General features: G+C 36.1%; 12 protein-coding genes, 1 non-coding gene and 3 pseudogenes across 16 annotated transcripts in view; 7 read left to right on the plus strand and 9 right to left on the minus strand.

The window, feature by feature from the left end:
* Positions 1-5,042: 5,042 nt before the first annotated feature.
* Positions 5,043-28,908, minus strand: LOC146160361 (uncharacterized). Its single transcript, XM_083384073.1, has 7 exons — positions 28,717-28,908; positions 22,085-22,280; positions 17,214-17,321; positions 16,700-16,821; positions 9,822-10,032; positions 9,521-9,613; positions 5,043-6,161 (listed from the first exon to the last, which is right to left on the minus strand). The coding sequence occupies exons 1-7, from the start codon at positions 28,873-28,875 to the stop codon at positions 5,500-5,502; spliced, it is 1,551 nt and encodes a 516-aa protein (XP_083240199.1). The 5' UTR covers positions 28,876-28,908; the 3' UTR covers positions 5,043-5,499.
* A 17,143-nt stretch (positions 28,909-46,051) lies between these two features.
* On the minus strand, positions 46,052-63,352 carry LOC146160362 (polypeptide N-acetylgalactosaminyltransferase 1-like). The gene is made up of 12 exons (XM_083385473.1): positions 63,191-63,352; positions 56,331-56,472; positions 56,079-56,253; positions 55,558-55,724; positions 55,045-55,252; positions 51,195-51,365; positions 50,350-50,467; positions 49,980-50,160; positions 49,397-49,536; positions 48,177-48,275; positions 47,749-47,883; positions 46,052-47,511 (listed from the first exon to the last, which is right to left on the minus strand). The coding sequence occupies exons 1-12, from the start codon at positions 63,227-63,229 to the stop codon at positions 47,359-47,361; spliced, it is 1,728 nt and encodes a 575-aa protein (XP_083241599.1). The 5' UTR covers positions 63,230-63,352; the 3' UTR covers positions 46,052-47,358.
* Positions 63,353-70,578: 7,226 nt separating this feature from the next.
* Positions 70,579-72,206, plus strand: LOC146160363 (uncharacterized). The gene is made up of 3 exons (XM_083384932.1): positions 70,579-71,223; positions 71,387-71,557; positions 71,673-72,206. Exons 1-3 carry the CDS (start codon positions 70,579-70,581, stop codon positions 72,204-72,206), a joined length of 1,350 nt encoding a protein of 449 aa, XP_083241058.1.
* Positions 72,207-72,702: 496 nt separating this feature from the next.
* Positions 72,703-75,492, plus strand: LOC146160364 (uncharacterized). Its single transcript, XM_083384934.1, has one exon. It carries the CDS (start codon positions 72,703-72,705, stop codon positions 75,490-75,492), a length of 2,790 nt encoding a protein of 929 aa, XP_083241060.1.
* A 6,677-nt stretch (positions 75,493-82,169) lies between these two features.
* Positions 82,170-107,340, minus strand: LOC146160365 (uncharacterized). Its single transcript, XM_083384731.1, has 15 exons — positions 106,061-107,340; positions 103,743-103,860; positions 101,175-101,256; positions 98,859-99,027; positions 98,337-98,488; positions 96,749-96,896; positions 96,574-96,636; positions 95,415-95,568; positions 95,038-95,186; positions 92,025-92,057; positions 89,243-89,383; positions 89,114-89,153; positions 88,996-89,041; positions 88,477-88,734; positions 82,170-82,663 (listed from the first exon to the last, which is right to left on the minus strand). Exons 1-15 carry the CDS (start codon positions 106,113-106,115, stop codon positions 82,409-82,411), a joined length of 1,863 nt encoding a protein of 620 aa, XP_083240857.1. The 5' UTR covers positions 106,116-107,340; the 3' UTR covers positions 82,170-82,408.
* A 12,987-nt stretch (positions 107,341-120,327) lies between these two features.
* Positions 120,328-158,578, plus strand: LOC146160366 (WD repeat-containing protein 17-like). The gene is made up of 26 exons (XM_083385844.1): positions 120,328-120,485; positions 120,563-120,746; positions 121,096-121,326; positions 122,631-122,756; positions 122,816-122,938; positions 123,113-123,238; positions 126,677-126,840; positions 130,146-130,314; positions 131,350-131,441; positions 131,740-131,822; positions 141,150-141,236; positions 141,354-141,518; positions 142,534-142,736; positions 143,156-143,305; positions 143,414-143,541; positions 143,621-143,746; positions 144,260-144,471; positions 144,612-144,723; positions 144,935-145,044; positions 146,027-146,150; positions 153,282-153,382; positions 153,903-154,048; positions 154,215-154,352; positions 155,214-155,421; positions 155,762-156,038; positions 156,163-158,578. The coding sequence occupies exons 1-26, from the start codon at positions 120,360-120,362 to the stop codon at positions 156,280-156,282; spliced, it is 3,831 nt and encodes a 1,276-aa protein (XP_083241970.1). The 5' UTR covers positions 120,328-120,359; the 3' UTR covers positions 156,283-158,578.
* LOC146160367 (uncharacterized) lies at positions 124,296-126,094 on the minus strand (annotated as a pseudogene).
* LOC146160368 (uncharacterized) lies at positions 146,033-147,945 on the plus strand (annotated as a pseudogene).
* Positions 158,579-168,696: 10,118 nt separating the features above from the next.
* On the minus strand, positions 168,697-171,899 carry LOC146160369 (uncharacterized; annotated as a pseudogene). The gene is made up of 3 exons (XR_014494661.1): positions 171,102-171,899; positions 169,000-169,855; positions 168,697-168,936 (listed from the first exon to the last, which is right to left on the minus strand). The product of XR_014494661.1 is annotated as an uncharacterized LOC146160369 (transcript).
* A 5,405-nt stretch (positions 171,900-177,304) lies between these two features.
* LOC146160370 (E3 ubiquitin-protein ligase SIAH1A-like) lies at positions 177,305-188,428 on the plus strand. Its single transcript, XM_083383548.1, has 5 exons — positions 177,305-177,516; positions 178,707-178,923; positions 184,883-185,092; positions 186,395-186,588; positions 186,934-188,428. The coding sequence occupies exons 1-5, from the start codon at positions 177,470-177,472 to the stop codon at positions 187,118-187,120; spliced, it is 855 nt and encodes a 284-aa protein (XP_083239674.1). The 5' UTR covers positions 177,305-177,469; the 3' UTR covers positions 187,121-188,428.
* A 5,258-nt stretch (positions 188,429-193,686) lies between these two features.
* LOC146160371 (fascin-like) lies at positions 193,687-199,999 on the minus strand. The gene is made up of 8 exons (XM_083383772.1): positions 199,781-199,999; positions 198,508-198,744; positions 198,159-198,415; positions 197,874-198,019; positions 196,341-196,497; positions 195,825-195,968; positions 195,492-195,616; positions 193,687-195,343 (listed from the first exon to the last, which is right to left on the minus strand). Exons 1-8 carry the CDS (start codon positions 199,958-199,960, stop codon positions 195,120-195,122), a joined length of 1,470 nt encoding a protein of 489 aa, XP_083239898.1. The 5' UTR covers positions 199,961-199,999; the 3' UTR covers positions 193,687-195,119.
* Positions 200,000-207,298: 7,299 nt separating this feature from the next.
* On the minus strand, positions 207,299-207,377 carry Trnaq-uug (transfer RNA glutamine (anticodon UUG)). The gene has a single exon. It is a non-coding gene; the product is annotated as a tRNA-Gln (tRNA).
* Positions 207,378-211,417: 4,040 nt separating this feature from the next.
* LOC146160373 (GPI-anchor transamidase component PIGU-like) lies at positions 211,418-225,542 on the minus strand. The gene is made up of 12 exons (XM_083384646.1): positions 225,378-225,542; positions 224,575-224,639; positions 223,614-223,685; positions 223,156-223,218; positions 222,987-223,090; positions 222,652-222,752; positions 221,340-221,443; positions 216,395-216,528; positions 216,141-216,284; positions 215,926-216,050; positions 215,696-215,838; positions 211,418-211,837 (listed from the first exon to the last, which is right to left on the minus strand). Exons 1-12 carry the CDS (start codon positions 225,502-225,504, stop codon positions 211,718-211,720), a joined length of 1,302 nt encoding a protein of 433 aa, XP_083240772.1. The 5' UTR covers positions 225,505-225,542; the 3' UTR covers positions 211,418-211,717.
* Positions 225,543-228,112: 2,570 nt separating this feature from the next.
* Positions 228,113-245,709, plus strand: LOC146160374 (protein tweety homolog 1-A-like). Of its 2 annotated transcripts, none has more exons than XM_083384718.1 (10): positions 228,113-228,562; positions 229,997-230,166; positions 230,371-230,482; positions 233,679-233,887; positions 234,192-234,284; positions 237,954-238,026; positions 238,278-238,496; positions 242,605-242,846; positions 244,332-244,554; positions 245,319-245,709. In XM_083384718.1, exons 1-10 carry the CDS (start codon positions 228,443-228,445, stop codon positions 245,358-245,360), a joined length of 1,503 nt encoding a protein of 500 aa, XP_083240844.1. In that variant the 5' UTR covers positions 228,113-228,442; the 3' UTR covers positions 245,361-245,709. The 2 variants fall into 2 exon arrangements, with proteins under 2 accessions (XP_083240844.1, XP_083240842.1); XM_083384716.1 differs by having other exon boundaries at positions 228,114-228,562; positions 234,189-234,284.
* A 1,201-nt stretch (positions 245,710-246,910) lies between these two features.
* LOC146160375 (uncharacterized) lies at positions 246,911-257,701 on the minus strand. Its single transcript, XM_083385626.1, has 7 exons — positions 257,532-257,701; positions 257,340-257,475; positions 257,184-257,254; positions 256,831-256,958; positions 256,678-256,765; positions 256,371-256,401; positions 246,911-247,220 (listed from the first exon to the last, which is right to left on the minus strand). The coding sequence occupies exons 1-7, from the start codon at positions 257,658-257,660 to the stop codon at positions 247,132-247,134; spliced, it is 672 nt and encodes a 223-aa protein (XP_083241752.1). The 5' UTR covers positions 257,661-257,701; the 3' UTR covers positions 246,911-247,131.
* Positions 257,702-271,658: 13,957 nt separating this feature from the next.
* LOC146160376 (anamorsin homolog) overlaps positions 271,659-288,358 on the plus strand; it is a 17,069-nt gene continuing 369 nt past the window's right edge. The window contains exons 1-8 of one of the 2 annotated variants that reach the window (XM_083386121.1): positions 271,659-277,466; positions 278,860-278,935; positions 279,005-279,145; positions 280,116-280,174; positions 280,958-281,134; positions 284,430-284,545; positions 286,130-286,199; positions 286,739-288,358. The exon at positions 286,739-288,358 is cut by the window's right edge and continues 369 nt beyond it. In XM_083386121.1, coding sequence (XP_083242247.1) covers positions 277,230-277,466; positions 278,860-278,935; positions 279,005-279,145; positions 280,116-280,174; positions 280,958-281,134; positions 284,430-284,545; positions 286,130-286,199; positions 286,739-286,852 — 990 coding nt within the window. In that variant the 5' untranslated portion in view covers positions 271,659-277,229 and the 3' untranslated portion in view covers positions 286,853-288,358. Of the gene's footprint in view, positions 277,467-277,550; positions 278,936-279,004; positions 279,146-280,115; positions 280,175-280,957; positions 281,135-284,429; positions 284,546-286,129; positions 286,200-286,738 lie in introns of those variants that run through there. The other variant, XM_083386122.1, reaches the window with a different exon arrangement.

Here is a 288,358-nt window from a genome sequence, read left to right on the forward strand (position 1 = left end):
CCAATACCTCAATTTGTGACGTAATAATCTTAAATACAATGGACGAGAAACCATCCGAGTTTGGGCTTTTTTCCCCAGCATTTAAAGAATTATTAAAATAACGCACATTATTTGGGTTAGGATTCGGGTTAGCGTTAGGGTTTAGGTGGGTCAAGTGTTATTAATCCTATCTCACATTTTTTGTTATCTTTTCTGAACTTTTAATGAATATTTTTAATTTATCTTCGCCGGGAGTTTACCTAAAGGTCCAAATCAGTGCATTGCCAGGACCTCAAGGTCTAAAAGTCTAGACTTTTCTGCCATTGGATGCCCTGATTGTCGTAGACCTTTTTGCTTAGAAATGCACTGATTTCTAACGGATCGGGTGAATCTAATGACAGTGTCAAACACAAATGTATTTTTCTTGCTGGATATTTGGAACACAAATATCGAGCTAATATCTTGCGTATCGAAACTTAAAAGTTACGACGACCATCGGATTAATTCGGAGTTTCTCCATGCTTTGCTTCGTATCGATTTTCCAATGGTTGTAATTCAAGGAGCATGTCTTCCTATATCAAACATTCTTTTGAAAGCATTTGTGCTTGACAACAGTGACAAAGAAAGACAACTCGGCTGTTTGAGAAGAAAAACCCTCTACTAAAAACTGAATAAGTATCTTTAGAATGCCAACGTAGTTTGATTACTCATTTCTACAAATTTCATTGTGATGCGTTCCTTGAAATAACATTGTTCTAGCAATTTTTACCTAAAAATGTTAAATATATATTGTAGAAAAATTAACTTTCAATTATGTTATTTCAAGAATAACAAAGTTGTTCGTCTAAGATAGATTTTTGATCAACTATCCAGGCTAAACTGTCCATGTATAGATTTTAATTCAGTCACAGGGTAACATACTGTGTGTTTCAGTTGTTTAAGTGAGAAAAAATGCAATATTTGAGTGATTTTGCGCTATTTTTATGTGATTTGACCTTTAAATAACCTTCAGATGACCTGGTAGAAGGTTAAAAGTATGAAAAAGTATTTCCTCACCCTTCGAAACCCCCCAAGAGACACCAGAATGAAGGTTCTACCATGTATTCGACACAAATTATGGTGGGACCTAACTTCAAACTTGGGACCCAAGTTCCAGATACCGAGCATAGAAGATACCAGTCCTTCTATTTAAGGTGTTTGATTAAACCCTCAACTTTACGTGTTACAATAATTCAACAGTGCGGGCCACAAAAAATGCCCGCGTCCCTGGGTTTGGACCACCCTGTGATAGCCCATGATTATGGAAGATAGATGTGGTAATCAGAATATACCCAAAAAGTAATGTTACGGATAGCATGAGAGCTTCGTAAGAGGCATAAATGCAAACATAATTTTGTAATGTCATAACAAATTTGTTATGCCTAAACGTTTGCACTGCGTGTCACTAAATACAAATTTCAAATCATGTGATGTGTTTCAAATCATGTCATATTGTGTGTCTAAAGTCGGTTAACCTAATGCTTTCCACAATCAGAGTAACACCCCACAGCCTGTATAAAAGCGGCATTAATGGAATGGCGTGTTTAATTTATTTATGTGACTTATCAGCGTGGCTCTAAAGATTTAATTCTTGTCTTCTGTAAACTCCCATAAATTTTTTCATTTCGTTAAAACAGTGTAATAATGAAAAATTACCGTATAAAAAGCCGTTTTGGGTCGGAAATAAGTCAGTAAAAGGAAAGGCGCGAACGCGCTCAGACCATTTAATCACTAATAACCAGGGACGTGCAGTCAGGGGAGGCAGGTGAGTCACTGCCACAACATCTGGCTAAGCAAAAGTTATATCAGTGATATCTCTACCGCAAATTTTATGTTTCTAACCTAAAGCGTGCTTTATTTTTTCTTCTATTTCTGTTGCGTTATGCATATCAAGCGTTCACGCGGTCAAAATCATTGAATACGCGAAGTGTGGCAGCGCCAAGCCGTGCCTCTCTTCAGATCACAAAACTTCCATACACTGCATTATGCGTGCCTTTTTCTTTTGCGAATTCTCTCGGAAAACATGATGAACAATTTAGCTATGATTTGAGGCATGCCTCAATTGTGACGTCCACGCTATGAAACCTTTCTTTGTCCAGCTTGAGTTCTTGAATTCCCGCATAGTGCGTGTGCATTTACTTCTTGTAGTGTAAAGCTCTAAAGTTGAAGTCATATATAAAGGCAGACCTGTGTTACGGGCAAAATTATCTATATTTTACTACTTTTAAGTCATTTTGTTTTTGCTCTTTGAATGTTTTTTATGTATTGCGTTAACACTCAGTCAGTTGCTTCTCGAAACGGTTTGCTAGTATATTTATTTGTGTTCGATACGCAGTTTATACAATGGCAAAAGCTAAACAAAAAAAGTTCAAATTTTTTTTTTATTAGTAGGCCTACTATACCGTGTTTGTGTTGTGGTTATTAAAGAAAAACGTGACTCGAGAAAATTTGTGCCTCACCATCTAGGAACCTCACCGCACGTCACTGCTAATAACGTGTTACCAGCATTGTATAACCTTCTTCTTGAAGCCGCATGTTATAGCCGATATTTAAAAAAAAATATATTTAACATCAAACCAAATTGCGAAGTTTTGCGTTTTATAAAATGGAGCTACTAAACACACAACCTTGGCTAAACACGTCTCGGTCGTCTCGCATATTTTACGTAACGAAAACCCGTGACATTAAAATTACTAACAAACGTAAAAAAGTCGTAGCATCAATTGTACAAATTACGCGATATTCAAGCAAATACATAATCCCGGTAGATATCACACTGCATCCAACGAAAAAAAAATCCAGTTTGAAAAGTAAATTTGCTTACTGTGCAAACCGCTGCAATAAACGCGATATTTTGCAAACTCAGTCCAAATGTTGCGTAGTTTAAACTCGGTTAGGGTTGCTGTACGTTGTCTGTGTAAGTGTCCTAATGCCTCATGAAAAAATGTTAAGGAAAACGCTGCAATAAACGCAATATTATGCGAACTTAGGCTCCATTTACGTGTTAAACAAACTGCTAAAAGCAGAAATTTTGCCACATGAAATTTTATATTTACCAAGGCAATGTACTTGACTTGATTTTTACGGTCACCCAGATTATTGCCCTATAAATGTTTTCGTTTTACCCATATACGTCAAGATGTTTTGCGAGAAGTCGCACGCGCGCCCTTTGTATTTAACATGCAAACAAAGTACAATGCTGTGTGATGTTTTGGAAATGGTACAACTAAATAATCGACTATATCACACATCACTTGGATAAGCATGTCATACATCTTTTAAGTAACGAAACCCCGTAACATTTGTCAATTGAGAATAACTTTCAGACGTAAAACTTTAGGTTGTAGCAGCAATTGTTTAGACCTGCTTGATAGCGTGATACGTAATCCCGGTGCCAAACTGCGTCAAACGTGGGAAAAATCCTCATTGAAAAAATGCCTACTGTTAACTGCTGCAATAAACGCAATATTTTGCGAACTTTGTCAAGTATTGCGTGGTTAAACACGTTTGTTGTTGGATGTCCGTTCAGGTTTCCTTATGTTTATTCTTTTATTTAAGTATGTATAAAAAAAATTTAAAATTGCTAAACCTTTGCACTAAACGCCAAAGTAGGCTGCGTCCAACGGCAGACAAACTCTTAACCCGTTGAAAATATAAATTGCTTACTGTTCAAACTGCGACAACAAACGCGATATTTTGCGAACTCCTGCCTAAATTTGGCATTGTTAAACTTAAGTCTTTACTTGGATAGTTGCATACGTTTGTTAACATGAATTATAACATGTGATGAGCTTTTTACGTAATCCCGGTACCATACCGGTACAAAATTGAGTTCTTCGTAGTTTTGCGAACTCTTCCTAAATTTCACGCGGTAACAGACATCAATAAGTTTCTAAACATAATAGTCTTTAGTTGGAACCGTTAAAATTGTACTTTATTGAGAAAATATACTTAATTTTATTTTTTTATGAATTCCATAGCTAAGCTAAGGTCAAGTAGAAAAACGCACAAAAGCATGGATTGCGTTTATCTTGTTTTAAAAGTTTAATGTGTTACTGACGAACCACGATACAATGGCCATTTTAAAATGACATAACAAATTCGCGCAAAGCGGCAGGGGCAAAATATTACATTTTGACTGGAGGCTTGATTTCACACAGCGCTACACTGTATATATTGCCCAGGCAGCGAGAGTGGTCCTAAGTATTTTTTATCAACATCTCACTATATTTAACCTTAGCAATAGTATCTCTAATACTTTACGTTTTGCTACATGTTAAATTTTTACAAAGATTTTTTAAATCATAGAACTTGTAATTACACGGAGATAAGTCGAAATTTCAAAAACACAAACTTTTAAATTTGGTAATATGATAGTTTTGGAATCTACACTGTTTGACCAAACAGTAAGCTTCAGTGTAGTAGGCCTAACTTCGCCCTTAACTTAAAACAAATCTTAATAGCTACGGTCACGCAGAAAATTGCGTTGGTATTTAGCCGCACTCCAAATGCTAGCCGCTATAGTCGTATCGACCGCCTCAAAAAAAATGTTGCCTGCGTGTCAAGGTGGATTACTTGACGCCATAAACAAGGTAATTTATAGTAACGTAATGTGCGCAGTCAAACTCTCACATGGACCTTAAATTGTCTTTAATAGACTCTGGTTTGTATGCGACGAAAGGGTCAATTAATTTTTGCAAATCGCCTAACTGGTTTTCGTTTAACATGATTTCGCCAAAGTCGACATAGCAGTACATTTAAAGGCACTAAGAAATTTACATTGTTAACAAATCTTTTATTTAAAATAATATTAGATTTTAACGATGCCATGACCAAATACAAACGTGGGAGATTCACTGAAAATTTGAAAAAAACAACTGGAGTAAGTAGTTAAATGGTGGCTAAAGTCATTTAGACCAGTGCTTCCCACCCAGTGGGCTATCGGGTTATGAATTATAATGACGTAACATTTATGCAACAATGTAACTAATACGTAACAATTTAGATGTGTTTTATGGCATTAACTATTTCAGTAGTAAAGATGCGGGTTTTAATATACGGTACCTGTTTTTTTAATTGTTGCACGTTTATTTATAAAAGCTATTTTATACCTTCGACGCATATCCATTACCATAAAAAGTCTCCATGCTGAGGCCATTTGATTCGACTAATATTAAAGATAAAACAGCCGAATTTTGATTGTGTAAAATCAAATTTATGATGATGTTCGTTTGAAATGAAGAACACAGTTAAAGCAATGCATTTGTAAGGCCCGCCATTTAAAGCATTGTTGTATACAGTTTTAAAAGGCAACACCATCAACCTTAGGGAAGTGTTTTTTTTTTCCAAAAAGTCTAACGTTACAATTTTACGCGCAAAATTACCTATATCACTGTTGTCTTTATGATGATCAATACACAGCCCGTTTAAATGTGATACACAAAACATTTTGAGGCCAACCGGTCACAAAAGTCAAAAGAATTATCGCAGCATCGATAGCAACTCATCTAACGACCTTGATACACTTTCTTCTCTATCATCACTTTCCTCGCGCATCGTCAACGCTTTCTCCGTCCATTTTAACAGGCGATCGGCAGCCTTGGGCACCAGACTGGCACTAACAAAAACCTTGCTGATGCGTTGACGTGGCTTTTTGCCAACGCACAGCAGTACTGTACAGTCTGGCATCGGAATAAAGCCTTTGGCGTAGGAGACCCAGGCGTCCCAGAACTTAGCATAGGTGAAGAGCTCTACATCCTCGTCGCGTGCCATCTGAATCGGCGCGAAGTCGTCGTCCTGCTCTCCGAAGCTAGTGAAAGCAAATATACGGCTTTGACAAAGCCGTTTGGCTTTTAAATTGAAATCGTTATCGCACTTAAAAACCACTCCAGCGTCCATGTTGTTAATAACTGACATAAAAGAGCCGCCATAATTATCTCCAGGGTCAGGCAGAGTAATGGGGTGACGGTCAAAGTCGACAATCAGCTCTGTGCGCTTCGGCTCATCGATCCGCACCAGGTAGCGCTGATCTGCATGATCACCGTAATGAAGCCGATATCCGACTTTCATTTTAGCAAGATTATCGCTCTTTACAACGGTCTGTTCGTACTTCACTTGCAACTTGTACGTAAAGAGATCCTTTTCTAGAAAAAAGTAGTTTAAAGCATCAGGATATAATGACATCAAGTTAGGCCTTTTGCAAACAAACTTAGTTCAAATCAGGTCTCAATCCACGACATATTTACTAAAAACACTGTTACAGTATTGCCATAGTAGGTTATGTCATTCGAATAATAAATAAATCCTGTAATGTAACCCAATTGATAACAAGCAATATTTGCAAAGCATGCACCAAGAACTAAATACATAGCAAGCGTTCACAGTGCCAAATTTAATAAAATAAAATAAATTGCAAGAATAGAATTGAGCAAACCACTTGAGCAGCTTTTACCACTAAATTTAAGCGAAAAGTTGGAAAGTAATAATGTTATCGGAACATGGTAAAGCATCTGGCTCTGAAACAACAACAGGGCGAAGAACGGGTGGTAAACTTACTTTATAGTGTCATATATTCTGGCAGGACATTTATTTTTGAAATCCTAACGTAATAGAAAAGGACAATTCGATTATTTAGTTTTAAATAAAAATGAGGTATGATTAACGATTTAAACACGAGCTACGCGACCGCGGTTTTTGAGTATTTGATGAACTGTTGAAATAATAGTAATTGAAAAACATTCCGAAAAGATATGGTTTACTACGTATTCAATAAATCTTTTGGAATGGTGATTGGCGATCCTAAGCCAATTTTAATAAAGATACCTTAAGACCCTCCTTTTGAGATACCGACGTCTACCCAAATGGCGCACGTTAATCGCGACATAAGAACTATCAATACATTAGCTTTAGCATGAGGGAGGACATTTAGGTGAAGTCTGAAGCTAGTCAATTGATTAAAAACAGTCCACAATTTCAATGCAAATCGCTACACTAAGTTGACGAGATATCAGTTGCATCTCGGATAAGAGCTATAAAGTGAATGTAAACGAGTATTTAGTTTCTTTCGGCCATCAAATATTATATTTGGTTTAACTATTGAGTTGCATTTTGAAAGGGGTAGCTCACAGAAGATGACAAAATTAACATACGCGAACTGAAGAACTTTTCCACATTTCTAAACAATTTTGATATAGTCATCGCAAAGGATTGTTGTTCCTAATACGTTCATAAACAGTTTAATTACTTGGAGGCCACAAATTCAGTACGGGAAGCCTGAACTTCCTGTTGGAGCTGCGCCAGCACCGTAATTTTGAGAAAATAACATATCACTGAAACTGCGGGAGAGTGGGTCTGTTGTTTTCGCTTGCCTTCGATATGACGCAGGTACGTTGTCAACTCGGAAATGGCATGACACTGCTGGACAGAGCTCAAACCAACGTTAAGGGCTTGTTGTACGTTAGCTGTAAACACTCGACCGTTAAAACTAACAAGTGGCGAAGAGGGAAATAAATCAAGTAATTTCCTGTGAAACGCACTGTACTAGAGCATTGCCAGTTGGTTGGTAGAAAATACCACTGGATTCCATGCTTATCGTAAACTTTGAAGCGATGCGAGGGTGGTCATTTTTACTGCAGTAGGTGATATAAGTTAATTCAAAGTGTGGCACTAGCAAGGGCGAATTTAATACCTGTGAAAGCCAAACTTAAGTGATCATTGTAAACCAGTTTTATGGGTTTTCCAGCAAGTGCGTCTTTCGTAGGCAACATTATACGCGCTTCTTTAGGAACAAAACAATAACGTAAGTTAAAAAATGGTGCAGCATTCAACAAGTTTATACCACTATATAAACTGTTGCTACCAGGCATGGAAATATATATCAAAAACAGCTCCTCTGGTAATTGGAATTACCAGAGGAGCTGTTTTTGATTTATAAGTTTATACCACATAGATGGTATTTGAGTGTTTATGTCCTTTTCGGCAATGACATTTCCATGACGGAAAATGCAAAAAACAATTATGCTGTGAAAGTTCAGAATAACACCATCCTGACAAATTACGACCTGGCGTACCTCTATGGATGTGAAGGAAATGTTACTATCAGAATCGAACTGATAAAAAAGTTTGGGCGAGAGCTTGGTTCATTTCTGATGCCCTCGAGTTAACGCTAAGTTGGCTTGTCACAACTGCGAAAACGGCGCAGACTGTAAAAAGGGTTGGAATCATAAATGATGCATAGCGGTGTCAGCCGGGATTCTAAATACTTTGCCATTCTGACGGAAAAACCTTTGCAAACATTTTGAAAGCAGTCTACCCTTTGATGAGTTATTTCTAAGTTATTCACGCTTATTAGTACAAAGGTAAAAATGAATTGCTATATATTTAATCACAGTCCAATATACACATCGACTTGAGTCCTATTATATCAAACTGCTATTTTCTCAAAAAACAAATTTCAGTCCGTTTGTCTATCATTTGTAAGATTTTAAAATAAACTGACTTTGCTTTGAAAATGGTTACATCCTGGTCAGGGTGCATAGTGGATTTTTACAACCGAACACTTTAAAAAAAGTTGTTTATATCAAGCGTATCGCGATACGAAATTCACATGCTTTTCGTTGCTTACATACACGATCACAGCTAATTATTTATTTGTTAAACGAAAAATTCTCGTACGAAAGATAACTAATATTTTGTTGGACCGTTAATGTAATACCCCTGACAAACCTCCAGTTGTTTCACTTCTCAAGAGAATCTTTTCTCAAACAAGATCGGCCGAAACGCCGGCCGAGTGTCATATATTCTGACCACGTTGAAAACAGTTTTAAGCTTTGTGTCAATATTTCCATCTTCATTTTAAAGAAATTGCACATTTTTGTTGTAAAATGATAATCAGCTAATTTATGGACTCGTGTAATGTGACGTCTGATAATATCGGATTGGAGCTGATATACGATGTAAAGTTGTATACCGATACTCGTCCGATATTTAGGGTAGTATCGATACTCGTCCGATATTAGGGTGCTATAATGTAAACATTTAATAACACTTTCGAGAAGTTTGCACTAAACACAGAAACAAATCGTATCGGATTAGTAATGATACTTCGATCTAGTATGTCAGCTAGATGTTTATCAATGTAAGCTCTGAAAATCAACACTGCAAATAGCGTGAGATACTAAGTTTTCCACAGTTATCACAGTTTTCTTGGCTGCGGGTAAGCCAAACCATGTTTACGCTTCATTGATAAATATTTAATAATTGTTTAACCACATTAACTCCTTACATTTTTAATATTACAATTAACGAAGTTGAACATCATTATTTGAACCACAACAAAGTTTACTTCGCATCGATATTAATAACTGGCCTGTAAATTGGGCATTTTAATTTCAAACCTAGTCATTTTTTGTTTCGTTTTTTTTTTGCAAATTTAAAACAAAACGAAACAGTTGGTCAAGGTAACGACCCTAACCTGTTTTTATGGATGTAATTTCATACTAACCAGGTATTTGCAATTGGGAAAGTATGTGTAACAGACATGATCGCTTTTCTTCTTGGGTTTGTTTCGCTAAAATGTGGAGAATAGATTCTTTACCTGAATTGAACAAAGAATTAATTGAAACACTACTATACTTTAAAAGGCTTACACTGAATAATTAGGGAACAATAACATAAATTTATAACAAAGGGGATCAATGTGGTTTACCTTTTAATGGGATTACATTAGTTTATAATATGATATTATGTCCGTAAAGGTATAAGTAACAATTCATTTAAATAATTTGTGACAAAAAGATGTAAACCTTCAGCTGCCATCTCAGCTGCTTCTAAAAGAATTTGAAAGCCATCAGTGTTTTCTTCTGTGATTTCCAGTTCCTCCATGTCGTGAATGGGTTCCTCGGTTATAATCACCTCAGTGCTAGGATTATCTTCCATTGAATTGTCTTTCACAAAAATAATTTCTCGTGGAATAAAGCTTGGATCATTGGGCGGAGTCTCCAAAATTTTCTTTCTCTAAAAATACAATTTATTCTTAACTTAAGACTAAAAACATCAAACATTCTTCAATAAGACAATGAATTTCATTTCCGCAAATATCAACAATAATATGGGATTAGATTTAAAAGCCATGTAGTAGTGTCGGTGCTCGTCCGTAACTAGAGATCTAAAATCCAATGCAGCAATTTATAAATAGTAGGTTAACAACTAGCATCATTGATCGGTAGAGCAATACACATTATACGCAAGCCTGCAGAATTAACCACACAGGCCTGAACAGTATTTGCTGTGTCTTATTTCTGTAGTGATTCATAATTATCCAGTTTTCTATTTCGGTATATCACTATCTCCTTGTTATTTTTTGCATTTCTTTTAAGGTTATGTTTTAACTAAAGTGTTGTGTAGACTTAACAATTTTCTAAAATAACCAGCATCTTGTTTTCTTTAGTATCTTAATGGTTGTTTATCTTTTTAATATGCCAAAAATGTCAACTAAGCATTTTCAAGAGTTAAATTGAAAAAATATCTGATTTCTGTCCATTGGTCATCAGTAAAACATCATAAACAAGTGACCAATGCCACCAAGATACTAATACTTCATTTCTACTAGTGTAAAAAAATTGTCAAAAAAAATTTATTTTAGGTAAAAAAATAATCGCCCTAGGTATAGGTAAAAAACATATTTCCTTTGCATATCTGAAAGAATTCGCCAAATCAAGAAAAACTAGACAGAATGTGGTTCTTCTATAAATCTTTAAAGGACTTTATTGTAGGAAAGTAATAATTAGGTTTTAAAGCCTGAAACAGTCATGTTGGTTTGCACAAAATACCATAATTACAACAAGGTTAGTTGAGGGTTAAACGATAACACTACTTGTCAGCGTTTTGATAGACTTTCTTTATTGGAGTACCCTAAATGCACATTGGGATGTTTTCAACATACAATATCAAAATAAAGTTTAATGTTGAAAGCCATTGCAGACATATCGAACCATTCAATGAAAGACATCATGTGTGTTCAATACTTGTGATTTAACCCTTCTGAAGCTGCTTTTTGACCAACGATTACAGTTTACGTATCATTAGTACACCAAAAGCCATCACCGAATCTGTCGAACAATAATGCAAGCAAGGCAGGCTAGAAAGATAACTAGTCTGCAGTGAGGTTCGAACTCGCAAACTCCGGTCCTTCAGGGACCACCGTTCTACCAACTGAGCTACACAGGCTCAGAGAGGAGCGAGTCAAGAAAAAACAATATGCAAATGCTTGCTAGATTCTTGAGCTCCGGTCATCTAGGGTCTGTCGCTCTACCAACAACTCTACACCTCAGAGAGGAACCAATGCTTGCTACATTCTGTTAGAACAATCAACTTCACATTGAAGGGGATCTACAGTACCATATCATCATTCAATAAAAGATTTCTAGTAAGAAAATTAATCAATATTTTAACAGACATGGAACTTAATCGTAAGAGTTGGTTTAAATAATAAAATAAAATACACACCCCCGTAAAAAAATATTTTTTCTCAGATTTTTGTGTTTCCATGGCTCTTGCATAGAATTATAGTTTACCCTATCTTTGTAAATATTGGCTAAACCTTGGACAAATACAGTGGTTCAAAATGCAAAATATACTTCTAAGCCTGAAAAAACTTTGTTTGCGACAACTTAATACAGCGGTGTTGAACATTCTACTTTATTGTTCAGCATTTTACTGTGACAAAATGCAAGTAAATGATTCTAAATCATGTTTGCACTATAAACCATGTGGTAACATTTTGATGCGAGATTTTTTTGCAGTAAAGTTTCCATTTTGATGTCTTCCAGATTGGAATGATCCCCAAATGCTGCCCACCTTGAAACCTACAACATCTTGATACACCCACAGAGCAAGCACCTCGCTCTAATAACTAATTTTTTTTTTGCAAAAAAATGGTAACCAATTTAAAAAAACAAAAATGAAAACCTTATAAATCATTGTACAACTGCATGTGATAACTAACTACTTTCACACTAAAACTCATCTAAAACAACTTGTTTATTGCATAACCACCTAAATCTTACAGCATTTTTGCAAAATCTATGCATTACAGGTTATTCACATCAGTCATTGAACTAACAAGTAACATGTGGCACGAAATAATCATTTTAATCAGAATGTTAATTTGGTAAAGGGCATCCAATTTGGAGCTTGATGGCTCAAGCACCGTAAGTTTCATGCTTCCAAAGTTTAAACTCTCTTTCCTGAAAGACTTTTTTGATCACATGCTTGACAAAGTGCAAGTGGTGGCTAAAACATGGACAACTTTGGTTCTGGAAATCATTTGAAACTCTATCCATGAAGGCCATGAAATGCACCTGTATCTATGTGGAACAACAAGTAACACTTCTTATTGGCAATCATCACCATAGGCCAAACCTCATTAAACAATACATGGATAAAACTCAATTTTTTATTGCACCCCACATGTTAAAAAAAACTTTTTGAAATTTAACCCTTGTTTTTTTCTCTTTAATGAGCTAATTGTAACCATGGCCTATCCAGAAAGTAGTCTTATCATTTTCCACTGAATGTCACCATAGCTAATAACTTTAGATCATTTTGGCAACCAAAGTAATATTCCAGCGCCTTCATTTGTTTAACAACCAACCTGTTTTACAATTTAACATTTTTATTGTTTTTTATAAGTTGCTTGTTTGTTATCTGCAATCATAAACTATGAGATGATGGAAAAATTTAAACTGGGCTAACTAATTGCCTCAACACACTCAAATGCAAATTAACCTAAAGTTTACTGAAACTGTTATTTTGTATATAAAGATTTACATGCCGGTACAGCAGCAATAGCTTGTAAACTTATCAAATGCAACTTTTTAAGACCAGCATTTACACTGCCTAATTCAGTGGTTCTCAAACTTTTTTTGTTGCGACGCCTCTGGAAAAGTTTTCTGGACTTGCGACGCACCCGAAAATAAAAGTTAATGATAAAACTTATTATTTAAGCTGTTTTATTGATACAACAACAAAAAGCAATGTATATTATTGAATGTGGCGTGTGGGCTTGTTTGTTTTTACAAGTTCATTGAATCTTGGGAGAATTTTTGAAATTGCCACACGCATTTCTCTTTCTGTGTTAATTCGTGATTGATATTTGCTTTTATCACCGCCAAGGCACAAAATCCTGCTTCACATAAATATAGGGCTACCAAATTTTCAGCACCCAAAAAGTGGACATTTTTTTGCCTGTAAGTAAAACGAAAGTAGAATGGTAACGTTTGAGAAAATCGTACCATATCCACAAGTAATGCATTCAGCTTCGAAATTAATACGTCCCTTTCTGAAACAAGGATACTTCTAGCGTAGCTCATCAGGAAACAGAGTTTCGGCGTTTTAATTTAATTAAACATTGCGTTATCGTGTTTCAAAAGATGTGACGACACACAATACAACGGCAATATTGCAAAAATATTATCGATTCGCGCCAAAAAGTTTGAGATCCCTGTTGCTAGCCTGTTATCATATATAAAATATGGATAAAAAATATAATTCGAACCGTGGATGAATTTTATCGTTTATCTATAAGTCAGCAAAATTGTATTTAAATACGGCCGGTATACCTTTGATGATATGAAAACATGCAATGGCACTCAAAGAGACTTTGTGCTAAAAAAGTAAACAAACGTAGAAAAACAAGATTCGCGAAATTTTGGGCAGTTTCAATATTCAAGTTAACAAAAAAGAGTTTCTACAGCGCTGTAGGAATGGTGGACAAACCAAACGAAACCATTAGAATCATTGCATAAATTTAACTTAGATCTCGCGCCCCCCGGTTAAGAGCCGCTGTCATACACTAACTAGACAAGCTTCTGTAAGAAATAAGAACATAGCCACTGGGCCTGCAAAACTTTTATACCTTTGCTTTATTAATGGGCCTTTTTAGATGTGAGGTTCTGTTGCCATTTTTCTGGCGCAATGTTTGTTTTCTTGAGAAAAGAAGACAAATCCTCCTAAAAGAGGACATATGGTAGCCCTACATAAATACGACATGGCGAATGGGATAATAATTCGTAGTGCTTTCTGCACCAAAGCTGGATAATCGGCATTCATTGAAATCCAAAAAGTTGACCGATTTCATGAATTAAACATCCTTTTCAGGGAATTGTCACAGGAAACGTCAATGTAGGCTTCTTTTTCTTGTGCAGTAAAAAAGATGTAGTAGGTTGGACAAAAGGGTCAAGAATCCATTCGTAGTTTGATAAAATTTCGGAGAAGGTTTTTGAAAATTTCGACTCGAGATTGGACAAATGTTGCCCAAATATGCTTTGCAAATTTAAAGGCAGCGTCATACTTTTCTTTTCAAGCAAATTGGACAATATTAGAGTATTGAGAGCTTCCAGACAGGTTTGCTTTGTTATAAGCTAACTTGAAATTAAACAATGTTACTGCTGTATAAAAGGCTATTGTTGCGTAACAATGCATTAATAAACATGCAAGGAATCAAAACTTTTAAACAGCTAAATCAAATCTATTAAACAGCACTTAAAGAACAATTTTAGTCCAACTGATTTTCGAAAAAGTTATAAAACTACACTTAACCTCATTTTATAAAATAAACTGAGTTCAGCAACGAAACGGAACTATTCTGCGACGCCCTTGGGAAATTGAAACGACGCACCAGGGCGTCGCGACGCACAGTTTGAGAACCACTGGCCTAATTTAACGTAATCATCTCCTGGGTCTGTTGGATTACAAATCATGGCCAAAACTCCTATTTTAATTTGGCATTGGATCGCCACCGATACCAATCTAGTATCGGCGAGTAGCGATCCAACCGGAGCATCTTGAATTTACCCGAATATATACATGACAAAATAACAGTTTAAATGTTCTCAATATGAGTTAACCAGATAAGATATATAACCAAACAGGGGGGAGTGGACAGGACAAAACCACACTCACTTTGCTTTATTTTACTTTAAATTAGATAGGCTTCTGTAATTAATGGTAGATAGACCTAGATAATGCTGGACTAAACTTTACCTAGATAAACACTACTGTTACTTAACTTAGATAGCGTCATCTTGTAATTTAGAATTAGATAGACCATACTACTACATTTAAATATTCTATTTCTTCAAGGTATAATTGAGCTTGCAAAGTTGTTCCTATTGTAGCTTTTATTTTACGAGCAGCAAATCTGTCAGCTAGTGTTGGTTGCCTGTAGGTTATTAATAGCAAGATACCATAAGCTCAGACGAATAACAATTATTACATTTGCAGATTGTAAAAAAAACGCAGTGTTTTTATTCGAAAGTTTGCCACTGTGCATACCTGTCACTAGGGATGCTCAAAGTAGAATATCGAATCCTTGGATTCGAATCCAGATGGGATTCGAATCCAATTCTGTCGTTTATTTCGGGTAATTGGAACCAATATAATTTAATGTTTTACCGCCGATTGTTGCGCCTAATTGGACAAACGCGTGCGGTAAGTTGGTCTGTCGCTGCGGCGACCAATTTATAGTGCTTGCTTTAAATGTAACCCGTTAGTGCAGTGTCAGCGTTTTTTCGGGCGACCAATTACTTCGCGTCTGGCGATAACGTTCGTCTAATAATTAAGTGTCAATCAAGCGTTATTGGGCGAGCGACTAACGTGTAATGTCAGGAGCGGAGTTCGCAATTTTCCTAAATGCGTTAAGTTGCAAAAGAAACACGTGCTGGCCTTCAAGAAAATGCGCTATAGGGTTACTTAAGGTCAACTTTAGGCCAATATTCAGCGAGGTTATGCAGTTATGCACAGCGTAAATTGTCAAGTATTCGTTATGTCAATAGTAACTTTGTATTCTTTGCAGTGCATTATTTGACTGCATAACAGATCAATTAGTCAAAAAAGAAGCACTAAGACCCAACAATGCTTTTAAAAACTGTACCGAATTTCTAAAGAGTTCTGTGTGCAGTGTTGCATTGTACTCACTATTGGCAAAAATATAAGTTTTGGCAACAACCTGGACAGTGGACATGTATTACAGTTCACACAACTGCTTCAAATGACAGTTGTTAAGAATGTAAAACATTTTTTATTATAATGTACACATGTTAGCAAATATTTTGGGCGATTTATTGCTGTAAATGTTGGCCCTGTAGGGTAGAAAAAGATTAATCCATTCCCCAAACAAAATCGAGGTTAAATAATTTAATAAAAATATACTAGGATTCGCTATTCTGGATTCGTTATTCTAGATTCGAAACCTATTATTCTAGAATACTTTGGTATTCTACTTTGAACATCCCTACCTGTCACACTGCTATACAAGACCACACATCACATTCACGCATGTAGCTTATTTTGCTGTTTTTTTGTATATGGAGTTACACTTAGTGCATTTCCATACACAAATAAGTTAATCAAAATTACACAAATTCATATCACTGGGTGCCTCGCAAGATTAACAAACTTTTATAAGTCCTCAAGAGGAAAAAAGTTTATAATATCTCTTCTTACTGCTGTTACAAAACTCTAGTATTACATAGATAAAATCTACAAATAAAAGCATAAAATTAGATTGACAAATAAATAATTACTTGAATTCTTATCAAAAAAATTAAATATACATAACCACAAAAAGCAAATGCGTTGTTGCTTGTCTTATGGCATATACATATATATATAAAGGATAAACCTTTGGTTTGGGTGCATCTTCGATAGAGGGTTCCATTTCTTCTGGTGTATTTTGGTCAAGAAATGCAATTCCAAGGCTACTGGAAGCCTCTATCCACTCTGTGTCTATATTGGGTACAGCTGCTAAAAACAATATTTCATTGTGTAATGCAGTGGTTCTCAACCAGGGTGCCGCAGCTCCCTGGTGTGCCAATTTCTAATGCATACTCAAGGGTGCCAATTAGGTATTTGAGAATTTTTAGTAATTTGATTTTTGCTCAATTGGTAAGCATCTTGATACAACTATTTGTTTACGATTAGAGACCATTTAATCAAATGACATTTTCCTACATGTTTTAAGTTGATTGAATTGTTTCAGTTATGTATAGTGATTATTTCACATTTGAAACTCTTTACGAAAATTCCAGTTTGGGTGCTGAAAATCTAATTATTTTTGAGGTGTGCTGTAAGCCATAAAAGGTTGAGAATCACTGATGTAACGCAATACAGATGACAAATTTTACTGATTTACTTACTTCCAACAGTTGTAAAATCCAGTGTCTCTCCATTTGTAGCACTTATTTCAATCATATCTTCACAAGGATCGTGGGCAAGTATAGGATGCTTTACTCTTTTTCGTCTCACTAAATAAATTATATATTTGTTCTAGGAAATAAGCATGGAACCAAAATGTAATGTTAGCATACGATTTTCGTCTAAGAACAAAATAATGCATCTAGAGTAACAATTTTCTCAGAGAGCTAGATAATGCAAAAATGTTTTTTTCAAATGGCAAAACATTTTTTTGACCTAATAGCATTGTACTATGCTACACATTCGGTACACTATGTGATGATGTAGTGTGCCAAATTAGCTAAAAAAAAGCTGTGGTTGAGAGAAAATAAGTTGTGTCAATTGAACACTAAACACGTGGTCTTAGGATATCCCTATAGAAAATAATGTTGCGATAACTATCATTACATAAAAAGGCTGACTTTGAATAGTCAAAGGTAGACCATCTTTCAAAAGAATCTGCAGTTAAAAATTTTTTTTTTCAGTTAAAAAAATCGCCTTGTTACACCTACATCTAATATTAATGGAGACAGCGAACATGGAGGAACATTGGCCTAACTCTATGTTTATAGCGACATAAAAAAGGAAGAAGGCTTGACTTAGCATTGTCATTTGTGGAGTACACCCGTGCTAATCAGCCAACGTGAAGAATAACGAAAGGCGAAAGAGAAAAAATATTCTGCATTAACGGTTGACCAAACTAAAGACAAAAAACGTCATTTTGTGTTTGATTTTGGTATTGCATTAGCTTAGGAAGCATGGCCCTTATACAACAAAAACATTGCTGCTTTGGACGGTGAGTTACACTCTGACAAAAACGAACAAAAAACGATAATATCACTTACTAAAGAGGGAGTCCCAACCAAACCACCTCCCCAGAGACGCCACTGCGGGTGGATTAGTAGTATGATGTCCATGTCAGTTTCTTAACAACTAAGCTTATTCCCGTTACCTAACGGCGTCCAATGTAAAAAAAACTGTAATCCTTTCTGGTGACAAGCATCTTTGGCCTAAATTATTCGTTTTTTTGGTTGCGCCCCTAAAGTTAAATGATGTGTTTGGCCACCCTAAGCAATGTATCAACCTTGCCATGTTTAGGCAATAAACAAGGCTACTCACAAGTTAGTTACCAAAAACGTGTGTGAAAGGCGGAAAATTTTTTGTGACATAAACAAATGCATAAAGGGCATTATAAAGTAGAACCTTGGGCCTGGGGGTGCACAAGTCTGCTTTTCTTTCTCTAACACTGTTACAAAGATAAGGTGTTTTCAGGCAAACTTATGTGGAAACATGCAGTTCAAAATTAGTACACAAAGCGCGCAAAAAAATCTTTGGTTAAATTGGGAGAAATTTTTAATATATATATTGCTTGAAATAACAATATTTTGAATCAAATTTAATATAAATTTTTTGCATAGGTTAGAGTCACACAGTAAAGTGCAGGGTTTCTCAACCGTGGCCCTCGGCACCCCTGGGAGGCCACGGAGCGGTGATTGGGGGGCCTCGGGCATAACTCTCAACCTAGGTCATGGTATTACAAAAGTTCTTCCGTTTATATCGGGTGATTGAAAACGATATAATTTATTCGTTTTATCGCGGAAAATTTGGCCTAATGCTGTGGCAAAATCACTGCTGCAGCTTCAAATGCAGCCATATATGCGGCGTTGGCGTCTTTTCTGGCGACTAATTACTGGCCGATAACCTTCGCCTAATCATTAAGTGTCCATCAAATGCAGTTGGGCAAAGAACTAACGTGTAATGTCAGGTACAGATATTTTCTTAAAGGGCGTTAAGTTGCAAAACAAGCATTCCAATAAAAAACGAGAAGTAAAACAAGTGAAAACACGTTAAATACAATGCAGCATTTATAAGAGCAGGGGGGCCACGAAAGTTAAGAGCCCATCAAAGGGGGCCACAAAGCATAAAAGGTTTAGAACCACTGGTCAGGTGCAACATGCCATAGTATGCGTTGTGGCTATGGCTGAACAGGTATGCTTAAAACAGGAACGCAATCATAGCAAAACAGGCCAAAGATTGTGCTAAGTGTGGAAATGTTTTGCGTTTACATAATTAAAACAGCAAAAAATAGTTTAAGCCTAAGATGGAAAAGCATGGCCTGGTACAGTTATGCCCATGTGAATGTCATACCTGTCAATTTAAAATGGTGACTATACTGCAAACCCACAACAATACTATGTTTGAAATCACCCCATCCGTCAGAAATTAGTGCAGTTCTAAGCAAAAAGGTCTACGACAATCAGTGCATTCAAAGAATCAAAAAGTCCGACTTTTAGACTTTGAGGTCTTCAATGCACCAATTTGCATTAACAAATGTGCATAAGAAGATTAAGTTTAACAATACTTGACCCAACCAAACCCAAACGCTAACCAGCGCCCTAACCCCAATAATGTGCGATAATTTAATAATTATAACGCTTCAGGCCCCAATACATCAATTTGTGACGTAATAATCTTAAATACAATGGACGAGAACCCATCCGAGTTTGGGCTTTTTTCCCCAGCATTTAAAGAATTATTAAAATAACGCACATTATTTGGGTTAGGATTCGGGTTAGCGTTAGGGTTTAGGTGGGTCAAGTGTTATTAACCCTATCTCATATTTTTTATTATCTTTTCTGAACTTTTAATGAATATTTTTAATTTATCTTCGCCGGGAGTTTACCTAAAGGTCCAAATCAGTGCATTGCCAGGACCTCAAGGTCTAAAAGTCTAGACTTTTCTGCCATTGGATGCCCTGATTGTCGTAGACCTTTTTGCTTAGAAATGCACTGATTTCTAACGGATCGGGTGTTGAAATTGAGTACTTTTTAAAGAAACAATCTATATGCCTAACACTGGCTTTTCTTCACTAAACAACATGCTTCACACTTCCATAACTTTTTTCAGAATGGCACAACAAAATTAATTCCTGCCACTTGTAGTGCGTAATGTTCCTACATATTCTACATTTGAAAAAGTATATGTGGCTAAATGTGCGTAGAAACAACAAGTTTTTTTTTTATGAAATTGATCTTTTCAAATGTTAAAACCAATTCCGTAACCAGTTACAATCTTATACAATGATTACAACGTTCAATTGGTTTTACCATCTCCCCTCAGTCAGTTGTTTAAACTGAGCTAACTATACTCCTTCACTTTAAGAAATACATATTTCAGCAAAACACTTTATTTCTACTCGAATATTCCACTTTATAAGCTAGAAAACCAAGAAAATTAACTTTCATTTAAGCCAAGTTGCAGCAAAATCAAAGTAGAGTGTTTGTTGCTATTAGCGATTAGAGTTTCGTCATGAATGACTGATTACAAATAGTTATGTGTGAAACTAGCCACTCGGTGGTCTGTAGTGATATAAAGCAAATAAACAATTATTATATATCTTTTTAGAATCTCCTTACTTTGGAGAACTCACATGCATTGGAATTTTCAAGTTATCATTTGAAACACCTTTATGACAGGTCAAACAAAATTTGCAGTCAATTTTTAGGCAAGAGCGACCACGAAAAGGCTAGAAAATTGTCAATTTTCAATAACCGATATTTTAAAAGTACTGGGCTGATTTCTGTAAAATGAGTATCACTTTTCTCACAATTGCACAAAGATTTTACATATTATTTTAATAAAACTCTATGACATATGGTTCCAGAAGTGTACCGGTCGCAATGGAATGACCTTGCCATAAGAAAATTCACATTTGTGAACGGAATGTAGGATGGTATAGAGTCAGGGGTTTCCAACCTGTGGTATGTGTACCACTAGCGAAGGTTTTTTTCAGGTGGTACGTGAGTAGCTTTCGTTTTTTGCACAAAACCCTGGAATCACAACTTTATTTTGTTTTTCTAGTTTGTTTTCATAAACAAAATTTTCCCCCCGAAGCCCATTCTTATTGTTACGTAACTATGCTTGTTGTTTCGAAACAACGCGATCTTCAAAATACAGGCCATGTCAATTTTTGTCAAATGATTGCTCTTGATAGGTATAATCTACTGTTATATAGCTTAAGCTACAAATGGCGCTGAATGATCCTAGTTGTAAGCTAAAAATAAATAAAAACATGATTCAATCAAATTAGTTATTCTGCAAGAAGTGGTACGCATGACACTACAGAGCGTCCAAGTGGTACGACATCGTAAAACGGATGGGAATCCCTGGTGTAGAGATTAAACCATAAAGTTTATGGAGAATTTTTTGGTATGAAGGGTTGTTTATTCTAAAAGGAATAAAAAGTAAGACATCACACCAAATAAATTTTTTTTTTTGTGAAATTAAAGGTGACTTAGGATATACTTGAAAAAGATTAAAAGCATATCTACAAGCCTTTAAATTATCCAGCATACATACTCTAGATCACAGTTGGGCAAACTGCGGCTCGGTGGCATGTTTCTTGTGGCTCTTCTAGTCGGATTGTAAAATTCCAAAAAAATTGTCAAGCCTACCAAGATTTCCGTTTATGAACATTTCTCTCTTTTTATTTTTTTTATTTGGGCCAGCATTTCGTTTATAACGTAACACTAGACATAGAATCCGAAGAGTTAGTTAACAGCAAGTCAACGCAATTTTATTGCTAATAAGTAGCAAATCAAACAAAAGACTGATATTGATAAATATTGTTTGTGTTATTTTGTTATTAACGGTATTATTATTGTGTTAATTATTAACGTTTGGTATATTACAATTCTGTTATTATTGCTGAACTTACAATATTTACTGTTTTTGTATTAAAATAATTTTTAGGCTATCTGGTACATATATTTTCTTCAAATGGCTCTTCCATTGAACACAGTTGCCCACCCCTGCTCTAGATATTTAAACTTACTTTTTGCTTCAACATGGTCAAGGACTTTATAGACTTTATAATTTCCAGTTTGTAGCCCAAGTTGATGTAGATTAGTTTGTTCTTCAAGCTCATGACACTTGTTGAGAATAGTTCGAAAGTTGCTCTTCATTAAACTTATGTGTTGATTTAATGCCTCTGGTTCATTTTTAATCTTTGAACGATGTTTAGCCCACGCCTAGGAAATAAATGATAGTATTTTTTACTACAATAAATACATGCAGAAATGTTTAGGCAAATAAAAGATTAAATATTAGTGCATTGTTTATAAGAGCTTTATAAAGACTGTGATGTGTTCTGTCATGTCTTTTTTTATTTGGGCACTGGATAAAGTTTTGCCGAAGAACAGTGTTGCCACTTTTTGCACATTTTCTGTGCAAAATATTTATCACTTGCACACCTTATTTATGTAAGTATACAAAAATGATGTTCTTTATTTTACAGACTTCTATTGCCAAACATCTCATGTAGCCCACAAAATCACTATTTTACAAGGATATTTAAATATAATACCTTCTGTGCCAATATACTTTACTAAAGTTATTACATTTAATTACATTTGAGTTATGTTCAAACAAAAAAGTGCCCAAATTAGTTTTATTCAAACTACATGTGAATAAAAAGGAGCCAAATTAATTTTATGTAAGCTACATGGTAATAAAAAAGTGCTCAAATTAGTTTTATTGGAGCTCTGCAAGAACAAAAAAGTACCCAAATTAGTTTTGTTTAAACTACTTACAGACAAAAAAGTGCCCAAATAAGTTTTACTCGTGCTTCGTGTGATAAAAAATAGTTTATTACTTTTATTCGTTGTATGTGTGCAAATCGTTTTTTTTTAGAACTACACGTCAATGAAAAAGTGCCCAACTTAGTATTTATTCAAGCTATGTATTACAGAATGACACATTAAAGTTACTAAACTTGAAAAATCTAATGTGGCGTGAAATCGCTGAATATCGGCCAAAGTTGACCTTGAGTAACCCTGTAGCGTGTTTGTTGAAGGACAGCAGAACTTGTGCAACTTTATTTCGAAAATGGCAATTTTTTCAACTGACTGGCCAGGATTGCATGTTAACCAATCACCTAATAACGTTTCATTGATGCTTAATGATTGGTATGAAAGAACTGCAGGTTGCACGCTAGTGTTGTAAACCTGTTATAAAAATGAAAGGCAAGAATGCAGCTGTGCCGCTGGATCTTCCGCACACCTTGATATTAAAAGTGAGGAGACTAAAAGTAAAGGCTGAGGTGTTTAAAAGAAAATCTCACTACAGTATTTTAGAAAAATAGATTTTGAATCTAGAATATAATGAATCAATCTATAATTGCGCAAGTAAAATTTGCAGTGTGAAGTATTATACTTGCGGCTACAAGTTGGCCTGACTGAGTGTAACCTTTGTGTTATATGTTCAGTTAAAGAAATTACAGTTTATTTATTGCTACAACATTATAAGCAAATATCATAGAAAGGTTTATCATTGCCTAACTGTAGAAGATTAAACCAAAAGCAAACAAATTTGTAAGGGATTTTGGCCACCCACCAAGTAATGCTAAAATTATTATTCGGCTCAAAATATTTAAGTTGAAATAAGGTCATAATCCGTCTTCAGATTATCCAGCAGCCATACATAATAGTATATTGCCAAGTCTGGATTATCATGAATTTCTATAAGCAACCTGTCGAACCCCTATGTTATTCTGCAAGCTTTCGTCGAACCCCAAATTTTCGCTTAGTATTCTTTTCTCTCCTAGCAGCTGAAACTGGGCAGATTCAAACTATAAACTTGCATTTATATAGGTTAAATTTGACAAACCTTCAATTTATAACGTTACATGACACCTTGACACATAAAAGATATATGAATTTAGCTTGAAATAACAGCATTAAGGCTTCAGAGGGCGTTCTCGCCAAACCCTTGAAACAGCTGCACGTTGAACCTCAAGAGTTCGATCGAACCCTGGTTAAGAACCACTGGCTTATTGTATCAAAGGATAGGTAGCACCAAAAATTTATTGTTGGATTTAAATTGGATTTATTAAACTCTATAAGTTTTTAAGACATTTTTTAGTGCCAAAGTAAAAATTTATAATATTTATAAATGTAGTTGAACAGATACGCATTCTTTATGATATGTTACAAACTTAAATATTGCAGCCCTTTTGTGCAGAGCTTAGTGACTAATGAGGTTGGTCGTGGGAAACTTTATTTTAAATTGAATCCCAGGAATTACCATTTCCTAGAGCTATCGTGTTATTTGGCTTCGTAACCCCGGTTTTCTTGGCGTTTGCATGGTTCGTTTGCGCACAATTTAGGTTACTTTGTATTATGTGGAATAGCGTAGACCAGGGGTCGGCAACCTTTCGTATGCAGTGTGCCAGTTTATGAATAATGTCAAAATATCAACAACTTCGTGCCAAACATTTTCCCATGTTTGGTTTTAGACTGGCAACCTCAGGAGTCTGTTAAAAACAACCCGATTCCGGCAAAAATATACAATTTTATTGAGTCCCGAGACCGGTTAAGACTTTACAACCTGTATTTTACCGATTAACGTAAATAATAAGGATATTTAGCAATCCACTCATAGGTGTCATGAAAAACATGCAACCATATTACATTCCACCTTGACAATTTACAGTTATCAGTTTCCAAATTTGGTACTGCCATATGCACACTTTGGACTCGGGTAGTTTTACCTAGTATTACTCAAGTCAAACTCCGTATCCCTGCTGAAAAAAAAACGAACTGAAAATAATACTGTGCCCGCTATTTAGAACATACTTCGACGTCTTTCAGTCAATACCTAGAAGTGTTAACTATATCAGTTTTGCTTTTAGCTTGGTTTCTCAGTCGCGAATAAACACACATGCTTACTTTTAACGTAGAATACACTGCTTTAACGCTGTAAACATCACGCCAATTTTAGGGCATTGTAAGGCGTAATATGAACGGTTAGTCATAAACATCAAGTAACGCCTAAAAAAAAATAATGTTAAATACAACAGTTAAGACACTAATTTGTGACACGAATTGGAAATGTGTGCAACCATTCAGTTAGCACTAGTGTTACTGACTTAGTAATAATGTTAAATATAATGATGTGGTAGTGGTGTAATAGTTACAATTTCTTAAGGTGACATAACATGCGGGTTGTGCGCATTAAACATTTGGCGTGCCTTGAAAAATCATCTCGCATGCCACTTTTGGCACGCGTGCCAGGGGTTGCCGACCCCTGGCGTAGACATTCGTCAGATAGGGGCCAAGTGAAACAGATGCATTTGCAGCACAGCTTAGAATAGGAGTCGGCAACCTATGGCTGCTCAAAGTATTTCATTCGGCCCGCCGCTACCTCTTTTGCAAACCGAGCAGGAGATCGTTCTCCATTTGAAGTATTTTTTGTCTATTCCAACAATGTAAACAATTTTTTTTTACATATTTAGTATATTAGCATTTTGAGGAAATCTTTTTAGCTTGAAGGCGCTATACATAACCTGGAACTATCAGCAAAGGAAGTTTCACCAACTTAGTACATAAGAATGCATTTTATTGGGGTGTACACTAGACCAGTGGTTCTCAACCGCCGGTCCGCCAAATATATCATAATTTTATATAAGATGTTAAAAGCTTGTCCATTAAATGTAGAACTTCGACAGTTCCGTAATTTGCTGCTTTGTGACGCAACATAACGTTAATAGTCTACTTGGGACTTGATTGTTCGTCACAATGGTGCAAGTGTTGTACGTAAAACGCCTATGATATCAAAAAGACCGAAGCAAATTGCTTTTTTGACGTTTCCCTTATTTGCTTTAAGTTGCATATACTTTTGTCGTAATTACATTTTGAGTTGATTTTGATTTTTGAAGGCCCACTTGTCCGCAAAACTTTTTTTGAAATTTTACCTGTCTGTAAGCTAAAAAAGGTTGAGAACCACTGCACTAGACTCTTTATTTGGGTGCACACTTAACTCGAAATTTTAACCTGGACACTAATTTTAAACCAAACAAACTCAAATGCATGTTTTTAATTCAAATGAAGGTTAATTAGACCAATATTCAAATGCGAAATTATCCTAGGTCCACCATTGATTAACAGTTGTTATAATAATATGCTTAAAACTATACATTTTAACAAAAGTATGAGTTTATATTTAGTACGGCCTGCCAAGACCTTTCTGAGTTTGGGTCAGGCCCACAACTAGGAAAAGGGGCCGACCCCTTTACGGATATTGTGTCCCGAAATAGCCTGCAACAATTCAAGACATGCCTGGGATTTTTAACAGTTGTTATCGAGTCCTCTTTAAGAGGGATAAAATAGAAAAAGCAATCGGGGCAGGAAAAGGCATGCAGGGCGATGACTTGGTGAAGTTTGTGCAGCATTCCGGCGCTTGTGTCGCGAGGCAGCGACAAAACAAACCGAGAAAGAGCAAGATGCAGCCACTGTTATTGAAGAAAGACAGAATAAATATATAAGTTACACCTGTGCTGCACAACCGATGTGGCTAGAGATGTTTAAAGTAGAATATCAGATCCTTGGATTCGAAATCCACTCATAGGTGTCATGAAAAACATGCAACCATATTACATTCCACCTTGACAATTGACAGTTATCAGTTTCCAAATTTGGTACTGCCCATACGCACACTTTGGACTCGGGTAGTTTTACTTAGTATTACTCAAGTACGACTCCGTAGCCCAGCTGGAAAAAAACGAACCGAAAATAATACTGTGCCCGCTATTTGGAACATACTTCGACGTCTTTCAGTCGAAACCTAGAAGTGTTAACTATATCAGTTTTGCTTTTAGCTTGGTTTCTCAGTCGCGAATAAACACACATGCTTACTTTTAACATAGAATACACTGCTTTAACGCTGTAAACATCACGCCAATTTTAGGGCATTGTATGGCGTAATATGAACGGTTAGTCATAAACATCAAGTAACGCCTACAAAAAAATAATGTTAAATACAACAGTTAAGACACTAATTTGTGACACGAATTGGAAATGTGTGCAACCATTCAGTTAGCACTAGTGTTACTTATTTAGTAATAATGTTAAATATAATGATGACTTTGTGGTAGTGGTGTAATGGTTACAATTTCTTAAGGTGACATAACGTGCGGGTTGTGCGCATTAAACATTTGGCATGCCCTGAAAAATCATCTCGCGTGCCACTTTTGGCATGCGTGCCAGGGCTTGCCGACCCCTGGCGTAACCGTTGCCAACCCCCTGGTGAATCCAGATGGGATTCAAATCCAATTCTGACGTTTATTTCGGGTAATTGGAACCGATATAATTTTATGTTTTACTGCCGATTGTTGCGCCTAATTGTACAAACGCGTGTGGTAAGTTGGCCTGTCGCTGCGGGACGCATTTATAGTGCTTGCTTTAAATGTAGCCTGGTAGTGCAATGTCAGCGTTTTTTCGGGCGACCAATTACTTCGCGTCTTGTGATAACGTTCGTCTAATAGTTAAGTGTCAATCAAGCGTTATTGGGCGAGCGACTAACGTGTAATGCCAGGTGCGGAGTTCGCAATTTCCTTAAATGCGTTAAGTTGCAAAAAGTAACATTACATTGTAAAACTTGCTGGCCATACAAACTGCACTATAGGGTTACTTAAGGTCAACTTTAGGCCAATATTCAGCGAGGTTATGCAGTTATGCACAGCTTAATTGCCTAGTATTCGTTATGCCAATAGTAACTTTGTATTCTTTGCAGTACTTTATTTGACTGCATAAAAGAAGCACTAAGACCCAACAATGCTTTAAAAACAGGACCGAATTGCTAAAGAGTTCTGTGTGCAATGTTGCATTGTACTCACTATTGGCAAAAATATAAGTTTTGGTAACAACTTGGACAGTTGACATATTACAGTTTACATAACTGCTTCAAATGACAGTTGTTAAGAATGTTAAACATATGGGAGATTATTTTTGATTATATGTACACATGTTAGCAAATTGTTTGGGCGATTTATTGCTGTGATTGTGGGCCCTGTATGGTAGATTAAGATTAATCCCTTCCCTAAACAAAATCGAGGTTAAATAATTTAATAAAAATATACTAGGATTCGCCATTCTGGATTCGTTATTCTAGATTCTAAACCTATTATTCTAGAATACCTTGGGATTCTACTTTGAACACCCCTAGCTACAAATCTAAAACAACGAATGAAGAATAATGAATCCTACTATATTTTTCAATACTCACTTAACTTTTATTTAGTAGTTACACCCTAGAGTGAAAGCAAATTATCGCAAAATCCCTCGCTAACATATTTATAAACATTTGTAAATCAAAACGTATCTTCCAAATATTACTATTGAAAAAAACTGTGTACTGATCATGAGTGGCACCAAAACGTGTATGCGATTTCAGGTCTGAAACTTTTGTCAAATTCTATGCCTTTAAAAGATATATTTTTGACCGAACTTCAAATTTCAGCCTTTATGTGACAGCTCATGCTTCTATATATTTAAAATAGATCATGTACTTTACTTCAAATTGGATACTGGGTTATCAGAGAAATCGCACCTTCTTTTTAATTTGGGCTTTAAAAAAACATCTGTGGAGTACTTTAAACTCTCTCAATCATAACTACTAAATTATATTTACCCGAAATATTTCATGATGTTCTTCCCAGTTGGGATAATTCTTTTTGGTCCACGGCAACTTGAAAATTCTTCGTTTTTCTGCGTCAATCCATTCCAAATCCAAAAAGTTACCACTTGAAATTTGTTGAATTAACCATGGCTTAAACTGCAAGCCATCCATTATTACCTGATATACTATTTAGCGTTGCAAAGATATTACTACTTGAGAAAAATGTGTAGGCGTTATCATTAGTAATAATGTAGAAAATGTTGGGGGCTGGCCTAGAATCCTACCACTTTTTTTTACAGTAACCAAACAAGTTGTCAAATTTAAAATTGCAAGGAAGAACGACGCTGGTCTAGAATCTTGCCACAGAGTTCAAACAATTATATTAAAGCAACGCAAATTATTTCGGTAAGGGTGTCGGTTAGTGTTTGGGTGAGTCAAGTATTATTATTTAACAATTTGACGTACCCAAACTGAAATGCTAACCCCCACCGTAATTCAAATAATATGCGTTGTGGTAGAATTCTAGACCAGCTCTGAAATACATATGGGAGAAAAAATGGTACTCTTTCTATTTGAGTACGAGAAAGTAATGGAAAAAAAAAGGTCTACAAATACATATTATTTGGGTTAGGGTGTCGGTTAGCGTTTGGGTGTGGGAATGCTTAACCCACTCAAACCCGAACACTAACCCGCACTCCAACTAGGGTTCCTTTCCGGGAATGTTTTGACGGGAAATTCCCGCGATTTCACGCGAATTAACGATCCCGCATGCCGGGAAATTTTTTATAATCCTGGTTATTCGGCATCATAGCAAAACTTTTAAAAAACTAGTCGTTTTTGACTGATATAAAGAAAAAAATATAACCAAACCTATTAAAGTCGTTGCCTGAGTTGCTTTACTTGCGCTTAGCAGCGAAAAAACTTAATTAAATTTATTCTAACAATAAAAATGCGCCCTGCATGCACTTTTTTTTAAATAAAATAAGGGTGCAGCTTTTAATACGAGAAGGTCTTGTAAGATTGCAGAAGCAAACAGAAAATAAATGAGCTTAATTAAATGTTTGGAGCTAATATAAAATAATTTTAAACAGTATAATGACAAAATTAGGTGTAATTTTTTCGTCAAGATTAACGGGATCCCAAAGAATTTTCATTTTTCAATCCCGTTTCCCGGGAGTTAAAAAAATCCGGGAAAAAGAGGAACCCTAACTCTAACCCAAATAGTGCAATATACTTTCGACTTTGTTGTCTGAGTCGAAATCAGTCATTTATAAGTTCTAGTTTTTAATAGGGTTTCTCTTTTTCCCAGATTTTTTCAGTCTCAGGAAACGGGATTGAAAAATGAAAATTCCTGGGAATCCCAGGATTCCCGACGAAAAAATTATACCAAAAATTTTGTCATTATAATGTTTAAAATTATTTTATATTAGCTTCAAAGTTTTAATGAAGCTCATTTATGTTCTGTAGTCTTGTTTCTGCAATCTTACAAGACCTTCTCGGAATAAAGTCAGCACCGTTTTTTGTTTTTATTTTTTAAAAAAAGCATTTTTAGTAGAATAGTAGAATAAATTTAATTAGGTTTTTGCGCTGGTAAGGGCAATTAAAGCAACTTAGGCAACGACTTTAACAGGGTTGGTAATATTTTTTCTTTATATCAGTCAAAAACGACAATGTTTTTTCAAGTTTTGCTATGTTGCCGTATAACCGGGATTGAAAAAAATTTTCCAGGGATTCGGGATTATTAATTCGCGGGAAATCCCGGGAATTTCCCGTCGAAACATTACCGGAGAGTAACTCTAGTTGATAATAGAGAAATATATTTCGCCAATCCGGCATCATCAGTCTCTGAAAAAACAAACACAAAATAGTGCAAACATGTAAACTAGGTGGTAGAAATTTAAAGTCAATAATGCATTGCGGTATTTGTAGACCGTTTTTTGCGTTAATTCTTACGTACCAAATTAATGGAGCGCCAAACAAATATAATAATATTACTTGACCCATCCAAACCCGAACGCTAACTCGCACCCTGGTAATGTTAGCAATATAACCCGCCCGGACTAAAATGTGATAGGATCCTAAACCAGTGCCAAATTTTGCTTTAACGTTGCATCATTTACTTCTTCATTCCTCTTTGCATAGCAACCTTACAAGCGAATAATTCCTACAACCGGGTAAAAACCTAACCCACTACGATCGCCATTTGTGGTAGCAATAGTGACCCAATCAATTTTTTTCACGTGATCTTGTATCCAACCATGCGTTACGTTACTTTTACCGCGTTTACCACTTTTTTGACCCGAAAACGACGAAAGCACATACTCTTTCAAATACGAATTTTAAGAATATTAAAATGTTTTCATGTTTGATGAATTTCTTTGAGCCCAGAGAATATCGCAAATGTCGAATGTGTGTACCCACTCCGCGACAAATGCTGATGCAAGAAAGGTTGTCCTCAAACCCAGAGACACAGGTACTTGGTTTTAAAAATCACTTTACCTCTAAAGCAGCCTTTCTTAACCTGAAGTAAATCCTCGTTTTAGGGGGTAAATAATCTATTAATTAAATTATCCACATTAGTTAAAGGGACAGAAAAATTGTGCCAGCTTTAGGTATTGATAGCCTGTAGACTTTCCTAGTCAAGATTAACTGCTAATTCTAAGCTAGAGAACCTATTTATTCTTTACCGTCTAGTGTCGGTAATGTGATGCTTCGCCATTGTTTATACTTTTTATTAGTTTATTGGCAACATCCTTGTCTCTTAGTTACTTCATTTGTCGTTGCCGAAAAACAAGGGCAGCCATCGCATTAAGTTTAACTGGTGTAATTTGTTAATTTCGTTTTTATTAATGAGAAACATTTTATATTTTGGGGTAAATTCAAAAGGTTAAACATACGTTAAAGGTTAATAACCGCTGCTCTAAAGTATATTTCTTGTTGATATAATATTGTAAAATAATTTTACAGGTGGTTCTTATATTACAAAGAGTAGTTTCCATGAATCCCAAAATCTAACTTTTACTTTGCAGATTTTTATTAAAGTCAAAAGAACTAATGTGGATTGCCAGAAAATAAATCCTTGTCAGGTAACTAGAGCACCCACCCACTGTATAAAGTTTCAGGTAACTTTAACTACTATGTTTATCTTAAGTGGTTTGCTTCCTATGATTCAGCTGAGCAGGCTGTTGAAGATTTTGAAATATCAACTTTGTCAAAATTTATTTTTTATAACAGCCGTTCCTTTGGTAAGTATTATTTCTTATTTGAAGGACCATGAAAGTTTTATAATTGGTTGGCTCTCGTCTAGAATCCTACCATATGTATTTTAACAGTATAAAAACAAGTTGTATAAGTTTAAATTGCAAGAAATAGGTAAATATGTTGGGATTAATTTATTAATAATACTTGACCCACCCGAAGCCACACCCTAACCCAAATATTGTTAGCAACATAAACTCCCAGACGAAAATGTGGTAGGATTCTAGACCAGCACCAAATTAATTTGTTTTGATTTATTTTATTTACTGGGCAATCAGATATTGCCAAAAGTTGTGTGGAGTGGAAAGAGGATAAAGTCACTCCATACATTGTTGTGAAGCAAAAAACTTTAATATGCCAGCATGGAAAAGATTATAATAAGGCAAAAAATGAGAGACGCCGAAATAAGATTCCCCAGCATGTAAGTGATGGTGATATTTCACACAGTTTTAAAAACAATTTAAAAAAATAATAAAAACCACAGCTGTTAGATCACCCACAACCAACAAAGAAGCAGCTACTTATTCAAGGTTCCAAAAAAATGAATTGCAAAGCCAAAATCATTATAAAGGAGATAAAACTGCTTCCAGAATATAAGGTTGGTCACTTTTATTTACTACAGCAGGGGTCGGCAACCTTTCGTACTCAGTGTGCCAGTTTATAAACAGTGTCAAATTATCCACAACTCGCTAGCCAAACAATTTTCTATGTTTAGTTTGTCCAAAGTTGTCCATAAACTCTAAGTTATCTCACAATGCTGCAAATTACGGAACTGAAGTCTCTAAAGTTGATATAACATGCATGTTAAATCAATCGGCGTGCCCGGAAAAAAAATATCTCGCATAACACAAGTGGCGTGCATGTCAGGGGTGGCCGACCCCTGTACTACAGGGATTAAACTAAATTTTTAACTCATTATGTACTCGCCTCTAGACTAAATTACACTTGCCATAAACCCTGTAGTGTGTACTATTTTTCATTATCATGATTCCTCCACAGCAAGACAAAAATGTAACTCAACTGAAGCTTTCCAATTCGTCTGTCAAGTTATCAGAATGGGGTATATGGTTTCCCACAAGTCAAGACCATTCTGGACATGTTTTAGGAGAGGTATAAATATGTTACAGAATATCATTTGTTGGCTATGAAAATAATGTAGACCACAAGAGCTTCTTAGCCTTTGGTGAGCTTCTTAGCCTTTTATGCTTGGTCATTTTTCTTTACCTTTACTCTAATTAAAATATAGAAGTAACAACAACATGTTTACTCTTGTTCCTATATGTTAAAATGTTTTACATCCTGGACGCTAAAATAAAGTTCACAAGTAAATGTGGGTTTTTTAGAGTTATGTAGCACCCGACCAGTCCGACTTTAGTGCAGTTCTAAGCAAAAAGGTGTGTGACAATTAGGGCATCCAATGGCTGAAAAGTCTTGACTTTTAGACCTTGAGGTTTTTGATGCTTTTCATGCACTAATTGCCGTGGACCTATTTGCTTAGAACTGCACTAATTTCTGACGAGTCCAGTGTATTTCAAGTTAAAAAAGTTTTTTTTATATTGAACATATTCAGGCAGCTGGATTCCTTCAAACAGTTGATAAAAGAATCATTTTGAAAATAAGCCAGATGGTAGATGAGGGAATATGCAATATTCAAGAAATACGGAGAGGTCTAATTTTATTTGTACAAAACAATATTTTCAAAGGCAAAGAAACTCCACCTAAATCAAACAGGAGATTTTTTCCAACAATACAAGATATACGCAGTAGCTATTACAGTGCTTTTAAAAAGAGAAAACTTTCAAAAATAGACCAGTCTAATGTAGAAATGTTAGTGAACGAATGGAAGCAAGAAGCTGATCCACAAGATAATTTTTTATTTCGCCCTTACATTGCCAGCACTTCTACAAAACCAGAATTAGTTAATGACGAAACTGTTCCGGTAATTTCTGGTCAACAAATGTTGTTATTTGTGCATCAAATGGCTTGGCAAAGAAGACTTCTTCTGCGTTATGGACAAAATATATGTCTTTTGGATGCAACATACAAAACATCTAGATATGCTTTGCCATTGTTTTTTCTCTGTGTAAAAACTAATGTTGGATACCAGGTGGTTGGCAGCTTTATCCTACAAAATGAGAGACAGTCTGACATAGAAGAAGCACTAGGCGTTATCAAAAAATGGTGTCCACAATGGAAACCATCCTTCTTTATGACAGACAAGTGTGATGCTGAAATTAATGCCATTGAAAATGTTTTTACAGGTAGTTTTAACAGTTTGTTACAGTTGATTGGTCCAGGCTAATAATATTTTTACAATTAGTCATCTAGTCTTAATAAAAATGTGCATCTAATTTAAGGTAAAGTATTTAAAAATTTTTGCTTATCCAGACTGCCGGGTTTTGATTTGTGACTTTCATCGAGAGCAGGCGTGGGAGCGATGGGTCAAAAGAGCTGATAACAATGTTGGAGATAACAGAGACATAGTGCTAGGCCTTGCTAGAGATGTAGCCAATTCCGAAAGCGAGGCTGCCTATGTTAGGTCTATTGAAAATTTTAGAGCGAACAATGTATGGAAGAAAAATACAAAGCTTCAGAAGTATTTTGACAATGAATGGCTGAGGCAGAAAGAGGTTAGTAGTAAAAATAAAATATACAAAGCAAGTTGTAACAATATATTGCAATGTTTTTTGTTAGCGATGGGTATGGCTTTATCGAGCTGACAATTTGAAAGTTCTCATACGAACTAATAATGGTGTGGAAAGGCAAAACAGAATTTTAAAAGAATGCCACATTCGATTCCGTACCGACAAATCACTGTCAGGCTTAGTAACTGTTTTGCACAAAGATTTTTTACCACAAGCCAAACAAAGGTAAATGATTCAAGTTTTACGTAAGTTAAAATAGCGAATATATATGGTAAGTCTTTTTTACTGTTCTAGATATGTGGAAACTAATCTACGATCTTCAAGTGCTTACAGAAAGTACAACGACAATGTTCCAACCTTTTTGCAAAATCGGCCTAAACAAATAGTAAAATTTTGCATGAAACGGCTTGCTGAATCAACCAGTGTGCCACTCAGTAAAATTGCAAAAATCGATAATTTATTTTCTGTGGGTAGTACATCTACTGACGAAGTATATTCTGTAAAGTTTGGTTCCCAAAATGAATTCCCAAAGTGTACATGCTGTGATTTTCGGAAACATTTTTTACCATGTAAACACATGTTTGCAATTTTTAATTATTTTGATGATGTTTCCTGGTATACTTTGCCAAAGTGGTATTCGGAGTCTGTATACCTAACGTTAGACGAGGAAATCGTTAACACTATTGATGCTCCTTTAAATAGTTTTGATGATATTGAAAAACAAACTTTCACATCCTATCAAGTGAAAATTGATAACCCCTTAAACGGCAAAGACCTAATAGATGACAAGACAAGCAAGCATGAAGAAACTTCTGTAAAAGATTCCACTTTACCTAAAAATGATTTGCCAAATGTTGAAAATGTCAAAAGAATTGCAGATAAAGCCTTTCAAATCAAATCTTTAGCATATGATGTTAGTTCACAAAAAACTTTAGCTCAAGTGGAAACATATCTTGATGCAGCAATAGAAGAACTAACAAAGGCTTGCAAATATGAAGCTGGACTAAGAGTGACCAAAACAGAAGACAGATTATTAAAACAAAAACTTCCACAAAAAGGTCCCACAGTTGATTCGCGAAAATCTGAAATCTCTGTTCCTAAAAGAAAATCCCTAAAGGTGAAAAGAAGGAACCCCTTAACAGTTCCTCATAACGATGAGCTACCCAGAAAACATCCTAAACTGAATCCATATGTATCCAGATCTGGGGCTCATGCAAATTTAATGAAAAATCTATGTTCTGTCACAACATTATTCCCTTCAGTGTCAGTTCAGGAAAACGCTTCTTGTGTCACGAAAAAAACACCTTCTGAAAATTTATATTCAAAACTTTCCCCGAATGAGGTGGTTCATCCGAAAAAAAAAAATCTTGGGAAAAGAATTACACCACATTTTGAGATTATGAAACACTATTGTCGCATTGATCAAACTGTTTTAATGAATGGTCCACACTCTCTATCTTTATTACAGCTTAAATCCATTGAGCCACATTTAAGCAAAGGGGAAAAGCTTGTTCTTCAATCTCATGATAAAAGTTTTCGGACTGGTTGGCTGTATGATGAAATTGTTAATGGATTTATGTGGAAACTGAGTCAACAGCACAGCAACACCTTATATGTGTCTTCGATGGTCGCTCTAGTTTTACAGCAGAAGGGGTCAATCCAAAGATTATGGTCAGAAATATCACTTTCTGACAAAAAGTGGATATTTATTCCATGGAATCCCAGTGGTCGCCATTGGTTATTACTTGTTGTTAATATTGAAAAGCGAAGTTTATTGTACCTTGACCCAGCACAGATGACTTGCATCCAGACAAGCATATTTGTGAAAAATGCCATGGCATTTGTCAATGACCTTATGACTCAGAAGTTTGGCTTTTGTCTTACTTCTGTGGAAAGCAGCCCTCGTACCCTGCAGCCAGACACTGAGAGCTGTGGAGTTTATGTATGCATGTATGCAAGCTGGCTTTCCACCAATAAGAGTCTAGTGCAGTCTGGTACGGTACATGCATTTCGTCAGCAAGTATACAATGTAGTTGCTGGAGCATGTCTGAAAGGCAAACTGAAGCCTAACAACTGCAAACTGTGCAGCAACACTGAAAAAGTGGATTGGGTCAAGTGTACACGATGTCCTCAATGGTTCCATACTGACTGTACTGGGATGACATTGGAACAAGCAGCAAGTGAAAACTTCTTTGTATGTCCTAATGTAGCACAAGTGGTGGGATAACAGGTGAAATAATTTCAATCAATGTCACCTGTTAAGCCCAGTTTTTAAATATCTTTTGATTTCACAACCTTTACTCTTTGTCTGCAAATCAGCTTCTCTTTTCACAAATTTTTTTACAAATCTATTTGTTCTTTCTGCTCTTCGTTAGCAAATTAGCCTTGCTTCACCAATCAATCTTCAATCATCTTTTTACAAAACAACTGTTTTTTCAGCTCTTCGTCTGCAAATCAGCGTGTCTTTTTATTCATTTTTTTACAAATCAGTTGTTCTTTCAGCTCTTTGTCCGCAAATCAGCCTTGTTCCACTAATCAATCAATTAATCAATCTCCAATCATTCTTTTGCAAATCAGTTGTTCTGTCAGCTCTTCGGCTCTTCGTCAGCAAATCAGCCTTGCTACACCAATCAACCTCTTTTCAATCATTTTTTTACAAATCTATTGTTCTTTCAGCTCTTCGTCAGCAAATCAGCCTTGCTACACCAATCAACCTCTTTTCAATCATTTTTTTACAAATCAATTGCTCTTTCAGCTCTTCGTCAGCAAATCAGCCTTGCTACACCAATCAACCTCTTTTCAATCATTTTTTTACAAATCAATTGCTCTCAGCTCTTCGTCAGCAAATCAGCCTTGCTACACCAATCAACCTCTTTTCAATCATTTTTTTACAAATCAATTGCTCTTTCAGCTCTTCGTCAGCAAATCAGCCTTGCTACACCAATCAACCTCTTTTCAATCATTTTTTTACAAATCAATTGCTCTTTCAGCTCTTCGTCAGCAAATCAGCCTTGCTACACCAATCAACCTCTTTTCAATCATTCTTTTGCAAATCAATTGTTCTTTCAGCTCTTCGTCAGCAAATCAGCCTTGCTACACCAATCAACCTCTTTTCAATCATTTTTTTACAAATCAATTGCTCTTTCAGCAAATCAGCCTTGCTCCATCAAATCAACCCTTTTCTTAAAATACAGACCATCTTCACTACAAACGAATGCTCCTTATTTTTGTTCTTAAATCCAAAGTTCTACAATCTAAAGTTGTACAATCCAAAGTTCTACAATCTAAAGTTCTACAATCCAAAGCTTAAAAGTTCTACAATCTAAAGTTCTACAATCTAAAGTTCTACATCAGATCTGCAACTGGAAGCTCTGTATTCTGTGGAATAATACTTGTTTTTTTTTATTGTAATACTTTTTGTTGATTTCAAATGTTGTAGTGTGTACACTTTCTATGTATTGCATCTTATATTTATTTGCTTGTTGTTATTTGAAAATATACAACTGTGTCGTATCGAAAATAAAATCCAAACTACCAAAATATGTGTGGAATTTAATACCCCTCGACAACTATTCAGTCAGATGGTAAACAACCGGATGTTGTACAGCTGAAAGCTCTATATTCACAAGTTCAACATTCTACAATATAATAAATAATTGTTTTGTGTATATTTTTGTTATTATACTTTTGTTTGCACTATGTCTTGTTTTATTATGTTCATCTATAAATTGAGGTGTAATTTTGTTTACAAAAGTTAATTTATTTATTTGCTGGTTGCTTACTTTTTTAAATTTTACAACTGTGTTGTATCGAAAATAAATGTCTATCTACATAAAAAGTGTGTTCAATTTTGATGCCTCTTATTCAACAACTCTGTTGGAAGTTCTATCATCCGAAGTATATATAACCAGAAGTTCTACAGTCAGAAGTTTGGGAATCAAAATTTCTACAATCAAAAGTTCTTTGGACCAAAGTTTTGATAATCAGAAGTTTTGCAATCAGAAGTTATACAACTGGAATTTCTACATTTGGAACTCTGCAATTGGAAGTTCTACAATTAGGATTTTCACAATCGGAAGTTGTAGAATTGAAACTTCAAAAATGAAATATATTTTTGGAAGTTCCACAGAACTAATATCTAAATGTTCTACAATGGAAAGATGTGAAACGCATCTGCATGTAAGTTTTATTATTGTATATGTGATGTAAATCAGGGTAATTTGTTAGTCACTGCAATTTATTTCAGGTATGAATGAGTCGTTGAAAAAGAGTAATTTATTTTGATTGAAGTTATGCTCTCACAGTCAAAATAGGTCATTCTCTGTGCACTTTAAATAAATATAGTCTACTCAGCTATATATTTGAAGTGAAGGTTTAATAACCATGTAAGTAATTAATTGTATATTATACAGTGTTTAAAACTGCTCTTACATATTGCATTTATTTTACTTAGAAATGAGTTGTTGAAAAAAGGTGATTCATTTTGATGAAATCGTGCTATTGCTGTCAACATGGATCATTTTGTGCACTTGAAATATAGTCTACTCAGCTATATGTTTTGAACTTGGATATATTTAGTCATGCATGTAAGTTGTTTTAATTTTATAAAATACACATGTAACAGGTTGATAACTTGATACTCTTTGCATATAAGATATAACGGGATAGGATTTTATTTTTTTACACTTTTTATTATAGGTCTCTAAGTGCCTGTGGCTTTAGGCAATGGTGTGATATATAGTTTTTGTCTTTCACAAACTAGCTAATTTCCTTTTTTCAAAGTGATATTTTTTTGAAGTAGCACCTTGTATTTTTTCATTAGAAATACACTACCAGTCATCAGCTTTCAACTGAAAAGGGTCACACATCGACTTTGCAAATTTTCACAATGGGCTTTATAAACGGCTCTTTTTAGAGCCAAAACTACAAAACGGCTCTTTTTAGAGCCAAAACTACGAAACGGCTCTTTTTAGAGCCAAAACTACAAACCGGCTCTTAAGGGCCAAAACTTTTACTTCTGTTTAATAAAAAAAAATGTTTTTTGTTTATTTTCAAGAGCACTTTTTTAAAAAAACGTTTTTTGGGCAATTAAATAGTTTTAATCTACCTCTATCTTAACAAATTCAAATATATTTTCAATTTTTAAGTTTAAGATATGCAAATTAAATAAATATCTTTATTTACCTGGGTATATGAAGTTTTGAGGAGCATTGAAATACTTTGCATGATTTGTTTATTGATTTGCATTATGTTAATTTGCTCTTGTCTACATAGGGTTTTAGTTATGCATGTTATTTGAGTTAATTATGCATGTTATTTTGGTTTTAAATCGTAATTTGTTGCATGATTAGTGCCATGGTGTTTAAACAGAGCTTGGGGGAACCTGCTTCTAAATATTTTTTGAATGCTGTTCAATTTTGAACAACTTTAAAGTGGTATGATCAGCAATGACACTGTAATGTGGAGCATAAACTGCATGATGATACTTTGCAAATATCAACAAAAAGTTAACTTTCATGGTTGCTGTGCAAATTTATATCTGACGTTTATGCCAATAAAACAATAAAAAATACTTTTATCTTTCAATGCATATTGTGAAAAGCTAATGACGCGATATGCTGTTGCAGCTGGATTAATTTTTGAAAAGGTGTACATAACTGTTGGATTTACATTAGTTTGTTTGGTTTTAATTTGCTGTTTACGTTTTTTAAGTTACCTATTGACATTTTAAAACCACTTTTGTGTACTAATTTGGTTTGTTTTTGAGGTGGCTGATTTACACTTCCATAACACCCGCAGTAATGTACTAATGTTTTTTTGAAAAAAACATGTTACTGTTGCATTCGTGTTGTTTATACAATCGTTTGTAAATTTAGAATCTTAGTGTTAATAAATTACCAAGCTATTGATTGGCTGCTGATCTTCTTTAAGTTAAGGTAGAGTAGACCCGAGGCTTGGTTCACCAAAAAGTATTGCTTTGTGCACCAGGGAAAGGGGTCACTACATAAATTGTCATCGCCGAATTTTCAGACCTCGATAGTGGTTTAAAAATATTTTCTTTGATAAGAATTAATGTTAACCTTCCTTAATATTTGTAGGTATGAAACTATTTTCAAAACAAAAAATCATGGAAATTAATCATACTTGTCTCTCAATTAGTTGTAAAGGTATGAGTAGTAAAGCTTACTTATTCAATTTAAAATAACATGAGGTTTATGTGTTTAACGCACCAAAGTTTAAAATGCTTAGGACCTCAAAATGGCATGTTCAAGTCCGGAGTAGAACCTATCCTCTTGGACTAGCTTTAACGTGCGTGTATCTGAATAAAAAAAGTAGGATTTGTCAAGCACACTGTTTTGATAAAAATCGTTAACGTACAGAGGTTTAGTGGGGATTAGTCTACTGAAAAAGTTGTATTTATTTTAAGTATACTAAAATTATTACATAAATGTAAGCTTTCTCGATGCTATGTTGTTTTAAAATACCAGCTTGTGGCGCGTTTATGTAGACATAGCGTCGATAAAAATTTTTAGGGAAAATATTGCGTGACTGGAATAGCGAATATACCGATTCCCCAACTGGGAGTTTATTAAATTTGATATGAAAGTAACGTCACAGTTGAGTGGAAACAAGATCACGTGAAAAAAATTGATTGGGTCACTATAGCCACCGCCATTTGTGATGAAAATCTGTGCGATTTTATTGAATTCACACCGATTCGTGTAAGTAAAATTACAAACCAAAGGGTCCGATTAAATGTTACTGCACAACAAAACAAAAAAGCTATGTTTTGATCTACGTTAAATGGTATCGCACAAAAGTACTTATATGACTTAATTAGTTTTAACCGACTTTGGAGCATAATGATTGAAGGTGGTTATAGGTAGTAAGACGTTATAACAGGGGTGCCCAACCTTTTAGCTCCTTACGGCCGCATTGACAATATTTATTTATCTCACGGCCACCAGTACAATTTTATATAACGTGACGTCATAGAACAATTATTCTTAAACATGCTTGTTGTTGTCTAACGATCTCTTTTCAAAAATATAGAACTGAAGCATAGTCTAATCGCGCGAAGCACGAACAAAAATCGTTTGTTTATTGGGTTTTTAAATGTGACACGTGACGCAGCTGGACGGCTGAGCGTCGAAATGGCGCGCATGTACTTCCAGGATGGTACCATGTTCGTTGACCTGGGACCCCGGGCCTACTGTCTGTGGTTTATGATTTAATCTTTTTTGGTTTTTGTAATTACCGAATTTTTTTTGATGTCTGGCCTTTTAATCCTTTTCTCTCTCAATTTTCTCAATGACAGTTTAAGAATCACTTACACAATCTTATTCGGTTATACAAGGCTTTCTATAATAACCGCTCAACCTGTCCAATAGTTTTGCCTTAATTCCTTTCGCAACTCGCGTAACACACGTCAGCCGTTAATTATATATCATCAATGTGTATATTTCAACAGGTGAGACATGACCACCGTGCTATCTGACTCCACTAAATCGAAACTAAAACAAACTGCCATTGTAATTTAAAGAGCATACTGTCAGGTCGCTTATAGATTTATTGTACATTCACATAATTTAGCTTAGTTTGCTTTTAATAAAATAGCTTACAGCGCAGTAAAAACACGTGTTGCCAGTAAGGAATGCATCGTTGACTGTTGTGCAGTAGAAAGGACACGACTAACGTTTCAGTAAAAGCGAATGCGTTGAGGCTTAAAACTGGCCAGTTAACGAGCAGGATGCAGGGAAAGGAAATATACCAAAACGACTTAAACCGGCATTTAGCACACGCACAACAAACACAGTAAATAACAAAGACAGACGGTGGGACCTCTACACCATTTCCCTCCTCCCTGGAACACGAAACAAGTTCCGAGCAGTTCGTTGGGCCGCGCTTCTTCTTTTAAAGCTTCCCAGGATCCGATCACGAGTCGACCAGCAACCGCAGAACATCGGACATTCGTGCAATATGGAAGCAGCACGTGTTGGGAATCGTGGTGTTCAATAGAACGAAGAGCGTTCATGAATTCCTTTTCTTGGCGGCCAACGGACAACTCCAGGGGTAGCTGATTGTACGACACGATGTAACGTCTGAAATGGTACTTAAAAGGCACAATAAACAACAATGCAAAACACTTTTGAATAGCCTATAATGCAGAAAATTATCGTCTTAAAACGCAGTTCTAATTTCAAATCGCAAAACTGAAGTTAGTTGCTTAGAGTCTTTTGCTCTAGAATACCATTAAATGGGGGTAAGGTGCTAATCTCAGAAACGCGAAAACAAATTACATCGCCTAGTCCACATTAGATGTGTTCCCTAAATAGCAGACATAATAACCTTGGCGCAAAAGGTTACTCTAGAAAGTTACTCTCTACATGCTAGTAACTTCATGTGGGCTACATGACGGTTATCTCACACCGTCTGAAAGGCAAATGAGGCATCAAAGGCCTTAAAAATAATGGGTTTATAACACCCAAAGCTTGCTCGCTTGCAGTCACAAATGAGATAAATCTCGCGTTATGTTGGGAATTGGCAACAAGGTTTGGCTTTCTGCTCTGTTTTCCTTCTTATAAATCATAACGGTTAAGTGACGCAGGAATTTCAGATAAAGTGATCAGGTTATTTTCGGTGAGATATAAAACATCAATCACCATAACACGTGACCAGAGACAATAGCCGCAGTGGCTTTGACACTTTTGAAGTAAGGACTTCTGAAAGTGCTGATTGAGATAGAATCTATCCGTTTATTGGTTTTGAGATTAGATATCACGAGAAGTGTTCAACCTCGATCGTGATACTTTCACCTTTAAAACTTTACCAAAAAAAGGCCATAATTTTGCAACAATAACTATAACAGTCTTGCGTAACTAACAATTTAAAGCGTCAAACGATTTTTCTCTGCATTACATCTAATCAAACATCAAATTAACAAGCAATAACGCTGGCATAAACTTGTCAACAAACGTTTCAACAAATCATAACTGATCGGCGTAACTTAAAAATACTTAGAAACGAGAAAACTGCGCTAGCAAACCAAATTAACTCATATTTTCTATGCAACCTGACAGTATGCATAAAATTTTATTCAGAAGGATTTATTTGCATGTTCATATCTCAGTCGGGGTCTCCAATGTATATTTCAACAAGTGAGACATGACCACCGTGCTATCTGACTCCACTAAATCGAAACTAAAACAAACTGCCATTGTAATTTAAAGAGCATACTGTCAGGTCGCTTATAGATTTATTGTACATTCACATAATTTAGCTTAGTTCGCTTTTAATAAAATAGCTTACAGCGCAGTAAAAACACGTGTTGCCAGTAAGGAATGCATCGTTGACTGTTGTGCAGTAGCACGACTAACGTTTCAGTAAAAGCGAATGCGTTGAGGCTTAAAACTGGCCAGTTAACGAGCAGGATGCAGGGAAAGGAAATATACCAAAACGACTTAAACCGGCATTTAGCACACGCACAACAAACACAGTAAATAACGAATACAGACGGTGGGACCTCTACAAATGCCTATTTCATCTTTATGTGACATCACAATTCAGATTGTTACGCATCTTCTAGACTGCTTTTTGCATCAATCAATCAATGACATCAACTTGTTTTAGCGCATATTGATCTAATTAACTGCCCTCCTTAAAGTCTTAAACATTTCTAATCTGTATTTAGCATATCAACCTTTAACGCTTGCCAGCACCGACACGGCCGCCAACACATGCTTATTAAAATACGTGTTAACGGCCGCATAATTATTCATCTACGGCCGCAGGTTGGACACCGTTGCGTTATAAGAACAACAACGACCAACATAGTATATGTTGAAAATGAATAAAGATTTATTCAAAACGTTCAAAATGATACATACATTGATATTCTTATTAAGTCTTAATCACTTTTAACATGCATTAGATTTAGACGAATGTGTGGCTATATTAAGTGGTTTATAAAAATGAAATTTAGTAAATAGCTCGGTGCCAACTAAAAACTGCTAAAAGGCCCACATCTGGGCTGCGGCTCACAGTTTGTCGACCACTGGTTTGGCGGAACAGTTGTACGTCTCATATCATGCAGTTTGTCGTTTGTAGGCCATGTTTCAAATACATCACGAAGGCATTTTTGACAAACTTCGCTTCACTGTACGTTTTTTGGATCGTGCAATGTTCCACGCATATGATACGATGCAAGCGTTATACAGTGGCTGTTGCATCGTAACTGATTGCAAAAAAATTTATCTGTTTTTTCTAAACTTTCCCACTCTGCTGCAAACTTTCTATTCCCATATCCGTATAATTTAGTTTTGATGTGCACTTTCTTCCTGCAAATAAGAGTTAAACAAACTAATATTTTAACGTTAACATACTTTGCAGTTAAAAAAAAAAACGAAACTCATTATAAAATGTATCGGTTATGACTAAACTTATTACTCGTTGCCCATTAAGTCAGACTGGTATAATGATTTAAAGTTAGAAACCCGACTAGTTATTCACAATGGGGGATTTGGTAAAACAAAATCCAACGCAATCTCGCTGTTAAGCTTCTGATATCTAATTAGTAATCGGTTTTAAATAAAGGTTAAACATAGGCGGGTGCTATTCGAGAAAAAATATTTGCCAAAGGTCCAGTTACGCCCTGATATACACCATTCTTTACCTTAATTCAAGTTGGACCCAGGAGCAATTTGTCATCAACAATGCCAGATTTGAGCGATGTTTTTACCACCTCACACCTACGGTAAACCGTGTTAAAGTGACATTCCACTTGTATTTTCGTTAATCCAAGATTTTTTTTTAAATCGTGAAATATTTCTAAACTAAACATATAACTTACAGCTGCGTGGAAAGTATATTAAACATGGAAATCAATTTAAAGACAATCTAAGACATAATGAGATCAAAGAATTGGTAGAAACCTTGTATTATATAGGCGCCGCTCTTTTGCAATGAAGGTTGGGCCTACGTGTTTTTCAATCGGTCTAAAAATATTACAGGATAAAAAAACATCAAAACGAGTAGAGCCACGTACTGCAAGTGTTGGGGCGAAAGATAGACATTATTCCACAGTTTATTTTTTGTATTGTTAACATTTCATCGGCTTTAGAACGCTCCTACAGCAAAAATTACACCGGGATAAGCACACAATAGGCCTATGAGATAGCGATAGCATGATGGCTTCTTACAATTTGTTTTTTAACCAAGTAAAATTGTGGTATAGTTCGCAACGCTTCGAGTTTATTTTAATGGTACATATTTTGCATCGCAAGTAAGCCAAGTTTCCATTTTTTATACTAAGTTTAGGGCGACATTAAACTTACAAACCTCTTGTTTGACTTAGGCAACGCACAGCATAGGACAGGCTACTCGCCTGAAGGCAGTTTACTTGGTTGACTGTTGACGATACATGCAATGTGCTGTCTCTTTATTCAATAAATAGTTAAATACTCTTCTTCGAATTCAGGGCGAGCTGTTTATTTCATTACCAGAATTCAGCACGGATTTAAAGCAATTACACGTCTAGTTGCAATGCTTACCGCATATATGCGATATGCAAATGCAAAGCAACTAGAAATAGCATTTGTAAAACTGAACAAAGCAACACCAAACAATCACCGACTAAAGGTGCAAGGCGACTTCCATTTGTAAATAACAAACAATTGAATAACAAAGGCCCAAGTAAAAAGATAAAATACGAGGCGAAATACTAAAATTAATCAGAATAATAAATAGAGTATATAACCCAGCTTAAAAATGCCTTTAAGCTACTACAAGATTTGTTTTACACTGCAGAAAATAATAGTTCATAATAAACTTACACATTGACTAATAAGGAAGAAAAAAAGAACATATTCTGGGTATTATTCCAAAGCAGTGAAGTGCATTCGATGGAAACTTAAGCGAAATGTAGAGACAGTGCTTGCAAATATTGCAAGTGCAAATAATAATTTGAGTGGATGTATAAGAAAAAAAAATCCCCAAAACGAAATATTATGAAATATTAGGTTACCTTGTAAAGACATTTTTTTTAAATCAATATTTTGTTAAACTATGTTAATGTATTGAAAAGCGTAAATAGGAAATATAAGAAGACTATTATTATTATTAATATTATTGTTATTATTATTATTATTCAGCTTGAACCGCGTATTGTTTCAGTCAAATTAGGTAACTGACGATGTATTTACAGCAAAGTATTAAGAATTTTAAGAAACGATTTTATGCTTTTATACCTGTTTTAGCGAAACAGTCTAAATACCATCACTTCGTATTTTAATTAAAATTATTAAAAAGTTTCACAAGGTAATTTTGTTACATCTATAGTGCGCTACAGATACAAATAGAGTATAAAATGCAGAAGCATGAAAAAATATCCCTAAAGCTAAGCGCTGTGGTGAGCCTTGTGGTCAGAAGCATCAGACCTTACACTAGGGTGAGAAATTTTGAATGGGATTTTTTTCCGTAGGCCGCTTGTATGAAGTTAATTTGGGTTTTGTTAAATACTGCGTTGAGAGTTACAAGCAAATGTAAAAGGATAGCAAAAATATTTATCATACACTGTAAAACACAATGCCTCGATTTACTAACTTCTTTAGAGCGGTATGTGCTGTACATATGCTGTACATATTCTGTCCAAAAAAAATTCCATACCAGCCAATGTTCTTCACGTGCTTTGTCGGGTTTTGTCGAGCTCTTAATATTTGTGCATTCGTTTAATATATTGCTGTTGGTGGTAGCACTACCTTCTTGAGCCTTGAATTTTAACATTATTAAGCAACCAGCGTTGGGAAGACTTGGTGTGGTCACAAGCCTTCAAAGCGGGTTGTTGAGACGAGTTCTTATCTGGTTTGTCCATGCATTGCTCTGTGTTCACGTGCTTTAACAGTTTTGTCTGCCATAGTTAAAAGGTATAGTTCGTTTAGTATACATTTAACACATACTAACTTAAAAAAATATCACCTAACATAACAAAACAAGACAATCAAGACATGCATTTTTCTATATGATTTAGTTAACATATTAGTTACTATTGTATATCTAGTTCAAATATCAGCAAATAATCAACACATAATAAACACCGTAGCCACTCACACATTTTGTACTTGCACAAGTTCAAGTAAAAAAATACCTCGTGGTCGTAATCCCACTGTTGATTTCCCTTCATATGATGGCACTTGACCATCATGACCGGACCTCCGTGCTTAGACACATCAAGGCATATATCGTCGCATCGCAACTCATTGTTGCCGGTTAAAGCCCATACCTTGAAAAACAATCCATAAATTAAAAATCAATAGGCAACAGTATGTTGTTTAAATCAATGAATTTCTAATGGGTCAAAATTTTGTCAAAAAATATATTTTTTGGCAATTTCTCATTTTTTCGGTCAAAAATAATCGCCCAATTCATGACACAACAAAATCTTACCTACTATAAGGCAGGCATATTACGGCTCTCGGGTCTGACCCGGCCTACTTCAAATCTGGTCCGGGGTGTACATTTGCTTTCCGACCTATTACGTAGAATAATCAATAAAACGTAATTACATACTAGTACCTGATTGCCTCCCATGCCATGACAGTGGAATATTCCAACTTTGTCGTTTTCTTTTTTCCCCATTGTATCCAGGCACAATCCACCTTCCTCGTTGCGAACCTAAGCAAATGTTAGCTGCATATCAGGACTACACTCTTGAAGAGACCAACCTTACCCAATATATTTTAACTGTGTGAATGAGCAACATAGCAAAAAATACAAAATGCAAGTGTTGCAGCATATATCTATATAACAAATAAGCGGTAAAGCGGTAATACATGCGCAAAAGAGCATTATTTTCGAGTGGAAGGGTTGAAAGATCCAGTGCAAAAAAAAACATAGGCAGTATATATCACTTTCTCTAAAAACCTTTACACTTTAGATCAGCGATTTTTTTAACTTTTTGAGGTAGTTATCCTATTGTTTTGTGGTACACAACGCAGTGTCCGAATTATATTTTTAGTAAAGCAGATGTTAAACCGCATGCAACAATTCAAACTATTTTAACTTTCAAAAGTAGGTTTTTTTCACCCTTGTTTAAGTAGCGGACCCCTTTCCAAGACTATCCCTAACGAATAAATTTGCAAAACCATATGCTTACATTTATAATTTATCCTAGCGATAATTTCAATTAATCCGGCCAGCGGCATATTTTCAAGCACAGTTGAAATGTTGCCCGATGCAATTCCGAACTAAATTTCAATGAAATTTTTAACTTTTCGACAATTTATTAAGACTCTTTACAGTTTTTATTGCATAGTTCCCGTGATAATAAATCCTAACCAGTTATCTGGCCCGCGATGGTTAGGCCTTATTAGAGTTATACGGCCTTTATGAAAAACGTTTGGTGACCCCTGGTTTAATATGTAGTTTTGATAAACATTACACGGCATCACCAAAAATGTACAAAAATCACAGCTGACAACCAAACATATAATACATTTGACGGCTCTGTTTAAATTAGTACAATCAGGTTGTCGAACACACTTAAATATTCTGTCAGTTTTTAGTGGAGTGCTCTTCAACCTTTTTGGTTTGTTGAACCCCCGTTGTTGTGAAGTCATGCGCCTTGTTTACTTAAAAGGTTAACTGAGGTAAATTCGACTATGGCTGTAGGCTGCTTGCGAGTACTATTGCATGTCATAAAACAACATTTAAACATACATGGTCGTTTTCAACATACAAGGTTGTAGAACGAAAAGTGTTAAGCTTTAGATTGTAGTGTAGTGGTCACAACTTACCTCGCCCAGCGACTCGTAGCTACCTGGGATCTGCGAGTCTGGGTAGATGTTCTCAAGATACCATTTGAAAGGTTTACAGTGAAGCTTTTTGCGAAGGTTTATGCGAGAACTAATGTCACCAAATTCCTGTTTTAGAACACCTAAAAAAACACATGATAAAAAGCAACAAATCAGTGTAAGGGGGGGAACAATTACAACTGTAAAGAATGTGACTAACATGTTGTAGTAGTCGTTTCGCTACCTGCTTGTATCATCATCATCAGTTAAAAAACATTAACTAGTTATGATGATTTACTTGACCTTATTAGCTTATAAATTTATCATCTGTCAACTAAGCCTAGTCAATAATAAAAAAGCTTAAGGGGGTATAGCATTGTATTACAACTGTAAAATTATGACATGACAATCATAAAGAGTTTTTCGTTTACTTGCTATGCTTTGCAACATAGTTTTCACAGAAAAACAACAAAACTGAGAAAAAATTCATGCCAAACTAAGCAAGAGATCAAAATAAAGAGATTGATTAAATTATTTATTAATTATCAAACTGAAGACAACATTTTCGAAGAATATTAGCATATACCTGGTGTAATAATGTAGAAGAAATCCTTGTATGAGTCCATCCAAACTTCTGCAAGGCGTCGGTTGTTCTTGTTGATGATTTGTCCTGTACCACCAGGAAATGTATATGGTGTGGCTTTACGGAATACATGGCCGACATGGGAGCAAGTGACGATAAGAAGTGTACCACCACATTGCCAAATCTGCGTAAATAAATCACATAGGACAAATCAGATAGATTTATGCAATAAAAAGGAGTAGTGGGGTGGAAAGCAGGTGAAACTGAAATATGATACTCATAAACAGTGGTAGTGCAATGGTACAACATTAAACACGACTAAACAATAAGCTTCAACATTTTTCACAAATATATAAATAATAATAATAAATACCCGAAAGGACATTTCCAAGTTCTCACCACCCCATATATCCATTCCTGCATCATAGGTGCCAATCTCAGCAAAGTAATCACGGTCGATCGAAAACAAGCCACCAGCCATTGTTGGAGATCTACATATAAAAATAAATATACTGGTGCACATTTTTTCTTTTATATATCAAAAGTTTAGTTTAATTTATATTTAAATAGTAGTTAGCTTGTCAGTGTTTTTTACCACCTTTTCGTCACCCTACAACCTTTATAGCTTACAAAAACTTAACTCCAAGTTTGCTGTGTGTTGCTGTGTTAATCAGAGCCATTAAGAATTGTATTTAAATAGACAGAACATTCACATTTTTGGTACTATTGTTTAAAAACTCTAGAAGGTCAGGATTTACGCATGAAGTATGCACAACATACTAAAAGTTTAATTTTATTACGACTGTCTGAATCCAATAAATAAAAAAATAAAGTATTTAAACCATATGGTTTTCGTATGAATTGTTGAAGTCGGTAAAATGTTGTTGGAGAGATTCTATTGTGTAACATTTTTGCTACAGTAAGTTTAATTGAATAAAAAAAGTTGTTTTTGAATGTAACAAAACGTTTCTGTGAGACTTCCAAGTTAGCAACCCTTGTTTTTCTATTTGAAATCAAGTGTAATGGTGACGTCATTAACACGATGGATTTACTGGAAAAATATATTTGTTTAAACAAAACTGTTATGCTGATATATGCTTAAACCCTTGTATTATTATTTTTTGCTTGTCAGTTTTTCCTTCTAATAAATTAAGTTAGGTGCCAAATATATATTTAATATAACATTCAGATGAAATATTTTACCGGCATTTTACTGACCTGACAGGTAATGTTCTATCACCTTTCCTTCTATCCATTTCCCTCTTGGGGACAGGATACCACCGAAAGTTAAGCTTCCAGTTAAAGCCACCATAAGTCATATCGGAACCAACCATGAATTCAAATGTCTCATCACTGATAACATCTATGATAGGGCATACTACTGTGGATCTAAAGTGAACACGAATAAATTAAATGGTTAAATGTGGAATAGAATATAGAAATTAATTTCCTATAAATATTGTACAAGAATTTAAAGAGGCTTAAATTGCTGGAGAAATTTTCCATCTTGTCAACCAGGTTTGTCCTACCACACACTTATTTCCCAACCTAATATTCTACTTTGGTCTGAAGTAAGTTTACTAGCAGTTTGTTTTAGACCAGGGGTCTCAAACTCAAACATGCTGATATGCCTTTTTTTCAATTATAACTTATTCTTGTGCCAAAGTTTAGTAAACATATTTAACTAATTTTCTTTAAACTTACAAAGCTATTTTATTTAAAATATATGTACTGCGAAGTTAACTTTCTAATATTTCTTAATCGATTAAAACGGTTTGATTGTAAACACTTGATTTTAAGGAACTCAAAGGACTGGCTTAATGTAGCGTGATACAGATTACTGCATTTCAGTGTCTTTCGGTTAGGTGCCTGTGCAAATTACATTAAGTTTGTTGACACAAAATCCCCCTTATCAGTGTTCTACCAACACTGACAAACTTAGAAATGAGTATTCTTCAACAGAGTTTAGGCCACAGATGAGGTCAAGTTTCTGTATTGCATTATTTGCAGTAGTTGTCAGTAGTAAATGAAAGCGATTATATTTATTTTAGAAAGCTTTTAGTCAATTTAACACTTAATCGCGCATATTCTTTGTACCTAAATTGTTAATTTTTAAAATGTTTAACCCAGTGTTTGACTTGCGATGTACCCAGCAATAAGGTTTTTGTATTTATTGAATTGTTAGTGTTTTTATTAAAAAAAAAAAAAGCAGTTGCTGCAGAATAGTGCTCTCATTAGCTTGCTTAGCTCTCAAATCAGGCTGTAATTTTTGTCAGTGTTATATTTTTTACGAAAAATTGTAAAATAAATATTTTGGCTAAAGGAATTGTTTACATTGTTTTAATCATAAACTGCTTTTGTGGGTCATTAATTTATTCATCCTTGCATGAACATAAACCACCAGGCTTTTATAAAAACTAATGTTTACTTCAAATAAACCAATCAAACAAACCCGAAGGTTTAGATATCTTGGTTGTATACTTACAGATGATGGTCGGTCCAAATATAACATTAAAGCCAGAATTGTGCAGGCAAAAAATTGCTTCATAAACCTCAAGTTAATTTTGACAAACAAGAAATTAAATGCAAATACCCAGGTGAGAGTTCTTAAAAGTTATGTGTGGCCCGTTCTACTCTACGGGTGTGAAAGTTGAACTTTCACAAAGGAACTGAATGACAACCTGAGTGCGGCTAAGATGTGGTAACTGACAAAAATGCCACGAATATCATATACCTCCCATAAAACCAATCATGAGGTATTAATTCAGACAAATCAACAGAGATCACTGTTAAGCACAATAAAACTTTGACAACTCACGTTTTTCGGCCACATAACCAGACAACAAAAACAAAAATACATAATTTTGTGTGGCAAAATATTATGTGGTTCACCTGGACGGCAAAGAAAAATGCTTATTAATCAACTGAGGCACTTTTTAGACATCCAAGCAGAGAATATTTTTGAACTGGTAAGAAATATTCACACCTGGAGAAACCAGTGTTTCATGGCAGCCGAAGCCTGGATCAGGCATGGCACTGGATGATGATGAATGTTTACGTATGGAAACCACAAGACAGGTTAGCGATAACCCAAGAAATGACCGCGCTAGGACGAAAATTTGCAGACGGCAAGCCAACATTTTTGGCGAGTGGTATTTCGTCCCGGTGAGTGCTGATTAAAAGCCGCTCGCGGGATACTAAATTTATTTTTAATATTTTTTTCGCTAATTCTAGCATTGAGATGTACTGTCAGTGTTGAAAATATACAGGTTTAACAATTGGATTTAATTGTGTTTGATCTTTGTGTTATCTGTATGTTGTATTTCATACAGTTCTCTAGGTAAACAGCATTTATTTAAGTGGACTACAATGTAAATAAGGTTGAACTGGTATAGGAAAGCATATTTTATGCATGCACATTGATAAAATTACTCCTGATTTATCCAAAAGCATAACATGACAAAAACTGAAACAGATCCCTAAAGAAAACATTGGTGTTTAAAATGAAAATCTAAACTAAGTACTTGTCTTTAGGTTTTATTTGTATAGATTCAAGTTTGTATGATTAAGCTACACAATGCATGGAACTGTCATGTAGCTTGAAAATGAATGCCAGCGCCAAATAGGTCAAGTAAATCAAAAACATCTTAAAAAGACATTTTGATGCACACTTGTAACATCATTGATGTCCATTTACTTGACCTTTTGGCTTTGACATTTATTTTTAAGCGCAAAGATAATTACAAAATAATATGTACTAGACGAAATACCTGGGGTTGCCCAGGTTAAAACCTTTTACAATAAAAAAGCGCAATATAAGCTTATTGCAAAGATTTCAGCCTTTTGCAATAAGCGCAATATATTACATGCATTCATGCAATGCCCCGATTTTTTGTGGTTAAAAATGCATGAAGCCATTAAGCTGTTGATTGTTGATTACCATTGCTTATTATGGTGTACCATACTACCATATCCTTGTAAGTGCAAATAAATGTGTAATTTGAATTGTAACCAAAAGTAATGTTCTGTATTGTGTATAAAAAGCGTTGGGTAAACACTTTACATAATTAAGGTAGGATGTAGCCCTCGTGAAAGCAGCAACATTATTAGGCTCTACATACTGGTAAGGGCGCTGTGTACATAACAAATTCGTATACCCCGAATTATTTTTTGAGTAAGGGTTAAACAAAATGTAAAATTCCATCAAGCTGTGGCGTCTTAATGATTATTACATATTATGTTGTACTCTACGCTTGAGACACGTATTATTTCCGATGATTTAAAAGCGCAATTTACCATGTTACTCAAAGTAATGTTACGGACAGCGTAATATCATGGCTGGAGTGCTAAATAGTGCGTAAAGTGGCAAACATTTTAATTTTTCCTAAATAAAACATTTTAATTCCCTGCCTTGACTTTTTTTGTTGATTGTGCCTGAAATGGGTTAACTAAATGCTTCCCAAAAATTGGAAGTCACACCTTTTAGCCTGTGTGGATGTGACATTTAATCGGATTGCATGTTACATATTATCCAATTTATCTGCGTGACTGTGAAACATCTAATTGTTTGTCTTTGTAAACTAAAACTGCGTCCAACGCAAGTAAATCTTCTTTGACACTGAAATTGATATATAACTATATTAACTCCCGGGAAAACGATCTTGTTTATTATTGCGAGAGACGTGCTTGCAATTTAGCATGGTCTCGTACATGGAACTTGGAAAAATGCGCTGCTGATAGTCGAAACCCGATTCTACCAGAATCAATCACACATATTTCACCGTCTTGGTTTAGTTTACGCCTGAAGTTAACGATTGTACACTAAGCGTTTTCTGCGCCTGTGTTCGCTTTACGTCGTAAAAGTTCGCTTTTGCTGAATGTTAATTGGCTGTGTCTGATTAATTTTTAGGATGTCATACCCATCACTAGTTTATGAAGTTATTATTTATTAACGATAGACAGAAACTAGGGGAATTCCCTAAGTTAATAATTCGGGACCCCCTTTTTGATTTTCTGGATACGCTCCTGAGTTACAGCAATGTATACTCCAATAAAAGAATATACATACTTGTCTTTGGCTATTTCAGTTAACAGTGGTTCCAGCCATCCCTCTGTGCACTCACAATGTGCATCAAGAAATGTAATAACTTGGCCCACAGAAGCAGCAGCCCCCTTAAGGCGAGCTCTTATCAAACCAGATCTTTTTCCCATCCTCAGCACATGTACGGGTACTGGAAGCTTTTCAACATATTTCTCTAATTTCTTTCCCAAAAAATCTTTAAAACAGGTAAATATAAGTATAGGTAACTAGAATCGAGAAAGGGAACATTTACGAACATTTAAAGTACAAATTAACAACTCTCAGACCACAAATTAAAAAATAATAATATTACACATATTACTCAATCATATATACACACACACTTGTGTTTAACTATTGTGATCTAGCCCTTCTAAAAAGGGCTAAATTAAGCTGCTTCCTGACCGACAATTACAGCTTATGATATCAAAAGTACACTTAGTCTGCAATGGCTTTCGGTGTACTAAACATATCATTTATGTAATTTTTTTGTTACAGTACCTCTTTCACTCTCATCATCCACCAAAATAATCTCTTCCAGTAAGTGCCGGGGAGACCTGTTAATTATACTGTGGACTGTACGTAACAAAGTCGACCAGGCTTCATTATGAAAAACAATTACTACGGAAGTTTTGGGTAAAATATCAGGATACTTCTTTGTTTTGCACCTTTAAAAAAAGTTTTTAGATGCAACTAAAGAGTAAAGAACAGCATGTGGCCTTGCCTTTGGTTTTGGTTATCAGATCTATTTGCTCTTTTTGTTGTTCTCTGACAAACTACAATAACCTACAAATTCAATATTCTGGAAAAATTGAGATGACCATGAACTATGTAAACAAACCAAAATAGAAGGCAGTTTAAATCATTGGTTAAAATAATGATGTAGGGCTAAAATTGATAAAGCATGCCAACAACTTTTGGGAGGGTTATTTAGTCTGACGAATGCTGACTGCTGACAATTTTAATACAATATCAACCTTTAACATTATGTATAACTTGAGATTTTCTAGGAAAATGCTTACCCTTCCATTCGAACATCAGGCAGGCTGCGATTTAAAGATATCATTTCAGAAGCCATAAGATTGAATTGATTAATTTTGAACATTTTCTTTTTCTCCTCTTCTTTTTCTTTTGGTATGATGACAGCTTTTCCCATTTCACCAGGACCATTGGAATTAAATCCAAAATTTGGCAATGCTGTAAAATACTCATGTATTTCAGAAAAAACACCTAAAAGTTTAAACTAAACATAAATTATGTGTAAAAACACAAACCATTTTCAATAGCTGGTAATACACGCTTGGACAAAAAGTTTCCACCTTCATTTTCTTTGTCACAGTTTGATTTGCAATCAGTAAAGTTTAATAAAAAGAAGACGTCAATCATGAACCAAAAGAGAGATGTTGCAAGAATAATCTATCAAATAAAACTAATGGTTTTTTAGTTGTTATAGGCAAACTACCAACACACTGTAACTGTTCTTAAGAAACTAATTTTGCACTCTTGCATATCACTAAAACAGAGCATTGTGCCACTTAATTCCGTTGTTAGCACATTGTTCTTTAGTGAAGCTGGGGTATTCTTGGCCCTACATAAGACACATTAGTGGCCTACTCAGCACACAATAGACCTTTGCGCTGTCTGAACAAGATGTAACTGACTGTTTTTACACTATACAATAGTCACAATGTTTAAATAAATCAAAAAAATATGTGCAGTAGGCACATAACAGAGATTTGCATCTGGCATTTATAGGCCAATTTATTGGAAATTGCAAATGTCATCTTGTCATTTGTTATTTAACTGGAACTGTGGCTATTGAGTACTTCGTAAAATATTAAATAACCTATATACCTAGTAGAAATGTTCAAAGTAGAATCACAGGGGATTCTAGAATAGGTTTTGAATCAGGAATAACAAATCGAGAATATTGAATTCTACTATATTTTTTTAATAATTATTCAACTTTTTTTTAAAGGCAGTCGGTGGGGATGTGCAAAATAGAATATGAAATTTGTAGATTTGAATCCAAATTGGATTTGAATCCTATTTTGCAGTTTATTTTGTGCAATTGGAACCGAGTTTAGATCAAGGCGTGTGCTTACTTTAAATGTATTTATGTAGTGTGGCGTCAGGGATTTTTCAAACGACCAACTACTTTGAGTTTGCAATTTGCTTGGAAAAAGTTACAAAAGAAACATTCCCTGGTAAAACGCGCTACAAGTTTACTTAAGGTTAACTTTAGGCCAATAATCAGAAATTTATGCACAGTGTAATTGTCAAGTAAATGCATTACTGGCAATAGTAACCTTGTGTTGTTTGGAGCACATTATTTGACTGTACAACTGATACATTTGTAGTTAAGTAGAACTGACACACAACCATGATTTATAAAACTTCACTGAATTGCTGAAGAATTCCTTGTATTACATTGTGTATATATGGAAAAATAATTTTTATATAGTTATGCATTACAGTTTACACAACTGCTTCAAATGGCAGTTGTTTGGAATGGTAAACATTTCGGAGATTATTTTTTATGACAATATATACATGTTAACAAAATGTTTGGTGATTAAATGCTGTCACTGTAGGCCCTGTAGTTGTAGGTTGTTTTATGATGAATCTCCCCTTTCCCACAACACAAACAAAACACAAAATGATTACTAAACACATCCTAGGATTCAACATTCTGGATTCATTATTCTGAATTTAAAATCAATATTCTAGAATACCCTGGGATTTTACTTTGAACATCCCTAGCGGTGGGAGAGATTTATCATAATATACTCCATAGTTACAGCAATTAATCGCAAAACACATTGCTGACATATGTATTTTGTAATAAAAAAGTAATCTTCTAATCTAAATGGTTAAAATTCCAAGCAACAGGGATTCAAAGCAGTTGTATACACTGTGATACATAAAAAAACAAACATGAGGCATGATAGAAATACCAGGTTGTTGCCAAAACAGTCTGTTCTATAAAACACTGTTGTGTTTTACTTTTACTTTACTATAAACAGGGTTGGGATTTTGCACTCACCCGCACGCCAATGAGAGTACAAATCACTCTGGGCGAATGCTGCTTTCTCTCACTCTCGCAACTCACTTAGGCGAGAAATTTCATACGTTGGTGTAGACAACTTGTGTTTAACACCACTAATAAACGAAATATTACTTCGCATTTCCTGAAAACACTAATTGTTTAACTTGAACATTGTTAATTTTTAAATGTTTAACCCAGTCGTTGATGCCTTTGGAAAAGTTAAGTGGACTTGCGATGTACGCAGGAATAAGAATTTTACTTTTTTGTATTTATTGAATTGTTTGTCTTAGAAAGTTATACGCAATTGCTGCATGCGGTTCGACGCCCTTGAAAAATGTAAACCACCAAATATAGGGGGTCGCGCATCACAAAATTTCTGGTACATGTGGTTGTTAACTTTGTGAATGAATAGTTTTGTAGTAAATTTACAAATATTTTGTCAGTATTTGCTGTTCAACCAGTAACTATATAGTGTTAGGCGAAATACTGCATTTTATTTCTGGGTCGGCCGTAGCTACTAAATTCCCGAAACAGTATACAGTGCAAGTGGTGCATAGAGCATTTTGAGAAAATAAAACATCAATCAACTTCCAAAAATACAAAAAAATATCAAAGGGTGCAAATGTTTTAAGCCAGAATTGATGCTCATCACAAGCAAAGTGAAGCCCATCCATTAGCTCGTTTGTGTCATGACTTCAGAGCAAAAATATAAACAGCCACAGCTCCTGCTCAAATAGCACTGAATCACTTTAATGAGCAATACAGCAAAAGAATGGGCAATTTATTCAGAAAAGCTCATGCTATTGCTAAGCACAGAAGACTAATCTGCAATTACACTTGATAGCGTGAACTAGATAAGACAAAGGGTGCTGATAGCGGCAAATCCTATCGCAGCAGAAAATCATGCAAGACCTTTGTAAAAGAAATTGCTACAATTTGCAAAGAAATAAAAGCAACACAAAATAAATTGAAATTCTTCAGTATAACCTGTGATGGTGCAACAGAAAGCAGAATAACGGAGCAGACATCCGTTCAAGCTGGTAGAATCTTGCCAGGCGTCTGGTGATGAGCATTTTTGGGCTAAATTCTTTGTTGTTTTTTATCGCGCCCTAGAATTAAATGATGTGTTCGCCTAAGGAATCTATCAACCTTGCCATGTTTAGACGATAAACAAGAGTGTTAACAAGTAAATGAATTAGCAAAAAGTTGCGCCGTAGGTAGGGATGTTCAAAGTAGAATCCCAAGGTATTCTATAATAATAGGTTTCGAATCTAGAATAACGAATCCAGAATAGCGAATCCTAGTATATTTTTATTAAATTATCTAACCTTGGTTTTGTTTGTGGAAGGGATTAATCTTAATCTACCCCACAGGGCCTACAATCACAGCAATAAATCGCCCAAACAATTTGCTAACATGTGTACATTATAATAAAAAAATCTCCCATATGTTTAACATTCTTAACAACTGTCATTTGAAGCAGTTCTGTAAACTGTATTATGTCAACTGTCCAGGTTGTTGCCAAAACTTATATTTTTGCCAATAGTGAGTACAATGAAACACTGCACACAGAAGTCTATTCGGTCCTGTTTTTTAAGGCATTGTTGGGTTTTAGTGCTTCTTTTTTGACTAACATGATCTGCTATGCAGTCAAATAATGTACTGCAAAGAATACAAAGTTACTATTGACATAACGAATTCTTGACAATTACGCTGTGCATAACTGCATAACCTCGCTGAATATTGGCCTAAAGTTGATCTTAAGTAACCCTATAGCGCATTTTGTAGACGGCCAGCTCGTTTTACAACGTAATATTACTTTTGCAACTTAACGCATTTAGGGCAATTGCGAACTCCACACCAGACATTACACGTTAGTCGCTCGCCCAATAATGCTTGATTGACACTTAATTATTTGACAAACGTTATCGCGAGACGCGATAATTGGTCGCCCAAAAAAACGCTGACACTGCACTACCAGGTTATATTTAAAGCAAGCACTATAAATTGGTCGCCGCAGCGACAGGCCAACTTACCACACGCGTTTGTACAATTAGGCACAACAATCGGCGGTAAAACATTAAATTATATCGGTTCCAATTACCCGAAATAAACGGCAGAATTGGATTCGAATCCCATCTGGATGAAACGATATTTATAATCCAAGTTATTAGAAATTGTTTTTTGAAATTAGAGTCACACAGTGAAGTGCAACATACCATAGTATGGATCGCACCTTTGGGAAAATATATATTCTTGAGAGACATAGGAGGCAGGAGTTTGCGCAAAGTGCGAAAATTTTTGCGTTTACATAATTAAAATAGCCAAAGAAGTACTGTCAAATCAAAGTAAAACTGCAAATACACAACAATTCTATCAAAATTTAGTACTTTCTAAACTAATAATCAATCTATATGCTTAACACTGGCCTTTCCCTGCTAAACAACGTGCTTCGTACTTTCGTAACTTTTTTTAGAATGGCACAAAAAAATTAATTTTTGCTAATTTTAGTGCATAATGTTCCTACATATAAAGCATTTTGAAAATATATTTGTTGGAATATGTGTAGAACAAGCACAAGTTCTTTTTGGAAAATCGATCTTTCAAAAAAAATTCAAAACAAAATTCAAAAAAGAAAATTTAATTTAAAAAAAAAAAACTTTTATTTTGGCCAATTTCTTCGGTTTTCTGTCTGATGCTTCAGCCGACATAGTCACCAAGTTGCCAGCTTTCTGCCATACTGCATCCGTTTATGTCCGCTATAGCGTTAGGGGCTTGGAAGGTTAGCTGGCTTTGGCTGTGATGGAGCACCATGCCTGAGGACAGTATCATGAAAGCCCGATTTTGAAAAAGTGCAGTGACTGGTCTCAGACATCTTTATAAGTTTTTTGTAACTTCAGGCAGTGTGATGTGCAGCTTTCCACCAAATTTTTAAGCTTTGAAATAAACGACCAGACTTTATAAAAACTAATGTTGTATAGAAAACCACAAGACAGGTTAACGACAACCCAAAAAAAGACTGTGCTAGGATGGAAATTCGCAGATGGCATGCCAACATTTTCGGTGAGTTATATTTCGTCTGCGTGAGTGGTGATTAATAGCCGTTCGCCCGACTGGCGAGTCTGTTGCAAATATTACAAAGTTACTGAGCACTATCAGTAGGGATGTTCAAAGTAGAATATTGAATCCTTGGATTCGAGTCCAGATGAGATTCAAATCCAATTCTGCCGTTTATTTCGGGTAATTGGAACCGATATAATTTAATGTATTACCGCCGATTGTTGCGCCTAATTGTACAAACGCGTGTGGTAAGTTGGCCTGTCGCTGCATCGACCAATTTATAGTGATTGCTTTAAATGTAACCAGTTAGTGCAGCGTCAGCGTTTTTTCGGGCGACCAATTACTTCGCGTCTCGCGATAACGTTCGTCTAATAATTAGGTGTCAATCAAGCATTATTGGGCGAGCGACTAACGTGTAATTTCAGGTGGGGAGTTCCAAATTTCCCTAAATGCGTTAAGTTGCAAACGTAACATTACGTTGTAAGAGGTGCTGGGTCGACCAAATGCGCTATAGGGTTACTTAAGGACAACTTTAGGCCAATATTCAGCGAGGTTATACAGTAATGCACAGCGTAATTGTCAAGTATTCGTTATGTCAATAGTAATTTATTCTTTGCAGTACATTATTTGACTGCATAACAGATCATTTTAGTCAAAAAAAGAAGCACAAAAACCCAACAATGCTTTAAAAACAGGGCCGAATTGCTAAAGAGTTCTGTGTTCGGTGTTGCATTGTACTTATTATTGGCAAAAATATAAGTTTTGGCAACAACTTGGACAGTGTACAAATTACAGTTTACACGACTGCTTCAAATGACAGTTGTTAAGAATGTTAAACACATGGGAGATTTTTTTATTATAATGTACACATGTTAGCAAAAAATCCCTTCCCCAAACGAAATCGAGGTTAAATAATTTAATAAAAAAATATACCAGGATTCGATTTTCTGGATTCGTTATTCTAGATTCGAAACCTATTATTCTAGAACACCTTGGTATTCTACTTTGAACATCCCTAACTATCAGAATGCATAACCAATACTTATCAATTATGCTGTATGTAGGGATGTTCAACGTAGAATCCCAAGGTATTCTAGAATAATAGATTTCGAATCTAGAATAACGAATCCAGAATAACGAATCCTAGTATATTTTTATTAAATTATTTAACCTCGATTTTCTTTGGGGGAGGGATTAATCTTAATATACCCTACTTGACGCAGTTGTGTAAACTGTAATACATGTCCAGGTTGTTGAAAACTTTATATTATGCCAAATGCCAATATTATAGTAAGTAGAATGCAACACTGTCACTGCACAATGAACTCTTTAGCAATTCGGTCTTGTTTTTTAAAACATTGTTGGGTCTTAGGGTTCTTATATCAGTTCCAATTACCCGAAATAAACGGCAGAATTGGATTCAAATCCAAGGATTCGATATTCTACTTTGAACATCCCTAGCTGTACGTAACCTTGCTACTGGCTTTAAGTGGACCTTAGATTTTTGGCGAACTCCAGCACATTTTAACATAGAATGTTACTTTCAAACTTTACTTGTTTAAGGAAATTGGGACTCTGCACCTGGCATTACACATTAGCTGCTCGCTCAATAACACTTGATTGACATTTAAGATTAGGTGAAGGTTATCGCATTTGTAATTGGTTGCCAGAAAAATGTGACGCTGCACTACATGAAGACATTTATTAATTTAAAGCAAGCACTATAAATGTGTCACCACAGCAATGAACCTTATCCAAACTTGCCACTTGTGTATGCACAATTAAATGCAACCATTTGTGGTTCCTGTCGCTTTTAAAAAATATATGAGATTGAATTGTGTGAAATGAACCTTACATTGTGAAAAAATATTTTCCTGTGAATAGGAAAGGGTTTCCAACTCATGATGTATAAGATGTGTTTTTCTTGTACAGGGTCTTAGGCATCTTATGCCAGCTAAAGTTTTGAAAAATAACACAGCCAGCATATGTCAAACAAGAGTAAACTAATACAAACAAGTTACTTACTTTGCAGTGCTGAAATTTTCTTGGTCTGTACCGAAACATAACTTCCCATGGATTGAAAAACCAAGACTATGGATTGGCCAAATATTGTTTGTAGAGAAACACAGATATTTTGCATGTGATTTTTATGTTACACATTTATAGTTGTAAGATTTTAATTTGAAAAATTTCTGAAAAGTATGGTAACTTTAGGGCTGACAGTCTTACACATTACTTATGTAGTAACTTAACCAAGAGATTATTTTTACTAACAAAATAAGTAAAAGTCATCTGTTAGGTTAAAAGCATTCCTAAGTCAAAATTAAAATTTTCTACAAAATACACCACCATAGTATTGCAAAGGTTATGTTGCTTTGCATGTGTGGTTTTGTTAAACACTAATTAAATTTGTATTGCAGTATGTTTAGGTCACATTCTTAATGGTAGCTTGAATGAAGCGAATGCACATTTCCACTCCTATGTAGGAGTATCCTGCGCAATTTATCGTCGACAGGTCTGTCTTGGATTAACTTTAATTTTCATATTTGGTAAAACAGCAGGCAATTTATTGTCATTTGTGTCTTCATGAAACAAGGCACTAACATTTTTGGTCAATAGATTTGTGGAAATGCGTACATCCACCAATTAACCAAAAACATATCGCCTTGTCTTCCTGGAAACTTTAGCACTATCTACATGTAAAAGCTGCTCCACAGTCCACATGAGCACGTTAAACAGAGAGCCAAAGTTGATGGATAAAATAAATATAAACTTGGGTCCGCGGACCAACTCTGGTCCTTGCAACAGTTTCAGAGGGTCCACATAGTCTTTGGGTTTTTAAACATAAGAGTTTTAGACTATGTTTTCAACATTGTCTGTCATCATTATTAGTCCATATTTATACTTTATTATTCGATAATATAGCATGTTTTATTATATCTCTTGTTACATCATAAAGCATATATCATGCTGTACTACCTGCTTATCAGAGAATGGTTTGCATTAGTTAGAAATAGGGTTCCTCTCCGAGAATGTTTCGAAGAGAAATTCACGAGATTTACCGGGAATAACAATCCAGAATCTAGGGAAATATTTTTATACTACCGGTTATTCGGCAACATAGCAAAACTTTAAAAATCTTGTCGTTTTTGACTACTATAAAGAAAAAAACATGTAAAAACTATTAAAGTCGTTGCCTGAGTTGCTTTACTTGCGCTCACCACCGGACAAAACTTAACTAAACTTATTTTACCAATAAAAGTGCACCCTGCATGAGCTTGTTTACTAATAAAAACAAAGAGTTCATACGAGAAGGTCTTGTAAGATTGCAAAGGCAATACTACAGAACATAAATGAGCTACATTAAATGTTTGGAACTATTATAAAGTAATTTTGAACATTATAATGGATGTAATTAGGACACAAATTTTCGTGTGATCCTGGGAATTTTTATTTTTCAATCCCGTTTTTCGGGAGTCAAAAAATCAGAAAAAAGAGGAACCCTAGTTAGAAAGTTGGGCGCTGGTCTACAATCCTACCACAATGTTAAATTAATTATTAAGCAATGCACAATACGTGGGTTAGGGTGTCGGTTAGTGTTTGGGTGTGGGTAGGTCAAGCAATATTGGGCGCTCTTTCACTATTGTACGTAAAAAGTTATGCAAAAAAAATAATAATAATAATACCGCATACCACAACGCATATTGTTTGGGTTAGGGTTAGCGTTTGGGTGAGGGTGTGTCAAGTAATATTATGTTTATTATTAATAATAACTTGACCCACCCTCAACTAAACGCTAACCCGCACCCTAACCCAAACAATATGTGTTGTGGTATGCGGCATTTGAATAAATTTTTTTTTTTATTAATTTTTACGTACAATAGTGAAAGAGCGCCTAATATTGTTTAACACTATTACTGGACTCACCCAAACCCAAACGCTAACCGGCACCCTAACCCTAATAATGTTCGTTACATGGTAGGATTCTAGACGAGCGCCGAAAGTTGTTACATTAGAAAGTATAATGACTGCACTAGTGTTCTACAAGTAACATGGGCCAACTGGCCTTTTTTCAAGGGCCGCGAAATATCAAAATAATTGCCAAGGACCCACCACGCAAATTTTTAGAAAAGTTTGGGAACCGCTGTTCTAGACAAATAAATTTATAAATATGAATATTAATATTCAGCCATTGTTGAGTTTTCCCGATGAAACAACAATACAAGTTCTCATACCTGCTTAAGTTCAACATATAGCCTTTCAAGTCCCAACAGGGGTTGTGACTTTTTATTGACACCCTGTTAGTGTCACCGAATTGCTGACACCTGTCACCGATTCCACGACAACCTGTCATTAATTCGGTGACACCCAAATACCCTGACATAACTTTAGAGAAAAGAAATATATTATATTGTTATTATATATAATATTATATTGCTAATTTACCTACAAAAGACCAAACGAAAAATCTGCGGCCAAGCGCATTCTGAAAAGGCCGAATTTGTCGGTTTGGCCGTAAAACCCCAATATGGCAAACCTACGTACAATATCGAAGTTTGTAAAAAAGTAATTTGCAACTTTTAGTACGCTATTACACCACGCCTGAGAATTTAAAATGTATTGACCACAGATCCTTAAAGATAATTTCTGTTGAAACACATGACGCATAGACTGCAGTTTACACCCGTGAGTTTTCGACGCTCCTCTATGAAACTTCTTTTAACGAAAAAGGCTATCGGGCTCCGCACACATAGGCCTACTGCAGGAGTCGGCATGAGATGTTTTGCGGGACACACCAAATGATTCAACGCGCATGTTATATCACCTTAAGATTTTTTTTACTTTGTAGTGCCTTTAAGCCCGTTGGCAACTGTATTTAAATTGCTATTTTTGGCGCGTGTAGTCTTTCAAAACTGCAGTCTTTCTGGCCATACAGCTATTAAGACGCATATGTGGACATAGCCTACGGCTGTAGGGTTAATACTCAAAGGCCATAGATCAACGTTTTTAACAACAAAATTATCTTGATTTATCACGTTATATCATGCAATGTGCTGCGCTGTGCGCCTATCGCTTCGTTTTAAATGAGAAGTGCAAATCTTTTAGCTATTGAAGGACACGTTAGCAGTCTTTATTTTTCGTACAGCCGCCAGTATGGATGTCCAACAATATCGGGTCGGAACAGATGCCAAGTGATAGTGTAGTGACTCTGTACCTAGTATCGATACTCGTCCGTTACTAGGTGTTATCGGCGCCAATCCGATCTAATTTATTTAAGCTTTAGAAGCACGAACGACTGTGGAGTGCAATTGCAACTGAAGTTTAGTTAATCGCTTTAATCACGAAAAAAAGTAAAAACATTTCAGGAGGAAACTTGACGCATTGGGCAAATTATTAGCACATTTGACTCCTCGAACGAATGGCTGCTGAAATAACGTAAAAAGTTTACATAAACCACAATAAATCGTACATTGCGTTTATATGCAAAAACAGCAAACAATGCCTTAATTAGATGATTTTGGCTAAAAAGATTCTCTTGTAATTTTTTCTACTTGCCATATTATATTGTAATATGGAAGAAGATTCGCGCTAACGGCAAAAATTATTTGCTTTTATGTACGGTAGTTAGCGTTAGGATAAAATATAATTTAGTCAGAGCATCGCCTCGTCTGATCTGAAACCGCCCCCTGGTAATGGCGTCATTTGGTATCAGATCACATACTTTCTGCAAAATAGTGCTGTTTTGGAATGAAATTTATAGTATCGCACATCTCTAAGCCTCCAGTGATTATATGTCATGATAAAATAATTATGTTATTACTAATAGGCTATTATCCAGATTTGTTTTCACCTAAATAATAACAAAATATACGCGTTGGTACCAAGCTCGTCAAGGGTCTTCGTTATAGCTTCAAACCGCTTGCACGAATGGGGTCGACATATCACCATAGGAATTTACGTGAGCATGCGTATAAATTGAACTAAATTAATGACGTAGGTGCATAACTTTAAAAATTATGGCAAGTAAGTAACAGACATATAATTTACATACATTACAATTAAGTTAAGGTTTAAACACACTGTTGCACACCAGAGGCGCCCGCAGAAAAATTTCCAGGGGGGCAATCAGGGGCGTATCCAGAAAATCTTATAGGGGGTCCTGAATTTTCAACTTAGGTAATTCCCCTTATTTCCGTCTATAACGTTTATGACTAATAACGTCATAAAATAGTGACGGTATGACGTCATAAAATGGTGATTGCAAGACGTCTGTCGCAAACTTGTAGGTGAGATATCCTAAAGTTGCTTTTCTGTGATGACAAACTTAGAATATGCCTAAAGAGCATAATTTTGCGATAACTATTATTACATAAAAATGGAGACTTTCAAACGCGCACGACAGTCACCATTATACTTCCTTTTAAGAATCTGCTTCAGTTAAACCAGGGGCGTGCAACCTGTGGCCCGCGGAACCAAAATATGTGGCCCACGGCTTGCTTTGGTTTTTCGCCCGCAACACAAAACATTCGGGCAACTGTTAAACTTTTGAAACTTCCTGGCTCTTCTTAAGTCTAGGTCACCATATAGCATGTCAATTTTTAGTTTATGAGGATAACCACGTTACGAGGTGGCGATAGCTTACATTACCGCCAACGGTCATTTTGACCGTAAAGCAAATTCTAATTCATACACGATTAAAATCGCCTCAAACGCTATCCGTTTGTTGTGATATGGTTTTAAAACAACCATGGAACAAACGCTGCAGTAGATGGTAACAGTTAGTAACTATAGTTTGTTCCAAAATTCGATGGTGGACGGAAGCAGAAAGCGAAAGTAATTCCAAAGTAATGTGACCTGTTAACAAAATAAAACGACAAAAATGTGTTTTGTATGGCGTTGCGGAAAGTGTACAAGTTGTGTGGAAGTTGGCAGTGTGGATTGCGGGCCGTGAAATGTTTTTGAATAGCTCTTACTGGTCCATGTGGCAAACGCATCATAAAAGAGGCCGTTGAATATTTTTTGCTCATTTGAAATGTAATTGTTTTTCAATCAATTTCAATGTTCATGTGAGTTGTAAAAAAAACAATAAACAAATTTCTCTCTGTGCAGCTAAAAAGTAGGTTTTTTTACCGCAAACCTCTCGATGTAAATAAGTTTTCACAGCTGAAAAAATTTGCTCCAAAGTTGGCATTGTTCGGTTCAACCAATACCTATACAATAGTGATATAAGCCTTGGTTCAACGTACGTGTGTGAACATTTTTTTCTGAGCTGTGGTTCATGAAATACCCTCATCGTTTTGATCTGACTAATGTAGACTTGTAGAATGGACAGGTTAAAAACGTCAATTCACGTGAACCTGGATAGGGTGGTTGGTAAAGCAAGCCAGCTTCAAAGCTCACATTAGAGTGTTTAAAATAAAAAAATATTTTCCGTTGATTCGCAATAAACTAAAATTGAAACGGTTTTCTTTTCGTTGTAATCACTAATAGGCAGTCGACGAGATATTTGAAATTGGCCCGTGGTCTAATCCGAATCACTTATTTGGCCCGGCAGTATGAAAGGTCCCCCCCCCCCCCTGAGTTAAACAAATGCCGATGTTACTGTTACATCGCAAATCTACATTTTTGTAAACTGTTCCCCTTTCCGTGTAATTTAAATGGTTAAAAACACCGCCTCATGCGGTCACGATGTCGCCTCGTTTTTTGTTGGAAACGTAGCCGTTTTGTTTGCTGAGTTTTTAAGCTGCTAATGTTTTATTGTTAATGCCTTTGCAGAAGTAATTTAAAACCTAAATTTGACCTAACTGTGTGAAGTTACATTTTCTGTGTATTTGAACGCAAGCTGATATTTTGGTAAGTGTTGTCTTGACTGTTGTAATTGTACATGTAAACATAACTCAGTGTGTAGTAATTGTAAGAATTGTCATTATTGTTCATTGTTACGGCAATTGTTTTCATTGTGCCAACAATAACTAACCTAAATATCATGTTATTATTACAGTTTGGCTTCGTACCGACACATATTTAATTGAAGACCCAGGCACAAACGTTTCGGTGAGATTTGTGCTATTTGTTGTTTTGTGTTGAAATATGTATATATAATTTGCCTATTCGTTGATTTTAGAAAACCGCTCACTCGCCTACATAATTGCTCGTCCTGCCATTTCAAGCCTTTAAAGCGTGTCAATAATAAAGTTTGGGTTAGATGCTTTTGTGGAGTCTTTGGGGGAGAGAACTGTGTAGGAGGGGGCGTTTTTGAATCGTCAAACCTGAAGTCCCCGTTTGGGCGTCTGCGTAGGCCTGGACGCAGAAGTAGACGCTACATTCGAAGTTTTCGAAACGTTTTTTGTAAACGTTTTGCACCGAAGATTTTGAAACGTTTTTTGTAAACGTTTTGAACTGAAGAACAGGCCATATTGCCCACAATGCCCGGAAGTGAGAGTGGACATTCCTATAGATCTTCTCCTATGCATAGGAGAACAGTACAGCTAACTAAACATGCTGTACCTTCAATGCAGGAACTTAAGCATGATAAAGATCTGTTAAATGACTGGTACAGAAGGGCCGAAAATGCAATGATGTATAAGGATGCATCATTTGTTAAATCAGTTAGTAAACGTATTGAAGAAGTTTCAGTGCGTCTAATGAATAATTATTCAAAGTTATTGGACTGGTTACCACCTGGCGAAAAACGTGATGATTTCCAGCAGCAATTAGATGGAGTCATTCATGGCCAGATGGAAATGGAAAATAGAATTACGCAGTTTGAACAAAAGCTGATAGATAACATTGGACATGACCTTACTTCGAGTTCCTTGACATTTCTAACATCTCCTGTTGCTCAACGAACAATTTCAGCTGGAAAGCATTTACCTGTTGCTAGTGAAAACTCACACTCTTTAAAGTCTGCGCATCGTTCTGGAAGTGCCGCAAAGACTCTGTCAAGTACCTCATCCAGTACCTCATCCAGTACAAAGAGACTGGAAGCTAAAGTTAGACTTGAGAAGGCACGGGTAAGAACATCTCATGTTGAAAAGGAACAGAAACTTGAAACTGAAAAACAGAAACTTGAAACTGAAAAACAGAGACTTGAAACTGAAAGACGGAAACTAGCAGCACGAAGGGAACTTGAAGAAGCAGAAGCTGAAGTTAAAGTGTGGGAAACAGCGTCAAGGCTGTCTGTAGAAGATCATGTTGTAACACATATTAATACTTGTGATCTTCCTGTTTTAGAACCACCTAATAAAATCGTTTCTGACGAGGCAGTCCGTTCTCCATTTAAACTGGTTCTGCCTCAGTCTACCGTTACACAGGAGCACAAACATGATAATGATCCCCCAGCTAAGGAGGAAGTGACACAAAGGGAAAGTAATGCTGTAGTTCGTGGAATTATGACTGCAGTTGGAGAAGCAATGTACACCCCCAAAACGGATGCTGTAAAGTTTAATGGAGAACCAATGGAATATTGGCCATTCATCAGAAGTTTTGAAACAATGATAGAGAAGAAGGCACCATCTGACCAGCTAAAATTAAATTATCTGTTGGGCCATTGTAAAGGAAAAGCATATTCTCTTATAGAGCATTGTACAGTTTTACCCCCAAGTGATGGATACAATGAGGCTCGATCCATATTATATGATAATTTTGGTAAACCTTATATTGTTTCGAGGGCGTTTGTTCGCCAACTTACCAGCGGACCTAACCTTAAACCTGATGATTCAGATGGCTTGCAGCATTTTGCAACTTCATTGCGAAAATGCCTTTTAATTTTGAAAGGTTTAGGAAATTTCAGTGACCTAAATACTACTGATCGCCTAGTAGAGTTAGTACTCAAACTACCCTACAGTTCACAGAATCTGTGGAAGCGACGTGTGGCTACCATTCTCAGGGAGTCTGGTAAACAAGCAAATTTCCAGCATCTGGTGGAATTTGTTGAAGAAGAATCCGAGGTTGCCAATACTGTTTTTGGAAAGCTGTTGGTTCCTCGCAAAAGAGAAGAAAAGAAGCAGACAGAAAGACAAACGAAAAAGAGCTCTGTTCACACCGTTGTAACAAAGGTGAACAGAGCGCCAACCCAGCCCGTTTTTGTTAGGCCAGTACCAAGATGCTTGTTTTGCAGTCAAGGACATTTATTTGTGAATTGTCCATATTTAAAGGCAAAAACAGTTGCGGAAAGAGCCGGCTGGCTACGTGAAAAGAATCTGCTTTAATTGTTTACAGAGTGGGCACATTGCAAGACTCTGTAGAGAAGCTGTTACATGTACTGTTCAAGGCTGTGGAAGAAGGCATCATGCACTGCTGCATTTGCCTCCGAAAAGCATTCCTGTCTCAAGAAGTCCTGAAGCAAGAGAAAGGCACCCACTTGAAAATGATGTGCCTTCGACATCCAAAGTGAGTTGTAACAGAGTAAAGGACGGACACAGCGCCTATATGAGTGTTGTCCCTGTCAGGTTTCTCGCCAATGGCAAGGAAGTGGAGTCCTATGCTTTCCTTGATATTGGTTCAGATTCAACGTTTTGCCATACCAAAACGAGTACAAATGGAAACACTTGGCAGAAGACCAAAGATACTAAAAGGAATTGGAGTTGATTTACAAGTTGTGTCCATGGATGGAAAGGAAGTCATTGATATAGAAGACGCAATGTCAGTGGACCATATTCCAGTTTGTCCATACACCTATCCTACTGAAGAGCAATTTTACCTCATTTATTTACCTCATTTAAAGGGACTGGATATGCCAAGAGTTGATAGCCAGGAAATAATGTTGTTAATTGGCACCGATACGCCATATGCTCACCGAACCTTAGAAATAAGAACTGGAAGAAAGAAGGAGCCATTTGCAGCTCGAACACCTCTAGGTTGGTCTCTGATCGGTCCTTCTCCAGACAAGGGATACATTAAAGCAAACCGAATTCAGACAGTGGAGCTTGAACACCAAATACAAAGATTGTGGTATCAAGATTTTCAAAAGGAACCTGGAGAACTAGAAATCCCAACTTCCAAGGAGGACAGAGAAGTTTTAAAGTTGATGAAGGAATAAGTCCAGCATGTCAATGGACACTACTACCTTCCTCTACCATGGAGGCCAGGCATGAAGGAACTAGAGAGCAATTTTATTATGGCAGAAAGAAGACTGCAGTATTTAAAGAAGCGCCTGCAAAGAGACGAAGCGCTTCGCAATAACTATGTGGATAAAATCCAAGAGTACATTGAAAAGGGCTATGCCCGCGAGGTGCCGTCCCACGAGCCTGTCACAGGACAGGAGTGGTATCTTCCTCACCACCCAGTTTACCATCCACAGAAGCTGGGCAAAGTCAGAATTGTATTTGACTGCGCGGCGAAGTACAAGGGCCTGTCTTTAAACGATGCCCTCATGCAAGGCCCTGATCTCGTTAATAGTTTGATCAGTGTTTTGACCCCGATTCCGCCAAAATCCGATTGCGATTGTCGGTGATGTGGAAGCGATGTTCCACCAAGTTCGAGTCAAAGAGAGCGATGCCAATTCGCTTAGGTTTTTATGGTGGCCAGAAGGCAACATGGAAAGAAGACCCACTGTTCACCAAATGTTAGTTCATATTTTCGGAGCCACATCATCTCCATGCTGTGCCACATTTTGCATGAAACACACAGCCGACATGTTCGGACACGAGTTCGACAAGCATGTGTCTGACATAGTGAAAAACAATTTCTACGTAGATGATTGTTTAGCATCTGCTTCCACAGAAAAGGAAGCCATAAGCACTATATCCCGACTGAGTCAGTTGTTACAAAAGGGTGGGTTCCATCTAACAAAGTGGATTTCAAACAGTCAAGCAGTTTTGGATGCCATACCTGAAACAGAAAGGGCAAAGTCAATGAAGGAAATATTTCCACAGGAGGGAATTCAAGAGCGTGTGCTTGGTGTGTTCTGGGATGTTTTTCGAGACACATTTGGATTTCGTACAAAGGAAACTAAAGAGGAAACTACGCTTACCAGAAGGAAAATGCTATCAGTCATCAATTCGCTGTATGACCCACTTGGTTTTGCAGCACCTGTTATTCTTGTCGCCAAGAAAATCCAGCAAGAGGTCATTCAGATGAAACTAGGCTGGGATGATGCAATCCCAACGCCTCTCTTAGTAAAGTGGAAGGAATGGTGTTGTCAACTTCCAGAGCTAAAACACCTGACATTGCCAAGGTGCTTTACTCCACCCAATTTCGGCAAAGTGATAAACCGTCAAATACATTACTTCTGCGACGCATCTGTTAACGGCTATGGTTTTGTTGCTTATCTTCGTCAAGAAAATGATGCTTATGATGTTTATTGTTCATTTCTGTGTGGAAAAGCCAAGGTCACGCCACCAAAGAGTGAAAGCATTCCAAGGTTGGAACTTGTTGCAGCTGTTCTTGCAATCAAGGCTGACAAGTGGTTAAGAAACAATTTGGATGTCTCTGAGTGTGAATCTGTTTTCTGGACAGACTCAAACGCTGTTTTATTCAGCATTCGCAATAAGCGAAAGCGATTTTCAACTTTTGTGGCAAATCGATTGTCAAAAATTCACCAGCAAACTACTCCATTTCAGTTGAGGCACGTGAGGACTAAGCTAAACCCTGCTGATGAAGCATCACGTGGGGTCACCGTGAAGAGGTTGCTAGGATCCAGTACATGGCTAAAAGGTCCAGCATATTTATGGAAAAGCAAAGAGTTTTGGCCATGCACTTCTAGCTCAGAAGAAAAGATACCGGACGAATTCAAGCCTATAGAAGCAAAAACGTCAATGGCAACCTGCTGCGGTTCTATAACGCCATTGGAAACCTTTGTTCAAAGATATTCATCTCTGAATCGCCTAAAAAGGGCAGTAGCGTGGCTGTTGCGCTACAAACGTTTCCTACGTTTCAAGAAAGGAGGAGTTTCACAAGGAAGACTTACAGTTCAAGAGATTAATGAAGCAGAGTTGGAAATTGTGAAGTTTGTTCAACGCTCCGCTTTTCCAGCTGCATTCAAGGCACTATCAGAGTCAAATTCAAACGCTGATAGGCAGACTCGTCGTTGTCTTAAGAAGTGCGACCAAACGAAGTGTTTAAATAAACTGAATCCCCTACTAATTAATGGTGTCATAAGACTTGGAGGAAGATTGGACAATGCACCTATACCATTTGAGTCCAAGCATCCGATAATTCTGCCCAGCTACCATCACCTTACGAAGCTGATAATAACCTATTATCACAAAGAAGCAGGTCATTCCGGAACTGCGCACACCTGGACGTTAATTCGCCAAAAGTATTGGATTATAAAAGGCGGTGCCGCAGTTCGGAGCACTCTGGCCCATTGCATACTATGTCGCAAGCGCAATGCGCCGCGCGGCCAGCAACTGATGGCAGATCTACCCGTGGCTCGTTTGAAGAACAGCGAACCACCGTTTGCGCACACTGGAATTGATTATTTTGGCCCGTTTATTGTAAAACGTGACCGCAGCGATGTGAAAAGCTACGGCTGCATTTTCACTTGTATGACTATGCGCGCAGTGCACATCGAAATCGTTGAGGATTTATCAACTGACGCATTTATTAATGCCTTACGAAGATTCATTGCAAGACGAGGAAAGCCAATTGAGATATACAGCGACAATGGAACCAATTTCGTTGGCGCTGAACGTGTTTTGCGCGAACTACTGGAACGAATAGATGAAAAGGGGCTGGAAACGCACCTTCAGCAACAAGGAATCAAGTGGTCGTTCAATCCGCCTGCAGCCAGCCATATGGGCGGAATATGGGAAAGGATGATCCGTTCAATTAAAAAGATTTTGAGCGGAATGTTGCATAAAGCACCTAGCATCAGCGAGGACACTCTTCACACGCTGATGATAGAAGTTGAGAATATCCTCAACTCGCGACCACTGACACCTGTCACGTTTACCCCCAGCAACGTAGAACCGCTGACACCAAATCACATTCTACTGCAAAGGCCCAGTCCTGTAATGTCACCTGGGCAGTTTGATGAAAAGGATAACTACAATCGACGTCGCTGGCGACAAGTTCAGTTTCTAGCAGACGAATTTTGGAGGAGGTGGACGAAAGAGTATCTGCCCACCATCGCTCTCCGACAGAAGTGGCCTGACAAAAGAAGAAACCTCGAAGAAGGAGATATCGTTCTCATCGTAAACGAATCCATGCCCCGCCGTGGCTGGGACATGGGTCGTGTGATCAAAACCTATCCGGACAAACATGGAGTTGTCCGACATGTGGATCTAAAAACGCAATCGAGTGTCGTAAAGCGACCGATTGCAAAATTATGCCTCATCGTAGAGGCGCGCACCGGCGTGCATCCGACACGCTCCGACAACTAGTCGTCGATTACTAGATCGGAGTGTGGTGCACAAAAGAAGGATGATATGGAAACGAACTCTGCTGGTTCACGCTTGCTCAAATACAGGCGTGACTATCGCGATTGCAAATGTACTTACAGAGAGGCTTCGGTCTTTCGACCTTACGTTGATTTGCGCCGTTTTTTCGATGTCAATTGAAATGTACTGTCCTGTGTCGTACATTTAGGGGGGAGAATGTTACATCGCAAATCTACATTTTTGTAAACTGTTCCCCTTTCCGTGTAATTTAAATGGTTAAAAACACCGCCTCATGCGGTCACGATGTCGCCTCGTTTTTTGTTGGAAACGTAGCCGTTTTGTTTGCTGAGTTTTTAAGCTGCTAATGTTTTATTGTTAATGCCTTTGCAGAAGTAATTTAAAACCTAAATTTGACCTAACTGTGTGAAGTTACATTTTCTGTGTATTTGAACGCAAGCTGATATTTTGGTAAGTGTTGTCTTGACTGTTGTAATTGTACATGTAAACATAACTCAGTGTGTAGTAATTGTAAGAATTGTCATTATTGTTCATTGTTACGGCAATTGTTTTCATTGTGCCAACAATAACTAACCTAAATATCATGTTATTATTACAGTTTGGCTTCGTACCGACACATATTTAATTGAAGACCCAGGCACAAACGTTTCGGTGAGATTTGTGCTATTTGTTGTTTTGTGTTGAAATATGTATATATAATTTGCCTATTCGTTGATTTTAGAAAACCGCTCACTCGCCTACATAATTGCTCGTCCTGCCATTTCAAGCCTTTAAAGCGTGTCAATAATAAAGTTTGGGTTAGATGCTTTTGTGGAGTCTTTGGGGGAGAGAACTGTGTAGGAGGGCGCGTTTTTGAATCGTCAAACCTGAAGTACCCGTTTGGGCGTCTGCGTAGGCCTGGACGCAGAAGTAGACGCTACAGTTACACCAATATCGGATATTAGCGCAGAGAGCGAACAGCGAGAAATATTAACTGCGATTAACTAGACGTTTTGTTAGCGAGAAAAAAGAAAACAAAAGGGAGGGGGGTGACTTAGCGAAAGGTTAGATAAATTACATTGGCTGATCCGACCCGCGGGCCGTAGGTTGCCGATCCCTGCTTTGAATATACAAACATTTTGCCGCGTATAAAACGGTGAAACGGAACAACAACTCACTCTCACATAACAAAGCCAATTATTACGTCAGAAACTATTAGGCTTCAAGTTGGCATTACTAAAGTTGCCATTTAAGCTTAAATGTTACATATTACAGTGAAGTTTGTACTATTTTTATGTGATAAAAAATAATTGCGCAAAAGTACTTTTATGTAACGCCCCTTGTGGGCGTTCAGACCCCCAAAGGTGCTTTTCAAATTGCTATTTTAGCCAACCATAACTAAATGTAAAAAAAATATTATATGGCTCTCGTAGAAATACAACCAGGAATACTTGGCTTTTATGGCCCCCCTTAGCTTAAAAGGTTCCTGACCCTTGATTTAGACCTTATTCTGCCGTGGATATTACTGTGTGTTTGGTTTTATTATGTCGTTGGTTTAAATATTAAGTTCATTTCGCGGTAATCGGAAAAATACCCCAGTGGTCGGTAGCGTTTGTTGCACTGTGGACCGCTCTAAAACTGAAATTTTATCGAACTTTCCTTCAAAAAACAAACATATGTCCAGTAATCAAAAATTGTGAAATTTTTTTAGAACCGCTGCAAAGAGAATTAAATATTGCGAACTCTGCTTCCCTCAATCGCGCAAGCGAGCGCAATACTCCAACCACTGGTTGTTAACCGGGGGTAAGGGGGCACCCACTTCTCCGGGGCGCAAGTACTGCTACAATATTTAACTTTTTGTGTAGTAATTTTAATGGTTTTGTTTCGGTTGAGGTTAATTTTGCCTCTATGCTGTCCTGTATGCTTTACACGGAAATTACACATATGTGTAGTTTGGTTATTGCGAAATTTGGTTCGTGATTTTGCGATTTGCAAGTTATTTAGGAACTAATTTTTAATAGTTCTCGGCGTCGAGACCCATATGTTTCCTAAATTAAAATTTTGTACGTGATTTACTACAAAATGTGCTTCTTGTTAAAGAGTTCGACGAATTCTTACAAAAACTTGGTTAAAGTTTACATTTATAGTAGCCACTTCGTCATATTGTGTTTACACAGAGAATTTTTGTTTTAATCGATGTGTCGTAACGGAAAATTTTCAGTAAAAATCTATGGCCTAAATTCTTTGCAATCCTTTCAATGTTTGCGTTACTCCTTGCAGCCAATGTGCAAACGATAAACGGAAAGTTTTCGGTAAAATTCCGTTACGTAGATTTCTTGCAACCACATGCTAATGTTTGCGATATCCTTGCAGCGAATTGCAAAAATTCAAATTGCTGACACCAATTTTTATGCGTCAAGGTATTTACATCCGTTTATTTGTATATGTTTCAAAACACCGCGGTCTGAACATTAGTCGGTTTCCCCGGTCGTGTGATTTTCAAACTGTTGACATTTAACTGGAGTCAGAAGCTGTTTCGCAATCGCATTTTGACGTAAAATTTGTATGTTTCGCGTCAGAAATAAGTGAGAAAAAGGTTTAGACCACGCCTTGTTATCACGTGATATTTTGTTAAGTATTATAAGAATTAATGACGTAAATCTTTCTTTGTTCGCAGAAATTTTCTTAACTGATTCTCGTCTATAAATAGCGTGTTCAATCAATATAAAGAAGGCTTTTACGGCTTTACTCAGACAGCAAACTCGACTGTTCATGTATCTGAACTAAAGGAAAGAATTGGACCTGAATGGCATGACGAAGACAGACCCACCCCCACAAAATTGATGCCCACGTGTGACGAACGAAGCTCAAGTAAAAGTTGGACCTCAAATCGAACAAATACTTTGCAATCGACGACGCGGACCACCTACAAGCGACCGCCTAAAAACTGTCATGTTTGGAACTTGCAAGAAGCCAGCTTTAGAAGAAAATAATCTCATCGAAAGATACGTGAAGAGACGCTCCATAGCGTCAGCAAAGAATTTGCTTGGAATTCGAAACACGAAATACAAACAAGCGTTGCCGATAAAGACATCACCACCGTTTGGAATCATGGAAAACGAAACGGAATTATGGATTTCACAATAACTGATTCTGCCTAGTTTATCAGGTGAAAATCTATTATACTTTTAATATATATATATATATAATTATTAAAATACCGACCGAAAGGTCTGTAAATTGTTTATGCGACATTTTTTTGAGCCATTCAAATGTGTCCAAATTTTGCCCGCGTCAAAGCACGCGTAGCGGGAATACTTCGTAAAAGCATAGTGATGTCATTCACAAGCGAAAAATATGCTTCAACTCGTGTTAGTCTATAAACACGACTTTAGGGATAAAACCTTGCTCGCGTTCGTAATGTGTTAAATGTTTTATGTAAATATTTTCAATGCATCGCTTACCTTCGTGCTTTTCAAATGCAACCCCAATTAAATAGGCGTAAATCAAACAACTTCCGTAACGGCACTCTACATGGAAACTGAACTCGTTTCCAACCGCATTTTCCCTTCTTAAAACAAACAGCGTTTCTATAAACGGATCCGCAGCTACTTATAAAACGCAAGCCAGTCAAAATGACTAATTTTAAGTGTACACTTCTATACGTCTAATATATTATATCTCATGAACCATTTTGTGAAACTCACTCGCAAAAGCTTACTATTTTAACAAGGATTGCCAGTACGCGTTAAGACACTTGACCCTACCTAAAAAGTAGCTTGTTCATCTGTAAACTTACGCCCAAGGCGTGCCTGGCTTACAAGGCTTAGTTGCCACTAGATCGCTTTTGAAAATGTCGGTAAGCTAGCAACCCACAAACCCATTAGCGGTGTTTCCATAAGTCATCGCTTTTCGACGCCGGTACTAAATCCCTCCAAGCGAAATGTAAAGCAAAAATTCTACATTTCAAGATAAATTTTACTTATCTTTTCAAAAGAATACATAGCATACGCATTAGTTCTCAGTGAGTGCTATAAATGTATTCCGCAAGTTACCAATGATATTCGGTAACGTCAAATATCCTATTGCTTGCTCGGTCACGAGTTTTCATCGCTAACGTGTTGTTGCTACGTTGACCCTAAATATATTATGGTGGTTAATTCTACCATTTCCACGATAAGAAAATCCCCTTATCCGACCAAGACCTATATGTGGTCGCAATTACAAAATAGTTGGATAGAATTTCCAACAACGCCTGTCCTACTGCACAAACCCTAGAGTTGCCACGCCAAAATGAAGTTATGATAAACTTCGACTAGCCAGTCGAATGACGATAACCAATTTCAATGAAAATGCACGTTGCTCGCGAACTGCCCCACAAATGTTCACTTGTTGCAAAATTGTTATAACTATAATCATTGTATGTATCGCTTTGGAACGAAGAATGTAAAAATGTTACCATTATGTATAAGTTACTCTATGTATCGCGTATAATGTAAATTAAATAACCATGTAATCGCTATAAAGTATATGTCATTGTATGAATCGCAAAGAATATAAATTTGAATGAATATATTGCAATAATTAATTGTCTCAAACTTCAAGTGTAACCTGTCGCGCCTATATATATATATAAGTATAGAAAATATGTGTGTCTATAACCAAAATGTTAATAACCTAAGTTTGAAGTGTTGCAATAAAAATGTTCCAGACATACGAACACACATCTGCCGAAAAATATTTCGCATTTTTCAGAATACAAAAGCACGTTGGACAGCGAAAGGTCATAGCACAGCGCAGCGCACAATGAACGGCTTTCCGGTGACGTCAGAATTACAACGCACCAAACAGGGAGTTTCCCTTGCTGCCGCACAGATCGCCTGAAAAGCTCAATCCACAGTAATGCAATGGTGTGTCAAGCACACAACAATTTCGAGCAACTCAGCGAACGCTGACATCAAAGTCCTCGGTTGCTAATTCAGGCACCAAAGAGAAAACTTTCTCGAGGAATCAGGAATCTGACTAAAACAATTGCGCAAATGCGTTATGTGATCGAACAATTTACGCGTCCACGTGTCCACACACATTTCACAAACAAATAACCAGCTTTTGATATGCAAGCTGTTCCAAAATCTAGCGTGGGAATATTTATAATAGCCACTTCGTCATATTGTGTTTACACAGAGAATTTTTGTTTTAATCGATGTGTCGTAACGGAAAATTTTCAGTAAAAATCTATGGCCTAAATTCTTTGCAATCCTTTCAATGTTTGCGTTACTCCTTGCAGCCAATGTGCAAACGATAAACGGAAAGTTTTCGGTAAAATTCCGTTACGTAGATTTCTTGCAACCACATGCTAATGTTTGCGATATCCTTGCAGCGAATTGCAAAAATTCAAATTGCTGACACCAATTTTTATGCGTCAAGGTATTTACATCCGTTTATTTGTATATGTTTCAAAACACCGCGGTCTGAACATTAGTCGGTTTCCCCGGTCGTGTGATTTTCAAACTGTTGACATTTAACTGGAGTCAGAAGCTGTTTCGCAATCGCATTTTGACGTAAAATTTGTATGTTTCGCGTCAGAAATAAGTGAGAAAAAGGTTTAGACCACGCCTTGTTATCACGTGATATTTTGTTAAGTATTATAAGAATTAATGACGTAAATCTTTCTTTGTTCGCAGAAATTTTCTTAACTGATTCTCGTCTATAAATAGCGTGTTCAATCAATATAAAGAAGGCTTTTACGGCTTTACTCAGACAGCAAACTCGACTGTTCATGTATCTGAACTAAAGGAAAGAATTGGACCTGAATGGCCTGACGAAGACAGACCATACCCCCTCACATTTTTCTGAGCTTCATAAACACTGAACTAGGTAATTTTACAAAACGGTCAATTGATAGGGCCATTGACTGTCAAATACCGCCAAGAAACTATGTAACAAAGCTCTCCGGAGGCGCAACATGGCCAATAGTGTTTATTTTGATTAAATAAAAAAAAGATATTTTCAAGTTAAAAAAACGTGGTGTTGCTACAATACCATGTCCAAATTAAAAATACCTTATATAAATACCTTTGAAAAGCGCGATACCCTTTGAAGTAAAATGTTATGTTTATTAGCGTTATTACCATATTAAGGCTCAAGATTTTACTTATATATTACCGTAATCTATCGCATCCTTCCATTTTAGTTTCTGGCACTTTCCACTCACTTTAGTCAATGGCCTATTTAGTCAATTTCATTAATTAAAATAGTAAAAAAATATGGGGATATGGTTGCACATTGTTTGTTCTTAAGTTTGGAATTTAACCTAATATAATGCAAAATTGGCAAATTAAAGGATTTATAGCAGGTTTAGCCCAACTATGTAGCATGTGTTAACAGTGACCCATTACACGATCGCAATTGGCACCCTATATAACCCAAAGATAATCACCGATTACTAGAAAATGTACAGCGGAATTTAAGAGACCTATAGCTAGATGTTAGTTTTAGTGAGATTAATTCCACCATGAAACGTGTGAGGCATCTAAAAAAATAGCGAATAAAATTGTCGCATTGGAAACAAAAGGTCACGGATTTTTGGGACCTCAGATTAATTTGTTGACTTTACTTTTATATGCACCTAGCTTCTTTGTCACGAATAGTTTGTCTAAGCACTTAGTTACACCCACTATTTTGATTTAATTTTAATTAAAGCAGGTTTCAAATGCAGAAACAATGTCACAAAATTACAGCAAGTGCTTCTAAATTACAAAAACTGGTAACAAAAGCATGTGGTTGTGAGTTTAATTACAATTTCTGGTTAAAAAGATAAACCGTTCTCGTTTTGTACGCAATGTGTCTGTAATATATTTCCGGCAAAAGAGTCGTGCATTCCTTGACCACTGCGGCAAAGATAAAAAACATCATCGTCAAATCAAACAGGAGTATGCACGATTTTGTCTGGGTCGATTTGATCCCAACTCTGATCATGTGACATGCCGTATCCACTGTGGCCACCACTGGCTTTACTGACAACGCTAGAAACGTCATCAGTAGAGAAATGTCCTCCTCGTCCCGAGTCGGGGTGGTCGAAGGTACCGGCTTCTTCCACCAAACCCGGTGATACTGTTGTGTCGAGTCCGAAGGTGGAGCCGTAATCACCGACGAAAGAAGCGTTTTCGTCAAAGTCCTGCAATTCACAGCATATAAAATCTCTTATAGTAAGGCATTGTTCGTCCGGCGGACGGCGGGCGATTGTCGCGATATGTTCGTCCGGTCGAGACAGAGCAACGTATCATACCTCTCCCTCTTAAGCGAGAAGCCGGGCTATGAGAAGGAGTGGCGCTTGAGTTAGGGAGTGAATCGTTCGCCTAACAAAAGGATTGGCGGTCGCTTCTCCACGGGCGCGCGCACGCGACATATTGTAAACCTCGTAACGTAACTGCGCAAACTTTTTTCATGCGCAATTACCAATGGCTGCTACAACTTAAGGTTTTACGTTTGTGAGAGGTTCCCTATCATGGGCGCCCGCACGGGGGGGAAGGGGGGAGGGCAAGTGTGGAATTTCAAAATGCGATTATTAGTATTATTTATAAGTGTAATATGTATTACTTATGAAGTTTAAAAATATTATACATTATCCATTGCCCCCAGTGGCGTATCCAGGGAGGCGGGAGTTCTTACCCCCTTTTTGTAAGTGATATTATCGTTTTTTGTTCGTTGTCATCGTAACAAACTGTTCGAAGCGGCGTGCTTTTTAAGTAATTTGGTCACGCGTCTTAATCTAATGCGAAACCAAAATCGAGCGCAAAGCGCCGTTTTTCGTCTTTTGTTTGGTCGACCGTAAACGCTGGAAGTTTTTCTCTTTCGTTATTTGTTTAGGTTGACTGATTAGCAAGTGTGTATTCGACAATTGACAACGCTAAGCCAAACCTTTTTTTGTCGCTAAAAAACCTCGAGTTATACGCAGTATGTTCCTCGCTGTTCGGTTTCTGCGCTAATATCCGATGTTGGTGTAATTCTTAAAAGGAGGTATAATGGTGACTGTCGTGCGCGTTTTAAAGTCTCCATTTTTAAGTAATGATGGTTAACGAAAAATTATGCTCTTTAAGCGTACTCTAAGACCACGTGCTAAGTGTGCAATGGACACAACTTATTTCCCCTCAACAGCAGCTTGTAATTTAGCTGACTTGGCACACAGCTCGGCGCAGATGTTGCGCTAATCGTGGCATAATAACACCCGGAAAAAACGATCTTTCGTTTTAGTATTGAGGTGGTGAAAGACGTGCTTGTAATTTATCGCTCGTTTCGTTCATGGAACTTGAAAACTGCGCTGCTGATAGTCGAATTATGTGTGATTTTACCACAATTAATCACACTTATTTCACGGTCTTGGTTTGTTTTTTTGCCTGAAGTTAACGATTGCACACCGTGATTTCGCAGCTGGCACCTGACAGGATTGTCGATGACGCACGTGGTCGCTTTTGCTGGACGTATTTGGCTGTTTCTGATTAGTTTTTTTTCAATAACGAAAAATAGGGGAATTCCCTAAGTTGAAAATTCAGCACCCCCCCTCTTTTTGATTTTCTGGTCACGCCCCTGATTGCCACCCCCTGGAAAATTTTCTGCGGGCGCCCCTGTTCCCTATCGATATATGTCTCGGGTTTTCGTTACGTAAAAGATGTTTGACGTGCTTAGCCGCTGGATATTTAGTCGTTCCAAGTAAACAAAAATAAGGTTTAGGTTTGTCAGCTATTTCCGATCGATATACATACCACGAGACGAAATTTCGTTACGTTAGAGCCGATTGGGCTAGCGCTTATTTACTACAAACTAAACCATCCCGAGAATGATGTGGAGCCGGAAGTACGCATTTCTTAGGGCGGAACATCGCCTTCGCTAAATCACAGTGCCAATACAACACTAGCCGTACCCTTAAAGGGTTTTATTTTAAATGTGATTTCGACGACCTATTTTAGACACAATACAGAACATTACTTTGGAACATAATGGTTGGAGGTTGTAGTAAGACGTAATAAGAATATCAAAGCCCATACAGAAGTAGGTATCATTTTGAACGTTTCGAATAACTCTTTATTAATTTTTAACATAGAGGGAAGGCACTGATGGTAAGTGTATATATAATGCTAAGGCAGACGTCAGAAAAAAGGAAACGTGGAGAGATACACTATCTAAACCGGGTGTGCGGTGATTAGAAGGTAGGTCGCCGATAGCAGATAAGGCCATCCACGTGATCATATGTTAGAAAGATAGAGTGGTTTTGAACCTTGGTCTGCGTTAATTTCCAGGTTGTGCCGTGTTATTTCTACGGCTACCTTAATCAAAAGACGACGCCAACACCGACTTGTCGCATGAATCTTGGGGTTTTTAAAATCTATGTTGTGACCAGGATTTTGAGGTAAATGCCTGGCCACATCTGTGTCCTGCGTTGACCGTGATGAAGGGTCGTGGTTGTCCATACGCACTTGTAGGTTACGCTTGGTTTGTCCAATATAAGTATATCCGCACGAACATTGCACTTTGTATATAACTCCTGAACGACGTAACACACGCTGGTGGTCCTTGTGTACAAAAAACGAACTGATAGGTGTAGTTTCGTGGCTGAAAATAAATTTGACATTATTTTCGGTGTTACGCGCTACGAAGGTGGTAAGTTCTTTGCATATGCTTATCGATGTTTTTCCAATAAACGGGAGCTTTATAGTGATGGTATACAATGTTTTGGTTTCTTCATGTTCTACCATTTTATTTTGCGCGTATTTGTGTTTGTGGTCAAGGAACCTGTAAATGGCAGTGTCAATAAACTGCTTGGGGTAGCCATTCATCATCAACATTTTTGAAGTATTGCGGAATTCGAGGTGCATTAGCATGTAAGTGCTACAAATTTTGTAAGCCCGATGTAATTAGCTATTTATCAGGTTGCGCTTGTACCTGAATGGCACAAAACTTGACCATCTTGTAAGGAGGCCTATATTGGTAGGCTTGTGATACACTTGTGCTGTGTCCGTTAGGCATTTTCTTAACCAGTACATCCAGAAAAGGCACATTATTTTCCTTTTCCAACTCACGGGTAAACTGGATATTGGGATGGATGCCATTTAGAGTGCAGAGAAAAGCCTCAATTTCATCCCTGTTGTAGAATACGGCAAAAATGTCATCTACATAGCGGCATAAAAGATGGGGTTGTGCTGGGTTTTCCGCGGTTTGATCAATTAACCAGTTCATGAAAACATCAGCAAGCAGAGGGGCGATTGGAGAACCCATTGCGACGCCGTCGATCTGTGTGTAAATTTTTTGCCTAAATTGAAACGTGATGTCATTGCAGGTGCAATTTAACATTTTCTTGAACTCAGATTTCTTCATGAAAGAGTCCATGAAATAGCTTGACACCTTCCTTGTATATGTTGTTGAGAATCAGGTTGGTGGTAAATTCAACTGGAATGTTAGTGAACAGGCTTTTTACATCGTGAGATACCATGACCTTATCATACAGTTGTGTGTGGCTAAACACGGTTCACGAACTGAAACGTATCTCTTATATTGGTGGGATGTGCGCGTAGTGGTCGCCGCACGCCTTCTAATCGCCGCACACCCGGTTTAGATAGTGTATCTCTCCACGTTTCCTTTTTTCTGACGCCTGCCTTAGCATTATATATTCACTTACCATCAGTGCCTTCCCTCTATGTTGAAAATTAATAAAGAGTTATTCGAAACGTTCAAAATGATACCTACTTCTGTATGGGCTTTGATATTCTTGTTACAGAACATTACGTTTCGGTTACATGTAAAATCGGCACATTGACACGTTATGGGTCAACATGATATGTAATGGTGATGGCAGGCCACCCGAGAACGATTTGGCACCGGGATTACATATTTGTGCTAAATATGACGCCAATCCATTAATTGCCGCTTTCACACAGGCCGTTTTCATATTATGTTTTACTGGTATTGGGAAAATATATTTTTTCTTTCGCACATAGTCAGCGGCTAAAAGCATAGGGGCGACCAGCTGCCAGTGCCAGTGCCAGTGCTGTTTTACTATTATAAGCTATTCCAGAGGTTCCCAACGTGGGCGGCACCGCCCCCTTGTGGGCGTTGGCGAGTTACAGGGGGGCGTTTTGGGTCGGTTTCTAATTTGGGGGGCGCTGAATGCACATAAGGGGGCGTTACATAAAAGTACTTATGGGCTAAATTTTATAAAAAGTTCACATAACAATAGTAACAAACAGGACTGTAGGTAACTTTTAACCCTAAATGGCAATTTTCGTACTGCGAACTTGTAGTAGTTTTTCGACCATTGTTACGTAATAATTGACTTTCTTATGGACAGTTGTTGGTTGCTGTTGCGAAAAAAAATGTTTGTATATTTAAAGCAGGGGTTGCCAACCTACGGCCTCTTTGACAACTAGACACGAGTCCATTTTAAATACTTTTTAACTATTTTAACTGAGTACGGGCAAAAATATTTCCCGCTTCGCGCGAATGATCTTACTGCGTCCAGTTTGTTCACGTTTTGATGCTGTCTTTGGAATAAATTAGCGCTTTTTTAGCGCTGTGGAAAAATGGAAAACGTATTCAAAAATATTAGACATATATTTTTTAACATTTATTTTTTCGGCAATGTAGTGAATACTAGCACGAAATTTAAAAGAAATGTTTGTATACACACAAAAAAAATCGCGCTCGCTTCGCTCGCCACGACTTAAAGACCTCAACAAACACTGATTTACACTATCTATAAACACTAAGGTTATCGCGTTTCCTCAAACTAGCTTTATTACACTTTTAATTAGTAGCATGAATAAAAAAAATCCGAGGTCCGCCTGATTCACAGTTGTTCTAACATTCCAATAACGCAATTCTTAGTTAACATTTTGTGCGGCCCACAGATACCTTTTTGAGTTTGATTGATGCCCGTGACAAAAAAAGGTTGCCGACCCCTGATTTAAAGTATTGGTGCAGAAAGTTGAATTTTTCCTGGTAATGACATAACCTGGTGAATTAATGTATCCATAAATTCCTACAGTGAATGTATGTTAGACAACCTAAAATATGACTGACAGCTTATCGAAACGAAAGTGAAGACAATATGATGTTAGTCAACGATTATTATAATACTTTACTGTAAAGCAAGATGAGGGGGGCGATATAAAATAATATTGAGCCCAAGGGGGCACTAGTGTCAAAAAGGTTGGGAAACACTGAGCTATTCGATCATTGCGAAATACCAAAAAACACATAGGCCTAATATAACATTTCATTTCTTTTACCGAACGTGTAGCTCCACGTAGTGCAAGATCAGGGAAATTAAAATGTTATACCATTTTACGCACCATTTACCCGTCTAGCCAGGATATTAGACTATCCGTAACATTACTTTTTAGTAACATGGGAAATTGCCTTTTTTAAATCATCGGCTATAACACGCGGCTCAAGCAAATTACGCAGGGTACGACATAATATGTAATATAGTTATTAATAGGCCAGAGCTTGGTGGAATCTTACATTTTATTTAACCTATACGTGAGAACGATTTGATCTAGGGTATGGGGAATACGCATTTGTTATGGACACAGCGCCTTTGCCAATATGTGTGACCTAATACTGTTGCTGCTTTCATAAGGGTCGCATCCTACTTAACTGTGAGAAAGTATTCACTCGACCCATTTTACACACAATACGGAACATTACTTTCGGTTACATGGTAAATTACACATTCATTTACACTACACGGAAATGTGACACCATAATATGCGATGGTGATCAACGTTCAACAGCTTGATGGCTTACTACATTTTTAACCACGCAAAATCTGGGCATTCGCTCGAATGCAAATAATATATCGCGGTTATTGTAAAAGGCTGCATATATGTATACAAGTAAATACCCTATTTAACCTGGGCAACGTCAGGTATTTCGTCTAGTAAACAATAAAACATAATGATTATAGTGGAAGTATGTAATGAAAGAAATGTCAACCTGTAAATGTTTGGTGATAGCCCTCTCTTTTCCTTCGTGATTAAGCTCATCATTATAATAGTCGTGATGTTCAGTGTTGACACGGTCGCTGTAACCTGAAGTGGTGGTAGCAGATGATAGTGTACTACACGAATCAGAGGGTCGCTTGATGGGTGTTGAACTTTGGCTGCGACGGCTAAAGGGAGGTGGCGGAGAGTCGGGTGCGGTTTTCAGTAGTGAGTCCGTTTCCGCAGTGGACACGATTTGTCCGAGATGAGACTTAAACATGCAAAACAGAATGTTGCGCCAAATCAAAACGAACACGAAGTATAAAACTAAAAATAACCAGATATTTGTTTTCACTTAATTATACACAATAATCAATAAGTACACTGCAACTTTTCATTAATAAATTCTTATAGTTGACTCCAATAGACATAATACTAGTGTAAATGGCAGTTTTATATATAGTAGGAACAACTATCATGTTTTAAACTAGCGCTTGAAAAAACAACATTTTATATTATAGAAATAACTTACCACTCTCATGTCATTTTTTGACAGCGACTCGTCAAAACTAGACTTCCTAAAAATGTAACAGGTCTTACTATAAAGACAAAGGCAACAAAATTAAACGTAAAAACTAAAAAAAGCTTACTCTTTGTTAACAAAGTCGTCCGTTTTCGTAGTCATTCCACCTAAATTAGCAAAATTTTATCTAAATGGTTAAGTATAAAAATGCAGCTACTTATAACTATTGTTTTTTTAACACATTGGTTCATCATACCCGCACTTCGGTTTTCGTTGTTGATTGGTCTTTTAAACGCAAAATAGTATATGATAAAAGCAAAAAGAAAGATGAAGACTAGAGCTCCGAATGCTATTGCAGCTATTATTCCACCACTGGCTGCAATCGCATTCACTGAACCTAAAATTAAAAAGCAAGGAAAATAAAAACATTCAATGTCAGCTAAACTCGTGATAAAGCCTTTTTTCGATCTGAAATACATTGTCTTTAAGATATCGTTAAATTAAAATTTTCCGAAAAAACCCATTGAAAACAACCTACAGGTATGACACATGGCCCTTAAAAATGTTCGACATATATCATTTTTAAACACATAACTCAGGTTATCACCAATCATTTACCCCCCCCCCCCCTCCGACGGGCTTTCATAGCTTAAAATGTCGTTTTTGTTTGTCACTAAATGCCAGTCAAGCGCGCAATTTTACTTTTTTACAATGAGAATCCTTTTACTTATATTTTGGCCCATCAAGATTCCTTTCCTTTTGCTCAGCTTTGTAGAGAAAACTTTTTGTAAAGACATGCTAAACATAGAACTCCAAATTTCTTATGTGTGTTTACATTTATTTTACCCTTTTTGGGAGTCATATCAGAAAAAAAATCAAATCAGAAAAGGCGAGAAACTGACGTGCTATCAAACTTTACATTTCAGTTGAGTTATAATGATCACAAAATGGACTATACGAAATGGTCCATATCTCCGAATAAAAGAGGTTTATAAGTAAAATATATGCATCATTTTTTCTTTAAAAAAACTTTTCTGCGCACATTTAAGGCTTGGAATGACCCTGACGACCATTATAAAAATCCAAAATGGCGGCTTTTTCCATCATATGTGGTAAAATTGTTTATATTTGTCTTGATTGTGACGTTTATGCGCATGCTTAATATGACTTAATGCTAGACATCAACAAATTACTGTTGTTGGAATGCTAATATAAGTAGCAAACTATTAAATCTTTCACGATGACCAGCGTTAGATTTTGATAATATTCTCTCTCCCTCGATAGTCATTATTTCCACTTTCTTAATATTTAAGATGTTACTGGCCGCAGGTAAATTAAGTGAATTTTGGTTGGTCGAATGGCATGCTGATAAACTGTCATTCTGATAACTAATCTAAGCTTGTTTTTACATGTATATAAACGTATATGCAGCTCAAAAAAGTTTGAGCACCCCTGTAATAGACCTACCATAACTTTAATGGTCAGAAAATAGGTAATTTTTTATCAAAAGAACAAAAAGTATACAGTGCAAATATGGTTTATCCTTTAAAGATTTTTTTTGGTAAATTATGTTTGCACATTCATTTGTCTCAGCAGATTTTTTAACGCGAATAATCTTTCTTCGTCCGATTTGTTGAGGTTTTGATGCTGTCCAAGTGCGTAGCGGACAAGCGGAAAACGTTTTCAAAAATATTGGACATATATTTTTTTACCATTTTATATTTTATTTTTGGCAATGTAATAAAACCTTGCAAGAAACATAAAATAAATGCCGGCATACCAAAAAAAATAGCCAGGTGTGCCCTGACTTTCAAAGGTTAACAAACACTGAACTAGATTAACTATTAAAGTTATCGCATTAAGTAGTTTATTACACTTTTCATTGGTAGTATGAATGGAGACGTGTGGACTCGAATTTTAAAACAAACAAACGCTTTTTTATCGCGCTTTGAATTTATTGCATAAAACATATCGGTGCTGCTAACAAAAGCAAGGGTTGGGCTGTTTTATTCAAATTGTTACTACTCACAAACGCGTCTAAAGTTCGCTAGTAAAATTATGTACTATAGTTTCTGAAATTATTATTGATTATGGTCAGTCTTAAAAATAAATATATTAGTTAGATATTTTATTAAAAGTGGTCGGTGACTAAAAACAGGTTGGGTTCAGTGGTATAAACTGTTATCGCACAAAGCCATTCTCACAAACTATAGTGAAAAAAAATACCCCAAAAGATTTTTGTTTCACAATAAAAATTGAATACTTTGTTTTTCGTTTAAAGGAAATCTTTTCAACCCAAGGCGCCGTGTACATTATGACATGATGAATTTATTTCGATATCCGATATTTTGGACAAAAAGTACCGAGATCCAATGCCAAATAACGTCACTATGCTAAAACACGCAAAATAAATGAAATCGCAACGTTCAAAAAAAATATTATCCCGGTTAGTCGGGCAAAATTTGCTTTAACGTTTAGAAGTTACCTCCAGTGGTTAATCAATTATTTTAATAAATTTACCTTTTAAGTTCTAATCACTGCATTGGATCGCAAATAGTTGCTAAAATTTGTATAATAATTAGGTATCGTATCGGCACCGATACTCCGCTGGCATCGGACAAGTACCGACACTGTCACTTGGAATCCTGTTTTGGCTCCAAATCGATATTATCGGACATTCAAAAATTGACGTATGTTGTGCTGTGTCTTAAATCATCTAATGTAGATTGGAAATGAATGTTATTAGAGATGCTGATTTACATTTTTTGCACTGTCTATTCGAATGTTTTTATTTGTCTAAAAACACTGCCTCATAATGAAGGACCAAATATGCTACTAGGACAGGGGGCACGAATTTCGATAAATTTTGTCATGAGGCGTGAACTAAAAACGCTATAAACATTAGGTTTTAAATGGATTGTTACAGTTCGTAAAAACACTAATCATTAAAAGTACAACATTTAAATTTTAGGAGGCGCTATGGAAATTTGCCCCAACCCTGCCAAGGCCAATGCAAGTATTGTTACATTTCTACAAACCTGTCTGAGGATCTTTTGTTCCTTCAGAAGGATCTAAAGATAAAAATACAGTTTGTTAAATGGCATTCTTAAATTTTATTGATCAGCGTATTCATATATAAATATTGAATAACAGTCTTAGGCCTATATGATGCTAGACAAAAAAACCGGCGTTGCCCAGGGTAAATAGAACATTTACCAGTCATTCTAACTGGTTAAAAAGCACATACAATAACCACCATATTGTACGAAGTCTACCTGAATTTTGTCTGGTTAAACAAAATGAAACAATCCATCATACTGTGGGCTCTTTATTAATATTGCACATTACGTTGTAACATGTTAAACTGCTAGCCTCATGTTATAGCCTATGATTATGGAAGATAAATGTGGTAATGAGCATATACCCAAAAAATAATGTTACGGATAGCGTAAGATCTTCGTAAGAGGCATAAATAATGCAAACATGTTTTTTTAAATGTCATAACAAATTTGCTTATGCCTAAACGTTTGCACTGCGTGTCATTAAATATAAATTTCAAATCATGTGATGTGTTTCAAACCATGTCATATCGTGTGTCTAACATCTATTAACTTATCAGAGTAACACCCGCAATCAGAGTAACACGCCACAGTCTATATGAAGGCAGCATTAATGTGAAAGCGAAATGGCAGTCATTTGGTTAAAACAGTGTAAAGATAAAAAAAATTAACGTATAACCTAAAAACCAGTTTTGTGTCTGAACTAGGTCACTCAAGGAAAGGCGCGAACGCGCTGTGACCATTTAATCACTAATCCACGTGTTACCAGCATTCTATAAGCTTGTTGAAGCCGCATGTTATAGCCGATAATTTAAAAAATTATCTGGGTATTTAACATCATACCAAATTGCTAAAAGGTTTTGCGAGAAGTCGCACGCGCACCCCTTGGATTTAACACGCAACCAAAGTACAATGTTTTTGAAATGGTACGACTAAATCGACTATAGCACACAACACTTGGCTAAGCATGTCATACATCTTTTAAGTAACGAAAACCCGTGACATTTGTCAATTGAGAATAACTCTCAAACGTAAAATTTTAGGTTGTAGCAGCAATTGTTTAGACTTGCTTGATAGCGTGATATGAGTTGCTAACAAACGCCTTAAAAATAAAAATTGGTTACCCGTGACCGGTTTGCGTCGGCGCTCGCTTAAGATGCGCGACTTTTTATCATCAAAAGAAACAAATTTTTTTCTGTCTGGGAGCACACGAGTCTCTTTCTATTTTACTAAGAGGCCCGGCGATTTGCTTAAGAGGAAGCAGTATGAGCGACGTTGCTCTGTCTGTCTTCAACGTGTGTGGACGACCGACCGTCGACCGACAAACTTTCCAATTAATATAGTAGATTCAAAAGTTTAAGCCGCAATTTATTTTTTTTAATTATCATTATTAGTAAATAAATATAGTTATTTCGCCTTAACCACAGTACGCAAAAAGTACCTTGTAGTTAATTTGACTTTTTTAGTTCGTTGCGCGGTTATCATGTCTTGTAGAATAACAAGAGAAAAAAGTTTATGGATTAGAACAGTGGATCTTTATATTGTTGTCTTGGTGGCCCTTCAGTGTCCTTTAAACAGGCGGAGACCCCCGAAGAAGTACAATTTTACAAGCATATTTCGTTTATCATATCTCCCAAGGGAACCTATTGTTTTGGGTCAAATAATGAGGAAAATTACCAAACCATATTTTATTAATTATGCTCAAAAATATGGAAAATTCCATGGATCACCCCTGATTAAGAAAGCGCTTTTTACTCTGGCTGGTTGAGAACCGCTAGGTTAGACAATTCTAACCCTAAGATCGACGTGCAATTTTAGCTGACGCGTGTATAACAATAAAACGGCACGATATTTTAAAATTAGGATAGACAAGTTTTATGTACTAATAAGCTTCGAAACCCCCCCTTTTTGTAAGTGACGTTATCTGTTTCGTTTTTGTCAGGGTTTAACTCACCGTCCTAAGCGGCAATGTTTTTTATGTATTGAGCACGCGTCGGTAATGCGAAACCAAAATCAAACGTAGAACGCCGATTTTCGTCTCCTGTTTGGTCGACCGTAAACGCAGGATATTTTTATTTCGCCTTTCGTTATTCGTTCGAGTTGGTTGATCAGCAAGTGTGTGTTCGACAATTAACAACAATAAATCAAGCGATCTCCGTTTTTCTCGCTAAAAACGTCGAGTTTAGGCGGTGTTGATGTTCCTCGCTGTGCGCTGTCCGCGCTTATATCCAATGTTGGTGTAGGACGTGCTTGTATTTTAGCTGACTTGGCACACAGCTCGGCGCAGATGTTGCGCTAATCGTGGCATAATAACACCCGGGAAAAAACGATCTTCGTTTAGTATTGCAGGTTGCAAGAGACGTGCTTGTAATTTAGCGTAGTCCCGTACATAGATCTACCAAAATCAATCAAATATATTTCACGGTATTGGTTTAGTTTTTTGCCTAAAAACGATTGCATACTAAGCGTTTTCGCAACTGGCGCCTGGCAGGATTTTCGACGACGCACGCGTTCGCTTTGTGTCTAAAGTTTCGCGTTTGCTGGACGTTAATAGACTATTTCTGATTAGTTTTTTTTTATGACGTCACTACAATCGCTATTTTATGACGTCATTCCCGTCACTATTTTATGACGTCATTAACATGAGACGGAAAAACGGAAAATTCCCTAAGTTGAAAACTCGGGACCCCCCCTTTTAGGATTTCTGGATACGCCCCTGTATGGTTCACGTAATTAAGACATTTATTCACAACACTTTTGCGGGGACTTTTGAGGGGAGTTCCTGGTACCCTTCTTGACATGAATTAAAAATGCAATTTGTTTGACTTTTTTACCGTATAGCCCAACAACATGCCTGTTAGAATGTTTTAGTTATGATTTTGCTCGTCTGTTGTTCACGATTACAAAGTTTAAATTAGATTACTATTTAAACGGCTGTAGTATAAAAATTTATTCGGTTGGCCAACAAAGTTTATTGATTCACACGACTTACCATTGGTTGCAACTGTGATGTCAATTGACATGACGGCTCGTCCGACAGGATTTTCTACGAGGCAGTATACAGTCCTACTCTTTTTTATGGAGTTCGTCCTCCAATGCTTACCAGTAATGGTTGGCAAATTTTCTGACCTCCAAGTGTAGCTTAAAGTAAATATATAGTTAAGACTAACAAAAAGCATGTACAGTACATTAAAGTATAATTTGCTACTGAAACATTATCTGAATCATTTAAACCCTTGTTAAATTGTACGAACTGCTTTAGCTATGCTGAAAAAACGAATATGGTAATTAATAAAAAAGTAAGGATGGCCTCGGAAACCTACATAAAGTTTACCATTAGTCTATAAATAACCTTAACAACGTGACTACCTTGGTTCTGGAAAAGCTCCGTCAGCGGCAATGGTGACCACAACTGATGTGTTGACTTTAACCACTTTGGCCGGGGCAACTTGCATCTGAATAAGGCCTGGGACGTATTTGACCTCTGAACTGAGATCCGGCTGACTGCTCTCATACGAAGCGTCTATAGCAGGGGTGGGCAATTATTTTTTACCGCGGGCCACATGAGAAAATTAAAATGTTATGGTGGGCCGGGTGAAAAATAGGATATCAAATACGCGCAATAAATCATGTAAGTAAACGAACTTGTTATTACGTTTGGAGTTGTGCGAAAATGTGCGATTTTAGTCGATTTTAACAAAGTAGCCACAAGATGTAAAAATTTGCACCGTGATGCATAGAGCAGAGATAAACAACGTACATTGCTTCATATATTGGCGATTATTAAGTTGTTGGGCGCATTGACCCAAAAGTTAAGGTTAAACTACGTAAAAATTTCGCATAAAAAAAACAATTTGTTTTGCTTTTTGAGGCTTTAAGTTAACCATATTAAAGACGGTATAAATCGGGAGAAACACACAGCATGGCATTAGGTAAAGTAGGTTGACAAAACTTAAATCGTTATTTAGAAAACGGTTGGTATTTCGTTCATATTTTAAAGACAGAATACATTTGAACTAAGCGCAAAAAAAACATAAATATTAGGCTAAGTTTGTTAAATTTTCGTTGAAGAGAGTGTCACAGTGCAGAGGACGTTTTTTGTCCTCTGCACTGTGACACTCTCTGTGTGTATATTGGGGTAAAAACTATAGCGAGAAGGACATCAAACTGAAACGGATAGTATAAGTTTCTATAAAATTTAGTTAGTTAAGATAATTAAAATAGCTAAAAAAAAAAAAAAAACTAAAAAAATTGGGCTATAAACAATAGTAGCAGGGCTACATGAAGCTTATACAGCAATGATCATATATATATACCAATTTTATAGAATTACACATTATTGTTTAAGTTGACCAGCACCACCTAGTAGCTGAACTACTGCTTTGTTTTCATTTTCATCTAATATATAGTGACCGCATGTAATCGAAAGGGAGTATGTCATCAATGATTTTAAAATTTACACGAAAATAATATGATTTTGTATGCAACCACTTTGCAGGTATAAACCTAATAAATGCCGAGTACTTACAATCGACGGCACCGCCGAGCCAGTCAAATTCCATAGCAACATGATGTAACAAAGAAGGAGAAACTGTCAACATAAAAAAGATGCATGAAAAACTTGTATTTAAAATAAAACTATCCTAACAGGTAAAATAAAAACAACAATAGGTTTAACCCCAGGTACTCTAACATTACCATACCGAGGGTCACATTTCGAATAAGAATTGTTCTAGTTTCAGGATGATAAACAACGCATTGAAAAGTGGTGTCTTTGTCGGCTGATTCTATTGTCCAGTACAAGTAACCAACTGTGTCCACAAGGTTATCATCAGTGGACTCGATCACCATCTACAACAGGGGCGTGTAACAGTTTTTACTAGCGGGTTCAACTCAAATATCATATGTTGAAAAGCAACAAATTCTTATAACTGCACAAAAAGCATAATAATCCAAGGATGCCATTAACACAAGCTAAACACAAATTCTATCAGCACTTATAACAGTAGTCAGTTTTGTATTTTTCTAGTTAAGAGCTTAAATGTTAACTTGAGTAAATAATTTTATATCAGTATCATTGCTGGGATGCAACGCGAGTAGAACTGCCAATGGGTTCCTGGGACAGCGGTTTCTAACATTTTTATTCTTGCGACATCTTTTTTAGCTTTTAAAACATAAATGACGCTCTAATTCTAGTGTATTAGACATAAACCAAATGCAACATATTTACATTTGCAAAACGTTTACATTTCTGGCCCGATGATTGCATCGTTAAACAAAAATGTTAGAATTTTCCGTCAGACCATGTACGTTATTTTTAGACCTAAATTAAGGATATACTACAAAAAATTACATAATAATTCAAAGGAAATGCAGGGGCCATATGGCTATGTGCAACGTGGCTTGGAATTGTATAAGTTTGACAAATGTAGTTGCGGTGAATATAATGGTCTAGAAATATTTGGTGGCGATCTAGCCCCTCGGAAGCTGCTTTCGACCAACGATTACGGCTTCCGTGTCATAGTACACCGAAAAGCCATCGCAGACTAACCAACACTGTCAATCAATGATGCAAGCAGGGCATGCTAGAAAAACAACTAGCCTGCAGTGCGGTTCGAACTCTCCGGTCATACCGGGACCACCGCTCTACCAACTAAAGCTACACAGGCTCAAAGAGGGGCGAGTCGAGAAACAACCGTTTGCCAATGTTTGCTACATTCTGTTAGTACAAAGAACTTCACAATGAACGGGAGCTATTGTACTGTATCATTCAATAAAAAACGCACACATATGTGTTTATTAACAACTGTGATCTAGCCCCTCGGAAGCTGCTTTTTGAGTAATTTAGAGTTACATTAGGTTGGCGCATAGCTAGAAATTCTCTGAATTTACCGCCTAATTTAATTTGGAGGACATGACCTTGTGCCCCCTCTGAATCCACCCGTTTGAGTAAAACCTAATAATAACCCAAACCTGGATAACAGCCACATATCTAGTATTAGGCCGACTCGCTTTCAGGCGTAAAATTTACGATTCAGGTGCGGCATTGGTTCTACTTACCACCTATGCAACTAATTGACTTAGTGTATATTGTCTCGGGCTTATATTTTCGTCATAATGAGTTTTTACAAGTCAAGGTTTAATTTGTGTGACGCCCTTGTCAACTTAAAACGACGCACATTTTTCGATCCTCTGGTTGAAACAAAATAAATCTGTTTAAAACGTTGTAAAACAAAGGTAACGGCTAATGTTATACAATAAGTTCGTTTTAGCTTTATCGAATTTTCTTGCCTTGGAGGATTGTAATCTTAAAACTTGTCCACTTTGCTTATACACCTCCCATGTGATTTCTGCCTTCGGCTTTGATCGAGACGAACGACACGTCAAAGTCAAGTTTTTGGTCGACGAGGGAAATGTTGACAAAGAAATGGACTTTGGGGGAACTATTGAGCAAAAAGTTGTCAATATATATATTGGCAAATATTGTTACCTTTTACGGCTAAATAAGCTGTTTAAACTTATACATTAAATGCGTAGATAAATGGAACTGTTTCAGTCAGAAATTGGGTATTACAGTATATATAGCCTATGTGTGCGTGTGAGTGTGCATGTTTTTGTGAAAAGTATCCTTTATTTCGTGAAAAACAAACTTTTATGCGAAACCTAATATTAAATTATTCGACTAAAAGTATACTTCAGTAAGAGGTTTTTGCTTGCTTAGAGTTCTTAATAATAACATGTTTCGAAGAGTGTTACTTTGTTTTAAGACAGGAGATTGCAATAAAATTGACAAAAACAATTTGCTATACTTACCATTGACAGTAAGGGTCACCAGTCCTTTGTAGATTTTCGGCGTTTCCAAAACACCCTCAGCTATTGTTCCATTCCTTTCTATACCTTGACACTCGTAAATTCCTTCATCGTTCAACGTTACTGGTTTTAAAATCAGTGATGATGAGTCATTGTGTAAAAAAGCCCGTCCCTGCGTACGTTTCGATGTAAAATGAGTTATTCAATACCAAGATAACCAAACTATAATATAGTGTGCAATCCTGGTAAAAAGCGACTTAATGGCCATGTATAAGAGATGAAAAATTAAAGAACAGTTTATAAAACTTATAGTGTATTTGCACTTATACCATAAGTTAATTTTTTTGTTATACATCAATTAGCAACGAAGCAAAAGTATTAAGGCGATTATAAAGCATGGGCGTGGACATTGAGCGGTCCTCGTAAGCCAAGTAGGTCAGGCGCTTTTTAAATATTTCGCCAAATATAGGATGCATTGTAAATTTGTAAATATCACAATGGACGATTTATTGTTTAAGCTTTAATTTGATCAAAGATAAACGCAATTAGCAAGAAACTTTTAATATCTGTTACTTAAACTAAGTTACTTTCTTGGAATTATAAAGAATTCGGGATTTATCTATGCAGCCAACACAGTGGTTCTCAACCTTTTCCTTCCAGTGGACCCTATTAACCTTTGTTTAAAACTCAATCCCCCCAAAACAATTAGCACCTGCAAATATACCTTTAAATATTTCAATAGAAAAGAGAGTAGAACCTCTTTAAAACGATAAGCACTGTACCAAATTATGTAATAATAAGGCTAGCAGATTGTTTTGCCTAAATTCGTTTTTTGGTCGCTCCCCTAAAGTTAAATGCTATGTTCGCCTAGCCATAAGCCCTTAAGAAATGTATCAACCTTGCCATGTTTAGGCGATAAACAAGGCTATCACAAGTAAATTAGTTATCAAAAAGTTGCGCCGAAGTTGCAAAAAACTGTTTCTACTTAGTCGGACCGTCCTAAGGACGTCGGGCGTGAAGTAGACTAGTCTATTCATAGCCTGACTTTATTTAGTTTTAGGCATAATAATAGCATAAACAAACAAACAAACAGGGTAAAGTATTTACAACGTGTATTGTCAACAACTGTTAGGCATGGCCTGGTGAAGGATAGCCAACGCTTTTTAAGAATTGCACAAAATTAATTCCTGCAGATTGTAAAAAAAATATTATGTGATAAAATATGTAGAAGCAACCTTAAGCTTTTTCTGTGAAATGGATCTTTAAAAAAAAAAAATATTTTTTATAAGTTTATGGTTGACTAAAGTTTGTACACTTCAGTCATAACAAGGTTTTTCTTATTTGCAAGAACACACCTGTACTGTTTAGATTTTGTAATAAGCTCTGCTCATAACTTGCTTCAATATATTCACATTCAATGATTACGCCTAAAATGTGATTTATATGGTTTAAATTTTATGCCCATACCTTGATTTTTTGACAGTAATTATACTACCTTTGAAAAGAACGAGCAAAAAAAAAAAAGTTTTTTCCGGTTATATTGGACAGTGATTTCCAAAAGTGGTGCCATTTCTAATGTTTAAGGGTCCTGATATTTGGGAATCTGATTTTTGCTTAATTGGTAAGCTTCTTACAATTCTTAGTGTGTACGATTTGAGAACAATAAATTAAATTTTACATTCCGACGTTGTGTGGAGTAGATGTGTGTTGTCTATCTCCTTTATTTTGACATTACGGTGAGCTTGAAGTGTCGCAATCTAATTAATATTTATAAGGGGTGCCGCAAGACATTAAAGATTTGGAACTACTGTTGTATGGTTTTGTAGTGGATAAACGAGCCCCACAGTTTCACACAATGTTGGTTAACTGATTTAGGAGGCTAAATGGCGTACTGGACAAAAGAGTTTGCTCGAACTCCAGCTAATACATAATTTAGGAGGAGAACTATAAGATGATTTTTCAACAAGTTGTAAGAGCATTGAAACCACAGCTGTGTGAAATTTTCGTTAGCTAATGCCTAAAAGTCATCGGTCAAGGAAACCACCTGTAAATAAAAACGTCGAGGATTTCGCTTGTCCCAGTAAAGCACGTAGCCAAAAAAAAAGTAATACAAACATAGATGACAAAAACACACAAAACTATGATTCACCACCCCCCTTTAAAACTTCGAAATTCACCCCTAGGTGTCCATTTTCCCGGTTGAAACCCTCTGAGTTATCATCTTCAAGATGTTGTAAGGGTCTTGTGTATATTTCATTCGTATAATTTGATACTTATATTATCATCACTGATTAATACAGCATCCATAAAGTGTTTTACCTTATAATCAGGAAAAGGAATATTGTAGGTCGGTGGGTCGTAGTAATAGACATACTTTTCAGAATTGTCCATGCGCTTGCTCCTGTGAAAACCATATATTTGTTACCACACACATAAAACAAAGGTGGGTGTAGCATTTTGTTTTAGGGGTCATGAAAAAATTCAACGATGACATTTAAAAATTACGGCATAACCTGACATTATATAGCAAGTAAGAAAGCATCTGCTGAAGATCGAACTTGTGGTAAATTGACAACTAAATCCAAGAAAAAAGTTTAGCGCGAAGCGTGAAATATTGCGTTACTTTAGTTAAATCGATACAACTTTTAATATAGAAGGGGATGTGTCGCTTTGAGGAAACAAAACGATTCGCACTTCGCTCGACAGAGTGACATTTTTAAAGCTTAAGTTGGCAAAACTTTTGTCAGAGAATGTCATGGCACGCACGGCAAATTGGGACTAAATTTATCATAATGAGATACAGATACTGCAAAGTGAAATAAGATTTATATTTTTGAATTTACGTATTTTAAATAGGAAAATGATGTATAGTTTTACCACGAGGCCATGGACTTGCCCCCTGTCAGGACAACTAGATTTATTTTAGCTCTATAAAATTAGATTAGAATTAGAATTAGATAATTTATGTTTTTTTTCAAATTAGATTATAATTCGAATTACCGAATTCTTAAAAACCTAAATTTAAACATGAATTTGAACTAGAATTACAATTTTAATTATGTACAATCAGTTAAATTTAATCACAGTATGTTCTTATAAGAATGTGAATGGCATTTTTTTGTGTGCTAATTTTTATATGACTTTTGCCTATGCTTTTCAGGTTGTAAAAATCACCTACAAATCGTAATCACAAACTATAGATTAGAATTAGAATTAGCCGCATTTTGCTCTAATTCATTGAATTAGAAAACTAGAATTATCTAGTTGTCCAAGTTTGCCTGCCAGCAAATTAGACGATTGCTACGCAAAAGTAAAAATATTTTATCCAGTTGAACACGAAAAGTTTTAAATTATAACCTATTAATCCAAGCTTGAAAGCCATACCGTGCAGTGGTCGGCAAACTGTGGGCAACAGAGGCATTTTTAGTGGGCCGCGAGTTACTTTTGAATCATGTAGTTTTTGGCCGCGTGATAGCCGTACAATCATTGCATTAAGTACACGTCTAAACGATTGGCTAACTTAAACCAATAGACACATGTTTTTGGCGTTACGCGTTTTAGTTGAATAATGCCACATTGGTTGATTCGAGAACACCACGTTTCCTAAATTACTTGTAGCCTACTTGTTTTAGTTGAATAATGCCACACCGGTTAATTCGAGCCGAACGGTGGATGGCGGACGATGCCATGTGTTCGCCAAGTGGGTCGCCGGTAAACGAGGCAGACAGAGGAACGGCGACGTCACACTCGTCAAAGTGCGTTCGCTTCTCCACGGGCTCGCGCGCGACATATCGTACGTAACCGCGCAAAACTGTTTTTCAAGCGCAATTACCTGCGTAGACATTAAAAATCCAATTAAGTATATTGTCTTAATTAAAGGCTTTACGTTTGTGGGGGGTTCTCTATCAATATATTTCACGGGTTTTTGTTGGCCGACCATCGCCTTCTCTAAAAGCGCAATTACCTGTGTGGACATAAATTTAAATTAATCACATTGCCTTAATAAAAATTTATTTAGATGTTTTCAATTTAAGATGTTTATGTTTAAGAACTTCTTGAAGTATGTTACCGTGCAAAATTTAGGTGGAGTTCGCTTACGTTTGACGCAGTATATTTCGTTACGTTGGAGCCGGTTAGGTTAGCGCCTATACTAAACCATCCCGATGACCATCGCCTTCGCTTAATTGTAATGGTGTTCCCACTACAAAACTGGCTGTATCCTTAAAAGTTTTATTTTAAATGTGTAAGTTTCAGTTTCAAACGAGATTTTACTTACGTTGGGCGCAGTATGGTACCGGGAATACGTATTTGCTCGAACATCACGCAATGCAAATATTGGCTGCTATAACTTATGGTTTTACATAACGGAGTGTTGCTCTTCCAGCAGTATATATATATTATATATACTGCTGGAAGAGCAACACTCCGTTAAATATTATGCCTGGCAGCAATAGCTTATTTTATGGTTTTACGTTTATGAGTGGTTCCCTATCAATATATGTCACTGGTTTTCGTTAGAGCCGACCATTGCCTTCGCTAAATTGTAATGGTGTTGCCATTACAGCACTGGTCGTATCCTTAAAATGTTTTATTTTAAATGTTTCGACGACCTATTTTAGACACAATACGGAAGATTATCTTTCGGTTACATGCTAAATTGCCAAAAGTAACGCAAGTTGCTGCATTTCAAATTAAGCAATTGCACATTTGATGTTTGGAAATCACGGTTAATGCTACGCATCCCACAGCTTATGATGCGGTCCACATGTGCCTGGCCTGGGTTTGGACCACCCTGAACTATACACAGATAATGGCTAATAAACGTCATTAAACACAATTAGGCTTACTACAACTATTTATATTTGTAAATCAATTTGTTGAACATACCAGACAAGGTGTTCGATGTACAAATTTTCATCATTCGACGGAACATTACATGGCAGAATAGCGTCTTCATTGGACGTAGCGCTAACTTTAACATTAGTTGAACGCACAACGCTTGAAACTATAAAGTTGTACAAAATAAGTACGAATCTGCTTCTGCATGTTTTTCTGATTCGTGTACAACAGAGGTTCTCAAACTATGTGTCGCGACGCCCTGGTGCGTCGTCTAAATTCATTAAGGGTGTCGCACAAAATAAAACGCTTACAGATATTATTAATATGCCCCCGACGTGTGCATTTTTATTTTTCCCAAACTGTACCAATTGATTATGATTTACCAATCACATTTCCTAATTCAGAGTCACTTAGGTATGCAGCAATAAAGGCTGGACCAATCAGTGATATTAGTTATAATGGTGACACAATATATAGGCCTAGTGTACAGGCACTGGTTATATTTGAACAAAAAGAGATAGCGTAAGTAATGTTGTAGCTATACGTAAATATACGATTGTAGGTGATCGTCCTGCAAATATTGTTAGCTAGTGCAATGACTTTTTCGAAATTCGAGGTTTGCTTTCAGCACGCAAAATTGTGAGGAAACCCTAGCCTAGCGTAGGCCTATTATGTTCAGTGAGGTATAGACCAATAACAGCAAAATACCCAAGAAGCTTATATTAAAGTAGACACTATAAGAATTATTGGCGCTAGTGTAGAATCCTACCACAGCGTTGAAAAGGACTCCAGCCATAAGACCGGGATAAGAATAACAACAACGTTAGAATAATACACACTGCGGAATAAGGCCAAAATACGACTAATACCTTGTGGTATTAGTACCGTCTAAATCGGAATAGGTCCTAAATCCTTCATAACAAGACCTAAAAGGTCAGAATCTCTCACTCTAACTTAAAAATGTGCGCACATTGTGAAAAAAGTGCGCACATTTTTGAAGGCAGTTTAAAATGTGCGCACATTGTTAGAAAAAAGTGCGCACATTTTTGAAGGCAGTTTAAAATGTGCGCACATTTTTTGCACATTTTGGCGTGCACATTTTGGCGCACATTGTGCAAAATAACGCCACGTCCCCTGTTGCTGATGGCGCCGCTCAGATTAGGGCGTCCAAACGTAGTCACCAAAACGGCCGATGCCAGACCTATGGCCACCGATCGTCTCATATACTCTCTACCCACAGGTTCGGGCGTTAGTTTGGCCATTTAGGCCTTCTTCCGACGAATTTGGCCTTATTCCGATGAATTTGGGCCTTATTCCGATGAATTTAGGACTTATTCCGATGAATTTAGGCCATATTCCGATAAAAAAGTTTAACGCTCTACATGTCACTTTTCTGTGCAAGATCACACGTGACATATACTACGTTAGTTGTAACATGAAGTTATACTAAGCGCGTGTTTATTACACAAATTAGTAGAAACATACAATAAGACCTTAGAAGCAACAATACTTAAAACAGAAAAATCTATAATACCATACAAAGCCCTACGTAATAATAAATCCAAAAACGCAGTAATATCCAGGACAGAATAACACATAAACCTGTCGGAGTAAGTCCTAAATTCATCGTAATAAAGCCTAAATGGACAAAATAACGCCTGAAACCGTAAGCATCGGCCGTTTTGGTGTCGACGTTCAAGCGCCCTAGTTTGAACGGCGCCGTTGGGGCGCCGCTGCTTTGGCGCCGGATTTTTCGTCCCTGTTTGGGGTTATTAGTGGGTAATGGGTGGGGTTTGAAAATGTGTTAGGGTTGATTTTTTTCATTTAGGTGTTATTCCGACGTGTTTAGGATTTACTCCGATTATACGTTATTACGACTATTAGGTATTAGTGGTTATTTTGTCTTATTCCGACGTTGATATTGTTATTATTTCGGTCTTATGGCTGGAGTCGAAATAAACACCAAATATATTCCTATCGCTGGGTGTGGCGCAAGATCAACTTTTGCAAGGGCGTCAACGAGGAAAAAACTTTGAGAACCACTGGTGTACGATATAGCATCGATATTAATAAAACGTGATTTAGTACCTTATGCAACTGTTACGTTTTAATTAGATCAAATATCAGGAAGATTCATCACGATTTTGGAAGTCCCGAATTTTGTATTGGCAATTAAGGCTATATACAATTATTTTACAACTTTCCAAAATTTACGCTTTTAAAATACATTTAGCTTTTTTCCTGTTGTTCTTGTGGGTTTTGCGCACCCAAACAAGTATGGGTTTTTATAACGATATGTTACATCTATACAAAAACTTCTAGGTTGTAAAACGAGAGTAAAACGTGCACCGATACAATTTACTTACCTACAACAGAGAACGTTAAAGTCCATATGGAGTTGTAACTGACTAGTGGTTTCATAGTTTTTGCATGTAAACTAAACTGCAGATATAAAACACTGATGCCAAATTTGGCAAAATATATGTTATAAAAATGTTTTCTGTAAGCCACTTTAGTTCGTATCGTTTATCTAGTTTAATTTGGCAAAATTTGTAATTTGAATAGGGCCCTTTTGCTCTGGATGCTGTGTTTATGGGAGATAAAATGCAGTTGTGTTAAAGAAATACTTCCCAAAATGCATGTCGGTTTCATGATCTCTAATTAATATTAAACGCTAGACTGCTGTGTTCACCACTCTCTAAACTATTTTTTTCCTTCTAGCTTGTTTTTTCTGTGTAGACAGACATTTAATTCCACGTAAGATAAAAACAAAAAACACAGCGTGGATGATGAATAAAAGATTAGGCAAAAGCAATTAACAGCAAAACATGTATTGCGTCACAATCGTCAACACGGGTTTGATTTGTTTTCTTAACTTTATAGCTATACATTACAAGCATCAGTAAAAATGGGCCAATGCGAAATGCTCACAACGTTCCTGGCAAAAAATGTGAAGATTTTTCAGTTTTAATTTGAGAATGAAGTAAGTCTCGAAAGGCAAATTTTACTGCGCAAAAAATCTGGTCTGGCTACGCAGTTGGACAGTGGCCCAGTTGCGCATTATGGCGTACAAAATACTAGTTGAAAAAAAATTGTAGTTAAACTATTGCCTAAGCTTAGTATTTGGGTCACGGCAAAACAGATTAACAAATACTGGCCTGGGTTTCACTTATATGTAAAACTCGCTACCTCACAGCAATAGCAGCCAGACTAAGTTTATATGATTTTCGTAACATGATCCGGTTATTAGTCCTATTAAGTTTCAAGATTAAGACAAACATTAATGCAAAGGATTTTACGCAATAGAAACGGTAAAAAACATCATAAATATCACATATACAACATACACAGGAAAATGTAATCCTACCTATAAAAGTAAATTTCATAACATCGATGTGTTGTTGCTTTTATACGTTACTACGCCATTTACACTTTTGTTTCTATACATAATGATAAACCAGTTGGCCAATGTATTGAACACAATACAAAATGTTTGCTTAGTCGCGCATCACTGCTTTCCAACTGTAAATCGCTTTTCTGTATAAACAACAGTGCTGCTACAGATTTCGGTATGCCTTCCAAAAATCACAGTACAACCTCGTATTTGTCTAGCTAAAAAATAAATTCCGAGATCTTTCATATACAAATCGTGCTTTTAATACAAAAAAGCAACTATGCCTTTACAATTTTACTGGCCTACGTTGCAAATAAATTTACTTCAAATCACCTTTAAGTTTACAAAGTGTGTCTGACAACACAGACGGTTGGAGATCTAGAAAGCCCTCCAGCAACAAAACGACAAGTAGACACTTGGCTTGTATTAGCGCGGTTTAAAAACCTAAATGGTCATGGATGTCATCTCTGATAAAAAAATTTTTTCTTTTTTATGTATTTACCGTTGTTCAAAAATAAATTTAAATCTATCTATCTATCTGAAAGGAATACACACTTTCTTGGGTTCTGCAGTTTGACGTTTGGAAGAAAATATTTTACAAGACATCGATTTGAGGCAAAACGTCAAATATTTCGTATTAACATGAAGTTAGAAATACTAGTACTGTGACGACTGTTATCTGAAAAAGCTTACAATCGAACCAAACTCCTGAGAATACACCAACAAAGGAATTTATAAAGCAATACAAAACAGTGTCACCCCTATAACATATCAGTAATATTACACCCAATCGAAATACAGAATCCAGTAGTGGCAAAAAATTATCAGTACAAATAACTGACAACTATAAACGGTAACAAATCTTTAACGTCGGTTTACTGGACATATATAATAATGGCTGTCCGTACTCTTCAATCTATTTTATAAAGAAAACGATAAATTTAAACCTGATGTTAATCAAGGTACGCGCAATCGGGCATTGTCGACACCTAGTTAAACTGAAAGCTTGTGATAGCACAAGAGATATTCCGCGAGCCAGTCAAGCGAATCAGACCAGTTATGATAAGCGCTCGTAAAACATAGTTGTGCTCTCTTTACATTGTCCAAACCGCGCCCAAAGCTTTGCCGTAGTTAAGTGGTTGACATTCATTCCCTAATTCTATATATATAGTATAAATGTTTGTGTATTTGGTAAAACCTATTAAATTAACATTTTGCAACATAATCTTCCAGTGTTATCCCGACGCTAAAGATTTTATAAAGGCCGTTAGCTATAATGGTTTTACAGATATTATATAATGGTTTTACAGATATTATGGTTTTACTATATAGCCCAGGAGTGGTCAACTTGCGCCTATTTCATGCGGCTCTTCATTAGATATCAGGAGCTCAACAGCGTGATTGCATTAAATTTAGTTTAACAAATCGCCCATTGTGAGTAACAATTGACGTTTGTCTAAATATTGCAAAATATTTTCGTTTTCTTTCATTTCAATTAGATGTGTTTTTAACTTTTAATCACATAAATTTAGTCATTTTATTACCAACGCATTTCAAAAAAATCTATTTTTAAAATGTCTTGCTGATATGCGACAAGGCTGCGGTACAGTTAGAAATAATCGATCTTCGTGAGCAGAAACATCTGAAACCTACTTTTAAGGAAGTGGAAATTGTGTTTTGGAAACATGTGAGAATTAAAAAATACCCTAATGTCAAACGGGCTGTACTATGTTTGTGTACACCTACGTTTGTGAGTATGTGTTTCCTACCCGAAAAACGTTAGTTATTTTTTTACTTGTCTTTTTTTTACAGTCAAATTTTAGACAAAATTACCATCTCATTTCTTATTTCGATAATATGCTATAGGTCAGGCAGGGGTCGGCAACCCTTGGCACGCGTGCCACTTGGGACGTGCGCATGCGCAAAACCAAATTTCGAAACTGATAAGACAGCAAGGCTGCAAACTGTAAATTGTTAAGGTTGAATAGCATAATATGCCATATTATGGTGGCACATTTTCCGTGAGCCCTATGAGTGGATTGCTAAATATCCATCTTTTTTAGCTACGTAAATCGGTGAAATACAGGTTGCAGAGTATGAGCCGGCCCCGGGACTCGATGAAATTGCACATTTGGCCGGAGTCGGACTTAGGAGTCTGACTTGGGTTCAATATTTTTGGCCGGAGTCGGACTCGGGTTGTTTTTTAACCGACTCCGGAGCCCTGGTTGCCAGTGCGAAATCAAACATAGAAAAACGTTTGGCACGCGAGTTGTTGATATTTTGACATTATTCATAAACTGGCACACTGCATACGAAAGGTGGTCGTCCCCAGCTGCTATAGGTCTATTAATTTTCTGCATTTATTTTTATCTCGTATTCCAACTGTTGGCACAACATTTTTCTAAAATAACCAGAGTCCTGTTTTTTTGGCATTTTTATAGTTGGTAAAGCATTTTTATGAGTTTTGCATGAACCAGAAGAAATCACTGATTTGTGTTCGACCGGTAGTCAGTAATTCATCGAAAACGAATGATTGACGACGCCAAGACACTAATACAGTATACTGTACTTTAAACAACAATATGTTGTTTAAATTAATGTATTTCCAATAGGACAAAATATTGTTAAAAAAATAAATTTGTAGGTCAAAATTTGTCATAATTTCATTTTTTTAGGTCAAAACTTATCCCGCTAAGTAACTGTAACACACATGACTGCAATGTCTTGTAATTTTTTTCGTTTTTATGTTGGTGTGTAACATATAAAATAAATCAGGTTGACCAAAGATACAGTATCTGTACATGTAAGCGGCTTTTTTATAGTCATTTCTGCCCATGCGTAAGGGGTGTGGCTCTGGGTCGATGACTAGTCACTGGTTGGCCACTCTTGATATAGCCGCTTGTCGTCCAAATGTTATTTGCCGTTAACGACATCAAAGCTAGGTAAAGTGGATGGTATATAACCGCTAAAACGACGGGGTTATGCTTGTTGTATATTTTATCAGGTGGTATATTTTATGGTGTGGCCCAGTGGTTTCCAAAATGTGGCTAAGTATATCTTATGACTGTGAAACATATTTATGTGCCTTTTTACCCACCATTTATCCCTGTCTGACCTAACAAAAATCTCTGTTTCAAAATAGTGGGACTACGTTTTTTTAGATTTTAGCAGCTCTATATGTGACCCATGAAACATCATTGGTGCGACAGAGCATTTTTGTGCCATTGTAGGTTAGTGCAAGAGTCCCAAGTGTTGTTGAAGATTAACAGACTAGTCGGAAACTTACTAAAGCTTTTTGTTTTGTTTGTCAAATGACATCAGGTTAAAAATATAGGAAAAACCTGAAAAAGATTTATTCATAAAACACCGAATTAAACAGAAGAAATTAATTAATGCCTTAATGAGTCGATTTGTAGCAGGGCTGCGGAATCGGACTCGGCGACTCGAGTAAGGCCACGTAAAACTACCCGAGTCCCGAGTCCGACATGCGCATGCGCCAAATTTTAAAACTAATATGGTCGCCAACTGGAAAAATGTAATAGCATGTGGTGGAATATTTTCCAACCATGTATTACGAGTGAATGAATTATACGACACCCTATAAGTGGATTGCTGAATATCCATGTTGTTTTGGTTACGTAAGTTGGCGGAATACAGACTGTTGAGTCAGGACCGGACTCGGGACTCGACGAAATCGCACATTTGGCCGGAGTCGGACTCGGGACTTGGGAGTCGGACTCGGGTTTATTTTTTCAGCCGGAGTCGGATTCCCGAGTCGGACTCGGGTTATTTTTAACCGATTCCGCAGCCCTGCTTTGTAGTCTCCAGCATTGTTCACTCTAAGAAAAATTTCTACTGCGCAAATATTTTTTGTGGTGCACAAGAATATTTTAAGGCTGAGTTGGCTGGGACGGCAGTGTTTTTGTATGGGGGCGAGTCTTAATATTTTAGAGATGACGTCACAAAGCGTGACGTCACGAAATAAATATTCTCAAGAAACTTCTATGTGCAACTGCAAAGTTTAAGGATATGGCAACAAAAAGGTCGGGCGAAAAAATATCCGTTTTATTTTTTCCCTTAAGCTTGGTTTTCCTGTGTAGCCATTTATATCTACGTGAGATAAAAAAAACATACACAGCATGGATAATGAAAACAAATGATGAAAATTAGACAAAGCATTTTACAACACAACCTGCATTACGCACAATCGTCAATGAGGATTTGATTTGATTTGTTTAATTGCTTTTAGCTACAAATATTAATGAAAAAATGGCCAATGCGAAATGCTCAAACTGTTGTGGCAAAAAAGTGAAGATATTTTAGTTTTAATTTGAGAATGATGTAAGTGCGCAAAAGGCAAATTTTACTGCGCAAATTGGCTGGTGTGACTGCGCAATTGCGCACTTTAGAGGGAACACTGGTCTCCAAAAACTCATGGTTTTATTCGCAACGGTAGTTCAAGTGCAGACAGGTAATTTTGCTATATGTACAATATTAGCCAGGCTAAAATATCTAATTTGGACGATGCGCTAAAGGCCGTACAAAAATGTTTTACAGCACACAGTGGGCCACGAACTGTTTTATAAAAAAAATAGGTCACGGAATAAAAAAGTTTGGGAACCATACTGCTGTAGTCTATCAACCTGGCTGATATGCATATAGCGACATTTCCTGTGTACAATTCCCACCTACTTAGTCAGACACTTACTCGATAACTAAATACTCATTTTTACCTCCGGTTCTTTTTTAGATGTGAAATAAATATCTCTACCATAGGCTGACATATTTTTGACCTGAAAATAATAAATTTTGACCTAAAAAATCAAATTTAAAAAAATTTTAAACTGAAAAACTTTTTTTGACACAATTTTTACCTATTAGAAATACATCAATTTAAACAACACATTGTTGTTTGATGTGATGCATTTGTGTCTTGTAGTCGACCGCACGTTTTACCTGCTTTACTGAAAACCGGTCTAACACAAATCAGTTGTTTGTTTCGGGTTCATGAAAAACTTTTTCAGAAAATGCTTAATCGATATTTCTGTCATTTCAAGAAGACAAGCAACTATAAAAGCACAAAAGACGCTGATTATTTGGAAAAATGTTGTGTAAACAGTAGAAATCCAAGGTAAAAATAAATGCAGACAACTAACAAACAGACCTAGCATATTGTCGACATAGGAAATGGGATGGTTGCAAATTACAAGCAAAAAAAGGCAGAGCAAATACTGTTTGATACAGGGGTCGGCAACCTTTTTCTAGTCGCGGGTCAAACCAAACTCAGAAAGGTCTCTGGGGGCCGCACAAAATGCTAACTAAGAATTGTGTTATTAAAATGTTAGAACAACTGTGAATCAGGCGGGCCTCGGGTCTTTTCTACACTTGAAAACGTGTTTAATTATATTTAAGGTTTTTTTCGAACTTACGAAGTTAAACATTTTTTCAAACTTACGAAGTTAAAATGTATGTGTCTAATTTGTCAAAAAGACGGCGGGCCGGAAGAATTACATCGGCGGCCGGATCCGGCGGGCCGTAAGTTGCCGACCCCTGAGTTAGACGGCTAGAGTCAAGTAGACAAATCAAATCCGCATTGAAGATTGTGACGTAATAAATTACTTTGCCTAATCGGTTTTCATCATCCAAGCTGTGTTTTTTTTATCTCACGTAGAATTAATAGTTTACACAGGAAAACCTATCTAAAAAAAGTTTAAAAGAGTGATGAACCACAATCTATATTGTGGCTATATTTTTTGCAAGAGCAAAACGGTCCTATTCCAGTCACAAATGTTACTAATTTGAACTAGATAAACGATAAAATTTCATCTGGTTCACTGCAAGCATTTTTATTACACATTTTCTTTGGGTCCATTGGCTAGCTGGTGCATTGTGAACTCACAGCTCTCCATAAATGAAATTATTTTGCCAAGTTTATCGAGTTTAAGGTTTTTTTTGCGCTTTGAGTCAATCTATAGCCGGTTTGTAATATCGCCAAATTGTATTATATTCAGGGACATGCAGTCAGGGGAGGCAGTGAGGCACTGCCATACCTGTCAACATCTGGCAAAGCAAAAGTTAAATCTACGCTTCTATACCTAAATCGTGCTTTATTTTTTTTTTCTATTTCTGTTGCGTTATTCACCCGATCCGTTAGAAATCAGTGCAGTTCTAAGCAAAAAGGTCTACGACAATCAGGGCATCCAATGGCAGAAAAGTCGAGACTTTTAGACCTTGAGGTCCTGGCAATGCACTGATTTAGACCTTTAAGTAAACTCCCGGCGTAGATAAATTAAAAATATTCATTAAAAGTTCAGAAAAGATAACAAAAACTATGAGATAGGATTAATAACACTTGACCCACCTAAACCCTAACGCTAACCCGAATCCTAACCCAAATAATGTGCGTTATTTTAATAATTCTTTAAAAAAAAAAAAAAAAAAAAAATATGAAATATTGATAAAAAAAAAAAAATATGAAATATTGATTAAAAATATGAATATTGATTACCTAAAGCGTTGAATTTGTACACATTTTTAGATTTAACCAAACTGATATTGATCCGAACCGACACCTTATGAACCGGTTTTCAAATAACGACGGTCGAACCGCAGCTGAACCGGAACTTTTAAATTATTCGAAACCGGAACTAAACCTTTTCGAAAAAAAGCGTTCACACAGGTGAAATACTTTTATCTATAACGGAAATATGTGTCACACAAAAACATTTATCATGTGTGAAACAGCCAAATGCTTTGTTCTCAAAGTGACAGCGAGTGTTTGGTAAAGGCGTGAAAAAGTAGCAACATTTTTGATCATACATTTTGAAAAGAACACAACTCAAATAAACGCCTTAAATACTCAATAAAACATCTTTAATGACCACTGTTACTACAATATAACAATCGCCACCGTATCTAAACTGATCCGCCAATGAACAAATAGAGCTGATGTAGTGTGTCACTGCCCAACTAAATATCATAATCGACTAACATCTGTTAACAAAATATTATAGAAAACCGTCTAATATGTTTTATTTTAAGGTACAATAGTGGTTAAAAGTCCTAATTTCAACAGCAAACCAAGGCCAAAGCCGGTTCGTCGTACGAACAATAGTTTTTTCGTCATCGCAAATAGTAGCTTTCGGTGTTCTGACATTCAATTAATAATAGCAAAGGCTCGATTGAAACTATAATATAGGGCAGTGCTATTCAACCCGTGGGATGATATGCATTTGTGCGGATGAAAAAAATTGTAGTGCGGATGACAAATGTCGTGCGAATGAATGTGCGGATGAAAATGGTGCATGTTATTATTTTTTATTATGTGTAATACAGTAATCAAATAACTTTTGCGCCCACTTATGCTTTACAGGTACAGTAATATAGTCTCGTATAGTGGTTATTTGCAGCTTAAGCTATTTATATTATATCGGTCAATACTTAGGCACACGGTTTGAATACACAAACCCTTTTACCCTTTTATTTTCATTTCACAAATAAAACTAAAGGTTGCAAACGTACTGTGCGTTTTGTGCGGATGAAAAATTTCCTAAATAAAAAAGTGCGGATGGAAATTTTAAAGGTTGTAAACAAAGTTTGGTTGAAAAGCACTGATATAGGGAAACGCTTTTTCCAGACCAAACACCACTATGTAAATGTTACCCTAGTGATCAACGATCTCCTCGCGAAGTTTACAGGCCTAGAATACGAATAGCGTCATATGCTAATATGCAGAGAAGTATAGGCCTACCCGTTAGAAAAAGATAACAAAAAATGTGAGATAGAATTAATATCACTTGACACACCTGAACCCAAACGCTAACCCGAATCCTAACCCAAATAATGCGCGATAATTTAATAATTATTTAAATGCTGGCGAAAAAGCCCAAACTCGGGTGATGGGCATAAGATAGTTTCTCGTCCATGGTATATAGGATTGTTACGTCACAAATTGATGAATTGGGACCTGTAACGATTATGTAATTATTAATTTAACGCATATTATTTGGGTTAGAGTGCTGGTTAGCGTTCGGGTTCGGGTGGGTCAAGTATTATTAAACTTAATCTTCTTATGCTCATTTGTTTGGTCAAATTAGTGCATTGTCCAAGGCCTCAAAGTCTAAAAGACGGACTTTTTGATCCTTTGGATGCACTAATTGTCGTAGACCTTTTTGCTCAGAACTGTGCCGAAATGACAATGGTGATCTGGGTGAGTTTTTAGTAAACCATCAAAAGTAATTGACCCATGATGCCAAGACACTAATAATGCAGTACTTCATATAACAATGCATTGTTTAAATCAATGTATTCCCAAATAGCTCACAATTTTGTTAAAAAAATATATTTTTATGTAAAAATTTCGGCGCTGGTCTAGAATCCTACCACACTTATTTTGTCACTAACGAAACAAGTTGCAAAGTTGAAATTGCAAGGAAGGCATAAATATTTATAAACAAACATAATAATAAATACTTCACCAACCCAAACGCTAACTCTCACCCTAATTCAAATATTGTTAACAACATAACCTGAACGCATTCAGTGTTATTTACCCTGATGAAGACGCCTGTATAGGACGTCGAAACGTCGGAATAAAAAGTTACATTTGCCAGAAGAGCTCTATAAACTTGACATTATGCCTGGCAGCAATAGCTGATATATTAAAAATGCTTTTTTACAAATAATTAAAACGTTTAATTACACATGAAAAACATTTGTTTATTTAATCAAGCAAAATTCATTAAAATGCTACTGTACAAAAGTTTGTTTTCAGCCAAACTCTAGCGATTTTCCTTAAGCAATGTAGTAGTAGTCCCCATACTGCATCTAAGTATCCGTTGGTGTTCTGACTTTTGCTTCTTGTTTCTTCACACCAAGCTATATAAGTATGTTGTTGCTAGCCCCCAGTACAGTATCATGTTGTAATATCAGAACTAATAATTTAAATAGTTCGTACTTACTATGTGATGTCCATATTAAAGAGACACACCATGCCTTACATCGAACCGTCTAACACACTGCAAAAATTAGGCGTCTTGCCACCCCCTGGTTATGAACTTCATAAGCATCGGAAAACCAGTTTATTGAATAGTGCAACCCCAAAAATGTAATCATACCCAAATAATTTAAACATGCTTGCTGTTTGTTGTTAAGTTATATTTTTTAATTAAACATTAAACCCTCAACGCTATGCAGCATTACAATAATTCAACAGTGCTTTGCGGGCCACGATTGATGATGTCTGGCCTTGGTTTAAACCACCCTGGTTTAGGTCAAACAAAAAATTCCCTCTATAAACTTGAAGTTTGAGGCATAAATGGATGCATGTCAAATTCTGTTTCCTCCTGTTTAAATAATTGTACTTTTCAAGTGGCTTACTATTCTCCATCTTACTTTTACAGAACTATCTCCTTAACTATTTAACCTCATGTTAATTGACCTTCCACTGGTAATAAAGTAACATGAATCGTATGTATGTTCGAGAGTTTCACTGTGGTTAACTTGCAACACTTTATGGAAATGTCCTTGGACAAGCTGGGTAAAAGTTAAATATCCTAATGTCTCCCAAATAACCACAAACAAACAAACAAACTGTCTAATTAATCATTCAACCAAACATATTAGGCTTCGTGCTGCATTATAGTATTTTCAGTTTTATGCCCAGGTCTGCAATGTTTAGGTTTAGGTCGTCACACATGTTACACTACATGAGACATAACTTTACAGGTGTTTACTATGAAATTACAAAACAAAAGTTTCTGTCATTTTTTGTGATACCTGTAATGAAACAGGTAAACATATTAGTCAACACAACTTTCATAATTCCGGGACACTGCCAACACGTTTGGTATAACTGGCAGGCCCAACAGCATCTCAGTCCTTTTCTGGCAAATATTATTGAACCAAGGAAGGTATGCAGTTTTAAAGTTAATCATGTAATAATTCAAGAAGTAAAGAAGGACCATCGACTTGAAATTTTCACACATCACTTAAAGTAACCTCACGAATACAGCAATAAACTTTATTAAAAAATATTTAAGAAAAGTTTATTTTCATATTTAAGAATTTTGAAATTCAGTCACATACGGCCCTAAAAATCAAACATGCAGAAAGTTATTCACTTAGGGAACAAGTCTACTCTTTTTTAAACAAGTCTTCTCTTTATCTTCTTTCGTGTGTCAAACACGGAGCTCTGTTGACGAGAGCCATTTCAGAGTGTCATTGTCGAGGTCTCTGAGGCCTCGTTCCCCATGGGGTGGACGGTAGGTGGTACATTCCTCCACGATGTGATCCGCAGTTTGGTGTTGGGCGCCACATATGCAAGCTGGATTGTCGGTCAAGCCCCACTTCAGCATCGACGCTCCGAAACAGCCGACTCCAGTGCGGAGGCGGTTAAGATTAACCCACTGTCGCCGTGGAAGGTCCAGGCCTGTTACTTCATAAGGGCTGTCTATGTAGCGATGTAATCTTGTTTGTGGTGCTGCTGACCACCTCTCCGTCCACCGGTTCTTTACCCAGGTGTCCTTGGACATGCCATCTCTGACGACCTGTAGCATCGTCTTTGCCTGGGCAGCAAAGGAGTGCCTCGATTTTAGGCGTTGATGGCAGGTCTTATTAGTGAGAACTCTGTGCAGTAGATGTTGTTCGTTGCAGAGCGCTTTTCTACAGAGGGCTAGGGTCGCTGCCTCTCGGCGGATGTCAGGCGGTGCTATGCCGGCCAGCACGGGCAGCTGCTCGGTTGGCGTGGCACGTAGGCAGCCAGATATGACACGCAACGCACTATTAAGGGTAGTGTCCACCTTCTTAGCGTGGCTACTTCGGCACCACACAGGGGCACAGTACTCAGCAGCGGATAGCACCAGTGCCTGGACAGATATACGCAGCACCTTAGTTGAGCCTCCCCACGCAGTACCGGCCAGACGGCGTATAAGCGCAATGCGAGCGGTTGCCTTCGCCCTGACGCTGTCGACGTGATGCTTGAACGTCAGCGTTCTGTCAAGCTTGACCCCGAGGTATGTGGGGGTAGCATTATGCTGCAACAACGTGTTGTTGACTCGGATGTTTGTAGTACGCTTGGCTTCCCTGTTATTTAGGTGGAACATTGTGGCCATAGTTTTCCCCATGCTTAATTTTAGTCTCCAGTTCTTGAAGTAGGACGACAGGATCCCCATGTCTGCGGTTAGACCTTCTTCGGCTTCGCCCCATGTTGGCTTGCTGAATAGAATTGCAAGATCATCTGCATAGCCATATTTCTTCGACTGGGTGGCGGGTAAGTCGTGAATATATATGTTAAATAACATAGGAGCAAGGACGGAACCTTGTGGTACGCCATTCCTCAGCTTTCGAGTCCTACTGCATTGACCGTTAATTGTGTGGAGCTGAAAGCTACGGTTACTCAGCATGTTTAATATGAAGTTGACCATATGCATATCTGGGATCATCTTCAGGAGCTTTAGGTGAAGACCACGCAACCAAACGGTGTCATACGCAGCCGTGAGGTCGATGAACACGGCTCCGACTTTTTCACCAGCCTCAAACCCATTCTCTATATCTTGGCACAGTAGGGTAACCTGATCTGTGGTAGATCTGCCACTGCGGAAACCCGCTTGCTCCTTGGGCAATTGTGGATCGATAATAGGATTTAGGCGCGTGTGGAGAAGTCGCTCCAACATCTTATAAGGAACACACAATAGCGATATAGGGCGATAACTCTTCGGGTCGCCTTTTGGTTTGTTTGGCTTCGGTAAAGCTATTACCTTCGCCCGACGCCAGATCTTGGGTAACCTGCCAGTTCGAAGACAGGTCGAGAAGAAAGAGGTTAGCCATGAGGACATTTTCCTTCCTTGATGTTTTATAAACTCTGGATGAATTCCATCGATGCCTGGTGATCTGCCCACTTTAAGTTGTTTGGTGGCTTCCGCAAGTTCTTGGTCGGTGAAGTCGATTGAAAGGTTGGAGTTACAGGTGGGGGACGCACGAATTTCTTTGGTCTTGGCATTAATTCTTCTGCTGAAGGACCTGTCTACATTAGGGCAACGGTTGTTGCTGAGAAGTTGGGCGGCAATCGCATTGGCCGTGATGGGGCATTTACTTGGTTTTGCCGACCTTCCAGTAAGCCTGTTGACTGTTTGCCAGGCTCTACGACTGGAATGAGTAAAGTCTATTGACTTCACTGTTTCATTCCATCTCTCCCTTCGTTGTTCGTTTAGTCTGCGGATGAGATCATCGGCAGCCCTTTCTCGATCATGGATGGATTCCGCCTCGTTTTTTGTGCGAAGTAATTGCTCGCATTCTTCGTCCCAGCAAGGAACGTAGCTCCTTCGAAAGCCGCGGGGAATGTTATTCTTCGCAGCAGAGGTTATAGCCTTGCAGAAGGTGCTATAGGCGCAGTTGATGTTGACTGAGTTCGGGGACGGCAAGCCAACAGCTATCGCATCGAGTTGTTGACTGAATCTTTTCCAGTTGGCTTTGCGGAAATTCCAACGCCTCACGGGATTCCCTTCAATAGGCTGAACTAACGCTGGGGTTAGAATCAGCGATGGACGATGGTGAGAATGGGGGAATCTATCCAGAACGCGCCTCTCCGGCATTGGCTCACCGGCGCAGCTTTTAAAAAAGGCCAGGTCGCGATTGGTGTCGGTGTTCCAGCGCGCGGAGTGGAATGTCGGTTGCTCTTTCGGATCGAAAAGTAGAGTGGCGTCAATGGATGAAGCCCATTCGATAAGGGTGTCGCCGTCTGCATTGCTGACGCTATAGCCCCAGTCAGTGTGATGGCAGTTGAAGTCGCCGACGTAAAGAGCTGGTGCGGTGACATCTGGAAGTGAGTCGAGATACAGTCTGCTGGGTGGTGGCTTGTAGATGTTGACGATGGTAGTGTCTTGTACCTTGGTTCTCTTTATAAAGAGCCATGAGTTGACCGCCGGTTATTCACTATTGGGGTATTGATATTCACTTAAAAATTCACTGTAAAAACTTTGGATACGGTTGATTTGATTACTAGTTAAAAAGTATAAAAAAGCCTATGGTATAAATATAGCAGAATTTTGATGTGGAAATTTGAATAAAAAATTTTGGTATAAATCTTGGTTGGCCAAAAATTAAGGATTTTTTTTAATTTTACAAATTTCAACTTGTCAATATAAATATAACCTGTACGTACAGCTCAATATAAAATAAAAATCTTGATATTTTAATTACATATTTTTTTGCAGTTCGACTGTTGCTTAAACAATTGGAACACTAAGTTATTTAAAAACAAACAATTTTTAATTATGTTATCACAAATTAGGCAAATTGGTTTGGTCCCTGCTGGTTGTCAACCGTGGAACAAGAATATGGTTGCTGGTTGTGGTTCATCATTCGCCTATTGTGCAACGCTGGCTGTCTATATTTATGAAGTATGTTTTTAATATTTTCTGAATAATTTTTTGGCATATTTTAATGTGTTTTTTACATATATTGCATATATGGTTAGTTTGACATAGAGTGCGACGAGTACAAGTTGACTTCAATAAATGCCATGCATTCCAAAACAATATTATCTATTACGTGGAACTTATCGAAACCTCAACTTTTTGCAACTTCTGGAGCAGATCAAAAGGTCTTTGTTTGGGATGTTAAGCAGAGGAAATGTGTCGCCAAGTTACTCAAAATACAATGTAGGTTTGTAGTTAGAAATATTGTATTTTGTGTTAATATTTGAAATTTTCAATGTTACAATCAAAATGTCCTAAATCCAAGATGTTGCTAAAATGGAAAACATAAATATATGTTTTTGCAAGTTTTACTTTTAACCCCAAAAAGCGATGTTTCTTAAAAAAAAAGTACATTGAAAATTATTCAAAAGTAGAAAATATTTAATTTGACAATGATGTAACATTATACTTCATGTTCCTTGTAAAAGTGTTAAACGCTCATAGTTTTGGTTCACAAATTAATAAAAACTGTTTATAACTAAATCGTGTATATCTTTATGCTAATTTAGCAACTTATTATAGTCTTACTTAGGTATACCCAAATCAATTTGTTGGCTACCTGGCGGTAGTCATGCAGACATTCTTGCTTTTTTGGGACCTCAAGGGCCAATATATTTATGGGATACTTCAAATGATTCATTGTCAACCTTTCCAGAAACCAATGGGTTTGATAGTGAAATCACTATTTTCAAATGGCATCATACAGATACAGCAAAGTTTGTGTTGGGTCATATTGATGGAAGCCTGTCGTTTTTCTCTTCAGGTAAGTTTTTTGTTTTTCTAATATTCAAAATGTTATAGCGTGATTGTTTTAAAGTCATTATTACCTACCAATCAGTTAACATGTACAAAGATTACCCTTAAACTGTGTATGAATGATGCCATGGGATTTAAAAATTGAAAATGATGTCCTAATAAAAACATCAAGCCTAATTTAAAACTTATGCAGCAAGCAATTTAGGATAATTGCATAAAAATAATTCTTTGTGGGATACACATAACTGTATTTCAAAAAAACTTAAGAAAATTAAATTGACTTATTTAATTTGGTAAAGAATTTGTTTAAACTTTAAAAAGTTTTTTTAAGAATATGAAAGAAGGTTTTTATTTTTCTGAATCTCTGATTTTTATGAAAAAAAAGTTATTTTTTTAATGATTCAGGTAAAGTTTATAAGGCTTTTTTAGAAGAGTAATGGTAATAGGTTAGTAAAATATGGTATCTAGAAAAGGGATTGCTAATCTGTGGCACATTGCAAGTGGTACACTCGAACAATCATATGTGGAAATGTAGGCGTAATACCCTGAAAAAGTACCTTTAAACATTTCAATTTCATTTATTTTCTCTGATTGAGCATATTAATGATCAGTATGGCAAAGCACCATTAGGTGTCAAGACTTGAAACGGGGTTCTCCCTTTGGCGCGGAAGCCAAAACAGAGTGAAGCAGATGGTTAGGATCAAGTACTCAAAGGGCCAGATATAAAGTTGCTTGTGTATTTGCTGTTTTACTTTGACTGGTAGCACTTTTGACTTTAATTGAGATAGTCACAAGTCCAAATAGGAGCTTTAGGTTGTATTTTTGTAACCCCCTTTTGGTAGTTTTACAAAATCTTGTTGTCTTGTTTATTTGTGTGGGAGGATGGTTTCCCAATAAAGGTTGGTGTCTAACATATATAGCTGATCCATTTTGTCCAGTTGACCATCCAAGCAAGTAAATAAACATGAAGACTTGTCATTTAAGAACTATGTATATGCAGAACAATTAAAAGGCACTTCTTTGGGTAATGTTATCACTAGTTGTCTTGCTAATTTGGTTAAAATGTGTTTTGTTACCCACTCTGGAACCTTGACCAGACTGAAATCCCCTTGAATGAAAGGGTTGTGTTTCGCCGTCAATCATTGTAATTACTTCGGTGATTGATAAATCCATGCATTAAAACAAACAAATAAGTACCTTGGAAATTTGTAGATGGCGTACTCACCTTTTTTTGTTGTGTATAATTTCCTGTAACTGGCGAATAAAAAATTTTATTGAATATTTAACCCTGGCTTGAAATGTAAATTTCAGGTAAGAGAAACAAACATTGCTTGAGATCTTCAGATGTTTCCACACCCACTGATGTTGATCCTGTGTTGGCTCTTTTATGGGATCCACTTTCCACAGATTACCTGCTTGTTTCAAGAAAATCTTCTGGTTAGTAGGATTTTGTTAAATTCCTGTTTAGATTTATTTATATTTATGCATGATTTCAGGCATTCAACTTTTGGATTCAAATTTGCTGACTGTCATAACAAAGTTTAAATTGCCAAGTCACATGGTTTCTACTCAAACATTGTCATGGGTTGACAGTGCCCCGGGGATGTTTCTAACTGGTGGTACTATAAATCTTCCTTCTATTTTTGTGACTCTTAAGTCTTTATAACAGTAATGTTATTTGTAAACATCAATATTTGCTTTTATTTGGAAATACTGCAAAGTATTCTTATAATAGTTTTTCTTTCATTTTTTATTAAGTGCATAATTTTTTTGCTATGTACGTTTATGGCTAGATCATGAAACTGGTGTAATGCGACTTTGGAATGTTTCCAACTCATCACCTCTGCAAAATATCCCTCTGAAATCTAATGGATTTCATTGTTTATATGCTCTTGATGCACCAAGTCAAGACAACACAGGTAATATCTGGACAAAAAATTATATATTTGGAATTTTAAGAAAGTAAACTTGAGTTCAGCTCTTAGACTGTCCTATGCTTAAATATTATGCATGTGTAGTTCAGTAACTTTTTTATAATTTTTTTGTGTTTGGACTTATTTTTGGAAAAAGTTGGTATAATCTGTTTTAGTTTTTAGATGCATTTTGTAAACAGGGTTTGGACACCAGGCCATCCCTTCCCATACTATATTTTTAATTTAGTAAAGTAACTGCAGAACATATTAGCCCTTCAAGTATTTTTTTTAATATTTATTTGTTTTTTCCTCTTTTAATGATTTTTTAAGGCATAATGAGAAATAAACACGATATTGAAAGTATAATGACCCTATTCAATTAATTTTGGCCTACTTTGTAAATATAAAAAAGTTATCTGGCCTCCATAGGTATTTTTTCTTACACCTTTTCTATGTGACAAATAGGCTATGTGACTCAGACTTTATTGTCTAGCTATTGTAGTGTGGGTAATGCCCTTTAAAACAAGATAAAAGCTATGAACACTTATTTCACTTCTGTGCTTTGACAAACTATGTTTATGATTACTATAACTACATTATTGTAAAAATATTCCTGTTCAGTGTATATGTTTTTTGTTGCCATAGGGATGTGGGGACCAAGGCTCTAAAGTTATAAGTTATATACTTGATCATTTGCAATTAGCCTTTTCATATAGCCAAATTAAAAGGTGACTTTTTAAAATGGAGCTGCCTATAAAAGGTGGTCAGTTTGCACAGCCATTTTTGAGCTGTGACAGGTTTGTAGATAGTATTGTAATGATGACTATGTTTGCGATTGACAATTCACAATGGCCGATGGCGGACTGCCTACAAGCATGTTTTGCAATACCATCTGGTTCACTTATTCAGTTTAGCAGTTAAATCCTTAAAATATGGAAATTCCCCTATTGTGAAAACTTGCTAAATAGGCTGTATTGTAACCAAATGATGGAAATTAGTACTGTAAAATGTTATACGAATATGCATATACAGAACAAAGAGCATTGCAAATTAGCTTAAAAAGTCATTTTTTTGCCAAGATATATTTTTTAAAGTTTGGAAACAATTGCTGCTGTTCTTCTATGACTTGCAGAAGGCTAGCGTGCTGCTGTGCATCATCACTGATGTCAGTGATAAGTAGTCAGTGTTTAACTTGACCATTCTCTCAGCCACATCAATAACAACATGACAGTATTTATAAAGCGAAATTTACTTGGCGTCGGCGTATCCAACATTTTTCTGTATATTGCCGCTTTCTTTCTTTGCCCATAGTAGATGTTAATTGAACAATTAAACATCACAATTTTTCATTGAGGTACCAATGATGCTTTAGCAACTTGTTTAGGTAACCTCTTCGACCTGGTTGTCATATTTTGAACATTCTTTCATCTCCAGGTCATTCATTGAAGCATAGGAACCAATACTTCTTTTTAACCAAGCTGGAACGTAAAAACAAGACAATAAACTGGTTGATGCGCTCCAACTGGTTTACAAAATCTTGTTCGTAGCCCATCTGTTTCATCCACATGAACATCTTTTGACAGTATAGCACCTAACTCGTCTATCAAGCGCTGCGTGTAGCCCCAGGTCTACAAAAAGAGGAACCAGTAATGTCTTTAAATATAACAAGAGTAGTGTGTCTCGCACATTTTTTGTGGTCACCCCTTAGAAATACAATTTATGTTTGTTTTACTTGAGTAAGAAGAAATCACCTTTAACCGGTTTTGCTTTTTTCAACAACCATTCATTTAAGATTAGCATGGTTTGAAGGGCATTTTTTGTTAAGCGTCTACCATTTTGATTTAAAGCCATTAGGTAAACTGTGCTCGGGACCAGTTGTTTTATGCCAAACAACTGTTTCCCTACGGATCCTATCAGCAATTGGTATATATCAGGGGTGGGCAAATGTAGTCAATGGAAGAGCCATTTGCAGAAAATACTAGTACCAGAGAGCCTCAAAATTATTCCAATACAAAAACTGTTAATAATGCAAGTTCTGCAATAATAACAGAATTGTAATATAACAAGCATTAGATGTCATCGTTTCATTTTGCAGTGTATTCAAGCAGACTAAACTGAGCTCAAGCTTACTGTCTGAGCAATGAAATTGCGTTGACGTTGACTTGCTGTTAACTAAATCTTCGGATTCTCTGCCTAGTGTTACGTCATAAACGAAATGCTGGCCTAATAGAAACGTGCATAAACGGTATCTTGATAGCCTTTACAATTTTTTTGGAATTTTATGATTCGACTAGAAGAGCCCAAAAAAACATGCCCAGTTTGCCCACCCCTGGTATATATGAAGGCGACATGCAAGACATAATACCTTTTGCAACCTAGGTGATCAACAGGGGGACAGCATCACGTATCCTGACACTGTTAGAAGCTGTCGGGTCAAATACTAAAGCTTTGGAAAAGCTGATCCAAATATTCTTTTCTTTTAATTAATTTAATTAAAAAACAAACAAGTGTATTGATAAGGGACGACTGCAAAGAATGTGCGATAAACACTCATGCTACATTACCCAAAGTTCCTTCTCTTGTCATAGACCTGGCGCTACACACTGCGTTTGATGGATGAGTCAGGTCCTACACAACCAAAAGATATTCATATGGATGAAACAGATAGGCTACAAACAAGATTTTGTGAACCAGTTGGGGCACATCAACCAGTTTATTGCCTTGTTTTATGTTCCAGCTTTGTTAAAAACAGTTATTGGTTTCTATGCTCCAATAAATGACCCGACGCTTTTGCAAACCATCAAAGAGAATTCAAAATTTGACAACACAAGAAGAGGTTGCCTAACCAAGTTGCTGAAGCATCATTGATACCTCAATGAAGAAATTGTAATGTTTTATTATGTTCAGCTAACACCTACTATGGACGAAAAACGAAAAATAAACAGAAAATTTTAGGATAAACCCAAACCAAGTAAATTTTGCCACGGGTTGCCAGTATTGTATTTAAATGTAACAGAAAGCAGACTTTCAGTGCAACTGGCTGAGGCTTCCAGTTTGTGACTAGCTGCAAGATAGAGACTAACGAGTTGAGGAAAACTTTGTAAATACTGTCAAGTTGCTAATGATGCTGCAAAAATAATGGTCGAGTTCACTGATTACTCATCACTGACATCACTGATGATGCACAGCAGCGCGCTAGTCTCCTGGTAATTTGCAATGCTTCTTTGTGTTGAATATGCGTATTTCTTGTTGATGTATTACAAATAACATTTTACAATACTATTGTTAAATAAAAAAGGGTAAGAAGAACCAAATTAGACAAGGTGTGGTTTAGTCTTTTAAGCTGGTGACACTGTGACACTGTAACACAGACGTTCTCCAAAATTTGTTAGTTGAACTTTTAAAGAAATACAAAAAGAAAAAAACATATTGAAAATATTTTAGCACACCATTCCACAAGCATCCCTATGCGTGGCTGTCAAAGTTTATCCTCTACCCATAGCCAAGCACACGCTGTACCACCAGCTCGCATTGTATGTGCATTTTCAGATGGCGGTGTGGGCTTGTACAATTTGCAACAAAATAGGTGGAGCTTTTTAAGAGAACAGGTACACTAACTTACATTTTTTGTTCTGGTATTCAGGTTTGTTAATCCAATTTTGTTAATTTATTTTGATGTAAAACTGAGTGCATATTCAGCCAGATGGTTGCTTATTCAGCCAGATGGTATGACATACTGGTTGTCTTTGGAAAAGCTATTACCAAAATGAGTTGGCCTGAGAATTGCAGTGCAAGCAAGACTAGGCTAGAAATATCCAACCTGTGATGAGGTTCCAACTAACGACCTAGACCACAGGTTCCCAACTTGGGCAGCACCGCCCCCATGTGGGCATTGGCAAGTTACAAGGGGGTGTTTTTGGTCTTTGTCTCATTTAGGGGGCGCTGAACGCACATCAGGTGATGTTACGTAAAAGTACTTCCGTAAAATTTTATAAACACTTTACATAAAAATAGTAACAAACAGCACTGTAATACTGTATGTAACATTTAAGTTTAAATGGCAACTTTCGTACTGCGAACTTGTGGTAGTTTCCCCGCCCATTGTTAACTGGTGTCATAATTGGCTTTCTTATGTAAGGTTGATGGTTGTTGTTGCATTTCACCATTTTATATGCAACAAAATGTTTCTTTATGCAGAGTCTTGGTGCAGAAAGTTGAAGTTTTTCTGGTAATAACATAACCTTGAGAAATAATGTATGTATATTGGGAAGTAATTTGGCGCTGGTATAGAATCCTACCACATCGAACATTATTTGGGTTAGGGTGAAGGTTAGCGTTTGGGTTTGGGTAGGTTAAGCACTATTATTAAATAATAATATTATAATTGTTTCAACGCTGTGGTAGGGTTCTATAGACTAGGGTCAGCAAGTAGTGTGTCGCGACCCAAATTTGGGTCGCTTAACGGGATACTAATGAGCATTATTGTCTCTATTAATAATAAATTTTTGTTAACATTAACTGCTTAACCAGGCTATTTTTCAAAAACACGATATAAACAATCTATTATAAGATGCTTTATGCGAATCTTTATGTTGTTAATGCGCTGTGGGACACTAACGTCATGGTAATGTAACCTAGCTTTTTGGAAATATATGTTTGGTGTGGTCAAGCATTGTCCATCTTTTCAAATAAGAAGCTTTTCCAGCTTGACGCATTGAGTTAGGCTGGGCAAAGCAGGGTTATTTAACGTTATTGTGTTAAATTTTATATTGCCCCCTCAAAAATCCTTAGACCCGTGCCTTATAGTGTTGAGCTTATAATGTTGAGTTTCCTAAAACAATTGCGAGACGTCCGGCATCTTTACTGAGGCCTGCCAAAAATCTTAACACACCTTGCCAGTAATTCTTGCTGTAAGCTAAGTAGCGGGCGAGGGGGGTAATGGCGGGGAGTTGATGGGGCTGCCACCGAATGAGACATCACAAGTAGTAAAACTCCGGGCTTCTTTCAAGTTGTGTTACAGAACCCTAAATGAACAAAACACATAACACAGATTTATTTTCATCAATAGAGACACAATAAGTTACTGTGTTGTTTTGTAACAAAGCTATTTATTAAAAACAACTTTAGGTATTTGGGTCGCAAGACCTTGATACTAGTAATTTTGGGTCGCGCCAAAAAGTATTTGTGGACCCCTGCTATAGATCACTGCTCTGCAACTTGTGTGCCGCGTAATCATGCCTGGTGTGCGGCGACGTACCCGGAGGTGTGTTAATTACGTTTTTAAGGGTACTGTGACAATCCCAGGGTGTAATTTTATGAACTTTTCAGAATATTTAAAACTTATTTAAAACCTATTTTATCTTCTAACTAATCAAATATCAAAATATATTTGTCAACTCACAACAAATATTTCCAAACTTTACAGCAAAGTCAAGATTAACTATAAGCTCGAAACCCATAAAATACAACTGTATTTATATTATTGACATTATGTGATTGTGTAATTAGTCTTGGCAGCAGTTTTGAAAAAAAATTATGCAAAAAAAGTAAAAAGCACCAAGGCAGGTTTAATTTTTCGAATGTTATTAAAAGCCTTCTGTTATCTAATCAGCTATTGCAAGGGGGTACAATTTTCCGAACTTTGACCGGCTTTATAAATTTTAGGCAGTCTGCGAAACCGCAAAATTTGAATACATCATTCACTTCTTTTTCTATTGGCTGCCTCAGTATTTTGCTGATGTTGTGTATTGTCTGTCGACATATATTTTGTAGGTGTGATGCCAAATTGTTTTAGGTCTGTAGGTGTGCCGTAAGTGGAAAAAATATTGTGGAGCACTGTTCAAGACCAGCCAAAGTAATCTTTCATGTTGAACAAACGACAAAACTGGATTGCATTATCAAGTTAAATTTTCCGCAAAATGCAGTGTTATTGTTATGTTTTAGTATGCAAGAAACAAAATTATGTTGAATCGTCAGCCATTTTTGCAGTAGTGCAGAGTAGTTTGCATCAGTGTGTACCTTAGCGCAATTATTGTTGTATGCAAATTATATATATGCCTTAATTTTTTTTTTTTTTTTTCTATGCACCTACGTCAATAATTGAGAGGGGCATTTGAAATAATATGGAGCCCAAGGGGGCTCTAGTGTAAAAAAGACTGGGAAACACTGACCTAGACCATACTGGGGTTTTGGACTATTGACTGATCTACACTGGCTCAGTGTGAGATGATGGAGAAACAACCATACAACTGTTTTTTTGCTGCATCGTGTTCATACACACAACGATATACCATAATCAGGCTACATAGCTTATTATGCAGAGTGACCGGGGTATGACAAATGTTATTGGATCAAACCTCATCCCAGGCGAGATTTTTCCTACCTTGCATTGCTTGCACTACAATCCTAATCAAACTTATTTCGTAAAAAGGCTTTTCCAAGACAAACAGTATATTATATACCATAATATGTGGTTACTACTACTTTAATAGGGTTATATCACAATATTATATAACCATTGTGGGGTAACCTAGTTGCTTGATTGGCCTGTTCATCCCCATAATATGAAGTTCTACAGCAGAATTAGTTCTTTGGTCTTTCTTGACCAGCTCCCACTAAGCCTGTATAGCTTAGTTCGTAGCGCAGTTGTCTAGTATGTCTGAGCTCATAAGTGCAAACCTCACTGCAGGCTAGATTTTTTCTAGCCTCATCTTGCTGGCACTAGAATCGTGATTAGGCCAACAAATTTCAGTAATAGCCTTTCCGAATGCGCCCAGTGGCCAGTATATTAGCACAAGTATATATACCGTAATCGTTGGTCAGTATTACTACTTCAACATGGCTAGATCACAGTATATACCCATGTCTTTTCAAGGACTAGAGTCCTTTATTACTTTTTTTGTCTCAATTAAAGGCTCACATCGAGACTATATTTGACTGCAAGTTCAAGCCTGACAATCCTAAACAACTGGCCACCGCTTCTTTTGACGGAACTGTCAAACTATGGTCAGTAGATGACCTTTTGACTATCCAATCGACCACTGGAAATGAGGGCGTTATATATTCAATATCATGGGCTCCAGGTGCACCTTGTTCCTGTGTCAAACAATACATGATTTGTTTTTTTAAGATTTCTCTGTACTTTTTGTTAAATGTTGGTTTACCTCATATTCAAGATTATACAAAGTGTAACAAAAAAGTCAACTGATCTAAATTTATTAGTCCAAGTTATGAACTCACCATAGGCAATAAAGTGCTATAAATCACCTACAATTTGCAATTTAGTGCAGGCACTTGGCCAAATATGGTGAATGGTTAATACATTACATAGAATGATTTCATTATAACCTCACACGTTGTAATGTAAATTAAATTACTACAATGGGGCTGGGGGGGTCCGTTTGTTGACCGTTTAATTTTATATCACACAAAAGACTGGTACAATTAATTTATCAAGCAGCCTAATACTTCGCTGAGGAAATGTTTAAAGCTGTGAATGCTTTTCAAAAAAATTATGCAATTTAAGTGCATGCCATCAGGACAAAAGATAGAAGCATGTTTGAGTTGGAAACACCTTGGCCACGATTTTTGCAACTATTATGCATATATCCAGACCAAAGGTTTATAAACTTTTTGCCATGACCCTTGTTTTTATTTAAACCCGTGACTAATCTGTTTAAATGTTTTTCCAAAGTCACACATATGTGTAGCTGGCCTCCATGTATTATTTGAGTTCTCAAGTGTAGTTGCAGTAAAATGTTTTTATAATGTTATGTCTGAAAAATAGCCCCTAAACAAAATCACAGAGCAGCCATTGACACCCCAGTGAGTTTGAATTTAATGAATGATAAATCATACATTTTGTTATAATCTTTACAGTTTATTTAGATGTACCGTGACATTTTGTAATTTAACAAGCTATATAATATTTAAAATATAAATATTTAAGAAAAGTGGGTGTTTGCAGATACAATGTTTTGTGTGTTGAACAGTTTGTCTTTGTAGCTACCAATGACATTGTAATGTTTAAGAGTCCATTAGACAGTTTCTGTCTAAATAGAAGACTGTATAACATTTTATTAGATAATGCTTGCTCAATGCAATCTATGTTTACACAGCTGATCTCAACTGTTTAGCCTGTGGAACTAGAAAACGTGGAATATTTGTGTGGGATCTCAATAAGTCAAAAATTATTCGCCGATTCAAAGAAGTAAGTCAATCATAAAGTAGTACTAAACTGTTTTTTTTTAAAGCATTTGCTTTCCCCCAACGAGTTACTTAGTTTAATGCTATACCCTCTGTTCTTTTAAGAAAGATACTTTATTTTCACATTAACTTCACAATATTTATGCTGTATTTTGTAGTCCAAAAGTTTCAACAATCTTTTTTTGCGGTACATATTTCCATGAAAATACTGTCAACATATATTCTTTTTAAAACCAGTATTTACTATGATTATATTGATCAAATCTGCAATTTTATTAAAATTGGCACGTTTTCCATCGCAGCATGGATTCAAAGCAGTGTATTGCGTAGCGTGGAACCAGAGGGACTCTCATCGACTTGCATCCTGTTCTGAGGATGGACTGTGGTGCGTACTAAAATGCATAAATTAGCTTGCTAAAATTGTTTAGCCAAAAAATGCAAACACAATACAGACTTACTTGAATGTCGCAATATTCTTTTTACAACCGCATTAAGGTCACTGCGTGGCGTAGTAATTCATAAGTACAACATAAGTAATCCTAATAGATTAATAATAATATGTACGTTGGCAATATAAACTTCTTTCTAATCTCATCATACGTTATCAGTAGGGCGATTATTTTTTTACTTTAAAAATGAGAAATTTTCACCTAAAAAAAAAATTTTTGACAAAATTTTGACCCATTAGGAATACCTTCAATTAAACAACGCATTGTTTTATAAAGTAGGCTACTAGTGTTCGGACGTTGGCAGTCATATGTTTTTGATGTCTTACAAACGACCGGTGGAACACAATTCGCTTGTTTTTTTCAGGATTATGCAAAACTTGAAAATGCTTAGTTAATATTTGTGGCATATAAAAAGGCGAAAGAAAAACAAGACGCAGGTTATTTTAGAAAAGTGTTAAGGAAACAGTTTGGTTGAAATACAAGATAAAAATAATTGCGAAAAATTAAAGACCTATAGCATATTTATCGTAATAGGAAATAATTACAAATTACCACCGAAAATAATATAAAAAATACTAATTTCGACGAAATTAGAGATACGTATCTATCTGAAGCAGAAACGTTTTCTTAAAGCTAAAGCTATTCCGATAAACCAGACCTGCGTGGTTAATTCTGGCGACTCGCGTATATCATTATATTTCTCTAATGAGGATATATTACACTTAAAGTGCTGTTGGGTGTATTTCAAAACTAAATTTGATAAAATCGTAAACTGAACGACAAATAGTTCACTACAGTTATTGCTATTTTGGAAACGACTTTGACTTGCGTATATATTTTGACAAAATTTAATTTTTTTTGACAAGGCAAAATTCGCCCTGCTTATCAGTTTTAGGCTTGTTTTACAAGTGGTTAAGCGATAAACTTTAGTATAAGATTATGTGTTAAAGAATGGTAGATTCTTGTCAAATTAACGAGCACAAAATACATATTACATTTTGGAGAGACACAAACTGCAAGGAGATTTAAATAATTTAATTGTGAGGAGATACTAGCACGATCATGTTACACAACGATGTTAAACAAGATAAACAATCCCTCATTTCGTAAAAATGTTTTGCAGTAACCTTTGACGTTATAAGGCCGGGAACCACTTGTTTAGTTCTTAACCAAAATTTGAAACCCGTATTTAGATAACGACTCTAAAACACGCAAACAAGAGGCGACATAATCAGTTAATTTTCATGAATGGTGAAATATTCATACTTAAATGCAGAAAACATTCTTGCCGTTTTACAAAAAAAGCAATGGGCAAAGATAACGATGTAGTTAATATAATTGTGAGGCGATGTTGGCACGATCAAACCACACGACGATGTCAAACAAAAATAAAAACATGTCGAATATCATGACTATCCCCAGCTGCACAAACCGTAAGCAACAAAGATTGTAGAAATGGTTTGAGTCAACAGGATGAATAATGAGCTGACATGAAGTCTAGTGGCGCCATTCTCCCCGTTGTTACGGTGTGCTCCTGTGACTGTCGATGAGTATGCCAAGGTATTGGAAGATTTCGGGTTGGTGCTGCTAACACCAGTCGGGCGTGGTGTGAATCTGCTGACCTGGTGTGAAACCCAGTTCTGGGTTGTCGTTTGTATGAAAGAAGTTAATGGTTCTTGTGTCGCCACTGCAGAAGTTTCGTTTACCATGCTTTCAACTGCTGTATTTGGTGCTGTCGATTGCAAAATGATTGACCGACTTGTGTCTGGCAAGCCAGTGGTCCTGTTTGTTACACTATTGGTGCTGGTTGCTATAGCCACTGTGGATTCTTTATTTGTGTTGTTAAACGCCGGTTCTGTGATTGTGCTGGTTATTATTTTTGAGGTTGATGGTTCTGATGTAGTGTATAAAGAATTGTTCTCTGTCGTTTCAGTTGTAGCCATAACAATGGGATCCCTAATTGTCGTGTCCTCGGTGGTACGATCGGTGGTTGTTTTTTCTTTCTCCATCAATTTGGTAGATGATATTGATAGGTTTTGACGTCTTGTCGTCAAAGCTTTAGTCATTGTGGTGGTTGACATAGTGTTCGATACTGTTGTATTCAACGCTTGTGGACTTGTAGGTGATTTTGTGGTATCCTGATCAACCATTGCATCGGTTTCGTTGTCAAACACTTCAAAGCCTGGGACCGCAGTCGTGGTTTCACTCTCTGTGTCAAATGCATTTCGTTTAACTTTATTTTTGTAACGAGTATATAAAGTATTTTTTATCTTAGCGCAAATATTCGTTTCAGTTTTACAAGGCAGGACAGAAGGTAAAAAAACATTAGTTAAATTTTGTGTTTTATTTTTAATTAAATAATTGTTGTTTATTTTTTAGCTGTAATATTTGTATATACAAATTGGTGTGTTTTCTAATCATGGGATGTCGTATAGATTTTATTTATAAAGTGTATAACTAATGCGTTAAGTATCACCATACAATTACTTGGGATCTTACCACCATCCGTTGGACAGTTCAGCTCATCATCGCCGTTGTTGCAGTCCTTTTCACCGTCACATATCCAGAACATAGGTATGCAGTTTCCCGCCGAACATGCGACGTATTCGGGAGGGCATCCTTCGGCAACTGATATACAATTTAAAATGGTTACAAACTTTTGGTTATATATTGTTTTATAGATAAGCAAGTTTGTTGTTTTATAGATAATCAAGTATAAGTATCAAATCTGCGTTTTAAAACTGTTTTTGCTTACTTGATGATTGAGAAATATCGGAAGTATTTGGCCGAGATGTTATTTCGCCAGCCGATGCATCCATCGTGATCGTTACATCTTTGTTTGGTGACGTAGTTACAGCGCTTGTTCCAATTTTCACAGGAGTTGTAATGACAGGAGGCGACAGGTTATCGTCCGCTATGGATAAAATTATATTTGAGTACGCTGTGTGCCATTTATTCAACCTTCCCACTATAAACATTTTAATGCTTACGACAGTTAAGTTCATCGTCATTGTCCGGACAGTCTTGAACTCCGTCACAAAGATAAAATCCAGGTATGCAACCCACACCGGAAATACACGCGTACTCGAAAACAGTGCAATCTACAATTTTATGAAAATGAAGTATGGTATTGGGTGATTTTACAAACATGCTGAATAAAAACACGGCGTTTTTCTGACTAAAAATAAATATATATATATAAAGATATATTCTAAAAAAGATTAGCATACATATATCGAAAAAAATGTTTTTAATACTGCGGCTTACTCTGTGGAGGAGGTGTGAACCCTAAAGCTTTGGAAGTCTCCGTTGCAGCTACTTCGTTGTCGTCTGTCGTAGGCATACCTAAGCACGATCACAAACATACAATTACGTACGTCGGATCGAAGAATTTCAAGTGATAAAATCATAGTTATAATAATATCGACTTCGAAGCACATTCCATTAAAATTGCTGGTTGCATGGGTTGTGTAATAAATCTCGGTCGTTTTGTATTGCATTAGCGCTTTGGGTATTAAGTGCTTGTTACTTACACTTTACCTTTACCCGTAATTTAAATATCATGCCGATCCATAAGAAACAAATCATTATTATTGAGCCAAAAATAAAACAGAAAACACTACCTTGTGTTGTTGTTGTTGTTGTTGTTGTTGCCTCGCAGGCTGAGCGCCGCAAAGTAACGTCATCGATTGCGATGTCCCCTTGGTGGCCATTGCCACGAATACCCACAAAAATGATCTAAATTGACATTTTGGTGATTGTCAGCACAATTCGTTTTAGATTAATACGTCGTATAAGTTAAACACTTTTTATTTATACCTGTGTTGGTGTGTCGCTGTATGGGATAGTAAGATTTCCTTTTTTCCATGTAAGTGCTTGCTGTCCTGTCCTGAACCAACTGATAGTACTTGTCAAATTGTTTGAGATCTCTACTTGAAGGGTGCCGATGTGTGGACCGTACATGTGATACCTACACATAACAATAATAACTGCAGGTGTTCCTTTTTTATAGGCAATAATTACTTTTGGTTCGAGTTATTCTGTTTATTCGTAATTTGTGCCAGTTTGTAAAATGCTTTATTTAGTTGTGTTGGAATTAAACCAAACAGGTTAGTTGCTGTATTAGAATACGAATATTTTTAAACATTTACCAAAAGTTAAGACACATTTCCGATTGAGCGTTATTGAAGTTGATCGTGGGCATAGACAGCATGGCAATATCACCCATTCGTTGAGGTAAGGACGATTCTACATATACGTACTGACCATCTGCGAATACAAAAGATAGATAGATAAGTACGATTATATTTTTGAAAAAAATACCAGACGAAATCGAAAATTGGCAAAACTTTTCTCAGGGGTCATGGAACAACTAATTTAATCAAGTCTTTTGTTTAGATTCAATTCAAGAAAATATATATACATATCGAACAAACTCAAAAATTGAAACTATTTTACAAGGTTGCAGTCGCAATAAAAATAATAAAAATAAAATATCAAAAAATACAAACACCAAGACATCAATTAAAAATCTTAATTTTGAATTACGGACAACACACAACAATGCTTTGGTTTTTGTTAAAAAGCATGTGACATTTTACCCAAAGTTGTGACGCTTAATTGCGCACGTATTCGCTGTTTTAACCTAGATTTGATTTGATCAGATCTTTTGTCTAATTGGTTTTAATCAAATATTGGTAGTGCTTGAAGTTTTTTTGTTTGTTAACAAATTTGAAATGTTGCTTTACTTACTCATAGTCACTTCTAGAAATTTATACGCTATATTTTGTTTTACTTAAATAGACATTTTTTTGCTTGAAAACTTTAGTAGTAAACAGTAAATGTAGTTAATTACTCACTGGCACCCATTCGTGTTTTGTCGAACGAGGGTCCAGTGAGTGACGTCCTGGTGTTTCCCCTGTTGAGCTCCCAGTCGAAGTCGTCGGATGGCGAAGGCAAGTTTTTCCAACCAGCACACAAACCTTGCTCAAAGTTGCAGTCATGTTGATCTGTTAAAATAAATGTGCAATTTGATTTAGATTTCTAACAGGTGTTATACGCTTTGCTAGTCAGTGGTCGCAATTTAATTATTTCACTTTTTAAACACGTTTTATCGCACAATACCTTCTGGAGGAGCAACCACTTTCCATTTTATAGTGAATCCTGATTCCTCGGTATCTTCGTCCGAGTAAAAGTGAACAATCACTGAATTTGTCTTGCTTTGAACGCCGCTAAAGCTCTCGTCTCCACAGAAACGCGTTCTTCCCAGAAACTCACTTATTTGCGAATCGTCATTGACGTCATTCACGATATCACCACTCGGTCTGGCGTCGTAAATAATAAAACCGTCGTATGGGCAAGCTGGTGACTGAGGCTCGATGCTCACTTTTTCGATAAGAAACTGTTATAAACAAGGTGAACTTAAGTATTTAGTATTTTTAGTTTTTATGTATGCTGTTGACGATCGTAAAAAACTGAAAGCGTGTTCTATAGATATATCGTGCACAACTTTAGGGGCAGTTAAAACAAAATTTAGACGTTAGGTTTAAGTGTAATTATCTTACCTTAATTTGCATTCTATCCGGAGCGGAGATTTGCCATCTACAGGAGGCCATTGAAGGATATTTGCCCTGCGGGGTTTTCGGACTGACAATGAGGCCTGAATCACCTGTTAGTTGGCCCCCACATTGATCTGAAAGTAATAATGGTTTATATGGCTTAAATGCATACTTTCAAATTTGTTATTTTCGTGTTTTTTGTTTTTAATTTCGTTTGTATTGAGTGTATAGTATATGAATGGCGATTGTTGAATTTAATCAATCTATGTTGTTGTTGAGGCATTAACATGTGATCGTTAAGGTAGCAGGTTTTGCTGTATACATTGATACAAGTGCAAGGTTACAAATCGTAATCTTTTCTGGTTAGCTGAAATCCATTTTCGTATTTTCTAAAAGGTGCTTTCTGTAGTTTGGCGCCTAAACATTACAGCTGGTTCGTTTTTGTCAGATTGTTAGCAATAAAATAGGTAAACCAATTCCTCGGATACTGTTTTATATTTGAAAAAAATTAAGTAAAAACAGCAATTCCTGTAGACAAAAATCGTTCTTCTGGTATAAAGGAGTTATAAACCAAGTCCAGTTGGGCTCATCAGTAGCTTACTAGGAAATATTTCACCCGCACTTCTATGATTGCACCTTCGTTTGGTCGCACACCTTCTAAACTAAGAGCGGCCGACTCCGATTTCTATCGATCCTCTAAAGTGCGCTGTGGCATGTCAAACAACAGTGACCTATTTATTCAATAAACGATCCGTTTGCTAAATTCCTGCTAACAGCTCAAACGTATTTGTAGCTAAATATTATCCGGCTTGTTTTTTCTCCGCCCATCTAATATTTAACGATTTAATAAATATAGTAATACTATAAGGTTGAAATGTTTGTTGAAATTACCGTCACTAGTCAGTTATTTAGATTAGTTATTTATTTACCTCAATCAGAACTGTGATTGTACTGTGTCTTACCTTTAGTCTCTAAAAGGATCTGTCCAAATACCAATTCGAAAAAGACTGCGAAACACAGCAATCTGTTCATTTTTCTATCCTGGTTCACAGGTTATCTTTATAAAAAGTTTTAGCTTAAAATATCGGACGTCAATCTACAAATAGAATATAACCTCTAGATCAAATTTCTGTAAAGTTTAAAAAAAATATACATATTTTTCTTTTACTTCTTCCTGCTTCTATTCAGTAAATTTTAACGTCATACTCCCTTGGCGCTTTATTCTCATAAGTTGTTTTAGCAGCGTGATGCTACATGTGAAAAGTAAAGCGTGCCTTTTCAAAGAATCTTCTTTATGATGATGAAGCGCGCAACCACCTGGAAGTATAACGTCTTGTCGACACGTCACCATCCGCACGACGGGCCTTATAATTGGCAGTCATGAACAGGCAGTGTTAGGCGTGACGTTCATCTGCTGACAACGGCTTGGCTAATTCTCCGTTTAAAATTGTTTTCTTGTTGGACGAGGTATTAGACATTCAACTAACATCTTTGGTAATCGTACTTAAACATAAAGTGATGAAATATCTCTCTTTTCCTAAAATGTTTTAACCCCCAAGGTAGCGTTACCGTTATGACGTTATTAGTTAATCCATAATTTGAATCGTGAAAACATAATGATACACAAAAAAGTGTATTGTTTTAGTCTGTCGTATTTATAAAAACAAATTTATTTTTAGAAATAATAAATTAATAGGCAAACACATCGGGCTTGCTTTAGTTTCAGATACGATTTGGATTACCGCCATCGGCTTGTAAGCTAATCCAAGCTGGTTATTAAGTGTTATTATTGTTACTATACACGTCAGTTTAGCGGATGTGGACAATACATGCCCAAAATTACACTGAATTGGTCATTTAAAAACTTGGTAACATTTTCACACAATAATTTTAAACGAATTTTTTGCGACATACAAATTTGTAAATTGAATCGGTATATTATGAACAGGGATTGGCAACTTATTTGCGGCGCCAACGATAAAGATTACGGATTTACCTTTCGAAACAAAAACCAAGGTCGTCCTGCTAAGTTATTAGTCTATTTATAAACATGGTCAAAATAACTGGTTAGTTTCCTGAAGATCATGTTATGGTATTGTTACCCCCAAATAGTTATAAATCAATAATAATTAACTGAAATTCTGTTTAAAATTTACGCACTATGCTCTTGCGCTAACTGTTTTAGCACTGCCATTCTTGTAGCATGTAAAATATGAACTAGTTTTCCTAGCTACGCCACGAAACAAGTAATTCTGATCTCGTAACACCGGCACATCCACTAATTATTGAAGGTTGGGTCTCAACGCATTTTTTCTTGCCGCTACAAAACCTATATTTAAAAAGTGCCGCTTTCAAAGCTATTTAACTATTGCTTTGTCCTTTGACAGCCTGCGGTCAAACCGCCTTTTGTTTTTACAATGGCTATTGCACGTTATCCTTCAACCGACAATTAAAATGTTTTCGGCGGTTTGACTGAAGAATCTTGCCACAAGAAGCGTGAAAACAGTTTAATGGGCAGCTTTAGCCTTTGGTGGCTTTATGTTGCAGGAAAAGCGGTTTGACTGAAGAATCTTGCCACAAGAAGCGTGAAAACAGTTTAATGGGCAGCTTTAGCCTTTGGTGGCTTTATGTTGCAGGAAAAGCGAGTATCAGCATGAAACTACATTTTCTCCTTATGTTGTCATATTTTTATTCACTAACATAAACATTTGTGGTTGTTTATTACAAAATTCTATAATCGTGCTTTTGTTACACGAGTATATGTTTCAATCTTCTAACGAAATAAGTTAAACAAAAATATTTATGAACGATAATTATGAATTGCAAAGCCTAAAAGGTCGAGTAGATCGATATCATCTTGATTAAGCCGTTTGGATACCAGCTTGTATCATATTTAGTTAATGGATTTGAAATTCATTATTAAGCTACAATAGAGATTATGAAGCTTATTGAAGAAAGTATACGTGATATTTAAGTTAAAAGGAAAGAAAACTATTTAAGGTACACAGAAACAAGCGATTTATTGATCAGCACTAGATATAAATTTCGCTTTATGGTTCGCTGTACACCATCTTTGTTTAAGCTGATTACGCATTTTTGCTAACATTAATGCAACGCCCAAACTTTCTAACTAAAACATTTTTTTAAACTACTTGCAGTGCGATAGAAAAAAAGGTCTTTCTAACGCTGCAAGTGACCACTTCTAAATGTTATTGGTATAGTAGGAAGATGAGGTCAAAGTCATTCGTAAAGCTTGCAAATCTTTTAAAGCGAGCTTACTCCCAATACACAAGCTGCTTGAGCCAAATGCAAACCTAATACTTGCATAATGTATGAGAAAAGCAAATTGTTGCATTTAGGGCAAATGTTTTTGTGAGTATAGTTTATGCTTGTATCAAGCTTTGTATTTGCAATATAGGTGAGCAAACTAATGATTTCATTGCCTCGTGAAAATTCACTGATCTACAAATAAAAGAGTTTCTTTTTTGTGCCAAAAAACTATGTCCGTATTTGAAAATAAATGCGCAAGTGTATCTCACAATACTTAAAATTTAAGAATATGTGGGTAATATTGACGGCAACCCATTAAAACATTTATTAGATTGGCAGAAATTGAATGCTTTATCATTGTAGAACATGTTTGTTCGATTTATGTGATTCCATTTTTGCGTTTGTTTATGTTTTTAACATTGATTGCACATTTAGTATCGTACGTCGATTAGATGGCGAAGAGTTAAAGAGATACGAACACCCGGAACCTGCCTTCGGGTGTGATTGGAGCATTGTTGATAAGTAAGTCGTACATTAATTGTTTTTTGCATTTTTTTAGTTGTTTTAAGAGCTTAGGTTTGCGTTGCATGGTTCGCTTGTTGTAATGCGCCATTGGAGTTATTGTGTCTACACTATCAGGGATATTCTAGCCACTGCATGTAGCGATGGCATTGTTCGAGTGTGGAACTTTGTGTCAACATCGTCAACACCGTACCGATCTCTCACTGGTCATACAGCCAAAGTGTTTCACGTTCGTTGGCATCCACTTATTCGAAACATACTTGCCAGTGGATCTGATGACACGTAAGGATTGTACAATGTTAAAATTTCTTATTTGAATAAAATAATCATTAAATCGATTTAGGGTTGGGAATGTCTTGTTCGGATGGCGTTATGCCTATTCGGCTTCTAAAGAGTGTTTTTTACTCTAAATTAGGGGTTCTTAAACTTTTTTTACCGCGGACCTCTAAAATTTTTTTTAGCCTCGCGTGGACCACGGTAGACAAAAAAAATTAAAAAATTATGTCATAAATTGACGTCACAATCATATAGACTTCATAAATTTGCGGATTTCGATCCCAAAAAAAAGTGAAACGGAGTTTAAATATACATTCAGTGCAAAACCGTTTTATTTTTAATTAAACTGTTTTCTTTGATAAATTGATTACTTCTTAAATGTACACCAACTTTCTTAAATGTACACACCACTAATTTCAATTAGGCCTTCACGGACCCCCTTAAACTTGTTCACGGACCCCAGTTTAAGAACCACTGCTCTAAATCTAAACTTCAATATCACTCAATGCAACAAAGATAAGCAAGTAAATTGTTTTCACGTTGTTAAACCTAGACAGTCGTGGCACCTCCGTTTTTAGAATGCATTTTATCTTATTATCATAAATAGTCTGTAAGATAAAAAAAAATAATATACAAGTGTTGGTGTTTTGCCCTTTACGGATATATGTCGGTAATGCGCATTCTTTAATTATACTTATTTGTAGTTCCGCAACCAGCAATAAGTAAAGGGACCTGGGAGGGACCAGAATTTTTGTTTTAGGGGGCGGACGGGCGTATAATATTTTAGACATGAAGTCAAACCAGCAGGTGAAAAATAATGATCGAATTCTAAACCGGACAAAAACATTGTCTTGCGAAGTTAAAGGGCTGACATGCCGTCTCGTTGTATTAAAAAATATGATTAAATTGACCTAACACAAGTTATCTTCTTTACAGTGTGTTTGTGCAAGTTGCGCGCTCCTAAATGTGTATTCATTTAAATTGAAATGTGTAAAACTCGCATTTAATTTATTTTGGATAGTACCATCCGCGTGTGGGAGGTAGAGAGCTCGACGTGTCTTGCTGTGTTAGAAGGTCACGTGACTTGTGTGCGGGGGTTAGCGTGGAATTTTGAGCTAGCTCATTTGCTCATTTCCGGTTCATGGGACAGCACCTTGCGATTGTGGGATGTCAGAGATGGAAAATGTATAGAAACGGTAGATGACCACGGAGCGGATATTTACGGTATTTTTAGAAAAAGTTTTTTTAAACCTTTTGAGACAAATAACTAGACTATAAAATATGTACTATTTTTAGGAGCAATTATGTTAGTTTTTATGAATATCTTCACGTATGCCAAAGGTCGTAAAAAATTTTCAGTCACACTCACATTGCCCAATTACCGGATACCACCGTTAGTAGCCCAGCGTTAAAAAACAAGGATTAATTTAGTTTAGTTCCAAAGATAATGGAGGGTTGAACGATTAATTAATGCAACATTTGTGGCTTCTGAATATAATGCAACATCGGATGGACATATTAAATTTGTGGCTTTAGCAAACTGTCACTGCAAAGCTACGTTGTTTGAAGACTAAGTCAATACCGGCATATTGAGTAATTAATAAATACCACAACCCAGCGGCTAAAGTTATTTTTCTCCCTAGGTGTCGCCACCCACCCAAATAATCCCTTTACAGTTGCAACCTCATCACGCGACTCAACTTTACGTCTTTGGTCACTGGAGGGTGTAACACAACGACTGTTTCTTCAAGTGTTGGCCGATTTTCCTTGTTCGGAAATAATAGCACCTCCTGGTATGTTTTTATATTTTCAATATTTTTTTGTTAGCATGTTACAACACTTAGGTTATGTTCTGATTAAAAAACCCTAACACGTACAAATCATAAACCTCACCAATTTAGATGAAACAATGAAGGCGGGATATCCCCTGAAGCTGTCTGGTAACATATCGCGACATATTTGTTCGATGTTACAGGCAAAGGCAAACAACGACTGCGTTAAACTCCGATGGTTTTCTGAATTATTTAGTGTGAGTTATTATTTTTTTAATAGAACAATTATGGAATTTTTTATTTGGTAAAAGCGGACGAAACATATGTTATTTACAGTCGACGCGTGGTTTAGAAAATTTATGGGATCTTGTTTGTGCTTGTCGAGGACAACGTGAGTCGACTTTATCCCAATCGTACAGGAAAGGAATTCTTCACACTAAACATCTCACAAAGTATAAGGCGGTAAGCGGTCTCGCCACAACTAGAAATCCGTGCATTGATTGAAAGACTAAAAGTTGTAATACCAGGAAACTAGAAATGTGTTGAGGTTAAGGAAACTCGCTATAAGGTAAAAAATTCGCGACTTACACAAACGATTCCAGTTGACATTCCAACTTTAAATCTAGTTTTTCTAAATTTCTTTGATAATCAGGTATTTCATCGAAAGCATTAAATCGGAAATTTTACACTTTGTTTACACCGGTTTGATAAATAATGTTAAATGGAGTCTTCGTGGTCGAAATAATTCATAGAATTTCCCTTTTCTTACTGAACACACAACAAAATCTAAAAATTATTTTATAAATTTAACTAATCTTACCTTTTTGTGTCGTATACGTAAAATATTTATATCTAATTTACGGTCAACGAGTAAACCTTATTGATATCTAAATGTACGAGTTAACCATCTTTGTGACATGTAGTTAAAGAGCGATGTAAAAGTAGAAGCATCTGATTAATATTATTCTTTTTTAGGCCGAAGCGCAGGAATCTGAGCATGCATCATCTCAGATTAAATCTGGACTACGTCAGAAGAACAAGTTATTGTTGCGCGCAGCAGAAGTGCACCTCAAGTTAGGTAATGTTCGGCGCTATTGCGAATTATTGACGGAGTTGGGTGACTGGGAACGGGCTATTGCACTTGCACCTGGTGTGTCTCTTGCTTTCTGGGCTGGTCTAGTTAAAAGGTAAATCTGTTACTGACAAATCCTCTTTATCTGTGTGTCTTGTCAATGTTTGGTGTAAAAGTAGTTTATCTGTTAATATAAATGTGGAAAATTTTAGTATAGCGTTTACCCCTAAGAACTTGTACTTCTTTTTGTCAAAGATATGCCTCCATTTTGGAATCTGACAGTGACAAGGACTCTGTGGCCTTTAGAATTGCAACTGGTGAAATAACGGAAGCTGTCGAGTTTATCACGGCACGAGGGGATTTGCAGGTAGCTCGGGCAACTTGTTTGTGTCGTTAAAAAAAGTTATAATATATGTCCTATGTTTTTCTGCTTTTACTCCATAATTTCTTTCTATGTTTCATAAACGATGTTAGGATATTTTGACAGGAGTGCACGACTGCATATAAATGATTAAATTATTGTTTTATTGTTTTAGCCTCCCTCAAAATTTAAATTGTAGCTTGAATTCATATTGCAGGATGGACTTCTGGTTGCCCAAAGTGCGAAAGAGTGTAATACTCCACATCCAACTTTCCCTGAGGAATGTAAAAATATAAAAAACAATACTGACGGCAAAAATTATGACGAGTAAGTGCTTATGCTTGAATTTAAAAGAAAAATATGAATGTGAAGGAAAACAAAACATTTGTTTTGCTGCTAACACAGGCAACTAGATATGTTATAATTTAATAAAGTTTGCATTGTCCTAAATACAATTAGGTGTGTTCTGCTTTTTAAGAAATAGATATTGCAAAAAATAACGTTTCTTGGTCAGCATGTCTGTTGGTTTACGGCAAACACAAATGCACACCTAGTTCTCGCATTTGGCTACAGCTTGTCTCTAACCACGAGATTGCAATCTGTGTTTAAAATTCGCCTGATCGGTCCGGCCTTCTTTCGACGAATGTCGACGATATACAACGACATATATATCAGCTAAACCCACATACAAATAATTTATTTAGCGCTGCAAAAATAAGAGGTTAGAAAAGTCAAACAACCGATCTGAATTGGTAGTTTCCTTGGCTTAACCTATCGCTGAATAGTTCGTCTCAAAATGTCTGCCACAAATAAATTTGTTGTTGTACTCAATATTGTTTTATTATAATTAATTATCTACGGATGTGTTGTAATGGAAGTAATAATGACGGTATTTGGATTTGGTAGAATATTACATTTAAAAAGAACGCTGATCTGATTACTATTATAAAAAATCTTTAAAAATGGCCATATTTGTCCAATTCTAAATATAATAATCAGGTAGCACTATATAAAGACAAATTGTATTGATTCTCGACAAGCTTTCGTACAAACCGTGCCTTATAAGGTCAAAGTAGAAATGAAAGCCATTGAAAATATTGTTTTTGTTTCAGTCACATACGTCTTTGCGAGCATGTGCCTGTGTATTTATTAGACTTTTGTTCTTATCTGATAGATTTATTTAGACCGTTATTCTATTATTAAAATTATTGAAATCACCTAAAAAAAAAACTCGCCTTCTGACAAACTAAGGGTTGTTTTATGTCATTTTACAATCGCCAACTGACTTATTCTTTTTTTATTCTCGAAGCCTTGTGTCTGGATGTTGCGTCAAGATGGCTGACCGTCACTACAAACGATCATTATCTTTGTCAGCAGCATCCATTCATTTGGCCCAGGATGACGTGGGAAAAGCTATAGACTGTCTCGTTAGGGTAAGTCTTATTCGACTGAGAATTTTTTTTATAATGCTAACATAATCAACTTTTTCTTGTGGTGCTAATTTTTTATAAATTATAAAACCATTCTATTACCTAAAATACTTCTATAGATAGGCGGACTAAAAAGAGTGAAATATTAGGATTTTCTAAAAAAGAAGTCCGCAAAATTGACGTTATATGTATTCATAATATGGCAAACAATTTGAAATGATGCTGCCCAATCGAGATTAGTCTTATAATCAAGCAGAGACAAAAATGCTGCAAATTAATATATTGTTTCATAGTGTCACAGTATACAGATAAAAGGATGGCATACATGAATTTAGCCACTTGACACTATTGTCATATGTCAATGCGTAGTGACCTTATTGGGCCCTAAAAATCGGTCACTTGGTTGGACATCTCAAAATCTGTCACTGGTTGGTGTAGCGTGTATTTCATGTTTGCGAAAAATTACTGTTAAAACCGTGCGAGACTGGCGCTCCTAGAGCACGGAGCAAAATGAGCGAAAAAGTTAGCTATGCACAAGCGGCAGGCGAAAGTGCAGTGAGTGCACTGAGAAGGCCTAACTGTTTAAGCTTAAGAGGAGTTAATCAGCTTAAAAGAGAAGACTTATGGAATTTAATGAAAGAGGTTGATTTTCATCTGACAAAAAATAATAGGAATTACGGAAATGAAAGGGACTCTAGTAGACGTGACGTGTACGTCCAGGGAAAATGTGCTTCACCTTCATAGAAGACTACTGAATGTGTCATACATTCGGAATGTTCGTCTTTACGAGTCCGGTGTTATAAATGTGGGAAATGGTTGGACACCAATTCCACTCCCAAATGAAGCTATTGAAAGTCGGATTGAAGAACAGTTTGGAGAAGTCAAAAAAATGACACACAGAAAAGACAAAGAAGGTTTGTTAACGGGAATGCGGATTGCAACAATGAACAAAGCGGATTTAGAAACGAATCCAATACCAAGTTATGTACGAATGAACGGTTGTGAATTTTATGTTACCTACCACGGACAAAAGATTACCTACAAGTATTGTGGCGAAACTGGCCACAAACAAGCTGATTGCGCAAAGCGAAAAGCAGATTACCCACAGCTCCACAGTAAGGCAAACCAATCAGCAACTCAACCGCCGATAATTGCGTCAGGCCAGATTACCAGCTCATCAACGCCTCTGCGCTCAAAAGCTGGTGACAAAACTGCAGCGCAAACGCTTGAGAATAGAAACGACTCACTGCCCGGGGTTGATGCAATCCCCGCTGATAAACTAAAAACATCCCGAAAGCGACTCCGCAATAGACCACCTTTTCTTCCTGACAGTAAATTAAGAATCATGAGCGAAGTTACCGTCTCACTGGATTGTCAAAATTGTCACACGGACAGTCTTCTGGATCCCCAATGCCGACATTTTTACTGCTGCAAATGCAAACAAGAATACAGGGTTACCAACGCATGCAGTGATGACACCGTCTTGTTTTTGGTGCCTTTGAAGGAAACCATGGCTAACTGTCCCAAGTGCCAGGCCAAAATGAGACTTATGCCCTGCTGTGAGGAAATACAACCGGAGTTCCGAATGGACGGCAACATGTTTCAGTGCATCCAATGCAAAAGGCATGCAATAACGTGTGTGTGTGTAAGACAGTAAATGCTCTTCCAAACGTTACAATGTCTTAAGGAATGTTTAAATCACCTATGCAAGTATAAATTGATATACTGCAGTTGCTGGAAAAAGTCCGCCGAGGTTATTGAACCGAGTCGGCCATATAACTGCAGTTGCGGGTTCGAATATGAATGGGATATCGGATTAGGAGTACAGAAGAATAATTAGATGTGTTATGGTAACTATTTTGGTGTATATTTTTTGTTGTTGTATAATGGGTTTCAATATCGCATCATTTAATGTCGGGGGTATTCGAAATCCCCGCAAACGAAAGCCAATCTTTAACTTTCTTAGAGAAAAAAACTTTAATATTGTCTATTTGCAGGAAACGCACTCCTCAGTAAGGGAAGAAAAATTATGGGAAATGGAGTGGGGATTTAAAATATTATGGGCATATGGCTCTACTCACAGTAAAGGGGTTGCCATTCTATTGACAAAAAATACCTCGATTTCGATTAAGGAGCTAGAAATAGACCCCGAAGGGAGGTATCTGGTTGCCTCGTTAACGGTTGAAGGCAAAACGTTTAAATTGTGCAACGTGTACGCCCCAAACAACGACGATCCTATGTTTTTCGATCGACTATTTGCAAAACTAGCATCTATTGACAACTCGGAGTTAATTTTGGGGGGTGGTTTTAATACAATTTTGCAAGGTAACTTAGATAAAAAACAGGGTCCCTCTCATTCTAACCGAAACTCTCGTGCCAGAGTTCTATCGCACATGCAATCCTACAAGTTAAGTGATGCGTTTCGATATTTCCACCCTACGGCCCGCCAATACTCAAGGTTTCAGGTCAACCCCATGAGCGCCACGCGTATTGATTTCTTTTTAATATCGGAGTCATTATTAAATTGCCTAAGTTCCGCAGACATCACACCAGGCATTAAATCAGATCATAAAATAGTAACCCTTTCGATGACAGTCTCGAGTTCTCCTCGTGGCAAAGGATACTGGAAGCTAAATACGAATCCGTTGCTTAACAACGAATACATAAAAAACCCGAGGCGCACAATACGTGATTATGTGGCCAACAATCCTAAACATGAGTTGAATCCACACATTCGGTGGGGTGCTCTTAAAGCAGCAATACGTGGGGTTCCATTAAACACAGCGCCAAAGTAAAACGAGTAAACCGCAGTCAACAGCAATATCTAGAACGGGCGATAAAAGGCGTTGAACTGGAATTAACGCTGATAAACCAAGCCAGCACGGCTCAAAGCGATAAACTGGCAAATTTATAACTGGAGTTAGATAACTTGATTAAAACGCGTACACAAGGTGCAATTATTAGAAGCAGAGCGCGCTGGGCAGAGAAGGGTGAAAAAAACACAAAGTACTTAGAGAAACGCCACATCCAAAAAAAATCAATCAACCGCCTAAAAGTGGGTGATCAAATCCAAACAGATCCATCGGATATTCTGAAAGAACTGGCCAATTTTTTTGAAAGTCTATACAAACGATGCGATTCTAAATATACTAAGACACAAATTAACGTACACTTATCGACACGAAATCTGCCGCGGCTAGACGCAATACAGAAAGAATCGTCCGAGCGCCCAATCACGCTTGAGGAAATTCTGGCGGCAATTCCCACTATGCCGAGGAATAAATCCCCGGGACTTGATGGATTGCCGGTAGAATTGTATCAGACTTTTTGGCATGAGATAAAAATCTTGATTTACGATGCTTGGATGTATACTGAAGAAACCGGTAAATTTAGTCAAAGTCAAGCGCAAGGTGTGGTAACGTTGATCCCCAAGCCACATAAAAAAAAAGCTGATAACTAATCACCGCCTCTTATCTCTTTACTTAATGTGGACTATCAAATTATGTCAAAAGTTATAAACAACAGAATTAAAACCAATATCGAGTTCCTAATCAGTCGAGACCAAAATGGGTTTATGAAGGGTAGATATATTGGGGATAATCTCCGCCTGCTCTTTGATATTATCGATTCCTCCGATTTTTATAAAATTCCGAGTTCCATACTTCCTTAGGACAATTACAAAGCGTTTGACACCGTTGGTTGGGATTTTATTTACGCAGCATTAGATAATTTCGGCTTTGGAAATAACCTAATAAACTGAATAAAATGTTGTTATGCGGATCCTACCTGTAAAATAACCAACAACAACTTTATGTCGCGCGAGTTTAAAATCGAAAGAGTGTCCGGCAAGGCGACCCTTTATATCCAACGCTTTTTTTGCTATGTGTCGAATGTCTAGCAACGGCGTTGCGAAAAGACGAATTTGTAGGACTAAAACTGAATGACGACGAATTTAAAGTATCTCTACTCGCTGATGATACGTTAATCTTTTTAAGAGGCGAACAAACTGATTTCGAACGAATATTTGTTGTGCTAGATAAATTTGGAGACATGTCCGGATTTAAAATTAATATGCAAAAATCGCTTGCATTCCACGTAGGAGCCAATCGTTCTTCGACAGAAAAACCTTACGCGAACAAAGGCCTCGAGTGGCCAGAACACTCATTTAAGTACTTAGGTATAAAAATTCCACTAAAAAACCCAAAGGAACTGTTTACGCTTAACTTTGGTGAATTTATAAATAAAATTAGTGCAGTTTTTAATATTTGGTCTTCTAGGGGGCTAACTCTTCTGGGACGAATTTGTATACTAAAAACCTTAGTAAATCCGACACTAATTTACAAAATTAGTGTTCTTCCGGTCAACTTGCCCGAATCATGGTTGCGTAAAGTTAAAACGAAATTATTTCAGTTTTTATGGGGATCTAGATGAGAGAGAGTTAAGCGAACGAAATTATGCGCAAATACTGAACACGGAGGAGCAAATATGTTGGACTTTGACGCATATATCATGTCGCTGAATATTAAATGGGTGTCAAAACTTTTTGACGACGAGTATAATGCACCGTGGAAAACGCTTGAAAAGGGTGTTCGAACAGACAAAGAATTCGAATGCTGGCTGCGAGGAGACTTGTCTGCCACATCGAGGCAATGTTCTAAACTAATACCTTTACGCACTACTAGAAAAGCAATATCAGACTGTAGGAAGTATATGACCATAACACAATTGCAAAGACTTAAGGTCCGTCCTCTATGGGTAAACAAAAACGTCCGACTCAAGACAGAAACGTTTTATTTAAAGTCACTTATCAATGCGGGAGTTATTGACCACAATGATCTTCTAAACGACTCGGAACACTATATGACCTATGATCAACTGGCAGTTAAGTACAAATTCCACCCAAACAATATAGATTTTGAAACCTTTATTAAAATGATCACTGCTCTCCCACCCGTGTGGGACCACTCCATGGTAGGCTCCCCAGCCGATACTAAGCTAATCACCACTTTAAGGCAAATATTTCAGGTACATAACTCATCAAAAACTTTATACAATGAGATAAAAAACATACACTACTGTTCGTCCGCATAAAGAACAAAGCAAGTGGAAACGGGATTTAAATCTTATACCGAACACAACTCCTTGGGACAGGTTATATAAAAACACTTGTAAAGCCACAATTGAAACTAAACTGCGATTCTTTCAAACTAAACTTAATCTTCGTGCCATTGTGACCAATGATGCGCTATTCTCGTTTGATATAACTGAAACCAACCGTTTTTTTTTGCAACTTAAATGTTGAAACAATTTCTCATGTGTTTTTCTATTGCGAACATGTTGCAAAGTTTTGGGAAGAAGTCACTGCTTGGATTTCATCAAAACTTTTTATATCCCTTCAAACCATTCCAATAACTGTTCTGTTTGGTACTGTAAATGAGAATGATTTGCTAAACTGTTTACTGATTTGCGCTCGCTTTGTGATTTAGCGGGTAAATACGCCAAAACTTTGCCTTCTTTAATGATGTTTAAGAACATGGTAAAAACAGTGAAAAAATCAGAATACCATATTGCGCTAGGAAATAAGAATCTTGGTGCTTTTTGAGTTAAATGGGCCAGTCTTTTATGTTGTAACAACCAATTACTAAATAAAATGTGGTGGATATTTAGCAATCCACTCATAGGGTTGTCATATAACTTGTCCACCAAAATACGTGGTTGTTAAATGTTCTACCATTTGGTATTTAAGATTTACAGTGTGCCGCCTTGTCGGTTCAGAATTTGATACTGCGCATTAGGGTGGAGTGAAAAATAATTTTTTTTTTCAAATCAAAATTGAGGGGTCTAAAATGTTGACAAACATCTAAACCATCAAAACATTGGATTTGTTGAGTTGTCTCCCTAACTGACCTGGCTAACTCCCCTTAAAGGTCATACAAAGGTCAAAATAGCCAAAACGGCCATGTGTGGTAGCAACAATTCAGGCCGGGTCAGGCCCGCGGGCCGTATGTTTTCCGCCCCTGCTCTAAAGGTTAAAATTTCACACTGTCGTCTGTTCCTCCTCAAACCTATGGACAACGTCAAAACTCGATTCGACACCTATCTTACTTGTCTATTTAGAGCAGGGATGTCCAACCTTTTAGCAGAATGGGTCGCATTGCCACTAGGCCGCAAAACCTATTAAATTAAAGGGGTGAAGTCATAAGTTACGTAATATCGTGATGTCGTAAAACCATTTACCTTATAAACACCCGCTCTTCGAGAGTGATCTCGTGCGCATATATGCAAGCAAATCTCGGCCTTATTTATTTTTTTATTTATTATAGCGAAGCGCGAAAAATGTAGTTTACATGCCGTATCATGCAATGATTGCAATGGCACAACACCTTTGGGCTGATATGTTTCCTTAAAACGGTCCGCAAAAACACACATCTTGCTTAGCAATGATGGGTTCGCAAAAGTGTTCGACGGATGTTGAAATGCGACATTAGACTCGATTGAGGCCTACCAAATACTGCGCGTTCTACGCGTTTTGATGATAGTCGAAACAATTGTATTCAATAAAGCCTACAGAAAGTGAGAATAATTTGTGGGCCGCACGTAAACATCAGGCGGGCCGCGGGTTGGACATCCCTGATTTAGAGCATAATTTAAACTGTATTATTTTTCTACGTGTTTTAAACTTCAAAAAAATTTCACCCTACTAGTTTGTTCTTGTTCGCTTTGGGAGAACCATTTAACCCTCACAAGGGTCTGCCTGGGGGAGGAAAGCTTTTACGAAATAAGAGTAATGCCAGCATTGTGTTTTTTTGTTCTTTTAAAATGTGTATACCTTTGTTATATGCAGATTTAAAATAGGCCCTTACACGAAAAGACGGTTAGTTGTTTCACTAATTTTTGAACATTTTCGGCAGCGATTTAGTTTTAAACGTTTTTCCCTCTGTCTTTCGAAATTTAGTCATTTTTTCTTGAAACCGTCAAAATATAGCGAGCATTTTTAGGACCGAATGTTCTCCGTTAAGAAATAATCTTATATAACTAGTTTTCATTTATAGATAACAATATAATTTGTCCAAATAGCCGAGATCCCATGACGTTTTGTCTTGCAAATGTAGCGCTTTCCTTCTTGTTTGATAGGCCAATCAACTGTCTCTGGCCTTGTGCGTGGCTCGCAACTTGAACGGATGCTTTAGTGGCGCCAAGATTGCAGCTCGTTTGCTGACAAGAAAGCTTTCTAGGTACATTGTTTTTACGTTCTGATAGATTTACAATTTAATAGTTCCTTGGCTATTTTGGGATAGTAATAAAATTAATATCAAACTCATAAACTTGGTGCTTAGCGTTCTACTCTTTCCGAGTTTTATCGTGTTTTTTTGCATAGATTTAGCTTTAAAAGAGCTAAAACTTTACTTACAGCTAAATAAGTTTTTAATATAAGTATAAGGACCACGGTCCACGAATATATTATTATTATTTATTATACGAATTTAAGGCAGCAAGATTACGCGGCTTTACTACCTATTCTATTTTAACTTGATACCTATTTTAATTTGTTTGATTGCGACACCAACATTAGATACAATTTATCGCACTTGACTCGATTAACTTTTAAGGGCACCCTTTTGATGTTGTATAGTACAAATGATCTAGTTTTATTTTCCCATATATTTTATATATTTATACATTTTTGTTTCAAAAAAGGCTTTATATTCGAAAGGTAGCTTTTAATTATATATATCCAACCCTCTAACAATACAGTCTTCAAATGCACGATGTCGCAATTAAGCTGCTCTTAGCCTTTGACCCACCATCAAAAGATTGCGATTGGTCTTCCCTGCATGAACTATGTGCAAGTTGTGATGTTAAAGACACCAACGAAAGAGCGAAACTTTATCAACAAGCGGGTTAGTTTCGATAAAAAAATGTTTCTTGTAACTAAGGAAAACTATCGATCGTTTTAATTACTTACTTATTTTTTAATAATTTTGTTAATTGCTTGTGTGTGTAGTAATGACTTTATAGGCAAGACTAACTAATTGAATGATTACCTATTCATACTGCTTATTTTAGGACTACTTTCTCCAAGCTCGTATCGTAATCGCGCAGTGGCGCTGCAGGGTAAAGGCCAATTAGTTGAATCTCTTAAGTATCATATGTTAAGTGACGACCAGCAAACCGGCTTGGAGACTGCCGTACAACTTTTAACAGGTATGCTACGAATTTTATATGTTCAACCTTGCTTTTATTTAACCCCTAAAATGTTGCATTCATTGTACGAAACTGGTACAACCGCAGTGTTCCAACTATCAACATTGCAATTAACTACTTTAAACAGACCTCGAAAGGTTTAACGCGACTTTTTATATGTTGTGGGCGATCTATTTTATGAACATAACCCAAATATTTTCTGATTTTGCATGGTTGAACATCATAATTTTTTAAGCTGCTGGCCTAAATTAGCTTTACATTTTTGTTGTAGCATTCATTTTAATAGTTATATCGTTATGACGCCGCCTCATTTTCCGAGCTTAAAGCTTTGTCACAGTACAGACAAACACTTAAAAATATATTTAAAATATATGTGCCATTGTATGGTTGGCTTTAAATTAATATACTGTCCATTAATATAACGCTCTCGTAAAATTGGCAAAATTTTATTGTTTTAATTTTAGATTGGTTTCTTCCTTTTATTGGTAAACCTCTAAGCAGGTAAATTTGTAAAAAAGTCAACAACAAACTTTTTGTTCAGCACACTGCTCAAGTCACACGAATAGCATACCATCCTCTAGTCTAGGGCAGAGTTTACCAAACTTTTTAGGGGTCAAAAAATACTGACTGGCGATCGAGAAACGGACATAAAACTTGTGGCGAATTTTATTGACTGAATGTTCGTAAACGAAAGGAACATAAAAACCAAGCTTTATAAAATTAACGTTAAGTTGAAAATGTCATTAGGATTAGTTTGGATTTGCTAAAACGTTTTATTTTCTGAGTCATGCTAAAAAATTATATATTGTACAACTCGAAGCAAATTCCAGAAAGGTAATATTTTTTAACGAAACTGTGTAGCTCGCTTGGTCGAGGACAACAAGTGGACAGTGGACAGCGTTCTGGACGACTTGGGTGCTGCCTTTACCGCTCGGTCAAGCCTTCTGCAAACCCAGAAGAACAAGATCCTACGAACAAAACTAATCGCTTTTGCAGCTTATTTTGGTGGTATTTTGGCCACTAGAAGGCGCTATAATTCCATTGTCAAGCCTCTTTTTCAACAAGCGAAGTGAGTGTGCTATTTTAATGAAGGTTTTGTGAATAATATTTGTGTAGATTTTGAGGGTTACTCCATTGCTTTATTCAGTCTATTAGAACGGTAAAGATATGATTTTTTTCATTGTACGATCCAAGCACCTCACTGAAATACGTAATAAGTTTAAATAAGGATGTTAAAAATATAGAATTAATTATTTGAAACGTTCAAGACATGCTAACTATACTTCTGTATTGGCTTTGATATAAATTTTACGGCGAACTACTACATTCTCCAGTAATTATGGTCCAAGTTTGAATAAGATAAACTGGACTGAAATTTCAACTAACGAAATTCATACTTTTTCTTTTAGATCTTTGGTGGAGATCAGCCGCTCATTCGACATACACTTCCCTCTGTCGCCATCAGTTATACAAGAAGAGTTCGAGATCATCCGGGCTTACCCGGAGCTCTGCTCCACATCGACACCAATCGCGATGCAGCAAAACAACAATATAGCTGCTCAATTGCGTCATCGTGCAGGCGACGAACCTTACTCTTGCTTGTTTGGTGTGACAGTGGTCGACGCCTCGGAGCATCCCTCCCATTCAAACGTCGCTGTGTCAACCATTTCGGGAACTAAAATCAGCGTAAGACAGTATTACACCTGATTAGGCGCGTACAGATCTACATTTAGGCTGTGGTATCACTTAAATAGTTTTACGTATATTTCTTGATTGACGGCCTTTTTACAAATATTTTTTCTGCTTCTAGGGCGTTCCTTTCACGCTCGAAGATGGACGTTCTATGCTTTCGCTTAATGAGGCAACCATGTGGGCAAAAGTCAATCCATTTTCGCCCACCTCTTCAGGAGCTAGATTATGTCCTTTCTAGTTTTGTCACAAATATAATATCTGTGCAATCTATTTCAATTGTAGTAAGTACTAGTAACTGTAGTTAGGTTTGTAGTAGAAAAATTTGTGCCTGACTTATTAATAGCCATCGAACAACCATGTACTATGCTACTTCAACTAGTAAAAATGCTATTATGTAAGTTTTGTTTACGCTAAAGGATGAAAATGGCAAAATTTAGTTAAAAAAGTACTAACTTTTTTGAATAAATACTGTTTTGTTCAAAATGTATTTTTTTATTAGTGTTGATCCGATGCGAAACCCTGTCGGGCAATATCAAAGATACATGTGTGTATAAATTACTGCTTTCGGTGTATTGGTATAGGATGGATTCAAGTAACGAACATTTATTGTTTATGTTAAAATAGTGATTTATTTTTTTAATTTGCATAGTAACACACACTATGTTAATCATAATGAAGATCTAAACTTAAATATGTACAACCCAACTGTACTGGAGCATAAAAATTATAACTTCTTGTAAAATTAAACCTTTTTGGAAATAACTGTTATGTACTTGGCTTGGCTTTCTTCTGCTTTGGTTCACAGCACTGTTGCGTTAACGAATCTACTTCAATAGCGCGCCCACAACTAAAAAGGGTTGATTAAAATTGTCGAAAAAACATAGTTTAGAAAAAGTTCCGGAAATAGTTACTTCACAATAAAAGGAAACCAACATTCCTATCCCTAAAAATATTGTTTAAAAATAGAATGGTATGCCGCGATACCATGCCAGGTAAATGTCCCATTGCTTTTATACTTGTAATTTTTAAGGGTACTTTGGTAATTAATTATAAGAATTAGCCTACCTCAAAAATGTACAATAAAGCAGGTGTTTTGACATTATGTTATAATCCAGGGGTTAATTTATGATCTTTCCCTAACATGTAAAACGTTTTTAAACATATGTTATGTCGAATCGCTAAGAGTCATATTACGGCTATTTTTTTACAAACTCCCGACCAGGCGTTTAGCGCGTCCATACTAGAGACCAGTTGTTTTTAACCACCGGACCGCGATGAATTTCTGCCTGTTTGCCAAAAAGTTTTATGTTGTGCAGTTGACAAACTTTGTTTTTTTACCCACTTTAACTGCGTTCGTGCGAATTTTATTTGCTATTTTTCTATGTTAATTCCGCCTTGCGAGAATCGTTTTAGCACATAGGCGCCGTAAGTATAGTTTATTCTTGTATTTTTACCGGAAGGCTAAGAACCACTGCTATAGACAAATGGTTTTCGATATTTAAACTGAGGCGGAAAGGGAAATGTGGTTGAAACTCATGAAGTACCATTCTAAAAGTTTTGTCATTATGTCCCAATTATTATCGCCTCAGTTCGCATTGTATAAAATAATCTCGGTTGTTCAAAAAAAAAATTGCAAAGCACAATTATTAGGTTAAGTTTTTCAAGTACCAATTAATATCCCTCAATGTGTTCTGACATTCTATCGCAAGTAAAATTTTCCAAAAAAGGATTGTAATACGCCCATTAGTTACGCCCTCGCATTGAATTGTATTCCGTTTCTTCTTTGCTTTCGACTGCCATATATATTTGCTCATGTGTCTATTGTTTGGGGAATTTTTTATCCGTTTTAGTGAAATTTTCACTGAAAAAAGTCAGTGTTATTTAAATTTATCAATTAAACCTCTAGCAGTAATAAATTTTGACTTAATTAACAAATTAACACAAGTAATTTTAATTAATGCATACACTGTGAAAATTGACTTTTAGTGTTCTTGACCAGATTTAACAACTTTTAGATATACATCGAGTCTTTGCAAACTTTCTTTTATATTTGACGTTTCTCTAGTGATCTCCGATACTTGAAAAAATAGACAAAATTAAAACGTTCAAATGTTTTTTTTCTTCAGGCTATTAGGTCAAACTTTGCCTTGGCGTTAAGAAGTTAAGTTAGCTCTAGTTGTTAACCTACTAATTTATGATAAATTTACTTTTAACAAAGAAATTGCTGCGTTCAACCGCAAAGCAGAGCAGAAATTCCCTAACAATATAGAATCGGATCGACACCGATACCTTCTAGTATCGGACGAGTACCGATACTACCACTTGTCTTAGAATATCGGCTCAAATACGATATTATCGGACATCCCTACGTATCTCTCATATAACATGGCCCACTGGCCATTTCCTTCTATTTTTTTCAAATTTATGTACGTAACATGGTTCTATTGCATTATTGTTTCCATACCTACTGTAGCAGTATTTTGATTTATTTTCATTTGTAATTTTGTTGTTGTTAACCAATAAAATACAATTGTTAGTAATTTGTATATCTGTTTGTTTATCTTTGCCGAACAATACACGCACAAACCGTATGGCAAGCCAAAGCCGCAATCATATTACTATGGATTTTATTAGGTATTTCTTAGGAAAAGTCCTATTTTATAGGTATCCCGACAGTTCGCATATCAAAGTAATAAATGAAATAGCAACATTGCTTTTAGCAATTTATATCTTCGAAGTATGCCTATTTAGCCTTTTTATCTGCTGTACTTTCCATTTTACACGTCTACTTGGTGATTGTAATAGGATCTTGCACTCCGTTTTACCACTTTGTGTTTATATGTCTTGTTCGTAATTACCCAAACCAAATCCCTATAGGCGATATGTGGAGAAGCCTGCGTCTTTACATATGGGGTCACAAGGCATCTACTTGTTACGTATTGCTACATTGTTTCATAAGTGTTGCGTATTGATAAATGCAATAATTTCCCGATCTAATAGAAAACTGTAACATTTCGAAATGCTTCGCTACCCACCTGAAATAGCTTCCATTGGTGGGTCGCTACCCACTGGTTATGAAGCACTGTTATACAGTATACTCATATAATATTGTTTAATCAATGGCCTTATTGGCTTTTAACGAAAGTTTTAATATGGCAACCCGAATGGGACGTACCAGACCAGTTAACAATTTTTATAGCACTATTTTAAATGGAATGGCAACTTTTCTAATCAAAGGCAACCTGGCGAATGTCACAGCATGTTTGGGATTTTGGCAACATGCCGAATGAAGCGTTCAGTTCACGATTTTAAAGGAAATATTTGAGATAGAATGGCTTCTTTTTTAATGAAAACGCAGTATGGCGAATGGCATAACATAATGAGGGACGCCGGATCGATTTCAGGTCAGGGGGGCGACTTTTTTTGTAGGGGCAACATAGACCGCAGGCGAGCGTAGCAAGCCGAAATATTGAGGGGTCCGGGGGGCACTCCCCCGTAAAAATTTTTGCGGCCACGCCCTCTAGATTGGCTTAAAATGGTACCAAAGATGTTTTGTAGTATTTATCATCAAGAATAATATATTAAAAATCTAGGAGGATAAGAGCACCGGAAACTGGTCATTTTCAAGATTTCTCAACATTTTCAAAAGGGGCCATGGTGTAAAGAGGTTGGGAACCCATGGTTTAATGGAAAGAATTATTTATGAAACAAAAACAATAGTTAAACACTGGTAGTATAAGAATCACACACCACTTGCTAAGTTATTTACATTCAGTTGCTTAATAAGTCCCGGTCATCATCTTTATCGAGTAATGACTGACTGTACGTATTGTAGCAGGCATCCAGTTGGCACTGTCCACATGCTGAGTACAGGGTAGATTATTCTGCCTACAGCTACACATGGCAGTGCTACAGGCAGTTGTGCAGTTGCAGTTGATAATCTTCAAGAAGGAATCTGGGGCCGCATTCATGTCCGACTCTGTTGGCACAAACTGACTGCCTTCCAGTTTCCAACTATTATTATTATTATTTGGTATTTAACCCTTAGACAGTGAAATTTTGTTGATGACTCAGTAGGTGGTAGGCATTCTGGTGTCACAAATGATTTGGAAGAGACTACGTTTCCTTAGTACTCTGTATCGCAATGACGAGAGGGAATCCGTCCGCGTGCCCCCCAAAATCACAGCCATCGCTTGACAACCTTTGTTTACAATTGATGCTGCTGTCTGCTTTGAAAGAAGGAAGTAATTGGCACAGTCTTTCAGAGTAGCATCACCCCTCGCCAGCTTATGAAAGACAGCTTTCTAATCCACACCAAAGATTCTTGATGTTGTGTCGCATCCAGGGTAGGCATGTAGAAAAAGTAACTGGGAACATAATTCCTTACCCATCACAATTTTTATTTCGTTTATGTGATACACTTTGTCAGCATTTGCCTTGTCGGAACGGAAATATAGATCCTTGTTTGCTGGTTGCGCATAATGAAGAAGCAGGACCAACACATCTGTGTCTTCTCCAATCCACGTTGTCGCGTGTGACATTGCACTAAGAACAGCAGCCTTCACAATCGGAATATCAGCATCCCCCCATTGATCACTTCACAGCCTTTACCCCGAAGTGTTTCACCGATCGGGTCGATCATTTCGTGTTTGTTCATGTTCCTTGAGAGAAACTCATCCTTATTTCCATCAAACATTGACTCTTCCGTAAAGCTGATGACTGCATGCACATTCTTCCAACGCCTCTGGAGTGTGTTGTCCTTGATTGTCGGTCCTCCTAGGTGCCCGTCAAAAACAACCGTTTCCCTTTTGTAACGCCGAGTCGTGAATTCAGCATATGATTGTGCAATGGAGCTTTCATGGTAGTCGCTGTAGTAGTGAACCTCCATCTATGACGTAGTTTTGAGTTTTTGGTGAAGTGTCTCCTATGGATTCACGAATTTCACGAACTGTCTTGGTTGCATAGTATGTGATAGTATTCACAAGGTGAGGCTTATCAGGCTTCCGGAGCACTTTCCTTGCTTAAAAAAGTGCTGGAGGAAACGGGCCCAGTTAATACTTTAAGATATCTTTTTAAAGTAAGACCCATTGTACTTTCAGGTGTCACCTTCACTGATAAGATGTTGCCAAATGTCTTGGCTTTATTCTTTTGCAAAAAAAGGTATTGATAAAATAGATTGTCCAATCATTTTTTCCATAATGTTTCCTTCCGACTGATTCGAATCGATGTACTTTAACGTCATCCTCGGCCACAACACCATTCACAATATTCCTCAGGGTTTGATCCTGAGAAAAAGCTTTTCAAGATCGAAACTGTCTCTCTGAACCCTAACCTGTGTTGCTTCCTTCTGTTGTTCACTTGTTGTGTAGGAGAGTGTATTAAATTCCTGTATAGTTGTACTCAGACGGGATTGGAGTCAACATTATCCACAAGGATCGTTGTTCTTCTGTAATGCCGGTTTCACGCGTTAAACCTCCCTACGTCTTCAGCAATCTCATCAGGCTTCGTTCAATGACTAGGTCTGAGCTGAGACCTGCCCAAAACTGTTTCGAGCGACGGATAACATGGTACCCTTGTTGAAACCTTTGAGATAACTCTGGGTGTCGGTTCTGGAGTTGGTTAATTTCTTGGATGTAATAGTGAGCAGATTTCAGGTAATTGAAGTGCCCTGCAGCTGCGAACATTGGTGGACAGTCAGAAATTGCACGAAGGTGCATCTGCCAATTGCCTGTCCTGTCCGCTTCGATTACTGCTCGCGCTACCCGAATCATGGACCGATAGCACAACCACAGTTGACTGGTCTTAGATCTCCCAAGTAACTTAGTTTTCTTATTAGGATAGGATAATATTTTATTTGGAACGTCAAAAAACAAAAACAAAAAACGAGAATCGCCGAAATCACAATGTTTTGAAATATTTGACGTTCCCAGGAGACAGCGAAAGACCGTAAGGTTCATCGAGATGACCCAACGCCTTCCTCAAACTGACAAGAGCATCAGACGCCACAGCACTATCCATATTTGACCAGCCATTTACTAACGTTTCATAGATGTATTCAGCCTTATCTAAAAGTGACCCCAACAGAAAATGCCAAAACTTGCTAAAGTAAATTATTAAACAACAAAATGCTGAAAAACACAAGATTATTTTTTTTAATAAAAATGTGAAATATTTTTTTTTCTGCTAGATTTTTAATATATTATTGTTGATGATAAATACTACAAGACCGTTAAAAAACCTTTTGTAGGATTTTTTTTGAGGTTCAACCCATATATTTCATATATTGACCCGCTCATCAAGCCTACCTAGTTTTAAAAGGTAAACAAACAATTAAAACAACCTCCATGCACAAAAGAGTCATCATAATTAATAGATAAGAAACAGCTGCTGATGAAAACGTGCGTCTACAATCAACCAAACTGGAGTTCAAGTTGGACTTTCTCCGTTAAAATTTAGAACAGTGCTTCCCTACCTTTTTTAGTTCGCAACCCACTTTTAATGCAAGTTTGATTGTGCGACCCACAATAACCAAAACTGAAATAGTTAATGCGACAAACCACATCCAATCGTTACATATTTGTTACATTGTTGCAGAAATGTTACGAAATAATTATGCGAAAATTTCCCGATCGAATGGAAAACTGTAACATTTAGAAATGCTTCGCGACCCTCCTGAAATAGCTTCTGGGTCGCGACCCACTGGTTGGGAAGCACTGTACTAGACCAAAGTATAAAACCAAGTTGTGCAGATAAAGCGTGAAGCAGGTGGGTTAATTTTATATGTCTCATTAAAGTATTTTGCCTCTGTGAATTACCTCACTTCTTCAAGATGGGAGCACAGGTTGTCGAAAATTGTTCATTCTGTTGTTGTCTGACTCACATAAATATTCACTCAGGTTTGCTGGGCTAGAAAGCATTTTATTGATTCACAAGTCACAACTCTTGCTTTATAAGGAATTTTAGAGATCTGTGTAGGGTTATTTGCTGTCAGCTGGTCAATGCTTTTGCACTTATGTGATTACGTCTGTGTTATATTTGCAATGTACTGCGTTGTGGCACATTTATTTGTTATACGCATTCTGCGTCGAAGCAACGCTAACTCACACCCTAGTGTTACATCTTAATTGGCATTTCGTTTTTGCTTCATAAGTCTTAGGGATTGGACTCAGAACGAGTTCCTTTTTAGGACTCACCAGAGTTACTTACGGGCTGACTAGAGTATCTTAACTGGGCCCGCACAACTTCTTCTTCGCTATCGACTTGTGCTGTTAACAGCGTGGATATTTGCAAGTAGCATCTCCTATATGCTAACTTGTTTCGCCGATCTATAGTTTGATACTGGTTGTTCGTTCATCTACTAATACAATTCTAATAACCTGAACGTCTTGTGGCTGCTCGCGAGTGAGATACGCACGTTGAAGTTGGAGTACGAACGAAAGTGTCAATTAGAACGCTCTTCTGTTGAATAAACTAATATAAGCTCAACAACCTAAACTCGTGCCCCACAAATTGGCGACCCGACGTGTCTCCGAAAACCAGTTACTATAGTAATTTTTCGCTACCATTAAGCGTTAAATTAAGAGCTAAACCGCGTTTATCTGGGTTACCCAAAGGCGTAAAGAAGAGTTCAAGAACATCTGTTGTACGATTTAGCCGTTTGGTTATTTTCGCAGTAACTTGAACGAGTTGTTTCTTGGCAATTTTCTTAAACCTGTTCCAAAAACGTTAAGAATTGTCAGAATTTCTACGACCTGGTATAATGCGCTACGACTACCTTTCCAACGCTCGGTGTTATCAACCTGACTAAGGACGAAATCTTTGGTTGGTCAAACGAAGCCTTGGTCCATAACAAACTTTCTTTTGCACTTGCTGTCATGTTTGGGACCTGCAAGAAGCCAGCTTTTGGAGGAACTGATCTCGTCGAAAGATACGTCCTGAGACGCTCCATAGCATCATCAAAGCATTTGCTTGAAATACGGAACGCTACTGATGAAGTACGGTACGAGCTGAAACAAGCGCCGTCGATGGAGGACAAATCACCACTCGGAATCATGGAAAACGCAACTTGTCGTCGTTCATGGTTTTCACAATATTTGATTCTGCCTGGTTTACCAGGTGAAAAAACTTTTAAAAATATTAAAAAATATATAAGCTAAAATGCCGACCGAATGGTCTGTAAATTATTTGTGTACGAATTTTAATCAAAACATTTAAATGTATGGAATCTCGCAAATCATGCATATATCTAAAATGTCTAAGTTGAAACGCCGATCGCAAGATCTGTGGATAAATTTTAAAAAAAACTTCCTTTTTGTGCTTGGAGCTCAATAGTTTGAAATCAACGCGTTAAACTTGTGAATCACGATTTAATATTGTTGTGCACGAAATAATTTTGTGTTAAAATTCCAAATTCTTTTAAACATTTGGTACGTTTTTGGGTTTTCGTTAGGTAAGTCTGAATCAAAGTACGCACAACGCGTCTAGTTGGCCTATATAGGTAGATTACAAAAACACGAGACGTAAAATTCCTTGTAAAAAGCATAATAGTTTATCCACGCGCGAAACATATGCTTCAATTCGTGCAAGTCCAAACACAAATTTAGGGATAAGCCCATTACCTGCCCTTGTTAAAAGCAGTACTGAATAAGCAGCAATTTAAAACGTATTTTCTTGTGATGCGTCGTTTGTTCAAAAAAACTTACATTGAACGAAGTGTGCAAACTAAAAAAAATTTGCAAATATATAAAGGTGATGTTGCTCAATGTTAAACATTAATAGAATGTATTTCCGGACAATTATTTGCCCCCTCCTTTCTTTCATGTTCCGCTGGGCGGAAGTCTGTGTCATAAAAGTTGTTTCTGCAAATTCCTGCAAAATTGTATGCAAAAGGTTTTTTAGAAATTTTCCATTACGTCTTTTTAACAGCGATAAAAGCGAGAATTCTTTGTGAAAGTAACAATGTGACGCTACAAATACTCCCACACAAAATGGATTTACCTTTCGTAATATAAACGAAAGGTGCTTTGCCGAATTTTGATTTGTTACTTTGTTGTGTTTTGTTGTTGTGAAGTGAATATGGAACGTTGGACGTGAAAACGAGAAATGTTTGATCACTGAACGCATTTGTGATATTGTTTTTTATTCCTGTTTCGTTGAGAAACATTTTCTTGTGTGCTTTGCTGATCAGAGTTTCTTTTGTCTGGGAGACGAGGTTTTTGACGTCAGCAATCGCCGGTCGGTCGAAACCGTTGTTTCTTTTGCTTTTTTTTGTCGACAGGAATTTTTAAAACAGCTGGGGGATCCCCGTTCGGCGCTGTTTTTGGTTCACAAAAACTGGCGTTCACCCGAAACTGTCGGTCTGCACAGTGCCAGGAACTTTCGTCGTTCAAACGTTTGCGTTGAAAATGTGCTGAAATGTAAAATTATGCACCGGCAGAAACGTTGTTCAAAATCATCAATTTAATTGTTGCATCACTTGTCATTTAGGTATAAAACACTTCGATTATAGGCATATATTGTATATTTTATTTATTTTATATTTATGTATTTTGTTTTACTTGTTTCATATTCAAACGCTTTGGTAATAAGTTTGCGACAATCAATTATTGCAATTATATAATCATTTAATTTACATATTATTTGCGATTCAAGTAATGACATATACTTTCAGCGATTACATATTTATTCAATTTACTTTTATTTTATAACACTTTTCACATGCGAACATTTATTACTCAGTGCCTCCCGTAACATACAGTATCATTTTAAGTGGTTATTGTTTATTACTTGACTGACTCGTCGAGGTCAATCGGAACTTGATTTTCGACAGGTGCCTCTACGATTTGTGGATTTCTGTTAAGAAGGGGAAAGCGTTGTTGGAGATTCCTCCAACCATTTTGTAATTGTGGTCTGATAATGGGCCGTAGGTGGATAAGACAATTTCTTATCGTAGATATTGTTAGCACTAATCCCCTTAATAAGGTTTTATGGTCAAGGTAGAGAGAAATGCATTCATGATGGGGTTTGTAACCGTGGATAGTAACATTAGGAAACTATTTTTTAATAATTTATCTGGATTACCATGCAAAGGATTCGATGCAGTATATGAGGATTCATTGTTTTCTTGGCCGTCTATGAAATATTTTAGGCGTTCTGCCTGTAAGTTGGAAGTGCGTAGAGTAGCAATTATAGCGTCTAAGTCATTCGCTTGGTTTGAGTCATAATTCAGTGCAGTTGACGTTACCGCGAAATCGTTCGTAACGTGGGATACATTTATGGGCATTAAGGTCAGTGAAAGTTTTTTTACATCGTTTGATGCGTGCACCAAGTATAATTTAGGAAAAGATAAAATGTTCCCTTTATCTTGATGTAGAATGCGGTTTAGAGATAGTCAATTTGACTGGCTTGTGACTTAATAGTATCCGTGAATTCGTCTTCTAATTCCTGCAGATACGACAGGAAAAGCTTTGGAACGTTGTCTGTTTTTGTGAGGGGAGATGCACTTCGAAATGAGGTTAGTTCACAATCGTATGATACAATCACGAAATCGCCGAAACCGCAAATTGCGCCGCGAGCAGCGCATTGAGATTCACAAAGTTCAAAGATTTATTGAAATATAGAGGCTTCTTATTTCTAAACTATACGGCAGGCGTTCATCGGAGAAATGTAGGGACAAAGTCGTATTTCGTGCAAAATATATTTGCGGGCATTTTAAATTGCCAGGCGGTTGCAATATATGGGTGGAATGGGTGGAATGGGTGGAATGGGTGGAATGGGTGGAATGGGTGGAATGGGTGGAATGGGTGGAATGGGTGGAATGGGTGGAATGGGTGGAATGGGTGGAATGGGTGGAATGGGTGGAATGGGTGGAATGGGTGGAATGGGTGGAATGGGTGGAATGGGTGGAATGGGTGGAATGGGTGGAATGGGTGGAATGGGTGGAATGGGTGGAATGGGTGGAATGGGTGGAATGGGTGGAATGGGTGGAATGGGTGGAATGGGTGGAATGGGTGGAATGGGTGGAATGGGTGGAATGGGTGAATGAGTGGCCCTTATCTACAAATTATTCGGCAAAAAAGTAACTTCGCCTTTACCTAAACTTTGCTAACAAACACATTATTTCACTGACATACCGTACTATGATACTATCCTTATGTCAACATCGCCCAAACACATTTTCTCCCCTACCTGATTCGTGCGAAATCAAATCTGCCCAAATTTTGGCTAAAAATGTTTTTAACGACGGTCAGTACAAACAATTGATAAAGCTGGGAATTGTCGTTAAAGGAAATAGTGTGGGGACGTTTTGCCCACCTTTCCCAATAAAAATTGGAAAGTAATGCCGTCTGATTTAGTTTGAATCAGAGTATAACTTATCCTTTTAAATTAAATCAGAATGTTTGTTTGTCCCTCTAAATTAAATCCGAAAGAGTTTCATTCCGATATAACTTTAACCAGCATGTATACCGTAGTTATTGTTTTAACCCAAATAATGTTAGCAATATAAACCACCTGAACAACTCAGTGACAAATGTGTTTAGATTTTGTTTTACGTTTGTAAAATGGTATTAGGAAAATCCAAAAATGTTCACAATCACACTTGACGAACTCGCGAGGCAAACAAGTGTGTGCCGGTAAACAGTTAAGAATCAATCCAATAAATCGTCCCCCACACGGTACCTTTCGGTATTAAGTGTTTCCCCTACAAGTTACCTTTGGTTCTATTTTTGCTTTTTAATATTGCTTTTAAGGACTAGTGTGTGATTTTGTGTTCATTGCAACTCGCAACCTTCCTTAGGTCTCACACGTTTTAAAATACTCTCATGCGACATGATATGCTCACCCGATCCGTCAAGAATCAGTGCATATCTAAGCAAAAAGGTAGATGTCAAAACACCATAAATATATTCGGTAGATGTTAAAACACCATAAATATATTCCAAGTCATAAAAACATAAAAATCTTATATCGCCACAAGAAAAATAGAAATCTTATTATTATTTTCTTAAATTAAAGTGAATTTGACAATTATCACAACACGTGTTCCAAGTCCAACCGCCAACCTGAAAAAACGGATGCCAAAGAAAAACATGAAAATATCTTGCAAATGGCTTTCTTGAACAGTCTAATTGATATACTTCAGGACTACCAAAGGCGTGAACTTATTGCATAGGTAAGATACCAAAATATCTAAACACTTATCTCTTCGCACAGCTTTTTTCTCGCCAAGACCTGAACGCGAATGGCGATGTTCGTGCAATTTTAACTTAAAAGGATTATTTACTTTAAACAAAAATTATCCCTGGTATAGAATCCTACCACAACGCACATCATTTAGGTTAAGGTGCGGGTTAGCGTTTGGCATTAGGGTGGGTCAAGTATTATTATTAAATACTAAATACTTTTCCCAACCACACCCAAACGCTCTAACCCAAATATTGTGCATTGATTTAATAATTGTGGTAGGATTCTAGACCAGCGCCAAAAAGTTTTTTTAAATCAATATGTACTTTAAAAAAACCAAATATATTTGCCTTTTAAAAAACATGTTAGATGCCTATAAAACTAGGCCTAGTGAGTAAACACTTTAGTCTAGTCTAGGATGTTTTAAAGTTCAAAATGGGCTTTATTGTAAATCACCAATGTAAAAATACACAACAAAACTATTGAATATATTTGTCAAAATCAAATATACGAAACTGACGAAAAACAAAGTACAGGCTCAACATATAAAACTATGACCCATGGAGAAGATTTTACAAATGTGAAATCATTTTATTTATGAACAAGGCAATACAAACATTTTTCCTCCCATCTCTTATTTCTGTAGAATTATTATAAAATACAAGTCATGCCAAAAAGTTCCACATCTTTTTTTATCCAGTGTGTTTTGCTGTAAAAAACAGAAAAGGTTAACTTTTTTCGAAAAAAAATTACTTTATTAATAAAAAAATACCTTGTGTCTTAGCATTTTGTTCCTGATTATTAGTCAATGCTTCTGATAAACTGCTAACTTGAAACAGAGGTTTCATTATGGTTGCGATAGATTCACAGCGGTTTGTGTATTTATTTCTTTTAGGTTTTTTCGGCAGTTCATCTGCATGATGGGTGGATGATTGTTTCCTTTTCTTGGTTTTGGTATTTCTTATCAATCGTAAACCATCATCGAAGGAGCATGCCCTTTTGGCAACTGGTAAAATGTTTTCTATGCTGCTAAAAATGTTTTCCAATGCAGCTTGAGATTTAACATCATATGTAATGCTTTTTAATTCGTCTAATTTATCAACAATTTTTTTAATGTAATTTTTCTGGGGTTCATCACTCTTTTCTTTTGCTACTAAATTAGTATTTTGGTCTAAAGAATCCAAGAATATTACTTGAGAAGTTGTAGATGAGCTAGGTTCATTCTCATCTTGATTGGAGCAAATTTGGCTGACAACAACTTTGTCTAAAGTTATGTACCCTGATGTTCTATACCATTGAGGAAGCTGTCCCAAGACATATCCTCATATTTATTGAATATTGCAAACATATGCTTACAGGGTATGAAGTAAGCAAAATCTCTGCAAGTGCATTTCGGAAATTCATTTAGCCCACCAAAATATACGGTGTAAATCTCCTTGGAAGAATTACTTGCCACTGAAAATTTATTGCCAGATCTTTTTACTTGTTTATCGTCAATACTGCTGGAGGCAGAGATATTTTTTAAGCAAGATTTTATAAAACTTTTTGGACGGTTTCTTAAATATGTTGGTATGTCCTCATCATATTTTCTGTAATGGCCTGATGACTTTAAGTTTTCTTCCTTGTATCTAAGTAAAATTATAAAATAAGAACAGTTTAGTAGTTTTAAAATAATTAATTTAAAAACAAATACTTTTAAGAATACAAATTATATTGTAGTGAAGAAGTTTTGTAATAAAAATCTAATGGCTACCTCTGTAAAGCTTGTGGCAAAAATTCTTTTTGCAGTACTGTTGCTAGCCCTGACAACCTCTTGTTAGTTCTGAAGCGCATATGGCATTCTTTTAATATGCGATTTTGTCGCTCAACTCCATTGTTTGTCCTGACCAGTACTTTTAACCTTTCTGATCAAACAGACCCATCTCTGGAGGTAAAACAAACTTTTAGTTATCTGGAGTTTAAACAATGCTGGCTATTATAATATTTTTAATCAATAACCTCTTTCTCTTCAAGCCAAACATTTTTAAAATATTTCTGTACTTTATAGTTGTTCTTCTATTCTTCAGAGGATTTCAATTTTTCCAGTGCTGTATCAAATGCAGTTTCGGAATCTGCCTTTGCAACTTCTCGGAAAAGTTCAAGAACATGATCCTTTTCTATTACATTATTGTTTGCCTTTTTTACCCAGCGCTCCCAAGCTTGTTCGCGATGAAAATCACATATAAGAACTTTGCAATCTACACAGCAAGCATATTTATGAAAAACATTTGGTAATCTTTGTTGTTGTTAGCTATTTTACTAGTAATAATTCTGCTTTATAGCCTATATATCAAGTATGCATTTTCTTATGGTAGTAGTATTTGGTACACCCATAAAATTCATCAAAGCTGAGTTAAGCTATTCCTAACTGTATATTTGAATTGTCTAACCATTAAATACAGACTCCACTGCATTTATTTCCGCTTCACACTTGTCAGTCATGAAGTGAGTTATAGGTTTGTGATTAATTAGCGGGACAAACTGTGACAAAGCGCATCTTTACTAACCAAAACAGAATGAGTAAATCAATTAAAAAGATGATTTTACGTTATAATATTGGCATAATATTGATGGCTGTGCACATCTTCCGAGCAAAATTACTTGGTAAGAAATGGTAATCGGAAAATACACATCTTCTGTTGCTGATGACCTACAATCAGCCACCTCCCTACAAGTTGTAACGAATGCCTACAACCTGCCTTTACGCGCCAAAGAATAAATTTTATTTACAAAAGAAGAAATGTTGAGCACTATGGTGTTTTATCAGCAACAAATCAATATTTTGAATAAATGGCAGTCTGGATTCTCCAAGCATGCAAGGGCGCAACTACTTACCCATCAGCTTCAACTCGAACTCCGTCTGAAATCTTTAAATAGGGATTTCGAACAATTTGATTAAACACACCCCTCTGTGATGACATCGGAATGGAATTGCAATCTGAAAATGTGGGGGAATTCGTAGATTTGGAAAATGAAACAGAAGAAGAGATGGATGAAGATGTTGTAGGAGAGGAATGCGAAGATACGGATGATGAGCCGTCTCTCGACCAAACTTGTTAATTTGCATTGCTTAAAAAATGTTTTCACATGATAAATGTCTTGTCAATGGAATCTAACCAAGCGATTCCCCGCGAATAATATAAGAGCAATGCTATTCAACTTCTCCGTTGTATTTAATTCGGTTGATTCTTGTCAGCTGCTAATACATAGGGCAGTGGTTCTCAACCAGGGTTTGGCGAGCACGTCCTCTGAAACATAAATGCTGTTATTTAATCTTTTAAGCTGAAAGTGTGGCTAATTCAACCCATATAAATGCAAGTTTATAATTTGATTATGCCAAGTTTCACTTGCATATTAGCGCACGGGTTGACTACAAAACAACAGGTGATTTAAGTTTAAGGTGAAATGTTTTATGACATTATGTTTGAGTCGTCCATGACAACTTTTACATTCCCCCGAAACAAAAATCCTGGATCCGGCCAAATTGGTGGCAAACATGGCAAAAAAAAGAGAATACTGAGCGAAAATTTGGGGTTCGACGAAAGCTTGCAGAATGACATGGGGTTCCGACAGGTTGTCGAGGTTAAATGCATTTCGTGAGTGAATTAATGAATTCAATCGGGCAAAAGTTGAAAAGATTCAATCGGGCAAAAGTTGAAAGGACGCACACGTTTAGAAAATCATATCTGCTCGCGAGATTGCCAGGCTTGTCGTGGTTAAATGCATTTCGTGAGTTAATTAATAAATTCAATCGGGCAAAAGTTAAAAAGACGCACACGTTTGGAAAATCATATCTGCTCGCGAGATTGCCAGGTTTGTCGAGGTTAAATGCATTTCGTGAGTGAATTAATGAATTCAATCGGGCAAAAGTCAAAAGACGCACACGTTTGGAAAATCACATCTCCTCGCGAGATAACCAGGTTTGTCGAGGTTAAATGCATTTTGTGAGTGAATTAATGAATTCAATCGGGCAAAGTCAAAAAGACGAACACGTTTGGAAAATCATATCTGTTCGCGAGATTGCCAGGCTTGTCGAGGTTAAATGCATTTCGTGAGTGAATTAATAAATTCAATCGGGCAAAAGTTGAAAAGACGCACACGTTTGGAAAATCATATCTGCTCGCGAGATTGCCAGGCTTGTCGAGGTTAAATGCATTTCGTGAGTGAATTAATAAATTCAATCGGGCAAAAGTTAAAAAAACGCACACGTTTGGAAAATCATATCTGCTCGCGAGATTGCCAAGCTTGTCGAGGTTAAATGCATTTCGTGAGTGAATTAATAAATTCAATCGGGCAAAAGTTAAAAAGACGCACACGTTTGGAAAATCGTTTCCCCAAATCTCTGCAATATTAGTCACTAATAACGTTAAACACACTCTAAGGATAAATAAATAAATAAACGTTAAAACAACAATAATATTAACCACTAAAATGTTGTCTGCTGCCAACAAAATCAAAACACCACTTAAAATGTTGTCTGCTTTCCAAATAGCTCCACAGCTGTTTACTTAAGAAATAAGTTTATAAGTGTTAATTCTAGAATAAGGTTAGTCTTGTTTGTCCTAAACTGGCGACTGTAAACGACCTTAAAATATTAATCAGCGCCTAAACCTAAACAATATTATCCCCTATAATGTTTTAACGTTGTTTTCGCTATAGCGATGTTTTCTGCTGGAATTTATTTATATCCTTCTCGCTGTAGCTACAGCCGTTGTTCGTTCAACACTCACTAACCAAATCTGCATAGGGCTCACAATACCATTGTCATTTCGGCGAAATAATTTGTCTCAATTTTTTTTTTTTTAATATTTTTCCCCCGTTTACCACATATTAAAAATATTATGAAATGAAAGATAAGGCAAAATCTAAACAATTTATTAGGTAAAAATGCTTGACAATTCATTTATGCTAATCATAAAGATTGAAACCCAATATACCAAAGCGTTAAGCATATCAAAACTAGTTCGTACGAACTTTTTTTTCAAAGCTAATTATTTGAAAAAACAAATACTGGGTAATCAGGGCTATTTTGAAAACTATCCGAACTGAGAAAGTTTAAAAAATTGGTATGTAGCTACTATAAAACACACTAAATAAAATAACATTAGTCTCTCACTGACCCGACTAAAAAATTTACAGCGAAATGGCTTTTTCGAAACCTAATATTCGTTAAGAAAATGTCAATATTTTACGCGTTTTAGAGAAAAAATCATGCGCGATTTTGAAAACTATCCGAACTGAGAAAGTTTATAAAAATCGCTATGCAGCTACTATAGAACACACTAAATAAAATACCATTAGTCTCTCACTGACCTGATTAAGAAATTTACAGCGAAATTGCTTTTTCGAAGCATAATTATTGTCAAAAAAATGTTGACATTTTACGCGCAGACAATAAATCAAGGGCGATTTTAAAAACTCTCCGAACTGAGAAAGTTTATGAAAATCGCTATGCGGCTACTATAGAACACACTAAATAAAATAACATTAGTCTCTCACTGACCTGATTAAAAAATTTACAGCGAAATGGCTTTTTCGAAACCTAATATTCGTTATTTTTTTTTACGCGTTCTATAGTAGCTGCATAGCGATTTTTTATAAACTTTCTCAGTTGAGATAGTTTGCAAAATCGCCCTTGATTACCCAGTATTTTTTTTAAATAATTAGCTTTGAAAAAAATTAGCTATTAAGTTCATAAGAACTATTTTTGGTATGTTTAACGCTTTGGTATATTGAGTTTCAATCTTTATGATTAGCATAAATGAATTGTCAGACATTTTTACCTAACGAGTTGTTTAGATTTCGCCTTGTTTTTCATTTCATTATATGTTTTGTTTGTGGTAAACGGCAGAAAAATATTTAAAAAAAAAACAAAAAAAATACAAAAAAATATTTCGCCGAAATGACAATGGTCTCACAATCAGTGCATTGTCCGAGATCCAAGGTCTGAAAGTCAGACTTTTCTGCCTTAGGATGCGCTGATTGTCAATAGACCTTTTTGCTTAGATATGCACTGATTTCTGACGGATCGGGTGATATGCTTCAGTGTAAAATTAAATCAGATTTAGGAGTAAAGCCAGTGCTCTCACTTTTAGGGATTTAGTTCAAGATTGGAACTTTTAGGGACAAATCTAGGAATTTTGGGGGGATTTTTTGCAATTTCTCGCAAATCGTATTCTATAATTGGCGCTCGTCTAGAATCCTACCACAACGAACATTATTTGGGTTAGGGTGCCGGTTAGCGTTTGGGTTTGGGTGAGTCCAGTAATAGTGTTAAACAATATTACTTGACCTACCCACACCCAAACACTAACCGACACCCTAACCCACATATTATGCATTGCTTAATAATCATTTCAACGTTGTGGTAGGATTCTCGACCAGCGCCCTATAATTTGTTAACTAATAAATGTTAACCGATCAAATAGCTATTTTGAAAAAAAACAGGTTTAGAATATAGCCTACTTGTTTCTGTTCATTTAAATGTTTATTTTAAATTATTAAAAGTTACTCAAACTGCTTAGCCTATTTGAAACCTGGAGTGTTTCTGCATGAAATTGTTGATTGTTGCGTTATTGTACATTGTGCATTATACTAACTCAGTCAATTTTCCTAATGTGGTCAGGTGAAAAATATAATTTTAATATGGGAATATATACACCTCGGTTTTAGCATGTAAACAAGGCCATTTGTTTGGCATTTGTATAAGTAGGATTCTAGACCAGCACCCTTTTTTCCAGACCAGGCGCTGGTCTACAATCCTACCACAGCGTTTAAACCAGTGGTTCTCAACCTACAGTTTGGTGCTGGTCTGCGTCAACTTTCCTGACGGTCCGCCAAATATATTACAATTTATATTTCAATTGCAAAATGCAAGATGTTGAAGGCTTGTCAACCAAATTTAGAACTTCACAAGTTCCGTAATTTGCAGCATTGTGACATCCCGATTGCATTCCAGTGCCTTGCCGCCAGAGACCTTTGGCATGGAATGCTTGCCCGAAATCACGCCAGTGACGTCATTTGGCGTGAAACATCGCTGGCTTTGTGAATTTGCCAAAACAAATATATATTGTCCTATTTTGGCGTAGGATTTCAGCCGAAAAAAAAAGTCAGGTGTGACGTAACATAGTGTTAATGGTTTACTTTGGACTTTATTGTACGTCACAATGCTGCCAATTTTGTGCCCAACTGTTTAAAAGTATGGACTACAGCTCGTTTAAGTTTTAAAATTTAAGACCAGTTTTATGTAAAAGCATGCTTTAGTCGCAATTATATTTTTGGTTGATACTTATTTTTGAAGGTGCACAATTTGTTGTGAAATTTTACCGGTCCGTAAGCTAAAAAGATTAAAAACCACTGGTTAAACCATTATTTAAAGCAGCACACAATAGTGTTTGGGTGCGGGTGTGTCAAGTATTACTATATTTATTATTTAATAATACTGCTTAACCTGCTCAAACGCCAACCCAAATAATGTTTGTTGGTTATAGTAGGATTCTAGGGTGCTGGTCTATAATAAAGGGTGCTGGTGTACACAAGGTTCAAACAATTATTAAATCGCTTCACACTATTTGGGTTAGGGTGGGAGTTTGTGTGTAGGTGGGTCCATTATTATTTTATTTATTATTTGATAATATTGCTTATCCCGGACAAAACCAGACGCTAACCCGTACCCTAACTCAAACAGTCTGCGTTGTGGTAGAATTCTAGACCAGCCCCCTTTAAGTTGTGAATGTGAGTAACGCTCGCCGACCTATATAAAACCACAATATGCTTTTTTGCTGGCAAACTTTTAGTGTGATTTCGCTGCTGCCATTCAGCTGTTGAGTGAAAAGTGCTAGTCTTGTGCCGCCAAAGCCCAAAGGGCAGGCTAGTAAGCTGATTATTATTTCTGGCAGATCATTTTAACGCCAAAATATACTTATTTTACAGATATTTCAAAACAAGTCTATTTTCAAAATTTTGAAAAAATCAATGTAAAAAAATATTAATATTCACCATAAAACTCAAAATAAAAACTAGTTTTTTTAGGTAGCGCCAGAACAAGCCTTTCCAATGATGCCCCGCAGAAAAAATTGCATAGGTCTCGATCTCACCTTTCTGATGATGGCTTGTTTGTTATAAATTAGTTGGGGAGTAAGGGTGTCGCAGACTAGATCGGGACACAATCCCCAATGTAGCTGCTAAGGATAGGAATGACTTTACTTTCTCGAACAAGACGTTTATTGGACAGAACGATAATTAGTATACGGCAAATAACCATGCACACCAAGTGCTCGCATAAGGCTACAGCTTGTCTCTAACCAACGAGATTGCAAACCGTGCTCAAAATGCGTCCAATTCTCTCGGTATCCACCCAACGAATGACGATGCGACACAACGCAATCCAAAACCGAAATCGCACACAAAGATATCACGCAGCGCCGAGAAAACCGAGGCTGCGAAATTCACACAATGTCCTATTCCCGAGGGGAAACCGTGGCGACGGGTAGCCGAGGGAAAACGGTGGCGACGGGTAGCCGACCGGATGGCAGTTTCGCGACCTAACGCATTAGGTCCGCACAAAGCCGCTACAATAATTAAATTTGTGACAAAGGGTTTAAACTGGCAAAATACGATATTGATATTCTTAACAAATTGAGATAATTTTCCGGTCTTCAGGATGTCTAAATAAATCAGAATCGAACAAAACTTTTACATGTTCCTTTTTGTAAAGCTTAGTTTGTCAAAAAACAAAGAAATTGGAAGTTTTAAAAATTTATATATTGATAGGAGCATTACAGCGTTATAAATACTAATAGTGTTTTTTCATATTTGAATGCAATTTAAACACAAAAATAGCTGAAGTAAATTTAAACACAAAACCGCTGAACGATAAAATTTTGTGAACGACACTCTATATGTGGGTTAAAGTCAGAAGGCCATAATGCTATTTTTTATGTTAAGGTGGTATAGAATTGAAACATTTACTTTACCAAGTTACTTACCTGGACAATGCCTGGAATTTAGTATATGTATATTTTGTTTCATACAGATAAGATTTGTAGATCAAAATGGTAATTTTTGCCTTTGGGAGGTAATAAGGGAATTATGAATTACTGAAACTGGTCATTCCTACTATGTGATGTTATAACAATTAATATCTGGTTAAACCACCAGTAATGTGCCCTGTTTAATGGGTCTACAACTAGCAAGAATTAGAAATGAGCAGACAGAATTCGCAGGCAGGAAGCATCAACAATGATACCAGGTAATTTATTTATAATTTCTATCAGTCATAGAATAAACTCTGGGTAAAAACGCCATTTTATATTTAAAAAATCTATCTAAATAATTATGTCACCTACTTTTTAATTCATTAAAACATTGAGTAATAAATTTTATGTGACTGAAGACTGGTCTAAACTAAATAAATAGTACATAAGCCTGTTACAACCCCACCTTGTTAAATTAGGTAATATCTACTAATCTACTTTATAGGGTTAACCCATTAGTTCTAGGTTGTGTGATTTTAATAGTGTGATTTAAGCACAACTAAACTGCCCATCAAAGTTATATTGAATTAGAGTTTGTTAGCATTAATAATACGGTCGATACACACTAAGATTAGGGATGTTTAACATCTCGTAGAATCTCAGGGGATTCTAGAACTTTAGGTTTTGAATCTAAAATAACGAATTCAGAATATCAAATCCTAGTAGATTTTTTTTAATTATTTAATCTCGATTTTGTTTGGCAGGGGGCTTAATCTTAATGGCCCACAGTCACAGCAATAAATCACAAAAACAATTCGCTAACATGTGTATTTTGTAATAAAAAAATTATCTCCCATATGTTTAACATTCCTAACAACTGTCGTTTAAAGCAGTTGTAAACTGTAATACATGTCCAGATTGTTGCCAAAACTTATTTTTTGCCAATATAGTGAGCACAATGCAACACTACACTCTTTTCATTCTATCCTGTTTTTTAAAACATTCTTGCATGTCAGTTTTATCTTTTGACTAATGTGATCTGTTATGCAGTCAAATAATGTACTGCAAAAATAACAACATTACTGTTGCCATAACTAATACTTGACATTTATGCTGTGCATAACCTAGCTGGATATTGGCCTAAAGTTGAACGTAAGTAACCCTGTAGCGCATTTTGTCCAAGTCCAACACGTTTTACGAGGGATTGTTAGTTTTTTAGCTAAATTGCGAAGTCCGCACCTGGCATTACCTGTTAGTCGCTCCCCCCAATAACACTACCTGAAATAAATGGCAGAATTGGATACAAATCCCACTTGGATTCAAAGCAAAGTTTTCTTTGCAAGTTACCTTAAATTATTGCTGGTTGAGCCCAGGGTACAAACAAAAAGGTTTTGTGTTATAATAAAATGTATATATACATTTTTGTGTTAAAAAACAATTGAATTAAAAATACTCTATTTTTCAGACAACTCGATGTAACATCAGCTTCAATCAGTCTTGCATCATCTGGAAGTGATTTAGCTAGCTTGTTCGAGTGTCCAGTATGCTTTGATTATGTTCTTCCTCCTATTTTGCAATGTCAAAGTGGTCATCTTGTGTGCAGTAACTGTCGACCCAAATTAACATGTTGCCCAACATGTCGAGGCTCATTGGGAAACATTCGAAACTTGGGAATGGAAAAGGTATTAACTACAATTAATTTAGTTTTCTTCTTTGAAAGTAAAATTACTGACACTGTAACATGTTAAATATGTTTTTTATGTGATACTTTAATTCCAGTATTGCATACGACGTTAGCCAGAAACTTAAAAAATTACCGCCAAATTTCTTTTTTTCATTTTAATCATAGTTGATTTTACATCTTATGTGTACTAAATTATAAAACCCCTGTAATTTTGTTTATGCATAGTTAATCTCATATATTTTTCAGACCATTAATATGCAACAGGGACATTTTCAGAAATCCAGGGTCCAATTTTTTTAACTTATATCCCTATTTTCTGTCTGAAGTTAAGGAATTTTGACGACATAAAATAGTGACAGTTAGGCTGGCAGAATCTTGCCAGCCTTCTGGTGACAAGCGTTTTTGCCCTAAATTCTTCGGTTTTTGTTCCGCCCCTAAACTTAAATGATGTGTTTGCCTAAGGAATGTATGAACCTTGCCATGTTTTGGCGATAAACAAGGCTAATAATAATTAAATTATACAACAAAACGTTAAAAAAAAATTTTGTGACAGTAGGTCATTAACAAATACATAAGTGGCATGCCTTAGAATATCCTAAGGGGGTCCAAAAAACTGTTGTGTGTTTGCAATTTCACTTTGATGAGTATAACGTTTTTGTTATACTGGCAGTGTACTCTTCGCAATAATCACAATACCAGTTATATAGACAGGGTTGTTCCTAAGAAAAAAATTACACTCGCCAGCATGGCGAGCGGCTATCAATCAGCACTCGCCCAGACGAAATAACACTCGCCAAATTTGTTGGCAAGCTGTCTGCAAATAACCGCCCTAGCGCGGTCATTTCTTGGGTTATCGTTAACCTGTCTTGCAGTTTCTATATGTAAACATTAGTTTTTTAAAAGTCTGATCGTTTATTTCCATGCATGGATGAACAAATTAATGACCCATAAAGCAGTTTATGCTTCAAACAATGTTTTTAGCCGAGATATTTTTTACGGTCTTTAGTGAAAAAAGTAACACTGACAATTTAGTAGCCACGGCCTGCCTGTTTTCCATTGTTTTTTAAATGCTCGCGCTCTTTTTTTCGTATTCTGGTTTTTCTGTGCTTGAAGGACGTTTTACCGCAGGTTGCTTCGCGCCACAAACAAAACGCCACATTTCGCCTAACACTATAGTTACTGGTTGAACAGCAAATAATCACAAAATAATTATAAATTAACTAAACCATTCTTTTGCACAGTTAACAACCATATGCCAGAGGTTCTGTGCTGTGCGACGTGGGTCGTTTCAATTTTCCGAGGGCATCCGCAATGGTTTAGATTCGTATCTAAACACAATTTCCATAGCCCATATAAAATATTTACAGACAGTTATTTCTTAAGCTTTGGCTTGGTTGACCGCTATGAACTTAAGAGATCGCAACAACATGCTTACGTAGACTTATTGCTGATTCTCAGCTGTAGTTGCACAAGTAGGCGATATTTTAAAATACTGTAGTGTTCAGTAGGCCATTTCGGACCCTCAAAACATTTAAAAAAAAAACTGCTTACAAATAATATAAGACATTTGCATTCGAACTTATTGTTACCAAAAACTGCAGCAATTGCTTATAGTTTTCTTATACAAACAATTTAATAAATACAGAAAAGTAAAATTCTTATCGCTGGGTACATCGCAGGTTTAGTAAACTTTTCCAAAGGCGTCAACAACTGGGTTAAACATTTAAAAATTAACAACGTTTAAGTTAAACAAGAAACCTCATAACTATTTACCACTGCAGCAATAACGTCTTTGATTGTTTGCCGGTAAACGATTTTTTAAAACGGGACAATGAGTCTTTATTACGATCATACAACGGGACAAAGAATCTTTATTAAGAGCTTCAAACGTGACTCCGATTAACCTTATTATGTGTGTAATGTTCAATGTATTTGCTCCTTAGTGTTTAACGAAATAACCGTCGCTAAGTAATATTTCGGTAAGAAGTGGTGCTTAACGCAAGTTAAAAATTTATCGCCGAAGCCACTCGCCAGTCGGCGAGTGGGTGTCAATCAGCACTCGCCCGGAGCGATCATTGGCGAGTAGGCGACTGGGCGAGTGGGCGAGTGCTTAAGCCCAACCCTGATAGACAAAATATATAGATGACTTTGGCAGGGAGGATCCAGGGATCACCAGGCCACCACCCCCTAAACTATATTTTCACCTAAATTAACTACATAAATGCAAAATTTCTTGGCGAAACTGTTATCCATTTTGGTTGTGTTATTGTCTGTGTCAAGCAAATCTCAGCCAAAACGAATAACAGCTTATCTATATAACAGTGTAAAAGTAAGTAATGTTTGTGTGCATTGCGCTTCCACAGTTGTACTTTCTTACCCTCCAATGGAAGTGCAATTCGCCCTGGGCACGTGCTGATGACACCCGCTTGCCCGACTGCAAATGCACTTTAACATGATGTTAGTAGCGTATTTTGTGTAAGGCCAGCACATTTTGCAACCGCATTTAAGGAAACTGCTCTGCACCTGGGTTACACATTAGTCATTGCCCTTTAGATGAAGCTTTTATGCAGGTAATTGGTCCCCTGAAAAAGCTGATGCTATACTACATGGCTACATTTGATGCAAACACTAAATGTTTAACCAAGCGACAGGCCTTTATCAAAACTTGCCATACACGTATGTGCAATGAGTCTCCCATCCACCACTGGTAAAACAAAGGGATTATAAACGATATAAACAAGAGAATTGGATTTAAATGTGAGAATCAGATATTCTACAGAAAGTCTCAAGTCTCTAATTACCACTCTTCAGCTAGGTTGGTATTGTTGGCAATACGATACTGGAGGGGTTTCTCAATTTTAGTTGCCAAGTTTGGGCATTAAAACATAGAAAAAAATTAGATTTAAATGTTTCAATTACATATTTTTTGCTTGTTTGAGCATAATAATGACATAATTTGGTATCCCATTTGACTGTAATAATCCAAACAGGGTGGTAATTATGTTACGATTATTTTCTGAAAAATTTTTTTTTTCAAATTTTGCCGAAAAAATTCCTTTTTTGATTTTAACATACAAAGAATACATTGATTTCAAAAACGCATTGTTGTAGGGTCATTCTATACTATACTTAAGGCATTTCCAATACCTGATTCCGATACTCGAAAATTTGATCAAAAAATATTGTGATCTGATCAATACCATATGATGTCACTACTATGCTCAAACAAGCAAACTAGATAAAGTTGAAACGTTCACAGGTGTTTTTTCTAGGTTGTTAAGCTAATTTTTGCTTTAGCTTTAGAAAGTTTAGTAACCACTAGGGATGCTCAAAGTAGAATATAGAATCCTTGAATCCCATCTGGATTCGAATCCAATTCTGCCATTTATTTCGGGTAATTGGAACCGATATAATTTAATGTTTTACCGCGGATTGTTGCGCCTAATTGCACAAACGCGTGTTGTAAGTTGGCCTGTCGCCGCGGCGACCAATTTATAGTGCTTGCTTTAAATGTAACCTCGTAGTGCAGTGTCAGCGTTTTTTCGGGCGACCAATTACCGCGTCTCGCGATAACGTTCGTCTAATAATTAAGTGCCAATCAAGCGTTATTGGGCGAGCGGCTAACGTGTAATGTCAGGTGTGGAGTTTGCAATTTCCCTAAATGCGTTAAGTTGCAAAAGTAACATAGCGTTGCAATACGTGCTGGCCATCCACAAAATGCGCTATGGGGTTACTTCAGGTCAACTTTAGGCCAATATTCAGGGAAGTTATGCAGTTATGCACAACGTAATTGTCAAGAATTCGCTATGTCAATAATAACTTTGTATTCTTTGCAGTACATCATTTGATAATGTACACATGTTAGAAAATTGTTTGGGCGATTTATTGCTGTGATTGTGGGCCCTGTAGGGTAGATTAAGATTAATCCCTTCCCCAAACAAAATCGAGGTTAAATAATTTAATAAAAATATACTAGGGTTCGCTATTCTGGATTCGTTATTCTAGATTCGAAACCTATTATTCTAGAATACCTTGGGATTCTACTTTGAACATCCCTAGTACCATCATTCTTATGTCGGTAAGACCCTTCCTTTTTTTGATAATTGTGGAACACAATCATTAAAAAAGACAAACATCTTTGACAATGACAATTTTTTTTATTTTGGTCCAACTTAAAGATACATATAAATCAAAAACAGCTCCTCTGGTAAAGATACATATTCACATATTCATCTGAAGTAAATCGAAGTAAGAGCTGAGCCACAAATAAACAAACACAATAAACCAGTCATCATCAAACTACAGCCCATGCATTTTATTTAATGTAGATATAATACAGTTGAAAAAACTATAGAATACAGTTAACTAAATTTTATTGAAATTTTACATTGAACTGCAATTTCATAAAACTTCATTCAGTTTTTTTGTTATATTTTATGTCTGTAAATTTCTTGTTCTTTTTAAATTTCCGAAACTTAGTTGTTGTTTTTTTTTGTTTGCTGGGGATATTTTTTTATTTTTTTGTTTAAATGCCCTTTATAGATTTACAAGGGATTTTGTATTCAAACGAATCTACCAAAACTAAAAATAAGCCTAATAAAAAAATAAAAGTTGTCAAAATCTCTTTGCTTGCAGATACACTTTAACATATAGGTCAAACATACAATATGTAGCCATTATGCAATAACCCCAAGAAAGACTCTTCATTTACTGGTGTGTTCTAAAGCAACTTTTTGTAAAGTAACTATGTACGAAATTTAAGTAATTTGTTTAAATTAATTATATTATGCAAAATCAAAATAATAAACTTTCATTTTTTGGTAGTTGAGTATAAAACATAACTGATCAATGTCAGACACACAATTACAGTTAATAATTCTTACATAAATTCAAGACATAGAACTTAACTTTAAACTAAAAAAATAACTACCTTTCACTTACTGTTGTGACATCTACTTTTTTATGCCACAAAGGATTTGCACAAAGAAAAAAAATATATTTGCTTATTCTCATAAATGTTGTGTGAATAATTATTTTTTTTAAATGGTACATTTTGCGTCATCTTTATTTAAAACAGAGGGTCCCAAACGGGGGTACTTGTAGTCCTTGGGGGTACGAGATTGAACATCAAGGTGTGCAGAGATCCTTGGGCCACAGAGCAGCTTTTCAAACATATTTCACAGTACAGTTTTATTTTGGAATTGTAAATGACATATGCCATTACAGTCTTTGAATTAAAAAAAAGTCAGTTATCTACAAACATTTGTTGTTATTTAGTAAGAAACCTTATTGTCTTTTAACAATGTGCTTTTTTAACTGCACCTTCAAACTTCCAAGAGAATGAGAAATGAATATGAATTTACTTGCTGTCAGCAATCAACAACCAAGCACAAAGTTAGGAAGAAAATGCACAGATAAAGTCATTCAATATACTATTCCTGTAAATCTGCTACAAACTGTCCACTATTTACCTCTAGAACTAGAGTGTAAAATACAGTATTTGAGTGCATAGAAATTGGTTGTGCCTTCGGAGGTATTGACTGAACAATTTACGAAACAAGTACAGACATGAAGTCTAGAATACAAAAAATCAAATATGATATCTTAATTTTCCTTGAGTAAAATCGACTGTCGTTTGAGCGAATTTCATTAATGAAGCCACAACAAATATCTCACTGAGAAGTGACAAACAAAATAATAATTGATGTTTAATTTCTTTTTGCGGTTTGTGTGCCAAATACCAGTAATGTTTAATAGAGGTACAAAAGCAATGTAATTTAGCAATATATATCTGAAAAATTCCACAATAATTTTTTGAGGGTACGAACAATGCTCTCACCTGACACAGGGCTACGAGCAGCAAAAAAGGTTGGGAACCCCTGAATTTTAGAAAATGATACATTTCATGAATTAGCTTTAATTCAAATATGACCATATATATATATTCAACTTTTTAGGTAGCAATGACTGTGGACTTCCCTTGCAAATATGCATCATCTGGTTGCAATGTCACTTTAAGGTTTGTGCAGAAACCAGAACATGAAGAAACATGTGAATACAGGCCCTACTCTTGTCCATGCCCAGGGGCATCTTGCAAGTGGCAGGGCTCACTTGACCAAGTGATGCCTCATCTAATGACCGCACATAAATCAATAACGAACTTGCAGGTATTTTCATTAAGAATATATAGTGTAAACATTTTACAGCATTTAAATCAGTGCTCTTCAACCTTCGTCCCATATTTGAACTCAAGTCTGGTCTCTAAAAAGCAATTTTTTTTTGGTCTCCAGTCTGGTCTTTTTTTATATCTGTCAGGATGCCGGACCTTTCTCAGCATTTAAAACTAAGTCAGGGTCAATCGAAACAATAAAATACTTACTGGCTTATAGGTGCTGAACTTTTAAAATTCTAATCCTTTTCTGTACAAAATGCTTATTAGTAATCTCCAACAAAACGTAACTGTACTTGGGTAACCAGGACCGAAAGATTTTGGAAGTGTTACGTCACACAAAATATTGTGTTTTACAGCATATAGTTAGAAAAACAGGATAACAGTTCTGTCTATTTTTGGATCGGTTATTTTTGAAAATACGTATAAAATGTGGTAACTGGCGTCATGCCCAGTTTGTAAAAAGGTTGCAGACCAGATAATTTACTTCGGTATATTTTGCAATTATTTTAAGTAAACCTAAACTGCGCAACTGGCGGCGTATCTTTATTATAGTGTTTCAGAAGTAAAAATTGTTTCAGAAGTGCCCTGCCAAAAAATCAAAGGTGACCTAAAACGCTCTGCACACTCACGTGCCTATGCTTACTGTAAACCTATTATCAGTAGTTTACCCTAGCCTTATATATTTAAACCAGTATATACATAGGTTTACAGGGGTAAGGGGGAAGTGTCCACCTAGAAATTAGGAAAGTGGAAAAGTTTTTGTCGTCTTTTGGCAAATTTCCTGCTTGTTGCCTCTTGCTCCACAGTATTTGCAAGTTTTAACTAGACCATGATATGCCACATAGCATTCATTGCCATCCTTGGTAAATTTAATTTTGATTGGATTGACTTTCCTATCGGCCTTTAACACAGCAAAGATTATTTTACTAGAATATAAGCTCGTTTTGCCTTGGCTTACTGTATACCTTTTGTCAGTTTTTATTATCAGGGTGCAGTTGACTAGATTTACCTTACAGTCTTTTGCTGGGTTCCAAAACAATAAAAATCTATTTAATCTAGCTTAATAGCTTTGATCCAGTATATACACAGGTGCAGTGTACTGTACAGTTTACCCGGTTATGCTTTGATTGTTAAATAGCACTGATTTAGCTCAATGTTGTTTATATATTTTCAATATGTTCTTGTCTAGAATAACCAAATTCAACAGCTCCTTTCACATTTTGTAATGAGGAATATTTTTCTGTGTTTTTCTTGTGGCGAAAAAATGGAAAACACACTAAAAATAGATATGATGCAGGGGGAAGACATTGTTTTTCTTGCCACCGACATTAACCTTCCAGGAGCTGTCGATTGGGTGATGATGCAATCTTGCTTTGGTAACCATTTTATGCTGGTGCTTGAAAAGCAGGAGAAGCTAGATGGACTTCAGCAGTTTTTTGCCATTGTCCAGCTCATTGGTTCACGCAAGCAAGCAGAAAACTTTGCATACAGGTAAAACATTGTAATACTTGCCACCTCATCAGAAAAACATGTGTTTTAGACTTCTTTCTTCATTAATATGTGAACGTCGTTAATTTTCTCAAGTCTAAATAAAGATTTATTTGTTATGTTCCTATTCTTGTTAAAACTATTTAAATGGATTATACACTGCTCTAACTCCTTTTAGCATAAAATTTGGTTTTGTTTTACTTTAAATTATTGTTATTTTCACATTAATGTTATTATTACTTTCAACTTAGTTTCCTTTCTGTTTTTGTCTCATACAAACTGTTTTTCACCACCAATGCTATGTAAAATTTCGATCAACAACTTATCTGCATCCCCAATGGGCGGCAGGTTGGAGTTAAATGGACCGAAGCGACGTTTGACGTGGGAAGCTACTCCGCGTTCAATCCACGAAGGTGTTTCGTCGGCTATCATGAATAGTGACTGCCTCGTGTTCGATTCTGCCATCGCCCACATGTTTGCAGACAATGGCAACCTGGGTATTAATGTCACCGTTTCAATGTGCAACTGCTCGTGATGCGAGTAACATGTAAGCACGATATCAATCAGACAAACACCATTGCGACGTCGTTTGACAAAAGCCACATCGACACCAGTGATATGTTTAATATGCACTGACTCCAAACAATGCATACGACTCGCGTATATGCCTGGAGTTGACATAACCATTCGATTCAATTTTGAATCCAAAGCGATAACATTGTTTTCCAACAAAACTTCTGCCTTTAAAAGACAAAAAAACGATATTCGTCTGCCAAAGATGCGTTTTAATTCTGTATTAAAACTACCAATTCACAGTTGACCCATGAATACTAGATATAGTTCTTGTTAGGGTTTGGTGATGTGAATCAGATTTGAAGATTATGATGAATTATTTTAAGTTTTAATTCGATATATATTTGTCACAAGATGTTATATTCTGCTTAATATACAAACATTTTTGGATAACTGTGATTTCAGCTCATAATGGCCTTTTAGTGCTTTTATTTGAACTTAACTATAGGTTGAGGTGTAGGGTGGATTTGGAACTAAAATTTGCACTTGCGAGTCGGACATGTGTCTATTTATTGTTACGCCGTGCGCAACTAACGAAAGCTATTTCAAGAAACATTGAGAAATGCGTGGTTATGATTAAACAAATCAGTAGATGAATAACTTTTCACAAGTCGATCAGCCCCAACGACCACAGACTTTAAGTCAGGTGCTGCTCAGAGTACCTTGCATTCCATACTGTCGAGCACCTGCCGTCTTTCTTCACCAACAACATATCACAATTGTTTCAAGCAATCTTCACTGATAACAGCATCGCAAAGGAAGTTTCTTTCGCCTAGGCGAAGATGACAAGCATCTTTACTGGATTTCTTGTTTCATCCGCTCAAAAAATAATGTTGTATGAGCTTGGTATACCGCTTCTATTTCGAACAATCCTGTTTATAAAGCACATATATGTCAAAAATAGTTTGCCGCCTCCGGCGCAAGTGAAAGGGCGTACGTGGCCCAACTGTATTTTTTTCCTATTTTAACTAAGCAATTTTAAATTTGTTAGTGCTCCGCGCAAATCTATCGATATTGCTACCGCTATATGTCCTTACCGATTTTTATAAAATTGTTTTAGCCCAAAGGCGTCGTACGTCAAAACGAAATTCCAATATCCGCGCCTGGCCCCACCGTTACTTTTAGCTGCAAAACTGTCCTCTTAAATCCTGCGTAATCAACGTGACCCGATTCGCCGTTGATCTCCCGCGCCGGGAACCCGCTTGATCCCGTTGGGGTCCAGAGTTGGTTCTATTTTGTTAATTCAACCAAATAAACGCATATTTTCTCGCCTCGCCTGAACTTTAGGCTCGCATTTAATTGAATATTTAGCACAAGTTTTACCGACGACAAGAGCTCTCTTCTATACTTTTTTGCCTAATAACATGTTACGACGTAATTTTGATACGTATTTTTAAAAGAATGTTATGCTCTTCTTCAAACAATACCTAGATCCACCCAGCAAATGCTGGTTTTGTTAGGGGGTCCACAGTTTTTAGCCAAACCAAAGGGCCCATTCGACTGATCAGGAAGGTCGACATTTATCTTGCAAAGGTCAAGGTGATTTCTATTATTCACATATCCAGTGCAACATTAATTTGTAATATCATAATAAATGCTGTTGATTTCTAGAAAACATCTAGCACTTGTTTTAACATTGCCTATAATTGTCTCCAAAATGGGGTCGCAATGTAAATTCTGATTACACCTTATTAAAATTGGTGTCGCTTATTCAAAAGATTGTAGACCACTGGATTAAGATAACGTGTCTGTGAGCAGTTTTGAAAGTTCTGATATACTTTTTGAAATTTCAGTGCTGGTTATACATGTGATTGCCTAATTTTGTCACTGAGTACGGCTTAACTGGCCAAGCTAGTTTATTGTTGATCTTTTATGATTAAGGCTTTAAACAACTCCTTGACTGATTATTATAGTCTGAAAAAGTAACAAAAAAATGTAATCGTAAAAATGGCATGTCCCAAAAGAAGAGAAAGTACCACAAAAATTATTGGAATTTTGGATTTACATATCTTATTGAGAATGGTCTTTAAGTTCATCAGTGTGTCTTGTGCGTGGAAACATTTTTAAACAGTACCATGAAACCGGCTCCTTTAAAAAGGCACCTAGCAAATTCTCATCCAATTATGATGAGCAAAAACTGGCGTTTTTTAGTCAAAACTGTCCAGTCTGAAATGAAAAAAATAGACCAAACTGGAATGTTTTGACAACAACTCGTTGCCAAAAGCAAGGGAACCCGTTGCATTGATTATACCTGATGTAATTTGTTACTTTCCTTTTTCTAATAGATGAGAACTATTTTATATAATGGGGGGTAAATCTGATATTCATCTTTGTTAAAGGGGGAAAACATACAAAAAAGGTTAAGAACCCCTGGTCTAGTTCGACAGTTCGAAAAAAGGAGGTCACACTAGATTGCGAGGCCACTCATTGTGTCATCCACAGAGGAATACTGGCTAGACGAAAATTATTACTGGAGCTTAATAATGTGTTCGATGATATAGTTAAAATGACCAACCTCATTAAAACACTTGCACTCAACACCCAGCTGTTCGAGCAGTTATATGGGATATGTATGTGTATGCCCCACACAAATGCCTTGTTTTGCACACAGAAGTAAGGTGGCTCTCACGACAAAAATCTTGGAAAACCACTGCAAAGATTTCTATTGGAGAAACATTCAGACCTTGCTAACAATTTTATTGATGGTAAATGGCTTCTAAAACTTGCCTACTTGTGTGACATGTTTAATTTGCTTAACGAACTACATCTTTCACTTTAGGAAAAAAACAACTCTATTCAAGTTGGCAGATAAAGTGGCTGCATTAAACGACAAACTTAAATTATGAGAGATACACGTAAACAAAGGGGCATTTAAAATGCAGTAGAGACTTTGGAAGAAAACAAACCTAAGCAAGCGTTCTCCGACCTTGTAAGCAGCAAGAGTTCAAGATAAAGACCCTATTGAGTATATAGGACTGCAAACATGGGCGCCCGCAAAAAATTTTTCAGGGGGGGGCAATCAGGAGCGTAACCAGAAAAGCAAAAAGGAGGGTAATGAATTTTCAACTTAGGGAATTCCCCTATGTTTCGTCTGATGTTATAAAACAGTGATAGTATGACGTCATAAAAAACTAATCAGAAACAGCCAAATACGTCCAGCAAAAGCGACCACGTGCGTCGTTAACAATCCTGTCAGGCGCCAGCTGCGAAACCACAGTATGCAAAATAAACCAAGACCGTGAAATATGTGTGATTGATTGTGGTGGAATCATACATAATTCGACTATCAGCAGCGCAGTTTTCATGAACGGAACTAGCGCTAAATTACAAGCACGCCTTTCACCACCTGCAATACTAAACGAAGATCGGTTTTCCCGGGTGTTATCATACCATGTTTTGCGCAACAATTGCGCCGAGCTGTGTGCCAAGTCCGCTAAATTACAATGCGGTTAAGGGGAAATAAGTTGTGTCCATTGCACACTTAGCACGTGGTCTCAAAATACGCCTAAAGAGTATACTTTTGCGTTAACCATCATTACGTAAAAGTGGAGACTTTGAAACGCGCACGACAGTCACCATTATACCTCCTTTTAAGAATCTGCTTCAGTTAAACAAATGTCGATGTTACACCAACATCGGATATTAGCGAAGAGACCGAACAGCGAGGAACATACTGCGCCTAACTCGACGTTTTTAGCGAGAAAAAAAGAAATAATGTTTGACTTAGCGTTGTCAGTTGTCGAATACACCCTTATTAAAAAGCACGCCGCTTCTAATTAGTCAACCTAAACAAATAACGAAAGCGAAAAATTATCCAGGGTTTACGGTTGACCAAACAAAAGACAAAAAACAGCGTTTTGCGCTCGATTTTGGTTTCGCATTAGATTAAGATGCGTGACCCAATTACTTAAAAAGCACGCCGCTTCTAGCAGTTTGTTAAACCATGACAAAAACGAACAAAAACGATAATATCACTTACAAAAAGAGGGGGTAATAACTCCCGCCCCCCTGGATACGCCACTGGAGGCGATGTATAATATTTTAACCTTCATAAGTGATATATATTACACTTACAAATAATACTAATTATCGCATTTTGAAATTCCTGGGGGGGGGGGGCAAGTTCCCCCCTTGCCCCTCCGTGCGGGCGCCCATGACTGCAAATAAATAGATCCGTAATCCATTTATTTTCGAAACCGGTGAATCGACCTTAACTGTGCGACACAAGAGGACCAAGTGCTGGACATTGTAAATAATGGTGGTTGCCTGGAAATGTGCTTTTCATGCAACTACTCTACCAATGTTTTAGATAAAGATTTTGCCGGAAAACCCTGACCTTGCCATAAATACCTTCAAAACTTTGCTGCCATTTCCGACATCTTATACTTATGCGAGTCTGAATTTTCTGTGATGGCAGCAACAAAGACGAAACCGCACAACAGACTGGACGTGAGAGACACATTACGGATTTCAATAAGTATAATAATTCCTAGGTGGGAGCATCTCGTTGCGGCAAAAAAAAACAAATTTGTAATAAATTTCCTTCACTGAACATTGTTTTTTTAAAAAACGGTCCGTAACAAAATCTTTGTTTTTACCCGGTCCGCATTGCAAAACAAGTTGCCGATCCCTGGTATATATGACATACATCGCATATGTTTATGCAACATATTAACATACAATAGGTCAGCGGGTCCCGAAGTATGGGTCGCGAAGGATAAAAAAATCGATCGCGCGGGTTTTCGAATCTGCACAAAAATGCAGTGTTCGATTTCTTCCGATCAAGATCGATCAATCCCAACATAGACTGAAATATTGCATGTGCAGTTTTGGCAATAGTAAAGTCACTTCTTTCAATGAATCACGTAGGAGTTTGCAAGTTATGTTTCATTGTTTACGGAACCATTGGAGCTGAATAGTTTAGAAATAAGAGTGCAAATTTCTTTTAAATTAGACTAAAATTCCATGATTTTGAGCAATATGCAAAAAATTCTAACCAAATGAAACGCAATTTATTTTCCAGCTAAGCGCGATAGACTGCATTTCAAACACATTTAACACACAAAACAGCAGTTTTTTTAAACCATTTTGAAAAGTTTGCTAAGAATTGACTAAATTCCCTTACAACTATCTTATTGCATACCGTACTAGTTGTCTGTGTGTTGGTTGCGAGATCTTCACAATACTCAAATTTGGGTCGCACTGAAAAAAGTTTGAGAACCACTGCAATAGGTCAATATAAGTTACTAGACGAAATATCCGGCGTTGCCCAGGTTAAATAGAATATTTACCATCATAATGTACGAAGTCTACCTGAATTTTATCTGCGGCTAAACAAAATGAAACAATCTATCATACTGTGGCTCTTTATGAATATTGCACATTACGTTGTAACATGTTAAACTAATAGCCTCATGTTATAGCCTATGATTATGGAAGCTAAGTTAGGTAATCAGCATACAACCCGAAAGTATTGTTACGGATAGCGTAAGATCTAAGTGGCATAAATAATGCAAACATATTGTTTTAAATGTCATAACAAATTTGCTTATGCCTAAACGTTTCGGTACGACTAAAGAATCGACTATAGCACACAACACTTGGCTAAGCATGTCATACATCTTTTAAGTAACGAAAACCCTTGACATTTTTCAATTGACAATAACTCTCAAACGTAAAACTTCAGGTTGTAGCAGCAATTTGTTTAGACTTGCTTGATGCGTGGATTTTTGAGCAAATACGTAATCCCGGTGCTAAACTGCGTCAAACGTAAGGAATTCTCATTGAAAAAACAAATGCTTTCTGTTAAACAGCTGCAATGAACGCAATATTTCGCGACCTCTGCCAAGTATTGCGTGGTTAAACCCATTGTAAGAAGTCATTAGACTTTGGCCTCAATCAACATCACAACATTGCTGGGAAGGCTTGTTGTACGATATACGTGTAGGTTTCCTGATGTTTTTTCAAAGTATGTATAGTATACGACCCGTGTGGTAGCAGTATTTGACGTCCAACGAAAGAAAACCTCGCTTGAAAAGTAAATCTGCTTAGTGTTCAAAATGCGACAACAAATGCGATGTTTTGCGAACTCTGTCTAAATTTTGCGTGGTTGAATATACTGCTAAAAGTTTTAAACTTAAGTCTTTACTTGGAACGTTGCACACGTTCGGCTACAATAAATTTCATAACATGTTATGTTTTTTTGCCTTGAGCCTATTGTTTACACCAAAGCGCTTGTCGTCCCTTGACTTATAAGGATTGAAATTGAAATCTTTTCACACGGTTTTTTATACACAGCAACAAAATATGTAGCGACATTTATCGATCCAGAATTGCTAACAAACGCCTTAAAAATAAAAGTTGCTCACCCGTAACCGGTTTGCGACGGCGCTCGCTTGAGATGCGCGACTTTTGCACGAATGTTTTACATGTGCGTAGCCTATAATAACATGAAACGCAGGTACAACGGCCCTATTTAAATTGCATTTAACTATATTATAAAAAATTAGTTTGGCTAGCTCTAAAAACCTATAACGATTTTGCAGTGAGGCTTTGCATATAGTCAAGTAATATGGTGCCTTTAAAATTTTTCATATTTAGAACGCAAGAAATAATTTAATGATTTCTGCGCAAAATCCCAAATTTACTTTTTGGCGCCTTGACAAACCAAAATCTCATTACACAAATTGGTGTATACTGTATATATATTACATCGCTTAACAAGCAAATCTGAAAATTACTATTTTCATTTTATAAAAAGACAGATGAAATAGTTTAATATATAAATGAAATTGGTAATGTCATTAATGAGAATTGCTATTATAGTTGGACACAAAAAAGTAAAATAAACTATTGGGCAGTGGTTCCCAGTTGTAGATACGTAAATATGATGGATCACAAAAATATTTAATCAATTTTTGACAGTGTACACTTAAAAGTGCTGCCACTAACATTTGTAAGACCAACCATTTACATGTGAAAGTTAGAGCCGTATACAAGAGCAGATGATTTAACTTCCCAACATTTTTCTTAAGGCTTTTTTTGTTTTTCGTGGTTGACGTTCTAGAAATAGCTTTGCTTGTAACTCAAATATGCCACGCCATTTTAACGCAATGTTCTATTTGAATTTTGTTGTACAATTTAACCTCGTTTCAGATTTCATTTGTTTTGAAAAAAATGCTATGGTGTAATCAATAGCAGTAAAAATGAACCTTCCAGAACTACTGCTCAAAATCTTTCAGAACCACTGCTCAAAATCATATGACAAACTCAATAAGGGAATGCAAAATATTGTGAAAACCATTTGTTGCAACAACGCGGATTTAAGTACAAACGGGGATAATTTAGATTCGCTTACCGATATTATAAAAGTCTAGTCGATTAAAGTTGGTTGGCTACATTTGTAAAAGTTAGAGTTGCTAACTGGTGTAAAAAGTTTGTATCCCACAGCTAGGCTAGCATAGAGTTTAAGCCTATTCGTCTAAGAATGGAGCTACGAGAAACAAAATAAAAAACATTTTTGACCAAAGGAAAAATATTGAATATTTGCTGCTTCTTAAGTTGTAGGACGGGTGATGCATAACTAGATATATACGATACGACTTTACAATACTATGCTGCTTTCGATAATTCCAACCAACATTACCCAATATGAACAAAGCTAGCGTAACGTCACTTGATTGGTTTACTGAATAGAATGTGATTTGTTAATAAACTGTTTTTTGAAAACGCTTGTGGAAAGTAACTTCTAGTTTTATGGTATTACGTCTCGAATAATTTAGAACAAATAATGTAAAGAGACAACACTTAATTAATAGGTTTCGCAGAAATAGTGCGCAGTTTAAGACTGATGCCTCCCGTTGTGTATAATTGAACAACGTAAATGGAAAGCGAATATATACGATTCAACTTGTAGAATATCATCTTTAGTTTTTCAAGGAATGTTCATTATTTTGCAACATTTAGTACTCCCAAGAACATTTAGAATTGATTTGCGTTTCTGTAGCCGACAAGATACCAACGTGATCGCTGGTAATGTAGTCTCCACCACATTCGGGTTTAATAGCTAGTTTGCTGCTTTTCCCTAGTTGTATTAGAAAAGTTTGTTCCTCTGTTCCGAGGACCAACTTCTTATCAGCATTCACATTCCAGTATAAGTTTTTTTTTGCGTCGCCGTCACCAGGACCTAATATAACAAAGTACTGTTCATAAGATTGTTTACAAATGGGCCAATATGAATTAATTATATATAGGCTATTCGTTCATCTGTACTTTTATCCGAAAATGTTTTGCAATTTTTATTAGGTTACTTTTGCTTGGTTTTTATGACTTACGTTTTATAATATATGCTCCGTCCGTGCACATCAGTTGATAAATGTCGTACTTTGCCTTGTTGCCTTCGATTTTATTAGCCCGCTGACCTATAAAGCCATACTCGCCCCTGAAAACGATCACTGGCCTAAAACGTAAAATACTTTATTATATTAACGGAAAATGACTCCAAGTAAATTTTTAACCATTTTTATTTCCATAAAAAAACAAAAATCTTAAACATTTAAAATTAATTTTAAACCTCCGGGATTGTTTTGCTAGAAACGCACTTATTTGCCTGTAGATTATTATTTGGAGGTCCTTAAATCAACAAAAACAACGGAGATGTAAGCTACCTGTTGGTAAGTTGCCAAATGAAGTCGTCAGCTGATCCGACCTGCAGGTGGCCCGACAGCACAACGCCTATGTACCGCCCATCACTGACTTTAATGCGCATACTGCGTCCATTCCATTCAATTTCAAAATCAGTACCAGCTGTCCTAAAATATTTGCAATTTTTTTTAAAGAGTTCCAAATGGCTACGATAATGAACAATAATTTCGACACACCTTAATACCCCACCAAAAGTTTAGAAAAGAAGTTGTGTGTATTATGCCTAACCTGTCACATCAGTAAACAGGTGCAAACTAAACCACCGTAAACATTTTACTTATTAAAAAAGTCTTCTGGAATTCATATAAATTATATTATTGAAAAAAGTTTTGAACTTTAGAACAGATTGCTTGAGAGGTAATTAAGACCGCCTTTGCTGAATAATTGGCGCTATTTTTCCGGCGCTCGGCGTGGTCACTGACGTAGACAATGCCTTACAGTTGCAGCATTTTTGTTCGCGTTTTTTGAAAGTGCCTTACTTAGTACATAGGGCGTCAGCCTTGATACTGTTGCCATCCAGTCGCCAGTACTTGTTGTTATTATTGCGAAAAAACACTTTGTCGGAGTCCTTTTTTAACTCAAGCTGAAATATTTCCGTCTCGTTTACGTCGTCTTGGTTTGCAGAAAGCTGTAGACCTAAATAATAAACACAAATGGTCTATTGTTTAAAGGAGATGATAAATATAAATGAACAACTCACCTGTTGATTAACTGGATATAAAAAAAATAGTCAATATCAATATTATTAAACATTTAACGAATGACTTTTTACCACTCAACCAAATGATATCCCCGGTTTAGTTATTCAAAAGCATTTAACATTGCTGTTCTCTTAAGGGTTTTCACAATAATGTTGTTCATAACATGTCTTCGCACGATAACAGGATAGGATCATAAGTCGTGTTTTAAATATATGCTACCTCACATCCGCGATCAACACATGTCGGTCACGTCACCGATAGGCGACGCGACGTCACAAAACCGCCAATTTCCTTTTGAGGAAAATGGGCGTCACGCAGCGAAAAGCAACTGCTGGCTTCTGTGTATTATTGCAACAAAGAGCAAGTTGTAGCTCAGCCTGTTAGGTACCACTACACCGCACTTTAAAGTAGCGTTTTACAAAATAAAATTAATTATTTTCAAATTGCATAAAAACACATTTTTTATTTATATCACCAAAATGTAATTAACTAAAAGGCAGAAAGGCTGTAAATTAACAATAGAACACATTTAAGTAAGATGACTTCATTGCTACTTGGCTTAAAGACACGGAATACTTCTATTAAGACTATTTTTTTAGATATCGCGGACGTTAATGAGTGTTAAGTGCATATACACAGTGCTGCTAAAGTTACCATATAAGATAACATAAAAACGATTTTCAAGTAAACAATTTTATATATCATTATGAGTTATCTTATATTTAATTCAGACTTTTAAACTCCTAAATGTCTGGCAAATTACCTGTTGGAATGGTAACAACAAAAAATACAAACATTTATGGCAACACTATAAGCCTACTTTGATTTTGTGGTAGATACGCATTACAATTGCTGCGGAATGGATAAGAACAGCGAATAATAATTGTTGCTTTAACAGTGATTATAGTTACTTTTTCCACAAAAAGATAAATAAATACATTTTGTTTAACAGCAATAAGGGGTGGAGTATAAAATATCGCGGTTAATAAACTGTCAGTAGACAATTTTTTAAATTCTACGCAAAGATTTAGGCCGAACATTTGGGTATTGATAGTAGTAAAAACCCTATTAAACCTGGGAACGCCATTTGTTTGACTAGGGTCATAAATATTCGAGTAAGTAAAACAAATGGTACGACAGGAATATCATGGTAAAATGTTAATATCAAAACACATCTATTAGGCCTAGGTTACAATTAAACATAAAACTGATTATGTTAAATATAAAATGAACAATATAATAAGAATTGTTTATAAAAAAGTATATAGTTGCGACACAAAATTAAACAAAAAGGCAACAATACAAACATACCCTGCTTTCCGGAAACAAACTTGTTTTTCTTTTGGGATTTAAGTGATATTTGTGGATGAGCATCAATTAACGTAAAATGTTCGTCGGGGCCTGCAACTGTTTTTCGTGTTTGAACTTTACCACATGGCCCAACACTGGTGAGATATCTGCATGAAAATATGAAATTAAGAAGAGATGGGACCCCTTCAGAACATGACGTCAATTTGTATATAATCACTCTACAATCAAAATGTGCTTCAGTTCTGTTAAATAAAAATATATACTTTTCATCAAGAATTTACATACTTTCCATCGTTGCGTGACTTGAAGGCTATCTTCCCCGCATAAAACTCAATAGTGTAAAGCGTGTTTTTGGACACCTTATCCTGAAGAGAGCCATCGTCGGCCAGATACTTGTGATTATGTAACATGAGGGCGTAACTTCCTTGCTGGAAGTCGAGTGTGATAAGAGTGTTGACTCCCCATGGTGTAACTTTGGTCATCCGTACTTCGTCATCCTCGACCGATGCATACGCCTTCCTTCGTCCATGATAAATATTAACCTGGAAACACAATATCACAGACGAACCAACAGAGTTAAAAGTCGCCTATGCAACAAGAAATAAGGGGTGATTAGCTTCTAATGTTTGTTTACCTGGGGATGCATTGCAAGGTGCACGGTCCAAAGAGATGAGGATGTAATGGAGGGAATGTTGCCGACCAACTGATCGCCTTTCATGCCCAAATAGCCCTTGTGTATTGTACTTTTAATCGCCCATTGACCTTCGTCCAGAGTTGCCTCAACTTGAAAAGCATTATCATCGCCAGTAGTAGCGTCCTTACAAATCACAACTCCATTCTTGTCGGTACCAAGGTAAAGGCCGGTGCAGCTCTACGAAACACAAAGTAGACTAACTACGAAAACTAAATGGAAGGCAGCTTTTTAAGTAGATTGAACAAAATAACTGGCAGCTTTGAAACTGCTTAATGCTAAGTTATTAACCATTAGGGAGACCCGACATAGTCAGGTTTATGTCACATTTAAATTTTGCATTTAAAACAATTGCCGAATTTCAATCAACAACTGTACTTCTTAAAACCTAACTAGCTTATGTAACAATGTTATATGACATAATTGACTTCTGTTTTTTCTGAGCAACTTTTATTTCACATTTGTGAGGAGTTTATACCAATATTTTGTTCGTTAGGTTCATCAGCATGCTACCCAGGGAAAAACGCCAGTCTTCAACATTTCGCCCTGATTGCAAGGTAGTCAGCTCAATTGTTGTGATTAATTCAAACGGATGCGATGACAGTATTTTGTTTGAGTCGTCTGGCGATTGACTTAGATTGACAAAAGATCGTTTGCGACAATGCATTTACATTAGAACGTTTACAAAGCACCACGGAGCTAACTGCAGTGTAATTAAAAGTACGAGCTTATTAAAAGCATTCTTCGACCGCCCGATAATGAACAACTTTGACGGGAGGTCCACCCTAATTGACCTTAATCGCCCGTCTAGACACGAACTCATATTGGAATTTGTTTTGTTAATACGACATCGGCAGCTCGTAACACAAGGTGACAAACGACTACCTTCGGCGAAAGACGCTTTAACCAGAAGTAAAATAATAACATTTTAGGCTAGTTTTTATATTATGCTGCTCCATTTTCGTTTCAATGTTTTCCAGACAAAGAAACATTTTCCTGGTTGACTGATCTGAAACCAACCAATAATTATTGAGCGAATACAAACACCAAAATTGACAAAAACAATTTGTTTAACGAACCTAGCTATAAATTCCGTTTTTTGCAACAACTTGTTTTTAGTTTTCTACGATTTTTGCCACAGCGGCCCATCTTTAGTGCGTCCATTTTCATATTCTACACGACTAAAGTTATATATTCTAAAAAGGTAAAACCTCACTTTAAAATACACGTCAGACCCTTCCGAGGTTTGCTCCAGACTCCAGATTTGCTTCTTCTTAAGGTTGGTTCCGCTGGCTGTCACACTATTGGCAAACTTGTCTGATGTTAAATACTTGTGGGAAGAGTTTATGAGTCCAAGACTCAGTTGCAATTGTTCACTTTGGCCTTTGGAAGTCATTTTACTTAACTGTAGGTACAACCACAAGAACGATCAAACAAATCTGTTAAATAAAACACATTCAAAAGTCACACTTAATAAGTTATCCAAGCTTTGTGTGTAGTAAAGAGTAAGACCCTTCGCCTCACAGTAATGTCACTTACACAGTCCTAAGCAAGACGAATACACAAACATAAACCCTCCAGTAGATTGACAAAGCTAACTGACCAACAAACATAGCATAATTCTAGGCACAGACTTTAAGAACCACTAAACATGCTAAAATGTTCTACCCACAGTTTTCTTGGTTTAAGAAGTAAAGCATTTGGATCGAGCAACTGCTTTCGCAGTACAGCACTGGTATGCCTTGCCTATTCAGAGCTTTGTAACTTGCTCTGACTGTCACAACAACTTCCCGTCGTGATCTTAATAATCGTAACAACAGAACAAACGAACATGCTTTTCCAAATCAGCACCTTTTCGAAAATCAGGTTTATGGTGGACCAGACTTTGGCAATCAGTTGCGCGATGTAAGAAAGTTACACTTTCGTTCCCACGGTTTAACAAACGTTTCAAGCTATCTCCCTATGTCCTGGGAGTTAACGTTTGCGCCGCACAGCAGTTAAAACCGTGTTCCTTCGCTTGATATGCGTTTTTTCTTTACGCGACTTCCTTGAACGTATCTGGCGCTCTTCCTGTTCAACGCGAATTTAAACAAGCGAGTAATGTATGCCTAACACTGTCTGGTATCTTTTCCCCTGAGATGTCCTCTCAAAAATGACTCAACGTTGACTGTTGATATACAACTTGTAAAACTGTTCAGAACTTGCGTGCGGAAGTTTACAGTGCACGGCACTCGACTTTGATTACACCAGTAATAGGGGTTTCAACCAAAACTTTCAAACATTACATCAAGCCCATCACTGCCAATAAACATGAATGTTATTTTTGTCCAGATATTATTTACCTAACTTGTTGTATAGATAAGCCATCTATTATAATCACATAAAATGTGTTATCTGTGCCTTAAATGCCATTTACCACGGCAACTCAACACTTCACTTGTAACTTCTTTCCTAGCTTTGCTTTTAACTACAGTGCTAATTCACACACGGAAACTCAGCACGCAATCACGCACCGGCCTAAACGTTGTTGAAGAGCAATCTTGGGTTGTTGAAATAGCATGTTCAGCGTTACTTAATCGCGCGCCACTAATTTTTTTTATTGAAGTTAAAGGACGCTTGACTAGATAACTGTACGTTTTATTAGGGTACTCATATTTTAATATTACAACAACATAAACGCGCAAAGAATTATCTTGTAATTAAAATATATTTGAGGAAGCTGCCAAAGTTGACGTACAATTTGCTTAACAAAATTCTGCTAGAGAGCAGACATGGCCGGTAGCCACATGTCGTTTCGGCAGCATGAACTCCTTTCTGTCATGATTTATTTATAAGTGTTATCGGGGCGTTTTACGGAGAACTCAGCAATTCTGGTGTGATATATTTCAATTGAAAACAAAGCAAATAAAATATTTAATAGGTGAACAATGTTCTATTCAACACAACTTTCCACTTCTGCCCTCAAAAACAAATCTAGTTGGAAAAGTATGGTGATATTTAAGTATCACAACATTTAACACGGGTATGTAAAACAATTAATTTCTACATTTTTTTCGCAGTCCAAAGTAAAGCACTGAAAAGCATATGCTCGCACTAATAACATTGTGTGACAGCTGCTGTGATTGTTGTTTAGAAACGTGCGCTCGTTTCGCATTTGTGACCTCATTAATACAATTACTGTTTTAAACAGATAGCACTACAACAGTGATTCCTAACCTGCGCGATATCGCGCCCCTGTGAGTGTTGATGAGTTCCTAAATTTTTTATGACACACTTTAACTAAAATTCGTAGATCCACCCTGGCAGCAGTATACATATTTTTTGTTAAAGATTTTTGTTTTATTTTTAAGCTTATCTCAGATAAGTGTTATTATCACACAAGTAACCAACATTATTACTATCCTCTTCTGATTCAATACATTGATCGACAAATACCTTTTTTTAATATATTTACACGGTTAGTATACTCCATTTTTCACTTTGTCTGGCCAAAAATTAGAAAAAAAGTGTTTCTCAACTGATTTGTGTTATGTCCATAGATCAACCATAAAAGTTACACCCCAATCGACCTGGGAAAAGCCACCATTTTCAACTTTTAAAAAGGCCGGCAGGATAATTCCACGTCAATTCACTAGCTTATGTAACCCATGGTTTCAGATTCGTAAAATGGAACGAGTCTCTTTGAGAAAAAACACTATTTATTTCACTCATATACTTCTATATTCGGAGATATGCTCTTTTACGTAACATCACTTTTGTGCCTTGTAAAATATGATGTCATGTCAGTTTTTTCTCGCATTTTCTCTGTGATATGACTTCCAAATAATGTGTACCACTATCGTTTAGTGGAATTTGCTGTTTATTCATTTGTACTAACTTTTATTGTTTGATGTTTTCAACATAGTATACGAAATCACTTCAGCGAAAAATAACTAGACGGGTTTGAAAAAAAGCATTTGAATCTTGGAACTTTTGATTTTCTTATAGAGGTGAAAAAAATTCGCCTGAAAGTTTAAAGTGATTCCATAAACCACTTCCGCTTCTCAACATCCACAATATCTTATTTTAGGGCTGGTGTTATTTGTAACAATACTTTTGATGTAGGCGTATACCTATTGTGAGTTGTAAGACGTGTCTTTCATACTGATTTTAGCAGACGGCGCATTCTTTCAAAAAATTCGTTCGATTGCTGATTGTAGGACGTCGTCTCTGTTGAGGAGAAGCAATTATAAAGGTTAATGGTCCAGAGACTTGATTCAAATTTTCGACCTTTATCAGAAGTTATGCTCCAAGGCAGTGTTTCTTAACCTTTTTTCAGCCGCGCCCCCCTTTTGTAATTTTCCTATGCCTTGCGACCCCTAGGAAATGCAATTCGGCATTTTTCAATTAAATATCACTATAAGACATCAACATGAAAATAGTTAGATGGATTGTTGGTCGCGCCAAGCGCGAAAAAAATTGTTTTATTCGGTTGAATTGGCTAAGCTGTAATTCAGGAGGCTTTTTGCATTGGGCACACAACAAATTGCTCGTGCTCGACACATTGATTTTTATCGAGCTGATTTTAACAAAAGTGTTGTGAGGGCATTGATTTCACAGTTGTAAGGCTGTGATGTCGCGCGCAAAAAAGTCTAGTGCAAAACTTAAACATGGCACTGCATGTCGTGTTCAAAAGAAGTGACGACACACAAGGGCAATATTCCAAAAAAACATTATAGATTTATAGATTCGCGCAAAAAAGTTTGAATAGGTCTACCCCAGTTGCTAGCCAGCTGTTATCATATTTAAAATATAATAAATAGGGCCGTTATACCTTCGATGATATAATATATGTATTAGACTACTATTAGAACGAAAACATGCAATGGTACTCAAAGAGAGTGGTTAATAAAAGTAAAAAAGAGTAAATAAGAGAAGATTCACCCGAAGCCCGAACATTTTTTGCAGTTTCAATAGTAAAGTTGGCAAAAAACAGAGTTTGTACAGCTGTAGGAGTGATGGTGCCTAACCCAAACAAAACCATTAAAATCCGTGCAAAAATTTAAATTTTGAAGTAGACCTCGCGCCACCCTAAGAATTGCTTGGCGCCCCCGGTTAAGTAACGTAATACCCATGAAAATAACGCTCTAGCACACGACTTTGTTTGTTGTAGCATCCGTCATAGGTACAGCATCGGTTCACCGACTAAAATGCACGTAAATGAATAAGTATAACCTTGTGAAACAGGAACTGGGCCTACAATATCAACGTAAATATCTGCAAAACGTCTTGTAGGTAACGGAAACGACTTTTAAATAGAAGTAGTATGCTGGTGAATTTTGGCCTTCTGGCAACGAAGGAAAGTTGAACCCAATTATCAACATATTTGTTTAAAGAGTCACATGAATCATTGGCGTAGTCAGGGGGGACACGCCCCCCCCCCAAAAAAAAAAAATTAGAAATATTGTACTCCTAATATGTTTCTTTGTAGCATTTATAAGCAGTACCATATATCAGTCGATCATCCGACATGCCAAACCTTCAATTGCTATGCACTTGTTAAGTCACAAATGATGTAGCCTACCACTTTTAGTCGTATTGTTTTTGCTTTCTGAATGGTTTTAAAGTATTCCGTGAAAACTCAGTCATTTGCTGCTCGAAACGGTTTGCTAGCATAGGCCATACGATGGAAAAAGCTAAACATTCAATATTAGACTTATTTTTTAAGTCATGCCAAGAATTGCAGTCGTCAGAAGCAGTAATTGATACTACGCCATCTTGTGTTTATGATTCTATTCGGGGAATTCATGGGGATAACAAACGATGTAGGGTTTGTGCTCAAACACACCATTTACAACTTACCGATGTTGAGGGATATGGACTTTTAACTACCTATGGTCCGAAAACCTTCGCTAGTGTCGACGTTTCGACTCCTTTAGTTTGAACAGGGGTCCGCAAATAGTGGGTCGCGGCCCAAATTTGGGTCGCGGGACCATTAAGTTTGGGTCGCAAAAGCCTTAATATATTTGAATAGCGGCCTATATTTGGTAAGTTTTTTAATTTTTTTCATTCGTATGCGTTTGGGTTTAATTTTGTAACATCATGTCTTAATATAGAGATCGGCAAGTAACGGCATGCGGATCAAATCCGGCCCGCCAGCGAAAATCAATCGTCCCGAAAACTCTCTCACAAACTGTCCACAAGGCCATGACCCATATTTTTAGCTGTTTTAACTATACGAAAATGCAGCAAATTTTTGCGCCCCGTGCGTATCTAATTTGACTCTGAATTATATTTGCGTTTTGATGGAGTCTTCTCAGGCCAAAAGTGACGTGCGCGTGACAACTAATAAGTAGGAAATTTGCGTAGCATGAAACTCTCTAAAATGCAATTTTCTCCAAATTAAATGCAATTTTCTCCTAATTAATGTACTCCTTTATGATAAATATTAATAAAAAGAGTAGGCCAACTCGTTGTCCGACGGCGCAATTCTGCACCGGATGACTTCGTCGCGTCACAGCTTATCGCATACTTCAGCGACGTCTAGATTTATTATTTTAATCTGTAGTCTTTTTATGGTATACTTTTAGTCTATAACATGGCTAACGAACTCTCTTTTTAATTATTAACCATGATGAGGTCAGTTGGTATCTGCTGCCGAAACGTCTGTTTATTGCCTACTTTGTTTACACCAGAAGAGCGATTTCTATCTATTGATATGTTGCCTGGTGGAGCTAACTCTATTTTTAAGTATAAGAAATATGTTCATGTTTTATTTTATGCGTGCGAAAAGCGTAATTTTTCCAATTTAAACCAAACAAACGCTATTTTGTTCGCGCTGCGCGCGCTGCTTCCTGTTGTAGTATAACTATAAGACTAATTTTCAACTGGTTCAAACATTTACGTCCGTCCCTCATAAGATTTATTATATTAAAGTGCTTAAAGGCCAGACGTTTTTACAACAAAATTGTTAGTGTAAATTTAAAGGCCTGCCGAGAACTTGCTGAGTTGGTTTGGCCTCGACTAGGTAAAGGTTGACGACCTCTGTCTTAAAATTTTTATTGCCCCTGAAAAATCCTTATATCCGCGTCTTACAATGTTAACCTTAAAATGTTGAGTTTCCTAAAAGGATTGCGAGGCGTTGGCCATTTTACTGAATCCCGCAAAATATCTTTACACACCTTGCCAGTAATTATTGCACTAGGCCAAGTAGCGGACGGGTGATGACGTGGTTATGGTGGGGAGTTGATGGGCTGCAACCCCAAGAACACATATTGGTTGCTAAATCACATTTGTCATCCCAATGAGACATCACAATCAATAAAACTCAAGGATTCTCTTCAGTTGTATTAGAGAACCCTTTTTCATTTCAAATAAAGAAAAACGCATAACACAGATTTGTCTCAATAAATACAAACACAATCATTTACAGTGTTTTTTAGCAAAGCTATTTTATTAAAAACAACTCGAAGTATTTGGGTCGCGAGACCTCGGTACTAGTTATTTTGGGTCGAGCCAAAAAGTATTTGCGGACCCCTGAGTTTGAATGCATTGGTTTGTTTGCCCCTGTTTGGTGCTATTGGTGGGTTTAGAAATTAAGTTATGGTTGGAAGTAGTTGAAGTTAGTGATGGAATTCGGGGGTGGGATTTCAGGTCAGGTAAAATATTGTATAGGCCTTATTCTAGCTATTTAGGTCTTATTCACACGGGTTTGGGACTTTCCGATTTAGACGTTATTACGACAATTAGATATTATTTTGGTCTTATTGCAAACTGTGTTTTATCTCGAGGTAGTATTGTTTTTGCTTACTCTGCTTGCATCATAGATCGACAGATTCGGCGAGTCTGCGATGGCTTTTCGGTGTAGTATTGTTTTACTTTCGTTTTATGGCTGAAGTCCATTATTGGCCGTCGTAAGATATTTTAGGAAGACCGTAAAACAGCAAAATCAAAACATAAAAAAATGTAAAACATCAAATTTCCGGCGCTTTCAATCATTAATCGCTCCTTTATTTCTGGGCTGCCTAGAATGTTTGCCTTGTTGTGTATTGTTGATCTTCATATGTTTAGTAGGTGTGCTGTCAATTTTTTTTTAGCTCTATTGGTGAGCAAGTGGAAAAAGGTTACGGAGCACTGCTCTACACTCAACTATCTGGTGGAGGCGGTTTGTGCAAGATATGCATTGTGATGCAAGCACGTCTAAATCATGGACATCTTATAAACGCTGCTTTTGTCAAAAAAACATGCATTGACTTTAAAAAATTCATTGAGAAGACTATACCTACTACCGGGATACCGTTCAACACAAAGAGCTATTTCTGCTGCTTAAACTTTTGCCTTGAAGCATGGAAACTGGCCAAATGTATGTGCTAGCTTGGAGGCAAAATATGCTAGTCTAAAATTGAGAGAAACACAATGACTTCTATTGTTAAGACAACGATATTATGTGCCTCAAGTAACATACCTTTGCGCGGACATTCGAGGATAAAGGAAATTTTGGGAATCTTCTTCAATTTCGAATCGACGCCGGAGATGAAGATTTAAAAAGCATTTTGCTCGAATGGTTTGAAATGCGAAGTACACAAGCCCAATGATGCAAAATGAAATTATCGGGGTAACCAGCAATTTAATAGTGCAAGCAATAATTTTGAAATACATCAAAGGTCACAATTTGTTCGAGTACACCGAAAAGCCATCGCAGACTCGCCGAATCTGTCGATCTATGATGCAAGCAGAGCAAGCCAGAAAAACAACTGGCCTGCAGTGAGGTTCGAACTCACGACCTCCGGTCAAGCCGGGGGGGACCGTCGCTCTACCAACTGAGCTATGCAGGCTCAGAGAGGAGCGAGTCGAGAAACAACCATGCGCCAATACTTGCACATTTTGTTAGTACAAGCAAAAAGCATTTTGTTTGTTCGAGTACTTTGCCGGATTTGTTGAAATGAAATCCGTTTGAGAAGAATCAATTTCGAAGAATCAAAGTATCTTAGCCCATCTCTCTAGGATAGAAGTGGATGTCCAAAAACTTGTTGGACAAGGCCATGATGGCGCATTAACAATGGCAGGTCACGTAAGTGGTCTACAAAAACGCATTCACAATAAGCATATCGCCCGCGCAATATTTGTTCACTGTGCTTTTCATTGTTTAAACTTGGTCATCAAAGACCAAAGTAAAGTTCAAATCATCAGAAGCACCTGTGATATTATTAGGAAGACTATTCGTTTATCAGAGAGAGCCCTAAAAGCAGGGGCGGATTAAGGCGGGGGCTGCAGCCCCAGGCCCACCGAAAAAATAGGCCCATACGCAACAACTTAATAAGACCAACCGACGTTATCTCTGTTGAAAAACTGTAAAGTTATCATCTAGAGCAGCGTGGTCCAACTATATTTTGTCGCGGGCCAACAGAAGCAATTCGTTTTATATGGCGGGCCAAATATGTAATATTGTAATGGCGTATCCGAATTTTAGTTGGCGGGGGATATATGACGTCACAAGTACGTCATGATTCATAAAATCTTTAGAAACGTGTCGTCTTTGAAACAATTGATGTGCAATTGCGCAACCGAAGTAAATTCACCGCGCGAATCTATGTGTTGCCGGCGACTCGACTGAATAAAAAATATTTTTTGATTTCAATACTGGCCCATTAAAATAAGATCACGGGCCAATAAAGAGAGTCCGCGGGCCGCTTTTGGCACGCGCGGGCCTGTAGTTGAACCACGCTGATCTAGAGATAGGCCTACCACCGATGGTGTCAGATCGTTTTATTGGTTGACGTAAAATATCTATTAAGCAAAAAAGTATAAAAAGGCAGAATAAAAACTAAAAAAGTTGCAGAATCGAAAAAGGTGACTGAGATTTTCATGGAAAATAGCCAAAAAACTGAAAAAAAAGATGATTGATGTTTCTGCAGAGCTAAAGGAACTACGATTAACTTCGAAAGTAGCAAAGAAGCTCAATGTTTAGCTTTATTAACGAAAATGATTTCATATATGCGTTTCCTAATGTATCTGTTGTACTAAGAATGTATCGTTGGATAATGATTACTAACCATTTTCAGTTCTTAAAGAGTAAAGAATCAAATGTGTTTCTGGCCAAAATAGATTGCATTCGTTAGCTCTACTCTGCATAAAAAAACTAGATTTTTGAAAAAAAAGCAGCAATGAAGTTATCTACAGCTTTGCTTTATCTAAAGCTAGAAAACATGTTAATTGAATCTGTTTGATAAGTGAATAAAACAATGCTATTTCATTGAAAATGACCAATAGGCCCCTGGCTACCATACAGCCCCAGGTCCATGAAAACCTTAATCCGGCCCTGCCTAAAAGGCGCACAAGTTTGGGAATTAGCATTCCTTTGTTCTCCCCCACCAGGTGGTCCGAGAAGTACAAGAGCATTCGAATCTTGAACTGTAACCTCAGGCGTATACTTAATGCTCTTGTTTTTTTGATAAGAAAGGCAATTGCAGTAAAACGAAGGCGTTTTTCTTGAATTTTCAGAAGTCCGGTGTTACTTACGCTGTGTGTTTAATTGGGCGATTTTCGGCACTCATAGAACAATTAGCGTGTAAGCTTCAGACTGTCGGAGTTAGTGTACCATCTGTGAAGAGACTTATTTCTTTTCTTCAGAGTATTCTCGAAGAAAAACGCATGGGCTTCAACATTTGGTCAAACATTTATAAAGCAGCTTGTGAAGTAGTTGGCATAAAAGAGCTCACAATGCCCAGAGTAGTCGAGGTACAAGTTTATCGTGATAACGTCTGCGCTGAATCGGCTTTACAGTATTTTCATCGTTCAGTATATCTCCCATACGTCTTTGGCCTGATTTGCTCCCTCAGGGAACGATTCAATGACAACCTTCAGTTTTCCGCTTTGTTATCAATCCTCCCTCCTAATAAACCTATAAAAATAGATGAGATTGAGCACTTGTACTCTTTGAATAACCTTACTAGCGAAGTAAGCCTATGGAGATCTTCTTTGGACCCTAAAGTCCACGAAGAATGCTTACAGGAGCTACTTTTGAGCGCTCAAGATTACCCAAGCGTTAGCACCTCAATTGAAATTATAATGGCATTATCTGATACAACCGTTGAGACTGAGCGATCTTTTTCCTGTATGAAACCGGTCAAAACATGGTTACGCTCAGCAATGACTTTAGATCGGCACTCAAATTTATGTGTGCTTCATAGTTGTAAATAGTTGTTTGTTTATGTGTGTTTTTTAATATATAAAGTCGATTTATCTCTGTGAGGTAGCAGCTTATTTAAGTTATTAAATTATAGTTTGCCTGCATGCCATTGTCTTTTTCTGCATCAATAGGCAGTGTCCCAAACAAATACCCTTATAGGTCACGTTACTTTTTCCCAACAAACGTTTTTTAGACGATAATCTCTGTTCAGTAAACCCCGGTGTCCGTTTTGCCCCGCTTTCCCCTAACTAAAAAGTACACAAACTCTGTTTTAGCTAACGGAAAACTCAGTGGGAATAAATGCAATATTTTGCTCTGCCTAAACTTCGGAATAATGCCAAACAGGACTGCCACCGAATAGTAATAAAAGCGTCTAAACTCTAAATTAAGTCTTATTCTGTCGTGGGTATTAGTGCGTATTGTGATTAAAAAACACAAAAAAAATTAACCTTTTAGGATATAGAAAGTACAAGAACAACAGCCAGCCAAACAATTGTGCTAATCATGTGTTAATCACGCTTTAATATAGGCTACATGTGTTCCGTTCATCGGTAACATTATTCTTTTAACGTAATATGCAAAATTGATGAAGGGCCCAAGGCATGATAAATTGTTTCGTTTCTATTAACCATTCAAAATTATGATTTTTTTTAATTATTATGCTTATTGCAGTTGTAATGGATTTACATGGTCTGAAGAAAATTAATAACTAAACTGTTAAATATTCTATTTAACCTCGCCGAGCTAGGATTAAAGGGGTATCTTGTCTAGTACCGTATATAGGCTACAACCTAGGCAGCGCCAGGGTATGCGTAAACGACATTACGAGACAATGTCCCAAAACTGTGTTTTTTTCAAAACTAAATTATGTTTCAAGTAGTCTTAGCCCATTTAGATATAATCAGTTTAGGTAAAATACTTAGTACGTATCATGGCCCTCCTAAGAATGAAAGTTTTGGCAACTTACAATCAAAGCGTTTTTTTCGCTTTCTTAGTGACGTCACGTTTAGACGTAACTTTGTGAAGTCAACTCCTAAAAACTTACAGAAATCTTAGAGGCGCACTTGATCGCGATGTTGTATTCCGTAGGCTACGTACTTTCGGCTTTCAAAGAGGAAGTGTGTCCATATACACAGAACTAAACGGTTGTTCGATGCTCTATAATTAACCTATTATAATTTCTACCGTTGCGATTTTTCTACATTTTTATTATAATTAATATTAAAAAAATACTTGCACCACACTACAGGTGGCTTTTGGCATAAGGGTTTCCACACACTTTTGAAAAATACAAAGATAGGAGACTTTTTAAATATCGAAAATTGGATGACTTAACATTAGTTTCGAAATTGGTTTTACAATGTCATTTTGTAAACCAGTGTTGTGCAAATATTTTTGAAAGGAGGGTGCATAGATATAGAGAATATTGTAAAAGGCCGTGTTCAACAATAAGTCTCGAATTTCACACGTGACTTTTATTTTAAAAAAGGCAAATGGCTTGTTGTGACAAGCTTTTAAGAGTTAAGGGAAGACAAAGTATTTTTGAGGAGTCAATGAAAAAAAAAACTTAAGTAACCTTTAAGAGTATTTTAGTTGGAGTTGTGTGCAATTCTAGCAACTAAACTCGAGTTAAGACCGCACGGTGTTCCGAAAATTAGGCTATTTGGTTTAAAGCATAATTTTTTTATAGTGTATTACATGTCGCAAACACTAACTGTATGCTGTTCGCCTTTAGGCTAAGAAATAGATTTTGTCGATTTAGATAAGACACAACCACAAAAGTGAAAACAGAAAATGGTTTGAATGCCCTTTGATAATCATAATTACAATTATGACTCACAGACGTTAACCAGTGTATAATAGTACTGAATAAACAAATTCCATAACGTTTTTTTAATGAAACATCTTGCAATGCTTTCATTGCACAGTGTAAACTTTTGAAGTACATATCTCGGGAAGTTGCATGCTTCATCATTTGACCACTTTTTAGTTTAAAAGTCTGAGCACTGCTTTTTCATTTGTTCCTGGAAGACTAGGATGCAGTCCTTCTCTAAGACGAAGATGCCAATTCAAAAAAGCCATTGCTGTATCAGTGGTTATTAAAACCTGAAAAGCAGTAAAAAATTAAAATAAATACAAAGTCATTTAATTCAATGGACCAGTTGCACCACAAACGTCATTATGGAAAGGAACTAGAGAATACGCCCGTTAGAGATGTGCGCTTTAACGTAACGAAACTACCATTCGTTTTACACAACGAAGCACAAAAAAACACACACAAAAAAAGGTAAGTTGAGGTTTGTTCAGCAAACTTCAAAGCTGGGTCCCTGGAATACCCTAAAAATCCCACCATCTCTACTCCACAAAACAAATGTGGTGTACCGACTGCGTTGCCTGTATCCAGATTCCAGACGTACATCGACCAAACGCAACCCAACATTAAGACGCGTATAAAAACACACCAGTCGTCGCCAAAATCGGGATAAGGTTGTGCTCAGCTACTTGATTTTTTTAAACTGATAATGGTATGAATAATAACCCAAATAATTGTGAACAACGAGGCGTCATTTTTATCAAATTTTAAGGCTTTGGTATTTTTATTGAAAATATTAACAAAATCGGTGTATGTGTTCCAACCGCCATTATGATGTCACTATAAATTTCGAAGTCAATAACCAAAGCTACTTGAACAACATATCTTGTTAGTATTACAAGTCAAAATATAATCTGCTGAACTAACTAATCGTGATGTAAAGTACCGGTTTGTGCATATTTGGCACTTGTGTATTTGGGAATACAACGCGACAATATTGAAAGCAGAATAACCTATAATAACATTGTATCGAAACTAAAAACAGAATAAAGCCAAATATGCAGTAATCATTCACAACAGAATAAGACTTAATTTAGACGTTATTATGAATATTAGGGGCGTAACCACAAAATCAAAAATGGGGGTCCTGAATTTTCAACTTAGGTAATTCTCCTATTTTTCGTCTGACGTTTATGAATAATAACGTCATAAAACAGTAACAGCATGATGTCATAGAATGGTGATTGCAAAACGTGATAAGAAAACTAATCAAAAGCAGCCAAATACGTCCAGTAAAAGAGACCACGTGCGTCGTCGACAATCCTGCCAGGCGCCAGCTGCGAAATCACGGTGTGCAATCGTTAACATTAAGCAAAAAAACAAACCAAGACCGTGAAATATATGTGATTAATTGTGGTAGAATCACACATATTTCAACTATCAGCAGCGTACTTTTCAAGTTCCATAAACGAAACGAGTGCTAAATTACAAGCACGTCTTTCACCACCTGCAATACTAAAACAAAGATTGTTTTTTCCGGGTGTTATTATGCCACGATTAGCGCAACATCTGCGCCAAGCTGTGTGCAAAGTCAGCTAAATTACAAGCTGCGGTTGAGGGGAAATAAGTTGTGTCCATTGCACACTTAGCACGTGGTCTTAGAGTACAGTATGCTAAAAGAGCATAATTTTTCGTCAAACATCATTACTTAAAAATGGGACTTTGAAACGCGCACGACAGTCACCATTATACCTCCTTTTAAGAATCTGCTTCAGTCAAATGTCTATGTTACACCCACATCGGATATTAGCGCAGAGAACGAGCAGCGAGGAACTTACTGCGTATAACTCGACGTTTTTTTAGCGACAAAAAAGGGAAGAAGGTTTGACTTAGCGTTGTCAATTGTCGAATACACACTTGCTAATCAGTCAACCTAAACAAATAACGAAAAAGAACAACTTCCAGCGTTTACGGTCGACCAAACAAAAGACGAAAAACGGTTTGCGCTCGATTTTGGTTTCGCATCAGATTAAGAAGCGTGACCCAATTACTTGAAAAGCACGCCGCTTCGAACAGTTTGTTAAACCATGACAAAAACGAACAAAAAACGATAATATCACTTACAAAAAGGGGGTAAGAACTCCCGCCCACCTGGATACGCCAATGGGGGCAATGGATAATGGATAATATGTTTAACTTTCATAAGTAATACATATTACACTTATAAATAATACTAATAATCGCATTTTGAAATTCCAGGGGGGGCAAGTGCCCTCCCCTTGCGGGCGCCCATGGGTAGCAGTCCTATTTTGCCTTATTCTGAAGCAGGGAGTCGAACCGTAACCGAACCGGAACTTTATGAACCGGTTTTGGGTCAATTTTTTCCGAACCGTTACCGAACCTGGACCGTTTTTTGTTAGATCTTAAGGGCCCGAACCGGAACTGAACCGAAAAATTTGAAAGAACATGAACCTTAACCGAACCCGAACCTGTAAACAAAAGCGGTTCACTCCAGCATGACGTCACAACTTGTATTTTACAGAATTAATCTACGCCATGTTCGAAATTTTATGACAAAAATATGAATATTGATTAAAATAACAACCGGAGCTCAACCGGAACTTTCAAATTGCTCGAAACCGAAACCGGAACTGAAGCGGATTCCGAAAAAATTATTGAACCCGAACCGAACCTGAACCGGAAAAGTGAAACGGTGCGACTCCCTGTTCTGAAGTATGTTTATTGAGAAGTTGGTAGTGTTCTAATTTGGTCTTATGAATGAAGTTCTTGCATTTGGTAATATTGTCATTTGTCACACAGCTTTTATTCCATTTACATTTTTGAAAAACGCAGGATGCGATATTGTTAAAGAGAAAGTTAGTCGCGTACTACAGTTTAGGAACCACTGAGTTAGACGGTGCTGATGTTTCTCGCTGTTTGTTGTCTGCGTTAATATCAGATGTTGGTGTAAAACTGGGGTCGGCAACCTAGTGTAATTCATCGGGTCCGTCGCCTCTTTGACAAACTATACACGAGTCCATTTCAAATACTTTTTGACTATTTTAACTGCATAAGTGCGAAAAATATTCGCGCTTCGCGCGAATGATCTTACTACGTCCCGTTTGTTTACTTTTAATGCTGTTTTTCGTACTAGATCAGCGCTTCTTTACCGTTGCGCCGTGGAAAGCTGCCAAGTGCGTCGCGGACAAACCGAAAACGTATTCAAAAATATTTCACATATATTTTTTAACATTTTTTTATTTTCGGCAATCTAATAAAAACTTGCAAGAAATTTAAAAGAAATGCCGTTATACCAATAAAAAAATCGCGCTCGCTTCGGTCGCCAGGTGCGCCCAAACTTAGAACGGTTATCAACGCTGAACTACATTAAATAACAATTAAAGTTATACCGTTTCTTCGAAGTAGTTTTATATGTCGCGGGAATCAAAAAACACCCGGGAAAAACGATCTCCGTTTAGTATTGCAGGTGACGACCGACGTGCTTGTAATTTAGCGTAGTCCCGTACATGGATGATGGATCTACCAAAATCAATCACACATATTTCAAGGTCTTTGGGTTAGTTTTTCGCCTGAAGTTGCACACTAAGCAGTTTCGCAGCTGGCGCCAGGCAGGATTGTCGATAACGCACGTGTTCGCTTTGCGTCTAAATGTTCGCTTTTGCTGGACGTTAATTGGCAGTTTCGGATGATTTTTTTTCTTGTTTATGACGTCATTACCATCGCTATTTTATGACGTCATATCCGTCACTATTTTAGGACGTCATTAACATCAGACAAAAAAACGGGGAATTCCCTCAGTTGAAAATTCGGGACACCCCCCTTTTTTAAATTTCTGGATACGCCCCTGCCGGTCTGATATCAAATTAACATATTAAATTTTAGTCCTGATTTGCAACCCAACACAGCGATTCAAACCTTCAAATGTTTCAATTTCCCTATTTTGCTTGTAAAAGCATATGACATTCATTTGATATCAGATCGTGATACTTTCTATCCAAAATATCGGGTATCGGAATAAAATATCACGTAACGGACTCCCCTAGTATAGACCATGGGTCGAAAATACATTGCAAAAATGTGGGGCGACAACCAAATAATTCTGTCTGTTTTTTTAACCGCTATAAATATACCAATGATGTTGTGTAGGAAAGTGTAGCTGCAAAATAAAAGTTTGCATTGGCTGAATGAGCATTTATCCACATATTCCACATTGTAGGACAAAGTACAGAACTGGTAAGCAACATAGCAGCAGTAACTGAAGGATAACGAAGATCTAAATAAAAAAAAATGGTGATATATTGTAGTACATATATACATATATATACATATATATATATATATATAGATATATAAAACTTACAAGGGAAAGTATGTGACCACAATGGAAGAATACATAGCCACAAAGCTGTATCACCAACTGATGGATAGGATTTGAAGATGCTTGTGATGGCCAACAAAACAAGTGTAAGAAAAATGGGATGAGACCTGGATAAAAGTAAAACACATTAAACTAAAATTGCAGGGTCTAGTAAAGTTTTAAGGATCATGCTATTGCTATTATACTAAGCGACATACCTAAACTTTAAAGTCAGAGGAAGGCTGTAGACAACAACATTTATTTGAAACACACAGAGAAAAAATGTCCGAAAGTGGTCAAAAACTTCTGTGAAAAAATACCAAAATATACCAACATTAGGTGTTTGATCTGGAGCAAGGAGTCTAAAAAATAACAAGGTTGTTTCCTTTGTAGTTTTATTAGATAGTTACGTCGTATTGTGCTTATCTTTCTAATTTACCTAATACAAGTACTCAATTTACTTATAACTCACATGAAAATGTAGTGCGATAGGACTGATTGCATGTTGGGTTCATAGAGATAGTTAACAGCAAATATAAGACTGATCCAAAATATAAATGACATGCAGCACTTAAGGATACAATTTGAAAAACAATCATCATTTTCCTAATAAAACAATAAATATATATAAAAAAATGTATATAGAAAAAATCATTTTTTTATTATCTTTTAGACAAATGTTTAGCATTAACATCTGAGAAAGATGCAAGTGTCAACAGAACCTTTAACTTGTAGTTTACTAAAAAATCACCAAGAAATGTGCGACCGCAGGGGTTCCCAACATTTTTACGATCTCGTACCACTTTGACGCTCTGTACTGCCACATGACCACTTCTTGCAGAACAACTAATTTGATTGAATCATATTTTATTCAGAAGAATAATTTTGGTCTACTAAAATAACACTAAAGCACCACAACTAAATTTAATGAGATTTTTGTTTTTGTGTACTGTCCCCAATTGGTTGATGCACGGTGTAAATTTGCTAAAAACGCATCGAAAGTCATCTCCATGTGCACCTAGTCAATTTCCATTTTTTGACTTCATTTTATTGAAACATTTTATTCTGATCTATTTGTAGTTTACAGTTAGTTTAGCTTACCTCTAACGTGACATTTAACAAAAATGAGGTTTCTTTGATTTGATTAGGTTTTTTTTGGCACAGCCAATGTTAATTTTCGCAAACTGAATTGGGCACTCTTTCAATGAGTTCTGAAAGGGCTGTGTTTCAAAACGTCAAATTTTGTTGTTAAACGCCAAACATGATTTGCACATATAAGAATTAAGCTTTATATTCCAAATTATGAATACTCAGAAGTAGGGATGTTAAAAGTAGAATCCCAAGGTATTCTAGAATAATAGGATTCGAAATCTACGAATCCAGAATAGCGAATCCTAGTATATTTTTATTAAATTATTCAACCTCGATTTTGTTTGGGGTAGGAATTAATCTTAATCTACCCTACAGGGCCCACAATCACAGCAATAAATCGCCCAAACACTTTTCTAACATACGTACATTATAATAAAAAAAATCTCACATATGTTTAACATTCTTAACAACTGTCATTTGAAGCAGTTGTGTAAACCGTAATATGTCAACTGTCCAGGTTGTTGCCCCAAAACTTATATTTTTGCCAATAGTGAGTACAATGCAACACTGCACACAGAAGTCTTAAGCAATTCGGTCCTGTTTTTTCAAGCATTGTTAGGTCTTAGGGCTTATTTTTTTACTAACATGATATGTTATGCAGTCAAATAATGTACTGCAAAGAACACAAAGTTACTATTGACTAAACGAATTCTTGACAATTACACTTTGCATAACTGCATAACCTTGCTGAATATTGGCGTAAAGTTGACCTTAAGTAACCCTATAGCGCATTTTGTGGACGGCCAGCACGTTTTACAACGTAATGTTACTTTTGCAACTTAACGCATTTAGGGAAATTGCTAACTTCACACCAGACATTACATGTTGATCGCTCGCACAATAACGCTTAATTGATTGACAGTTAATTATTAGAAGAACGTTATCGCGATATGCGGTAATTGGTTGCCCGAAAAAACGCTAATACTGCACTAGTGCACTACCAGTACCAGGTTACATTTCAAGCAAGCACTGTAAATTGGTCGCTGCAGCACACGTTTGTGCAATTAGGCGCAACAATCGCGGTAAAACATTAAATTATATCGGTTCCAATTACCCGAAATAAACGGCAGAATTGGATTCGAATCCCATCTGGATTTGAATCCAAGGATTCAATATTTTACTTTGAACATCCCTACTCAGAAGTTTGGAGCATAATGGTTGGAGGTTGTAGTAAGACGTAATAAGAATATCAAAGCCCATACAGAAGTAGGTATCATTTTGAACGTTTCGAATAACTCTTTATTCATTTTCAACATAGAGAGAAGTCACTGATGGTAAGTATATATATAGTGCTAAGACAGACATCAGAAAGAAGGAAACGTGGATAGATACATAATCTAAACCGGGTGTGCGGCGATTAGAAGGTAGGTCGCCGATAGCAGATAAGGCCATCCACGTGATCAGATGTTGAAAAGATAGAGTGGTATAGAAGCTTGGTCTGCGTTAATTTCCGGGTTGTGCCGTGTTATTTCTACGGTTTCCTTAATCAAAAGACGACGCCAACACCGACTTGTCGCAAGATTCTTGGGGATTTTAAAATCGATTTTGTGACCAGGATTTTGATGCAAATGTCTTGCCACGTCTGTGTCCTGCGTGGACCGTGATGAAGGGTCGTTGTTGTCCATACGCACTTGTAGGTTACGCTTGGTTTGTCCAATATAAGTAGATCCGCACAAACATTGCACTTTGTATATAACTCCTGAACGACGTAACACATGCTGGTGGTCCTTGTGTATAAAAACGAACTGATAGGTGTGGTTTCGTGGCTGAAAATAAATTTGACTTTATTTTCGGTGTTGCGCGCTACGAAGGTAGTAAGTTCTTTGAATATATTCATCGATGTTTTTCCAATAAACGGGAGCTTCATTGTGATGGTATACAACGTTTTGTTTTCTTCATGTTCAACCGTTTTGTTTTGCACGTCCTTGTGTTTTTGGTCAAGAAACCTGTAAATGGCAGTATCAATAAACTGCTTGGGGTAACCATTCATCATCAACATTTTAGAAATGTTGCGGAATTTGTGGTGCATTCCCATGTAAGTGTTACAAATTCTGTAAGCCCGGTGTAATAGGCTATTTATCAGGTTGCGCTTGTATTTAAATGGAACAAAACTTGACCATCTTGTTAGGAGGCCTGTATGGGTAGGCTTGCGATATACGTGAGTGCTGTGTCCATTAGGCATTTTCTTAACCAGTGCATCCAGAAAGGGCAGATTATTTTCCTTTTCCCACTCACAGGTAAACTGGATATTTGGATGGATGCCATTTAGAGTGCAGAGAAAAGCCTCAATTTCATCACTGTTGTAGAATACGGCAAAAATGTCATCTACATAGCGGCATAAAAGATGGGGTTGTGCTGGGTTTTCCGCGGTTTGATCAATTAACCAGTTCATGAAAACATCAGCAAGCAGAGGGGCGATCGGGGAACCCATTGCAACGCCGTCGATCTGTGTGTAAAATTTTTGCCTGAATTGAAATGTGATGTCATTGCAGGTCCAATTTAACATTTTCTTGAACTCAGATTTCTTAAGTCCATGAAACAGCTTAACACCTTCCTTGTATATGTTGTTGAGAATAAGGTTGGTGGTAAATTCAACTGGAATGTTAGTGAACAGGCTTTATACATCGTAAGATACCATGACCTTGTCATACAGTTGTGTGTGGTTAACACGGTTCACAAAATCAAAGGTATCTTTTATATTGGTGGGATGTGCGCGCAGTGGTTGTAGAACTTCACACAGCCATACGGCACAGTCATAGCAGAAACATCCACGCGAGTCTAGAATAGGTCGAAGTGGTGTGTTGACCTTATGTACTTTTAGGAACGCCATACAATGTAGGGGTACGGGCAGCTGTTGGTCTGATTCTGGCGTACACATCATCTTCCAGTTTATCATTCTTGTGTAAACGATAAAGAAACCCTTGAAAACGACTAAGCTTGGAGAGATTGTTGTCTTCCTGGGTGGTGACAAACTTGCTTGAGTCGTTTAAAACGGAATAAATCTTCTCTTCGTAATCCTGGCTGTCGAGAATAACAACACCATTTCCTTTGTCTGGCTTGCAGATGGTGATGGTCTTGTGTGAGGTTATGAAGGGCCGTACGTTGTTCATCGGTGATGTCCATCTCAGTGTGACGCCTTTCATGGAAGAAGGAAGATTTATATTTGCTATATAAATTCATCAGCATACGTTTGCAGTCGATTTTCTTAGCAAATCCAAGCATCGGCCTTAATTGCTGGTAAAAGTTCTCAAATTCCGTTTGTACATGGGTGTAATTGAATTTAGTAGGAAAAATACCAAAATTCAATCCTTTATTAAGTACCGTTCTTTCCACAGACGATAAGTTCTTCTTGGATAGATTAATTATGACTGCAGGCTGTGTGTCATCAAAATTTGTGGCAAGTCCAAGATTTTTTAGTTTCTTGTTGTGAATGGTTCTAGTGAAAGCAACTTGTTCCCGAGAACGAACGTCTAAGAATCTGTTGACGTAGACACGCGATAAAGCCCCAATCTGTTGGTGAAGTATTAGACGAATATGTTGAAAATGAATAAAGAGTTATTCGAAACGTTCAAAATGATACCTACTTCTGTATGGGCTTTGATATTCTTATTACGTCCTACTCAGAAGGTTTCAGCAAATATTTACTTTTGGATTTCGATGCAATCAACATACCCAACTGTCTAATTATGTTATTTAACTACTCATTCTGTTTTCAATCAGATGGATTTTTTAATCTGGATTTAGAGCAATGAACTTATTATTTAAAACGAAACATTGTAATAGCTTAGAAGTAGGGCATGACATGTGGGTTTGCTTATGCAAAAACTATAGTGGACACTACTATCCCAATGCAACCATCGGACTTAATGTAATAAATTGAATTTTTTTGTGTTTGTTTGTGTGTTAAATTTAAATCCATGTTAACTAAAAATCATTTTGGTGCTCATGTGTAGCCACAGTTCTCTGGAATTGTGTATAATTTTCACATATTCGCTTGTGTTACTTTGTTCCAGTATTATTTAAATATTTTTATCTGAAAACAAATGGGGTCGCACTGTAAATTCTCATTTCATTTTATTAAATTGGGGTAGTTTATTGCTCTATAGCTTTACTTTGCTTAATCCAAATTTAAATTTATTAAAAAAATACAATCAAAAAAATTTTTTTTTTGCTTAACATCCAACCCACAAAATGTTGTATGCTAACTTTTTAAAACAAAAAATAAAACAAAAAAATTTACATTAATTATTAATTTAAAAACCTACTTGACATTTCCATAAACAAAGGCAGGCTGCTGGCAAAAGCTGGATAGGATATAATGTCTCATATGTTGACAGTGCCAAAAATAGCATTGTTGGTAAAATGAAACCTATGACATAGGTGTGGCATTTACATTGCTGCTAAATATTAAAACTTACACAAACTGCACAATAAGTGGAAAAAATGCTTAAATTACAGAGTAATTATTACTGTCTCTTCTTCTTTATTAATTGTTATTAAATTTAAATGAAAATGGTTAAACAAATATATGTTTATAATTGAAAATGATACATCTTAAAAGGCAAGCATGTTTTTCAAAACTTTGACATCTAGGTTTTAGGAATGTTTCAAATTTCTAAAGCTATTTTGGTTGTGTTTAGGACTTAAAGCAACTTAGAGACTCCCTAAAACTACTTTGTGAACTCAGTATCAGAACCACTGCTCAAACCAGAAACGTTTTGCATTTAGAGGTATATTGCATTAATAACTTTTTGGCACAGGATAAGCGAGTCTACATAGGTTAAACCCCCTGTCAAAAATAATTTTCCACTTCTGTACTGTAATTATAGTCAAAACCCTTAACATAATTATAGGAATCAATTGACAATTAAATATAATTGTGCAAGTGGCAAATAAGAATGCCAGATTTAGAGTTTCGAGTAAAATTTAATCATATAATCTACTGACTTTTGAGAAAATGGCATTGGGCCTAATTTAATTCAACGTAAGCCAATATCCAGCGAGGTTACACACCGCGTAAACGTTAACAATATTAACACAGTGCTGGTAGTATTTACTTTGTAGTGAATTTTAGACTTCTAACATATTATGTTTGTAACCATAAGCAATTAAAACAGTGAGTGTTATATACAAGATTTTAAAAATAAAGGGAAAACCTGTAAAGAGTTTATTATGTTGCTTTAGTTATATTTAATAGGGATTCAAACTACCAGTTGAACCATTTGTAGGTATTTTTTTATATTACACATTTGTAAGCCAAATATAGTAATTTAAAATACAAACATATAGTTGGATTCAATATTCTGGATTTTTATTTTTAAATCCGAAACATTCTAAATTATTTAAACATCCCTACTTATAGCAAGGTTGCTACAATTTTTTTTAATAAATAAGCAAAAAATTAATTCAACAACACCCTGAAACTCATAACTTAATTTAAACATAAAATGCATTAAAATACTTTTGGAAGTACATGTGTTTTTCAATACACAAGTTAATTCCAAGAAAATCAAAGTCATTTGAATTCCTGCTAAACCATCTTAAAACATACTAAGGTAAAAACATCATTACATGTACCTGATATGGCAGATAATAGAAAAAGTGAAATAAACAAGTTATGGAAAGTGACCAAAGACTTTGCAATGCAAGTAGCCAGAGTGAAGGGATTGAGGAGATATCTGTAAACAAAAATATGTTGTGTTTACTGAGTTTAATGCATATTTAATGCAGGTTTTCCCAAACATTGTTGTCTGGTGTGACTTTTACTTTATTTAAACTTTCTGAGTACCCTTAGGTTTGACATTTTGACAATAATTGAAATATTATGTTTTTCTACACATTCTTTCAATAAATTAAGACTTGCAGTTTTTTCTAAAATCAAGTAGAAAAATAACAGTATGAAGTTGTCTCACAAAGCAAAGACTATGGCTGCAAGATGATTTATGTTTTTCATCTTTATTAAAATAGAAGATATTCCTTCAGGGAATGTAGTCATGCACTTTTCTTGTGTTTCAATCTGTTGAAAGGGTAAATTATTTTTAAATAAGTGTAATACCAGGTAGAACATTTAAAATTACATACCTTCTTTTGCATAATCCTCTTTGAAAATATGAACAAAGTAATGGCTGTAATTACATCAGTAGCCTGTAATGAATTTCAAGTTAGTGTTAAGCCAGTGTTTCGCAAACTTATTTTGTCACAGTGACACAAATGCGAACCTTTTAATTACTACGAGCTATGTTTTTATATTTCATTTATATTTTTATAAAATTTTGAAGCAATCTTGTTCTGAACCAATCTCAACAAAATTAACCATGCAAACTACTGCAATCGTCAACACAACCAAATAAAACGATAACCCAATTATAGGTACAACACCTAGGGTGAAAAACACTGTGAAGTAGACACTTTTTGGTGCAAGGATACATTTTTAGCCCATTTAAAGCTGAATAGTAAATCTAGATTAATTTGTCAAACTTTATGATTCTATGACTTTATTATTAACTTAAAGACTTTTATAAAACACATTTTTTACTTACAACAAAAATGAGGTTGATCATGTATGGGCAGTTTATAATGACGAATGACATCAGTTCTCGTAATAATGAAGTCTACAAAATAAAGCAGTTAATTGACGATTAACAAAATTAAAAATGATATTATGCTATTTTTAAGACAAAAAAGAATATAACATATTATGTTCCCTCATTATTGTTGTTTCCCTAAGTGACAGATCACCAAGCTAGCTATGTTACTTTTTTCCAGCCATGCATTTTGTTAAAGATTTAATTCACAACATCTTTGTAGTTAGCCAATTAGGAAGTCTTGAGAGGCCATGGAATATCTTTAAATGGTGTGTTTTACAAGCGAATTGCATTAAGCATTGTTGCAAAAGGTTTAGTTAAAAGTTTTCAGTGAACAAAAAAACAAACTTGGCAAACCATACAAATAATCTACATATTCCGTATGCTTTAAAAAAATCTTGAATATTTGGAAAGCTGCCACGGAGAAGAAAACACATATTGGTGAATTGTATAAATTTATGGCCAGCTGTAAGAAAGATTATTGTCCAGCGCTATTATGGGAGTTGAATTATTTACAGCGAAACAAAGTGATGTATGAAAATCTGGTTGACAACCAAATTATCGTCCCGCCAAGAAAACTCAAAATGTTTGACAGTTACAATATTTTTCGCATTTATCAACAAAAAAGAAGTACGGAATACCAGAAGTTACATATATATCTTACCCTGCATGTTATATTATAATACTTTAGCGGAAATTTTATTTTTTCACTACTAGGTGTGCCGTTAACATCATGGGCAAATATGATATCAAATAGCAACAGGGCAGATATAAAGTTTTTTTTTAATTTGACAACACCGACCTGTGCTGATCTATCTACACAAATATTTAATTGCATTCTTTGACGATGTAGGTGCAAGCTTTATTAAATAATAGTGTGCCTTAAAAGGTAATAAAAAATATTTGTTGTACTTACCCCATGGTAAGAGTCTTTATAAAAGTTGTTTGGATTGCTTAAAGTGATAGCAGTTCCTTCCACCACTAAAAAACAAAAAGTTTCTAAAAAAAAGCTAAAATGTAAAATAAAAATGCCAGTAGACTAATATGTAAATTATTTTATTGGGATAACTTGTATAACAGTGCTATGTGGATTATATGTTTGAGGAAAGAGGTCACAATCAGGGGTTTAGAAATTGCTTTGAATAGACAGGCAGTATTCAATCAAAAGTAAGAAAAAATAAACAGGGAACTATACAAAGCTGAATATTTAACAAATAACCTTGAAAAACAGCATAATCAAGTCTTTGATATTATGTAACAAAAAACTTAAATCCAAACCAAACGTTAAGAGCTGCATAAAGCTTGTTAAAGAGTTGCAGACCAGACTGTTTGCCCTTGTTTTGGCTAAAGGGTGGACAATAAGAAGGGGTTGGAATTGACTTAAGGTTTAAAATATATAAGGAGTTAGTGATGAAGATAGGGGTAGGGTTTTGGGCTGGGGAAAAAAGATATTTAGGTATTTTTCTGACACGTTTCTTTCTTTTGAATTTATTCTTGACTGTGTATTCAGACTGTAGTGTAGGTATTATTGCTACAGTTCAATATATCTCAATCAACAAACAAAAACACACACCACCGGGCACTTTGTATGATCATTCAGAGAAAAACCTTGGATACACCTTGGTAAAAACAAGTCAGCCATTACTTAAACAACAACATTTTCATGGAAGTTAAATTGCCTTATGTTTGATGCTATACCAAAAATTATATTTAACATACATCTGTCCCATGAAGTTAAAGGTGTTGAAACTTCTGGTCTTGAAGCTAACCACAAACAAAACTCTGGAATACCTAACAGCCATGCACGAAGCAGAACTCCAAGAATAGTTACAACCAAAAGTGACATTATAAATATTATTATTAAAATTATTTTAAACAAACCTAGTTACTGCCAAAAAAATATTCTGATGAGTTTTGCTATGAGAAATATTCAGGTCTTTTAGCAGAAAACAAGGCTCACCATGAAGGAAGATTAGCCTTTAGACATTTCCAATTAACCCAATCGCAATAGCTACTTAAAAAGTTAAGAAAGCTTGATGTTAAAACATATTAGCTGATATGTTAAAACATATTTAATATGTATGGCAGATTTCAAGGAGATCTTGAGTGTACAAAGCCAAAATCTGAGTCTTAGGACGAATCATAGGCAAAAAGTGTGCACTTGTTTAGCATATGAGAAACTTAGGGTGCATCACGTTGACACAATATTTACTCTAAGTTGTAAAAAATGCAAATTTAGTATTAGCATTGATCAGCGTTTTCTCTGACATAATTAAATTCCCAATGACGACACAAATACTGCAAACCACATACATAGGGCAAAAATACAATAGGCATAAATTAGCCTTTGGAAAAGTTATTTAAATCTATGGGAAACGGCTAATAGGGCGAATTTTAACTATCTTTATGTTGTTCAGTGATGTTTAAATATGCAACATAGCGATTTAAAAAAAAATTGTCGGTGAAGAAAGTGTTTTGAATTAATCTTAGCTTTGTTCAAATTTTTATATCAATGATTAAAAGCACAGATTACCTTTATTATGTTTAGTAATGTTAATTTTTACTGTATGGCAATTTTAAGCCGAGAATTCGTTGCAACAGGACTCAAAACCAAAATGTGCACATTGTGCACTTGCGATATTCGGTACACAAAATGTTCACTAACGATATGTGGACCTAACACTTCACATTCGAAGGTGCACAATGGCAAAATATGCATCTTAGAGCACAGTATTATATATTGGAAAAGGCTATTGGCCCGGCAACCGGTTACCGAAGTTCGATAAACGCTATAGAATTAGTTTGTGACTATGAAGTACCTCCTTGTAAACAATATTAAACTTGTTGAAACACATATTAAAGCAAGCACAATGTTTGAGTTAGGGTGTCGATTAGTGTTTGAGGAAGGATGTGTCAAGTATTATTATATTTATTATTTTTTATTATTGCTTAACCTACCTAAACGCTAACCCTAACCCAAATAATGTTCATTGTGGTAGGATTCTAGACAACCTGCAAGTTCAAATGCACATTCGCGCGATGTGCACATTTGGTGCACTTTTCGCCGATGCACATTTTTTGAGGCAGCCTCATTCGTTAAGGAACTTGTCTAAATTTTGTAACATTTCAATTTTCAAACCAGTAGTCCAGTAATGGTGGACTTATGGTAAACGGCATTAAAAATATTATAAAAATTTCAAAAAAAATATTTCTCCGAAATGACAATGGTAGTCTTTTAGTCAAGTTCATTTTTTTTAATTGGGGGTTGGGGAAGTTCTTAAACTTTTTATGCCGCGGAACAATAATATGTTTTTGCTTCGCGTGGATTACGGTAAGCAGAAAATTTTCAGAGATGAAGTCATAAATTGACGTCACAATAGAAATAGACTTCTGAAATTTGCTAATTTCGCCGATTTCAGTCAAAAAAGTTAAATGAAGTCTTAATACATTCAGTGTTCAGTGCAAAACCATTTTATTTTTAATTAAAATATTTTGTTTAAAAAATTCACTACTTCTTAAATATACACTAATATTTCCTTTAGGCCTTCATGAGCCCCCTAAAACTAGTTCACGTACGCCCAAAGGGTCCATGGACCCCAGTTTAAGAATCCCTGGAATAGACGCTTGGTTTAAGTATTTTCCTTTTTTGTTTTTTGAATAAATAAGTTTAATAATATAGAAATGTAAGCATTTTGCTGTTATAAATGTGATTCTTATCAACTCTAGGGCGCTCTTTCACTTATGTACGTGAAAAGTTATGCAAAAAACAAAACAAAATAATACCGCATACCACAACGCATATTGGTTGGGTTAGGGTGCGGGTTAGCGTTTGGGTGAGCCCTCAACCAAACGCTAACCCGCACCCTAACCCAAACAATATGCGTTGTGGTATGCGGCATTTGAAGAAAGTTTTGTTTTTATTAATTTCCACGTACATAAGTGAAAGAGCGCCAACTCTAATTTAAGTGTAATTAACCGAAATTAGAACGTTGGATGCCAGTTAAAATCGTTGTGATATACCAAGTGGCAAGATCTAGCTTTAATAATCACCCAGCGAACCATAAGGTGATTTTGATGCTGATGGAATTTCAATAAAAACGAGATGTATTATTTTAAAATGTTTTTTTTTGTGGTTATTTAGGACAGGTAAACTAATCTCAAATAACAGCTGACAGGTTAATAGAAAATTTGTGCTAGGTGCTAGGCATACATGAAACTGGCTATGGTTCTTGTCTGTTCGAAGGTCAGCCTGGGAAAATTAAAAAAGACTTGATACTCAATTTGGACACTAGATTATAATTTAAATACCTCTGGATTTGAATACTTAAAATCTGATATACTACTTTGAACAACCCTAGTTGTAACGTGATAATTTGGGGCGCTGGCCTAGAATCCTACTACAACAAACATTATTTGGGCTAAGGTGCGGGTTAGCGTTTGGTTTTGGGTGAGAAATGTAATATTGTTGAATAATAATACTGACCCACCCTTACCCAAACACTAACCGATACCCTAAGCCAAATATTATGTGTTGCTTTAATTATTGTTCAACGCTGGGGTAGGATTCTAGACCAGCGCCCAATTTTGATTAACATATTAATTAAGAAACTCAAATTGTATATTAAAGGTTATATTGATTTATTTTTTAGATGGTTAAAATGTACCACCTTGTAAATTAGTTTAAGTGAATCAGAAACAGGACGTGAATGTTTCATTGTTTATATATTTACATGTAAAGTAAATTATTATTTTTACTCAGACTAATATATGTATATTAAATCATAATGGAGCATTACTTGCCAACTGAAGTTGCAAAATTATTGCATATGTTACCCCATTTCAGTTTTAACTTCACCTATTTAAAAAATCCTACATTCACTTTGGATAATGAATCTTATTTACAGGTAAGTTTATGCACTATTTTTAATTTATTTGTTGTGTTGACATAAAATCCATTTTATAAAAACAGACAGCAGATTTTTACAAAACGTTCACTTTATGGTGCTTTTTGACAAGATTTTAATTTAAAAATAGTTTATCATTTTGCTTTACCAAACAACAGTTCAATAGATCTATACATTTAAAGTTTTGATATATTGGGTAAGTTTCTAATATAACATAGTCAAAAGTTATTAAATAACCCTTCCGTTACTCCTACAGTTCTGCATTGGTAAAGTTTAACTTTTGGTAAATTGATGCTGAATTTTGAGAGTCTGGGTAAATTGTTTAAGGTGGCTGTTTTCAAACAATTATTGATTGCTTATTTTACCTGGTGCCTTTGGAAAGAGTACTACTAAAATCAGTTGTCCTAATAAGATTGTAGAGCAAGACAAGGCTAGATTAATCTTGCATGCGGTGAGGTTTAAACTCATGACTATGGATGTTCAAAGCAGAATATTGGCATATGTGTGTGATCTAGCCCTTCTGGAGCTATTTTTTGCCCAACGATTACAGCTAATATATCATTAGTACACTGAACTGCCAGTACATCAAAATTTTGTTGCATGAAATTTATTTGCTATTTTAGTATGTTAAACTCACTGTGGAAAAGTCTATTAGAAGCCGACAGGCCTATAATGAACTTTAATCTTTTGGACAATACCATTCCTCGCAACTTATTTTAACCTTATGAAATTTATTGATACGGGGTTATGAAAAAACTTTTTGGCATACATAAAAAATTATACAAATTACACACGGGCAAGAACCCAAAATTGATTTGCAGTAAAATTGCATGAAATGCTTGCCTGAAACTGAAATATGTTAACTAGATGTGATTTCGCAAAATAAAAAATTTACCTGATGTACACAAAATAGGCACCTTACTTTTTCATGGGTTTAATGTTTTAAAACCTACCGTAAGACAGAAGACAAAATCAATTGTTTGTGTTACTGGGTAATATCCTATTGGACTATATATTGTTATATTCACTTTACAATTGTAATACAAACTTTTATACATCCCATTAATTTTTTGCTTATCGTGACCCTTGAACTATTTGGACTTGTGCAGGCCTGCTGTAGAAATATGTTTGGGGCAAAACCTATTCATTGCACACCATTTCATCTATTTTCAGATAATGTTTGAATTTTAACTCTAAATCATTTTCAAAAATGTTCAGGCTTAACATTCTGCAAACAGCTCTCCTAAAAGTTGCTTTTATTTACATCATTATTACCACCTTTACTTTGTTAAACAAGAAAGGATTGTGTTAACCTGTCCTCTAACCATGCTTTAAAACCTGTTTGCTTAAATATTTGTCTACAAATATTATATATATATATATATACCTAAAAAATATTTATAAAAAGTATGTTGGTATGGTGCTTGTTTTTAGAGTTTGGCAATTGTTGCCTTGATGCCTGTTGTACTTCTCCTTATCACAATGATTGGATTTCTTTTCTACTTTTGTTGTATTGGTATGAAGGAATCTATGCCAAATAAGAACAATAGCTCCAGTTGCTACTGCAGTGTCTGTCTTATGATAACATCTATCATGCTTGCACTGTGAGTTACAATAGTTTGTAGTAATCATTGCTTTAATGAAATACTTTTGTCACAATACAAATTAAATTTAACTTGATTTTCAATAATACATATTTTTATATCTCAAATTTTGACAATAGTGGTCACCGTTCAGGATTTTAAAACGAAATTTCTTGCTGTAATTAACTTGATAAGATGTTTTTTTTATGTACAAATTTTAAACAGGGGAGGAATTGGCATTGCATCTTACGGAAGCATTCAGTGCCAACACGGCCTGTACTCTGCTTCATCTGCTACTATGGACATAAACCAATCTTTTTCAACAATAACTATTAAGGTATGTCATACTTCAGGTTTTCTTGATCCATTAGCCGTGCTGCACAAATTTGGATTTGATTCTATTACTAAAACCTTTTTTCTTTAATGTTTAGTTATTTTTAACAATGAGCAGCCAACCTGTGTCGTGTCATAGTAATTTTTGCATAAAGTATGCAAAAGTCGTTGTACTAGTTCAGGGGTCGGCAACCTACGGCCCGTCAAAGGAATTCATCCGGCCCGCCGCCTATTTGATAAAATAGACACGACTATATTCACATACTTTTTGACTATTTTAACTACGTGAGTTCAAAAAATTTTCCCGCTACGCGCCGATCTTTATACATTCGATTGGTTTACGTTTTGTAATGTCTTTTCAAAAGATTCAAACTTCTTTACCGTGGCGGCGTGGAAAGCTGACGAGTGCGTCACGGACAAACGGAAAACGTATTTAAATTTTTTTGTCTTTTTTTAAACATTTTATTATTTTCGGCAGCGTAATAAAAACTGGAAAGAAATTTAAAAGAAATACCGGTATACCAAAAAACAAGGTGCTCACTTGGCTCGCCAGGCCCAGACTTTTAAAAACTTAGCAAATATTGAATTAAACTAACCAATAAACTTATCGCGTTTATTCTAAGTAGTTTCATTACACTTTTCATTAATAGTATGGATGACAACGTGTGGACTCGAATTTTAACCAAACAAATGCTTTTTTTCGCGCTTTGCGCCAACACTTTACTGTCTCCTTAAATGTAATTAAATACGTCTTTAAGTGCAAAAAACGATACCCGCCTGATTTACAGTTGTTCTAACATTTCAATAACACAATTCTTAGTTAACTTATTGTGCGGTCCGCAGAGATCTTTCTAGTTTAGTTTAGGCCCGCAACTAGAAAAAGGTTGCAGACCCCTGTACTAGCTGCTGCCGGATAGCATGTCCTCCTGCTCGTCTAGAAATGCTCAAGACAGGTTTTTAATATTTTTTTCTGGTTAATAAAATATTTAACCAATGTTTTAAACATAATAAATGCCAAATTTGAAAATTCCCCAATATTCCCATTATTCCCGGGTCCTTCAAAATTCCCGAAAGTTTCCAGGAAAGTTTCCAAAATTCCTGGAAACTTTCCACCCCTTTACAACCCTAGTCATGACCTGCTTGAAGCTATTGAATGAGAGTGGGGTAAATTAAAAAAAAAACGAAATTAATAAATAAGTTTTGTTTTAAGTTACGTGTCTCAATTTTATGTTCTATTAGCAAACCCTAAACCTAATAAAAAAAAAGTTACATGCCTGTTTTCTACTTTGTTGGCAGTTTGTTTTACTAATAAGTCACATATGCTACCAAAAGTTTCAGTTTACTGTTTTTCTGAAAGTCTCTCTCTTTTTATAAGCAATGTTAATTCATTATATGGGCAAACTATTATGTTTTAGCAAAAACTGGTGTTTGTATCAAGTTTATTTTTTTCGTTTGCACAACTGACAGTTGTTTAGAAGGGTAAACATTTTTTTCTCCGCTATAATTGGCAAAATTGGATACAAATTTAATTTGGATTCTAATTTAAGGATCCGATAAACATCCCTAGTTAGTGCTGTTAACAACCACTTGTTTCTTGTTCACAATTTTTTTACATTGTAAGAAAATATTGCAAAGGGTGACATAATAATTTTTAAGGTTTTACAGTCTTTTCAAAAATTAATTTATTTATTGAAGGAATTTTTGTTTTATGTTAAAGAAGTTATTTTGGAGCAAGGTTGGTGAAAAAATATTTTTTTAGGAGTCATTTTATTATCATCACATAAAATTTATTTCTTATCACACTGCTTTGTCATATCTTTGAATTTATAGGTGAAGTTATAATACTTTTGACCTTAAACCAAACTAAAACTGTATTATACATATGAATATTTAAAATTATCCTTGTTAAATACCCAAATTAATTATGGCCCATTGCCACTAAAAAAATACTTACAAAACTAACCCATTGAAATATACCACAACCGCAACCCCTCTAGGTATATATTTGTTTTTGGTGGATTTGTACATATATTGGGATTTGGGTATATGTTATAAGCAACATCATATTTAACTGTAATTAAAATTAAAATATGTTCATTTCTTTAGTTTGTAGCCAGAATTATGTTATTATGAGTTAAGCTTTTGACTTGTATATAAATTGAGTTAATCTGTATGTTGACTAACCTTTTAAATTGTGCCTAAGGCTAGACATGAGATATCATTGTGGGCTACTCCCTGTGATTAATGTGTTAATTCTCATACGAACATCAGTGTTGACTTTAAAAAATATGTTATGCAATGTGTGACTAGTTAATTCTCCACTCACACTGTATGTTATATCAGAAAATGGCTTGAGTCTTACCTATTACTATGATTTAACAAAATATCTAATTTGACTTTATTAATGACAACATAACAAAAATGGAAATCAACTTTTATTGATACACCTAATGTAAAACATTCTGTTAATTAAAAACTAACACAAGTTATAAAGGCATTAACTATTCTTGACAATGTTCACATCTTTGTGTTGTAGAGGAAAATGTTGTTAAAAACAAATTTTTTTATATGTGAAATTCACAAGTGAAGGGTTGTTGCAATACTAATTTATTTCTTGTAACAATCGCGCACTACCCAGAAAACTGTTACATAGAAGTCCATAAATGAATATTTTAAATGTAATTTTTATTAAATGTACATGCTATCAATATTGTCCATGCCCTTATATTTTAAAGTAGAAATATGTTAACTCCTATTAGTTGACTGTTACTTCATAGTGTGATGGTGATTAGTATCAACATAACCGTTGAGACTCTATTACGGGGGTGGGCAAATGTATTCAATGGAAGAGCCATTTGCAGAAAAAAAAAAAGTTCCAAAGAGCCTCAAAATTGTAAACCAAAGCTTACTGTCTTAGCAATGAAATGGAATTGACTTGCTGTTAACTAATTCTACGAATTCTATGTCTAGTGTTACATCATAAACCAAATGCTGGCCTAAATAAAGAAAGGAAAAAAAGAGAAACGTTCATAAAAGGTACTCTTGGTATAGCCTTTACAATTTTGTTGAAATTTTACGAAGAGCCACAAAATACATGCCGGCGAGCCGCATGTGGCTCAAGAGCCGCAGTTTGCTCACCCCTGGTCTATTACATCAATAACATTTGTCTAATTTAAGTTTTTTCTTTCTGTTTTTCAAAGGTGCATGAGCTTTCTGATTTACTAGATGGAATTACTAAACAAGCAAATATGTTAGTGGACAATAATCCCCATACTACTAAAGCCACAAAATATGTGAATATTATTGGTATGCTAAATACCTCCTTGAAAGATCTCCCCGAACAAACAGAAGGGGCTAATGACCGTTTGGAGTGGATAGTGTACTTTTTTGAAGAATTTGAACTTTACAGGTACCACATAACCTAAATGGTTCATTTAAAAATACTTTAATTTTCCAAGTATTGGTTCAACACCTCTAAATAATGAGATGCAATGCAATAAGTATATTTTGATTTTGTAAAAGGCTGAATCTAGTCTGTGTCTGTAAATTATCTTCTACAAGGCAAAGGATGCCTATCCTAAATGATAATAATTATCCAAAATAGTGTTTTTACCATAATGTTTTAGCATTTTGTATCTCTAAATGACTAAACTCTGTATTTTAGTGAATATTAGCTAATAAATGTATTCATTTTTACAATTTTCTGACAGAAGAATATCCACCTTTTCTCTAATTGGACTCTTAAGTATAGTCTGTCTTTTCGGGATGGCTGGGGTGTGCTTTCATTCCAAATGTCTTCTCGTCATGTAAGTGTTTGTTAATTTTCCTGAAAGAAACAGTAGTTTTATAAAAAAAATGCGCTTAGCGGAAACACTGCATGCAACGTATATAATGCAGACACTTTGTCAGGCTTTAGAAGCATCTTTTAGCCTACAGGCAAAACATAGCCCAAACTAAACCTGTCCATATCTAAAACGCCAGAACTTGCATTAATAACAATAAATGTATTTTATAACGTTAAAGTTAATAATAAATTAATTCTTTATGACACTAATTGACACTCTGCACAAGGGGTTGATACGCAACCCCTTGTTGTTTAAAGGTGTAGCGGGATCTTTAGGGTGACTGATAGGAATGTTCAAAGTAGAATCCAAGGGTATTGTAGAACTTCAGGTTTCGAATCTAGAATAACGAATCCAGAATATTGAATCCCAGTATCTTTTTATTAATTTTAACTTCTATTTTGTTGGGGGTGGGGGTTGGATTAATTATAATATATATATATATATACCCTTCAGTGACATCAAATAATCGCATAACATTTGCTAACATGTGTTTATATAAATAATTGTAATAAAAAAAATCTTTCAAATGTTTAACATTGTCAACAACTGCCATTTAATGCAGTTGTGTAAACTGCAATGCATATCTTTATAAAAAACAAAATAAAAAATTAAGCATAAAACAAACTTAATATTCTGCCCATATAGTAAGTCCAATGCAACACAAAAAACTCTTCACCAATTCAGTCCTGTTATATAAAACATTGTTTTGTGTCAGTTCTACTTGGATGAAATTCCTACCAAGTTGCTCTATACCAGTGGTTCTCAAACTGGGGTCCGCGGTCCTTTTGGGGTCCGCGAGACAATTTTCTGGGACCGCGAAGCACCTAACAAAAAAATCAACAAGACGCTCCTGAAGAAGAAAAATTTTTGTGCAATAAAATTTTCAGGCAACTTACTTTTCCAAACCAAGCTCATTAGTTATTCATTAACGTTATTGCACGCTTGAAAGTTGAATTGTCCATTGTGACGTCATAGTGTTGCGTTGTGCTAGTGAGAATTATGTTTTTACAGCTTGCTGCGCTGCCACTGTGGGCTGTACGGTCACGGTTTTAAAATTGTTCGTTATTGCTAGACTCAAATAAAGTGATTCGTTAATTAGAGGTTAACATAACAGATAGCAAAGAAGCAAGTGCACCCGTCCCATTGATACAATTAAAAACAACATGTTATTTTGAGTTTATTTGTGTATATTTTTAAGGACTGTGAGCAATTAAAAAATTGCTGGGGGACCGTTACGTAATTTTTTAACAAAAGTTTGAGAACCACTACTCTATACCAAGGTCATGCAACTGTTTATCACGTTGGTCTACAATGTACAATTATGATGATGCTGCTGGCCAGACAATCAAACAATACATAAATTTTCAACAATTTATTTAATGGAAAAGCATACAAAATCAAGTTACTCTTTGAGTAAGTGTTTAATTAAATTGTCTGCTGTCTTCTCCAGAAATCTTGTCAATGTCAGCTATGACCCAAGAAGTGTCAAATTGAAGATGACTTGACAAATGCAAGCTGATTCCTGCTTTTGTCTCTTATAGCTATGTTTTTCGAAAAAATGCTCACAGAAGTATGTGCAGCATTGTGTTTTCAAAAATCTGTAAAGCGGGTTTCAAATGCCGAAGTTAACATAATTTTCACAGTAAATATCTTAAAATTGAATTTTTTTATTTTCAAGACAAGGAATGTGAGTCAGGAATGCTTTGCTCAACAGAAATAAAAAAATTAGTTTTTTGCTTGAAATATGTTTGACATCTGGGTTGCTACCTGATGTTTTCCTGAAAGGGTGATGTCAGTTAAAAAAGAAATATTGTTTAGCCATGTACCATCTTAAAGAAAGGAATCATATTGATCTATACTTTCATAAAAGTTTAAATATCTATCTTGAAATTCCAAAATAAAAAGTGGAAGATTTGCTCAGCCATCTAACTGCATAAAAAGTAATTTACAACCCAGTATTTTAAGAGCTTGCAGAAACAACCTGAACTGTTGATGATTTAATATCTGTGCTTGATGTAATTAACACACAAAACAACGTTTTCATGACTTTACCAAAATCCGGTACTTTTGAGCTTCTCCTGATGTATGATGTATGATGCAATGACTCCCGAAATCTTCAGTTTTAATTGCACCTAAAAATGTTTGACAAATCCATTGTTTTTGCCATTATCTATTCGATAAGCAACTGAAAAACTAGACAGACTTGTTTGGTCTACTCAATATTTTCTTCTCTGGAGACACATTTTCGATGATTTTCTCTAAACAATTCTTTAACAATTCAGGATCACTTTATAGCTCTTCTTTTTTAGCAATTGCTTGGGATATCTTGAAGCTCAGTTTTGTAACAATCTCAACGTCTATCTTGTAACCATAAAATACCTCTTGCTGTTTGCTCAAACACTTTTTCAATTGCTGCATTTAACCAACCTGTAATTAGCCAACAATGCTATCATAATTAGCTGAGTGTTTTATGCAATAGTGTTGGTTAATGTTGTACTCTTTCTAGTACTACTATAGTGTTTTGACAAATTAGGCAAACTACATCTTGATTTTGTTGAACAACAAAGTAATTTGCATTCCATTCGCTGTTGAACTTCTTTTATGATCAACCTTCTTTTGCTTACGAGTACTTGTAGACATGTTTACTTTCTAAGCTTTTTTGTAGTTAATGTTAATATATTCACCACACTCCACCGATAGATTAAGATTATGTTACTAAATCATTATCAAAAAACATGGCAGTTTTCTACAATGCACACCATGACTCAAAAATGAGGTGTCGTCAGTAGTCACAACACACTAAATTTATTCACAATAAGTCAAAAATGCCAATGATACTGTTACAAATAACATCTAACAATACAAGTTTTTTTAAATACTGGGCTACTTGACTTAGCCTGTGGTTTAGTTGACTGAGCCACATAAATAGGTATCGCGGGCCGTACATGGCACGTCTCTGCTCTATACCAAAATTTAAATAAATGCATACAAACAATTATGCATAGGCAAACTTTTTTCTCATGACTAAAAAGGCACACAAAAATCATATATAGTTTTCGAAAATTTGTTTGTATAGGACTGTGTTTATCAACATTTTTTACAGCGCTAAAAAAACCTTTTGGCCAAATACTTAGCATTGGTACAACGGCAAAGCTTTGGTGACCCAACTATCTTCACTAAACATTTTGTAAGTGAACAAAAAGACAAAAGGCATAAAACAATTTGAAATTAATTAGTATGACCCATGTCTTCGTATTTCCCCTGCAATTTTAAGAATTCCATTAAATCTAACCATATAAACTACTGCAATCAGCTCACCAAAAAATCAATTGCCGAACCAATATTGGGTTACAACCCATAGGCTGAGAAACACTGGTATATAGGAGTTTTAAATTGCTGTGTATTTTTTATGTCATTTCATATCAAACAAATCGAGGAAATGCATGAAGCTATATTTTTAATAACGTTCCTTTAGTAATTATAATACTAAAAATATGAAACAGTATAACAAAATATGAAACCATGTAAAAGTTGTTTGCGAAGGAAATACATTAGTATAAAAAATCATTGTAGTTTGACTCACACTGACACCCATAATATCTAATTGAAAACACTTTTGTACATTTTTAGAACTACTTTTCTGGGCTTGGTATGTCTTGTTGCCTCTTACCTTCTCATTGGTGCAAACTTAATGGCTGGGGTGGTGAGTGATTTTTACTATAAATAATTTTTCATTTTTCAATTGTTAAAGCAGACGACTAGCATCCAAACAATTTTACTATTTTTTTTAAAGATAAATTAAAACTTTACATCAAATTTGCACTTATAACATGACCCTACAGCTAATTGACCTTGACTATAGTCAGTTAGTGGTATAGACTAAATTAAACATAATGCAAGTTTAGAAAATCATACTTTACCAGGCATATCTGTTTGAAAAGTAGTTGTATTTAGGCTACTTCTGACTTTTGTATGGATCCATATGGCTACATCCACAGTCAAGCTGTGGGTAAACTATATATGAGCAATGCCACTGCACAGTACTATTTGCAATGTTCACAAGAAATGGGGGCTAAAGATCCGTACGCCCAACTTGTGACTAATTTTGAAAAATATGCTAATAAAGCACAAGCTCTCCTTCAAGACCTTAAACAAGAATTGCCATCAGATGAGGTAATGTATAATGTCAAGTTTCTTTTAAGAATATTTTATGTGCAAATGTATTTAAAATTTTTGACATTACATTATAAGTGTGTTAAAAAAATTCCTAAAATTTAAAACAAACCAAAATCTTATGTTTAAACAAATATATATAGTTAATTTCTTTAATACAAATCAAACACCTATTCAGTTGGAAATTTGGGTACTTCGACACATTTTTTGTCTGTACATAAAAGGAAAGTTTATGATGCATGCATTACAATAAAGACCACAACAACAATTCCTTCAATTTCAACTTTTCTCAGTTGGACATCAGGCCTGGATGAGCACAAAATTGATAATCGTACTTAGCAGCAACAGGCACACACATGTAAAATCCTGTTATAACACAACAAATATAAGACAAATCACAATGAAACAGTCAAACTGGCCATAGTGGATAATTACTTTCATACAAAACATAAGCTACTTACATTTATTGTTGTAAACTGGTTTCAACTGGTATTCCCTGGGTTATTAGTCAAATAATAAATATCTTGTGAAGCACCTGCAGATCTTTTATGAAACATTAGTGTTCTGTGGAACACTGGTTGAAAATGGTAGTTCCACCTTAAAATAATTTAAAGGTTAACGATATAATGTAAATTGGTATGTAAAACGGTAAACTAAATAGAATGGCACAGTGGTAAACACACACCAAGCTGCGGATTGATGTCAGTTTTCAAGGCCTCTGTTACTGGACTATGTTCAAAAGACTTACCACACAGATCTTTCAAAAGGGTAGTCCAAATATGGCCCTGAACCAGTGTTCCCGCAATTTTTTTACCATGTTCGCAGGTGCCCAAAGTTTTGCGCAAGAGCGCAAAGTGCCCAAATAGGCTGGGTCGGATTAAAAGTTGTTGCCAGGTATGCAAAACATGCAAAAAGTATATTTATTATATATTTCTGTTTTTATTAACTCCCATATAATATTTCTGTTTTTATTAACTCCCAAATTAAATCTCTAAATTTAGTTGGTGTTGTTTGTCCATCGCATGGATGTTTTTGTTGCAAGGGAAATAAGGAGCAATGTGTGTGGGAGAGTGAGCGGCTAAGCAATTTTCACTTTCCAGTGGTTACGTTTTTTCTTACATTGGACGCCGTTAAGAACCGGGTTTATATGCATCAGGAAACTTACATGGACATTGTACTACTAACCTACCCGAAAACAACTTTGATAGTGCTTTAGGCCAAAGCTTCTTTTTACATTGTGTTGAACTACGCAAAATTTGGGCAGGGGTTCCGAACACTGCTCGGCCTTGCCAGTTTTTAATGACATAAATTCAGGCTGTTTATTTAGTCGAACCATTTAAGGCACAACACACAAAAAACAAATTGGGCACTTTTTTATTCGTACTTCGCTCAAATAAAATTAATTTGAGTACTTTTTTGTCTATACAGAGCTCAAATAAAACTCATTTGGGCATTTTTTGTCCGTACGTAGCTCGGATAAAACTAAGTTGGAGTAAACATAGGGTACATAAGATATTATATTTAGTAATCCTTCGCAAGCGCCCAAAATAATTTGTTTTAGGGCAACACCGCCGGGGAGGGGGAGGCACAACTGTAAATTATTATTACTGCCAGTTAAACTTAAAGTTGTGATTTTCTATAGGCTTCAGAGGCCTTTCTTGTGACATTCTATAATGCATTTTATTAAAAAAGTGGGGGGAGGTCACAAAGGTTTAAGAACCCAATGGAAGAGAGCAACCACTGAGAAGATTGAGAACCACCGACCTGGATAAAAATTTGAATGAAAGTTAATGTCGACTGAAGTCTTTATCAGTCAACAGACAATAAACACAATGATGGTTACAAAACCTTAGTTCCTTAATTAGAATCATACACCAAGTTACAAACACTAATAATAGTTAACACAGCATAAACATAAAACTTCACTTACAGCGCGACAAAAGTAGATGTTACCACTAGCGAAGGCACTTCTCAATCTGAAGGACAAACGAGACACGTTTATGCTCTTGGGAAAGCACGCCACTAGGAGCAGTGTTTGCCCCACGCCACTAGGAGCAGTGTAGTGTTTAATAAAATAAAACACTAAGGTTAACAAACTCATTATTTTTTCTTTTCTTAAAAAAGTGAATCGCAACGATTAAAAACATTTACCAACACATGCAATAGATGACAAACGCAAGAATAGAAACAAAACATTCCATCTCAACACAAACTAATTCACTTTGTTGATGTGCGCACAATAGGGCCGTCAGTACAGCAAATTACCTTGGCTCCCTTGTATACTCATGCAATCAGAGCAACCGATCAACCTCAAATTGATCGGACGAGAAGTAAGAACCCGATGATAGGTTGACCTACTCCTCAGGCTTCTGATGACCAACGTACTTATCATCTGGGCGAGGCATCCAACCATTGGATATAAACTCAATTCTTCTTTTCACCCTCCTTGCTTAACATGCATTGAAGTAATATTGCTCATCATTGGCGAGGTGTGGACATTTACCACAGTCTTCGTACTGCGCTGCATCTGTGATTTTACTGCTTACAAGCGCAACTCGTTTGGTGTGCGCTTTACTAGGTTCTCTACTAGGTTCTCTGATTTTGAGAGCCAATCTTACTGGATACAACCATCTGGCCAAATTGCCAGGGCTTCTCCATTTCTTCCGACCATAGAAGTGGTTGTCACCAGGGTTGTGCCTCCTCGGAAAAACACCAACACAGTAGTGACCACTAGAACAAAAAACAGTTCAACGTCTTTGTTTGAACATTGTTGCTTGACCACGAGCAAGATCAAGCTCAGCACCTACTTTCTGGAGTGACGACCTGCTAAGCAACAGAGGCAAGGCTTTCTTGATGACAGAAACGTTAATGCTGCACAATGTTCCACCAACACAAGCAGGAATTAGGGCTTGGGATTTGGAAATGACTTTCTTTCCATCACTAAACTTAAAAACTGTTCCCGAAGGAGTAATTTTAATGTCACATTTAAACTTGGAATGTAAATTGCGTAAATAATTATGCAGCCACCGTTCACCACATACAGTTAACTTTAATTTATCGAAACCTTTTCGATGTCTTGAATTACTTGTTACAAAAGATTCTTCTTTAACGTCAATATATTGTGACAGTTTATCAACAATTGGGCTTTCGGTAAATATACGTTTTAGAGTAGACTTCATCGATTCGAACCTAAGGTCACTTGCAAATGTCAACGCCAATTGTCGTTCTATAGAAGTTAAATTAGCGCCATCCAACAGTTTAAAAGAAAGAATTGTATCTGGCAATTCCATCTATTGAAACATCATCTTATGCGATAAATGTTCAAACTCTAGAATGTAGTCAATCATCGTCATATCACTACTTTTATCAAACCTTGTAAACTTGGTGTATGTAGAGTACGCATCATCTACAGACTCCGTCTTGAACGCTGCATCGAGTTTTTCAATCAACGTTGACATTCCATTCTCTGCGTGTAGTTCCTCGCCCGTTAATTGCAAATCAGCCTTTTCCGCTTTCGGGTTGCCCTCTAGGCCCTCCAGTAGAACAATAATTGCTTGTTCTTTCTTGACGACGCCCGTCACAAGCTGCCACATTTGTACCTTGTTCTTCCATGCAGAATAAAGCAAGTCGTCTTTAAACTTTGGTGGAGATCTTTTGGAACTTGTTGCCATCTTGTGTATTTACTATTGGTTTCCTGTAACCATCCTCTGCTACCATCTTCTGCTACCATTGAAAGTTGACTGAAGAATAAACACAATGATGGTTACAAAACCTTAGTTCCTTATTTCGAATGAATCATACACAAAGCTACCAACACTAATAATAATTAACACAGCATAAATATAAAACTTCACTTACACCGCGACAAAAGTAGATGTTACCACTAGCGAAGGCACTTCTCAATCTGAAGGACAAACAAACGAGAAACGTTTATGCTCTAGGCGGTTTGCATGTTTTTGCCGAACACATCTCTAAGTCATTGCAAACTAAATTTTTGCAGAGCGTAATGAGTATAGCATAGAAGGTTGCTGACTTGCAAAATTTTGTCCTAAATTTACTAATAGTACTTTTGCTTCTGGCATTTTTAATAATGTACTAATATTTTCAGATGTTTATTAACAACATGGCTATGAATACAAAAGAATTGTCAATTATAGTTGGCATTTTGTCCAAGGAACTGAAATGCAAACAGGTGCACAGTTCCTTAAAGGTGTTTATAGACTCCTTCTGCACCTCAGCAGTGGAAGGCTTGTTTCTACTTATTGTCTCTCTGATTTTTACATCTTTTGCACTCACTGCCGTTTTATGTGCTTCACCAAAAACATGGAAAAGATATTCAAAGCATACAGAGTAAGTACATTCTATCTTTTGAAAAAACCTAGTTCTAGTACTACAGTACGCCATGACATTATTTTCACTTGCAGCCAGATAATTTTTTTTTTAAACCATGGGCACTATATACCAGGGTAGTCCAATCCTAATTTGCTTGAGAACCAAACTTATTTAATAAAGCCCAGGACAAATGTAAGACCCTTTAATTTTTAACTGTATTTTGTCTTAGGGCAAAGTATCGGGCCGGCAGAGTTAAACCGTGGTCGCATCTGGCTGCATCTGGTTGTTTGGTTACTTCTGACTTAGTATAATTATTTAGAATGTTCAAAGTAGAAAACCTTAGTAATTTAAAAAAATGGTATTTTCTATCTATAAAGAGTAGATGGTAATATAGTGTAATCGATTTTGATTAGTCTAGTCGATTAGCTTACACATTCACGCCAGTCGTATGTTTTTACGTTAAACCTACCGTACAATTTATTAGGTTATAAACATATATATTATCATAAAATCCACTTGTTGTATTATTCCTGTTTTTACTGTTATTGTCGGAAAGTATTAAGTAAATGCACTCCACCTTCCGACATGATCATAGCAAACACCATCGACAGTAAGCGCATTCACTGTTTTACAGTGTAGGTTACCTTACATATTTTTTGAGAAAAATGCCAAAAATATCACATGACCAAAATTCCTTTTCCCTACCACGCATTCCCACTTACAGAAGTAACTATTTGACCGCAAGAAACACATTGAGCCACAATAGTTTCTTTATCTGGTCGATAATGTACTGTTTCTGTTGGTGTTACACCAGGCGACTGAGTAACATTACTTTTTGGTTTACATGATGAATTGCACAACCATTTCAATTTAAATCGTCCATTACAACACAAGCTTCAGCAAACACACATCAACGCCAACGGTACAACTTGATATGAAATAATGTTTTTAAAGCCCACAGCTTGAAATCTACTTACAACCACACAAGAAAGTTTATTGCAACGTTAATTGTTTTACACCGCTCTGAAAACATGAGAACACCAATTTGCAAAATATTTCATACTAAGTTTAGAACAACAAATTAGTTAAACTTATATATGTCCTATTTCTTTACCTGGGAAATGGTGGTACTTTGTAAAGTTCTAGCATAAGCTCTAAATTGTCTCACATTTTTTCACTTTTTGTTAATAGTTTTGTATGTATGATATACAGGTTTACAACATTTTTTGTTATCAGCTCTATAATTCGCTGTAAAAATGGAAGTCACCATTCCAGTAACATTTTCACTGTTTATACTTAAAATTAAAAACGTTTTGTTTCACAACCCTTGATGACCCCCTTAAATTGATATCTAATTAACCCCAAAGCCAGTGTGTTTTTGTAAGACCATTGCATTTAAGGTTAAATTTTTTTGTTTGTTTGTCTGTAACATCCTTGTGTTCGAAATAGCTAAAAACAGTTGTTCGCTTTTTTATTGCTTGTATTGTTTCTGTATATATGCAGGAGCCACGACAGTGACTTAGATCTTGATGACGTTTTTTTGCCGACCAACCAACCACAAGTTATTAGTCGGATAAACAATCCGCTGTATGTTTCCCACAACGAACGAGGTTCTGGCCGGATGAGCAGCAACATCTCTTCCACCAACTTACCTGTAACTTCCAATGCGCTGAGCTTCTTTAGGCAATCTGAGGAGAACATTACCTTACTAGAGCAACCGCCACCGGTAGGCTTTTACAACTGGTAATTATTTTTCTTTCAGGAATAGGCAAGTTCTAATTTCACGATTCGTAACTTTTGTGTAGGCTGTTTGAGGAAGAATAAATATTTGAAAGTTTGAATCCAGAAAACTATTATATATCATTTAAAACACAATAAAACATCAAAATGACCTATTACATCAAGTATTTTGAAGTGAATAAAATGCCATATTTTCTTTGCTTTGATGCAAATAGTTTTATCTCTAATTATGTTTTGAAAAATAAGTATAACCCATAATTATGCCACTTATCAGCGCTCTTTGGAAGGAAAGGGTAAAAGTATAGTGGTATAGTAGATTCGTAATTTGATTGACAAGCCAAACACAGGGTTGCCACAAATTATTTGAATCTAAAAGTCTCTAAAGGCCTTTAATTGATATACGTTTTGAATCTTAAAGTCTATGAATAGTCTTTGAATTTTACTTTATATCCAGCTTATGTATTTAGAAGGTGCTGTTAAAAAACATTTTTGATTGTGTTGAGTTGACCATGGCATTACTGCTGTTTTGTTCTTGAATGATATTCAAATTTTACAAATTTTCTTTAAAAAGTCTTTGAATGTTTTTTTTTGTAAATTTGTGTAGCATCCCTTTAAACATTTTTGATTTAAGTGTTTGTTATCCTAGGTTTGATGTAGTCCCAAGGGTTCGAAAATATTTTAAATTACAAATAAATTATTATCAGTTAACTATATTTTCCAAACTATTCACATTTCTATGCTGTCATTTAGTATTCACCTCCTCATCCAACCTCACGTTACAATGAAGATTGATTGTCATGCAACTTTTATACTTTGTAGTGTATTGTTTTCAAAGTACCACGAAAGTGCTGCATTTTCTGTTGTAAGTTGAAATACTGAAGAGTTTTTTTGCTTTGTTTCTGAGTAAATGTCAACTAAATGTCACGACTTATTTTATACTTCTCTTACACCATTTTTTTTTTGTTATTTTTTAAATTAGAACCTAGTTACAGATCAATCAGCAAATATACTTACAATTTCCAATAAAGTAAAATTGCAACCCAATGTGCCAAATTGTTTTGAGTAAAAAAAAAACGAATTAGTCGCAAAAAGTAGCTAGCCCCCCAAAAAAGGTTGTTTACATAAAAATGAATGCTTAAAATTAGGCGTCCAATACATGTCGAAGTTAATCTGCTAAACACTACCCTATTATTGCTTTAAAACTCGGAATGTTGGATTTAATATGTTGTTTTACATGTGTGTACATCAGTGTTCTTTAGATTTATTGCTGTTAGTTTACCAGGGAGTATGGTGCAAACCCTGTTTCTGCCACAATTTTGCAGTATTGTAATTTAGTGTCTATTTGTTTTATTTTTTGGAGAACATATTTACGTTTTAACTTTTTGGTGCAGAGTGTTGCATCTGTTCGTTTTACCTTTTTGTTTATTTGCTGTTACTTTTCATATAGGTGCTATATATTTTTTTTTGCAAAGCTACTTGATTTTTCGTATGTCTAATTGCCCAAAACAAAAATATCTGTTTAATATTACTTTGTGTGAAAAATCCAATTAAAGTTCAAATTATTTTTTCTCAGGTCATTTTTCAAATATAAAATGCTTTTAAAAACTTACAACATTATTTAATCATTTTACCCCTTCCATCGCTAAATTTTCACAAATGTTATTTAAGCACATTATTTTAACGTTGAGTTACCATGTAAAATAATTACACCCTAATGGCCTACTAACCTAAATACAATCCGCAATCTACGGCCCTTATAAATTTCTTCCACTTTACTCCAATAATAAAAGTTGTGCCTGTGGTGGCGCACACCTATTTTGAACCAGAAAAAAATAATCTTCGTTGAAACGAACTGTAGTTTTGTTATTTCATGAAAGTTGCATTTCTTTTTTATGGTCAGTTCGACTTGCGTAGCAAGTTTACTAGAAAAATAAATACGCTGAAATTAATGACTTGCTTTGCGCGTTTTTCTGGGCAACTTATTTCACCGGGACCGCTATGCTAATCTCTTGATGTGGTTTAAATGCTTGTAACATTCACATTTTTATTTTCATTTTTGCCAGATGTTTGAAATTGACGTCAAAAACTGTACAAACTTCAAACATCAAAAACTATCGCACTTTTAACTCTCGTGCAAATATCAAGTCATTTTATACTTTATATTAGGATGACCTGAACAAGGATTTTTTACATCTGAATTTATGGGCATCTATTGATTGATTTAGTCGTTGAACACTACGTTATTTGCTCGCAATAAAGAAGTTCACCATTTTTATTATGGCCTAACTTTACAAGCATAGCAAGACGTTGACTCTCAGCTGACTGACAACATAAAGCTTTTAAGAAAAGTTTTATTTTCGCAAATAATACAATTTAAGAAAAAAGGATCACGCGAACAACAAATGTTTTAGCACATAAAAATATTTAACAAAATTGTTACTACTGTACAGAAAGCCTACAAACCAAACAATAAAAACCGTTATCCCTAATTTAATTGAAAATATTCGCTGCTTAATGATGTGATTGGAAGTCTAGAATCTGACAGCAGACCGTACGGTAACTTTTATTGCCAGTTCATAATATTAGCCATGCTTGATGATGAATGATTGAACCGTCTTTGAGAAGTCAGACCCTCCTGCTTTTTGCACAAATCTGGTAAATACAGCGATTTTATAAGCTGCATTTTGTAAATTGAAAACGATCAAATATTAAGTTGCAATTGGAAGTAACAATATCTTTTTTTATCAAAGCTGTAGTGTACTCTTATATCTTTTTAGTATAAATTGTAGAGTGGTATGTAGGTGCAGTTCTCTAGGGGTTTGGAAGTCTATCCCATAAGAGTCGTTTGAAGGGTATTTGTTTTTTAACAGAAAAAGTATAAATCGTAAATGTGACGTCATCATATAGTCGATTTTAACTCTGTACTCCTATGGAGCGGTAGCAATATATTCTTAAACAGGACTTGGTAATATCTCCTACACAGGACTAAGGGAAACCAGTTGCACAGGAGGTCTTACGTTAATATGTGAGAATAGCAGAGAAACAGATTACGCCGAAGAAGTCTATTCTGCTTTCGAACGTCAGACGCCAGTATATATGCCAACTCATACAGTCGAAGATTGAACGTCTATCTATTTGTACATTGTCTGTTATAGATTCGAGATTAGTTTCGTTACCCATGGTAACGAACAAGTCAATTGGACCAAATCGATTAGTTCAAGGTATGACGACCATGAACGCGTCATCAACAAAAGGTTGCTATAAATGACCTAAAATTTGCAATTTAGAAAAGGAAGCTAGGTGTGGCCACATATTTTAGCTAAACTCTATAACAGTGTTTCGCAACCTTTTTTATCATGGGGAACCCTTGCTCGTATTTTTGCTGAGTGGTCAACTGTAACGTTACGATAAACGAGATCGAAAAAGCAAATCAACTGTGCAACAATTAAGGTTGAAACAACATTTTTTAGTTTTTGGCACTTTTATCGTACACAAAAAAAGGAAACACGACGTTAACAAAAATTGGAATCCTAAAGAATTTGAAATACCTCTCCGCATCCTGGAGCGTTAAAAATGGCACCCTAGAGTGCCGCGGCACCCCGGTTGAGAACCACTGCTCTATAAGCACAAATCATTGATTTGCAACATAATAATACAAGACATGACGTAACACTTTTAACTAATATAAAGTAAAAGAAATAATTGCTAATACTCTCTGTTAAGAGTGGACATTACGGCAATATTGTAATATATTAGTATCAGTCTGTGCCACTAAGATCTGTCTCACCCAGAGGTCGGCAAACCTTTCCTAGTCGCGGGCCAAAACCAAACTCAGAACGGTCTCGGCAAGCCATAATAAATAAAAAAAAAAACAGATAGGCTACTTTCGTTAATACGTGTAGTTTTAAGCCCTTAATTATAACAACTGTTAATCAGGGACGGACCTAGTATTTTTGCATTAAAAAACGGGTCTAAGCGTTTGTTTGGTTAAAACTTCAATCGGAACAGAGTCATCCATAATCACAATGTAAAGGTGTGAAAAATTTTTAGAAACTTTTAGTTTATTAGAAACGAGTCTATTTCACATACTTTTTGACTATTTTAACTACGTAAGAGCGAAAAATTTTCGCGCTCCGCGCAAATGACCACTCTACGTCCGGTTTGTTTACGTTTTGATGCTGTCAACGGTTACCGTTGCGCCGTGGAAGGTTGCAAAGTGCTCCGCGGAAAAACGAAAAAACGTACTTATTCTAAAATATTGGACATATATTTTTTAACATTTTATTTATTTTTCATTTTCGGCAATGTATGAAAACTTGCAAGAAATTTAAAAGAAATGCCCGTATACAACCAAAAAAATCGCGCTCGCTTCGCTCACCAGGTCTAATTTGACCCAAAAGGTTAACAAACACTGAGCTATAGATGAAGTGTTATCGCGTTCCATCAAAGTAGTTTCATTACTCTTTTCATTCGTTGCACGGATGACGACGTGTGAACTCGAATTTTAAACCAAACAAACGCTTTTTTCGCGCTTTGCGTCAACACTTTACTGCCTCCTTAAATGTAATTAACACGTTTTTAAGTGCAAAAACGATCCGAGGCCTGCCTGATTCACATTTCTAACATGTTAATAACACAATTATTAGTTAACATTTTGTGCGGCCCGCAGAAACCTTTCTGAGTTTGGTTTTGGCCCGCGACTACAAAAAGGTTGCCGACCCCTGCTCTATAGCATCATTTGTCCAATAATTAGCGGGTTAGAAAAGCAAAAGTTATTTTAAGTGTCTCACAGGTCCCGGTTTTCCCCTACCCCTTTTGTATCTCAGTCATAATTCACTCGAATAAGACTTATTTATGCACTTTTTTGGCCGTACATAGTTCGAACAAATCTAATTTGGGCACATTTTGTCCGTACGTGCCTCGAATAAAACTCATTTGGGCACTTTTTGTCCGTACGTAATTCGAATGAAACTAATTTGGGCACATTTTGTCCGTACGTAGCTCAATAAAACTCATTTGGGCATTTTTTGTCCGTACGTAGCTCGAATAAAACTAATTTGGGCACATTTTGTCCGTACGTAGCTCAATAAAACTCATTTGGGCACATTTTGTCCGTACGTAGCTCAATAAAACTCATTTGGGCACATTTTGTCCGTACGTAGCTCAATAAAACTCATTTGGGCACATTTTGTCCGTACGTAGCTCAATAAAACTAATTTTGGGCATTTTTTGTCCGTACGTAGCTCGAATAAAACTAATTTGGGCATTTTATGTCCGAACGTAGCTCCGATAAAACTAATTTAAGCATTTTATGTCCGAACGTAGCTCCGATAATACTAATTTGAGCACTTTTTTGTCAGTACGTAGCTCAATAAAACTAATTTTGGGCATTTTTTGTCCGTACGTAGCTCGAATAAAACTAATTTGGGCATTTTATGTCCGAACGTAGCTCCGATAAAACTAATTTAAGCATTTTATGTCCGAACGTAGCTCCGATAAAACTAATTTGAGCACTTTTTGTCAGTTCGTAGCTCAATAAAACTAATTTTGGGCATTTTTTGTCCGTACGTAGCTCGAATAAAACTAATTTGGGCACATTTTGTCCGTACGTAGCTCAATAAAACTCATTTGGGCACATTTTGTCCGTACGTAGCTCAATAAAACTCATTTGGGCACATTTTGTCCGTACGTAGCTCAATAAAACTCATTTGGGCACATTTTGTCCGTACGTAGCTCAATAAAACTAATTTTGGGCATTTTTTGCCCGTACGTAGCTCGAATAAAACTAATTTGGGCATTTTATGTCCGAACGTAGCTCCGATAAAACTAATTTAAGCATTTTATGTCCGAACGTAGCTCCGATAAAACTAAATTGAGCACTTTTTTGTCAGTTCGTAGCTCAATAAAACTAATTTTGGGCATTTTTTGTCCGTACGTAGCTCGAATAAAACTAATTTGGGCATTTTATGTCCGAACGTAGCTCCGATAACACTAATTTGAGCACTTTTTTGTCAGTACGTAGCTCAATAAAACTAATTTTGGGCATTTTTTGTCCGTACGTAGCTCGAATAAAACTAATTTGGGCACATTTTGTCCGTACGTAGCTCAATAAAACTCATTTGGGCACATTTTGTCCGTACGTAGCTCAATAAAACTAATTTGGGCATTTTATGTCCGAACGTAGCTCCGATAAAACTAGTTTGAGCACTTTTTTGTCAGTACGTAGCTCAATAAAACTAATTTTGGGCATTTTTTGTCCGTACGTAGCTCGAATAAAACTAATTTGGGCACATTTTGTCCGAACGCAGCTCAATAAAACTCATTTGGGCACATTTTGTCCGTACGTAGCTCGAATAAAACTAATTTGGGCACTTTTTGTCCGTACGTAGCTCCGACAAAACTAATTTGGGCATTTTATGTCCGAACGTAGCTCAGATAAAACTAATTTGAGCACTTTTTTGTCAGTACGTAGCTCAATAAAACTAATTTTGGGCTTTTTTTGTCCGTACGTAGCTCGAATAAAACTGATTTGGGCACATTTTGTCCGTACGTAGCTCAATAAAACTCATTTGGGCACATTTTGTCCGTACGTAGCTCGAATAAAACTAATTTGGGTATTTTTTGTCCGTACGTAGCTCGAATAAAACTAATTTGGGCACTTTTTGTCCGTACGTAGCTCCGACAAAACTAATTTGGGCATTTTTTGTCCGTACGTAGCTCGAATAAAACTAATTTGGGCATTTTATGTCCGAACGTAGCTCCGATAAAACTAATTTGAGCACTTTTTTGTCAGTACGTAGCTCAATAAAACTAATTTTGGGCATTTTTTGTCCGTACGCAGCTCGAATAAAACTAATTTGGGCACATTTTGTCCGTACGTAGCTCAATAAAACTCATTTGGGCACATTTTGTCCGTACGTAGCTCAATAAAACTAATTTGGGCATTTAATTTTGGGCATTTTTTGTCCGTACGTAGCTCAATAAAACTAATTTGGGCATTTTATGTCCGAACGTAGCTCCAATAAAACTAATTTGGGCATTTTATGTCCGTACTTAGCTCAATAAAACTAATTTTGGGCATTTTTTATCCGTACGTAGCTCAATAAAACTAATTTGGGCATTTTATGTCCGAACGTAGCTCCGATAAAACTAATTTTAGCAATTTTTTGTCAGTACGTAGCTCAATAAAACTAATTTAGGGCATTTTTTGTCCGTACGTAGCTCGAATAAAACTAATTTGGGCACATTTTGTCCGTACGTAGCTCAATAAAACTCATTTGGGCACATTTTGTCCGTACGTAGCTCGAATAAAACTAATTTGGGCACTTTTTGTCCGTACGTAGCTCCGACAAAACTAATTCGGACACTTTTTCGTCCATACGTAGCTCGGATGAAACTCATTTGGGCACTTTTTTGAAACTTAAAAATGGGGTACTCACGATATTATAGTTAATGATCCTTGTAAAACAAAAAAATTAGAAAAAAAGCAATAACGTCCACATTAACTGAAGATGATACAAGCTCGTATCGAAACGTCTTAATCAAGATGCTGTCGATTTACTTTGCAATTTATTATCAAGCAACTTTAAATTTTGCGAAATATGCAAAAATATGCGCTTATCGGGAACACTGATGCAGCACACTATAAATTATTGTAAATATGGAATAGCAAAGGGTGAAATCAGTCGATTGCTGTATGCTATATATCCACCTTATTTTGGTTCTGGAGACAGCTGAATAAAAATAGGGCAAGTCAGCAAAAAAATTTGGCATTATTTTAACGCCCAAAGCTACCCAAAAATTCTAGTATCAACCTGGGATGAAATTTATAATTTTATTTTTATGACGAATATTACTATTTTTTTAAGTATTATTTTTTTTCAAAATTTGGAAAATAAAGACCAGTCTTAAGACCGTGGTATTTTTTTTTAATTATACGTAAATATGTTTATTTTGGCGTTAAAATAATCTGCCAGTAATCTTTGGTGACTAGCCTTTGGTGTGAATAAAGCGCTATGGAGTCGAAGCATAGAATACTAACTACGGTCAAACCGGACTCGCGACTCGACTTGGTCCGTTAATTTGGTTGGAGCCCGACTTAGGTTGTTTTACACCAACTCATAGCCCTACCATGAACAGTATGCTATATAAGTGCCAGGGTTTTTCAAAACGGCGTCAAAGCGCAACATAAACCTGCTATTATCGTCAAACTCTGCGCAAATTTGCAAATTAAAAACGTGTAAGGGAGACGGCTACAAAGCGTTCGCACGAAGAGCGAAAATAGCTGCGTCTATTTGGCATGCTTTAGAAAAGGACACATGCGCATTAAGCACACATTTTAAGCAGCACAACTGCATGCGGCCATAACCGATTTCCTAACCTTATTTTTTCCTTTTTTTAAAATCGTATAGTAGAAAATTTTCATACGCTTCACACGAATCCAATTTGTATTTTCGGGACTGTTAGCTCGTTTGAGACAATCTCTTTATACCCAAAAGGCCCTGTTCAGACCATAAAACTCCATAATCGAAGTTTCGCAAACTTAGCTAATACATTTTTTGCGCTTAGTACGTCCTGCCTTTTTAACAGAATAAATGACCCTTTTCACTATTTTTTAAATCACTATTTTTGCCAAACCATAACTATATGTTGAAAAATATTAGATGGCTCTCATACAAATACAACCAAGAACTAGACGGGGTGCGGTTGTAGTATATTTTGTCAGGGGGTATATTTTCAGGGCTTAGTGTTTTATTTTTTTTTTTTATTTTTTTTTTTTATTATTATTTTTTTTTTTTATATATTGTATTGTATATTTTATATTACATATTTTATATTTTATATTTTGTATTTTGTATTGTATATTTTATATTATATATTTTGTTTTTTTATTATCCTTAACTTGTTTCTGCAAGCAAAAACAGATATGGGCCGAAAATTTCTCCACTTAACTTATGGCTTTGAAGCGAAAGGGGTTCAAATATGGCGTAGATTTTGGGAAATGATCGAAACATATATTTGAAATGATCGAAACATATATTTACGTAGATAATGCTTACGGACATGTTATTACATATTACATTTTGGTCAGCTAGCATGTTTAAAAAGCAAATATTTTCATTCTCTCTAAATGATTTAACGTGTATGGTTTGCTATACTTTTTCCAACTTTTACTGGGTAAATTTTTACCATGCCTTGGTCTGAGCAATCACTTTTAAAACAGAGTTTAAATCTGTAGTTTTGAGCAATGTGCAAACACGTTTATGTGCCTAATAAGCCACCTTTTATATTGAAAGTTTTGCCAATTTAAATCCAATAAACACAAGATTTATTTATTTATGACGCCATGTAATGACGTAGCTTTGTAACGTCGTCGTTAAGAATGCGTTAAACTTAAGCTTTTTGTTGTTGCGGCCTTGTATAATTATATTTGTTTAGGCCAGGTGTTGATATGTTAGAATGGTGCAACAATTACAACAGGTGCTAACAGAGATGTGTCCACTGCCTCAAGGATTCGCATTTAAATTTGCGGTGGTAAAATATTTTGTGTTGTAATAGCAATAGGTTTTTTTACTTAGAGAGGCCTCTTTATGAAAGGCAAGTCGCATGCGCCTAGTTTTACTAGGCAAGCCACTTCGAACAAAAACTTTGCATGCGCAGGACAATGAGGCACAGCAGGGATGCCAGCAGCCGCCTCGTCGCGACGCGAGCTGAAGAAAGCAAGTGATATGAAAGCATTCTGTATTTAAGTTTTTCTGCCGCTAGATAGTAGTAGATAGCTGTTATGAACTAAAACGATGACGTAACACTTTTGTTTTTTGTCCCCCAATTGGAGGTGCCCAGGGGTGCAGCCTCATAAACCTCTACATAGCACCTTCATACCACTCTACGCCATGTCTAAAAATTTGAAAGTTCTACGATGTTCATTTTTTCTATAATGCTCTGGACAAAAATCGGTCTGAAACATGCCATAGCAAACCACGTGAAACCAAAAAAAAACTAGACGGGGGTGCGGTTGTTGTATATTTTGTTAGAGGGTATATTTTCAGGGCTTAGTGTTTATTTTCAATTTTTACTTTATTTTAATTTTTTTTTTTAATATTTTGTATTGTGTACTTTATATTATATATTTTGTTTTTCATTTTCCTTAACTGGTTTCTGCAAGCAAAAACAGATATGGGCCGAAAACTTCCCCACTTAACTTATGCCTTTGATGCGAAAGGGGTTCAAATATGGCGTAGATTTTGGGGAATGATCGAAACATATATTTGATGAATAGAATTTACGTAGATAATGCGTATGGCCATTTCATTATATTTTGACCAGCTCACGTGTTTGAAAATCAAATATTATCATTCTCTTAAAGACTAAAAATGGTTTAACGCCCATGGTTTGCTATACTTTAGCAAACTTTTACTCGGTAAATTTTTACCATGGCTTGGTCCGAGCAATCACTGTTAAAACAGGCTTTAAATATGTAGTTTCAAACAATATGAAAAACACTATTATGTGCTCAGTACGCAAACTATTAAATCGAAAGTTTTGCTAGATGTTTAGGCCTGATGTTGGTATGCTGGTTGGAGCAAGATGCGCAACAGGTGCTAACAGAGAGGCGTAGACTGACTCAAGATTTCGCATTTAAACTTGCGGCGGTAAATACACCCTATTGACACTTAATTATTAGGCGAAGCTTATCGCAAAGTAATTGGTCGCCCGAAAAAATGCTGACGCCGCATTTAAAGCAAGCATTATAAATGTGTCGCCGATATTCTACCTTGAACATCCCTACTCGAAATGCTTCCCTACGTTAATTGTACGGTAGGTGAAAGTTTATTTACGGCCTTACCTCTTTTTGTATTACCGCCAATACGATGAAATACGATTTGAAGAATATTTGAAAAAATCGTATTTGGAGAATATTTGCTATTTGCACCTGTATAGTATGTTACTCCAATCCAACATATCAACACACAATTTTAAGTTGTGTAGGCCTGGTGTTGATATGTTGGATTGGAGTTGCCAACAGATTTCGCATTTAAATTTGCGGCGGTAAAATAAGTTGTTTCTTAAGACCATTAAGTAATTTTACTAAAGAGAAGCCTCTTTTTAAAATGCAAGTCGCACGAGCCCAGTTTTGGACGTGCCACTTCGCACAATGAAAGTCTCACGCGCGGGACAATATAGCGCAGCAGGCGGTCAGTCGCTTCGTCAATTCACAAGCTGGACAAAGCAAGTGAATATGAACGAATTCTGTATGAAAGTTTTTCTGCTGCTAGATGGCAGTCGTTAGCTACAAAGAGCTAAAACGCAATATTTCAGGTTTTTGCCCCCCAAGCAAAGGCCCCTGGGAGTGCAGCCTCATAAACTTCTACAAAGCACCTACATACCACTCTACGCCATGTCTGAAAATTTGAAGGTTCTACGATGTCTACTTATAAAGCTTCGGACAAAAATCGCCCATATAATAACGGCAAAAACAAGATATGTCCCGAAAATAAATTTTCGCCCCATATAATAACGGCAAAAACAAGATATGTCCCGAAAATAAATTTTCGGCCTATATAAATAGCGGCGAAAACAAGATATGTCCCGAGAATAAATTTTCGCCCATATAATATCCAGCTTTTATGGCTCCCTTAGCTAAAAAGGTCCCTAATCCCTGGGTTAAACCTCGCCATTTTTCCAACTAAGTTTAATTGGTTGTTCACATAATATCCCACTTGTTGGTCACACAAAAAACATCCCAAAACATAAACACTACCACCAAAACAATAGGTTGCAAACTAAAACGCCCATACTTACAGTTGGTTGTTTTCAGGTTGGATGTCTCATTCTAAAACAATGACAACTGTGAGTTAATATTCTATCCAAGATCCCTCTCTTCATATTGACTAATTAATTATTATTAGTTATTAAAACAGGTAACTTGATATAACCAAACTACCTGACAAGAAAGTTCACCTTTGAAAATACAATGTAAATCTTTCAATACTAAGAGTAAAATTCAATATCAATTAACTTAAATCAAAATATAGGTTAAAAATATTACAAATAACAATTATGCCCCAATAAGAAAAATTACTAATAAGTGTTGAGTATGTATATATACCAAGTGCAATGTTTGAAGGTCATTTGCCATATCCGTTTGAGTTGGTTCTTTTAAAAGTTTTATTTTAACAAGGAGAGATTTTGATGTTCTGTTTAAAAAAGTAATTAATTAAGTTGTTTAATAATAGTCCAAACATTTCAATAATTACTTTACCGGTGGCAGTCACTATTTTCAAACAAGGGCCAAATAACATCTGAGCAAGAGGCAAAATCTATACAAGTGCGGCCCTTGGAATCCACAGATTTTAATTTTGCGCCATTTTCAATTAAAAGCAAGACAATCTGTAAAATACATATGTATACAAACTTATGAAATATTAGGGTTTTTTTAACAAGAGAGTTTTTGTGAAAACAAACAAATAACTTAAACAAAAGTATTACTTTTTTAACAACATGAATAAAATGTTAACACTACAATAATTAAAAAAACTCTTGTTGGCAAAGTTTTCAAAAGTCTAATCGACTTTGACTCCATTTTCGATTTTAGTATTTTTGTGTCAAACCTACTTCTTTATGTTCTTGAAAGCAGGCTGCATGTAATGGAGTCCAATGCGTGACTTTGTTTTTATGGTTAACACCTGAAAAAAAATATATATATTAAATCAAGAAATATAAACTAAATTAATTGCAACTATGTGCCAATGTAAACATAATACAAAATACCTGCTCCATGTCCCAATAACAATTGAACAATTTCATAAAATCCCCAAAAGCAGGCAGTGTATAACTGATTTTGTAAAAAATCTTTAAAAGTCACATTTTTCTCTGTGGGCTTTTCTGCTAAAAATTCATCCAATAGCTAAAAATAAAGTGGCATTTTTTTTCAAATTAGTTTGCCAACACCGAAATGTATACCTCTTCATTGCATTTCATGGCAACTGCTGATAGTTTAAACGATTTACTTCCAACATCTGTCCGTTCCAAAAGTCTTACAAGACTGTGGTAGATCTTTTCTTCATTATTATCAAACTTTGGTGTAGACATTATGTAAAATAAAAATTTACTATAACAAACCTAAAAGTCAAGTAAATTTATTTAGCTGAAAATTAAACAAAAACTTAAGAGAAACAGTTAAAACAATCAAGAGTAGGACAGGTGTAGAAGTATGTAAAATGTTGGTCTAACACATTAGAAACTTTTAATATTACAAGGGGAATATCAGCTTTGAATTGCAGCTGTAATCCTGTTAATTAGTGTTGTAATGACTTGACTTTTAGTCAGTGTTTTCAAGTAACTTGACTTGAGTATTTTGACCAAATTAACTTGACTTTGACTTCATTTGTGCGTTCTTGATATTTTTTTATTTGAGTTATTGTCCATATTCATTCAAATTTACCAATTTCAATAGTTTACTTTACATTAATCCACAGTTTGTTAAACTTTTTTTACCACTGATCTCTAATTTTTTTTTTGCTACGCATGGACCACAGTAGGCAAATTTATGTCACAATCAAATGGACTTCAGAAAAATGCTGATTTTTTCATAAATCTATATATACAAATTGACTTTCAGAAAATCGCTGTTGATTTAAGTAAAATGGAGTCTAAATACATTCAGTGGTAAAATGTTTTATATTTTTAATTTAACTTGTTTTTAAATTTAATTACTTCTTAAATATACACTAATTTTTCAATTTAGCCTTCATGGACCCCCTTAAATTAGTTCACAGACCCCCAACCCCTGCTTTAATGTTTTATTTTCATGTCAATGACTTGATTCAGACTGGGACTACTTGACTAGTTTATTTTTTACAAAAGACTTAACTTTGACTTAAGTTATTTCACAAAAAGAAATTCTTTATTTTAAAATTTACACAACTTCACATGCAACAGTTTTTGCTGCTCTTCTAAAATCCTACCACATATTTGTCCTGTGTATCTTTTGCTAAACTTTATTTGGTTAGGGTGCGAGTAAGCATTTGAGTTCAGGTGGGTCAACAAATTTATATATTTCCTGCAATTTCAATTTTGACAACTCGTTTTGCCACTGTAAATAAAATATTCTAAACCAGTGTCCAGTTTTTATACTGGCACCTATCGACTAGGTAAATTATCCTTGAGCTACCTAATCACTGTATATTTTAAATTAGAAAATAAGTATAAAAACTTAACGTTTTACCCACTTGTGAAGAAACGGTGCCTTGCAAATCATGTAGTACTTACTTATCAAAAACATGTTGCAGTTACATATGAAAAGTATAATACACTTGAATAGGAAAATAAATATTTTTTTGCTAAAAGTCAGATGGCTGTAAAATTCAGTTGCTTTAAAAAATTTACTTTCGGAGATATTGTAAGGTGAACTTTTCAGCTTCTTCCTTCTTGGTTACAATGCTGCCGAGGCTCCAGCAAGCAATGATATGTATAATACGTAGTATTTAAAAAACATCTAATAAAACGTAAGGTAACCCTAAAAATCAGTCACAAAAAAATTATTTTGGTAATCTCTGCCAGCTTTAAGTGCCTAACTACGAGATAAGTTAGTCGACCGTAACAAAAAAAATACCGAAAATGTTTTTGTAAAATAGAAAATTCAATATCGTCTTATACTAGGGCAGTGATTTTCAAACTGGGGTCTGCGGTTCTTTTGGGGCCGCGAGGCAATTTTCTGGGACCGCGAAGCACCCAACAAAAAATTAATACGACGCTCCTAAAGAATAAATTTTTTTGTGTAATAAAATTTTCAGGAAACTTACATTTCCCCTCTATTCTACGCCTTTCTGTGATGGAATCATCTAAATTCTAAACAAGCTAACATTACAACCAGTAATGGGCAATATACATAAGATGCCCCACACCTCGACGCGATTAAATTGCTCAAAGATGCGAAAAATGAACGGGATGTTAAAGCGGCGATTATTTAAATTAATTATTAAAGAATAGGCCTACGTGTTTTTTTTAATTGTTATCAAATGAATTAATGCTTTTTACGTTGGGTGAAAAACACAATTGTGAACGCTACAACCACATGTCTTTGTGGATCCGCCCCTACTGGAAACTGAATGAAGTGGGTTTAATTATGAGGTCTCATTGAAGTCTTTTGCCTCGGTGAATTAACCTTTCTTCGTCAATGGGGATTGTCTGGGTCGGATATGTTATTGACTGGCGACCAACTGATATAAAATGTTTACAGTATGAGAGTTAAATTGGTGGGCTTGCGGAAGTGATTAACATCTCACGGCTCAGGCCCGAAGTTTTTTGGTAAGCGGTGCTTTTACAATTTGTGCAAAACTGCATGCTAAAAAGTTTTAGAAATTTTTCGTGACATCATTTTGAGAGTGGCAAAACAAAACGCAAAAACTCCGAAAACAACAGCACATTTGAATTTACGCAATAATTTTTCATTAAATATGTTATTATACATTAATTATGGCTTGAGATGCTACATCGCGCCGTTTATTCACAAACTTTAGTCATAAAAAATGGTCAATATTTTGATTCTACGACAAAGCCTAACCCGCTAAAAAAATCTGGCACATTATTATAACGACTAACTAAACAAGATCCTTTTTGATAAAAAAAAAACGGTTGATTGACTGTCTGTTGTTGGGTCGGCAACCTTTCTAGGCGCGGGGACCTGATCAAAACTCAGAACGGTCTCGGTGGGCCCTAATAAATTTAAACTGAAGTTCTCAGAATTTTATAATAACATCTGTTAATCTAGGTACTATTAGGTATGTTTATATCAAAAAGACGCAGGATCTCGTACGCAGTACAATAAAATGCATTCAAATATAGGCCTGGGCGCCCCCACGGGGAGGCAAGGAATTTCAAAATTCGGTTTCTTACCCCCCTTTTTGTAAAGTGATTAAGTGATTATCGTTTTTTGTTCGTTTTTGTCAGGGATTACAAGCTGTTCGAAGCGGCAGTGTTTTTATGTAATTGGGTCAAGCGTCTTACGCTAATGCGAAACCAAAATCGAGCGCGAAACGTCGTTTTTCGTTGTTTGTTTGGTCGACCGAGACCGCAAATGCCGGATAGGTTTTCTCTTTCGTTAATCGTTTAGGTTGGCTGATTAGCAAGTGTGTATTTCGACAATGGACAACGCTAAGTCAAACCTTCGTTTTTTTCTTGCCCAAAAACGTCGAGTTAGGCGCAGCTAACATTTTTCGCTGTTCGCTCTCATATCCTATGTTGGTGTAACATCGGGATTTGTCTAACTCAGGGGTTGGCAACCTACGGCCCGCGGGCCGGATCCGGCCCGCCGATATAATTCATCCGGCCCGCCGCCTCTTTGACAAATTAGACACTAATTTTAACTATTATAACTACGTTACGAAAAATTTTCGCGCTTTGCGCGAATGTTCATTATACGTCCGGTTTGTTGACGTTTTGATGCTGCCTTTTCAACTAGATCAGCGATTCTTTACCGTTGCGCCGTGGAAGGCTGCCAAGTGCGTAGCGCAAAATAGGAAAAAGTATTAAAAAATATTGGATATATATTTTGTAAAATTTTTTATTTTTCTATTTTCGGCAATGTAATAAAACTTGCAAAAAATGTAATAGAAATACCGGTATACCAAGAAAAAACGAGCGAAGAAAAATCGCACTCGCTTCGCTTGCAAGATGCGCCTTGACTTGACAGTTAACAAACACTGAGCTAGATTAACTTTAGATGTTATCGCGTTTCTTCAAAGTAATTTTATTACACTTTTTATTCGCTTTGCGTCAACACTTTACTGCCTCTGTAAATGAAATTAAACACGTTTTTAAGTGCAAAAAATATCCTAGGCCTGCCTGATTCACAGTTGTTCTAACATTTTAATAACACATTTCTTCGTTATCATTTTGTGCGGCTCGCAGAGACCTTTTCAGTTTGATTTTTGGCCCGCGACTAGAAAAAGGTTACCGACCCCTGGTCTAACTGAAGCAGATTCTTAAAAGGAAAATGGTGACTGTCGTGCGCGTTTCAAAGTCTCCATTTTTATGTATAATGATAGTTAACGCAAAATTATGCTATAGGCATATTCTAAGACAGGGATGTCCAACCTTTTAAGAAAATGGGCCGCAAATGGCCACTTTAGAAATTTCGACTGGCCGCAAAACCCATTAAATTAAAAGGGTGACGTCATAAGCTACGTCATTTCGTGACGTCATAAAATAACTCAACTTATAAACATCCGCTCTTTGAGAGGGAACTTGTGCGCAAATATGCAAGTGAACGTCAGAAAGCGCGACAACAAGCCGCGGGTTGGACATCCCTGTTCTAAGACCACGTGTGAAGTGTGCAATTGACACAACTTATTTTCCCCCAACCGCAGCTCGGCGCAGATGTTGCGCTGATCGTGGCATAATACCCGGTAAAAACAATCTTCGTTCAGTAATACAGGTGGCGAAAGACGTGCTTGTAATTTAGCGCTAGTCCCGTTCATTAAAACTGGGGAAACTGCGCTGCTGATAGTCGAATTATGATTCTACCACAATTAATCGCATCTATTTTACGGTCTTGATTTAGTTTTTCGCCTGATGTTAACGATTGTACACTAAGTGGTTTGCAGCTGGTGCCTGGAAGGAGTATCGACGACGCACGTGTTCGTAAGGTTAGCTTGTGCTGGTCGTCAACTGGCTGTTTCTGATTAGTGTTTTTATGACGTTGTCACAAATTTCGTTATACCTGTAAAACCATTTTAAATTACCAGACGTTACGTTAATTTGACATCTGTCATTGACCATTGTGACGTAATACTCCTATTGTGGTATGTTATCGTGCGACCAGTTGACCTGAAGTAACCTGTTGTTTTGACGTGACTTTGTGGCAAGGCGTGGCGTGTTAAGGCCCGTTTACACTACAGCTGCACTGAGAGGAGCTGAGCTCAAGGCTGCCACTCGTAGGGATATTACCCTACGGTAGGGTATTTTCGCCTAAAGTAGGGGGTAGGGAATACCTACGGGGAAAAGCGTACTTTGTAGGGGGAAGTAGGGTATTTTCGTAAAAAAGAAAATTATGGGGTTTAGACACGTGCAATGGAGATTTACCAAATAACATTAAATTATAGAACTTGGTGGGGTAACACTAATTTACGGAATGATGAATGGTCGGAATGGTCGGAACGCTTACAGTATTATTATTAAATATAATAACACTTGACCCACCTTCACCCAAACGCTAACCCCCACCCTAACCCAAATGTTTTGCGTTGGTTTAATAATTGTTTTAACGGGGTTACACTTAAATTACTGAGCGTTCCGACCATTCCGACCATTCATCATTCCGTAAATTAGTATTACCCACTTGGTGTGAAAATATTAGGCCTACAGAAAGAAGGCACTATACTAGCCGTTTACTTAACTTTAAATTTCAAACTTTGGGGACTGGCTCATTCTTCTAAAATGGAAAATTAAATAAAATAACTTAAAAAAATTTTAAGTACGGAAGCTGGTTGCCGGGCAAATTTCCTCTCCCTATTTTGTTTTTTAGCCCACTTACGTCAATGGAGTTGTTGTAGGGCCCCTAGATTTACCCGCAAAAGCGTAGGGAAAACGTAGGGTAAAACTGGCATGTGTGGTAGGGAAAAATGGAAATTAGAGTGGCAGCCTTGGCTGAGCTGCACTGGGCGTGGAATTGTTTTCACTACAGCTGCAGTGAGCTGCGCTGGGCGTAAAAATCGCGACAAAACGTAATGTTTTTCTATAGCTTCCCTGGGCTTGAGTTTAGCAAAGCGTGGAAATCCCTCCAAAGCGTATTTTTTTCCAGCTGCACGGGGCTTGAGTTTAGCAAAGCGTAACTTTAAGCTAGCTGCAGCTGCTGCACGGGGCTTGAGTTTAGCAAAGGGTGAAACGCTCGCCACAATAGAATTTAAATGCAAAATACGCCCAGTGCAGATGTAGTATAAACGGGCCTTTATTGGACATAAACCACATCAGGGGTCGGTAACCTTTCGTATGCAGTGTGCCAGTTTAGGAATAATTTCAAAATATCAACAACTCGCGTGCCACACATTTTTCTATATTTGTTTTGCACTGGCAGCCAGGGATCCGGAGTCTGTTAAAAGCAACCCTAGTCCGCCTCCGGCCAAATGCGCATTTTCATCGAGTCCTGCTCAGACTCTAAAGCAGGGGTGGTCAATTATTTTTAACAGCGGGAAGCATGAGAAAGTTAAAATGTTGTGGCGGGCCGGGTCAAAAATACGATTTCAAATACACGCAATATGACGTCATACTATGACGCTATAAAAAAAATAACTAACTTGTTATTGCGTTTGTAGTTGTGCGAAAATTTGAAATTTAAGTCGAATTTAAAAAAGGTCGCAAGACGTCGCGGGAAGCGCAAAAAAATTTGCGATAAATATTTGTTCTTAACTGCAAACTTAATTTACATTTAGAGAGGGACGTGACGCATAGAGCACAAATTAAAAATGTACATGCTTGATATGTTAGCGTTTATCCATCGAATGAAACACACAAAATGGCATTAACCACATGAGATTGACAAAATGTGAAACGGTATATTTCAGAGTTCAGAAAACCGTATATATCTTGTTCGTATTTTAAAGGCGTAGTACTTTCGACCGAAGCGCAAAAATATATAAATATTAGGCCAAGTTTGTTAAACTGCCACAGTGCAGAGGGCGCTGTTTTTCTGTTAAGATGCACGTGGAACATAAGAGAAAGACAAAAGAGATTCGCGCGAAGCGCGAAAATAATTTCCGTTTTAGTATTTAAAACAGGCTAAAAATCAAATTTGGCCAGGTCATTACTAAATCCGTTCCTGGAAAAAGTGTTTACGATACAACCAAATATGTGAAAACTCGCAAGGAAAATAAGCCGCGGGCCGGACTAAACTGGTTGGCTGGCCGGATGGACGGCGTTGTCCAGGTCTGTATTAAATCGATTTATGTTGTCCAGGTCTGTATTAAATCGATTTATCAGTTTCGCATGCGCACACGTCGAAATCGGGTAGTTTTACCTAGTCTTTCTCGAATACGATTCCACAGTCCTGCTGTGATCTGACATCTAATTTACGAATGATCTGACATCTAATTCACGTATCTTGGGAGACGCCATTAATCCTCATTTCATAAGTTAAATTCTGTAAAGATACCCTGAGGGCCTCTTACTTGCCCTGCTAAAAAAACGAACATAATACTGTGCCCGCTATTTTAGAATATACTTTGACGCTTTTCAGCCGATATCTAGAAGACAGAAGTGTTAACTACCAGTTTCGCTTTTAGCTTGGTTTCCCAGTCGCACAAAAGCACATGTTCTAACTTTTAATTTAGAATGTCCCTGCTTTAACGCACTTCACGCCAATTTTAGGGCATTGTGACGTAATACGAACGGTTAGTAGTTATTAGTCGTGTAGCGGTTTGCGCTCCATATTGTTACCGGGTTGAAACTCCGGTCATTCAATTGAAACAGCCTGGTGGACTGTGTCGTCGCCTCGCCAGCCTGCTGTGTGTATTCATTTATTTGACAGCATATTGCTGATCGTGTTTCCGAAATTTCCTGTTTTTTGCTGCGTCACCGAACCGCATTGTCACGATATCCAATTACCGCCAGCTGGAATGCTGTATATAAGTGATTTCATTTTATTCCAAAAAACAGCAGTGCCTACTGTTCAATTGTGGAGTCCAGATCGCGTACGTTACGGAGGTATATTTGTTGTACGTATATCGTAAGTACCTGTAAGTACTGTTTGTCGTTTGTTTATTTGCAATAAATATTATTTCATTGTGACTGCGCCCCACAGTCGTAAGCAACAAGTTTAACGCCCACAAAAATAATGTTAAAAACAACAGTTAAGATACTAATTTGTGACACAAACTGGAAACGTGTGTAACCATTTGGTTGGTGCTAGTGTTGGTAATGTAATAATAATGTAAATGATGTAGTAGTGATGTAATGCGCTTTCTTAAGGCGGTATAACGTGCGCGTTAATTCATTTGGCGTGCCCTGGAAAATCAGCTCGCGTGCCACTTTTGGCCAGGGGTTGCCGACCCCTGAACTATACTAAGGTGAACATCTGCCGTTTTGCTGTGTCAGTTTTAGGTTTGCCATCACAGAAAAGCGACTTAGGATATCTGACCTAAAAGTTTGCGACAGACGTCTTGCAATCACCATTTTATGACGTCATACTGTCACTATTTTATGACGTCATTATTAATAAACGTTAGACCAGGGTTTCTTAACCGTGGCCCTCGGCCCCCCTGGGGGGCCACGGAGCGGTGATTGGGGGGCCACGGGTATAACTCTCCAGCTAGGTCGTAGTGTTGCAAAACCCAACTATAACCAATTGTCAATAATTTTCAAAATTTGCCAGTTAACTTAATTTTTTTTTTGATTTAAATCCAAATTGTAATCTATTCTAATTCTACCGTTTGTATCGGGTAAGTAGAACCGATAAAATTTGTTCGTTCTATTGTGAAAAGTTATGCCTAGTCGGACATACGCGAGTGCCAAGATTAACGCCGCCGATCGCTGTGGCGAAACAATTATATCGTGCCGCTTCGTGTAGCCTAATAGCGTGGCGTAAGTGTTTTTTCATGCGACCAATAACTTTCCGATAACGGTCGCCTGATGTTGTTGGGCGAGCAACTAACGTGCAATGCCAGGTGCAGAGATTTCGCATGTTTTTTAAAGGGCGTTAAGTTGCAAAAAAACATTCCATCGAATAACGCGCAAATTTCGCTACGGGATTACTCAAGGTTAACTTTAGGCTAATATTCAGCGAGGCAATACGCCATAGCGTAATTGTCAAGTAATAGTAACAACGCATTACTGTCAGTGGTAGCTTGTAGTTGTTGCAGTATATTATTTGACTGCCTAATTAACGTATCATATTTGTAATGAAGTAGAACTAAAACACTACACTGTTTTGCATTGCACTCAATATATGGGCAAAATATAAGTTTGGGCAACATCCTGGTGTTTAATTATAAGAGGGTTCTTCCGACAATTATTTATTCTGTACCGACGTTTCGATAACCTATCCAGGTAATCTTCATCAGGGCATATAAACTTGTAACCTTGCAGAGGTATATATACAGTGAAGAAAAAACAATGTGGCAAAACGAGGCGAAAAAAAGAAAACAAGGCGCGAATAACGTGAAAACCGGCTGCAGCCTTTCTAATGGCCGCTACTGCACAAAAATTGATAGGAAGGTGCAAGAAATGTATCTTGCATAAAGTTCATGGTGTTAGAATGAGTGTGTATCGCCCAGGATTCTAAGAAGACACGGCGGTGGTAATCTTCTTCTCTAGTTACAATCGAAGCACATCCAAAGTCGATGTCATAACGTTGCTTTGTCGCGTGACTGGACAAAGCAGATTTCGACGCATCATGTTGCCGGACATCTCGTTGATGTTCTTTCCTTCTCGTATTAAATGCTCGTCCCGTTTCCCCAATGTACACTGCGGAACATTCTGCACAGGGAATACAATAAACCACCCCCTTTGTGTTAAATATATCCACGGGGTCTTTGGGTCGGGAAATCATCCTGCCCAGGGTCTGATATGGTGTTACCGCCACTGTTAAACCAAAATCGCGTAACATGCGCTGGACGACCTCTGTTAAATTTGGAATGTACGGTAAAACTACTAATCCATCCGTTTTGCGTCGAGTCTCTGATTTACAGTGTTGTAATGACTTAAGTGCATTTAAGTCACTGTTTTCAAATGACTTGACTTGACTTACGTCTTTTGGGCAAATTACTTAGGTTGAATTGAAATGCTTTCTGTAAGTCTTTTTTTAATAAAATTGAGCTATTTATCCAAATGTTTGCACATAAAACAATTTGCTTGCTATGAATTGCGTTTTTCTCATTTTTTAGTTCAGTTATTGCTCATAATCGTACGAGTTAAATTCCAATAGTTCAACGCTTTATTTTTACGACAAGGACGTGACTTGAAGTTGACTTGCTCTAATTATGACTTGACTGGGACTTGACTTGTGCAACTGATGACTTGGACTGGGACTTGACTTGTTATTTATTCAAAAAGACTTGACTTGGACTTAAGTTATTTTACAAATAACTTGACTGGGACTTAAGTCATTTCAAAATGACTTGTTTACAACACTGCTGATTTACGACGAGGTTCTTTAAGCATCCACTTGGGGTACCCATTACGGCGTAGAGCTGCGCGTACGTGCGATAATTCGTGGACCATGTCCGTCGGATCGCTTGTGAGGCGTCTGGCTCGATTTATCAAGGTATGCACGACCGCACGTTTGTGACCAAGTGGGTGATGAGATGTGAAGTGCAAGACCCTGTCCGTGTTCGTCGATTTACGGTACACCTGTGTTTTCACCTGCCCATTCGCCAAACGTCCCACCAATACGTCGAGAAACGGTATGCAACCGCCCTTTTCGGGCTCCATGGTGAACTTGATGGTCTCGTGCGTCGCGTTCAAGTGCTCTAGGAAGGGTAGTACTTGCTTATTGAGCATGACGACACAAGTATCGTCAACATACCTTTTCCAAAAGCTTGAAGGGTGAGCGAAGGTGGAAAGCGCCTGCTCTTCGATTGTCTCCATAACTAGGTTGGCGACCACGACCGACACCGGTGAACCCATTGCTGTACCGTAGACCTGCTGGTAATAATCACCTCGAAAGGTGAGGTGTGTCGCTTCCAGACACAGCTTTAAACCTGTCATAAGCGGCCATTAGCAAGGCTGCAGCCGGTTTTCACGTTTTCACGTTATTCGCGCCTTGTTTTCTTTTTTCGCCTCGTTTTGCCACATTATTTTTTCGTCGTTTTTCTTCACTGTATTTATACCTCTGCAAGGTTACAAGTTTATATGCCCTGATGAAGATTACCTGGATAGGTTATCGAAACGTCGGTACAGAATAAATAATTGTCGGAAGAACCCTCATATAATTTATATAATGCCTGGCAGCAACAGTATATTCATCCTGGTGTTTCTATCACAATTTAGATTCTTGTTTAGTTTTTCGTGTAGTTATGCATTCTAATTTAAACAATTTCTTTCAGTGGCAGTTGTTTAGAATCTTAATCATTTGTAATTTAGTTTTGTAATTTAGCAAAGTATACAAATCTTCGTTATTATCGACTCCATGCCCTGAATAGAATCAAGGATCGGCATAAAAACGTCAGACTTTATAAATCACAGACGAATCACAGATGCTCATTGAGTTTAAAGCAATTACTGCCAAATCTTTCTCCTTTACCACTGCAACGAAGCTGGCATTTCAAAAACAAAAGTAATGGCTCTATTTTTTGTGTCTACCCGAGATTCGTACCCACTACTAAGCAAGAATGCCGTCGTAATGTGCGTTTAATTCGCAATTATCTATCTTCGCGAAGCTAGACTTTCTGATTGGCGTGCATAAAACGAAATCTGGAAATCGTCTTGACGTATGTAATGACATTCGCTTGTCTTACTACAAAACAGAGCCGAATAAAAAGACATAGCAGAGTACAAGAAAAAGCTTTGCGATGACTAACTAAGTTATTTTCAAGTAAAATGACTCCATGCTGTGTTAATTTAATAAAAAGTAAGTGTTTTTTTTTATTCGTTAGACTTCGTTTAATGGCTGTATTGGTTATTAACGTGAAGTAGTAAAACAATTGAAAACACATTAAATACAATGCAAGTTTTTTTTGAAAGCAGGGGGGCCACGAGGGTTGAGAGCTTTTCAAATGGGGCTACGGAGCATAAAAGTTTGAGAACCACTGAGTTAGACGGAAATAAGGGGAATTCCCTAAGTTGAAAATCCAGGACCCCCAATTTGATTTTCTGGATACGCCCCTGATTGCCCCCCCTGGAAATTTTTCTGCGGGCGCCTTTCAGCCCAAGGCTGTCCATTTAAGTTGATTGTGACCATAGAGGGCACGGCAGACAATTTTATACTTCCTGTATTGTATTTTTTAAATCGCTTGTTGTACATATATTAATCGCAGAGAAAATTCTTTTACCAATTTCGCCCCCAAAAAATTAAAAAAATACCCATAAAACATTGCTCTGTTGAGTTTAAATTGTTTTCTTAGAACGCCACACAGTGCCGGATAAGGGGACTTTAGGCCAAAAGCTGTTTACTAGAAGGGCCTAATTTTGCAAACGAAGCTATAAAAAGTAATACAAATATATAGGCCTACATAAAAATTTAAAATTATTTGCTGCAAAATAACACAAACATAACATAAAAACATGTAATAAAAATTACATTTCCTTGCCTTACATCAGCTAGCAAACTTATAGGTTGGTTCACACTAGACGCGTTTTGCTTCTCACGTTAGCGTCTGGCGCAAAACGCTAGCATAGTCCAGTTAACACTTAAAGTGTTGCCAGCGTTAACGGCAAATTTCCTCTCTTCTAACCAAAAGCGCAAAGTTTAAATATCTCAACTTCCGCAACCGATAGCGTTATTTTTAAACGTTTTATGTTAACGCCAAACGCGTCTAGTGTGAACCAACCTTATGAATGATGTCATCGACTTTCAAACCTCTAACTACATCACTCTATGCATAAAAGAGACTCCAGCCATAAGACCGAAATAAGAACAACATATAGTCTACGTACGTCGGAATAAAATATACAGTTCGGAATAAGACCAAAATAGGACTTATGGGCCCACATAAAAGTCGTAGTACCGTCTAAATTGAAATAAGTCCTAACTCCGTAAGACCTAAATGGCCAGAGTCAGGCCTAAACAACACTTTACCTAACCTCAAACCCCACCCCTAAGTACATCGCAGTCCCCTAATAATTTCAACCCTTACCCATTTTCTAATCCCAAACAGGGCCAAAAATCCAATGCAAAAACAGTGGCACCCTAATGGCGCCGGTCAAACTACGGCATCCAAACGTCAACAGCAAAACGGCCGATACCAGACGGACGACCCCCGATTGTCCTATACCCTCTCCCTACAATTTCAGGTGTTATTTTGGCCATTAAGGCCCTATTCTGATGAATTTAGGACGTATTTCGACAGATTTAGGTCTTATTCAGACGATTTAGATATTATTCTGTACTGGACAGTAATCTACGTAGGCCTATTTGGCTTTATTATGTCGTTGGTCTTAATACTATGGGTTTATAGATTTTTCTGCTTTAGGTACTGTATTGTTGCTTTTTAGGTTTTATTGTGTGCAAGTGATAGCACAGAACGTAGATAGTTAAGAACGTTCTGAACTTGTTTGCAGCATAAATGAAACGGTTTATTTATTTTATCACACACAAGGCACATATTGACACAACTCAGTCATATGTTTTTAAGCAAAAACTGTAGGCTACTGTGCTAGTACTTGATCTGTATCAATATCAACCTTACAAAAATTTAACCTTAAAAAAATTGAGGGCCGAATTTTTTCAGGGCCCAAGGTTATAGCCTTAGTAGCCTAGTGGTTAATCCGGCCCTGACGCCACATATGTGTTTCGCTCGCTTCCTTTTGCACGCAATTACTCGTTGCGTCACATAGTTTTTTTTTTTTTTTTTCAAGACGCCCCCAGCGTTTGACAAGACCTGATATCGTTCTTACCAAACCTTATATCGATCTAGCAGATCTCTTTTTTATTAATGACCAACCCTTCCTACGTCTTGCTTGTTTATGAGAGGGGTGATTATGTAGCCTTTATCAAGCATTACTACCCTGCATTGTTGACGTCTATATACACGTGACCAATGTCTACTGACGCGCGACCAATAGCCGAACTGGGGATGATCGGCGTTTCGCGATCGATTCTACTTTATGCTATTCTATTTAATACGGCTTATAGAGCTTAAATCACCGTGTTACGTTACGTTAATGAGTGTACTGAAATTGTGAATATGTACTCAACGAGTAATATCAATTGAGTGAAGTGACTCTGCCTAGAGTACAAGAAGTTAAGGACAGGTATTTTAGCGGTCTGCTCCTTTGGAGTCAGATACAAGGAACGTGTAAGAGTGATTTCATATCAAACCATTCATTCGAATTAAGGTTCTAAGGAATAAGGCTATCTTAAACTATTAACTGACTACAATGGAAACTGTTCTAAAAAAAAAACAATGACATTCAACAAAGACATTCAACAAGACATTCAAGAAAAAGTGACAATGCAAATGGTGAAAACAATCAAAAAAACAACAAAGGAAATCAAAGACGAAATTGTGGAAACCAAAAATGAAGTGATGATTTTAAGATCTGAGCTACAAAACACAATCAAGGAAATGGAAGATGTCAAAAATTAAAACAGGAAATTCACACCACTAAATACAAGTTAGAGAAATTGGAACAATATGGGCGTCGAGAAGATATCAGGATTTATGGAGTTCCAGAAAATGACAATGAACAAGTCGATGGAGAGCAAAAACTGTTGGATGTGGCAAAAGACTTGAAAATAAATCTAGTGGTAAAAGATATACAAATTTATTAAGCACAAAAGAACACTTGCCTCAAAACGCATCTACATAAACAAAGACCTAACTTACACTCGCCACAGGCTAATGTTTTACTTAAAAAATATTTTATCAGTAGAAGCAATTGGATCACACAATGGAGCAATAACCATCAAAGTAGGAAACGAATGGCACAAGATAGACTCTCCGGAGGACTTGCTTAACACAGGAATCAAAGTTGACTGGCTGGAGATCAGCAAAATTTACGAAGATCTCGTGTAGTAAGATCTAATTAAATTTATACATCTGTTATATGTAATGTTATAAATAAACAATGACAAATAAATACCCACAAATAATTGACATTAAAAATATACTTGTAGAAAATATAGAAAAATGTTTATACTATGATGAACAGTTACTTAATTTTGAGCTTCGTAAAAAAGGTAGTAAATTTTTTATATTACATGTCAACATCTGCAGCCTTAATAAAAACAAACATCGCTTAGAAGAAATGTTAAATCTACTAACACACAAGCCAAGTATAATTACTAGGGATGTTCAAAGTAGAATCCCAAGGTATTCTAGAATAATAGGTTTCGAATCTAGAATAACGAATCCAGAATAGCGAATCCTAGTATATTTTTATTAAATTATTTAACCTCGATTTTGTTTGGGGAAGGGATTAATCTTAATCTACCCTACAGGGCCCCCAATCACAGCAATAAATCGCCCAAACAATTTTCTAACATGTGTATATCATAATAAAAAAAATCTCCCATATGTTTAACATTCGTAACAATTGTCATTTGAAGCAGTTGTGTAAACTGTAATATGTCAACTGTCCAGGTTGTTGCCAAAATTTATATTTTTGCCAATAGTGAGTACAATGCAACACTGCACACAGAAGTCTTAAGCAATTCGTCCTGTTTTTTCAAGCATTGTTGGGTATTAGGGCTTATTTTTTTACTAACGTGATCTGTAATGCAGTCAAATAATGTACTGCAAAGAAATACAAAGTTACTATTGACTTAACGAATTGTTGACAATTACACTGCGCATAACTGCATAACCTTGCTGAATATTGGCCTAAAGTTGACCTTAAGTAACCCTATAGCGCATTTTGTGGACGGCCAGAACGTTGTACAACGGAATGTTACTTTTGCAACTTATCGGCTTTAGGGAAATTGCGCACTCCACACCAGACGTTACACGTTAGTCGCTTGCCCAATAATGCTTGATTGACACTTAATTATTAGACGAACGTTATCGCGAGACGCGGTAACTGGTCGCCCGAAAAAACGCTGACATTGCACTACCAGGTTACATTTAAAGCAAGCTCTGTAAATTGGTCGCCGCAGCGACAGGCCAACTTACCACACGCGTTTGTGCAATTAGGCGCAACAATCGGCGGTAAAACATTAAATTATATCGGTTCCAATAACCCGAAATAAACGGCAGAATTGGATTCGAATCCCATCTGGATTCAAATCCAAGGATTCGATATTCTACTTTGAGCATCCCTAATAATTACGCCAGGGAACTATCCCTTTTGACATAAATGGGGTACAACTTTATTCACCTGGATACTCCATCCAGAGCGGGAGGGGTAGCTGCGTATATCAAAACAAGTGTCCAAGTATCAATTCGACTTGACCTTCAAATTGAACTAAACAAGGAAAATCAATGTGAAAATTTGTGGATTGAAGTTGCTAACAGCCAAACGAAAAAACTTGTAGTAGGCACCGTATACAGGCATCCATCAAGTAATATTGATAAATTTGAAGAACAACTGCTAATAAAACTAGAAAAAATTCAAAACGAAAATACTGACTTTATTGTAGGAGGGGATTTTAATATTAATTTATTGAATCATGCCAATCAGGAACATCACTGCATACATTACCAAAATACTAACCACAGGCACAAATATATATATAAACAAGGCCACTAGGGTCGAGCAGCATAGTAGAAGCGCATTGCTAGACCACTTCTACTCCAACTTAATAACAAATAAAATTACAGCAGGAATTATAGAACATAACATTTCAGATCACCTACCTATTTTCATGTTAGTTCAATCACCACTCAAAGAAAGAAACACTTCACATGTTATAAGAGACACCACACATTTCAATAAGGAGGATTTTCTTGAAGATCTAGCAAATAATATATATATTAATACCACTGAACAGGATTCTTCTGACTGTAAATTTAATAAATTTATCAACTCATTCATTACAATTCTCAACAAACACGCACCAATAAGATCAATGACCCGTAGAGAAACAAAGTTGGCAACTAAACCATGGATAACTAAGGTAATTTTAAAATCCATTAAAATAAAAAACAAAATGTTTCGGAGATGTTACAAAACAGGAGATGCAGAAAAAATTCTAACATACAAAATATATAATAATAAACTGACAAGGATAAAAAAACTAGCAAAAAAGTTCTACCCAAACATGGAAAACTATAAAATCGGTACAAAACAACGCCACGCCAAAACATGATATTGAAAACATAATAGGACAAAATGGAACAATAATAAACAAAGATAAATTAGCAGAAACATTAAATGTCCACTTTAGCAACATAGGCATTAAAATGGCACAACAAATTCCATCCACTGATCATACTTTTCATGAATATTTAGTAAATGCTACGTCACCAACAGATTCATTTTACTTTTCTCCGACTACGCAATTTGAAGTAAAGAAACACATCACGTCCCTCCGAAAAAAAACAATCCAGTGGCCCTCATAACATACCAATCAAATATATTCAGATGGCAGCAGACATAATAACCCCCTGGCTAACCGATTTCTATAATATTTGCTTATTAAACTCTGAATTTCCAGCTCGTCTCAAAATATCCCACATAACTCCAATACCAAAAATTGCCAGACCCAAGACTCCCAATGACTACAGACCCATAGCAGTTACATCTATACTTGGAAAAATCTTTGAAAAAATAATAAACTTCCAACTACAAAAATATTTTTTTAAAAACAAAACCATAAGCAAATATCAATATGGTTTCAGAAAAAATCATTCAACAGCTCTGGGAACTACATAGTGCTCCTGGATCTGGCAAAGGCATTTGATTCAGTAGATAACAAAATATTGCTAAGTAAACTATACCACTACGGCAGTGGATCTCAAACTTTTTTTGTTGCAACCCCTTTGGCAAAGTTTTCTGGACTTGTGACGCACCCGCAAATAAAAGTTAATAAAAAAACTTTTTTTTTTAATCAGGGGAAAATCAAAAAGGGGGTCCTGAATTTTCAACTTAGGGAATTCCCCTATTTTTCGTCTGACTTAATGAATAATGACGTCATAAAACAGTGACAGTGTGACGTCATAGAATGGTGATTGCAAGACGTGATAAAAAAACTAATCAAAAACAGCCAAATACGTCCAGCAAAAGCGACCACGTGCGAAACACGGTAAATTCAGGCAAAACAAAAAAAATTGTAGAATACACACTTGCTAGTCGGTCAACCTAAACAAATAACGAAAAAGACTTCCAGCGTTTACAGTCGACCAAATAAAAGACGAAAAACGGCGTTTTGCACTCGATTTTGGTTTCACATTAGATTTTTTTGTTTAACTGATTTTCAAAAAAGTTGTAATACATTTAACCTCATTTTATTATATGAACTGAGTTCAGCCACGAAACGGAACTATTCTGCGACGCCCTTGGGAAAATAAAACGACGCACCAGGGCGTCGCGACTCACAGATTGAGAACCACTGCACTACGGTATCAGAGGCCCACCATTGCAACTGATAAAAAAAATTTTTAGAAGACAGAAACATAGCACCAAAGTCGGAACTTCAATTTCACACCCATTAATTCCTGTATGCGGTGTTCCACAAGGATGTATTTTGGCTCCCCTGCTCTTTCAAATGTATATTAATGATCTCCCTTTAAATACTAACATTAACTGCAGTATGTATGCAGATGATACAGTCCTCTATGCTTCACATTCGAATGCAAAAATTCTGGAAAATACAATTCAAAATGAGTTGCTCAAAATTGACCATTGGTTTCGATCTAATAAACTATCAATCAATTATTCCAAGACACATTATATGGGAACAGATTTCAATAAGGACAATATAGATAAATTTAATATTACAATAAGGGAAAGCACGATTCAGAAAGTTAACTCGGCTAAATACCTCGGACTTTTAATAGCTAATAAACTGTCATGGACTCCACATATTTCAATGTTTGAGCGCAAAATCTCTAGTGCAATTGGATTGTTGGCAAAATTGAGACACTATTTAAATATACATGCAATGCATCTAATATATTACAGTTTAATTCATTCTCATCTGCAAAATTGTGTGATAACATGGGGAAGGGCATGTCCGACAAAATTGAAATATATCAAGGTTTTGCAAAATCGCGCGATCCAACTCATTAGCAGCTCCCCTCCAAGAACAAGGTTATTGCCTCTGTATTGTGAACATAAAAATATGAAAATTAGTGATATAATAAAGTTAGAAATTTTAAAATTTGAACACAAATTTCAAAATAACAACTTACCAGATGCATTTCAAAACTTCATGGCTCCAATACATAATATACATTCGCATAATACAAGGCTGCGGAATGAGCAAAACTTTTTTAGAGTTGGCCCCTACTCAAATTCCGGTAAATTGTTACTTTCATTTGTAGAAGTGAAATATTGGGAAAATTTAAACCTACAAGATAAACAGCTACCATATAAAAAATTTATTAGAGTTTATAAACAAAAGTGTTTTGAAACTTACCACGTGCAAGCAGTAAACAAATAATCCAAACAAACTTCAGGCCAATTTTGATAGATAAGAAATGCTCGTTAGGCAACACGTGGTCGTGAAAGCAGATAAGGAATTCGTCTGAGCTGATTGTCCCCGGGTCAATCAGTCACGCATCATTACAGTCATGAACACAGAATACTTAAGATCGTCGGTACAACGACATACAAACAAAACTGTTTAATTGTGCATAAGTAGATGGTTGGTACATTGTGATTTTTTTAGCTGTTGCTCTGTTGTTGTTGTTCAGTTGCTGTTCTTTTTTTTTTTTTTTTTCTTTTTTTTTTTCACAGTTCTAAAGTGTAGTAACGTGTACTCCGTATTTATATTTGTCTTCTTTTTTGTATGCATTAAGGTATTATGTATTTACGTTTTGTCGTCCTTCCTATGTAGTTTATACAAGATTCATTCCTTACAACATTTTTTAATGCGAATAGAACCACTACCAGGGGGCAGCTGACTCGATGTACCTCGCGGTGTTTCGCTGCTCCCTGGGAACTCAGAACCATAATTTTCGTAGTTGTGTGTTTCTATTATTGTTTATTTTTGCGTTTGATGTTCCGAATAAATACATCTATATATCTATCCAACCCATAAGGCACAACCTTCTTAAATTTTGCCAAAAAGTGGTACACTTACCAAGTACTAATCCCTTACTTGTTGTTTCCAATTTGATTGAAATGGACGGAGTACTTATCGAGGTAACACACTTTTAAGTTGAAGCACTATTGCCACTAAATGGCATTATTTTGTGTTTTTGCGTTATTTTGTGTTTTTTTTTTAAGAAGTTAATTTGAAAATTTGAAATTTCAACCAAATAAACATTTTTTTCTAACTTTTTTACCCGTCTTTAACGATTTTGTCAACCTATACCCGATATCGATTTATTTATATTCCTGGAACATGTTTAAAACTTGAATTAATTGATAATAAAAGCCAAATAACGTTTAGTTTATATACCTTTATTATTTATTAGACTATTATTTTGCATATTAACTTGGTGTGATGCTCAAACCCAAATTTGATTAAAAAATGGGTAAGTTGGTTGTTGTACAGGAAAAATAATATCATATTTTTGCTCTAAAATATCGGCCTTTATTTACTGATACCAATATATCGGTTAAAGCCAAATATTACATGATGGTATCGATGAATCAATATATCTCCAGTCCATAACGCAAAAATCTCATCTCTTTTATGATTCGCACAAATTCTCTGAGCCAGCTACAATTGTTAGTACTTGTAGTTTGTTTAGAAGTAGTTGGGTTTGGTTGGCCTATTTTTAGGCAATTCCTGATTCTATCTGAAATAAAAAGTTATGAATAACACTTTTATTAACATTAAAAACTCAGATTTTATATGCTTTCACTCACAGGGCATTTTTTCTAGTTATTCTTCTGCATATATTTTTTCTTTATAATCTTTTTTACCAAGATTAACGCAATTTATGCTTTTTTGCGCATAAACTTCTTATACCCTTTCCATCTGAATAAATAGCATTACATATTTTATAGGCAAAATTCGTCCTGTTAAAAAAAGTTCTTACAGGTTTCATAAGACTTGTTTTACGCTGTTATCTCTAAACATTTTCGTCCCAACAAAAATCCTACTTCCGCCCTTGAATTTCCAGGTTTTCCTTGGTTGAAGTGGGATAGGCACATTTGGCTTGTCAGTATATAAGGTTGCACACGCAGCACACCCCTGGTTAAGTAGTTCCATCAAAGTTGCCCTTGGTTGGTACTCTAGGTATTATTGCAATTTCATATCATAAGTACATCTGAAGTGGTTTCCTAAATTCAGTTTGTGGGACTGAAATATTTTCACAGTGGTCGCCGGAAGGTATAAAATGATATATCCCACGCACAAGCCAAACTGTTCAATGTGTCAACCTCAGTAAATGATTTCCATTAAATTTCAGCATTTGATGAAAATTATTGTTGGTAATTGGAATTTTACCTGGTGAAGATAACATTTTTTTTATTTAAAATAAAGTTGGTGATTTACAAAAGTAACAAAATGGATAGTTTTGTCAAAGAACATCAATTTGTTCTTGTGGTCTGGAAAAATAAAGTTAATGAAATTCTTCTAAAACAGTGTCTTGAGAAACTGCAAACTAAAGTTGGAAAATCAGGAAAAATTTCACTTGAAAATATTGAGCGATTACACTTATGTAAGCACTGTGTTATTCTTTTATTTGTTTTTTTTTACTTTACTCAGCTTTGTGTTTTTTTATTTCTAGCTGGACATGTTAAATCTTCATTTGATTCGGCATTGTTTGGTTTGTTCTCAAAGCATGAATATTATGCGGATGATGTATTAGCAGAAGTGGCAAAATTGCTTAAACCTAATGGAAAAATTGTTGTTCGACTAACAAATCAAGGTTAAAAAATATTTGTGATTACACTTGAGTATATTCCGTAATGTATGTTAAATGTCCTTAACTTTATTATGTGTCCCAAATTACTATGGTTGCTTTACACTTTTACAGTGTATACTTAAGTGGTAAAATATTTGTCAAGCCAATAACTGAGCCTGAAATAAACAAGTGTTAACCTGTTTACTTAACTTTTCAACACTATACACACTGACGTCACAATTCCTAATGCTAAAAAAGGATAAGACCTTTGGTCACTCAAATTGATAAATAAACAATCTTTTTTTAAAAGCTTACCATGAAGATAAAAATATTCGTTTAATAATGATGACTCTATCGCAATTATTAGTTGATTAACATAAAAATATGACTGTTCTGTTTTCAGTACTGTTATACTCCTAAAAATTTTGTTCTCGTTTCGTTAGCCACATGTGCATGCTTGTCATGAGCGATTATAAGTTAAGGAACCCTGCTTCAGTCTTCGCCTTTGTCAGTGAAATTTATTTGAAATTGCATATTGTTACTAAATAATGGTGTATCGGGAGAAGTTTATGTTTTATGGACATAACTCGTAGGCCATTTCTTTATTATGGGGAGAATTGATTACCTCTATAGCTTTGTCCTTCGTTTTGTTGAAGGCTCACTTCTGCTTTAAGAGCAATTTATTCTGACAAAATTACAAGAAATATAACGAATAGTTTCAAAGATAATGTCGGAAATCACAGAACAAGTTTATCAATAGATGTTTGATTACAGTGTAATTAATAATTGTCAAAAAAATCACCCTGGAATTTAAAAGTTGGCGCCTATAATTATAAGTAATAATAATGCTAATGGTACTGTCATATAAAGTAAATTACTATTTAGGAACAACTGCTTTAAAAAAATACATGCTTTATACCAAATAAAAATACTGACTTCATATAATTTGTTTTATTTCTATGAAAAAAACATCACTTTTAAACTGCTATTATAGAGTCTAAAGAAAAAGTGTCTTCACTGCTGCAGTTGTCCGGTTTCATAGATGTTAGTGAGGTAAGTGATGATTTAAAATAAACCACATAATTATAGTTTCCTATAATTTATGGGGTATTCACACAATTTGTACAAAAACTTATGTGCAGTGTTTTAAGCTTTAAAAAATCAGTTAAACAATTCATCAACAAGTGTGTACAAGTTCTGCGATCTAGCAATTCAGAAGTTGTACTTTACCAAAGATAACGGCACACATAACATAGTACACCAGGAGCCTTCAAAGGGGCTTACCGAAATTAGTTGATCAATTTTGTGCCAGCAAGGCCAGGACAGAAAAACATCTTGCCCATAATAAGGTTCGAACTCACGGGTTCAGAAGGGAATGCGTCAAGAAACAACCATAGCATCATTGGCTACTGCATTCTGTTTGTATGCATAACTGAATACAAAAGAGAAAAATCAATTAGCTTCCATGTTTTTTGCATATTGTCACCTGAATGAAAAACAAAAAATAAACATTACTTTAATGATCAAAATAAACAAGAGAAAAAACATTACTTTTAATTGATCTTAATTGATCACAGATGCTATTTCCGTTCAATTTGGGTCAAACAGGCAAAAATAGCATGATACTTCAAAGTAGTAATATTGCATAATTATCAGGAGCTAATTTTGAATAATGCTTGGTTACAGTAATAAACAATTGTTCTCATTTACTCTAATATTAGCTTATTCAGTAGTGTTATTTTGCTATTTCATATATATATATTGTAAATTTTACTATTGCTAGTATAAATGACAAATATATCGGAATGGTGTTGTTATATGTGTTATGTTTCGTAGGTTCCTCTAAACCCTAGTGAAAATTCAAACTTAAGTGATGTAATATTGGTTGCTAACAAGCCTGCTTATGAGGTTGGATCCTCCATTAAACTGTCTTTTGGGAAAAAAAAGTTGAACAACTTGGCTGCAAAACAAGTTTGGAGTTTATCTGCAATGGACCTGGATGATAATAATGTGGTTTGTTTTATCAAGTATATAAAAGTTTTTTTTTATGATTGTGAAATGGTTGGATTGACATGCATACTGTCAGTCCATTGTACTCTAGAGCAGTGGTTCTTAACCTTTGGTAACCTGTCTAACCCCTATATTATTCTGCAAGCGTTCGTCGAACCCCAAATTTTCGCTCAGTATTTGTTTCTTTCTCCTAGCAGCTGAAACTGGGCATATTCAAATTATAAACTTGCACTTATATAGGTTAAATTGGCCCAACTTTCAATTCATAACGTTACATGATACCTTGGCACATAAAAGAGATTCGAATTTAGTCTGAAATAACAGCATTTATGTTTTAAAGGACATTCTCACCGAACCCTTGAAACAGCTTTGTCGAACCCCAAGGGTTTGATCGAACCCTGGTTAAGAACCATTGCTCTCTAGAGCAGCGGTTCTTAACCGGGGGGCGCGCCAAGCAATTCTTAGGGGGGCACGAGCTGTACTTCATTATTCAAATTTTTGCAATGATTTTTGGGTTGGGCACCACTTCTACCGGCTGTACAAACTCTGTTTTTTGGCAACTTTAACATTGAAACAGCAAAAAATTTTCGCGCTCCACGTCAATCTTCTGTTTTCTACTTTTGTTGCCTTTTCAAGCACAAACTCACTTTGAGTGCCATTGAATGTTTTCATATCATGAAAGGTATAACGGCCCTATTTAATTACAATTTTGCTAACATATATATAAACGATAAAATTTATCCCTAGTTCGAACTATTATTTTAGCCATATTTATATATGATAACAGGCGACCAACAACGGGACTCGAAGTGTATTACGCGAATCTATATTGTTTGTGCAATAATTCCGTTGTATTGTGTGTCGTCACATCTTTTGAAACACGATAACGGAATGTTTGCAATGTTTAACTTTTTGCGCTTGAAATTTTTATGTGGTTTCTTTGCAGCTTTACAACTGTGGAGTCAATGCCCTCACAACACGTGTATCAAAATTAGCTCGATAAAAAGCAATGTGTCGAGCACTAGCAATTTGTTGTGTTCCCAATGCGAAAAGGTCTCCTAAATTACAGTTTAGCCAGTTCAACCAAATAAAACCCAATTTTTTTTGCGTTTCGAGCAATCAACATTACACTAACTATCTTTATTTTGTTTCAGTGATATTTCATTGAAAAATGTCGAATTGCTTTTCTTAGGGGGGCTCGAGGCATAGGAAATTTACCAAAGGGGGCGCGGCTGACAAAGGGTTAAGAACCACTGCTCTAGAACATTTGGGACAAAATCGTGTGGAAGTGGCTCATTGACTGGGGCTTGGTTCTTACACTGCAGGGCATGAAATGTTAGTAGGTGCCCAATTGGTTTTAACCACAAAAGACCCACTAAAAAAATATTTTTTTAATCAATTTTTGCCAATGCAATTTTTTTGGCAGTGACCCACATGGACGCCGAGTTTGGGATGCTGATGGCGCTCCGAGCACCCTTAGTGGAAATGTGGGGTGCTCAGCCCTCCTAAATAATATGAATCTCCATGCAACATACTTTATATTTATGTTAAAGCATATGATTTCTGGCCCTATTTCCACACAAATTCCACCAGTTAGTCAAGATACATTTTAACTCTTTCACCACTTTGCATATAAACTGATCTTTTATTGACCATTTTGTAGCGTCAAAATTAGCGAAACATTTTGAGCACCCCTAGGAAAAACAAAAGTCTGCATCTATGGTGACTCCTGCACATTGTTTCATACCAATCACTTAATCTGCTCTCCTCAGTCATATCATTCTTGTTTTTATGTTCTTATATTCATTTTAAGAGTAACCTGGTGTCAGGGATCTCAAATACACCAAATATAAAATGTGATTCCTTTTAAAAGAATGTTGTGAATGACTAGCGAGTAAAAGTAGCAATTGGTGAGGATGTCTTACAAGTGTAGTGTACTCAATAAATTATTTTAACAAAAACCTAAAGGCTTGTTTTTTCAAAAGTTTTATGGAAAATAGGCCGTTATGCTGATTAAGTTGCTTGACCTATGATAGTTTGCCCAGGTCCGCTTGAGAATGGCCATTTCTGCCAATTTAATAAATGTCAATTTAGTGTTTCTGCCAAGCGCATTATTTGCACAAAGTTTTGGGCACTTGTGTACTTTTTTCACGAAAGTGCGCAAGCAAAAAAAATAATTATAAGTGTTTTTGTATTAAATTTCAATCTTTGGTCGTCTCCTGAAGCCCAACATCAATATTTGCAAGGAATATTAAATATAATACCAAGAGTACTCATTTTTTCTTAAGCAAAGTTTTTAGTTTTATTCGGTCTACATGCTACCAAAAAAGTGCCCAAATTAGTTTTTTGGAGGTATGACTGGACAAAAAATGTGGCCAAATTGACTTTCTGTTCTAAGTGCAGACAAAAAAGTGTCCAAATCAGTTTTATTTGAGCAACGTACAACCAAAATGAGTGTCCTACTTAGTTTTATCCGAGCTGCATATGGACAAAAAATGCTCAAATGATTTTTATCCAGGCCGTATGTACGATAAAAAATGACCAAATTAAGTTGCGTTGAGCAGAAGTTTACCCCCAAAAATGTACCCAAATTTTTGATATATGTACGAGAATTGTTTTTTTGTCTATGTGTTTTTATTAGAAGAAATACATGGCCAGGTTAAATAGAGTATTTACAAGTTAAATTCTAACTGTTAAAGGACTATTTGCATTGTCCCACTGAAGTCAATTAATGACCACAGCAATGAGCACGATCATTTGTAAAATATCCATGAATTTCGCATGGTTTAACAATTTAAGTAAAAATCCACCCTGCTGCGGGCGCTTTATATTTTTTGCGTATTACAATTAGTAAAATGTTCATTCAAATTTGCTACTTTTATGTGTTATGAAAATAATTATGAAAAAATAAATGTGGCAATCACCATGTAACCAAATGTAAATTTTATCAAATTGCATAACATTTTACTTATGCCTAAACATTGCACAAAGTTGCGCTTTACGTTTGGTAGTGTTTTTGCATTTTGTGGTAATCGGAAAACATGTTGTCTGCATTGTAAAACAGAAATGTGATAGACGTCCCTATGTTTGCCTTTAGATTACATTAGAGGATCAAGATAAAAAAACGAAAAAAATTATGTTTATTAGGTTTAAATTTGGCAAAACTTTTTATTCAATTGAAATGGGCTTAGGCACATAAAAAAGCGCATATTGTTATAAACACAGGTATTTATGTTTTTATTAAACAAAAAAAATGATTTTGTTAGTAATGAAAAGATTAAACAAATCATTTTTTTAGGAACTCATTGATGATGACACACTGTTACACGAAGGCGATTTAATAAAACCAAATGCAGAGAGTTTGAAAGCTCCCTGTGGTACTGGGCCTAAACCAAAGAAAGCTTGTAAGAACTGGTATGTACAACTAAAATAACGTTTTGTGTGTTTTTAAACTTTTACAAAAACATCAACTTAGTAAATGAATAGAGTATGATTCCGTTTACAAAAGGTGTTGTGGAAAAAACATATGCAGGGTAAAATAAAATCGATTTCAGCTAAATTGTCTGCCTAAATTTTGTTTATGGCAACAGAAGTGTAATTTTTCATTCTAATTGAGCTGATGGGTCTACCTTTCCAATCACATAAAGGATTTTTATTATAAAAAAATATGTTGCAAAATCTCTTGTTTTTACCCTGGTGAAGGGGCAAAATAAACAATGCCGTTGGAAAATAACAAGTGTAAATTAGGACAATTTATAGGAGCAAGTTTGACGTTATTTCAGGTACATAGGCCAAAGATACCCACAACAACTCTCAATTTTCATAAATGTCTTTATTGTAAAGAGGATTTGAGTGAAAATAAAGTTTTTTATGATGACATTATGTTACCCGTAATTTGCACCTGTTTAAAACCTTTTTAGTAACTAATTTCTCCCTGGTAAATTAAAACTGTGCCTTTGCACAGTTAGCCCTGGTCAGCAGTGGTATTACTGTTCCGTAGAAAAAGTAAACTACCTCAACAATATGAGTTTGTAGATTTTATAGAAATTTAAAATCTCGCGGTAATTACTTTCTTAATGTTAAGGCAAATTTTCATCAATAAACCTGAAAAGAATAAGCCTAGAAATTTTAATTTACTCTATTTTGATTATTTGAGCATAGCAATACCTTCACGTGGTAATGAATCTGGTCGCCATACATTTTGTTGAATATGTCGGGTATCGGTATCGGAATAAAATGTCAAGTCCCTATTCGTGAATGTTTTACTTTCTTCTGGCACTAATGTTACCTGGTATTTCATTCCTTTTTTGCATAGCTTTAAATTTCCTAAATGAAACTAACAATTTTGGTTATTTCACCTGAAGTTCATGGCTGTTATTTGTCTACCTTAGTGTTTTTAGCTCATGGTCTACAAACAAGCCTTAATGTATAGCTTTGGTATTGGGACATATTTGCTAGGCATATTTAGTTTACTTTATAAACCTAAAAATGACCAAAAAAATTATGGGTAATAAAAAACACTGTTTTTTTTACCCGGTTCCCATAGAATCGATTGGGGTAAAAAAATATCTAAAAGAATAAAACAACTAGCAAAGTAAGGTATTTTTTGTTCAATAGATTCATGTTATGACACAACACACAATAAAGACCATTGCCATTATCTTGATTGTATAAGAATTGCAGAAAAGACTTTTTAAGATACAAATTTAACAAGTCTTGTTTAAACCAGCATAACTTGACTCTGAGAAAAAAAGAAGATGATTGATGGCTTATTGGTTAGGCTAAGAATGTAATTTTTACCTGAAAAAGAAATTAAAAAAAAAAAGAAAAAAACAATTTTTACTTTATGTGTGATGGTATTGTTTTCTTTACCCTTCAGCAAAATATTTTTTACCCAAAGTCACTATATATAACAAATCCTAAATTACTTTTGCCAAAATGAAGGAGATTTGTTTTTACTTTAAGTTAGACTTCTTATTGTTTTTATGGGTAAAAAAGTACATGTGGATTGGCTGAAGATGTTGAATTGAAACCAAAACCAAAGCCAGTATCATCAGCTTGTGGAAGTGTAAGTATAGTGTTTAATAGTTTCACTTTCGATAGATTTGAATGAAGAGGACATTGAACCAAAATTGTTGTTCAAGGCATTTACAATTTTTGTGAAAGATGTAAATTATTATTTATTCACAAAATATGTTTTTGTTTACATTTTTGCTAATTGCTAACAAAATTATCCATTTTACATGGTGTGGTGTTTTTGTTTGCATTTTTCTATACTGCTGAAAAACATTTATTTTACATGATATGGGTATGTTTTTTTATATTAATTTGATTTTGGATCGCCACCAATACCACCTTAGTACCAGACGAGTAGCGCGATACTCCCACTTGGTATCAGGTATCAACTCAGATTTTATTTATCGGACATCCTAAATTTGACGGTAGCCTTTTAACGTAAATATGCTTATTGTTATGGTGGAAAGTGTTGTAATAAAAACAGTAACTTATGATATGATAATACCATTACAGTTAATTATTTACGTACATGCCGTTTTACAACTCACTTTGTCCAACCAGCCTTTATAATTGCATCGTTTTATCTGGCAGTGTTATCTTGGCGACGCTTTTCGATGTGCGAGTTGCCCCTACATCGGGATGCCGGCCTTCAAACCAGGAGAAAAGATTTCTTTATCTTTTAACCAACTGAAAGCGGATGTATAACGCCAACCTACTACATACTAAACTTTTACAAATTCGTTATCGTTTTTTTAAGTTAAATTATAGTACGGTATAATCTATTTTGCAACGTAGGTTTAGCGAATGCATGCGGCAAGATTTTACTCGGGTTTGTGAGAAACGTCGCTAACAAAAAATACTAAATCTTTAAATGTGTAAATATATAATGTAGTAATACGATTTATTGATTCTGTGCATGGAAAAGTTAAGTTTTGTTTTCAAGTATGCCTGGTTACTTGGTTTAAGTAACTAACAAAACTGAAAACTGACATTTAGTATAGATTTCTGGCTAGTTGGGATTGCCCCCCCCCCCCCTTCTATGAGAAAAATTTAGGAGACTATATTATCCCCGGTCAATAAAAAAATGAGATGAACCTCCACGAGTCTTGTTTTAACAAAAGAGGCCCTGACTAACGTGAAATTAGAATAAACTGAATCTATGTTTCAAAATGCATATTGCCAGATGTGTAGTTCCATTTGATTTTTTCTTGTACGTATTCCTACTTATATGCGAGCAAGCCAAAAACAAAAAGACAATTCTTGAAAAGTAGTTCCGATCGCGCCTTTACACATTATTCCAGAAAATGACACTTTTAACCAACTCGCTAATCAGGGATACGCAAATACTTTTCCTGTCTCAAAATTGTCGAGTGTCTTCAATATTGTTTTATGAGTTACGTTAACCTGTTTAAATATAGCACAGTTTGCAATTGATTTAAACATTGTATATTGTCATCTGCCCATAATTGTATTAACGAAGTACACCGAATTACGTTAGGTTAAACAATTTACTTATATTTTTTATCGTGCCTTTTATAAAGAGTGATTATGTGGCGATAGAGATACCCATGAGCGACAAAATTATTGTATAATACGCTGTACAAGCTACGTAAATCAAAATATCTCGTAATTGCTAAAAAACAAAGGCAACTACAAGAGCGCGTAGGATGGCGCATAAACCAGGGCTGCGGAGTTGGACTCGGGACTCGAGGAGTCGGTTTGTTTTGTTGGAGTCGGACTCGGGACTCCAGTAAGACCACGTAAAACTACCCGAGTCCGGCATCAAGTTTAAAACTGATATGGCCGCCAACTGGAAATTGTAAAGGTGTAATGTTTTTCAACTATGTATTATGAGTGAATAAATTATACGAAACCCCTATAAGTGGATTGCTGAATATCCACGTTATTTTAGGTACGTAAATTGGCGGAATACATGCTGTAGAGTCGGGGCCGGACTCGGGACTCGAGGAAATCGCACATTTGACCGGAGTTGGACTCGGGTTTAGTTTTTTGGCCGGAGTCGGACTTATTTTTAACAGACTCCGCAGCCCTGGCATAAACATAACCCATTCTCGTAAAAAGCCATGTTCTTATTGTTCATTGGCTTAATTGAGTAACTGCCTATTTTTTTTACCTCCATAACACTTTTGATTAAACATGAATTATTTTTTTTACATTAAAGACTATCAGTTTTTAGTTTAGTTTAAATGT

This window comes from Ascidiella aspersa, chromosome 3 (genome assembly GCF_963924565.1).
Source record: "Ascidiella aspersa chromosome 3, kaAscAspe10.2, whole genome shotgun sequence".
Lineage (NCBI taxonomy): Eukaryota > Metazoa > Chordata > Ascidiacea > Phlebobranchia > Ascidiidae > Ascidiella > Ascidiella aspersa.

What these genes read in the sequence shown, in the direction of transcription:
- LOC146160362 (XM_083385473.1), bottom strand. Translation starts at nt 63,229, where the DNA reads ATGTTTCGGTACAGACCAAGAAAATTTCAGCACTGCAAA. An exon ending in ATTACCAGCTATTGAAAATG is followed by an intron (nt 56,254 to 56,330) that starts GTTTGTGTTTTT and finishes AGTATTTTACAG; the next exon opens with CATTGCCAAATTTTGGATTT. An exon ending in ACTTGGAAATGTCCTTTCGG is followed by an intron (nt 50,161 to 50,349) that starts GTATTTATTATT and finishes TTATTTACGCAG; the next exon opens with ATTTGGCAATGTGGTGGTAC.
- LOC146160365 (XM_083384731.1), bottom strand. Translation starts at nt 106,115, where the DNA reads ATGAAACCACTAGTCAGTTACAACTCCATATGGACTTTAACGTTCTCT. An exon ending in GGTGACCCTTACTGTCAATG is followed by an intron (nt 98,489 to 98,858) that starts GTAAGTATAGCA and finishes TTTGCTCAATAG; the next exon opens with TTCCCCCAAAGTCCATTTCT. An exon ending in CTATCACCAAACATTTACAG is followed by an intron (nt 82,664 to 88,476) that starts GTTGACATTTCT and finishes TGTGAATTGCAG; the next exon opens with GACTTTGACGAAAACGCTTC.
- LOC146160374 (XM_083384716.1), top strand. Translation starts at nt 228,443, where the DNA reads ATGGAGCATTACTTGCCAACTGAAGTTGCAAAATTATTGCATATGTTA. An exon ending in TCCAAATGTCTTCTCGTCAT is followed by an intron (nt 234,285 to 237,953) that starts GTAAGTGTTTGT and finishes GTACATTTTTAG; the next exon opens with AACTACTTTTCTGGGCTTGG. An exon ending in TACTAGAGCAACCGCCACCG is followed by an intron (nt 244,555 to 245,318) that starts GTAGGCTTTTAC and finishes GCTGTCATTTAG; the next exon opens with TATTCACCTCCTCATCCAAC.
- LOC146160366 (XM_083385844.1), top strand. Translation starts at nt 120,360, where the DNA reads ATGTTATCACAAATTAGGCAAATTGGTTTGGTCCCTGCTGGTTGTCAA. An exon ending in GCCAGTGGATCTGATGACAC is followed by an intron (nt 141,519 to 142,533) that starts GTAAGGATTGTA and finishes TATTTTGGATAG; the next exon opens with TACCATCCGCGTGTGGGAGG. An exon ending in CGGCACGAGGGGATTTGCAG is followed by an intron (nt 144,724 to 144,934) that starts GTAGCTCGGGCA and finishes TTCATATTGCAG; the next exon opens with GATGGACTTCTGGTTGCCCA.
- LOC146160375 (XM_083385626.1), bottom strand. Translation starts at nt 257,660, where the DNA reads ATGTCTACACCAAAGTTTGATAATAATGAAGAAAAGATCTACCACAGT. An exon ending in GTTATTGGGACATGGAGCAG is followed by an intron (nt 257,255 to 257,339) that starts GTATTTTGTATT and finishes ATTTTTTTTCAG; the next exon opens with GTGTTAACCATAAAAACAAA. An exon ending in CAACCTGAAAACAACCAACT is followed by an intron (nt 247,221 to 256,370) that starts GTAAGTATGGGC and finishes TGTATTTACCAG; the next exon opens with ATTTGTGCAAAAAGCAGGAG.
- LOC146160363 (XM_083384932.1), top strand. Translation starts at nt 70,579, where the DNA reads ATGTACACCCCCAAAACGGATGCTGTAAAGTTTAATGGAGAACCAATG. An exon ending in TTCACACCGTTGTAACAAAG is followed by an intron (nt 71,224 to 71,386) that starts GTGAACAGAGCG and finishes AATTGTTTACAG; the next exon opens with AGTGGGCACATTGCAAGACT. An exon ending in ATGTGCCTTCGACATCCAAA is followed by an intron (nt 71,558 to 71,672) that starts GTGAGTTGTAAC and finishes ATATTGGTTCAG; the next exon opens with ATTCAACGTTTTGCCATACC.
- LOC146160361 (XM_083384073.1), bottom strand. Translation starts at nt 28,875, where the DNA reads ATGGATGGCTTGCAGTTTAAGCCATGGTTAATTCAACAAATTTCAAGT. An exon ending in AACATCATGAAATATTTCGG is followed by an intron (nt 22,281 to 28,716) that starts GTAAATATAATT and finishes TTTATTTCCTAG; the next exon opens with GCGTGGGCTAAACATCGTTC. An exon ending in AGCTGAGATGGCAGCTGAAG is followed by an intron (nt 9,614 to 9,821) that starts GTTTACATCTTT and finishes TGTTCAATTCAG; the next exon opens with GTAAAGAATCTATTCTCCAC.
- LOC146160371 (XM_083383772.1), bottom strand. Translation starts at nt 199,960, where the DNA reads ATGACTTCCAAAGGCCAAAGTGAACAATTGCAACTGAGTCTTGGACTC. An exon ending in GGTCTGACGTGTATTTTAAA is followed by an intron (nt 198,745 to 199,780) that starts GTGAGGTTTTAC and finishes TGTGTTTCGTAG; the next exon opens with AGCTGCACCGGCCTTTACCT. An exon ending in AAGTCACGCAACGATGGAAA is followed by an intron (nt 198,020 to 198,158) that starts GTATGTAAATTC and finishes ATTTTCATGCAG; the next exon opens with ATATCTCACCAGTGTTGGGC.
- LOC146160364 (XM_083384934.1), top strand. Translation starts at nt 72,703, where the DNA reads ATGGAAAGAAGACCCACTGTTCACCAAATGTTAGTTCATATTTTCGGA.
- LOC146160370 (XM_083383548.1), top strand. Translation starts at nt 177,470, where the DNA reads ATGAGCAGACAGAATTCGCAGGCAGGAAGCATCAACAATGATACCAG. An exon ending in AGCATCAACAATGATACCAG is followed by an intron (nt 177,517 to 178,706) that starts GTAATTTATTTA and finishes TCTATTTTTCAG; the next exon opens with ACAACTCGATGTAACATCAG. An exon ending in GAAACTTGGGAATGGAAAAG is followed by an intron (nt 178,924 to 184,882) that starts GTATTAACTACA and finishes TCAACTTTTTAG; the next exon opens with GTAGCAATGACTGTGGACTT.
- LOC146160373 (XM_083384646.1), bottom strand. Translation starts at nt 225,504, where the DNA reads ATGTCACTTTTGGTTGTAACTATTCTTGGAGTTCTGCTTCGTGCATGG. An exon ending in ATAAAGACTCTTACCATGGG is followed by an intron (nt 223,686 to 224,574) that starts GTAAGTACAACA and finishes TTTATTTTGTAG; the next exon opens with ACTTCATTATTACGAGAACT. An exon ending in TTTGTTTATGGAAATGTCAA is followed by an intron (nt 216,529 to 221,339) that starts GTAGGTTTTTAA and finishes TTGTTTTATTAG; the next exon opens with GAAAATGATGATTGTTTTTC.